The sequence below is a fragment of the Sorex fumeus genome, unplaced genomic scaffold (genome assembly GCF_029834395.1).
Source record: "Sorex fumeus unplaced genomic scaffold, SorFum_2.1 ptg000053l, whole genome shotgun sequence".
In the NCBI taxonomy this organism is placed as follows: Eukaryota; Metazoa; Chordata; class Mammalia; order Eulipotyphla; family Soricidae; genus Sorex; species Sorex fumeus.
The window spans coordinates 1,335,560-1,623,917 of NW_026606110.1; the positions used below are offsets into that span (position 1 = coordinate 1,335,560).

The following is a 288,358-nucleotide window of genomic DNA, read 5'->3' on the forward strand; positions in this document are numbered from 1 at the left end:
CCTTGTCCGTTCCCACCCCCCACCCGGCCCCAGACCCAGAGCTTGTCTCTGGCGCCGACGCCCCTCCAAGACAGGGCAGAGAAGGAGGCTGTGCCAACCCCTCACTGTCTCCCGGACAAATATTTCAGAGGGGCAACATCGGGGGGGGGGGCCACAGGAGCGGAGGACAAAGATTTTGAGCCTTTCTGGGGAGTCCGACCCACCGGAAGGTCACCTCCAGCCGTCACCACCTGTGGTGAGTTTAGCCGCTGGGGGCAATCACTGTCCTTGGTGCTGACCGCCAGGCTGCAGGAACTCTCCCTCCACATGCTCGTCAAAGGGGGCCTCCCTGCACTTCAGGCCAGCAGAGGCCCCGTTGGGGTAAGGCCCCCGCTGCCTGCAAAGGTGCCCAGGACATGGACCGGGCGTGATGGCTGCGTGGCCAGTCCACAACGCTGGAGACGGCCCTGGGTCCTGGGGGCTCAGGCGCTCATGCCATGCCCCCCCCCTCCCTGCACTGCCTCCCTGAGGCCCCGAGCAGGAAGGGGCCGGGCGAGGCCTGACTGGCACAGAGCAATGGAGGAGAGCATGGGAAACGCTCACCCTTGCGTCAGCCCTGCGTGTATCTGAGCACTGCAGAGCTGCGGGACAGTGGGCACCCAGGGAATTAGGGAACCAGTGTGGGTTGTCCATTTGCTCCCCTCTGAGAAGGTGACATCTGAATCCAGACCTGAGTGCCAGGAGCCTGGCGAGGAAGCTGTCATGAAGGCAGGGAGAAGAGAAGGTGCAAAGGGCCAGGGGCATGGAGTGCAGGGGATGGGGCTGGAGCACCCAAGGGGAGAGGGAGGAGCCTGAGGGGGCTGGAGCACCTGAGGGGGAAGGGGAGGAGTCTGAGGGGCCTGGAGCACCTGAGAAGGAGGGGGAGGAGCTTGAGGGAGCTGGAGCACCTAAGGGGGGAGAAGTCTGAGGGGGCTGGAGCACCTGAGGGGGGAGAAGTCTGAGGGGGCTGGAGCACCTGAGGGGGAGGGAGGAGCCTGAGGGAGCTGGAGCACCTGAGGGAGAGAGGGAGGAGCCTGAGGGGGCTGGAGCACCTAAGGGAGAGAGGGAGGAGCCTGAGGGAGCTGGAGCACCTGAGGGGTAGGGGGAGGAGCCTGAGGGGGCTGGAGCACCTGAGGGGGAGGGGGAAGGAGCCTGAGGGGCAGGGAGTGGTGTGGAGGCGGCTCCACTCTCCCTGCAGTGCCGGCCATTTCTCAGGAGGGAAACACACTCCAGCTGGCCTGTCCAGACACTGCTGGGCAACGACAGATGGGGGTGGGTGCTGCTGGGGGGCAGGAGGGTCACTGCGTGGTGGGGTGTGCAGCGCCCCCTGCAGGGCGGAGGTCAGCCTCCCTGCCAGCAGAGACCTGCGGGCTCAGCCGGGAGCCGTGGGCGGCAGAGATGCCATGACTGGCCGTCCCATCTCCGGCCTCCCATACAGGCCAGGCTGGCTCAGGGCAGGCTGTGCCACAAGCCGTGAACCAGACCTGTGTCCAAGCTGAGGCAAGTTGGGGGGGTCTGCAGTGGGGTGTGGCTGTGGCAGAAACAGAGGAGGAGGAGGAAGGAGAGGAAGAGGAGGAGGAGGAAGAGGAGGAGGAGGAAGAGGAGGAGGAGGAAGAGGAGAAGGAGGAAGATGAGGAAGAGGAGGAGTAGGAAGAGGAGGAGGAGGAGGAGGAGGAAGAAAAGGAGGACAAGGAGGAGGAAGAGGAGGACGAGGAGGAGGAAGTGGAGGAGGAGGAAGATGAGGAAGAGGAGGAGGAGGAAGAGGAGGAGGAGGAGGAGGAAGAAAAGGAGGACAAGGAGGAGGAGGAGGAGGAGGAGGCGGAGGAGGAGGAGGCGCCTAGGGCAGGTGGGCTCTCTAGGACACCCAGGAGGGAGGACGGGCAGGCACAGGCAGGGGCCAGGCAGGGCCAGAGGGAAGCCACCACCCTCGGACCAAGCATCTGGGGCAGGGCATGCACAGAGGAGAGGCGGAGTGAGGAGCGGGCTGCGGGCTGGAGTGGCCAGGCAGCCCCTGAAAGAACCGGGAGGACTAGAGAGAGGCACGTCCCCCAAGGCCCCGCAGGGACGTGCACATCCAGGAGACCCACCGGGCACCCCGAAAGTGGGGGAGGCTGGAGAAAGAGGCAGTGGCAGGGTCCCAGCTGTACACACATGTACACCCCCCACATACACACCCACTACACCCCACACCCCGTAGACACACCATGCACCCCTCACGCCCCACCCCATACACCCCCACTCCTCCTCAACCCCACCCCCACCCCCTCACACTCCACACACTCCACACCCCTTCTCACCCTACAAAACTCTATACCCCTCATACCCCACACATCCACACCCACCCACACACCCTCACACCCACCTCACGCAGTCCACACCCCTCCTCACACCTCCACCCCCTCACACGCCCTCACACCCCACACTCCACTCCCCCCTCAAGCCCACCTCCACACCCCTCACACACACCCTCACAGCGACTGCTCCACACCCACCCACACACCCTCACACCCAACACACACCCCATGCACTCCACACCACACACTCCCCTCACACCCCATACACCACACACACACACCCTCACCCCCCTCACCATACGCATATCCTCACCCTCCACACACTATACCGCCCTCACATCCCACACACCCCCATGTACCATACACCCATCACAGCCCCCACACCACATCTGCCCCCACACTCTCACACCACACACACACACGCACAACCACAATACACATACAAAACACCACGCACACCTCCACGAATCCCTCAAACCCGCCGCACACACCCCTCTTGAACCCACAGTGCCACTTGTACCACACACAGTACAATACAACCACCCTACACACACACCACATCCCCCCACATACCCATACGCCACGCCTCCTCACACCCCAGACACATATGCCACACGCTGTATAAGCACACCATAACACAGTTCCACCCTGTGCACCCAATCTGACACCTCTGCCCCACCCCAACACCGCACACAGGGCCCCACACCCCCCCTAGCTGCACTCCCACCAGCCGAGATACACAGGAGACACCAGCCCACAGCCCGCCAGTGTAGGCAGACTCCAGGTTCAGAGGAAAGGCCGGATGGAGAGGGGGTGCCGGGGGACGGGAGGAGGTAACAAAGCACAGACCCCCGGGGGGTGCAGACCCCATAGCAGAGACACACAGGGCAGGGCCAGCCGCTCCGGGCACACGACCCCTGGCCGGAAGAAGCTTGGGGTGGGGGTGGGGTGGTGCCTCCCCCAGGGAACCCCAGCACTTACCCATGTCTGGCTAGTGACCCCCACACTCAGGGCAGGTTGCTGGCTGGGGACGCCCCTCTCAGCCAGACCAGGTCCAGCTCTGGGCGCCCCCACAGGGAGTCAGAACACGGAGTATCTTGGCTCTCCACAGCCCGTCCTGGGGGCTGCAACCCTGGAGAGGCGCCCTGGCTCCAGCCAATGCCAAGGGCGCACCAGGCCTTCTGGGGGTCTGCAAACAGGGAGACGCGGGGGCTGAGACCAAGGGCGCCCCAGGAATGGGCGCCGCAGGCAGAGCCTGAGGAAGGTCCACCCGGGAGACCCTAGGGGACAGGCACACAGGCCGAGCGCCCGCACATGGCCCGTCCGCAGCCCCACCGGCGCGCCCTGAACACTTGCCCCCAGCTCCAGCTCAGAACCCCCCGGATCCCGCACCTCCTCCCGGGGGTCCCGCTTTCATGCACATCCCGCAAGGACACTGCCCCTCACCCCGACTCCAAGCCTGGCCTGTGACCGGCCACGCCCACGCAGAGCACCCGCGCCCGGCTCCCGGCGCCCACCCAGGTCTGCTGCCCGGCAAGCTAAGGCCGGCGGGACCTTCCTCCCTCGCGCCGCGCCCCCCTGCCCCACCCCTGCCAGCCCCTTCCGCCACCCCCCCACCCCCAGCCCGCCTTTCCGGGCTTCGGGAAAGTTTTTTACCAGGTCCCTGCGCGGGGGAACCCGGGGGTTGCTCCAGCTGCCCCCTTCCCCGGCCCGGCTCCCGCGGAGGCGCAAGGTCGCGGCCGGCGGTCCCCTGCCCGCTCGGAGCCGAGGGGGTGGCCGCGGCGGCTGTCATCCTGTCATCGGGCTGGGGCGGGGGCTGGAGACGAGCCGCCGCCGCCCAGGGGTCACCGTGACGCCGCCGGGGAGCGCCGGGAGCCTCGGGATGGGCTCCGGGGCGGCGGCCGCGGGGATCTGTCCGTTCAGCACCGGCGCGCCGGGCGCGGGGCCCGCGGCGGGGCGCCCCGGCGGGGTGGCGAGGGGCAGTCTGCGAGCGTGGGGGCCCCGCGGCCACCTGTGAGCCTCCCGCAACTGCCGCGGAGCCGCCTGGGGTCCGCCCGCCCGGCGGCACGCGCACACACACACACGCACACACACGCGCGCACACACACACGCGCACACACACGGGCGCGCACACTGGCACCCGCACCCGCAGCGGCGATGCCAGCCGGCAGGTTGGGGAAGTTTGCCGCCGGCCTCGGCCGCGGGCCCCCGTGCCACCAGGTAAGCGCTCCCGGGACGCAGCCGCCCCGGCCGGGCAGCGCCGCCGGCCAGGCAGGGAGCCACGCACGCGGCTCCGGGGCACCGCGCCAGGCGGGCGGGGAGGCGCGGGGCGCGCGCGCGGGTGAGGGGCTGCGGGCCGACGCGGGGGCCGGGGCCGGGAGGGGGCCGGCCCGCCCCCCTTTCCCTCGGGCTCCCCAGGACGGATTTCCCCGCCCCCTCCCCAGCCCCGCGCCCCGCGCCCCGCGCCCCGCGCCCGGCTGGCCCAGCCCTGCCCATCCGCGTCCGCAGCCGGGTCCGCCTGTCTGCGGCGAGCGGGCGGGGGCGTCTTCTCGGCCCGCCCACCCGCAGGGTCGGCTCGCGGCCCCCCACCCCCGGCTCCGAGCCAGGGACACCTCCCCACCCACCCGCCACCCCCGGAGCCAGCTCCGCAAGCAGCGGGGGTGGGGGCCGCGTGGGTGCAGCTGCGCTCTCGGAGGGCACCGTCCGTGCCACCCCATCCTTTCCTTGGGAGAGAGCACCCCCGCCCCCACCCGCCGCACCCCGGGCCGGCGTCCTGCAGCGCCCAGAGGTCTGGAACGCCTGGGGACGGGGCGGGGAGGAGGCGGCGGAGGGGCGCTCCTGGGGGACGGGCGGGGCCCCCTGCACCCGTGCGCCCTTGCACCCCGCGCTCCTCCTCAACGCGGTCCCTCCCGCCTCCAGGTGTAGCGCCCCGGCGCGGCGCGGGCGGCCCCAGCATGACCGGCCAGAGCCTGTGGGACGTGTCCGGGGCCAGCGTCGTCGAGGACGGCGAGATCCGCGTGAACGTGGGCGGCTTCAAGCGGCGGCTGCCGTCCCGCGCGCTGCTGCGCTTCCCCGAGACGCGCCTGGGCCGCCTGCTGCTGTGCCGCTCGCGCGAGGCCGTCCTGGAGCTGTGCGACGACTACGACGAGGCCCAGCGCGAGTTCTACTTCGACCGCAACCCCGAGCTCTTCCCCTACGTGCTGCACTTCTACCACACGGGCAAGCTGCACGTCATGGCCGAGCTGTGCGTGTTCTCCTTCAGCCAGGAGATCGAGTACTGGGGCATCAACGAGTTCTTCATCGACTCCTGCTGCAGCTACAGCTACCACGGGCGCAAGGTGGAGCCCGAGCAGGAGAAGTGGGACGAGCAGAGCGACCAGGAGAGCACCACGTCCTCGCTGGACGAGATCCTGGCCTTCTACCACGACGCCTCCAAGTTCGACGGGCAGCCGCTGGGCAACTTCCGCCGGCAGCTCTGGCTGGCGCTGGACAACCCGGGCTACTCGGTGCTCAGCCGCGTCTTCAGCGTCCTGTCCATCCTGGTGGTCCTGGGCTCCATCATCACCATGTGTCTCAACAGCCTGCCCGACTTCCAGATCCAGGACAGCCAGGGCCAGCCCGGCGAGGACCCCCGCTTCGAGATCGTGGAGCACTTTGGCATCGCCTGGTTCACCTTCGAGCTGGTGGCCCGGTTCGCCGTGGCGCCCGACTTCCTCCAGTTCTTCCGCAACGCCCTGAACCTCATCGACCTCATGTCCATCGTGCCCTTCTACATCACGCTGGTGGTGAACCTGGTGGTGGAGAGCACGCCGGCCCTGGCCAACCTGGGCCGCGTGGCGCAGGTGCTGCGTCTGATGCGCATCTTTCGCATCCTGAAGCTGGCCCGGCACTCCACGGGCCTCCGCTCGCTGGGCGCCACGCTCAAGTACAGCTACAAGGAGGTGGGGCTGCTCCTGCTCTACCTGTCCGTGGGCATCTCCATCTTCTCCGTGGTGGCCTACACCATCGAGAAGGAGGAGAACGAGGGCCTGGCCACCATCCCGGCCTGCTGGTGGTGGGCCACCGTCAGCATGACCACCGTGGGCTACGGGGACGTGGTCCCCGGGAGCACGGCGGGGAAGCTGACCGCCTCCGCCTGCATCCTGGCGGGCATCCTGGTGGTGGTGCTGCCCATCACCCTCATCTTCAACAAGTTCTCCCACTTCTACCGGCGCCAGAAGCAGCTGGAGAGCGCCATGCGCAGCTGTGACTTTGGGGACGGCATGAAGGAGGTCCCGTCCGTCAACCTGAGGGACTACTACGCCCATAAGGTGAAGTCACTCATGGCAAGCCTGACAAACATGAGCAGGAGCTCGCCGAGCGAGCTGAGTCTGGACGATTCCCTCCACTAGGCGCCAGGGCGCGCCGGCTTGTCATCGAGTTGTGGGGCGGCCTCAGCACCCGGCGGGCTGGTGGCCTCCAGAGTTAGGCCCGGCCCCGAAGTGGGGAGCTGCCGCGTGGGACCGGCACCCCAGGGTGCGTTTCAGCACTGCGGATCCCTTTGAGGGAGTGGGTGTGCCTGAGCCCGCGGTGCCACGACGCCCTCGTGCGTCCACTGCTCCCCTTGGCCACGGGGCGGGGAGCGCCCGGAATGCTGACCCCGCCGTCCGCTGTGCCCTTGGCTCTCGTGCTCGTGGTCCAGTCCTGTCTGTGAGATGTTCGTGCTCCCAGTTTCCAGGTTGTCTCGTGAGTTCTGTACAAAATAGTCTCCCCTACTAGTCTGTCCGGGGGCTGGCATGCCCCGCTGAGTCTGCGAGAATCTGAGGTGTTCACTTGCCGTCGCCGTGTGGACTCGCCATCTCCCTCCCGCCATCTCTGCTTCCTTTCTCTGTGATATCTCAGCAGAGGCCGGGCGGTGCAGTGAGCAGGGCGGCTCCGTCTGGGAGCGTCCGGACGAGTGAGCCGTGGCTTGGGCTGATGTTCCTCCTGTGAACGTCACTCTGTAGGGATGGTGACTCGCCTCAACAGGTGGCGAACACTGGCTCTTTTGTCATTTTTCCCTCCTGATGACAAATGCAGTGGCGGCAGGGCCGGAAGTCAGAGGCCGCCTGAAGGGTGTGTCTGTGTCGCTGAAATGTTCCGCAGGACATTTATTTCTGGCTGAGGTTCTTGGTCTGGGCCCTGTCACAAATGTGGCTGTCTTTGATATTTGCATGTTCTTGAAATATTTCTTTTTCTGAGATGTTTGGAAACAAGGTCATGTTGTCTCTCTCTCTCTCTCTTTCTCTCTCTCTCTCTGGAAAGGGGTTTGCTGTTGTGCACTGTCTTCCTGGGGCAGGGTGAGCCTGGGTCCCTGGTGAGGGCAGGGCCCTGCTCTGGGAGGTCCAAGCTTCCCAGCACAGTCCGCTGGATCATTCTGCTGCGAGGGCGTGGTACTCTGGCTGCCTGGAGTGGGGGTGCCCCAGTGAGTCGGGGGTGTGGAAGTGTGTACTCCAACACAGACATGCCTGCAGGGGGAGTGGAGAGGCTGGTTTCCCTAGCCCCTGCCTTGGCCTGGGGGTGAGGGTGTGGGAAGGGGTGAGGAGGAAGGCGTGAGGGTGACCGAGCCTCCGGTTGCCACTTTGCCTCAATCACCAGCTGCCCACTCTGAGGAGCTCAGCGTGAGTTAAAAACTCTTTCGACATCGAAACCTGGGCTGAAGGCGGAGTGCTCTTCTCCCAGACGTGCTCCCTCCTCTTGCTCTGCTCACTGGCGCCGAGGTGGGGCTGGGCACCTGGGTCCCTCTGTGCAGTGTCACCCCTACGGCTCCCAGGACTACTGAGAGAGTCTGCGAAGATTTTGGGGACTCAGGGGCACCATGTGGGGGTGGGCCCAGCTGCTGAGTCCCTCTGGGCAGGTCCACGCTGCTGTGTCCGAGTCAGTGGGGCTCACTGAGGGGTCTGGCCGGATGCTCCATGCAAGATGGCAGTCATGATGCCACCGTCGGCCCTGGGGGTGGCGGCTGAGATCCATCCATGCATGCAGGGAGGCAGCTGCCCTTCCCCGGTGACCAGCACTTTGCAGCCCACACAGCTCCCCGCAGCCTCAGGGAAGGCGGGAGAGCCTGGGGTCAGGGGCTCGGGGGATTTTTCCAGGATGTGCACGGGGAGTGAGTCCTGGATCTGGCTGGTGTGCCCAGTGCCAGAAGACGGAGGGTTTCCACAGCTGTGGGTCCGTGCAGGAGAGGGCGGGCACATGGACGGGGGCGCTGAAGGACGGTGCTGCCCCAATGTCCCCCCTTCCCCCCAGAGGGAGCAGGGCTGCAGGCCTCAGCGGCTCTCGCCAGTACTTCTCTGCAAGGAGCAGGAGTGAGTCGGCCAATCCTGGGGCTGGAGGCCTGCGCCGATGGGGGAAGACTCGCGTTTACCTGGTGCCTTTCCTGGGTGGCGGGCGAATCCCAAAGTGCTTCTGAGACTGTCTTTTACTCTCCTGTCCTTGCACACACTTGTCTCATGTGTCCCCACTTGGGTGGCCACTTCTGGGCAGGAGCCTGTCCCACCGTGGTCACTTCCGGGCAGGAACATGTCACCACAGCATCTGGTTCTCCAGGCACTGTTTCCGGTCCAGAGTGGCGTGTGCTGGAGGCGATTCCCACAGAAGGATGGAGACTGAAGGAGCCGGGGAGCAAGGCCCCCTCCCGCCTTCCGCCAGGGACCACGGCAGCGGCGGCACCAGCTTCCCCTGTGCTCAGTAGGACCCTAACAGCGCCGGTCACGTCCCACGAGGTGGCTGTGTGGCTCAGCCCAGAGGCCAAGTGGGCAGCGGTTGGTGACTTTCTGCTCTTTCTGGAGTCCAGAATCTGAGTGCAAGGTGACCCTTTGGCCTCCAGACTGTCAGACTGACCTCTGACGCTCCTGGTCATTGCTTGCTGCTGTTGGCTGGACACCAGCCTCACCGCCACTGGTTGATGACGGAGGTCACTTTCCACGTCCGTCCCTGGGTCAACGTGTCCAGGGGCCGGCTACTCTCACTGACCTGGCGCCCGGCTTTCCCGCATGATGTCATGTTTCCTGCCAACCCCCACCTTCGTCTTGGTTCTGCTCGTAGAAGAGGCACGTGGTAACTCGGGCCTGATCCGCCACCCCGACGGACGGCAGTAATTGATATTCAACATTGGGCTTTGTTACGGCTCCTTATCTTAGTGCTCGAATAATTGCACTACCTGCGAATTCCTCCCCGTTGCCAGGAAAAGTGATTTGTTCTGCACGTCGGGAGTGCGGTGATCTGCGCGGGCCGCGTGTTATCTGCCTGCAGGCTTCACGGGTGTTCCGTGTATGTTGGAGCAGCATGGCTTGTTACAGAGCTGTAATTTTGAAAATTGAGAGCGCTGTATTTGTGGTGTCGGCTCTACTGCTCATTACCACACTTCTCCGTGAATGGGGGAGCAGCCCGCACCCCTGTGCCTGTGGGCCCAGACCCTCCTCCTCCTCCTCCTTGAGAGGGGCTTCAGGATGAGGCGAGGGAAAACCCTGCTGCCCCATGAAGGTGCTTCGGGGAGGCAGCGAGTGGTCAGCATGGGGGGCGGTGAGGGTGGGCTGGTCTGTGTCGGCTGGGAGTCGGTGTCCCGCAGGGGCAGCTCTGCAGAAGGAAGAGGCGTCTGATGTCAGGGCCCCGGGGACAGCCCCCTGCAGGGCGCCAAACTCCCCATCCCAGGTGCCCGCTGGCTGGGACACTTTCCCGCTCCCTGGCGGTGACCTGGGGGGTGGGGGATGGGGGCCGAGCATGCTGGCTGTGACCGTGGGTACCCCTGTGGGGGGTCGGCCACCCTCTCAGATCCTGAGTAGGGCTGTGGGCGGCTGCTGGGCGGACGGGGCAGCAGCTGGGTGGACAGGACTCTGCTCCCAGTCCTGCAGTTGCTTCGGGGCTGAGCCATACAGCCCACAGAGCTGCAGCAGGCAGGCAAGATGAGCTCATGCAGAGTGGGCGCACCTCTCCTCCCGGTGCACCCCTCAATCCCAGCACACTCATTCATCTCAGTGCACCCCTCAATCCCGGCATGCCCCCTCAATCCCGGCACAGCCCTCAATCCTGATGCACCCCTCAATCCCGGCTCACCCTGGCAGGGCCCAGCGCCCTGAAGCAGGATCTCGTCCTGCTCCCCGGAAGCAGAGTGGACATGCCGTCCACAGTCCAGCTTGCAGCTGCATGCCCTTTGCTCTGACCACACTGGGGCAGGCCTGGGCCAGAGCGGCGACCCCCCCCCCCGACCTCCGCCCCAGCCTGAATCAGCACATGTCTGACCCCCACGAGATGAGGCCTGAGGTCGCAGCCACGAGCAGGCCAGGAGAGGGCCGCAGAGGGCTGCAGGGAGGCCAGCAGGGACTGGGTGGATGGCTTGTCACGGAGAGACACCCAGCCGAGGGAAGCGTGGCCGCAGAGTCTCAGAGAGGGGGGACAGGAAGGTTGAGAGGGAGTGAGGGGAGGGGGCAGGGGGCGAGTGCTGTGAGTACTCGGGGTTCCAGGCCCTGCTCTTCCCGCCCGGCTCTCCTCCAGGCACGTGCCCTTGCTTCGTCTGTGGGGGCGGGGCTGGCCAGAGTCCCTGTTCTCCAGGCGGCATCTGGGGGGCTCTGCTCTTCCAGCCCATCATCTGCATCACGCCCACGTTGGGTTCTTCAGAGCTGCCAGCTGGCTGGAGACTCCACCAGAATGCAGGTCGTCCCCGAAGTCCCGAAGTCTTGGCCTAGCCAGCAGAGTCCTCACCCTCACACCTGCCCTGCCGCCTCCTCCTCACGGGTGTTCAGGGGAGCACTGTGCTCTGGGTCTCAGGGACCCCGCTTCCTCCCGGTTCCTCACCGTCTCCTAACCGGGGGAGAATGAGCACCCCAGGTCCTGCTCATGGTTGAGGCGACCCAGCGGGCCCCATGCACCCCAGTGCAGGCTCAGACCCTGTGGGTTCCTGCTGCCCCCACGCGGGGCGGGGGGGTGGCGGCGAGGCATGGGCCCCAGGGCGGTGATGTCCAGGAGGTGACTCGGCCGTTCCAACGGTCTCCAGACAGCTGAGCAGCACAGCCTGGCTCTGGGGCGAGACCGGGGGACCCAAGAGAAGGGAACTGGGGTTCTTGGAGGTTTTTTTCCACTCGAAACTCTTTCTGGTTGCCGACATCTCCAGACATTTCAAGCCTCCCGAGCTATTTTCAGACCTACTATGAAAAGCACTGAGGTGTTAGCAGCCGCCAGCCCTCTCAGCCGCTTCCTAAGCGCGGGGCCTGCGTGACTCACTCCTGAGCCATCGGCTTCAGAGGCTTCTGGCGAGCTCGGCAGGGCTACGCGCCGGGACTCCCCTGGAAGCCCAGCCGCGAGAGTCCCAGCCCTTGTGTGCCGGTCACTGAGTGGGTCACGTGTGCCCACGGACACCGTCCTGGGCTGAGCCTGCTTTTCTCCAGAGCGTGTGTGCCTGTGTGTCGGAGCGAGCAAGTGTGAGCGTGTTTGAATGTGTGCGTGCATGGGCAATTCGAGCACATGGCAGAAGTGTGTTGTGTGTGCATGTGACTGTGTCATGTGTATGTATATACTGCATGCGTGAGTGTGTGTGCACGAGTGGAAGTGCCATCTGCATACGTCTATGACTGTGCACGAGGGTGTTTGCACGCACGAGTATAAACGCACACGCGTGTGTTTGTGACGATGTGCATGAGAGCGCATGTGTGCATGCATGGCCGTACACGTGTATGCATGTGTGTGAATGTGTGTATGTGCAGGGGTGCCTGTGTGTGTGTGTCCATGACTGTATCTGTGTGCATGCGCCTCTGTGCATGAGTAGGAGTGTATGGGTGTGTGTGGCTGAGGGTATCTGTGTGCCCGTGTGCATCCGTGCCCGAGTGTGTGTGTGTGGAAGTGTGCACAACACCGTGCTCGGCCTCCCCCGCTCAGAGAGCAGCTGCTGAAGGCCCCGGCTCTGCCCCCCTCTGGGAAATCCCAGTGCTGCTGCTCAGACGAGCCCTGGGGGAGCAGCTGGGATTCTGGGGAGTCACTGTGCCTCTGGCCGCTGGGCAGCATTTCCCGGATGACCCCACTCTCTCGGAGAGCCCGGGCATCGCGAGAGTCAGAAGCAGCAGCTTCAGGGCGCCCAGCACCCCGGTCCCTAGGAGGCCTCGACGCCACTCTTCCTAGGGACTGCAGGCCTGGGACAGCTGAAGGGCAGCGGGTGGGGGGCTGTGAGTAGCCAGGATTCACCAGTTTGGGGACCCCGCTGCCGGCATGCTTGTTTGCCTGCTGCTGCTGTGGTGTGTGAGCGTGTGTCTTTTGCGTGCATGTGTATGACTGTGTGTACACGTATGTGTGTTTGTGTGTGTAATTGTGAGTGTCTGATTGTGTATGTGTACGACTGTGTATGTGCGTCTGGGTATATGGTTGTGTGTATGTAAGGTTGTGGGTATGGGTGTATGTGTGTGAGTGTATGATTGTGTGTATGTGTGTGTAAGTATGTGTTTATTATTTTACGTGTGGATGTGTGTGAATATATGATTGTGTATGTGTGACTGTGCGTATGTATTTGTGTGTGTACGGTTGTCTGTATGTGTATGACTGTGTATGTGTGGTTGTATGGTTGTGAGTGTATATGTGTATATGATTGTGTGTATGGTTGTATTTGTATGTGTATGTGATTGTGTGTATGTGTGTTTGTGTGTGTGTTTATGTGTGTGGGGGGGTGTCCCTGTGAATTGGCACGGCCACTCAGGAGGACATGACGCTCACCCCAGCCCTGCCCTCCTCACTGCACACATGCCGCCTCGGAGCATTCGCCTGAGGTGAGGAAGCTGCTGTGGCCCCTGCCTTTGGTCACTGCTTCACTGCGGGTGAGGGGGTCACAGTGGCTACTGTGGGGAGCAGAAAGACTTGCCCAGGACCACCCAAGTAGCAGATGAATCTGTCCCGGCTAGGGCCCTGGGGCGGGGGGTGAGTGTGAGTGAAGGAACCCGCACAGAGATCTGCCTGCAGATTCCCGCCTGAGATCCAGCGCATCCAAACCCGAGCTCCGGTTCCTGCCCAGGGCCCATCTGTGGTGACTCCCAGGGGTCCTCAAGCGCTGACTTCGCTCCTTCTTTCTCCAACCCCACAGTCTCCAGTGGTCCTTGGGTATGCTCGCCTCTGTCTCTGCTCCCCAGGGCACAATCTGAGTGGTCAGCCCCACATCCTGAGCTAGCACTCCAGTTCTTGGGGTCACCAGGGCCCTGGCCTGCCCCAACGAGCCCTCTCCCTAGTGCTTGGAACAGGTGGGCGGGGCCACTGAGTTGAGGTATGAACCATGTTCCATAGGAACATGTGGATGGATGACTGAGCTGCGTGGATGATTCCAGAAACTCTAGCTCAAACCCCTGACTGTGCCCTACCCCCCCACCCATTTTCACACGACAGGTCTGGGATAAAAAGGAAGAGAAAGAGAAAGATCTGGAGAAAAAGCAAACGCAGGCTTTCAGGTGTTCTGGCCCGAATGTGTCTTCAGGAGAACTGGTTTTGGGGCCACACCTGGCAATGCTCAGGGCTTACTCCTGACTCAGCACTCAGGGATCACTCCTGGCAGGTTTGGGGACCATAGGAAATGCAGGGGATTGATTGAACCTGGGCTGCTGCATGCAAGGAAAGCCCTCTGCCTGCTGTACCATCACTCCGGCACCAGCTAAGAGGACTTCTTACTGGTAAACTCTATCAGGTTAGCCTTTGGACGCATCACATGGGTTATCCGTGTGTGGTGCTGACTGGAGGTGTTTGATACTCACAGCAAGGCACAAACTACAAGTGGGAGCGACACAACAGAATTCTCTACCTTTGTTTACTGTGAAGTCTTTTTTTTTTCTATTTTAAAATTTTCTCAGCACACCTGCAGAGTGTTTATTTGATGAAGCCCCTTTTGGTGCCATGGCTGACTGTTGTGATGCAGAGATAAAGTCTAAAATCACACCTGCTACTTTTCATGGCGGCTGGAGCGATAGCACAGCGGGTAGGGCGTTCGCCTTACAAGCGGCCAACATGGCCGACCCGAGTTCGATTCCTCCGCCCCTCTCAGAGAGCCCGGCAAGCTACCGAGAGTATTCGATATGCCAGACACAGTAACAACAAAGTCTCCAATGGAGACGTTACTGGGCCCGCTCGAGCAAATCGACGATCAACGGGAGGGCCTTTACCTTTACTTTTCATGGAGATTTCTGGACCATTGGTGACAGAACTTGGCCCTCCCCCCCCCCCTCCCCCCATGAAGTCTCACAGTCAAAGCAAAGGGAAAAACAGACCAGTTTTCCTTTTCCATATTTTCGTAAAAGCAAACAGGAGCCTCCTCTGTTTTGCATGAATGCAGGAATCAAGAGCTTGGAGATGAGACCAGCCAGCGCAGCTAATATGACTGGCTGCTCCCGACGCCCCCTTTACGGAATTTCCCCTCACTCAGGCCCCAGATGCCAGGGATGACGGGTGGGCCGTGCCTGTCACTTGGACTTCCGCATTCAATTGGCTGATTATTTGTCCCAAGGCAAAACACAAGCTTCATTGGGCTCCAAGGTACAGATGCCGAGTCACCAACCTCACATCTGGAGGTGGGGGACACAGGGGACACAGATGGAATCTTGTGAGTGCCACCCTTGCCTTATGGAGGCAACTGGTCTCTATTCCCTGAGTTGCCCCTACCTTTGCTCATTTCTCCTTCCCTCCCTGCCCCTAACAGTGCAAATTCTCAAGAGCGCTGGGATCCAGCCGGAAGCAAATCAGCCCCTTGGAGACCAGCCCCTACAGATTGTGTCTGAGGCCCCTGAGCCACAGGCCTAGTGTCGAAGCCAAAACCCTACCCCTGTGACCAGTGGCTCAGTGGCCAGTGGTTCCCGACTCCCCCATGCCCAAGCAGACAAGGAGACAGAAGAGATCTGTACTCATGGCCTCAGCTGGAGACCAAGGCAAGCTGAGGGGGTGGACCCTCTAGGGGACAATTCCAGAGAGGCCCAGGGACAGCTTACAAAGTGGCAGCCTCAGCGCAAGGACACAGATGACCAGCTCTAGCCACAGGGTCCAGACCAGGAACATACACACTGGCCAGAGAATAGTGCGGGGACAAGACCTGGACGTCGTCGTCTGCTGGACCCAACACTGGGGGACACATGATAGTGTGCACAGGTAGCAGGGAAGGCCTGGGCACTGCAGGAATACAGACCCGTCTTCTGAAACTGCAGGAGACGCTTGAACGTGCAGCATATCTGAGTTCCGCAAGCGGTTCTTTCACATAATACTCCAGGTGCTCTGGGATACGTCCACTTTGGCACAAACGATTTTAAGAGAGACTTAGCAAGCAATAGCTCTGAGTAGAGCGGGCCAGGCCTCTGGGGTCCAGAGGGCAGGAGAGGAGGCCAGATCCTACTACTTGGAATTCGATTTCCTGGCAAGGAAAACAATTGCCAATTGCCAGCGCTGAGCTCTTGGCCCACCAGACACCAACCGCCTCCCCCAAACTCTGTTTACCACCGCATTTGTGGTGCGGGAGGATGGAAGGCAGCAAGGCAGATCTCTGACACACACACACGGGGACCACAAGTCCACGAGGCCCAGCTTGGGTCCCCATGCCCTCTTCCCCAAGGTCTCCCGAATTCCTGCTCTCACAAGCTCCCCTCCTCCTGGCACTCACCTTCACCACATAGCTAGCACCTCTGAGTCCATAGGTCCAGCAAAATCATGGTGAACCAGGTTCTGGGTACCACTGGGCCTGCAGAAGCACCCGGGAGCACGTGCTGCACACGCACCTCCAGCAAGGAGCGGGAACAGACCCACCCACTGCATCCCGGCCAGGAAGGAAGCGCCACCAGTCACAGCTCAACTCCTTGATTTGCGTGCAGTTGGCCCAATGGGAACTCAGTGCACTGACTTGGCTTGTCGGATGAGCAGCCCCCATTTGGAATGTACTGAGGTTCTCATCTGCTTTCAGAGGTGGGCCAGAGTGAGAGGGGACTTGGGGACCTTTCCTGTGGGCAGAAAGACCGACCCCTGCATCAAGGCAGCTTGGAATCGACCCTGGGGCTTTTTGAATGTGTGTCTGGGAGACTGCAATCCTAGTAAAACCCTGAATAAATGTTTGCGGCTTTGCTTCTTCTGGCCGGACTCACTCATTCTGGGACACAGGGGAGCAGCTGGTGGCGCAGTGGGAGGGGTGGAGGGGAGGGTGGGGAATGGGAGGTGTCCCTCTGCGGCAGTCTCCGAGCTGCTTCCTCTCCTTGACAAAGAAGCAAAGAAGGTGAGAACTGGGGGGAGGTTTAGTGACTCCCCCAGACTCAGGAGACAAGCTAGTGGCCGTGCTAGGAAGACTCCCGCCGGTGGGGGGCTCCAGTCTCTATGAGAGAGAACTTGTTCTTTCGGAACAGGCTCGAATAAATGAAATTGCTTCAAAAGGGATAGGGCAACGGGAAGCCATTTCCAGTAGAAGCCGCTGCCAGAGTAGAAAAGGCTGAACAGACCCATATCGTATGTATTGCATATGTTGCACATGTGACTACTGTTGGCATGAGTGGCAGGAGAACGGGCAAGACACTCAGATTCACCGAACAGGAACGGAAAACTGGCAGCCTGTCGGGTCTCTGTGCAATGGGAATAATTTTGCATGAAGAACTTTAAAAACAGTGTTTGGACTCCCATGATCGATGTCACATTCAAATTCTGAGTCATTCCCCCAAATCACCATTTACTTATTAAAGCTATTGATTGATTCCCAGAACAGTGAAGCCTGGAGGAACTGCTCTGTAAAGCCCGTCCACTCGGTGATATCAGGGGTGATTTTTAAAGATCACGTTCTAAGTATGCGCCCTGACTGACTTATGGTCTGCATCGGGGGTGCTCTGAAATACCATTCTGCTTCCTCCCCGAAAGGTCAGAGAAGAATAAATTCGTGGCTTTGTTAATAATGAAACAGCCCTACATTTCATTTTCCCTGCACATCTTGTGTTTTCTTTCTTTCTCTTTTTTTTAACCATCCAAGGTTTTGATTTCCAGTGGTATTTTATGTATTATGTCTTCTCATTTGAATACTTTCGCGAAGAAATGGGGAGAGAGCTGTCATGAAAACACAGCTGCAAAGCAGCCCACCAGCTCCGCACAGGCCGGAGCTTTGAAAAGAGAATCTGCAAAGGCTAAGCGCCTGCACGCCGGGGCTTTATTTAGCTTCCACGCAACTAATCACAGTTCACCTTGGAAAATTCTGTAAACACTGAGAAGACAACTAGTTGCTTGGTTCAAGCACAGACAGGCACTGGCCCTACCCCGTGCTGGCTCTAGCGAGTGTTTAGTGCTGTGTCATCCAGAGCGGCTTGGGCTTCTGCGGAGGAAACGTGGGGAGATGCTAGGTCATAGTTTGGAGTTACAACTTTTTTTTCTTTTGGGTCACACCTGGTGATGCACAAGGGTTACTCCTGGCTCACGCACTCAGGAACTACTCCTGGCGGTGCTCGTGGGACCATATGGGATGCTGGGAATCGAACCCGGGTCAGCCACGTGCAAGGCAAATGTCCTCCCCGCTGTACTATCACTCCAGCCCTGTTACAACTCTCTGGTGCCGAAAAATACCCACTTTCCCTGTGTCCTTATCATCTCTTCTCCCTCCCCACCCTTCTCATCTCACTGGGAACGGGAGGGGGGTTTAGGTGGAAGAGTGAGAGCAGAAGCCACGGAGAGGCAGCTAAGTTCCTCTTGGGACCCTGGTCTGTCTGCACGGGAGGTTCCAGGCTTGCCTGATCAACCCCATGGTGGAACCGTGATGGGAGCAGGATGCTGAGTGCAGATGGGGCAAAGGACAAGGCACTCTGGGCTCTCTGTCTTAGCTCCTGCCTCAACCGGGAAGATGAGAATTATCTGTCTCAGGGAACCTCAAAGCCTAGATAGACTGACGTTTCTCAACTGGGGACCAAAATAGGCCCCCTGTGTGGCCCCAGGCTATCTCAGAGGGGCACAGTGAGACCCACCTCCCCTGGGGGAGGCATGGCATTGGCCTGGAGGAATGCGTCTGTCTATTCTAGCAAGGCTGGATCCTTGGCAACTCAGAGCCCACCCCCCACCCACCCCAGCCCAGGCCCATGCGAGTGCTGCCAGGAACTCCTGATTTATTATGCTGTTGATTTCTGATTTATTTTGGGTGGGCCATGCTCAGAAACCTTTCTTCTGCCGAAATGTTCACGACCCCGCATCCAGTGATGTGTGGCGTGTAGGGATGTTGCGCCCACAGCTTAAGAAGCTTTGGCAGGAGCCCCTCTCCGCTCTCCCGGAGGTAATGCTGCCAGCAGGAGATTCAGGGGGGACCCAGGTCCCAGAGCCAAACAGCCAATCTCCCGCCCTGAATTTAGCAGGCACAGAACCCTCTGAGAGGGCACCAGGTTATCGGAGCAAAAGGCCCTCTACCTTCAGCCATTGCTCTTTCAAAAAGTCTTTTCTGATTTTTTCTTGAATAAAACAGGACAAGGAAAAATTATTTTTTGTTTGTAGCTCATAGGGTTCTATAAGGTTATTTATTATAGAGTCAATTTTGAGTTTCCTGGAACTCAAATCAACTGGGAAGCCCAGTCCCCTACACGACTGATGTCAATATATTGATATGAGTCTATATCCTTTAGACATATGTCTACACACAGACCCCTGGCCCGTGAGCCTTGAACCCTGCACTGAGCCTGAGCCCTCTGTATGATTTACATTTAAAGAGTCATGAATGCTCAAAGATTTTTTTTTCCCTCCCGTTGATCGTCGATTTGCTCGAGCGGGCCCAGTAACGTCTCCATTGGAGACTTTGTTGTTACTGTGTCTGGCATATCGAATACTCTCGGTAGCTTGCCGGGCTCTCCGAGAGGGGCGGAGGAATCGAACTCGGGTCGGCCATGTTGGCCGCTTGTAAGGCGACTGCCCTACTGCTGTGCTATTGCTCCAGCTCAAAGATTGGTGAAGCAAAACATCAAGGCCTAAAATTGACATTTCCCTGTGGGTCTTCACGCCTGGGGTCCCAGACGTTCCTAAGGACACTCTGAGATCAGAAAGAACCAGTCCCTGAGCTAATGGGCAAAGCATGCTGGGCTTCCTGAGGAAAGGAAACCCTTCCAGGAACTAACCTGAGATCCCACCAAGGCCCCGCAGAGGGCAGGTTGGAGAGCAGACATCCGTGCACAAAAGAATGAAATAAACTTGCTTATCAATCTCGAACTGCAGATCCTGTTTCTTCATTTCTTGCTAAAACAATGCACTATCCTAAATTGGAGTTCATCTTGACTTTCGTTTTTAAGCTACCACTGATGTGCCACGTGCCGGAACTTTGTGAAATATTTCACGGATCCTAGAGCAGTTGATGCTCACCGTCATTGTACCGCACAGATGACGAACCTGAAACATAGACGGGTTGGTTGTTCCTGTCCCGAGCAACGGGTAGAAAGGAGAGCTGGAATTTGAACCCAGGACCTTTAACTTCTTTTTAGGTCTTGGACGTTAGCCGAACACTGTGTTTTACAAAACCGTTGGTGATATGGTTGTTTCAGGCATTCAGTGTTCCCAATCTCACCGCCAGTGTGACCTTCCCTCCAGCCTTGTTCCCAGTTTCCCACCCACCTACTTCCCCAGGCCTGCCCTGTTAGCAGGCATGAAATAATTCACCTTCAATTCCTGTCACAGCAGAATGGCAAATGGAATCATCAAAAAATAGTCCAGTGAAAGAGAATTTGGGCAAACGGCCCCATCGGAAGATTTCCTGGGGTGGTCGTGGCTAGCTGAGCCTGCTGCTGCGTTTCTACTTTTGCTCACTGAGCTCAGTGGCTTCTACTCAATTTTTTAAAAATCATCGTCTACTCAATTTGCTGTGCTCCCATTGGCTGTCAATACTGTGAAATTTAAAGATGTCCCATGGCCACATATGCAGCCGTGAGCCCCAGGAGCTGTGGAACTGGGATGATACCGTGGCTGGATGCCTCTCCTCTTCGACCTTAGTCATGGAGATGTGAAGCTGGACGGATTATAAGGCGGAGTATATCAAGTGTGGCTGGGGCACTGGACCCTTTGGATGCCAGAGGACTTGGCCGCCCCCATCCTAAGAAAGCCACAGAGCTGTCAGCGTAACAATCAGCTTCCTTGACACCTTCGTGGTTGGGCACCTCTTCAGATTTAGGACCTTTCGCTCCTTATACCAGGTATCTCTACCATGCTGGTTAACTCTTCTTTAAAGAGCTTGTTATTAGACCTAGATTTTGTTAAGGAAGAGAAAACATTTTCTCTTACCAAGGAACGTACCTTTAAAGGCACAAGAACTCCAAATTGTACGCCTTTTGTACAAATCATCGTGAGAACGGAAATAAATAAAACCTGGTTTTTTCTTCCCTACTTGCAGAAAAGGATGCTATTCCAGAAAATGAAAGTTCTAATGGATTAGATGAAAGCTATGAATGAGCCAACAGTAGTTTTCTCCTATGTTTTAATGGAAAAATCTCCTTTTGGGATGAGGGCATACCCGGCAGTGCTCAGAGCACTCCTGGCTCTGAGCTTAAGGGTCACTCCTGGCAGGGCTGGGGATCAAAATCCGGGTTGGTTTCCTGCAATGCAAGCACTCTACTCACTGTAATACCTTTCTGATCCCTGGAAACTCTTTTTTTTGGGGGGGGGGAATGCAGCAGAAAGTGGTGTCCATACTAGCAGTACTTGGGGGAACTGTGTCAGGGATACAGCTTGAGCCTTCCATCTGCAAAACATGCACTTCTGCTTCTCCTCTCTCTCTCTCTCTCTCTCTCTCTCTCTCTCCCTCTTCCCCCCATCTCTGCCAAAGGATGTCTGCTCAAGGATCAGGAGGTCAGCACTGCCAACTTATGCCACGTTCTCAAGCCAGAGCTCTGCCTAGCAGGCTGTGCTTTCTGGAGAGAGAAGGCAGACTCTGGGACAGGGCCTTAAAGGTGCTCTGGAGCTGGCCCCGAGAGCTGAGTTTCGTCTGTCTCGGTCTTCCTTTACTGAGAAAACAAAGAATATGCATCTTCTTGGGGAGATCTGAGATAATGGATCAAAATGCACGGCTTCCTATTAGGTGCTTCCCAGAACATTTGCCCAGGTCCTGTGATCACTTAGTCAGGAGAGAGAAGAGCTGAAGGGATTAAGCCAAGTCTTGACTTGTTTGCTTTTTGGGTCACTCTGCTGTGCTCAGGGATCTCTCCTGACAGGCTCTGGGGATACATCCAGTGCTGGGGGTTGAAACTAGGTCAGCTGCCTGGTGCTCCCTCCAGCCCCTAGGCTGGCATATTTATTGCTTGTTGAACTGAATTCAGCAAGACTATCCTGCCAGTGACATCCACCCACCCGAGAAGCTTTGTGAGGAAAGAAGACCGGGTGCAGCACCTGCTTCCAGGGACTTGCTGGTCCCGTAAAAGGCTCTGGTGAGTGACAGGGTCCAGGCGACAGGGGTATGGATTTGGGGCTGTTCTTCCTAAATGACACCATTCAGGGGCACCGGCCGACCCCACTGGGGGGCCCATCTCCTCAGACTGCTCAAACAGTGGGAGAAAAGCAGCGATCTCAGTAGACTCCCCATTTGCTAGGCTTTGGAGCCAAAAAGGGAATGTCTACTCCAAAATAGCATTTTTGATGAAATATCTAATTAAGTGCCTGCGCTTAATAACAGTTTAGTAATGTGACATAACTCCAATGATTACTTTTTAAATGATGCTCTATTTGGAATATATCATTAGTATTTTTCAGGACTCATTTTAGTCATTAATCTCGAACACACACGATAGGAGACGAAAATAGTATTGCTATTGAATGCTAACGTGTCAGTAATTTGAAAAGATTTCCTGTGACTAAGTTTATAACATCTTATTCATGCATTATATAATCTCCGCTAGAGAAGCTATAGGTTCTTTCTGTGAGGAGAAAGTGGTCTGGAACCCCGGGGACGTAACAATGTCAGAGCACGTAAGGGGCAGATGTGAGGTGGCTTTGCCTGGTGTCCGACGGTCTCAGTGGATAGATGCGATCACTCTTGAACCCATTTAAACAAATGCAATTTATTTTCCAGTTCTTATTGGCCAACTTAGCTTGTATCAAACATAAAACTATCCTGGCTAAAGAAGCTAAGTGTATTGTAAGAAGATTCAGTCATGGAGATTCATTAAATCATGGAAATCCCCTTTTCCCTTTCATAGGACCATATGCCTGCACGCGCAAACACACACACACGCACACGCACACACACACACACACGATGAATCCCTCACTTGTTAGCTTCACTTACGTGTACAGTAACTGTATTTATTGAAGGACGGGGGTGGGTAGAAAGTACACTTCCTATTTCTGGAATGTTCTCAGCAACCCAGGTTGAGCTAAGAGATTTTTTCCCTCCTCATTAGAATAACTAGAAATCTCTTAATCACAATGAACCAGACTGGAAGGTTTCTTCCACATCTAGTTGGTTCTTCAAACTTGGTCCCAAGTTCCCTTTGTTCATTTATGTAATCAGTGGGGGAAAAAGATAGGGCAGAACTTAAAAAGCAGATAATCCTGAAATGTTACGGTGCTTCCTCTGTCCCTTAAAACAAGGCCCATTATTCTCTGAAACACGTGTCAGGGCCCAGCTCTGAGAGAACTCACAGGGACTATTCCCACGCCTCAGGTCACTCAGGCTCTGAGAGGTGCTGTTGGCTGACCTACCCAGTCACTGCTTGCTATGGGATAGTGACACTGCCCTCCCAGTGGTCACCCCCAATGGTACCTGAGAGGAGGGGCCCCTTGGGTGGGGTCCTGGATGTGATTGGCAGGAGTGGGGTGAGACTAGTGAAGTCACATGAGGCAGAGATTGTTGTCAGGGTGGATATGATGTGGCCTTTTCCTTCCTTACCTGGAAAAGACAGGAGGGGGTGGGGGGTGGAGTGAGAGAAGTGGGGAGGGAGGGAGGGAGGGAGGAAGGATGAGAGAGAGAGGGAGGGAGAGAGAGATACAGATAGACAGAGACAGAAAAGAGACAGAGACAGGAGAGACAGAAGAAAGAAAGAAAGAAAGAAAGAAAGAAAGAAAGAAAGAAATAAAGGAGAAGAGGGGACAGAGAGAGACAGAGACAGGAGAGAAAGAGAGAGGAAGGGTGAGAGAGAGGGAGAAAGAAAGAGACAGAGAGACAGATAGACAGAGACAGGAGAGAGGCAGAGACATGAAAGAGATAGAGACAGACAGAAAGAGGAGACGGGGGGGGGGGGGGAGAGAGGAAGAGAGAGAGATATCCCGGGTGGCACCATGAGATTTAGTCGTCCTTCAGCCTCACACAGGTGACTCAACACGGACCCAGCACGATGCCCGTCAGTTGTGGGCGACCGGGTCCCAGTTCCACCCCAGAGACGCTCGCTCAGGGGAGCAGAGCTTCCTCCCCTCTGGCGCTCAGTTATTTCCAGTCCCCTAGAAATCGAAGGCCTGTAGAGTTGGGCCGATGTCTCTGTGACTTAACCAATTCCTAGAAAACAAGCGAAAGTGACCACAGGTGCCGGGAGGGTGGGGAGAGTATCTGGGGCCCCTGACCTCCCGTGGTGAGCTGGCAGCCAGAGCGCAGACACGGAATGAGAATGTGCAAGTTTACTTCTCTTAAGGTTTTATTTCTTTCAAAGTAATTTCCACACGTTTCTTTTTGGTGCAAGGATTTCAGTGATTTCTTTGGTTTTAGACATTATAGCTTTGTCTAAATATATAGCTCTATTTGTACCAAACATACACAATTTTTTAAAAAAATTAAAATTTCAGAAGGTAAAAATGGAATTATCACTTCAGTACAAAAAAAAAGGGACCCAGCTGGGTACTATGGCTATTATTGCTTTAATTCTATTGAAAAAATGACCCTAGAAATGAAGGCATGTGCCCCAACCGCCTGCCACGCGTAGGGCATCGGTTTGATTGTACGTGACTATCTATTTCTCTACCATCACCAAAGCCATCCCGATCTTGTCCTTAACCAAGCAGAAGGAAGTGAATTAGCACAAATAAATAAGTTGACCTAAGGGAATACAATAAATAGGATATGAGATAAAAACGCGGAATATTGTCCCACAAAGCCCCTCCGAGCTGTACAGGGATGCCAGGAGGTCTGCGCACAGTCGAAACTGACCGTTTTAGTGTGGGTGGGCAGCGTGGACCAGGGAGCAGGAGGACGCAGGTGGACCAGGGAGCAGGAGGACGCAGGTGGTACCTGGAGGTACCATCACTAGTCTGGAGCACAGCCAGCAGGGTCCAGCCCACGCCTCTCCGGCGGCTCCTCCCAGCCACACTGGTCCCCGTGGGCGGTGGGGGCCCCCGCCGCTCAGAAATTCTGCTGCCGCCTCTTCTTGGCATCCATGGCGTCGAGGATGGGCTGTCTCTTGGCCGTGTATCTCTGCCGCAGCTCCTCGATCTCGCGCTCCATCATGGGGTCCAGCGCCTTCAGTCGCATCTGCAGCTCTTCCAGACTGAGGTTTTTCAGCTGGTGGAGGGAAGGAAAGGAGCGTGAGCACAGCGCAAGGAGCCGGGGGAACGGAGGGCCAGCGGGTGAAGGGGAGCACGCAGGGAGCTCCTCCTGGCACTGACCACCGGATGTCCAGTGCCAGGGACCGGACCAACGTGGCCCCCAGCGGGCAGGGGGTGGGCAAACCGGCTGCTGAGAAGAACCAAAGGCTCCGTCAGATTTCCTCGCCCAGGTGTATGGTGCAGTAAAGCAGGGAATGACCCCAGGACGAAGGGTGGAGGAGGACAGAGAAGGAGAGAAATCAGAAGCAAGACGAGGAAGCGATGAGGTGGGGAATAGGGGTTGGGGTGGCAGTTGTTTGGGCCATGTGGCAGAGGGGGGTCCCAGAGATCCAAGGCGCACTCAATGACCCTCAAAGCAGAGCTCCCTGCTGACCCCCGGAACTCCGTGACTCGGGGAGGGCGGAGGTGGGGAGCACTGGCAGAGGTGGGACTGGCGTCCAACTATGTGGCTGGGAGAAGGAGCCATTGTATGGCCTTTGCCTTGCATGCAGCCGACCCGGGCTAGATCCCTGGCATCCCGTCTGGCCCCCTGAGCACCACCAGGAGTAATTCCTGAGCGCAGAGCCAGGACGAAACCCTGAGCATCCCTGGGTGTGACTTCCCAAACAAACAAACAAGGCGAATGCTTAAAACTCAACTACCAATAACTCTGTAAATCACGGTTCTTTAATGAAATGGAAATTATAAAGATCACATGCAAGCACACACACGCACATATATACACACACACACCACACACACACACACACACACACACACACACACACACACACAGCTGTAGACGGGAGACCCAGGTGCCAGAGTCCACAGAGACTGTCCCATTGTCCGTCCCTCTGGTACCTGTGCCCTGTGCTGTGCTTGCCGGGAGATACCTGTGAGGGCCCAGTGGGGCTGAGGTCGGGGTCCCGCTTGCCCTGATGCTGGTCCTCTCTTGGTCCCCCCGGGGGACACCGTCCCATGAGCTGTCTGAGCAGTCGGTGGCCTCTGGTGCGCCCCGTGGGTATTCGGGTACTTTGCGGTGGTTTCCCAAGCAAGCGCAGGGCACTCCAGGCAGGGCCTGCTTTATGGCCCAGGAGACCCCAAACTCTCCCCTTCAGAAACAAGCCTGCAAAGCTCGCGGTGGGTCTCAGACATCTGCTTGGGGCGGGGGAGGCGGGACAACGGGGAGGTGCGTACTTGGACAAGGTCGCCCCAGGTTGGAGATAGTCCCCCAAGAACCGCCAGGAGCGATCTCTGAGCACAGCTGGGTGTGGCCCCCAAACCAAACCAAACCAAAGAATCCACCAAATCATTTTTTAAACAAAATTTTAAATTTTGGCTAAATGTAAAGAGGTACAGATTCCGAGGGTACGCTCGCATCGGTGGGTACCGTGCGGCACGGGACTCTCCTCTGCCCTCAGAAGCCCGCGGCCTCACGCAGCAGGTGTGAAGGGTGAGGGAGGTGTGTGTGAGGGAGAACATGTGTGTGGGGATATGTGTGAGTATGTCTGAGAGAATGTGTGTCTCTGTGTGGTGTGTATGTGTATATGATGTATGTGTATGTGTGTGGTGTGTAGTGTGTGTGGTGTCTGTGTAGTGTGTGGTGTGTATATAGTGTGGGGTATGTATAGTGTGTGTCTGTGGTGCGTAGTGTGTGTCTAGTGTGTCTGTGGTATGTAGTGTGGTGTGTGCTATGTGTGTGTATGTGTGTGGTGTGTGTAGTGTGTGTATGTGGTGTGTGTGGTGTGTGTATGGTGTGTGTATAGTGTGTGGTGTGTGCTTAAGCCAAGGCTTCTTAACCTTCTTCCTGCGGTTCCGCTGTTCACCTGGTTGAACCCCTACTCTTACGCTGTGCCCCCAGGGTTACATGACCCCCACCTGTGCCCCCCTGGGGCTATCCTGAGTGGCCACGCGGGGACCACTTGTCCTCGGCTGTGAAATGCTCTTTCGAGCACGAGAGGTCCCGTTTTTCTTGCTGTGTTCTGGGGCCATGCTCAGCAGTGCTCAGGGCTTGCTCGTGGCTCTGCGCTCAGGGGTCACTCCTGCTGGGCTCAGGGCACCGACCCTGTGTGGTGCCTGGGACTGGAGAGGGTCAGTGGTGAGGGCCTTAACCGCGGTGCTATCCCCCTGGCCCGAGGCCTCAGTGGCAAGGGGAGGCCCCTGAAAGGTGTCCCGGGCACGGCTCAAGGTTCCCAGGAGGAAGGAGCAGGAAGGCCTGACAGGAGGGGGCTGTTGGCAGAGCAGCGTCGGGGCCGCGGGGGCGCCCACAGGAGAGGACGGAGGAGCCCGCGGTGGCTTTCATACGATGAGACCCGCACTGTGTTTGCCTGCGGGCAGAGAGGCGTCCTGGGGCAGCTTCTGCCCGGCCAGAGAGCTGCTCTCCCTGCCCGTGGGCATATGCCAGTGTGCGCCCGGAACGGCACATTCCGGCTCCTACCTGGGGGCCCCAAGTGAGTCTGGGTGGAGGGGAGGGAAGGGAATGAGTCACTCGCCAACGTGGGCTTTCTGGAGGCGCGAGAGGCTGGCTGCGGCGGGGCCAGGGCCGGCAGCTCTGAGGTGACCGCCCCTGCTCTGGTGCTGGAGGCGCGGTGTGGACAGAAAGCGCCCCCCAATCACAGCCCCAGAGGAGACCCTGCCCTCACTGTGACCCCCGTGTCGGCCTGCATCTGCCTCGCAGGGGTGACGTCATCCTGGAGGTGGCGGGCGGGGGGGGGGGTCCTCAGTCCTCCTGGGAGGGAGCGGGGCGGAGGCCGACACAGACCCTCAGGGCTTCCCCGAGAGACAGGCCTGTGCTGCCCCCCACCCTGTCTCCATGCAGCCACAACCCTCCCCCTCACTGGCTTCTCCTAGGACATTGGGGGTCCAAGTAGCAGCGGGGAGCTACGCCCTGAAAGACCCTAAGTGGTGCCCGGCTCGGTGGTGCCCGGGGCAGAACAGGGTCGGCTGCGTGCCAGGCCCGAACTGCGGTACCATCTCTCTGGCCGGAGACCTCATTTTCTTCTTTTTTTTTTTTTAGGCCACATCCAGCGATACTCTGGGGTTATTCATAGCTCTGCACTCAGGAGTTACTCCTGGCAGTGCTCGGGGGACCATCTGGGATGCCAGGGAATTGAACCCGGATCGGTCGCGTGCACGATAAACATCCTACATGCCCCGGTCCCCCTCCCCCTGCCCCCCGAAGTCTCATTTTGGATCAGAGAATTTACCCTTAGCCACGAGGGGGTGGGCATGCTGACAGGGAGGAGGGGGGAGGCGGAGGAGGAGGAGGAGGAGCGTGGGCTGGGGAGGGGTCGGGGAGGGTGAGAGGAGCAGGGGGCAGGGGACGGACACTGTCCCAAGGAAAACAAACTTTTGAACTTCGCAGGCACAGTGGCAGCATTAAGGGTGTCAAGAGCTACTCCCGCGGGCATGCGTGGGACTGTCCACGGGCTCCCCGGACGCTCTGTCCATCCGTCTGTCTGTCTGGGCAGGGCTTGTGCAACTTAGCCGTGTTTACCGGGAAACCAGACTCTTCCTAGCAACCGCGGAAATAAATCGCGCAGATGCGACAGACCTTGTTAGTGGCCTGTGATCCAAAAAATCTGGGTTGCGAACACTCTCCTGACTCATCCGTCCTCATCCCCATCTGCCCCGGCCCTGCGCGGGAACGGTGGGGGCAGGGCTGCCACGATTCGATTCGGGGCAGATGACCTCCCCCTGTCCCCCGGCATGGGCCCAGGCTGGGCCCACCTCGCAGGCCTGCTGCTTCCCTTCACTTCGGTGCCACCCCCAAGCAGGAGCCCCGAGGAGCCATTCGGGACTTCTGGAAGATTTCATGTCCCAGTTCGTGTCTGGGGCCGCATGTGGCAGCGCTCAGGGCGGACTCCTGTGCTCCGGGCTCAGAAAACCGTATGCGGGGCTGGGAACTGCACTCGGGCAGGAATGCGGCTGAGGCGAGCCGGCCCGGCAGTGCCATCTTTCTGGTCTGCGGGACACGTGATGATGAAACTCCCCGCCGTGCTGTTTGTGTCTCGGTCCCGGGGGAAGCAGAGCTTCTCAGAGTAGCTGTGCCAACATCTGGCATCCCGAGGGACCCGGGATGAGAGCTGGGGGCCCACGAGGGTAGTGCGGGGGCCACGCCTCCCTGCCCCCCACCCAGGCACAACGCGTGACAGAGAGGAATAAAGCGATACCATGTGGGGTTGGAAGGGGGGGGGTGGCGGCGGGGGGTGGGGAACCTGCCTTCCGTGCTCCAGGCCCCCGAGTCCAACCCTCAGCATTGCCTGGCACTGCCTCTGCACCACACGACCAGGAGGGGCCAAGGCACCCCCACCCAGCATCCTCTGCCGCCCCGGAAACATCCCGATGCTGGGCCAGTCCTGACCCCCGGACAGGAATGTTGATCCTCCCTGAGCGTCTTCCCAGCCTGCAGCCACGCCACGTGCTCCCATAACTGCACCCTGCCCTCCCACGGCGAGGGACTGGGACCGTCCGCCAGCCATGCGTGCAGGAACCGGGCTGACAAGGGGGAAGCAGAAGGCCTCCCGGCAGCGACCTCGGCAGCTTTCACGTGCCGTCTCCTAACGCTCTGGAAATCCCGGCTGGAAATCCCGGTCTCCACGGTCGACCCGACACCAGATTGAACCAAGGGCAGACGGAGTTTCTCCCGTTCCTCCAGTGACGACCTTCCCGGGGCTAGCTAGAGGGTGCTGTGGAGGTGCCTGGTGGGGCTGGCATGGGCCCTGCATGCAGGAGGTCCCTGAGCACCCCATGCACACGGAACGGGGAGCAGTGCTGCAGGCGACACCCAATACAACAGCAAGCAGCCACGCCCCCCACCGCCCCAACCCAGAGCAGCAGTGAGTCTGTACTCTGCGACTGCCCGGTCCCACAGCAGGGCACTGTCCCGTGATGCCTCTTAAGTCTCATTAAGAGAAGGACTCCCTTTAGCTGAGATAGAGAAGGGAGCACCAAATAAAGGGCGTTGGGAGGATCCTCCCAGGACGGGAGAAGCATGCTGAAAGTAGACTACAGACCAAACGTGATTGCCACTCAATGCCTCTTTTGCAAACCACAACACCCAAAAGGAGAGAGAGGACAGAGGGGGATGCCCTGCCACAGAGGCAGGGTGGGTTGGGGGGATGAGGGGTGGGAGGGATACTGGGATCCGTGGTGGTGGGAAATGGGCACTGGTGGAGGGATGGGTATTCGACCATTGTATAATTGAAACCCAAGCACAAAATTTGTAAGTCTACAACTGTACCTCATGGTGTCTCACTAATAAAAATTAAAGAAAAAAAGGAATATATCAATATGCAAGATAAAAAAAAGAAAAAGAAAAGAACTCCCTTTATTTGGTGCTCCTTTCTCTATCTGACATCCCTTTTAAATCCTCCCAGGATGGGAGATGCATGCTGAAAGTAGACTATAGACCAAACATGATTGTCACCCATTGCCTCTTTTGCAAACCACACCAACCAATAAGAGAGAGAGAACAAAAGGGAATGCCCTGCCACAGAGGCAGGGTGGGATGGGGGGATGGGGGATGGGAGGGATACTGGGATCCGTGGTGGTGGGGAATGGGCACCAGTGGAGGGATGGGTGTTTGATCATTGTATAATCGAAACCCAAGCACAAAAATCTGTAAGCCTACAACTGTACCTCATGGTGTCTCACTAATAAAAATTAAAAAAATAAAAAGATATAAGCACCAAAAAAAAAAATAGAAAGGAAAGGACTCCCGGGGACGCCATGGGAAGTGGCAAGGACAGAGAGAGCATCGCTCTCCTGCAGAAACCCCAACCAAATCCTTCTGCCGGGAAGGCCGTGGCCACGGAGATCCAGGCCGTGCAGGGAGCCCAGGGCAGGGGCAGGGGCGGGGATCAGCCTCGTGGCTGGTTCCTGGGGAGCAAGGCAGACCCGGGCCACTAGCAGGCAGGTGGACAGAGGGAGGGCGGGAGCCCGGGACCACTGGGCTGGGTGGGAGCCGGCTGCCTCGCGCCCTCTGGTGGCCGGATCTGGCGCCACAGACGCCAAGAGCAAGCGAGACCCACTGGGCAATTTTTCTTCTCCCCGAACCCAATTTTTGATTCGCTTCTTTTCTGTTTTTAAAATTTTCCCTTTCTCTCCTCTCTATTTTTTTTCAAAAGCATAGTATACTGGGGCTGGAGTGACAGCACAGTGGTTGCACATGGCTGACCCGGGTTTGATTCCCAGCATCCCATATGGTCCCCTGACCACCACCGGGAGTCAATCCTGAGTGCAGAGCCAGGAGGAACCCCTGAGCATTTCTGGGTGTGGCACAAACAGCAAAATGAAATAAAACCAAACCGTAGTCTACTTAAAATACTTCTCTTTACTACAAATACCTGCTGGAGCGATAGCACAGCGGTAGGGCGTTTGCCTTGCATGCAGCCCACATGGCCCACCCGAGTTCGACTCCTCCGCCCCTCTCGGAGAGCCCGGCAAGCTACCGAGAGGATCTCGCCCGCACGGCAGAGCCTGGCAAGCTCCCCGTGACGTATTCGATATGCCAGACACAGTAACAACAAAGTCTCCAATGGAGACGTTACTGGGCCCGCTCGAGCAAACTGACGAACAATGGGAGGACTGTGACCTGTGACCTGTGACTACAAATACCGCTGCTGGTTGAGGACAGGCAGGCGGGAAATGAGTAGGTGTGCCTGGGGCACCCTCACCAGCTACCAGGATGATTCCAGGAGGGCAGCCCACCCCACGGGAAGGGGCCGGAGAGGGGCAGCGGGGAGGGCGCTGGCCTTTCACGCGCTGGCCTGGGTTTGGGTCTCGGCATCCCATATGGTTACTGCCCCCCCCCCCCCCCCCGCCGAGCACTGCCAGGAGTGATTCCCGAGCACAGCCAAACCCCAAACCAACCGACAAATGGTCCCCTGGAAGATGCTACTTCAGTGGAAGGCTGTGGTTGGCTTATCTGCACCCCTGCGTGCTAAGAACCCTCCTCACCGCGGCGGGTACCCGGGTCGCGTGCTCGACACAGCCAGCACGTCCCCCCGAGACACTGCGCCAAGAGCTTCAGCTTCCTGTGCTGAGGAGCACTTAAAGACAGGCCGGGATGTGACTCGCAGGCAGCCTCACTCCAGAGCGGGAGCTCCTTCCTTTGCTCCTTCCTTCCTTCCTTCCTTCCTTCCTTCCTTCCTTCCTCTCCTTCCTTCCTTCCTCCCTCCCTCCCTCCCTCCTTCCTTCCTCCCTCCCTCCCTCCCTCCCTCCTTCCTTCCTTTGCTCCTTCCTTCCTCCCTCCCTCCTTCCTTCCTTTGCTCCTTCCTTCTTTCCTTCCTTCCTTCCTTCCTCCCTCCTTCCTTCCTCTGCTCCTTCCTTCCTCCCTCCCTCCCTCCCTCCCTCCCTCCCTCCCTCCCTCCTTCCTTCCTCCCTCCCTCCCTCCCTCCATCTCTCCTTCCTTCCTTCCTCTGCTCCTTCCTTCCTTCCTTCCTTCCTCCCTCCCTCCCTCCCTCCCTCCCTCCTTCCCTCCCTCCCTCCTTCCTTCCTTCCTTCCTTCCTTCCTTCCTCCCTCCTTCCTTCCTTTGCTCCTTCCTTCTTTCCTTCCTTCCTTCCTTCCTTCCTTCCTTCCTTCCTCCCTCCCTCCCTCCCTCCATCTCTCCTTCCTTCCTTCCTCTGCTCCTTCCTCCCTCCCTCCCTCCCTCCCTCCCTCCTTCCTTCCTTCCTTCCTTCCTTCCGGGAGGGGAGGCCCCCAACAGTGCTGGGGGAGGAGGGCCCCCCACTCCCGACAGCTCTGGGCTCACTGGGGCGGCGATTCCGAAGCGAGGGCTTGAGTGTCGAGTGCCATTTGGGCCCCGAGGTTCCGGGGACTATCCAGGCCGCCCTCATGTTGGGGTGATGGGGCGGGGGGGTTCGGGGGGCAGCCTCAGGGGCTGCCCTCAGCATGGTGCTGCCTCTGCGGGGGCAGGGGCATGCAGTGCTGGGGACAGTCCAGGGCTGTCCCTGCACCTTCTCTCTCCGGCCCGGGGGCAGTACTTTAACGTGTGTCACTCCTGGTGGTGCTCGGGGGACCCTATGGGATGCCAGGGATCGAACCCGGGTCAGCAGCATGCCCCCCCACTGTACTATCGCTCCAGCCCCTTACAGAAGATTTAGGGGTGGGGTAGGCAGCCACAGGGCAGGGGCAGGTGTTTCGCAGGGACGAGACCCTCATCCCATCCCTGGCACAGCCTGGCTGGGCCCTGCCGGCAAACAGGCCAGCCGCAGCTCCCTGCTAAGGGTGGAGCGTCGCAGGGGATGGCCCCTGCCTCATAAGCACGCGGATGAGAACCCACACGAGCCTCGCAGGCCAGACGCACGCCAAACAAGGACCGCGGGACTGGCTGAGCACCCAGGCCCAGGGTTTACTTATTCACAAGCACGAGCTGAAGAAGGGTTTACAACCGCTAATGGGAGACTGAGGTCTCAGATTTTCCAAAGTACAATTTATTTAAAATAAATCCGTTTGGCTTGGGGGCCACACTCAGAGGTGCTCAGGGCTTGCTTACTCTTGGCTCTGTGTCCCAAGGTCCCTCCCGGCGGGGGCTGGGGGGCCCTAGGGGGTGCTGGGAATCGAACCTGGGTCGGCCACGTGCAGGGCGTTCCCTGCTGTAATAGGGCTCCAGCCCTATTTCAAACATCTTTGCGATTTATAAAGCAAGCTCATGCATGCAGTCTCGGAGGGGCCCCGTCAGGATTCTGTGAAAGGGGAAAGACACGTTTGCAAATGGGCATTGTTCTAGCTGCTTTACAGACGAGATTAATGCTAAGCCTGATGAATGACTTCCTCCAGTAACACGATTTCCTCAAGTCCTCAGTTGTCACAAATGACTGAATGTAAGTTAATTCTCCTTAGTCTCTTGATCTTAGTGCTCTGTCCTGCGGGGGGGGGGGGGGGGGGGGCAGGGGGAGGACAGGGGAATCACAAGAACCCAAAGGAAAAAAAAATCTTATTTATTTTACCAGAAAATCTGGCTGTACTTCATTTCTGCTTTAACAGAACCCCGCATAATCCAACAGTAACCACGTGGCTTGACGAGAAAACTCTTGCCGGAGGAGGAAATACCAGTCAGGCAGGAAGAGGCCACTAGGGAACGGAGGGCCAGGCTGGGCCCCCAGTTTTGTGGGTGCAGGTCCCCAGGGGCCAAAGTGCCTAGAGGCCAACCGTACACGGGGCTGGCCAGCATGCGGGATTCTGGGAGCTGGGGAGCGTGACCCCACATGCACGCTGCTTCCTTTAGACGCTCTAAGAAAGAGACGCTAGCGAGGGGCTGCCCACCCTCCCCAGGCCAGTCCCGAAGGTGCTGGTCGGGAGCACTGAGTCAGGAGCAGCTGTGCTGAGCAGGGAGCCTGCCTGGGGCTGAGAGACGGGCCCATGGGGAGGGCGTGTGCCTGGCGCACAGCCGGCCTGGGTTTGGTTCCCGGCACCACCGAGGGACCCCCCTGCCAGGAGAGATCCCTGAACGCAGAGCCGGGAGAAAGTCCTGAGCACTGCGGGGTGGGGCCCCGAAGCAAAAGGAACCCAAAGGATCAATTCAGGCAGTTGGTGGCCTGGGATTTCAGGGGCCAGGCCCAGGCCCTGGGGTCCGGCGAGCGGCCAGTCCAGCTGTGCCCCTCTCGGTGCCCGGTGTCCCAGAGCGTGGAGCAAACTCTCCCCGGCAAGGAGCACAAAGCTCTGCTCTGGAAAATGGGGCCCCGCACTTCTGTGAGCTCTGGGCAGCTCCTGCCCCTGCCCTGGAGGGGGTGCTGGGGACTCCCCCGCTAAAGTCAACGGGTGATGCGCCTTCTTTAATTTGGGATGTAAATTATTTAGTTGAATCCCCGCAAGATACAGCTGCAAAGCTTTCATGCCCGAGTTTCGGTCACACAGTGATCGAACACCCATCCCCCCATCAGTGCACATTCTCCACCGCCAGTGTTCCCCACTATCCCTCCCCCCCCCCCCCCCCGTCCCTCGGCTTCCACGGCAGACAATTTCCCCCACACTCTCTCTACTTTGGGCATCGTGGTTTTCCATAAAGAGACCGAGAGGCCATCACGTTCCGTCCTTCCTCTGCTTTCCGCACACAGGGGGATGCGCTTTCTAACGTTGGCCCCGGAAGCTTCACACACACCGGTCCCTCTTCCTTCTGGCCGTCCAGAGCGGCTGGAGCGATAGCACAGCGGTAGGGCGTTTGCCTTGCACACAACCAACACGGCCTACCCGAGTTCGATTCCTCCGCCCCTCTCGGAGAGCCCGGCAAGCTACCGAGAGGATCTCGCCCGCACGGCAGAGCCTGGCAAGCTCCCATGATGTATTCGATATGCCAAACACAGTAACAACAAGTCTCATGATGGAGACATTACTGGGCCCCGCTCGAGCAAATCGATGACCAACGGGAGGACTGTGACCGTGACCGTCCAGAGTGGAGCACTCACGTGGACACAGATGCTCAGGGTGGAAAGAAGGGGCCCCCTGTCCCAGAAATCTCTACACGTGCTGTCCGGGAGTGGGGGAGGTCTATTTTTCGTTCGGATTCTCTTTTAATTCGATGATGGAATTGGGTCTGGGGCCAGACGCTGGGAAACTTTAAGGTTTGGCAGATCAAGTCTGACAATCATGATTCCCAGTCCCTTTTCTTAGAGGCCACACACAGTGGGGCTCTGTCCACTCCTGGCTCTGTGCTTAGGGGGTAACTCCTGGTGGTGCTCCGGAGACCCGACGGGGTGCCAGGGATCAAACCCGGTCAACCCCAAGCAAAGCCCCACCCGCCGGCTATGGCCCCAGGCCTTCTTCATTAGCCACGTGGCTGACGACCAATTTGTGGTGCTTGCTGATTTCCCAATACTGCTAATAGCGGGTACTAACAAGGGCTGATTCATCATCACTCAGCCTGTGAATCACTGATAAGCCACTAATAACGCCACGAATCAGCTTCCATTTGAGAGATCAGCTATGAGTCGCATCATGGGATCAAGGGCTTATCGCTGCTGGAGTGGATTCAGGACCACGCGGAGAAACAACTCAACCGTCCTCCTTGGAGAAGGACCGCGGCCAGGGGAGCTGGTCAGCGACACCTCCATCCTCCGCTTTCTGCCCCCCCCCCCCCACCCCCACTGAGGGCAGGCCGACCCCCTGTCTGGGCGGGAACTGGCTTTCTAGGGCTAGCAGCGCAGAGCTGGGCAGAGGCTGGCCCGCGCCCGGGTCAAAGGCCGGAGAACTGGTGGGGGAGGTGAGCCCCCTCTGCATGTAGAGGGGGCAGTGCCGGGTCAGAGACCATCGTAAGGACATGTCTTCGCAGGAACCACCCTCCCTCCTGCCCAGACCCCACGCCAGGCCTGCGCTCCCCCCACCCCCGGGCATTTCCGCGCTGCGCTTCTGAGCTGCATGCCACAGACCTGGTGGTCCCCACATTGGGGACAGCTGGCCTGGCCCAGCGGGAACTCCCTGGCGGTCCAAGGCACAGGCCGGAAAGACTAGCAGGTGGCCTCAACACGGGGTTGACGGTCACCTGAGAGAGACTCGGTGCGAGCGAGGGGTCCTGTCTCCGAGTCTTACGTGTTCTGACACTGGCTCAGGAGAGGGGGCTGGGGAAGCCCGGCCAGTTCCCCAGACCCCCCCGGCAGACTTGGGTGAGTGCCGGGGAGGTGAGGAGGAAGCACCTCTCCAACCGAATCCGGGAGAGGACGGTCCGCTACCTCTGGCTCTCCGGAAGTGGGCCACTGCCTGGGGAGGGAAGGGCACTGGGCGTGCGTGAAGCTCAGGGTCCCCTCGGCCCGGGACGCAGCGTTGAGAAAAGCGGTTGGAGCCCAGGACGCAGGCCCCTCGGATAGTTCACACGGGAGGGCCATGCGCTCCTCGGCTAAAACGGGGAAAATTGATTTTCTCCACCGGATTAGCCACACAATATTAATCATATAAAACGTTTCCCTGAATGCCTTGGCACCAGCTGGGCCGGAGCGCTCTGCCTCCCTCGGACGGCTTTTCTTTCCGCGCTCAAAAGAAGCCGGGGGGTGGGGGTGGGCGGGGGAAACTTTAGAAAGCAATCAAAAATTTCAGAATCAATACACTCAAGTCTTCTTCTCCTTCTTTTTTAAAGGCATGAACAGAGAGGGCCGGCCAAACGTGGCAGGAAGTCGACACACGATCTGGCAGCTGGACCACGCCAAGGAATTTGAGGAACGGCCCGAAAATAACCGAGGCTCCGAGGCCTCAGAAAACCTACTTGGAGTCAAAGCTCATTTCCTCGGTTGGTGAAAGGAGGTGGGCGGAGCGGGCAGGGAGACGCGGGGAGCGAGGGGCAAGGGGCGAGCCGGCTGCCCTTCGCACTGGTGCCTGCGTCGGGGCCCGCGCTCAGAGGAAGCTGTCGGCCAGGGGCTGGCTGGGCAGCCCGGCACGAGGAGGGAACGAGGGTGTTTGAAGTCGGTGGGACAGGCAGACCCACAAACACTCAGTCCGTCCCCCGCTCTCCCTGGGAGCCAGCAGGCTTCTCACTATCTTTCCTGGGGCGCCTGGGCTCGAGGGAGAGGCCGGCTCTCAGCAGAGAGGCCGCAGGCTCGGAGAGGTCACACTGGCCGGTTTGAGTCCTGGGAGTTTTCAGAAGGACCCGCGGGCGTTGGAACAAAGAAAACAATTTCGAAGAACGGCAGGGAGGGCTGAGCTTCCTTCCCTTCCCTCAGTTCCAGTTTGAGACTCGGCATCACCGACGCAGCCAGCGGAACCACTGACATTTTAATTGCTTACGCAGAAACGACAAAAGTTGTGCCCAAGATAATACAGTGCAAACTCACTTCTGACACTCCACGCCTGACCACCCAGTGTCCCGGGGAGGTGTGCCTATCACAGGAGTCCCCAATTTCCCCCCGCCATGGGTGTGACACACACACACACACATGCGGGGATACTGTTACTTAAAATGTGTTGTTTTTCTACCCGACAACTTGTTTTCATTTCACTTAAATGAATCACGGCTCCCTTCTGCATCTGTACGTACGCCGCTCTGTTTTCCTGGAGACGCATGTATGTGCGCGCACACACACGCATACATGCATACACACACAGGCACACACACACACACACACGCGCGCGTCCTCCCCTGCCCAAGTTCCTTCCTCGGACCACTCATTCCCACCTTTTACCAAGGGGTTGCCATCACACATACACACACATACATGAACACACACATGAACTCTGCACGCGTACACTCCCACTCATGCACACACACAGTAGACTTCCACACACGCACACCCACATACATGCACACACAGTGGACTCACACTCAGAACCGATTTACAGACTTGTATGCACACACAGAGTAGACTGACACACATGTGTACACAGTAGACTCACACACACGCACACACATTGTAGACTTAACACACATGCACACACACATAGTAGACTCACACACATGCAAGCTCCTTCCTCTGTCCACTCACTCCCACCCCTTCCTAAAGGGCTGGCCTGGAGCACTGAAGTAGCCCAGGGCCCCTGAGCACTGCCTGAGAAGTGCCCCCTGCCCCCGCCCTCCCCAACCCCCCCACGAAGAGCCACGCGGCCGAGATGGCTTCCCCAGGGAGCCTTAAGCAGGTGGGCCAGCTGGTGAAAGCACATCGGCCTCAGCAAAACACTAAACAAACGTCCCCCGACCTAAGACACAGATGAGCCTTCTTGGGGACTCCCGTGGTGGTGCTCAGGGGCTCAAACTGCTGGGCTGCGAGTGTGGCCGAGGCCAGGAGCTGGCACTTGGGCCTGACTTGTCTGTGGCCATCCCGCTGCCTCCAGCTCCCAAATGAGGGTCCGCCCTACTCCTGCCGGGCAAGCGAGAGAGGCCTTCAAAGAGTTCGGAGTTCGGGGGGCGGCCCGTGGGCCCGGGAACAAACCCCGCCTCCAAAAGGAGCCTTAAGACTCCGCCCTGCAAACACGGTCCCCGAGGCCACATCTCCGGCGAGGGTAGAAGAACATCAGCCATTTCCAGAGCCTCTGACGCGGCTTCCACCACGCCCCCTGCCCTGTCCAACAGAGTCGATCTGTGTTCCTTCTTCAAGTCGCTGATTCACGAGAGAGCATTTCACGGGCCTCCTACCAGAAACACATCTTCCAGACTTATGTGCCTTTTTGAATTGAGTTGATTGACTGCTGTCATACGGAAGCTTGGAATCGTATGCAATCAAATCAAATTCAAGTCAAGATCAAATTCAGAATCAAATTTTCAAAGAAAAGTAATTCTTGACTTGACTCGCATCTGTCAGAAGAGCCTTGCTACCTTCATCAGGATTACGTATCGATTCCTTGACACTCTTCAAGTTCCCCTTAACTTTCCGTTTGCCTTTCATTGATGTGGAAGGCACTTTCCTCACAAGTTTTCTTTCGATTGTACCAACGCCACATTCAATACACGGAGTGATAGTTACTGATGATATCTTTTCCTAAATGTTAGAAATTCTGTTTTTATTACATATATATATATTTAAAAAAATCTATAGGGTTGCTTTGATTATTGTGACTTTAGAAATCTTTTGGGGGGGCTGGAGCGATAGCACAGTGGGTAGGGCATTTGCTCTGCACGTGGCCGACACGGGTTTGATTCCTCCGCCCCTCTTGGAGAGCCTGAGAGAGCTCTCCAAGCTACCGAGAGTATCTCGCCTGCACGGCAGAGTCTGGCAAGCTCCCCGTGGCGTATTTGATATGCCAAAAACTGTAACAAGTCTCACAATGGAGATATTATTGGTGCCCGCTCGAGCAAATCGATGAACAATGAGAGGACAGTGCGATAGTGCTATAAGTAATTCACATTATACCTTCCCCCAAAATATAGGGAAAAAAATGTCTGATTTATTCCTCGAATCAAACTCTAGAAATATGTTGTCAGGTTTGGCAAATGAAACAAAACACAAAAAAATTCAACAAAACACAAAGCCAAAAATGCACTGACACTTGAACCAGAATTGCTGAATGATGGGGAGTCACTCAGAAAGGGGAGGACGTTTTACTGTACAACACTTGCTCTTCAGACTCCGAAACATTGCCAAGCTTCCTTTATCAGACTGTTCCACTGCCTCTTAGGCTGGCTCTATAGTCTACTTCATACACGTCGTCCTTTGCTTAATCACGCAAATTTCTTGTGTATGGTTGTAGATGATTTATACATCTATTTTATAAATAGAATCTTTAAATATCCTAAGTAGAAACATCGTCAGATTATAGAGAGCTCTCTTGTTGGCATGTTTCAAATAATATTCATAAATTCTAGTTTAATTTGGATTTCCTACTTAGTAATGTTTTTTTTTTGTTTTGTTTTGGGGGCTCACCTAGTGGTGCTCAGGGCTGACTCCCGGTTGGCACTTAGGGGTCACCCCTGATGGGGCGTGAGGACCTAGGTCAGCCATGTGCAAGGCAAGTGCCTTCCTGCTGTACTATCACTCTAGTCTCCAGTTAGTAATATTCTTTATCTTAGACAGAAAATGAGAGCATTTCTCACTTGCTCTGCGGTATTTGTATCTTATTCATTTTTGTGTCTGAGATGGAACTTTCGAGACATTACTAAACAATGGCTGGGGGAGACCATGGCTGACTCTGGCCCCTTCCCCCTCACCCGCCGGCTTAAGACACGTCCCTGGTTGCTCCAGGCTGCTGTGACTCGGTCTGTCCCCACTCAGCACTGCCCCAGCCACCAACTGCCCTGCACATTCCCGACGGCAACAGCTGCGTTGGCTTCACAGGGTCTTTGCAGAGAAATGGAAACCTGAAGCCAGGGACTCTGCAGGCCGGCAGGTCAGTGGGACCCCACAGAACACTGAAAGGCAACGGCTACAAGGACCCCAAACTAGTGCCAACTTGCCTCCTCTGCCCAGCGGGAGAGCCGTGGAAGCGTGGAAGGGCCTCGGAGGCGGCCGGGATGAGCTGGCACAGACATGAGGCGGAGGGCACGCTGACCGCTCCTGGACCTTCTGTGGCCGAGCCCACTGTGACCTTCCACCCAGAGGCAGGTTTGGAAACGATGGCTGGGAAGGGGTCAGAATGTGATTTCGTTGGTTTTATGTTTTTTTCGCTTTAAAATCACAAAAATTTTTTTAGGCACTGTGATGTTTCAATACTGACAAGGGGCAGGATTTCATGCGCAGAATATTCCAACACTGCATCCTCCACCAGTGGCAGTCCTCCCCCACTCCGCCCCTCCTGTCCTATCCCCCTCCCCTCACTCCTGCAGTGAGGAGCTTCCTCTGAAGACCAGTCCTCGGGTTCTCTGCCTTTTGTTAGAGACTCACTCCGCATGTCTGGCTCCCACTAACTGCATGCTGCACGGCCATCCCCAGACGCACCCCTGCAGCAGCCGACTGCTCGTACCTGCCCAGGGCTTACTCCCAGCTCTGCACTCAGGAATCACTCCTGGTGGTGCTCGGGGGACCATATGGGAAGCCGGGGACCGGAGCCAGGTCAGCCGCATGCAAGGCCAACGCCCTGCCCACTGTGCTATCCCTCTGGCCCCGAGAGACCACAGCTTCCTTCTACACTCGACTTTGGGACGCTCCCGGATCCAGGCTATTGTGACTAGCTGTGGTACAACCAGGAGTGCCAAAGGCTTTTCAGAAGAGGCCTTGTGGGCCCGCGGGGTAGATGCCTTGACGTGGAACTGCTGGGCTGCGTTTTCCACAGGCAAAAGCCAAGGGAATGGCGAGTGGGTCGAGCACCACCAGGCTGCCCCTTTGCAGTGGCTGGGGACAGCCCGAGGAGTGAGTGCCGACCTGTCAGCGACCCGTTCTCCACCCGTGCAAGCCAACAGAACCGGGGAGCCACAAGATGCCTTTGTGGTTCCTCGAGCCAGCTGCTGGTGAGGCCGGTATTTTGCCGGTTGTGATATCCACAGCTACTGCAGGAGAGCAGTGAGGATGCGCCCAGGCCACCAGCACACTCGGGGGCAAAACGAAAACCAAGAGACCTGCTCTGTGTCTCTTGCAGACTGACAGCTGACAGTGAATAAATATAAAGGCATTCTCTCTCTCTCCCCTCTCTCTTTCTCTCTCCCTCTCCCTCCCTCCCTCCCTCCATCTCTCCCCCCCTCTCTCTGTCTCTGTCTCTCCTCCTCACCCCCCCCCCCCCCCAAATGGAATCACCATCAATCACAGAGTTACGAAGACCTTTATGATTGAGTTTCAGGAGTACATGGTTCCAACACCACTCCCTTCAAAGCGCCCACCACCCTCCACCAGTGTCCCGGTTTCCCTCCGCCTGCCTCTGTGACAGGCACTTTACCCCACCCCTGCTGTTCTAGTGGTTCTAGTGTTCCCTTCCCTAACTTACTAGGAAAGACATTCATTCCCTCTTTATTTTTAACCCTTCACCACGTGTCAGGGCCATTTTGGGAGACTCGACCCAAGTCCACAAAGCAAGAAGGTATTCCTATCAAGGGATGGGTTCAAATAGTCAAAACAACACTTGTAAACCACGAGGATAGCCTTAATATAGGAACTCTAACACGTCACACAAAGCCTTCTTTTCTATCAAATACTAAAGCAATTTAGAAACACCAAAAGAAATCCTATTATAGAGGTTACCTATTCACGCAATGACTCATGGTTAACAAAAGGCTAATTTTAAATCCATAAGCACAATTAAAATTCAACTGACCTCCACGGAACAGAGAGGGCAGCGCTCCTAACGTTTGCCCGAAATAAAACTTTCCAAAATAGATCGGACAGCAAAGGAAAGAATGCAAATTATGGTCTACAACTAAAGGATCGTATTCTAAAAAACAGAGCCGTGACTGTGACAAAAATCGCTGCCCTGTTCACTTGCTATTTCTAAACTCCCATAAAGCTCCTTCTCCACCAGCCTCAAATAAAACCACCTCTGACTGCTAAAGAGAACAGGGAACGATTTCTAAGTCTTTTAGTACAACTTAGGGTGGGGTGGACAGAGATGGAGAGGGGTGAGAGCAAGAGTGGCAAGTGAAGGGAGATGCCTTCCCGCACCCAAAGGGACGAGGCTGCAGTTTCTGGCTCGCCCTGCAAGATCTTCCTGTACAAGCAGGATCCAAAGAGCGTTCTAGGGAAACGACGTCTTCCTGGCTGTGAGGAATGTGCTTCAAGGACACGCCTGGGCTCCTGCAGATACGCACCCTTCACGCCCCAGAGCATACATGATCGAGGCCCAGAGGGGTGGCACCAGGGCACAGAGCGCCGGCCTGGCAAGCACACGGTGAGAAGTTCAGATCCCCGTGTCCCACTTCTGCCCAAGGAAGCCCGGACTGCCAGCCCTGCAATGCACTACAGGTGTGTGAGCACCGTGTGCGAGAGGACTTGTGAGCACTGTGTGAGCAACAGAAGGGACGCAGATCTCAGCCCGCAGCAGGGCCCAGCGTGCAAGTGCTGCAACCTGTAGCGAGGCATGGGTGCCAGGCGAGGTGCCAGGCGGGGTGCCGTGGCCAGTCATTGCTGCCAAAACCCAAGGGGAGGTGAGGAGGGGGAAGGTGAAAATGACATCCCACGAGTCTATTTTTTTCTTTTTCTTTTTTTGGGTCACACCCGGCAATGCTCAGGGGACCACATGGGATGTGCTGAGAATCGAACCCGGGTCTGCCGCCTGGGAGGCAAACGCCCTACCCGCTAACTGTGCGTCCATTTTTAAGCAGGTAGGATTTCTGCGTTGCTGCCTGGATCTTCAGCACTGGCTTGAGGGCTCAGGGGCTGGGGCTGGCGAGGGTCTGGGAGGGCCCAGGAGCCAAACGCGCACAGCTGGGAGGAACAGCTGCGAAGGGAGCAGACGTGCAGGAGGCCCCCAAAACAGTGCTCTGATGCCTTCTGGCGAGGCTACAGGCATGTGGGCGGGGCGGCGGGAGCCTGCACTAGTGGCTCAGGCTGAAAGTTGAGGGACGCTGTTTGGCAGGAGCCCCGGGAAAGGGCAGGGGAGTCATACCAGGTGCCATCTCCAGCCGCCACGTGCCTCCTCCCAGTCCCCGGGCAGAATCCTCGGATGCTCAGCTCGGAGACAAGGGTGCACTGAGCCCCGTTCCTGGACCCACGGACTTCCGTGTGAAGTGCCACTTGCTGGCCAGGCTCTCCCCAGCCTTGGACCTGAAGCCCTGGGGAGGGCTGGGACCCCGGGGGGCTCCTAGTGGTCACTCTCTCCCTCTGGCCGTCTGCCCCGGCTCACGTGTTCACGCTGAGTCCTCCTGATCATCTGTCCTGGCTTACCTGTCCATGCCGAGTCCCCCTCACCCAGCTGATATGTCCACGCTGAGCCCCCCGACCGTGGGTCCAGGCTGACCTACCCGGTCAGGACTCACGGTGCTCCCTTCCCATTACCGAACAGTAAATGGGGGTCGCCCCACCCCCAGCTGATCAAGCAAAGCCTTGGGAGCCACCTGGGGTCCCCCCTTCCCTGCTGTGTGCTCGGACGGGCCAGAGACTCTCGGCTGCCTCCTGCCACCCCCCTCACCCTCCCTCACCTCAGGAAGGCAGAGACTCCCCAGCCGCCCCCCCACACCCGCCTGCACCTGCTGAGCTCTGCCGGGGACACCGAGCCTGCTTCCTGGGGCCCCCTCCTCTGGGCGCGCAGAACCCCCTGCCCTGCAGGCCTGCTACATTTCTGGGCGTCTGTCTCGTTACGTGCGAAGTCTGGGGGTCCCGTCCTTGGCCAGGCGGACTGAGCGAGGTGCCCTGCACACAGACACTGCAGGCTTGAAGATTTTCGCCCTGAAAGATTTTCGTACTAATGGGCAAACTGTCTGCTTCTCGACACTTATCCTGAGTCAGGAAAGTAAAATAAAACATTTATTTGAGGTCAGCTGTTATCAAACTATTCCCCTGATTTTAAAAACATAAAAAAGCCTGGAAACAACCAATGTCCAGAGAGAAAGGGAAGTCTTTGAGTGGATTTTATGCCATTTGAGACGAAGCATCATCTGAGCTAGACAGCTGAGGAGTTTTGTTTGCCCACTACCTGACACACAGTGCAGCACACAGTAGGTTCCTTTTTGATTTTTCATAAAGTCACATGAAAGATCTGTGGCATCTGCAAAACATGTATTTTACTGAGCAAATGCCTGAGACCCATTACTGGCCAGAAATCCAAATGAGGCTGGGGTACAAGATCCTTCCCCCAGGCTGGACGGGAAAGGGCTAAGGAGAGGCGGAGCTGGACAGTAGGTTTTCGGGCTGGGATGCCGCACCGAGGTCAGGGTACACGAGAAGTCCCTGGCCCATGGTCACTCCCTGGCACCACGGCCACTTACGCACTTGCTGCTTGGCCCTGCAGCCTCAACAGGGTGGGTGTGGGGGGCTCCAGTAGTTTGGAGGTCCTAGCTCCAAACACTACACCAAACCCTGGTACCACTGTGTGGCACCAAACCCTAAAACCAACCCCAACACTAAACCAAGGCACCAAACCCCAACACTGAACCCTAAAAGCAACCTCCAATATTGAACCCTACAACCAGACCCCAACACTGAATCCTAAACCAAACCCCAACACTGAACACTAGTAACAAACCCCAACATTAAGCCCTAATACCATACCCCAACATTGAACCCAAAAAGCAAATCCCAGCATTGAACCCGAAAACTAATCCCAACATTGAACGCTAGCACCAAACCGAAATACTAACCCTAATACCGAACTCCAACATTAAACCCTAAAACCAAACCCCAACACTGAACCCTAAAACCAAACCCCAACACTGAACCCTAAAACCAACCTCAACATTGAACCCTAGCACCAAACGCCAACACTGAATCCTAAATCCAACCCCCAACATTGAACCCTTGTACCGAACCCCAACACTAAACCTTAAGACCAAACCAACACTGAAATCCCCCCCAGCCCTGAGCCCTGGCATGGAGCCCTGCCTGAACTCCAGGCCCAGCTGGCAGGGCATCGTCCAGAGTAACTCTCGGGAGAGAAGCTCATCTCTAAAGTGGCTTTAGTGGTAAGACGATTCCTGGAGGAAAGCAAGCCACACCATGAGCCCTGAAGAGAGTGGCCAGTCAGGCAGATGAGGTAGAGGAACGTGGGGACTGGAGGCCATCTGGGCACTGCCAGGAGAGGGCAGAATCTTGCCCAATCTCCGTGGGCGCTCCAGCAGAAGAGGAGTTGGGGAGGGCGACTCCAGGAAGGGCTCCGGGGACACAGGGCCGCACCCAGCACTGGCGCAGGAATCCGGGAGGAAGGCGGGGTGGACACTGGACGCTGGACGCCGATGTTTCGCGAGGGCGCGTGCTCCGGGGCCATGCAGCCAGGCAAGGCTCGTGTGAAGCAGGAGGAGTGTCACGTTTTATCTTTTTGTTTGGGACGGACGATTGATTCTAATCTTTCTCGTTTCCCCCCTTCGCTCAGCCAAGCCCACGGAGGGGGATCCTGTGTGTTACAGGTACACTGCCCCGCTCGGCGCTCACTGAGCCGCCGTGGACAGCGACCGTGCAAAATCGCCCCTAACCAGTTCCATGTGGGCTGTCCATCTGGAGTCTCACTAGAGGTGGGTAATGACCTTGTATTTTGTACTCATTGACTTGGAATTAGCCAAACCTTCTGTTTTTAATTACATACTTAATTCACCTAGCATGGTCTAATTACAGAAAACAAAACATCATTTAAACAAAAGGTGGCCTTGAACTTAATCTATCAAAACACCAGTGAGTTTGAAAAGTTTGCAGTTCTGAACAAACTGCCAAGACATGCAACAGCAATTTTCCAAATGGGGCCCTACGCCTTGATGGCGGCAGATGCCCTCGCTCCGCAAACATCTGCCCGTGTTCCGAGTGGGCACTGCGGCAGCTACGAAGGCAAGTTGGCCTCGATTCCGAAAGGCCTGAAAATGAAAAAGAAAAATCTGAGAACTGAAGTCCGACGTAATCATTTTTAAATGATTACTCGAAGGTGACTTGGGCCTTCAAATGATAAGTGCTCACAATTAAGGTTCCCCCTTCACTGGACGGCACGTCAGGGGTCCCGAGGGCTCTGGACCAGTGGGCGGGGACAATGCCCCCTCAATGACCGTCAGCAGCTCTTCTTCCACATGTGTTACCCTGGCACCCAGGGAATGCCTCAGCCCTGGCATTGGTGATGTTGAATTGTGAGGACTGGTTTAGGCAGTGATGCCGGCGCTGCAAGCCACACACAGGCACGAGTCACTGTTGGCTGCGCTGACCTCAGCGCGTTGAAACTCCATCTCCAGAACCAGATGGCTAGCTCACATCGTTGGGCAAATGGGGCACCCAGGCCTCAGTGTGGAGCATAGTGCCCGCAGAGAGAGAAAGAGAGAGAGAGAGAGGGAGAGGGAGAGAGAGAGAGAGAGAGGGAGAGAGAGAGAGAGAGATGCTTGCCTTAGAAGCAGGCTGGGCAGGGAGGTGGCAAGAGGAATGGGGTGGTGGGAAACGTACACAGTGGACGGACTGGTGTTGGAACATTGTACATTGTAGCACTGTAGCACTGTCCTCCCGTTATTCATCGATTTGCTCAAGCGGGCCCAGTAAGATTGTGAGACTTGCCGTTACTGTGTTTGGCATATCAAATATGTCATGGGTAGCTTGCCAGGCTTTGTGTGCGGGCGAGATACTCTCGGTAGCTTGCCGGGCTCTCCGAGAGGGGCAGAGGAATTGAACTCGGGTCGGCCGGGTCGGCCGCATGCAAGGCAAATGCCCTACCGCTGTGCTATCTCGTATGACTGAACCCTCATCAGGAAAAGCTTTGTAACTGTATCTCATGGCGATTCCATTAAAAATAAATAAATAATAAATAAATAAATAAAACACCCAAACTGCTTAAACCAGTGACCAAGTTCTGCCAAGCTGCAAGGGGTGACATCCACAGGTGACATCAGGGCTGGCATGAGCAGGTGACAGTCAGGGCTGTCTCCATCCAGCAGTGACGAGCAAACCCAGGAAAGTAGGGAAAGGGACCTGGGAGCCCAGGGGGCAGTGCCAAGGACACCTGCCTTGTCCGCGCGCACCTCTGGCTTCCATACCCAGACCGGCAAAGAGAAAGGAAAGCATGCCCACCTATGACTGCCAGGCAGAAGCAAACACTGAACAAAAGTGGCATTACACGGACACCATGAAAATGAGCAAACCTTGCTGGGAGCAAAGGAAGAAAGACGCGGTCTCGTGGAAAGGTGCTCTCTGGGGTGGGCTCGGCCGCCGGCCTCTGCCTCATGGCTTCTTTCTGTTCTCTCGTCCAGGTTCCAGAGTCCTTTCCCCACTCCTCTGGTAGTCGCCACACGGTGCCACCATCTAAGTCCTGAGTCCCCACCTCCATCCACACCCTCCCCCGGCCCCGCCTCCGAGACGAGGCGAGGGTCCGCAATTGCCACGGGGTTGCAGCGGAGCCCTCTGTGGGAAATGACAGGCCTGAAGTTCACGCCGGATTTTAAGAGCCCAGACAGACACGCGGCACGTGGACTGTCGCCCAGATGCAGGAAGAAAGAAACCCTGCAAGACGCTCGACACGAAGGGCATGGTGCTCCAGGGGTCATGTCAGCGTCAAAGGGACAGACACAATAGGACTCCACTTCTAGCAAGTGGAGACACACACACACACACACACACACGCACACACACACACACGGATTCCGGTCAACCAGAACTGAGAGTCCACAAGGAAATCCTTACGTACTCTGTGTGTGTGTGTGTGTGTGTGTGTGTGTGTGTGTGTGTGTGTGTGTTTCTAGTGCTGGGGCAGCTGCAAATGGACAAGCCGCGAACAGAATGAAGCTGGACTCTGATTTCACATCATCTAAAAAAAAAAAAAGTCGACCCCAAGTGGATCAGAGGCTTGAATGTGAGTGTGCATACTCCCTGTCTCAGAGGAAGCTAAGCGTTAAGTCTCCGTGACCTTGGCTGAGGACGCGCTTCCTCAGACAGCACGGCAAGAGCACTGGCCGAAGGACATCAGAGCAGCAGGTAGACATGGCACCGCCAACAGGCCTGCGTTCGGACGGAACCCTGTCGTCCTCCAAGAACCGCTTCCAAGGCCGCGGGAAGACGACCCACACAGTGGGAGAAAAGGAGCAGAACAGCCCGTACCTGACAGGCAGCCCGGTGAAGCGGAGAGAAAGGACGCGAGAGCTCAGCCAGGGCCAAGTACCAATATCGCAGCCAGCAAACGGGCGAATGGGGGTGGGGTGCGATAGCACAGTGGTGCCCTGGCAACACGTGGCTTCCTGGGCACGGCCAGGTGCAGCCCTGGTGGTCCTCAGCATGGCGGAGCTGCCAGCCTGGTTGGCTGAGAATTGCCAGGAGCGGCCCCGGGGTCCCCAGAACACCACTTGGGAGGCCCCCAAATGAGCAAATGATCTGTATGGACATTTCCTCGGAGAAAACGTGATGTGGGGAACAGGAATGTGAGAAGTCTGTAATGTTATAAACCCTGAAGAAATCACAACTCAAAACCACAGCGAGATACCACTCCCCCCGCCCCAAAACAAAGCTTCTTATGGGCCCCCGCCCCAGCTATGGGGTAGTGGTGGGGTAACTTTAGACAACCATTTTACAATACATCTCTTCAGGATCTTCAGGATCAGTGTATATTATTATACTGCATACTCTCTGTCTTGTCTTTCTTTGTACCTGGGATTGCGTAAACATTTTTTTTCCTGGCAGGCTGTGGCAAATAAGAGTCAGGAATGGAAGAAGGCGAGTCTGTGATCCATCACGGCGGCCCAGAGGGCAAGCAACTCGTTCCCGGGGCAGGGGGCACAGCCGCTGCCGCCGCTCAGAAGGAACAGGAACTCTGGTTCCATCGGGAGCTGGGCACCAGGGTGCTGCTAGGCGCCCCAAGGAAGCTGCTCGAATGGTTTCCTGCAGCTACCGTGGGCTGCAACTTGCTTCCCGTGTGTGTGTGTGTGTGTGTGTGTGTGTGTGTGTGTGTGTGTGTGTGTGTTGGGGGGAATAGGGGCACTTGGCTACAGTGGGTTCCCACACTTGCTTGTGGCACTCGGGCGGGGTGGGGGGGTCACACTTGCCTGTAGTCCCCACTGGGGCCCCATGCGTGGGGGCAGAGTTCAGTGGCCGAGGTTTGCAGTGCTCACTCGGCTGCAGTCAGTGCTTGCGGCCTTGGCCGTTGGTCCTAGAGCTTCTCTGGGAATGAGGAAAGGCTGAGACCCTGAGCCTCCGGGAGAAGCAGTCGAGCTTTGGGGCTCTGGCCTACCGGACTTGTAGGGAAGATACAGTGTGGGTGGAGCCAAGCAAGCAGGCTGAAGGGATGGTGCGGAACCGGGCGTACTTCCCATCCTGAGCCGGGATGTCACCACACAGCCGAAAAAGACGAGGCTTTCCAGCACACTGCAGAAACTAGAACGACGACGGGCTGGGCTGGGCTGCTGGAGGCGCCCTGCCAATGCTTTGCTCTGGGAGCTCTGCTGGCGGGAGAGGGACCGGGTTGGGGGGGGGGGGGGCGCGGTTCACCCAACATTCTTCTCAGTCCGGCTACGACTCAGGTTCTCCACCACTTCCGTTGGCTGGAGGTACCAGGTGGCATGGAGCTGACCACTGCTCTTTTATTTCTGTTTGTGTTGAGGGCATACCCGGCAGTGCTCAGGGCTTACTCCTGACTCTGCGCTCAGGATCACTCCTGGAGGGTTTCAGGGAACCGTCTGCATTACCAGGGATCAAATCTGGGTCGGCTGCATGCCAGGCCACCGCCCTGCCTGCCGTACTACTGCTCTGGCCCTGGGCATCTAACTTTCTTACTTATCTAGTCCACCGAAAACTCTCTGGAAAAAAAAAAAGGCCTAGAAATGAAAACAAAACAGTGTAGGAAGGAAGCTTTATGATTTAGAGTCCTACAAATACAATGTACTTGCCTTCTCAGATAGGGGCCAGAGTATGCATCTTAACAGAGAAAAAAAAACCTAATAAACTTAACTACAGTAAAATTAGAAACAGCTGTCACTAAAGAGGCTGCAAAGAACAAGAAGATAAGCCACAAGATGGGAGCAGGTATTTATAACACGTAATATATAACAGGGAAAAACTCCATATCTGGGATGTATAAATAGCTCATCATCATCAGGAAGAGACAAATCATCCTAATAAAACTGGAAGACTTAAACAGGCGCTTCAGAGAATAGGAAATTAGAACAGCCCAAGCCCACGAGAAACGCACGAAGCCATCCGTGATGACAGAAATACGAACCAAAAGCTACAGCGCGGCACTGCGGCAAGGCGACACACCAGTGGGGAAGGAGGGTCCCGCGGAGGGGGGCTTCTGGTGCAAATGTGCACGCAGGCCTCACCTGACTTCCCAGACAGAAATAGATCTCGCCCACCAGCTCATGAAAGAGAAGTCTGCTGAAACTGGGTTCAGTTGAGACTTCCAGTGCTCTGTGACGACAGCTTCCAAGCACCCACATCATTCTGCTATTATAAGCCCCCTAATCTGGGGAAAGGTGAGAAAAAATTGGCGGGGAGGGTGTGATTCCACTGACGTGAGAGATCAAGAGAGGCAAGCCCTGGTCCGGGACCGCAGGGGCGGAGGTGCTTGCTCTGCACGTGGGCCAGCCGGGGTTCGATCCTCCCACCGTACCACATGGCCCCCCCGCTCAGAGGAGCAACCTCTGAGCACAGAGCCTAGGGGACCCCTGACAACCACAGTGTGTGGCCCCAAACAGCCCCCACACCCTCCACCCCCAGGAAAAAGAGAATGCACAGAAAGCTGATGAGGGACTTGGCCGGGATGGGGGTGACGGGGGCAGCTTGGGGGAATGAGGAGTCCATGCGAATGGGGGCGGGGTTTCTTTCTAAAGATCCTAAAATCTAGGGGCTCTCCTCCTGGCGGCAGTAGCATCCCGCATTTTTCAGACCCACTGAATTTGTACACTTCGTAGGTGATCTCTATCTCAAGAGAATCGTCATAAGATCTTCAGAAAGAGACATGCCCAGTTATACTTTTAATAATTCGGGAGGAAATTAGGGCTGGAGTGGACAGTAGGTAGGTCTTTCACATGGCCAACCCAGGTTCGATCCCCGGCACCCCAAAAGTTCTCCCTCACCCTGTCAGGGGTAATCTCTGAGCACAAAGCCAGGAGTAAGCCCTGAATACTGCTGGGTGTGGCCTACAACCAAAATCAATAAAAAAAATAGATGATAATTTGGGGAAAATAACAGGAAATAACTGGACGTGGAATAGAGACTGGCCCAATTCAGAACCGTTAGTTTAGAGGACTGTAGGTAGGTCAACACATCAAATAAAAACATCTTAATGAAATAATTTTATTGCAAGGAGTTACTTTGGCATGCTTTACATTTTATTTTATTATCTATTTATTGATTTTGGTTTTGGGGCCACGCCCAGTGCTCAGGGCTTGCTCCTGCCTCTGCACTCAGGGACCCTGGTGGGCCTGGGGGACCCTAGAAGGGTGCTGGGGATTGAACCTGGGTCGGCCACACGCAAGGCAAATGCTCTATCCACTGCACTGTTATACTGGCCCAACATACTTTACATTTTCACTGAAAGACTCTTACCCAGGAATGAAACTGCTCTTAGCAACAAGAGTATAAAGGGAAGCCTGGAGTCTGTCACAGATGAGAACTCTGAAACTTCAAAGTGACCACAAATCAAAAAATGCACTGGGTATGAAAACGAATATGGAAAATGAGAAGTACTACGACTGACAGCCCCCTCTAAGAGGACGGGACTAAACATGATTGGGAATAATAAATACTCAGATTAGTGAGTACCACACTGTCTACTGAAATTCTACATTCATAGACATTAATAAGCTATGTTTGGAAATGAACCATCTATTGGTTTTCAGCGGTATTTCTTTGTGTCTATTTTGTTTTTCTCAGGCGGCACACCTGGCAGAGGCGGTCAGGCACCGCGTGGAGCTGGGAGGACCCACCTGGGCCTCTGGTACTCTAAGCATGTGCGTTAGCCCTTTGCTGGTCCGCAGCCCTGCCCAGGTTGGACCCGAAGGCCACCTATTGCTTCACAGTTACTCAATCACTTCTTCAATTAAAAAAAAAAATTCTCTACGTTGACACTTTAGAGGGTTCCACATCAGGTACTAAATTGGTAACAAAAAAAAAAAAGGGAAAGAAATGTTTAGAAAGGAAAAACTCTAGGCTTCAAAATAAACCCGGTCATACTGGTATCCAGGTTACACACACACACACACACACACACACACACACACGGCAGAGCTGGAGAGACAGTACGGCAGGAAAAGCTCTTATCATGCACAGGGATAAAGATAATTCCAGGCACCCTATATTGTCCTCTGAGCCCACCAGGTGTGACCCGAGTGCAGGCCACGAGTAAGCCCTGAGTGCGGCCGGGTGTGATCCTGAACAATCTGGCAAAAATGGAAGCAAGAATTGAGTCTCTGGCTGTGCCACAGGCGAAGCTCCGGCATTAGTTACTGGTTACGGAGCTTCAGTTACTTCATCAAATACCTTGGCCAGAGACCCACCACAAATCTGCAAATCTTAGTTCTGACTCCAGGGAAGGCTGTTCTGTGCGCTCTTTTCTTTCTTCTTTCAACCTCTTAACCACTTTTGCAAGTAATTACCAAGTTTTTACCAGGCCAAATGGATGCAGGTACCCTAGCCCCAGTTTTCTTCTGGTCTCTGTAACATTAGAGGATTTTAAAAGCATGACTGTAAATAAATCCTGACCAGTCATGCTGCGTGCGTAGGTTCTGTCCCTCAGAGGTGGGCTATGAACCACTGTTGTTGGGCTTTCCATGAGACAGCGCAACTAAACTTGAGCTGCCAGAGTTCATATGTGACCTAGCAGAAAAATACCCGGTGGGCTGGGGCTGCAGGTAGACACAGCACACACACAACCCTCTCCCTGACTGTGACTCCACGAAGCTGGAACAGGTCCTGGCAGGGGCAGGGTGATGCTGTTTATGCCAATGATTCGAGCCCCTATTCAAGGGGTAAGCCCAAAGCCTACCTTGGACAAACCAGAGAAGCAGGTGCCCTTGAACTTGAGGGGGTCTGCTCATGGTTGTCTGATTTCTCTCGACTCAGTCTAACGGGTGGGGGTTCAGGATTCCAAAACCACATCCGCTTCCTGCTCGGTTCTCTAATGCCACGGCATAAAGATGTTCAGTGACCTTGCAGGATCTTTTGAATTTCTCTGGTAGACATCACAACTTCTCCCCGTTCATTTTCGATCTGATCTATCAGAGTTTTCTCTGTGAGTCTAACAGCTGATTGGTCTTGTTTAATCTTGCAGAAAACCAGTTCCTGGTTTCAGTGCTATCTGGGGTTTTGTTGTCTGTTTCTTTGTCACCAAGACCTCCTCTAAGTTTAATTAGCTTATTGGCTTTTGCTTTTGTTGGGCTCCCTTTGCTGGTTTTTTTCCCTAACAGTTTAAGAGAGTGGTGTCAGGTTATTTATTTGGGTCTTTTCATATTCCGTGATGAATGTTTGCATTCATTTCAACCTCCCTTTTAGGACGGCTTTCACTGTTGTTCCATCAGTTCCGGGACTCATCCGTACTTTCCTCCTATGGTTCCAGGAATCTTTCAGGGTATTTTTCCCCTTTGATTTCCTCCTTGACTCACTGGTGCTCAGTACTTAGTTGCTTCATTTCTGAGAGTCTGAGTTTTCCCAAGTGTTCTATCTGTAGTTCATTTCCACTTTCAAGGCATTGTGGTCTCTATTTTTTTTTTTTTGAAATTACACAGTTTTTATTTGGAGGTTTTGAAGGGAAGGAGGGAGATTAGGTGGGAGGAAGTGGAGAGTCACCTGCTCAAAAGAGAGCCCGGGCTTCTCCAGGGGCGGAGAGAGCCCCGACACACACCCCAGCATTAGACATAAAAACATGAAAGTCCACATCTCAAGGGGGCATACGCGGGCGACACATGTGCTGAGGCAGAATACGCGCGCCTGTGGTCTCTATTTTGATCTCATAAGACATGTTTTGTGCCCAGAACACACTCTGTCTTGCAGAACAGAATGTCCCACGCGCCCTAGAAAAGAAGGCACACTCTGAAGGGGTGTGGGTGGAGAGCCTGGGCACATCTATCACGCTCTTCCATTCCTTCCTGTAAGGCTGACGCTTCCTTACTGGATTTTTTGCCTAGCTTGATGTATCCTGTGGCCAAAGGTTGGTGTTAAAATTTCGTGCTGACATTGCGTTGTGTTGCTGTGGGTCACGTCCCTCAAGTCTGTAGAAGATGCTTTTCATATCTTGATGCTCCTACGTTTGGCACGCATATGTTAATGAACACAATGTCTCCTTGATGTATAGTCTTTGACGTTTATATAATGCCCACCTCTGTCCCTTATAACCTTCAAAAATTTGAAGTCTACGTTGTCAGATAAGTGATTGCTCTTTTAGAGATGCAAAAAGGAAATTTCATTCTAGTCTAAAACATAAAGGAAACATTAATAGTCACTCTTAGAGAGTTCAGAAAATTTCCCTTAAAAGTCAACCGATGTTACGCCCTAAGTGCAAGAACCTGGGTGCAACCTTATGCCCATCTATTTGAAACTGAGTTGAGTATAAATGTGCATTTCTCAAGCCCTCTAATTACAATGTCAGTTTCTTTCATTTATCATGAATTTATTCTAAATTTGAACGATGTTTTCTTAAGAAAGTGATTTACAGGTACACTTTTCTCTGCAAATATATTATTAAGCTGAATATAAAATATCTAGAATGGAAAAGTCAAAATCCAAAATGCTATTTACAAGGCATTTTCCCTGTTGTAGAATCTGATTTTTATTTTTGAAATATTTTATTTTAGACTCTGAGTCTTGATGAGATCAAAATCTTATTATGACATCTTATTATCTCATTCCTACTTTGGACAAACTGGCAAGCTACCGAATGTAACCTGCCCATATGGCAGAGTCTGGCAAACTCCCCGTGGTGTACCCAATATGCCAAATACCAGTAACAATGAAGGGTCTCATTCTCCTAACCCTGAAAGAGCCTTGAATATGGCATTTTTTTTTTAAAAAATCTCAGGGCTAGGACGAAGGAGACGTTATTGAGGCCTGCTAGAGGCAATCGACGAATAACAGGATGGTCGTGATCGTGATTTTAGACATTAATATAAAATAGATTTTCCCTAAATTATAAAGTAAAGATGACTTTAGGGGATCATTCAGTAAGCATTAAATTGCCACCAACGGCTAAGGTGAGATACACGATACTGTATTTAATTTTTTCCTTCAACAGACATTTGAATAAAAAATTCCATACTTAGAAATAACCTTTAGCTTTTAAAATGGATCTGAGTTTTTTAAAAAAATAATCTTCCAGAATAATAACCATAAATGGAGATGATGGTGTTTGGCCTGAACTTTTCTAAGTTCCTTTGCGTGAATGTTTATTTTCACATGAAATCTCCAGACTTAAAAATCTGATCAATGATAAACTATTGCTTTGGTGACACAAGATGCGTGTAATTATGAAGCCTTGCTTTAGAATTCGAGATGGCAGAACCGCCTAAGAACATCAACAGATGGCACACACACTTGGCCAAGATCCCCTTGATATTTTATCAGCACGAAGGGACACATTTCCCAGTGAAGGCCGGCCAAGGTGACTAACGCTGCGCTCTCTTATTCTGATGTCTCTCATCTCTGGAGAAAGTGAAGCTATCTGAGCAAAGGATCTCTGAGCATCGCCCATCCTTCCACACAGAAGGGCGGGTTCTGAGGTCCAGTCGAAAAATAACCTCAGGTTTCTCACCTCCAGGTCAGTCAGGAGCTTCAGAAGCACATCAGCCAGCCTGGTTAGGCCCCTGCAAGGCTCCACTAGGGCCTGGAAGGCCTGTCCCATAGCCCCGTGCACTCAAGGCTGGGAAGCTGCACAGAGAACAGTGCCCTTTCGCCCCCAGGTCAGTCAGGAGTTCCTAAAGCTTGCCCGCTTTCTTTACTTTGACATATCTCACAGGAGGACACACCGATACCACACAACAACATAGAAAAGTCGTTTCCAGGTGCAAAAGGCACACGGGAAAGCAACGCAGAACCCTTCCACGCTTAGTGACCAAAGGTGGAAGCCCTGAAGACTCAACCAGTTATCACCAGTTATATGACCTATCTGATAAGGGCTTTCGAGAGGAAGATCAGAGGATGTGTGAGGAGCTCAAAGATTCAAACAATGGAATGGACTGGCAATAAAATACCAGAGGACCTAAGGGCAGAAATGAAAAAGCTACAAGCAGAAATGACAGAAGTAAAAATAATTTGGCAGGTGATATGAAAAACTTACCAGAAGGTCTCAGCAGCAGAGTAATAGTAGCTGAGGAAAAATAAGTGAATTCCAAGATGAAATGCAGAAAACCTCCAGAGAATAGCGGAAGATGGAAAAAAGGCTAAAATGACTGAAGAACAGCAGACAAGATGAATTCAAGAGGAACAACCTAAGAATCATCGGGGTCCTGAAGGGGCAGGAAGGCAACAGTTGCTGAAGAAGCAACAGTCAAAGGCACCATTTGCTCAGTTCTCAGAACTGAAGAGTGACTGAAGGGTACTAGCGAAAAGAGAGCCAAACAAAGATACTCGAGACACAGTCTAACCGGAATGATGAATGGCGTAGATAAAAAACGGAAAGCAACATAGAAAGATTGCATCCATCTGGGGAACATAAAGTAACAAAATAGGAGACCAACACCCAAGAATGGCCGAGATTAGTACCAGGAATTTTGCTCTATGGCTTGGAGGCCAGCCACACATGCTAGGGGAAAAGGGAGCTCAGATAGAGAAGGGAGCACCAAATAAAGGGTGTTGGGAGGATCCCCCCAGGATGGGAGAAGCATGCTGAAAGTAGACTATAGACCGAACATGATTGCCACTCAATGTCTCTTTTGCAAACCACAACACCCAATAAGAGAGAGAGAGAACAAAAGGGAATGCCCTGCCACAGATGGGGGGATGGGAGGGTGGGAGGGATACTGGGATCTGTGGTGGTGGGAAATGGGCACCGGTGGAGGGCTGGGTGTTTGATCATTGTATAATTGAAACCCAAGCACAAAAATGTGTAAGTCTGCAACTGTAAAAAAAAAAATAAAAGCAAAGAAAACAATAAAGATGATGGGGTCAAAGAAAAAAAATGTGAAGCAGCAAGAAATTGCACACAAAGGAACACTGATAAGACTTACAGCCGATTTATGAGACCCGCCCCCCAGGATTGAAGACAATGGTGGAATACAGTTTTAAAAAACTCAATGAAATGAACACTTCATCAAGAATACTTGACCCAGTCAGACTCTCACCCAAATTTGAAAGAACAATACCTAATTTAAGGAATTTCAGGAATAGCTCAGGAATTTTGCAGATGCAAAATCATCTCTGCAAGAACTAAAAGGGCAAATAAGACAAGAAAGTTCTTAGAAACACACCAAACTTCTATAGAAAGACGGCACAAAACTCGACGACAATAATCTTAATGTCATGCCTAAATGCACAAATTAAGAGACACAGAGTGGCAAGATAGATTAGAAAATTAAATACAACTTTTGCTGCTTACAAGAAACACATTTGAACAATCAGAGCAAACACAGACTCAAAGTCCAATTTTGGAAGACAGAATTTCAAGGAAATGACCCTCAGAATAATGCTGGTGTGACCAATACTGGTATCAGACAACATCAACTTTCAGGTTTAAAAAGTTCTGAGACAGGGGCTGGAGAGATAGCACAGCGGGTTGGGCGTTTGCCTTGCACGCGGCCGACCCGGGTTCGATTCCCAGCAGCCCATATGGTCCCCTGAGCACCGCTAGGAGTAACTCCTGAGTGCAGAGCCAGGAGGAACCCCTGTGCATCGCCAGGTGTGACCCAAAAAGCAATAAATAAATAAATAAATAAATAAATAAAAAGGTTCTGAGACAGAGAGGGCCATTTCTTAATGATGAAGGGATATGTACATCAGGAAGAATTCACACTCTCAACCACCTAATGAGAGACCAGCAAAATACATAAAAGAACTCCTAAGAGACTTGAAAAAAAGACATCAGTAACAACACAATAAGAATTGGAGATGTCAACAATCAATCAATCTATCACCACTTGATAGACAAGCCAGACCAAAACTCAGCAAAGAAATACTGGACCTGAAAAAAGAAATGGAAGAAAGAGGGTTAGAAGAGATTTTACGTAGGGATTTTAATCCCCTCAAGCAGAACACACATTTTTCTCCCAGGCACACAGGACATTTTCCATGAGAGACCACAGGTCACACAAAAATACCTCCATAAAGTCCAGAGAATGGAAATCATGACACCTGTCTTCTGAGACCGTAATGCTCTGAAAGCAGAAGTTAACCACAAACAGAAACAGAGAAATGACTCAAACATCCAGAAACTTAACATCTCACTACTGAAATCAATGAGAATGGGACATGAGCTCCCAGAACTTAGGGGACACAACACAAGTGGAGGAAAGCTCCTAGCGATGTGTAAGCACGCGTCAGGAGGGAAGAAAGGGCCCAGGTGGATGACTTAACAGCAAGCCCGAGGAACTGGAAAGTCACCAAGCAAAGGGCACCGGAGCAGGCGGGAGGGAAAAAAATGATAAAACTTAGAGCAGAAAAGACTCCTGCGCGCCTATGTTCAATGCAGCACTCCAGGCAACAGCCAAACCATGGAAACAACCCAGACGCTCATGAACCGAGGACTGGATGAAGAAACTGCTACAAATGCACAATGGAATACTATGTACCTTAAGAAAGCTATTTGCTGAGTGCTCGGGGACCATGCAACATGCGTCTATCCATGTTGCAATTTGTTGCAACGTGGATGGATCTGGAGAGCACTGTGTTGAGAGGAACAGACTCAGAAGGATCTCTCTCATAGGTGGGGTATAAAGGAACCCCGTGGGGGAATAAAAAAACGCCCACTGGCAATGGAAAGGAAGAGCAGGAGAGCTGGGCTTCAGTAGGAAGCTTGGCACTGGGGCAGGGCTGGGGGGGATAAGTCGGGGCAGGACACACTAGGAGAGTCGGGGAGGGGACAGTTGCCTGCCACAGAGGCAGCACGGGGGCTGGAGGGATACAGGACACTGTTGGACGGCAGTGAGCACTGGTGAGGATTTTGGTGTTGGAACAACATCCACTGAAACTCAATCATAAATATCTTTGTAATCTTGTAATTCATACTGATTCAATAACATTAAAAAATTCTGATAAAAAATGACCTCAAGTTTCCCCAAATTTTTCACCTTTAGGCTGTTGTTTTTGAGGCCCCCTCCCTTTTGTTCTTGTTTGGGGGCCACACCTGGTGATGGCTCAGGGATTCCTGGCTCTGTGCTCAGGGATCACTGCTGGCAGACTTGGGGACCAAATGGGATTCTGGGGATCGAACCCAGGTAAGCCGCCTGCAAGGCAAGCACCCCTCTCCACTGTTCTGAAGCTCCAGCCCATTTCTGAGGCATTGACAGGCTGTGGTACTCAGTCAGTGCGTCTGTGGGTGAAACGGCAGAGAAGCTGTGAATCGGGGTGGCACTTTATTCAAACCGAGGTGGCAAAGTGCTCAGAGCATGGAAAGGACACAGAGAATGTCTGGGGGATCAGTGATGTGGGAAGGAACGGAGGAAGCTTCGCAGAGAGCAGGAGACACCAAGTGCCATGTGTGTTCTGGAAGAAGCTGAGTGCGGGTTTGTGCTGGAGACCCGCGTGAGATCTGCGTTGGGGAACAGACGCAGATCCAGGAGGGGGTAGTGAGGTTGTGCGGGCACCAGTGAGAGTGTGCGGGCACCAGCGGGGGGGGGGGGTCCGTGGGCACTAGCGGGGGTCTGTGGGCACCAGCCAGAGTGTGTGGGCACCAGCGAGGTTGTGTGGGTGCCAGTGAGGGTATTCAGACACCGGAGAGGGCATAAGCACCTGGGTGTGGCCAGCCTGCAGCCACCCCTGCTGGGCATCACATGAGGCCCTGGGCCTGCTGGATCAGAGGCCGCAGACGATGACCTAGGTCTCCACCTGGTCACCAGGAAGCAGATGCAAGTGGTGGGGGAGGGTGGGATGTCGAAGAACTCCCTCCTGCAGGCCAAGCTGGGGCGCATCCCTTCGGTCCACCGCAGGCGCCGTGGGCCTGCAAGAGGGGGAGCAGAGCACTGCGAGTACACATCAGGAGCCAGCATCCGCCGGGGGAGTGCAGACGGGGAGGGGAAGGGACCTCTGAGGCGGGGAGGCTGGACGGGCCAGTCGGGACGGCTGACCTGGTGGGGCCACACAGCAGTACTTGCGAAGGAGAAGCGCCGCTCACCTTCTCCTGCCTCGTCCCTGTGCCTGAGACAAGGCGCTGGCCTCCTGGCGTCCGTGAGGGCGACCAGAGCTCGGGCTGGGCTGCTGGGCGCCTCCCCGTGGGCCCTGGGCTGGCCCCCAAAAGGTGAGGGGCTGCCCGTGCGGAAGGAGGGGTCAGCCAGCACTGCATGACGAAGCGTGGTCCCCTTCCCATACGCAGACTCAGACATGCGTGCCAACCCCCTGTCACGCGTCCCCCATGTCGGCAAGCGAGAGACTTGCTCGGAAGCTCTGGGACCCCCAACCAAGACGTGCGGATTTAAAGCAAAGGAGAGTCAGAGATGTGAAACGAGACACACTTTCACCAACCAAGAGTGACGCAGAAAGTACTAGCATCTGTCCAGCTTACCCACTAGTCCCCAAGTGAAGGGACAGAGACATGAGAGCGGCAAGGGGGTGGCTGATGGTGACTGGACTTCTAGAAGGCCCTTTGGGGCTATGGTGAGTTCGGAACTGCTCTAAAAGTGCTTACATCTTAACAACACCAGGATGAGTCCTGCCAGCGGACGGTTCCACACAGAGCTGAGAAGATAAGACCCACACATTCCGCAGACTCATCTTCTCCCCAATTTCTTAAAAAAGGAAAATGCTAGGACTGCAGAGATGATACAGTGGGTGGAATGTTTGCTGGCACGCTGCCAGCCAGGATTCGATCCCTGGCACTGCATCTGGTTCCCCGAAGCCAGGTTCAAGCCCCGAGCACTGCCAGTGTGGTGCAGAAACCAAAAATCAAAACTTTTTTTTTTCTTTAATGAAAGAAGTTACCAAGTTTCAAGTAACAACTGTCACTTGCCTACTCAAGCTGTGTTCAACTCGTACCCAGAGCCAGAGAGAGCCAGTGCCTCCCACTCAGCAAAGCCACTTTTGGTAGTCACCTCGCTCTAACCTGACCAAGCAATCCCCGCCGACCATTAGCTTCATTCCATGCAGTCAATGACCCACGGAACTGAACACCCACTGGCTGTCACAAACCTCAGGCATTGGGGCAGAATGCATGAGCTCGTCCTCCACTGCCCCGGAAGCACGTCCTTCCTCCTCCTCCTCATCCTCAAACATCAGTGCCACTGTCTAATTCTCGAAATTTGAGGTGCCTTCCCTACAGAACTGATGCCAATGAGTGGAGACCAGGTTCCATCCCCAACACCCCATAGGGAACCTTGGGCCCCGCCAGGAGTAAGCCCTGAGCACCGCTGGTCATGGCCCCAAAGGCCCCAACAAAAACAAAGGAACAAAAATTAAGAGTTGTTTCCCCAGATTCTTCTCTCTGCTCCCATCCCCGACCCCCCCAATGCAGACACTGAACTGGAAACCTAATGGCTTCCCAATTCCCGTGCCGACACTCGGGCATCCTGGGTCTTCAGTCAAGAGGTGGCAGGTGACACTATTCACTCTCTGCCCCTACCCGCTGCTAGCGGCCTTCGGGTGTGATCCCCCGCGGTCACCACTGATTACTGACCAGACGCTCCAAAGCAAGGACCTGAGCAGAAAGTCTGCAGGGTCCCCAGCTCCAGCCCAGGTGGCACCAGTGGTGGCACAGACGCTCAGGCCATGGGACCCCGCAGTTCCCGGTGTTGAGCGGCCCACGAGGCAAGGCGGCCTCCTAGGTAAGGGACACTTTTCAAAGCACCAGTGGCTCAGCGGGAAGTTTTCACTCGAAAGAACTCTTTCTGGAGGGCATTATTCTTTTAGCCGTGTGATTTTTTCCACGAGCTGATAAATTCCACGCCGGTCACAAGACCAAGCACCCAGGGCCTAGTGCCCTCTGGCCTTGGCTGAGAGGACTTGCGTCCATTGTGAAGGAAATCATGACAGAGCGAGCTCACGGCAGCTGACTGGCCACAAACACTCCCGACCTCACGGGAGCCTCTCGTGGCACGCATCTCGCACAGAAAGAGAAACAAACGCTCTTTCTGCCCCAGGGGCCCTGTGGATGTGGTGTGCGTGAGTGTGCGTGAGTGTGCGTGAGTGTGCGTGAGGGGGAACCGCTATGGAGGCCAGAGACAGCCCCACTTTTCGTTGTCTTCCTTCCAGCCTCAGGTCAAGGGCAGGGGAGGGTCCTGGGAAGGCACTAAAACGCCTTGCTGGCTTTATGTCCAGACACATACCTTTGAAGACGGCCACTCGCAGAACAAAAGGCCTCCCAGTGCCTCGGCAGACAGACGGCCTAAATCTAACCCAAACGCCCCGCGGACCTAGACAGTCTCAGGATCTGGCCGCCCAGGCCACCCTATCTGCTGGGGCGGTGCCAGCCCAGACCTCGTGAGCTGGCAGCGGACGCGGCGCAGCAAGTGTTCTGAGTGTCCCGGCGCGCGGGCTCCTCATTCATTTTAATTTCCTGTTGGCTGTGTGACGGGGGGACGGGGAGCGGGAGGGACAAGGTGCCACACACACAGTTGGGGCGCAGGCCGCCTAGCCCGAGGAGCACGGACTCTACACGGGGCCCCGCCACCAACACTGCCCGCCAACTGTCTGTCTGTCTGGGTTTATTTCTCCTGTTCCCTAAGAGAAGCCCACCCAAGGGTCCCTGTGTCTGCCCTCATCTTTCCCAACTCTGCAGATACTCCGGCAAACATCTGGAAACACTTGCCCATGATCATCTAATTAATGCAAAGCTAATCGATGGCAATATGCTTAAGTACTCCACAGGACTGCCGTGGTTTCCTCTGTCCACGGAGCCAGAGCTGCCGAGAACAAGAGGTTCTTTGAGGCACACACGAGCCCGGGGACCAAGAGCCCGACTGGGACGTGCATTTCTGCAGCGCAGACTACTGCATCCTCCACGGCAGCGAGAAGGGGCAGAGTGGCTAGCACTGGTGTCCAGTTCCAGTCTCTCCGCAGGGAAGCCTGGGCGCCCAGGGGGCTGGCTCTGAGGCAACCTCTGGCTCAGGCTTCCTCCTCCTCACACCTGCTGGCTGCCCTTGGAGATGGCAGATGGGCCTGAGGAAGAAACTCTCTGCCCCAGCCAAGCCTGGCATCGAAAATACCAATGGAAGGGCATATTCCCTACAGCTGGGATGGTGTGGTCTCAGGGTTCATGGGTCTCTGTTTTGCATCAGAGACGGCCTTCCTTCCTTCCTTCCTTCCTTCCTTCCTTCCTTCCTTCTCCTGGCTCTGTGCTCTCCTTCCTTCCTTCCTTCCTTCCTTCCTTCCTTCCTTCCTTCCTTCCTTCCTTCCTTCCTTCTCCTGGCTCTGTGCTCTCCTTCCTTCCTTCCTTCCTTCCTTCCTTCCTTCCTTCCTTCCTTCCTTCCTTCCTTCCTTCCTTCCTTCTCCTGGCTCTGTGCTCTCCTTCCTTCCTTCCTTCCTTCCTTCCTTCCTTCCTTCCTTCCTCCCTCCCTCCCTCCCTTCCTTCCTTCCTCCCTCCCTTCCTCCCTCCCTTCCTTCCTTCTTTCCTTCTTCCTGGTCACATCAATCCAGAAATCAGTGGTAGGACTGTCCATACTGGGAAAGCCGGCAGTGAATTCACACTTGGAAGAACAGACACCTGTTCCCGATGCCCAATCTGCAGGGAGAGTTTCTCCCTGGCTGCCCTGGAGGGTGCCTCGGTCCCTGAGCTCAAAGCACTGTCTTGCATGAGCAAATATTTAAGGATTCCTGTCAAGGAATGTCCCTCCATGGCTGCGTGTGAGTCACAAACCAGCCCCCAACTGGCTGCTTTACCTACATCCTCTCATACTAGTAATGATTATCAATCCAATTTCTTCCTTTATTTAAAATTTGGAACCAATAGCGTGTGCTAACAGATGGCTCTTAAAGTTTCTGTTCTTGTTCCAAAATCTTTACGTTACCCAAAATACAGCTATTTAAAGATGATACTGTAATTTCGACAAAAACATGATCTACACGCTCTTTATTTAACACTAAACAATCTGGATGCGACGGCTGTTTGAAAATAATTTGTAAAAGCCCTGAAACATTAGCCTAGTGCTATAATAAACAGATTGGCCTCTTACGTTTGCTTCAGGAATCCTCACAGGCACGCCCTAAACAAAACTTTCAAGGAGAGTCAAAATAATGGCTTCATTGAGCTGAAATATAGCCCATCTTTATACCACCCCAGAATTGGCGAACATCATAAATGAATTCTCCAATCACTTCATTACACTATGAAATATACATGGAAATCCTGAAAATTGCTTGGAGGAAAGGTGGTGCGTCTCCGGGGCCCAGCTTGGCAGGCCCTGGCACATCTGCCCGGCAGGTGTCTCCCAGACTGAGCATCCCTCCGGATAACACCGAAGACAATAGAGGCTCTTCCTTTTGCTTCTTCTCTTCAGACCTTTTCTCTGCAAAGCTGGAGGGCCAAAGTTTGACGTCCTTGGGAATACGGTCGGCACAACTTGAAGGCTGGTGCGAGCCAGCCACTTTTCCTATTCAACAGATATGAGTGTCCCATAAAACTCGGTCCTCTCTTTTGGAAGGCGGCCTTGAGATACATTGTAAAGCGGGAAGATAAATTATACTTGGGTGGATCACTCTTTCTTTCTTTCTTTCTTTCTTTCTTTCTTTCTTTCTTTCTCTTTCTTTCCTTCCTTCTTTCTTTCTTTCTTTTCTTTCTTTCTTTTTCTTTTTTTTAAACAGTCGATATCTAACGGATGATGGAATGCAGGAGACCAGATTTTCCTTATCATTCCCAGCTGCCGGCTTAAGCGCAAATCCGTCCCGGCTTCCCGGCTTCGCCTGGGAAGCAGAGAGCTCGGCCAAGCCCTTCACACTTCTTTGTCCTGCTTTCCTCCCACACCCCAAGTCCTGGTGACCCCCGCAGCCTCGAGCAGGCGCCCTGCCCCTCCCAGGAGCCTCGTCTTCTCCCCATCTTCCCATCCATTCCCAGGGATCCTCCCCCCACCACACACACACACACACACACACACACACACACACACACACAGTCCCTAGCACAAGAGAACATAGACCATCGATCAGATTAGTTTAATGTTTTATAATAAACCTTGGAGTTTCCAAGCAAAAAGAGCCCAAAATCTAGGTTAGGCTGAGAGATTTATTTATAGTACCTCATCACTGGAAAATGTCATTCTCTGATTCACAGAACTAGAATGCTTCATGTCAAAGGTGTGCGTGTGTGTGTGTGTGTGTGTGTGTGTGTGTGTATACATATGTGTTAAATATTTGAGAAGTGAAATTTTTGAAACATTTGACTTAAAACACTTTTAATTACCTCTACATATCCTTAATTCAATAGTCTAATTTCTATTAAATTTCATCATGGCAATTTCTAGTAGATTGTTTGCTAGATTGCAAAATTGCCCTTGCCAAACAACTTGATTGTTCTCCTCTCAGTGAAGTGAAATCTATCCCCATATTCCCTGACTTTCTTGGGGGGAGGGGTGGAGGCGACACCTGGCGATGCCCAGGATTTACTCCTACCTCTATTCTTGCTCGGGGATCACTCCTGGCAGGGCTCGGGGGACACGTGCGGTACCTGAGATGGAACCCAGGTTTGTGTAAAGCAAACACCCTGCCTGCTCTACCATGCCTCCGGCCCCAATCCCCATTATCCCCGGATTCTGGACTGATCATGTGACGTGTATCGACAAGTGGCATTTGTGCCATTATGAGAATTCTTACCCTGCATCCTCGTTATTTCTTTTTACTACGGCAACACAGACGTCAAGATGAAGCTTCTCACTTTTACCATGTGTGGTCCCCTGGGCACCGCTGGGAGTGACCCCATCACAGGGCTAGGAATAAGCCCTGAGCACAGAGCCAGGAGTCAGCCCCAAACACTGCCCGGTGAGGCCTCAAAAGTCAAACAATCAAAAAAAAAAAGTCAAACAATCTAATAAAACTATTATTATAAAATAATACAATTATAAAGTTATTATTAAAAAATTGAGATGACCTTACCTCTTAAAGCATACGGCTTACTGGCGTGAGAGTAGATTCACTTCATTACACTGCCCCTACCCAGAACATTTTGTTTTGTTTTGGGACACTATCGGCAGTGCTCAGGAACCACACGTTGTGCTAAGAATCAATATGGGATTGGTCACATGAAGGCACACCCCTTGCCCCCGGCACTACCCCTCGGATCCCCATAGAGAGCTCCTTAACCCTGGTCCCATCCCTCGGGCCCCCCATAACATCCTTCATCATGCAGAACTGAAATTCTTTGCCCATCAAACAACTGGTCCGTGTCGCTCCCTCTCCCCTGGCCCCACTGGAGGAAGCCATGCTCTCCTCCCCGTCTCTGTGGATGACCGAGTGCCTCGTATGAGTGGGGTCACGCTTCTCTTGTGTGTTCTTCTGTGACAAGTTCACTTTGCATCCTGTGCTCCAGCATCACCCATGCCACGGCACGTGCCCGTCCGAGCCTCCCTCCTTCTGAGATCATGGTGTTCTGTGGGTCACACTCGCCACCTTCGGTGTGTCTGCTGATCCACGGTGAGTGCTTGGGCTGTGTCCATGGTTGGCGACTGTGGGTCACGCTGGTCATGCACTTGCTTGAGCTCCTGCACTTGCTTCTTCGGGGGACACACCAAGAAGCGGGTCCCATGGGAGTTCCAGGTTTTGTTTCTCTGAGGAACGCCACACACTTTCCATAGCTCCCTGCGTTTTATTCTGGCAAAATGGTAAGACACGTAAGCTGAAACCCATCATTTTCACCACATCTGGTCCCCTGAGCACTGTGCTGTGTGCTCGCGTGCAGCTCTCGGGCTCCGACTTCCTCCTGCCCCCCCGCCACCGTTCATACACGGCTCTGTCGTGGGCATGCCGTGAAATCTCACTGCAACAGAAATTTGCCTCTCCGTCTAGACTGGGACACCGAGCACCTTTCCATTCAGAGAGCAGCTCTCTGTATGTCATCTCTTGGAGAAATACCTACTGGAATCATTCACCCATTTGACTCGTTTTCCAAGCTTATTTTCACTGCGATTGTTTTTTCAATTGTAGATGTGGCAACGTCAACTCAACAGCGTTGACACTTACGCTTTGGGTGTGGGAAACTGCTCCCCCTCTCCACCATCAGGGTGGAAAAAGCCCTTTACCACGGTCCTGTAGTCCCTTCTCACCCTCCCCCACTTCCTCCACCACTTCGTGACCTCAGTCCTGAAGGCCAAGTCCAGTGGCTGTTCTCACCAGACCCCATCATTCCTCTGCTCTGGTTCTTTCAGGACATGCATGGAGTGAGAGCATTTGGGGACGGACCCTCATTGGTTTACCAGGACCCCTAGCCCATGCCAGTTCTATCTGGGCTGTAGCCAAGTGTCAGGTCCCCTTCGGTCTGGCAGTCGAGGGGTTTTCCAGTGAGGGTCTGGACTACAACTTTCTGACCCCCTTGCCTGTCCCTGGATGCCAGTTCTCAGATTGTGGCCACTGTCAGTAGCGCGGGCACAGAGCACATGTGTGCATGTGTCTGTCTGGAGTCACATCTTTCTCCTTGGGAGAGATGCTATGAAGGGTGACTGCTGGGTCATAGGGAAGCTCTCCTCTCCCTTCCTGGAGGAGTCTCTGTCCTGTTCTCACAGAGACTGAACTGGACAACAGTCCCACCACTGGTGGCCGTTTCTGGTCTATTTTGGAGACCCACCATCGTTTTGGTTTGCATTTCCCTGGTCATCAGGGGTGCGGATCATTTTTCCTCTGCTCGTGCATTGCCCATTTTTCAATGGTGCTGGTGTTCTGCCATTACTGAGTTACAGGGTTTCTCCAAGTAGCCTTAATGCTCTCACTCCATTTTGGACACACAGTTTGCCAATGTTTTCACCCCTTCTGTGGGCTGCCTCTTAAAATGTCCTTCGATGCAGAAAACTTTTAATTCTGAAACCGTCCCACGGGTGTATGTTTTTCCTTGGTTGCCAGTGCTACTGGTGTCATGGTCAGGAAACTGACCATCTGTAGTTCTTGTGTTTAGATTTTAAGACATTCACTTTCAGATAATTTTATATATGGTGAAACTGCACAGCCCAATTCCATCCTTTTGCGTGTGGCTCTCCAGTTTTCTCAGCATCGTTTGCTAACCAGATGCCTGCTAGTTCCCCACTGCCTGCTCTGGGCAGCTGCATCAAAGGCCATTGGACTGTATGTGTGACACTTTATTTCTGAACTCTCTATCCACTCCTTTGGCCTACACATCTGCCAGGCCTGTGGACGGCGGCCTTGTAAAAGTCTGAGATGGCCCACGTTGACGCCCCCTTTCAGGATGGTTTTCATCACGTGCACCGTGGAAGTCCAGAGGCACCTGAACCGTCATAGCCTCTGGAAGGTCCAGATAAACCAGTGATGTCCCCAAGGAAGGCCAGTGGGACTCGGACAGAGACAGCACTCAACAATGACCGTGTCAAGTGAGGAGGCCAGCGCTGAAACCTGAACGCTACGAAGTCACCCCACCCTGACCAAGGTGTTCTGTGGTTTTCAGCGTCAAAGCCGCCTTTTCTCTCCCGGGTTAAGATAACTCCCCGCTGTTGGCTATTTTTTAATGCCACTGTCCACGGGCACTGGGTGGATTCTAGGCACAATTTTTCGGAGGCCGAGCAAGGAGACACTGGTAAGGCCACATCAGCGTGAAGCTTGTCTATGGGCGAGCTGGAGACCCGAGTGAAGTTGTTTTAGAGATGAAGTCTGGCTCAGGCCCAGCTGCATGATGGTCAGCATCCCTGAAGAAGCCCCAGGTGAAGTCCTGGGAAGAGCCTCTTAACTGACGCTCATCAAACCGCTATGTACAAAGTCGCAAAAGCAAAGCCAAGAGCCTGACTTGAAGCCATTCCATCGGAACAGGAGCAGCAGAGGCTAACTGAAATAGAACTCCATTATTTCATTCCCCGCTTCTTAACTATGATCATTTATTCATTACTTTGTAACTCATTTCAACCTGACCCCCAGGGGCAATGGAGATTTATTCCAACTGAGACAAGGCAGAGTTCTTCAATGCAAAATAGTCTCCATTATTCATCACGTTCATGAATGATTAAAAGCTTAAATGTCGGTATTCTAAATAATTCACGACTTCCAAAAAGCAGATAGCTTAAAGTGAAATCCTACTAGAACCAAAGGAACAAAGATGCCGTGCCATTTTTCTAATTCATGACTCCGAACTTCAAAATCGAAATATATAAGAACGTATTGCGAATGTTTCCAGACTAATCCTTACCATTGCTAATATTTGGTAGCAAATTAGCACTAAATCTATTCAGGATACTGAAAAAAATTGTTAACTGATTATTAAAAAGGCCAAATAATTATATTTGAGGGGAAGTACTTAACAGTAGAAATATTTGTATTCCCAAAGCACATATATATATATAAATGGTAACTAAGCAAAGTGGCTTATATTATTTAAAAATTGTTAAAGATACATCTATATATTAAGCCTAAAATTCTATTTACTTATAAATAGGTATAATATATACAGCTATAGATGACTAGTTATTTTATGTGGAAAATATGTAAACATTGCTTAACACGCTAAAACAGTCACTCCACAAAAGATCTCATTTTGAGAGATTACTCTCTGAAGTTAAGAAGTTAGTTGCTTGAGAATGCTGATCTGATTGTAGACAGTCCTTAAAATAAGTGGGCTGGCGTGACGGTACAGCGGGTCAGGCTCTTGCCTGGCAAGAGGCAGAGCCGGGTTCGACCTCCCGCAGCCCATATGGACCGGCAGGAGTCATTCTGAGCAGAGCCAGGAGGAACCCCTGAAAACAGCTGAGTAGGGTGCACACTCAAAAATAGGTTTAAAAGGATTTTATGGAAAGGAAGAAATTACAAGGGGCAAAAACGGAAGAAATGAAGAGGAAGCAGAACAGAGAGGGGACAGAGCAGAGTTCACTTAAGTTCACGGGGTACAGAATCAAGGCTTCCTTCTGACACAGCTGGTGGAAGCAGCACTTCAGCAGAGACTGAATCAGCAACCTTTCAAAGTTGAGACAAATCTGGGGGCCAGAGGGACAGTACAGAGGGTAGGGCACTTGCCTTGTACACGGTCAACCTGGGTTTGATCCCTGGCATCCCATATAGTCCCCTGTGTACATTCAGGAGTAATTCCTGGGTGCAGAGGCAGGAGTAACCCCTGGCTATTACCAACTTTGGTCCCCCCTGGATTCCCCCCGCCACCACCGCAAACAACCCCCCCAACACAAAACAGTTGAGGCAAATCTCTCAAAGTCTACGTCATCAACGATACCGTCACACTCTGGGAAACTGATGGTCAGAAGTATCTCATATTTGCATCACTAAACACATCTCCCCCCCCCCCCCCCACGCCTTTTTAGGCCACAGCTGCTGATGCTCAGGGGTTACTCCTGGCTCTGCACTCAGGAATCAGTCCTGGGGGTCCATGGGAGACCACGGGGGAAGCCAGTGACAGAGTCCAGGTCAGCTGCGTGGCAGGCAAGTCCCTTCCCTGCTATCCCTCCAGCCCTCACTAAAAACATCTTTGGCAACAGCAGTCATTGTCCCGCCCGGTGTCCGCCTTGGCTGACCCCTTTCTTTGCAAGGGCCTCTGGACACGCAAACCGCACTGCTGCCAGCCACCTCCCCCCGCCCCCCCGCCCCCAGACGGCCACTCGCCGAGCACCAAGCCCTTTGCACATGCACCACACTGGGGGAAGAGAAGCTCCAAGGGGGGGCGGGGAGGAATACACTCACGAAGTCGAAGTCTCCATCCTGTGGAACCTTCCAGTTCTCGGGAAACACGTTCTTGGACATGGGGAAGGGGTCAAGCACACTCTGGCGGCAGCTGCTGTCGCTCTTGTTCTTGAAGTCCTGCTTGTCGAAGTAGTCCATGAAGGCCGGCCGCTGTGCTTGTGGGGACGTGGCATTTCCTCGGGGAAATAGCAGGAGCGGTGTGAGACCTCTGGCACAGCACAGCACAGCCTGGCCCTGCCCCTCTCCCCCGGGCCCCCAAAGACCCCCAGCCCACTGCGGCAGGAACCAGGAGCTGATCTGGCGATCCGCTGGGCAGGAGCAGGAGGACCTGAGATTGCGAGGGGATTTCAGAACCTGGGCAGAGTCTCCACCGCCAGTTATCATCTCCGATCTGTATTCGAACATCTGGTCCTCTCTGTACCACCTCTGAGGATGCTCACCCACCAGCTGTCCTCCTAACAGCCAGGGAAGAGACGATGTCCCCTGGAAATACACCTTTAAACTGACGACAGAACTGAGGTGTGGGGGGTGGGGGAGAGGGGGAAGTGGGAGGGAAAAGTGACCAAGGGAAGCTGGCACTTGGGGGTAAGTGTAAGTACACACAACCGTACCCCAAATCTATCAGTATGGACAGTTCTCTAGACCTATGTTCCCTCAATGAATTTAAAAAAGCACATGGAAAAGAAAACCCGGTTTTGGTTTGGATTTTTGGGCCCCACCCAGCTGTGCCCGAGGCTTCCTCCTGTCTGTGCTCAGGGTCTCACCTGGCGGGGTGCAAGTGGCGGGGAGCCACGTGCCAGGGAAACACCTTCCCCGCCACTTGTCCGGCTCCAGAAGCAGAAATATCGTTAAATGGCACTGTTATGCTGATTACACAAGTAACGCTCAGTAACTTCTGAGGTCATAGGAGAACAAAACAGTGCCGTGAAATTCCAGTAAGCCACCAAACCAGTTTTCCAAAAAGAAAGAAATCTGTCTGAGGCTGAAGGCTGACGCCTTGGTGTTTCAGGCCAGGAAGGGAATCAGAGTCTTGGGCACAGGCTGGGCATGGGGGACCCTGGGGTTCCTCCCTGGAGCCGCACAGCCTCCTGAGCACTGTGCTGGGAGTAGCTAGTACGTGCCTCCAGGGTGGCCTCCAAATGAGACCATTAAATCTCCCTGTTCTTGCCTGCAGGCCCAGTGCGGTACTTGGCACTAACCGTCAGCCGCGTCCCCTCACTGTCCCTTCTCCCAGATCCCCACGCTCTGCCCCGCACACTCATTTTCCCTGCCCTCAACTTCCTTCCTCCAGCCAGCCCCAGCTCAGGGGGGTCTTCATCCCACAGTCTCGCTGCAGCTTCGAGCCAGGTCTCTTTGTCCCTGTGCCCGATCTCTCTGCCAGTGGCACGTGCCCTCGCTGACCCCCGAGGCTGCAGGGCTGAGGGCTGCCTAGCCAGTCAGGGCAGCTGTGTTCCTCTCCATCCACCCCTGCTCCCATCTGAGTCGGGGACTCCACACGTTTCTGGCCAGGGCCACCGGAACAGCCTCGGAGCTGGTCTCCCTATTATCACCCCATCCATCTGGGCTCCCTGAGCGCACAGGGACCATCTGCCTGCAGGCCAGACCACGTTAGTCTGCTGCCTGGGATCTTTCATGCCACATGAGTCACGAGGAATCACTGGGGGTTTCAAGCCTGGCCAACGGGGCTAGACCAGTGGTCGGCACACTGGATTCCTTAAAGCCCCAAAGTTCCCCCGAGAAAAGTCCCAGAGGACCCCTCCCTTCCACGGAATATTCCCTCACAGCTCTGCAGACAGGAAGTGACCCAGCTTCTTCTTCAAGGGTCCCTGACAGGAAGGATACGGACCCCTAAAAGGGTTTTTTCCCCATGTGTAGGATGACATTGCTTTGTACTTTCTCTCTTGCCCCAAGGAGTTTTGGTATATTGGGTCACACCCATCAGAGTGCTCCTGAGTCACTCCCATTCTTTTGTTTATCTGTAATCACTTCCCTATGCTCTCTTCCCCAACCAGATAATCAGTTTACCCCCCTAATAAGTTTCTGTTAATTTGTAAGGTCAGATTTTTCTAAGACACTGAACTTGTATTGTAATACTGCCTTTCTCTTCCCCTCATGTCTTTTAAATAGTTTATTTTAAAGCAATGTCCTTTTGTATAGACACAAGAAGACAATTAATATTATGCTTTTGTAACCTGGGATTTAATTGGCTTTCAATATTATTCATTCCCAGACATCGGCTTTCTCAATTTAAGCCTCAGTTGCCCACAGTTCCTACCACCCCAAAAGCAGGGTCCCAATGAGGAACTAAAGGGACCCGGGGCAAGATCTGAGCTACCCTGGCATCAAAATGGGCCAGGTCAAAGCGCCATGATTAACTATAAGTTAAGAGCTTGATCATGGACAAATGCTGCCATGATCCAAAAGTGATGACAAGACTAGGACCCTGCTAGGGATAGGAAAGACTAATCTGGCCCGAGCACTGTAGTCTGAGATCGAGATGGTCCCAGGACAGTGATTCTATAAGCTTACCGAATCTCTTACTGTGTCCATACATGATGATTTATATTATGAATGCTTATATCTTTGCTGGACGAGGAGAGGAGAAACACACCCATGGGATGGTTCCGCCCTTGGGTGGGTTGTCCTACTGAAAGAGAATCTGTCCTAGAAGCAGCATCCCCTGGGAGAAAGAACTTCAACCCTATTGATTGTGACCACATCTATGTGCAAGCTCAACCCCTCATGGTTTTGGGATTTAACTAGACTGTAAGAGTGGGTGTGTGTGTGGGTGTGTGTGTGTGTGGGGGGGGTGGGTGTGTGGGATCAGGATCCAGAGTCAGAGCCAGAAGGAGAAAAGGTGTTCAAGGCCGGGGGCCGGGAGAGAAGGAAAGAAAGGGACAGGAGTGAACAGGGACGAGATTAGACTGAAAGGCGACTGAGACCAGCCTGGCTCTTGTTTCCTCCTTCCATCTGCCCCATGGCCCGGGCCGCCCCGGCTGGGCCAGCGGCCCCGGGCCCCCCAAACCTGAGCGGGGAGGGGAGGAGTCACTGGGCCTCTCCCTGACCGCTTCCTGGAGATTTTATACACCCATGGCTTATGCCTCTGCTGCAGGCAATGCCTCTGCCCTATATATGCCCCCCACTGTACACCCCCCCCGCAAAAAAAAAAATTCCTGCAGGCCCAGAATGACTCTGGGGGTCCATGGGAGAACACATGGGCCATCTGCCAGGTGAATGGTCCCAGGGCCTTTCCTCTGACTGGTTTTTCCAACTCGTCATCTCGTCCACTTGCCAGTGGACATTCCAGTCTCTCCACGGTCCTCTCGAAGCAGATCTAACACAGGGGGAGTGATGTTACCAGGCCTGGACGCAGCTGCCAGGAGGACCAGCAGCGCTGTGGGTGAGCTCCTGGGTGAGCTGTGAAGTCACTCTGGCCCCAGGAACACAAAGCGGAACCTTTAACTCAGGGCCTTGGGCCAGTGCTCACGCTTACAGGGTGAGTCTAGGCGGTGAGTCAGCGAGCCTGGGAGTCGTCAAAGGGACATGTTTGTCTGCACTGTGGGGCGACGCCCAGGGACACGCATGTGGTGCCAGGGATGGAGCTCAGGGCCTCACACATGGAAATCACGTGCTCAACAACACGGGCTTTAGTCCTGGCCCCGGGAACAATTGACGTAAAGATAAAGGTGGGGTGAGGGAGGTGCAGCTACCGGTCAGAACCCCCTCAGGCCTCACGATGACCATCTTCCTTTTTCATTTGTCTTTGGGCCCAACCTAGTGATACTCTGGGATAACTCCTGGATCTGTGCTCAGGGATCACTCCTGGCAGGGCTTGGGAGACCATACAGGATGCTGGGGATCAAACCTGGGTCAGCTGCACGCAAGGAGAGTGCTCTCCCCCCCCCCCCCCACTGGACTCTCTTTCCAGCTCTGGACCATCTTGGCCACTGAGCAATAAACCATCAAACAGCACGGGTGACCAAGCCCCATGACCAGCCTTTCATCTTGCAGAGTGGAACCAGCAGCTCCCCCAGTGCCGCCTCTCTCTGCTCCTCAGCCCACAGCCCCGGCAACCAGCGCTATCCATTCTGTGTCTAGGAAAAACCAACTTTCAACTGTCCTTTGAGTGACCAGTCGGATTCATGACAGTGTTTTAAGACCTGGCCTTGCTTCATTTAGTTTAACTTTTTTTTTTTAAACTGTTTTTAAAGCTGGTCCACATTGTAACATGTTAGAATTCCTTGGCTCTTAAAAGCCCATTTTCACTTCCTCTTCTGCATATATCATATTTTATTTATCCACTAGTTGGTCCGTGGCCCAAGTACTTGGGGTCCTTCCAGCTGTTGGTGATCATGAACAAATCTGGGTGTACAAACATCCGAGACAGCTAACTCCCCATTCAGTCCACCCATTATTTCCCTAATCACGTGCAGATTCTAATTTGCATGTAATCTTTTTTTTTTTTAATAACAACAGAGGTCTTTTTCATTTTCTACGGGTATTTTGATGGTTAGGCCTAATCTCTAATTATGTAAATTACTACAAGATGAGCAACAACAAATAATGCGGCGATTAGGAAAAGGAATCTTTTAAATTTCTAGCCTATGAAGACTTTTTTTTTTTTTTTTGGTTCTTTTTGGCTTTTGGGCCACACCGAGCAGTACTCAGGGCTTCATCCTGGCTCTGTGCTCAGTGGTCACGAAGGGTGGGGTCAGTGGACCATATCAGACACTGGGGATCAGACTTGGGTTGGACATGCAGCCTGACCCGCGGAACTATCTCTCAGGACCAGGGGCCTGTGAATTTCATCTCTTGTGTTTGCTTTTCCCTTTCAATTAAAAAACAGCACATGCTGGGGTTGGAGAGACAGCACAGCTTGTAGGGCGTTTGCCTTGCATGTGGCCAACCCGGCTTTGATTCCCAGCATCCCATATGGTTCCTTGAGCACCGCCAGGGGTAATTCCTGAGTGCATCGCCAGGTGTAACCCAAAAAGCCAAAAAAAAAAAAACCCCAAAAAACAAACAAACCAGCAAATGCCCTCATGCAGAGATGCAAACCCTTTACCTAAGTAATTTCACATGTAAGAAAAGTGACCTCCCCACTGGACACAGTCCCCAGGGATCAATCCTGGTGGCTGGGAGTAGGTATGTGGGTTTCCAGCTGCATTTCCTCTGAACTGGGATAGCTTGCCCGCATTTCAGTATTAGCAATGCTGTCTCTGGCTGCCACACATTTGAGAAATGAGTGCTCCAAAGGTAACACTACAACTTCTAGAATGCTCCTTCAGCAGAACCAAAAGGAAGCTGATAGAACACGCATGTACTACTCGGAAACATAAAACCAAGAGACTCTCCACACAAACGCTTGCGTGAAGACTCACCCTCCCGTCAGAACTGCTCAGGCTCTAGTTTGGTTTAGTTTCGTTTTGGGGTCACTCTTGGCAGTGCTCAGGGATCCTGCTGGTAGTATTCTGGGGATTATATGGAGTACCTCAGATCAAACTAGAGCCTGCTGTGTGCGAGGCAAGCGCCCGAACCTCTCTTCTATCTCTCTGGTCACATTCTCAGACTGTAGAAGGCTTACAAATAAGTTTTGTGTTACTGACAACACTCTCACAGCCTCCATACAAAACTCACAAGTGAGGGCAGGGGTTCGGCTTAGGGCAGAGCACAAGCCTCACATACACGGGGGCCTGGGTTAGATCCCAAACAAAGTGGGACTCAAAAAACTCCATTACAAAGTTCAAAAATCGTGAGGAAGACACTTGTTGGGTTGGTTAATGGAGGTCACAGCCAAGGCGGCCTCTAAAGATTCCATCAGCACAGATGTGACTGGTGTGTTAGCAATGAAGAAAATTAGGAAGCGTGCAGAGATGATCCATTATTTTGATAATCAACAAATGTTAGAAAAAGATTTTGCTTGTGGTACTTTATCTTCCCTTATTAACTTGAAACTTTGTTAAAAAAAAAAACAAAAAACAAGAAATTGGTCAATCTGACAAGAGTCCACCACTGATATTTGGACGGGACACATTGACATTTCCAACAGATAAGTACATGCGTTTGTCTCACCTCCTCATGAGGAGACAACTGTATCTGCAGATGAAATCTGGTTCCTTTGGCAACATTTATTCCAAGAAAGAGTCTAAGAATTTAATCTCAACAATTCTCTACCTCTGACCCTTTTAGGAAGATGATCACGATCACGATCATCCTGTTGTTTGTTGATTGTCTCAAGCAGGCACCAGTAATGTCTCCTTCTACCTAGCCCTGAGATTTTAAATGAGCCATTTCAATGCTCTTTCAGAATTAGGAGGATGAGACCCATCATTGTTACTGGTATTTGGCATACTGAGTACAACACAGGAAGTTTGCCAGACTCTGCTGTGCGGGCAGGATACTTTTGGTAGCCTGCCAGGTTCTCCAAAGGAAAGATAATAAGATGTCGCGTGGCCGCAAATGCGGCCGTGCGCTTCCGGGAGCTGGATTTTGTAGTCTCTGCGTCTTGGCTGTTGATGGGACCAATCTGGTGCTGGCAGCAGCTGGTGGGTGTGACGCCTACCTACTGGAAGATTGGGGGTCTGGGTGGAGAAGGCCCAGTCCCATTCTGAGTAGGCTTGGAGACCTCAGCCCCGGGACCCGCATGCCTGGGTCCCTCTGCCAGTTCTTTCATGCATGAGGCCCGTCCAGACGTGTGGAGAGTGGGCCCAGCATGGCCGTGGCTGGCTCCGGACAGAAAGACAAAATATCACAAGGATAGATCAACCTACACAAGTCTGTAAAATAACAGACTAAATGAAGTCCTCAGGGGAGGGGAGAGAAAAGCCCTGGAATGAATCCTTCGCTTGGTATTCTTTTCTTTTTATCTTGAAAAACATAATTGTGCAAGAAAATTGGATGTGTCTGCAGTCGTACATTCTCATTTAATTTTATCCGGACGATATCATGTTCAAGGGTCGCTCCTGACGGTGTGGTACCGGGGTTTGAAAACTGGCATTGCACGTGCAAAGCAGGAACTCCAACCTCCTGCTCCAGCTGTTCACTTCCCTTTTAACCAGCTATTCTGAAAATGGGCTACACGCAGAAAGCTGACAGGACATGTTGCCACTCTGGATCAAGGGGGTGGTAAGTGCCATCGTGCTACGTGTCCTTCCAGCCAGCCCCGACTTCCCTCTCATCTCCTGCCTTGGATGCCCACGTGATGGCTGACCACCTGGATGCCCTTCTGCAGGCAGGAGGGCAGGAGCATGACCTATAGATGGTGCCACCAAGAGAGGCCCCAAAGACGTCATTAAGTCACTGGCAGGCAACGTTGCTTCTGTTCCGTGACAAACCAGTGCTCTTCCACGCAGAGCGCTGTCCGATGGGCTGGTTTTCGGGCCCTATCTGGCAGTGCTCAGGGCTGACTCCTGGCTCTGTGCTCTGGGATCACTCTTGGTAGGCCTGGGGCGCCCTGCGTGCGACTGAACAAGGGTCAGGACCGAGTGAGGCAAGTGCCCCGCCTGGGGTACTACTGCTCACTTGGGTCCCCAGCATTTACATTTAAGCAAGATAAAGCACAGTTTCTCACCAGAAGCGAGAAACAGGAAATCTTCAGAAGGTGACACGGCCATGTGTGTTATGGTGGCCACAGCAAAGACTGTCCTTTAAATAAGAGAGAACTGTCACGTTCAGCTAACAGCAAGTTCTTCCAGTAACAACTAAATTCGATTTTAGCTTATGACATAAAAAAAAAACAACAACAACTGAGTGATGGGGGCCGGAAAGGTAGTAGAGTAAGGCCCCTGTCTTGCATGTGGCTGGCCCGGGTTCGATGGTCCCTGGGCCTGCCAGGAGTGATCCCTGAGTGTAGAGCTAGAAGTAAGCCCTGAGCACCACTGGTTGTAGCGCAAAACAAATAATTTTTAAAAAAGAATAATAAATTTAATGTTCAAAATGATCTTGTTCCTCAATTTTGGTTCCAAGTCCTTTAACTCTTTGCTCTAGAACTCAAGGCCCATAACCAATAATAAATAAAAGAATCAGCCTTCAATTGCTCTGTGCAACTACAATCTGTTTTTGTTTGTTTGTTTGATTTTGGGCCATATCTGGTGATATTCAAGGTTTATTCCTGGCTCTGTTCATAGGAGTCACTCCTGGCAGTGCTCAGGGGACCATATACAATATCAGGAATCAAACCCAAGTGGGCCGCAAGGCAAGTGCAAGACAAGTGCCCTACCCACTTACCATCTCTCTGGCCCCCGTGCAACTACAATTTTGAAGAAATTAAGTTCTCCTTCTCTTTCATGCATTTGCTAAAACACAGACGTACATATGCACACACAATGAGCCCCACAGTGGTGCTCCTGAAACACTGCGGCTTCCCCGTGACTACTCACAAAACCTCCTCTAAACAGCGAGAAGTCTTCCTGGAAACTCACAAACAGAAAAACATCGGAGTGCTCCAACAAAACGTAATTTGTTTAAATTTCCATTTCTTAGCATGATTGTGGCAGAGCTATCTGAAGCGTCGAGAGTGAAATAACAATTAATCACGATGTTAGCATAATACATTTTGACATCCAAGGAATTTATGAGTATTACCTAATTTGTTCTATAAATATTTTAAGATGTGGGTGTTCCACCTGATTAATGATCCTGGAAATCCGTCCTTTGAAATTGTTGCCAAGAGTGCAGTGGGTCGACATAAAAACCAGGATGTGAACCCAGGAGCTCCTGACATCAGCTTTTTCTGAACTGCATCAGACTCTGCTTTGAGTCCAGAGGGGGAGATGCTCCAGGGGTCAGGGATGAGGAAGATGAAAAGCTCAGAAAATACCACCTGCACAAAGGTTGCAGGGACTGAGTCGGTTTGGGAACTCGGGATAAGGGGGAGGATGCGATCTGGGAAGTGTCCAGGAGTCCGAAGGGTTCCTGCGTGGGGAATGGTACCCAGCTGTCTTCCGCCTCCCACGCAGGCAGAACAAAGGGAAACAGACAGAAACGCAGGATGTCAGCTGCATGGGAGCGATGGCTTACCGGGCACGGCACGGGGGATGTCGGGGCCCGGCGTGCCTGTCCTGGTCCACGCTCTGTCAGGGAGGGAAGAGTCCCAAGTCCCGAACCCCCCTCCGCCGATGGGCTGCAGCTGGGTGGCATCACAAACCAGTGCCAAGAGTGCTCCGAGGAGCCTGTCCCCAGCCGTCCCCACAGGACATGCCAGAGCACTGTGGCCGCAGCTCCGGACCCCTTGCTGGCCTCAAAGGAGCTGGGCCGGGAGGGGCTGGGGGCATCCTGGGGGCAGCAGGGATGATCTCGGTCTGATCAGGACCGCTGGCAGTGCCCACAACTGCAGCCCCAGCTGCAGTGGGAGGGTCCCAAGTAGGGGCCAGGAGTCATGAGTGAGGGCCTGGTCATCGGGGACCCCATCTCTGGCCACTCCGTCCCCTCTGTTAACACCCAAAGCACTGGCTGGAATCAGTTGGAAATACCCACGAGAGCTGTTTCTGCCACCCGTGACACACTGGCGTGTTACCCGTCCCCCGGAGCCTGGACCACACGCTCCGTCACAGCACACAGGGCTGTGTCAGAGTCGCCCCAGACACGCCAGAGAGCTAGTACAGCGGCAGGGCACTGGCCTTGCACATGGCCGACCTGGGTTTGATTTCTGCACCCTACCAGGAGTGACCCCTGAGCGCAGAGCCACGAGTCAGCCCCGAGCACCGCCGTGAGTGGCCCCGAAACAAGAATAATAAAGTAAGTGGTTCCCAAAGCACCAGGCTGCCAGGCCCAAACTCTGCTTTCACCCGGAAAGTCAAAGCAGAAAATGGCCCGAGCAAGCACTGGCCGCTGTTCCCCACCGTCCACCACTCCCCAGCCCAATGGGCTCATGCCTGATGCCCTGTGCACAGCTGTGGGGTTCAAGGGGCCCCTTTTCCAGAGGGGCCGGGTATCCCCGAGTCCAGCTCCAGGGGTGCAGCGGGGGCTATAGGCAGAGCAGTCCCAGAGCGGAGGTGTCTGATTATTTGAACGCAAGGTCCTGCCTTAGCTCTCCCGTTTCTGGGGGGGAGGGGTGGGAACCAGAGGATCCGAGGCCCTGGAGTCTGAGATAGGGGCTCAGCACTGACACCCAGGCGGCAGCAGTGTTCCCCTGGTGGGGAGGGCGGGGTGCTCGCGGGTCGGGCAGGAGCAGGAGGTCCAGGTGTGAGCCGTGGACACAGAGGTGGCCCCAAATCCTGACCTAACAGGAGGGGCGGGAAAGGAAGGAAAAAAGATTGGAAAGTGGAGTCTGGGGGCCTCGCACCTGCACCAAGATCCCGGGAAGCCGTTTCCCCAGGCCACCAGGGTCCCTTCTGGTCTGCGAGGCCACAAGGCTTTGTCCACCTTGGAGCTGGGTGAGAGCTTCTCGCTCCCAGAGCTGCCGAGCCTTGGGGCCTTGGTGGCAGCGGGTCCCTGAGTTGGTTCCCCGGGGAGAGAAATGCCACCCCATGCTCCCTGAGCCCCGAGCAAGCACTGGCCATTGTCGCCCAACACCCACTGGTCTCCAGCCCAACTGGCCACGGCCGAAGGTGTGAGGAAGTGAGTGCCTGGACACGTCTGGCCCAGCCCAGGCTGAAGGACCTGGGCCCGCAGCGGGGCTGGGTTGATGCGGAGGAGAAGCCGGTGTAGGGAACAGCACGAGGAAGAACGGGATGTGGCCACCAGAGCTGAATGGGCACAGGGGCCTCTTCGCGGCAGGCCTGGGGCCCACAGCCCCTTGTCAAAGCACATCCCCAATTCTTATTTGTTTCCTTCACTGGGGTGGGGGTTGTGGGGCCCCACCCAATGACGTGGAGGGCTTACTCCTGGCTCTGTGCTCAGGGATCACTCCTGCGGGTGCTCAGGAGACCGTGTACAGGGTCAGAGGCTTGATCAGGACCAGCTACGTGTGGTAACTTCACCCCTGCACCACATCTCCCAAGACCCCAATTAAAAACGTGGAAGCTTTTCTTCACTCCCCTTCAAGTTACCTTTCTGAAAACTGTGCTTTCTCTGGGTAAGGAAAGCGGGTCTGTAATCCTTAGTTTCCCGGATACAGGAAAATTATAAATTATAAAAGTGTACATCTTTTATAATTTAAACCCAATTTAAATGTTAAGTCTAATTCGAACCTCGACGAATATTAAGCCAGGCTACTTACTTAGAACTCTACTGGAAAAGTCAAAATTTTAGTAGGCAATATATTATCTACAATATACTGTCTACGTTCCAGAGAGCTCAGAGTAATTTAAGGTAGGAAGAATCTTGTTATCATCTTTTTCTGGGAACAAAAATGTTACAGGCACGTAAGTCAAGGAGGCGCTGACAGATAGATGCACCAGAGCCTGGGAGTTTCTCCCATGGCTCGGGGCAGTTCTAAGGCAACGGAGGAAAAAAAAACAAAAGTGAAAATAAACATGTGGGTTTTCTTTGTTTTTTGAGAAACAAGTTATTCTTTACTCTGGCGACAGTACCATGCAAGAGTTCTTAGGGGCTTCATGTCGTGTGGTGAGATTTGGGGGAGACTATGAAAGTCCTGCAGGATGACATCTAAAAGTTGGGGGCGGGATGAAAATCAAACAGAAGCCCTGGCCCGTGGGACTGGAAACTTGTCGAGGCCCACAGGACCACCCCACCCCAGAATCCTCTCTGCGCCCCTCGAAACTGGGCCACTTCCGTCCGATCTCTTCTGGGGCCAGCCACACAGTGCTGGGACCCCAAGGGGACCCCCGCCCTAACCATCACCCCAGTGACCAGAGTGGCGTTCCCTGCTCCCTGCCTGCGGACTCGAGATGTCCGAGGGAGCGTCAGAGCTCTCCTGCCACCCGCCGAATCCCAAAGATCCCACGCGGCAAAGGAGCCGTGAACAGCAGCAGGCAAGCCGAGACGGCACCGTTAGACGGAATGCTGGCCCACCTGGGGCAGGACTTTCTTGACTCCTCAGTGCTCGAGGTCTCGGTGCCATGGGGGTGGGGGAGGGCACGGGGGGGGGGGGGCACGGACAGCGGCCTCGGGCTCGGTTGTGGGAACGGAACACGCGTGGCTCCAGGGCCCACAGGACTCGGGCAGCTTGTGCCCTGCCTGCAGCCACACCAGGAGCTGAAGCAGCTACCAGCGAGAGGCAGGAAGGCAGGGGCCTCGCTCCCCCTCGTGGTCCTTGCGACCGTGAGCACCCCGGGTTGGAGTCTCTTCCATGGGGCAGGATGGGCCCCTCGCTGCTCTGCAGCTTCCTTCCAGCGTTTCTTCTAGTCCTTAGCCTGCAGCCCGCCCTGGCCGCAGCCTGACTGAGAATTCAGACAATGTGAAATAATATTAGGTTGTATATATTGGAACTGGATTTCGGGTTCGCTTTTTTTTTTTTAATTGGAAAAGCAAATGTTAGGAACACTATCTTTTTAATCTCTAAAAAAAAATACTTCACAAATCAAATTAAGTTAGGGGCGAGCATCCTTCCACAGAGAAAGGCCCCATACCCTGAAATGGAAGATAAATGCTTTCTGCGATAGTTATGGGGGGTTTTAGGGGAGGGGGGATAAAAGGAGGATTTTTAAGTCTCTTTGGGCTGTGTTTTTTTTTTTTTAACAAAACTATGATGTAAAGCCAAGAAGCAAAAAGGTTCCCAGTGGGCTATAGAAAGGAGCTAGGTGGGGCTGGAGTGATAGTACAATGGGGAGGGCATTTGCCTTGCACGGGGCCGACTCAGGTCCAACCCCCAGCATCCTACATGGTTCCCCGAGCACCGTCAGGAGTAATTCCTAAGTGCAGAGTCAGGAGCAACCCCTGGGCATCGCTGGGTGTGACCCCAAAAGAAGAAAAACAATAAGAAAGGAAAGAAAGGCGTGCAGATTCGCTCTGGTCTCTGCCCCTGTGACCATTTGACGAGACACGCTCCCGGGGTGGCCGGGAGAGCCGGAGAGCCACCTACTTTTCATGGTGCCGTCCTCCTCGTCCTCGTCCTCGCTGTTGATGACCATGGTGCCCAGGTCGGCCTCCAGCATGCTGCCGCTGTGCTCGATCATGGTCTGGGCGCCCTCACTCAGGGTGCTGGGGGCCCGCATGGTGCCCGCGCCCTCGGCCGTGCTCTTCACCATGGTGTGTGAGTCCAGCTCGTCTTCGTCCTGCACACAGGGGGGGCAGGGGATGAAGGCAGGGTGCCTGTGGACCGAAGGTTCCCTCGCGGGCCCTGGGGACAGGGATGTTGCCCCCCCAACTGGAACGCAGGGTGGCCCGGGGAAGGTTGTCATGAGGAGGCTCAGTCAGTCCCAGATCAGCAAAGGGCTGGGTGAGGCAACTCACAGACAAATGGTCCACAGAGAGAGAGAGAGAGAAAACAAATTTAGGAAGGTGACAGCATGGTGAGACACTGGTGCCATGACAGGTCATCGTCACAGTCACGGTCCTCCCGTTGTTCATCGATTTGCTTGAGCGGGCCCAATAACGTCTCCATCGTGAGACTTGTTGTTACTGTGTTTAGCATATCAAATACATCGCGGGTAGCTTGCCAGGCTCTGCCATGCGGCAAGATACTCTCGGTAGCTTGCCAGGTTCTCCGAGAGGGGCGGAGGAATCGAACTCGGGTCGGCCATGTCGGCTGCGTGCAAGGCAAACGCCCTACCTGCTGTGCTATCGCTCCAGCCCCCTAACAGGATGCAAGCTTTTCCAGAATTAGGATAGACAAACCTGGCACCGAGTCTGCCATCTGCACCTCACCGGCCTGCAGCCCTACGGCCCCGGGAGCAGTCACAGGGCTAGGCGATCGTTGGCAACATCTGTTTCCAGAGCTTGTCACCTCCTAGAGAGCCTCTGTGGCCTGTGAACGCTAGCTCCTCACGCTCTTTCCCTCGCGATGGATTCTCTTCTTGCAAGCACCCACCAGCGGGCCCTCACGGCACCTGGCCTTCTGTCTGCTGCCGCCTGCAACTTGACGGGCTTAACAACCCAACACGTTGTAGCCTGGAGCAGAATTCCTTTACTTTATAAAGATGACTATAATATTCCAAGGCATGAACGTGTGTATGCGCACACACAGACACACACACACACAAAGATACACACACATATGCACACGACACACACAGACACTGACAAAGATACACACACACGTATTTGCTGTTTTATTTCCTGTTTGTGTACTGATGGACACTGGGGTGGTTGATTATTATAACACCCCTAGGAACGCCATTACTGAGGGTTTGCCTCCGCCCCTCTTAAATCTTTTGCACACTTAGACGTCTAAGAGTGAGACTCTATCACAGGGAAATATGACTTTTTTAATGGGGGATGGGTGGGGTGTTCAGCCACAGGCAGAGGTGCTCAGGGATCACTCCGGGAGTGCGTGTGTGTATGTGTGTGTGTTTGTGCGTGTGTGTGTGTGTACTTGTGTGTGTGTGTGGGGGGGGAGGGACACAGTGGTGCTGGGGTTTGATTTGGGGCCAGCTATGCAGAGGCAAGCACCTTAGCCCTTGATTATCTCTCCAGTCCCCGATTTTCAGTTTTTGAGAAGCTCGCCTGCACTTCTGCCACAGAATAATCAAATCAGTAATACAAGAATGAACCAAAGAAACGTTCTTGGGACTGTTCACATAGGGGAGTCATGCCAGCAGGGTGAACTGACAATTCTGCTTCAGAGAGACCTGGGAATCGCGCACGGAACGCGTCTGCTCTGCTCCTCCTAGGTTCAAGCCAGCGAGGAAAGCCCGGGGCGAGAGCTCACACGGCGGCAGGGCAGGGCAGGGCAGGGCAGGGCAGGGCAGGGCAGGGCTCTCTCTCCTGGACTGAGCAGACCGGCCCAGCACGGGAGCGCCTTCCTCAGCCTCTTCTGGAAGATTCTTCAAGCCTTCTTCGATAAGTATGCTCCCCAATCCTGGCGTTTTCTTGCCTCTGCTCACTGCTTGAATGCTTCCTGGGCTCTAAAACATGCCGTGCCCAGAGCCAGTAGCCAGTATCTGACGGCTGTCCCCCACCACCCCATCTCTCTCCCCGCCCACGCTCCATCCATCACCACCACCCGCCCCTTGAGAACCAGAATCCATGTCTCCGCATGCCGCCCCCCCTTCCTTTCTCCCTCCCTCCTTCTCTGCCTGGTCTCTTCAAGTGGATCTTGTGTCTCAAAGGCCTTCTCTGCCCTCGGGCTGGTGTGGGTTCCGGACCTGCAGTGCGAAGGACTTTGGGTGCTTTGGGTAGGCCGTGCCCCTTTAATCCGCTTATCCCCCACCCGGGCATCCTAATCCCTATTGTGCAAAGGAGGACCTGAAGTTCAAACAGGCTCAGAAACTGTCCGAGGTCAGACAACTAAAAAAGCAAGAGGGGCAGGGACTCTAACCGAGTCATTTGGAGTCTAAAGCCTGGGATCCAGTTCCTGTTTGCACAAGGCTTTAGAAATTATCTATAGCATTTCCCAAGTCTAATTTAATTCTTATCAAAGATTTGTTAGAGCATGTTTCCTTTCGCTAAAGGGAGAGGTGAAGAGACAGGCACACGCATAAGCTATATTGATTTGAGAAGGGAAAAAATAAGAAACCCACAACGGGGCAGTGACCATTCAGCCAACAAGGAACCAAGGAACAAGGGTCTGGCTGGTGTGACCTGGTCCTTGCGGGCTCTTGGTTCCCTCTCAGAGTGGGTTCCATGGCGGGCCACTGAGATGGGCCTCAGGATTTAGGCAGCTGGCTGAGGTCATCACTGATGGATCAAATTTGGAAGGGGCCCCCTCCTTACGTCGATGCTGCAGTTGCCATGCTATAGCGCCATCAACTCATCTCCAGAACAAACAGCGAAGAAAAGAACTGTAAACGAGTGGACTTTCGGTTCCAAGGGGAGGATGACAAAAGGCACCGATGCCAGGGGCCCCGCCAAGTCTCGAGCGTGAATGGTTTGGTGGTGGCGTTGAAGAACTTTCCCAGCCTTTTCCTTTCAAACTCTTTCCCTTGGGCCACGCGTGGTATGTCGGACCACTGTGAAGACGGCACCGGCTACTCGACATGTTTCTACCAAGAGTGACTTCAGCAGCCTCCAAAAGTCACACCTCATTCGTATCCACGGTGCTGCCTGGCAGACACGCAGCAGGAGGGGGCTTGCTGCTCCATGTGAGGGAAGGGTCTGTGGGGCGGATGGTCCTCCTCAGCACCGAGCCTGGTCCGCCATCTCAGCCAGGGCTCATATGAGCCAGGAATGCAAAACAGAGTGCGGAGGATAATCCAGGTTATGAATCATCAAGTCCACATGGACTACAAATATTTGAAAACATTATTAGGAAATCCTACTCCATTGCTAAGAGATTTATGTTATAACAGTCTGAGAAATACCCAGAGACCGCGCTGGGGATCTTGACATTTGCAGTATCTGTTACCTGGAAGGATTATTTAAATACTCAGCTATTCCTTGACTGATGATAAGAACGTTTACACATTTTTCAAAGCATTTGTCACTGGAAACAGACGAGGGACTACTCCTTTATTTAGCGGGCGCCTTTCCTATTTAGAAATACCCTAGTTCTAAAATGTCTCTTCTTGAAACGATATTAAAATCTTCATTGCACAACAGTACATGAGCAGCTTATGATCGCAACGGCTCTAGGTCAACTGGAGAGATGATGCGCTGTGTTATGACCTGAAAAAAGGCCTCATTTCCTCAGGAATAGAAGGGGTGTAAGGCAAACAAGGGTTAATTAAACACAAAGTTGCAAGATCACAGGCTGGATAGTACTAAAACATCTCAGAAGCTTACCTACGTTCAATCACAATTGGACTTGGTGTGTGTGTGTGGGGTGTGTGTGTGTGTGTGTGTGTGTGTGTGTGTGTGTGCGTGCTTGGGGTGCCACACCTGGCAGTGTTTAAGGGCTGCTCCCATCATTGTTTCTGGGACCCTGCACTAGTTTAATCCCATGAAATAGGATTAAATCAGTTTCGCCACATGCAAGGCAAGCGCCCTAACCCCTGCACTCTCCAGCCCATTTGAGTTTTGACGATGGTGAGAAAAATGCCCACTGCAGAGTATTTGCACCCCTGGTCCCCAAAGATGCTTCAATCAGGGTGAGTAAGGGGCTCACTGGGCACTGGGGGGTTCCGAGGGTGCACCTGATGGTGGATGGGGTGGCGCGTGGGTGTCAAATGATCCCAGCTCCGATACAGTGGGGAAACATCCCAGGCGTTCAACCCAGAACCCACCCCGGCCCGCCTCAGACGTTCATATACCTCCGCTACTCCTCACAGCCCAGTGCTCGGGACGGTCAACGGGAAACTCCTTAGAATCAAGTCCCCCCCCCTCAGGAAGCTAGAGCTTTTCAACAACCTCTAGGATAAAATCAGGAAAACCAGCATTCTAGATCGGAAAGGGCGGGGGTGGGATGGGGGGAGTGCACGAAAGTCAGGCAAGCCCAGAGCCCGCGGTCTGCAGAGCCTCCCACAGGCTGGAGCTGGGTGGAGGGAGGAGAGAGACTGAGTCAGCCCCAAAGATAGTCGGCACTGCAGTCGGGAGGTCACGGTCACGGTCCTGCCGTTGTTCATCGATTTGCTCGAGCGGGCCCAGTAACGTCTCCATTGGAGACTTTGTTGTTACTGTGTCTGGCATATCGAATACGTCACGGGGAGCTTGCCAGGCTCTGCCGTGCGGGCGAGATACTCTCGGTAGCTTGCCGGGCTCTCCGAGAGGGGTGGAGGAATCGAACCCGGCTTGGCCAGGCTGGCTGCGTGCAAGGCAAACGCCCTACCCGCTGTGCTCCAGCCCAGTCGGGAGGCTTCTAGGGAAATCCAGATCGGAGGGATGCGGTGTGGGTTTATAAAAAAAAAGGGGGGGGGGGCTTCAGGGGCTAGCGATACTACAGGGGGAAGGGCTGATCCGGTTTGATCCCTGATAACACACAGGGTTCCCCAAGGTCCCCAGGAGTGATCCCTGAGCACAGAGCCAGGAGTAAGCCTTGAGCACTGCCGGGTGTGGCCACCCTCTGCCTCCCACCCCCCACAAAAAGGGGGAAAGATCAACCAATTCTGAAGGAAATCCCAGAATAAGAATCAACATGTTGTAGAAACTTTCTGGACGGTCAAATACAATCTATCAGCGATGATGCCAAAGATTCCGAATCGAGGGCGAAGACCAAACTGGCGCCAGAATGGCAGGAGATTCTAATTCGAACAGATGAAGACAGGAAACAAAACAGACGATGTCATTTATAAACAACCCCCCCCCCCCGCAACGACTCCCCCCCCGCAACGACTCCACAGAACTGCCCGGTGGGGCACACGATGAAGGTGCCGGGCTGCTGAAGAACAAGGGTGGGTGCGGGGTGGAGTCTGGAGCCGGGAATGTGCCAGGCACGCTAGGAACACTGAGAAAATGGACACAGAACTGGAGAAAATGAGGGGCTGGGGTGCTGGGGGGGTGGGGTCTCCTCTCTCTCTCGCTCTCTCTCGCTTTCTCTCTCTCTCTTTCTCTCTCTCTTTCTCTCTCTCTTTCTCTCTCTCTCTCGCTCTCTCTCTCTCTCTCTCTCTCTCTCTCTCTCTCTCTCTCTCTCTCTCTCTCTCCCCTGCATAACCGCCTTCGGGCTTGGGAGTTACAGTGACCTGCTAACTAACCCAAGCCAGTAAATCTTCATTTTCCGAGCTGGAAAAGATGAACGTCAGAGGGTGTCCCCAAGCGCCTCCGAGCAGGGAGCGTGGCAAGAGAGCGGGTCGCCCTGACCCTGGGCACCCAGCCCTTCCCATTTCGCCTGCACGGTGGGGTGAGACCTCTGTCGTCCCCTGGTTCCCAAGATGCCTCCTGCTTCTGGGCTCCCTTAAAATGGGCCCCCCACTGGCCCCAGCAACGAGGGGAGGGGTGAACTCTGATCTTTGTCCTAAGTTTCACCCAACTGAGCTCAGAACCCGGAAAAAAAAAAGAAAAACATCGCAAAGATGCCCCTTTCGGGGACGGCCCGATCAAGCTTGGCCCCAGAACACAGGGAGGGGAAGGAAAGAACGAGTGCAGGGGCGGGAAGAGACAGATGAGAAGCTACAGGGGCCAGGTCGGGGAGTCAGCAACACAGGTGGCGTTAGGGAAGGACGGGGCCGAAGATCCAAACCACAAAGTGGACACTAGGAAACCAAGAGGCCCAAACTCTAACAACCAAACGCAGAAGATGCCTGTCCAGAGGGCAGGGGCGCTGAACATGGGAGGGCACCTGGGGGCACGGGTGGGGGGGATTGACTCTGGTGGTGTGATCAGGATGGTGTGTCTAAAAGCCAGCCATGAATAACTTTGTAAAGCACAGTGCTTTCAGAAAACAAACAAACAAAAAAAGCGAAGAAAAAAAATGCTCTTTCTACTAGTGCTCCGAAGCTCTGCTCATTTCTTACGGCCGAGTCTAGGAATGCAGTGGCCACGGCTTGACATTGTATGAGGTGCAGTGAGAAAACCACACCAGGAATGGACCATCACCCAGGGCAGCGGGCGGGGTCCAGCTCACACAGCCACAGCCTCGGCCCTGCCTGTCATGAACCAACAGAAGCTTCTGGTCCCCGGTCCCTGCAGGTGTGTAGGAAACTCCCACCAGCACCTTCGGGTCCCCCAGGGGCCTTTCCTCAGTGTGGGGAGCCCAGGCATAGTGAAGGAGGGGTGGGCAGGGCCCCAGAGGTGCCAGGCTGCAAGACCGAACAAGCTCCCAGCCTCGGCCTCGGAGGAAATGTTTCCAAACAGAAGATCATCTTCCCAGCCCGTGTGTGCCGCGCGGACAGAAGAAAGAGTGAATTAGAAAGTGAGGCAACCAGGGCCACGGCTTTTTACATCTTCTCTTGAGGCCAAAAGCCTGCCAGAGGATTAGCAAAATAGAGAGATGACTGGAAAACCAAACATTTGAAAGGAAAGAACAGCTTGAAGAAACGGGCACTGCGACAAGCAGATTTTCAAATATCCACAAGAGGGCACCAGAGACAGAAACTAGAACAAATTCTAAGGCCCTTTGCAGCTAAGACAGGTTCATAGACTCAGTTGTTCCCAAACCTTCTAACTCTCAGACGGTCTACTGGTCACTTTATTTATTATTATTATTATTATTATTATTATTATTATTATGGTAACATGGGAAGATGCCGTCATTGACAACATTGATGAGGAATACGATCGACTGATTCAGCACCTCCATGATTGTGCGAGGAATGCCAAGAGAGAGATAACCACAAAAAACTGCCTTTCTTCGAACACTCTTGAACTTATTCGCCAACGTGGCCTGGTACATGCCTCAGGCAACGGCAAGCGAACGTCCGAGCTGGCAAAAAATGCAGAGAAGCCATCAAGGATGACCTCAAAGACAGGAGAGCAGCGGTGCTGGTAGATGCGGCAGAAGCCGGGAGAAGCATTCATAACGCCCGCCTGTCCTTCACCAACTACAAGACCAAGATGACTGCCCTCCGACATCCTGATGGATCTATCACATCTTCCAGAAGGGCAATGGAGAAGATTATTCATGACTTCTACTCAGATCTCTTTAATAACCACGTCCACTTGCCGACATATCAAATTCCACAGGATGGATATGTCGTTCCCAATGTTCTCCCTTCCAAAATCCAACACGCCATTTCGTCAGTAAAGAAACGAACAGCACCCTGACCAGACAAGGTCAGACCTGAACACCTGAAGAACCTGCCATCAGTACTCATAAATACACTGGCTCGGCTCTTCACACGCTACCTGTCTGAATGCAAGGTTCCATCCCAATGGAAAACCAGCGAGACCGTACTACTATACAAGAAGGGAGACATCCACGACATTGGCAACTATCGCCCAATCTGCCTATTGTCTGTCATCTACAAACTGTTCACTCGAGTCATCCTGAATAGGATTAGCAGAACGCTAGATGAAGGACAACCATGCGAGCAAGCAGGGTTCCGCAAAGGATTCAGCACCATCGACCATATCCACACAATAACCAAGCTCATTGAGGTTTCTCAGGAGTTCAAGATGCCTCTTTGTCTAACGTTCATTGATTTAAAGAAGGCCTTTGATTCTGTTGAGACGGAAGCGGTCATAGAAGCCCTAGCCAATCAGGGCGTTCAAACTCAATGCATCAGGATCCTTCGTGAGCTCTATTACGGATTCACTACCAGGATCTCACCATTCTAAAGAAGTAATCATCCATGTCAAGAGAGGGGTTCGGCAGGGTGATACCATTTCACCAAAACTCTTCAGTGCCACCCTCGAGAACATCATGAGACGACTGGAATGGGAAGGAATGGGAGTGAAGATAGATGGTCGGCAACTACACCACCTCCGCTTTGCTGATGACATTGTTTTAATAACACCAAACATCAGCCAAGCGGCACAAATGCTGGCCGACTTCGACCGTGAGTGTGGAAAGGTCGGACTACAGCTGAATCTTACGAAGACAATGTTTATGAGAAACAGCCTCGTTTCTGACGCCCCATTCGCTCTCAATGGAACGACCATCTCCGAATGCAACAGTTATATATACCTAGGTCGAGAAATCAACATGATGAATGACCTGGCACCTGAGTTGCGCAAGAGGAAGAGAGTGGCTTGGAATGCCTTCAAGAGCATTGAAGAAATAACTAAAAGGACAAAGAACCTCCAACTACGAGCACATCTCTTTGATTCCACTATTCTTCCTGCATTAACATATGCCTCAGAGACCTGGACCCTACGAAAACAGGATGAGAACACTATTCGGGTCTCTCAAAGAGGAATCGAAAGAACTATGCTTGGAATATCACGATTCACTCAAATGAGAGATAGAATCCGGAGTTCTGATCTCCGTCAGCGCTCAAGAATCAGGGGCGCTGTCTCATTTGCCAAGACATCAAAAATCAGATGGGCTGGACATGTAATGAAGTTTACAGACAACCGCTGAACTAGAGCCATTACTGACTGGATTCCACGGGACATCAAAAGATCGTGTGGACGCCCACCTACAAGATGGTCAGACTTCTTCGTCAAGACCCTGAATGATCGGTTTGAGGCTCTGCATGTTCCTAGAACAAACAGATGCCATTGGGCTATGCTAGCACGCAACAGGGATGAATGGAGACGTTACTGGCACCTGCTTGAGTAAATTGATGAATAACGGGGGATCAAGTGATCAAGTTGTTATTATTATTATTATTATTATTATTATTTTGCTTTTTGGGTCATACCCAGCGATGCACAGGGGTTCCTCCTGGCTCTGCACTTGGGAATTACTCCTGACGGTGCTGGGGGACGACCCTATGGGATGCTGGGTAATCGAACCCGGGTCAGGAACATACAAGGCAAATGCCCTACCCGCTGTGCTCTCGCTCCAGCCCCACTTTATTATTATTAGTCTTTAAGGATTCTTTTCTCTTTTTTTGGTTTGTTCTTGGTTTGGGGTCCCACGGGAAGCACACTGCTGGCAGTGACTGAGGAACCATACAGGTTGCTGGAGATCAAACCCATGTTGATGGCAAACACCCTACCCTCTGTACTATCTCTTCGGCCTCCAGGATTTTTTTTCTTTTGGTTTTGGGCCATACCCAGCTGTGCACAAGGCTCATTCCTGGCTCTGTGCTCAGAGACCACTCTTGGCCATGCTCAGGGAACCAGATAGGGTGCTTGGTATGAAACCCAAATTGACCTTCTACAAGGCAAGCATGATATCCCCCTGTAATATCTTGCCAGCAACTAACCACTCCCTGCGAAGGATATACTTTAAAATATGATAGCCGCAATTACGGTGTAAGGTACATTTCAAAATAAGCAATATTTATGTTTCTTATCAGACACATTGTTTCTATAAAATAATATCCCTGGAGGGGAGCGGGTTAAGCTTTCCTCCCGGCCCCGACCAGAGCTCCGGCAGTCGAAGACCTCCAGGACCAGCCACCACCATGCTGAGACCACTCTCCGCACACCTGACAGTACTGGCAGAGGAACAAAGGCAAGCAGGTCCCGGGGCTGAGATCTCCAAGCCTACTTGGATCGGGGCTGAGAATCCTCCACCCAGATCCTCCAAATTCCAGTAGGCGGGGGTCACACCCACCAACTGGCCCCCTGGCGCTGTGTAATCCCATCAACGGCCAAGACTCAGAGACTATAAAACCCAGCTCCCGGAAGCGTGCGACATCTTATCATCTCATTCCTACTTTGGACAAACTGGCAGGCTACCGAATGTAACCTGCCCACACGGCAGAGTCTGGCAAACTCCCCGTGGCGTCCCCAATATGCCAAATACCAGTAACAATGATAGGTCTCATTCTCCTAAAGAGCCTTGAATATAGCACTTTCTTAAAAATCTCAGGGCTAGGATGAAGGAGACGTTACTGGGGCCTGTTTGAGGCAATCGACGAAAAACAGGATGGTCGTGATTCGTGATTCGTGAATCTCCCTGTGATTTGAATAGAACAGCAAAAGCTCAACAAACATTTCTAGATTCTTGTATTCCTAGAACTAAGGTCTAACAAGTCTTAAAAAAACAATTTCTTTCCCTCAGTTTTTCATCCTCTCAGTCCTTTTCTGCTGCATTATGACAGGACTTAATAGCAAATGAAAACTTTAATATGTTGAATAAGCTTAGAAAGAATAATGTGGGGCCTGAGAAAGTACAGTGGAGAGGGAGTTTGCCCTGTATGCAGCTGACGGAGGTTTAATCCCCGGCATCGCATGTAGTCCTTCAAGCACTGTCAGGAATGATTTCTGAGTACAGAGCCGGGAGTAACCCCTGAGCATCGCTGGGTATGGCCTAAAAACAGGGGCAAAATAATAATAATAATAATAATAATAATAATAATATAATAATAATAATAATTTTAATAAAGAATCCAAAGAATTTTGGAACTTCACTTGAAGCCCACTAGAGGAAAAAAAAGTTCCTTCTGGCGTGCTGTCTCAGGCTGAAACTCTCCACCCATGTACTCCCCCGGGGCAGTACCGGGGCAGTAGGAAGTCCCCCCTTTCTGCTCCCATGCTCTTCCCTGTGGCTCAGCCCTGGGCCCTTTCAACTGCCCCCGGCAAGGCCCTTGTAGGTGACCACCTAGGAGGGGACGCGATGCCCAGCCTGGGGTCAGGCTCGGAGTGCCTATCTTGCTGAATGTTCATACCCTTGGATGCGAGATTCTCCATGAGACAATTTGACCAACTGTGCCCTGCCTGCAGGCCGTGAGCTAAGGTGGTGTCTCTCCCTGAGAGAAGCTGATGTCTCTCCCTGAGAGAAGCTGATGTCTCTCTTAAGAGATGTCTGATGTCTCTCCCTGAGAGATGCCTGTGTTTCTCCTCAGAGAAGCCTGATGTCTCCTAAGAGATAATTTATCTCTCCCGAGAGATGACTGTGTCTCTCCTCAGGGATGACCGATGTCTTTCTCTGGAGATGCTGCTATCTCTCTCTAGGGATGAGGGTGTGGAGGAGAGAGCAGACAGACCCCTGGGGGGGGAGCGTCAGCTCTAACTAACCAAGCTGGGAGGGGAAAGGGCCGGAAACAGCCGCCTGGCCCCCATGTGCACAGGAATCGAGAACCCCCCCAGGAGGAAGATACTTTGCTTCGGTCAGGAAGGCTGCCCCGAGCCCCTACAGAGAGCAGGAGGGACCTGTCCACTCGCAGGGCCCTGTCACATCCCCTAGGCACTGTCTGGCCTGCCCCGGGCCCAGACATGAAGCCTGCAGAAGAGCCGGGGAGGTGGTGAGGGCAGGAGCGGGGCTCCCCGGCTCCATCTCAGGATCTGGTACTTTCTGTTCCTGATACTTTCCCTTAGCTCTCGACGGTCAGGATAAAATCTTCAACTCGAGGGGGAGGTTGGAAGGAGGGGGTACAAAACCCGCACCCCACTCTCAGACTCGCCCTACCCCCCCCGCCCCATCCCGCTAGGATCAGCAGCTCACTTGGACCCTCAGCAAACACCCTTCCCTTATACCAGCGCTGACAATGTTGAAAACAGAGAGAAAGCCAGCCCTCAAGCAGGGCAAGTGGGCGCACTGCAGCAAACGGAGGAAGAAGGCCCAGGTCAAGTAGCACGGCAAGAAAAACACGAAAGCTGGAGGGAGAGATGGCAAGAAAGAAAACTGCCTTCATTTGCAGCTGACAAGACTGGCAGCACCGAAACACCGAAGAAACTACAAAGCAAACGAACAAAACCCAAAGCACCCAGCTCAGCACTAAGCACAGAAGGCACGAAAGAGCGGGAGCAGCATGAAACCGCCTCCCTGGCCGCTGCCACAAAACAAGTGGAGTCTGGGAAAAGAATCGGACATTTTCAATCACCCCTGGATGAGGGAAAAGAAAGGCGTCCATCTAACCAGATACGCACCAAGTCTCTGGGCACTGGCAGGAGAAACCAACGTTCGTGCCACAGACAGGGATTTCTCCCAAGGCTAACGTATCAATTCCACTGAATCCCCCGCCCCCCAAAGTTTCAGCAAACTAGGAAGTATTCCCCAAATGACCCTGAAGGCTCCATGTCAAGGCACAGGAAAGCCCAGAATATCGACGGAGGGAAATAAAGTGAGGAGATTCACAGCAGCCCGTTCTGGGGCTCCTATGAAACCAAAGGCATCAAGACAGTGTCGTGTTTGGCAAGAAGAACAGACATAAAAAGCAGGAATCTGGGGCTGGAGTGATAGCACAGCACCGGGTAGGGCATTTGCTTTGCACGCGGCCGACCCGGGTTCGATTTCCAGCATTCCATATAGTCCCCTGAGCACTGCCAGGAGTAATTCCTGAGTGCAGAGCCAGGAGTAACCCCTGTGCAACGCCAGGTGTGACCCAAAAAGCAAAAAAAAAAAAAAAATCAGGAATCTATCAATGGAACATCGCTGGAGCGATAGCACAGTGGTAGGGAGTTCACCTTACAAGCGGCCAACATGGCCGACCCAAGTTCGAGTCCTCTGCCCCTCTCGGAGAGCCCGGCAAGCTACCGAGAGGATCTCGCCCGCACGGCAGAGCCTGGCAAGCTACCCTTGACGTATTTGATATGCCAAACACAGTAACAACAAAGTCTCCAATGGAGACGTCATTGGGCCCGCTCGAGCAAATCGACGATCAACGGGAGGGCCTTTATCTTTATCTTATCTTATCAATGGAACAGGGAGAGCATCCAGAAACACTCACCCAATATACCTCGCTTTTAGAAAGACATGAGGAGAGGATCTTCTTAAACAAAGTGTGCTGGGGAAACTGGATGGCTTATTTATATTTCTGGGTATATGGAAACAAGGGGAGCCTATATATATGTATATATATATTATATATCTCGTATATGTACTACAAATAAAGGCTCACACATATGGTGACCTCACTTTTTTCCATAAAAATTCACTCAAAAATAGAGCACAAATCTTCATGCACCAAGCAAAACCAAGTCTTTCTGGAATAAAACATAGGAAACCTTCGTTTGGTGTTGATTAGCGATAAACCAAAATCAAGGACTATGGGGCGGGGTGGGGAGTGGGAGGGAACGGGAAAAAGGGGGCACTGAGACTAAGATCTCTGCTCCGTGAAAGCTGTTTCGGAGAATGAAAAGGCACGAACCTGGCCCAAATCTTCATAAAAAATTCCTCCTATTTTGAATTTATATTCAGAGTCCACAAAGGATTCTTAAAAAAAAAAAAAAACCCACAATAAACAAAGCAACACAAAGTAATTTAGAAACCAGAGAAAGTCCCGAACCTTGGCGGAAAGGATAGAGAAGGGGCAAATTAGCAAATTGAAAAAGGCCCACCATTTTAGCTCTGAGTAACTGCAAATTAAACCCACAATGAGCAACCACCGAACAATTAAACACCAAGCACCGACAATTCAAATTGCTGGCGAAGATGCGTTAGCAACAAAGACTCATTGTGAGGAATCCAGTGGAAGAGCACCAGAAGAGTTTGGCCACTTCCTGCACAGGTGAAGGTTCCATGAGATCCAGTGGCAAAGGGCACGGGACGTTTACCCACGTGACTGATGCCCACGCAAAAGCCCGCGCGGCAACGCCAAGAGCAGCTTTGTTCACACGTGCCCAGAGTCATCGGGACGACGTCAGTGGTGAAAGAATCGAGAAGGCAATGCACGGCCATGCGGTGGGACTATTCAGGGACAGCGAGTTCCCAAGCCATGAGCATGGAGGGAGCTCCGTAAGCAAGGGTGCGCTGCTGACTGTGCCATAGGGTCGCCATGACAGGGCATTCTGGAAAAGTCCGGGGGGGGGGGGGGCGAAGGAAGGAGAAGAGTGGCTGCAGGAGGTCGTAAAAGCAGGAGAGTGGGAACGGGAGGGGGGCCTTAGGGTGACGAGACCATTCTTTGCGTTCTGCAAGGGTGGTTACGGGACACCACCTCGTGGTCAGTACCACAGGACTTTACCCCTGAGAGACCGAGACAGAGGCTACGGAAACTGAGAAACGTTGAAGACATCGGGGCAGCCTAGGACGGGAGGCAGGGCAGGACCGCAGTGTTCTGAGTGCAGGAGACCTTCAGCAGTGGCAGTGGGCGGAGCGGGGGCCTGTCTGAGGGGGCACGGTCTGATGAAAACCAAACTGACGTGGGGGCCGGAGAGAGGAGAGCGGGTGGGCTGTTTGGCTTGCAGGAGGCTCGTCCAGGCTCAGTTCTTGGCAGCACACAAGGCCCCCGGAGCCCTTCCAGCAGCGACTCCTGAGCACAGAGCCGGGAGTAAGCCTGAGCATTGCTGGATGTGCCCCAACCCCTTGAAACAAATACACAAACAAAACCAACCAACCAACCAACCAACCAACCAACAGCAGCACGTGGGTCCCACAGAGACTTGGAGAATTCTGAGGCCACCACACATGTGCGCAGTGAGGCAAATAATACCCGGCAACTCGGTGGCCGCAGGGGCTGTGGGAGCACCCAGGCGTGGCTGCAGTATCCACGAGGAGTCAGGAGCAAGGATGGGGCGTGTCTGAGGGACCAACAGGCCTGCAGGAAGCCAAGAATGAGGAGCAGCGAAGCTGATGAAGCAGTGCTGGTCAGCGGAAGGAACCACGAGTCCGATTCAGAGACGGGGAGAGGTGTCGGGAGACACGCAGTGGCTCTGCCCCAAAGAGGGACAGAGCCACGTCCTGTGAGGAGCTCGGCAAGCCACCCCATCAACCGAGAGGGAGAGGCCAGCAGCAGCAGCAGCAGCTCTGCCAGGCGGGCAGTGCCTGGGTGATGATGGGCTGTGCCAAGACCTGGGCACTGGGCCATCATCCCCCACACATCGATTATTGATAGGGATGGGGGGGGGTCGTCTTTGGACACTCAGAAGCCCCTGTCACCTCCCTGAGTCTCACCAAAGGAGCCCAGTGCAGAACCGAGGGTCCCAGGGGAGGGGGTGAGGCTAAGGAGATACGATTCCCACTCACTGGTGGGCATGCAATGGGCCTCCCCCAAGAAAGGGGCATGGAGAGCGCCCCCAGATGTCATGGATGGACACACCACCCGCTCCTGCAACCCTTGGCGAGCCCCAGAAGGCGTGGGCGGTGCTCCCCAGAGGTGGGGGTGCTGTGCAAGGGCAGGGGGCCACAGGCAGTGCTGGTGCCCGGGGGTCCTGGCAGTTGGCACGTCCCCACCTGCGCACTCACTCACTCACTCACGTCCCCGTCCTCCGCGGGTCCACAGACCCAGCTTTCCAAAAAGCAGTTCCTGGAAAACCTTAAAAACGGAGGGTCCTCAGCAGAGGAGAAAAGGGGCAAACGGATATGCCCTGCTCATGGGGGCCACACCCCAAGAACACAAAACCACGGAACAGTGAAAGGCCACAGGCACACAGCTGCCAGCATGCGGGCCGCGGGTGGGGCGGCTTGAGCTACTGGACACCAGGACGGCGCGCAGATGCCGCCACCCACCACCACCAGCCGAGCCGGCGCCACAGAGGAACCCATGTGGCTACCCACCCACCAGCGTGGACATCAGGGGAAGGACGAGGAAAACCTCCGACGCGGACACCCCAGCACACACCAGGCAAATGAAAGACTTCTCAGTGCGTGCGCTAAGCCGTGCCCCCCCACCCCTTAAAAAGCATCAAGTGATTTCAAGCACACAAGAAGAGGGACCGGAAGGTCCAGCCGCACGGGGACTGTCCTCTGTGTGGGGTCATCAATGATCAAGCGCAGGGTCTGACGGCCTGTTATAACTAACAGAGGGGAGCGAAAGGCACGGACTGACGGGATTCCAGGGCGCAGATGACAAGACCACCCTGCATCCCTCCTTCCTGGCAGCCAGAAAACGGGCTGACATCTCTCTCTGAAGTATTTAGGAGGAAAAATGCCCTGAAGTCTATAGGGTTTGTAAACTGACATCCTCGATCAGAGAGCTCACAGGGCTGGGAAAGTGCCAGGCTCCACGCCTGGCATCTTGGGGGGGGGGAGGGGAACAAAACAATAAGTTGGCAGCCTTTATTATATGAGGTACTTTAGATTTTTGCGCACAGGTACAGACAGATTTGATTTGATTTGTCTCATTAATAACCCTCCTACGAAAGCTCCTTGGTAACAACAAAAATGCATTGAAGCCATGCTGAGTAGAAAGAGCAATTCTGTTTCTCTTTAAAAAGTCAACTGTTACAACTGGTTAAAGAAACTTTGATACATTAACACAATGGAGTACTATGTAGCTGTTAGAAAAGTTGAAGTCACAAAATTTACATACAAGTGGTACTACATGGAAAGTATCATGCTAAGCAAAATGAGTCAGAAAGAGAGGGACAGACATAGAAAGATTGCATTCATCTGGGGAAATAAAGTAACAAAGTAGGAGACTAACACCCAAGAATAGCCAAGATAAGTACCAGGATAAGTACTCCATGGCTTGGAGGCCAGCTGCATATGCTGGGGGGAAAGGGAGCTCAGATAGAGAAGGGAGCACCAAATAAAGGGTGTTGGGAGGATCCTCCCAGGATGGGAGAAGCGTGCTGAAAGTAGACTATAGACCAAACACGACTGCCACTCAATGCCTCTTTTGCAAACCACAACACCCAATAAGAGAGAGAGAACAAAAGGGAATGCCCTGCCACAGAGGCAGGGTGGGATGGGGGGATGGGGGGGATGGGGGGTGGGAGGGATACTGGGATCCGTGGTGCTGGGAAATGGGCACCGGTGGAGGGATGGGTATTTGATCATTGTATAATTGAAACCCAAGCACAAAAATGTGTAAGTCTGCAACTGTACCTCATGATGTCTCACTATTAAAAAAAATTTTTAATAAAAAATTGTCAACTTTTTGTTCACAGGCAAGCCACTTACAGTGCAGATGGACTAGTTACCTATTGGTTGATTTCTGTGAACATGAAAGAGACTTACTCAAGTCATACTTAGGATTGGGGATATCCTTTTTTGTGGGGGGGGGGGGGGCTTGGGTCACACCTGGTCATGCTGCAGACTGACTCCTGATTTTGTGCTCAGGGATCACCCCTGGCGGGTCTTGAACCCAGGCTGACTGCATGAAAGGCCCACGACTTACCCCCTGCACTATTGCTCTGGTCCCAGGTTTGAAACGATCGTGCACTAAAATCCAAAAAACCAAATTCCTTCTTGCTATGTAATATAGTTGACCCATCTCAGCACCAAATTTATATCACATGTTCAGAAATGTTCTACCAAAAAGACAACTCTGTCATATTGAGCAATGCTTAAGCTAACACAAAAACCTTGATATTGGGATTAACCTGCTGTAGAAATCTCTGTTTGCAATTTGTTTAATTTTTAAAATCTGTACAATTACCTCAGCACCTATCAAAACATGTCAATTTGTCAAGATGCATTCTCATCAGACAAGCTGTTTCTCTAATGGTTATAAAAATCAAGCTCGCGAGGCAATACTTCCAAGATATGTCCCATACCTTTCTTGAATAAAATATTTAAAGAGGTTTGTTTATAATAGTTACCCAGGGCACAGGTGTGTGGAGTCCTGAAACTTGAAAAACCTACCTTAAAGTGGTCATCTATATTGTTTCCTTTTCAAAAGTCAAATTCAGAATTGATGGAAACATCATTTAATCTGAGACCAGAAATGTTTCTCCAAGTGTAGTAAAATGAACTTTATGAAAGTAAATTAAATTTGGAAAATATTTAAGTTGATATTGGTATAGCTTATGTTTTCAGAACTACACACTCTGAAAAAGTGTACTCAGAGTGGAAAAATTTCAGATCTACGATGGGCTTGAGTACAATGCTGAATATTGAATATAAATACCTTCCTATCATGTGCAACTCAATAATGATGAATTCTGTGGCCCCAGAAACAGGGGAAGAATTTGGTCCACACATTTCAAAATCTAGCTTTATGGGACATTTTCTATGGTTGGTCCCATCTGGGCTCCGTCATCCAGTCAGATAAGGACCAACCCTGGGTCAAGTCCAAGGAGCACGCCAGAAAATACAGATCCTTGGACAAATAACCGCAGAAAGGAAGACCAGCATCATGGCCATGCTCAAGTGACCACTTGTGCTTGAAAGAATCAAAAGAGGGAAGCGGGGAATAAGAGAAAACCTTAACGAAGACAAGTAGGATACCCAACTAGCTCCCTCACATCTTGCACCAGGTCCTGAAAGCTATCTGGAGCCCAGGGCAGTAGCCTACAGGCGCAGACAGAGCCCTGGCACCGGCCAAAGGGTGCTCCCTGATGGGAGCCAACTCCAAAGGAATCAGCAAATTCCATGGAACAAAAGTAGCCAAAAGCAGTTGATGAATGAAAGTAAGAGGCTGCAAAGCAACCACCTTTAGACGTCGATGTCAATGCAAGCACAGTGCCAGCCAGATAAAAGCTCCTTTTCTGCCACTGCACTTCTCCGGGGGAAAGGGGCCAATGCATGGGCCTTTGTTCTGCCACTTAGAGAAAATCATTTCACAAAAGACACAGTGGTTAAGGGAAGGAGAAATTCTATTTACTTCTGTTCTTAACGAGGTCTAATTTGATATGACTTGCTGTAACCGGTCCTGATTTCTTATGTTATCTTTGAACGTTTCCCCCCTCCCTTCTTGGGATATTTTGATCAAAAATCGTCTAGAATAAATGAAAACTGAACAGGCTACAATTTTCATTTGACTTGTGCTAATTTAGGAGGACCCAAAGAGTTTGTAACCATTAGCATAGATGACATGCTTTATAGATTAATCTGTAAAGAGATTCTGCTAGAGTTAAGCTCGATATTTTAAAACGATACTTTCATGATACACAAGAAATGGCAAACGATAGGATCTTCTATCACAATGGCGTTCTCGGGGCCGGGACGTGGCTCGGTGGCAGTGTGTTGTGCTCTGCATGTGCCAGGCTCTGCGTTCAGTCCCCAGCACCACAAAGAAACACTCAGAATGGCATCCTGTGCCTTAACTTAAACATTCACTCTAGAAGCTGGAGCGATAGCACAGCGGGTAAGGCGTCTGCCTTGCACGCAGCCAGCATGGCCGACACAGGTTCGATTCCCAGCATCCCATATGGTCCCCCGAGCACCGCCAGGAGCAATTCCTGAGTGCATGAGCCAGGAGTGACCCCTGAGCATCATCGAATGTGACCCAAAAAGCAAAAAAAAAAAAAATTCACTCTATTATCCCATCCTTTCTGCTCCCCAGAAACATCTATGATGTCCCATGCCACTGGCTTTAAAAGCAGCATGAGCTGGGGGCCCCAGAGGGGCAGGGTCCATGAGTCATGGGCCATACGTGATCCTGGACACGCTGCATTCTGAATCTGACTGGGACGTCTACAATCTCCAGAGACTTAACAGATTCTGGCTGCTTCACATCTGAAAAGACGTCCCCATGCTATGGCCAGGAGCATCCCTTGCCCTCCTGAGTGCCACAGCCAAAGGGGCATGCTTCCTAGCAAGCACCACAGGCGCGTGTCTGAGCACCACAAGTGTGTCTGGGGCCTCTCATCACGGCACTGTCCACCGAGGAAGGGCAAGGAGAGAGAATACATGCAGCTAGAAAGCATCAACTCTCTCTACGGCATAGGCAGTTACACGCTCGCACTCATTCATGCAGAATTCATTCCAGCTAACTTCAAGCCAGAGAGCTAATACAGAGGCCAAGGCAATTCCCTTACAAGTGGCCAACCCCAGTTTGACAGGGTCCCCAGCAAACACTGAGCACAGAGCTGTGAGTCGCCCTGAGCACTACTAGGGAGAGCTCAAATTCCCCCTCCTCCCAAACAAGACTTGTCTTTTAAAAATCACTAAGTAGAACGTTTTACTGTGAATGTCTTACTGTCAGTTGTATAATCAATTACAAAATACATGTGTAACAGTTTGAATGTGACAGATACAGCACAATCTGTGATGAGAAAGTCCAAAATCCCTTCGGTTTATACACAAACACCCTACATCAAACTTTATGTCGCAACTTAGAAATGAACGCATATTTTGCAAAACACTTAATGAAATGTGTTTCCACTAAACATTAACATGGAAGAACTTTAATGAAAACTATCACCTTAATGACATAATTTGGCCTCGACTTCAGTGAGAAGCGTGGTCCTGTAAGAATTTAGCTGTTTTATTATCAAGCTGTATATGAAATCAAATTCTAAGCTTAGCTTAGATGCACGAGTTCCCTGAAGACCTGGGCCATGAAGAGGCCCAGTTCTGAGTACGTGAGCTTTCAGTGCAAGAGAGCATTCCTGAGAGAACACAACGCTGGATTTCCAAGTCTGTCAGGAAAAGCACAGCCACAGAGAAGTGGCTTTACAGTAGGAGCCCCGGAGAGCGGGGCTCAGATCTCAGTCATTACAAATGCATGTGTGTGTGTGTGTGTGTGTGTTTATTTCATATTCAGAAACGGCCCGATGACCTCAAGATCATCTGTCCAAAAGCGTCAAGCCAAGCAGATGAATATTGTTCAAGACAATTTTTCTTATCACTTCAATTTAAAAACATGTTTCAAAGGGATAGTTTGATTCCCACAGCACTAGCGCCGCAGTTTCAGAACACAAGGGAAATCACGATGACCCCGCCAGGTCCCTGACTGTGATTTGTAAATCTGCTCACATACTGTTGGCTTTCCTCCCCCATCCTGGGAGAAGCTGCACTACCCTGCCCTTGATGCAGCAGAGACCAAGAAGCACTATTCTCCAAGGACCAGAGGCAAGGGGAGTGGGCAGGAACTCGGAGCATTCTGAAAAGAGCATCAGCAATCACCCAGAGAGACCTCAGGGCCCTGGGACAAGTCTGAAGGCGAATTAGGAGAGTGTCATGCCAACTAGAAGAGAAGGTATTTTCACTCAGGGGTAGAGAAAAGTACAAACATGATTTCAATAACCAGGAAAGCAAGTAGGAAAAAACCTACCACCAGCAGCACCCCGACCCAGTGACCTGGTGGGGGGTGGGGGGGGCGTGTGGCTGAAGAGATTCTAGGTAGAATGTTTCTTCTGTTGCTTAGAGGGAAAAAAAGGCCAAGGGAGATACAAGGGCAGACAGAAAAGATGAGTTTGTAAAGCTCTAGATGTGGAACACCAGCATGAAAAACAATTCAGAGCAAGCATCGGATTAATTTCGAATTGAACATCAAGCCCAAGGAACATTTAGGAAAGCGCCGTGTACAAATGAAGCTGCCAAGAAGCAGACATCTTTTTTTTGGGGGGGGGGGGAATCACACCTGGCAACACAGAGGAGTTACTCCTGGCTCTTGCACTCAGAAATTACTCCTGGTGGTGCTCGGGGGACCATATGGGATGCTGGGAATCGAACCCGGGTCGGCCGCATGCAAGGCAAATGCCCTATCCACTGTGCTATTATGCCAGCCCCAAGCAGACATCTTTAAGGCCTCAGAAAGACAACCTCTCAGTGTCTGTACTGCAAACCACAATGCCCGATAGTAGAGAGAGAGAGTATGGGGAATATTGTCTGCCATGGAGGCAGGGGGAGAGTGGGAAAGGGGGGCTCTACTGGGGAGATTGGTGGTAGGGAATGTGCTCTGGTGGAGGGGTGGGTGTTTGATCATTGTGTGACTGTAACTCAAACATGAAAGCTTGTAACTGTATCTCACAGTGATTCAATTAAAAAAAAAAAACAGTTGAGGCAACAGGTGAAAGCTGTCTGTGGGGGCAGTCTGGGGGAAGCCAGGGCAGGAAGAAGATCCTGGCAGAGTTTATGGGAGAGGTCTGTTCCCTGAGAGTGGCCCATAGCATTTTTTTTATTTTTGGGTCACACCCGGCAATGCACAGGGGTTACTCCTGGCTCTGCACTCAGGAATTACTCTAATGGTGCTCGGGGGACCATATGGGATGCCGGGAATGGAAGCAAATGCCCTCCCAGCCGTGCTATTGCTCCAACCCCCCCCCCCCCCCGCCCCCCAGCAGGTTTGGCACAAACACCAGCATAGCCTGCAGCGGACACGGGCGGCACCGTGAAGGGCCCCTGGACTCTGCCGGCACCTCACCACAAACCCCAGCTGGTTCCCATGGAGAGGAAAGGGTGACTCAGATGGCAGCGCAGAGACCCGGATGGGAGGAGGACTCGGGCCCCTGGTGGGTCTCCTAACGCCTTTTCGGGAAGATCCTGAATCTGGTACCTCTCGCGGGGCTGGCTCTGGGGCCTCTGGTCGTCCCCACGTTCCCAACAGAGGAAGGTGTGGTGGCCGAGTTGCGCCTGCGCCCCCGCTGAGTGCTGGGCCCTGGGGGAGCCCAGGTCCAGGGGAGGTGGCTCTGACTGTGATTTAGACCAGGGGACCCTGGGCTGGCGCTGCTGGAAGGAGGCAGTGCGCAGGGTGGAGAAGAGCCTGTTCCCAGGGAGCACGGCTGGGAAGCATCTTACGGGGCTCCCTTTCTTCTTGGCGCCTCGGGGACTCACTGCTGCAGGCCATATCCTGAACCCCCTCCCCCCAACCCCTCCTCTTCCTCCTCTCCACTGCTTCTGCCCATATCCTAAAACCCCTCCACTCCCGTTCTCCTCTTCTGAGCGCTAACCACTGTGCCATGCCATCAGACCTGGACAGGACTGCTATGGCTCACGGGAGGCACAGGCCCACTCTCACTGTGGCCCTCTCTTATGGCAGAGTTGGCAAGTAGCTCACTGAGGGGGAAGGCAGGGGGCAGAGGGCGGGGAGATGGTGTGGGGCCCAGAGCACATGATTTGTATGCAGGAGGCTGGGCCTGATCCCCCCAGCACCACCAGGAGTGACCCCAGCACCTCACCAGGAGTGGCACCTGCACCACCAGGTGTGATCCAAATACGCCCCACCCATCAAAAAAAAAAGAGGGACGGGAGCAGCAGACACATGCATCAAAATGCCATGGAACTTTCCTAGAATAGCCGAGGGCCGCATTTCCCATGAACTGCCCTCCTGGTGGCTGTGGGTGAGTGAGGCTAGTGTTTGAGACCCTGGTAACTGCAGGTTAGTGATGCTCGGCGTCTGGCCGGTGTTTGCGACCCTGGTGGCTGCCTCTAAGGATACACACTGGTCCCTGGAGCTCCGGATTCCGCCTTGTCCTGGACCAGAGTGGCACATGTGGGAAGTGACAGTACCGAGGTGCCGTGCCCTGGACTCTGCCCCAGTGCCTGTGACCCCTTCCCGTCCCACTCTAGCACCTTCGCTCTCAGAGGCCCCGGCTCTGAAGGGGCCTCTCGGCAGTCCCCTAGGGGAGGGGACCAAGCTGGCTCCACACGTGCCCAGGTCTTCAGAAGGCCATCGCCGCCAAGGCCCGCACGGAGGCGGCTGGCACCATCCCACTGAGCTCCAGGCTTCGGGGGTCAGTCTGTACACATAGGGCAGGGGACTGGGTCAGCACCCCAGAGATGAGAAGGGCACCTGGTCATTCCACAAGTGTGTGGGAGAGGGTTTCCCGCAGAGGGAAGGTAAAGAAATGAAAGGGTTTGGAGCTGGGGTTCGGGGTGGGAAGAGACAGAGGGTCCTAAATGCGAGACGGGCTGGGAGCTGTGGTATGGGCGCACCCAGCCTGTCACCCACTCAGAGCAGCAGGCAGACAGGCCGGGCTTTCAGTGCTCATGGGTACAGGGCCAGCGGGCAGGACCCGGGGCAGACAGGAACACTCTGCAGGGAGCGATTCTGCTCCAAGTAACCGGAAAAATAATTTATTCTTCGAAACAAGGAGGAAACTCACTAGCAAAGGTATGTAAGCACCAAAAATTAAATTAAAACTGTGACTTAAAGATATCTGGTGATTAAAACACAGAGACTTGTCAACATAAAGAAAATGAATTAAGCTGGTTCATTATGGGAGTTCTGGGGTCCCCTGCTGTCTTTAGCACACCCATCGCAGGGGGTGTCTCTATAGCACACATATTTCCAGAGAAGAGGGCACAAAACTGAAGGAACTCAAGACAACATTTATTCAAAAGACACTGAGTTAGTATGACTAAAGCCCAGGCAAGCCCACCCAGAGCGGCCTTCCCTGACACCTATCACTCATTCTGAAGGCATTCCTAAAGGACAGAAAATATCCGACATGTTTTCATTGCATCAACACAGTCACCTCCCTGGTGTAATAAGACAGTACATGCTCTTCCTATGTGTCAAGCAAATTAAAAAAAAAACACTATAGAATAATGAAGAAAGAGACACACAAACGAATCTCGGACCTGAGTGACTTGCTGCAGAGATGGCTCTGGACTTTGCAATAGGCCATTTTCGCTGGGCCACTCAAGTTGGGGGCAGGTGCCATTCCTCCACCTGCCCTCTAGGCATCCCTGCGGCTGACCTCTTCTCGAACTCAGAGAAAAGCTCCAGGTATGGGTGGTGGTGGCGGGAAACGCCAGGCCTCACGGGACAGGGAAGGAGCAGGCCCTTCTTCTCTCCGCCCCAATGGGACTCTGAGATGACGCCCACACACGGCCACTGTCTACTTAAGCTCCCACATGGTCATGAGACCCCCACATGAATCTCAGACCCGAGCAACTCGCTGCAGCAATCTCTCCGGACCCTAATTATTAAAATTTTAGCATTCCCAGACATTACACTGTGTCCACAGCAAGCAATACAAAACACACCGCCCAGCACTGCATCTTCAGGAGGTATGAGTGGGGGTGGGACCGGGCTCAAATATCGACGGTAACCAAAGTAGAGAAAGAGAGTATGGTGCAAATTTTCTGCCAGAGGCAGGGGGAGGTGTGGAATGGGGGGTACGCATTGGGGACTTTGGTGGTGGAAAATGTGCTCTGGTGAAGGGACGGGTATTTGATGACTGTGTGATAGCACAGCGGCAGGGCGTTTGCCTTGCACGCAGCCCACATGGCCGACCCGAGTTCGATTCCTCCGCCCCTCTCGGAGAGCCCGGCAAGCTACCGAAAGGCTCTCGCCCGCACGGCAGAGGCTGGCAAGCTCCCCGTGACGTACTCGATATGCCAGACACAGTAACAACAAAGTCTCCAATGGATGGAGGCGTTACTGAGCCCGCTCGAGCAAATCGATGAACAACGGGAGGACAGTGGCAGTGACAGTGATCGAAGCTCAAACATGAAAGCTCTGTTACTGTACCTCACCGTGAATCAATAAAAAAAGGGGTGGGGGGAGAAAGAAAAAGAAAGGAAGAAAATAAGCATTTTGGGGGCAAATACGAACCGAATTTTCTTCCTCCTCCTCCAGCTCCCGCTGCTGCTCCTCGTGCCTCTTGGCCTTGATCTCCATGGCTTCCGTGATCAGGTCTCGCAAGATCGATACCGGCTTGGCATTCTTGATGAAAGGGTGCTAGGGAGAGAAAGTCAACGGCATGAATGCAAAATGTTTCCCTGCCGCCATTTTAAAACGTTAAACTAGGCTCACCGTGTACGGCGACTGTTCTTTCATCTGGAATTCGATGTCAAGGTTAAGAAAGGGGTATTTTAACGGCTTCAGAAATACATATTTTGCTTTTGGGGTTCTCTTTGATTGCAAAACCTCACTAAAGTACAGTAAAAACAGCCCTGTAACTAAAACCATGTTACACTTAACAATATAATTGTCCAAAGTAAGTATAGATTGGATAATGGAGCAGATGAAAATTTATTAAATATCGGTGATTATACTGCATATAAAAATAAAACTGTTCTGCTATTTGTTATAGAATTTAATTGATCTTAGCAAGCTGACAGCCAGAATCAGTGGTCAAAAGGAGAGAAACTATTTTGTTACTTCTTTTACTTATCTTCTCTTTTCATCTGTCTCAAAGAATTTAAATCTTTTTCAACGGATAAACTAAAATGGCAATAAAAGAAAAATACTTGTCTGAATACAAACATAAGCTCATTTCTATACTTTACATAACACAGAGTTTTACTTAAAACAAAGAAGAAGAAGAAGAAGAAGAAAAATCCAACAATCCTGATTTAGATAAAATCACAGCGTTAGCTGCATTCCTCCGCACGGCCAGGCGGCCGCCAGCACGAAGCGGCACTTCTGCTCTTTCCTTGAAGCAAGAGAACGTGACAAGGGAGCAGGAGGAGAGGCTGTAAATACGGCCCGAAGTTCTGTCGAGGAAGGAACGAGAAAACAAACACTCAGGAAAGAGTGCCTGGCACAGAGCACAGCTGTCTGGCAGGGATGGGGAGAGGAGCGAGGGGATTTCGGGGGTCTCGGATGGAACAAAATGACCATGCCAGGAAGGAGCGAAAGTCTGAATGTGGCGAGTTACTCCCACGCGCGCGTGCACGCACACACACGCACACGCACACTCACCACACTCACGCACAGGCAAACACAGACACTTATATACGAACATACCTGCATGTGCGCATCTGCACAAGCACACAGAGGCAGCATACACACAAACTCTCACTCGCACATGTACAACACACAATCGCACACACATACGTACGTATATGCACATGCCTGCATGCTCTCTCTCTCTCTCTCTCTCTCTCTCTCACACACACACACACACACACACACACGGGAATACAATCTAACGGCGTGGGAAGAGCTGCTTATCAGCAGAGCAGAAACGTCACTGGGAAACGGGGTGCAGAGCTAGATCCAGGCAGGGAAGTTACTTGACTTGATTATGGCTCATAGCCGTGAAAAACGCTAAGTTAAAAATAGCACAATTTCTTTCTTAAGCGCCATCTTTCTCGAGATGAGAAAAGGTTAAAGAAGATTAAAAAGAACACTAATTTATCCAAGCACTATCAAATGTACTTGGAAGTACAATCACAACAGTCACCACCATCCTGTTATTCGTCGACTGCCTCGAGCAGGCCCCAGTAACGTCTCCTTCGTCCTAGCCCTGAGATTTCTTTTAAAAGTGCCACATTTGGAAGTACAATCAGGATCATATATTGGGCTACTCACTCCACTTGTTTTATGGTTCACTTCTTTGGAGCTGGGCACTTGAAATTCGCCAAACAACAGTAATACCAAAAGGACCTTGACTTGTGTACCAAAACTTCGTTTGAAACGCTGACAACATTTTAAAATAAATGTTCCCACTAAATAACTTTGGGAAAGGTTAAGAGTTGTACAAACCACAAAAGGGTCAAAAGGAGCACCCAGGGGAAAAAATTAATTCTGGGTTGGATCCCTGACACTGCCCCCAAAACCCGACCAAGAGAATGAAGCCGCTCTCAGAGTCTGCTTCTCAGCTACAGATCAGTCTCCAAGGGCCTCATCTAGCTCACGGCCCCCAGCAGCGACCCTCAATCACTGCCCGGGCATCAACGCACAGACTTGCGTGCCCGTAAATGCACTTTGCCAAACACTCTCTTGACAGACTTAGACGGCCTCCCACTTCCGACAGATATTTATGTTGTTTCCGATCTTTTGCCAGTACAGTGCTCTAGGAAGAATTTTATGCATGTGCTAGATCACACGTGGTTACAGTCATCTCTAGAGCAATGTTTTTGGACATGTCACTGCTGGATTACAGAACAAATGGAACTGCATTTCAGACAGATATAACGCCAAATGCCTTACATGTTGGCTGGATATAAGAGCCTGCTCTCTCTCTCTCTCTCTCTCTCTCTCTCTCTCTCTCTCTCTCTCTCTCTCCCCACCCCTCTCTCTCGTTCTCCAACCCCCCCCCCCCCAAACTGTTTTCATAATAGTGCCTCGGAAAAATCACTTTGCCTAAGAACTGAGTTGTCAATCTTTTTGTCTCTTACATTTAAGTTTCCAAATAAAGGTTCTGTTAGTGGGAGGCACACGATTACTCAGGAGACCCGAGCCAGTGCTGCTGGGAAAATACTTACAAGAAAAATCACTTACTTAAAGTAGTAAATGATTTCTAGTTGTAGTAAATTTATTTTGTCTGGGGGTCACACTCACTGGGACCCGGGGGCTTACTCCTGCCTCTGTGCTCAGAGGGCTGCGGGGATCGATACTCTGTGCAGGGTAGGCCCCTTAGCCCACAGGGCAGATTTTAAAAACAAAGCAACTATACAGACACTGGCTACAAAGTGGACTTTGGCAGAGACGGGGAAGCCTTCATGTGGAGGACACGGCGCCAGCGTCGTCCAGCCCTCACCACGTGCGGCTTGAATCATGGAGGAGGAACCAGCAAACAGGCAGAGCAGAAACGCGGGGGTTAGGGGACTACACCAGGGGAAGACCCGCTCGAAACGGCCCCGGCCCAGGCAAGAACTTGCTGAAGAAAGGGAGGTGGGAGGTGGGGGGGGGGGGGGAGACTTGACAATCTTTTTTTTTTTTAATAGGAAAGGAAAAGAACAGAAGAACCGAAACTAGGAAACAAAATTTACCACGATACAAAGATCATATAAAAGAGTGTGTGTGTGTGTGTGTGTGTATGTGAGTGTATGTGAGTCTGTATGAGTTTGTGTGTCTGTGTGAGTGTGCGTCTGTGTGAGTGTGTATCTGTGTGAGTGTGTGTGAGTGTGCGTCTATGTGAGTGTGTCTGTGTGTGTGTGTCTGAGTATGTGTGTGTGTATCTGTGTGTGAGAGTGTATCTGTATTTCTGTGTGTGTCTGCGTGTATGAGTGCGTGTGTGAGTCTGTGTGTGCACACGACACGCGTGGTGGGGGTGTCCAGCGATGTCTTTCCCAAAGACGCTCACTCTTCAGAAATCAGTCAGCAGAAACCCGTAGTCTCTGGGGCCGGGCCGACGGCGGAGGGGTTTCCTCTGCCTCCCGCGGGCGAGTGGCACTGACCTGCAGCAGCTGCGTGGCTGTGGCCCTCTGCTCGGGATTCTTCACCAGGCACTTTTTGACAAAGTCGGTAAAATCGTCAGACCACAGCTCTGGCTTCCTGAATGTCGGCGGTGGATTTGTGGGAATCATAAAAATCGCCTAGTTGTTTTTTTTAAAAAAAAAAAAGAAAAGAAAGAATCATCCAAATGACACAGTAAGAGTCACAAAAGCACACCAAATAAACAAATCTCTTTATCTCTCTCTTTATCGGGCCCCAAATCTGGGAAAGAAGTGTAAGCGGGTCTAGGGTTTCCAGCATGACTGCAGTCCAGGAAGCCAGCCCAGCTGCTACTAATGGAATCGCTTCCCATTAAATTTCCTCTATTTGGACTGTAGCTCATTGAGCACATCATTCCGCAGTTTATCTGTTATTGTCAATGTTTTCAAAGAGAACTGCAGGTCTGACCTTCTTCTCTCCCAAACCGAGGACATTCCCAAGTTCAGCAGGTCCCTAAACTGGGCCACTGCGGAGCAAGCTCACTCCACACCGGTTTCTATCATCTCAGCATGACTAAAGGCAACTCCGTTTGCTTCTACAGTCCAGAATGTTCCCATACAAATGTGATTAGTGCTGTGACATGAAATAGTATTAGGTAGAACTAAGATCTGTTTTATTCAAAAGAGATGACTCAAAAGTCTGAACTTTTTAATGCTTGAGGAAATACATCAGTTTCAGTTATTATTGATGATGTGTCTTATAATTTGCTACTGGACTAATGACAATATATTCAGATAGCTCAAAATTCAGTCATCCAAGAGAGCCTAGCCTGCTACCCCTATGAGGCCTAAATCAACCCCTGACGTTCTTAGAAATTAAGAATTTCTATAATGAAATTCTCTCTGTTCTGAGCATTTCGAACAGTTCCATATGAAACGCCATGACTGAAACATCATTTTCTCTGAATGATAAACAGGACGGGCGGGAGCGATAGCACAGTGATAGGGCGTTTGCCTTGCACGCAGGCAACATGGCCGACCCGAGTTCGATTCCTCCGCCCCTTCGGAGAGCCCGGCAAGCTACCGAGAGTATCTCGCCCGCACGGCAGAGCCTGGCAAGCTCCCCATGACGTATTCGATATGCCAAACACAGTAACAACAAGTCTCACGAAGGAGACGTTATTGGGCCCGCTCGAGCAAATTGATGAACAACGGGAGGACCATGACCGTGATAAACAGGAAAGCTATTTATCAGGCAAAATATAGTCATCATTTTCACGATAGCACAGTGGGTAGGGCGTTCGCCTTACAAGCGGCCAACATGGCTGACCCGAGTTCGATTCCTCCGCCCCTCTCGGAGAGCTCGGCAAGCTACCGAGAGTATTCGATATGCCAGACACAGTAACAGCAAAGTCTCCAATGGAGACGTTACTGGGCCCGCTCGAGCATTTTCATGTCGTGGGATGTTGTGGAAGTTTAAAAAGGTAAAACAAATGAACTAAAAAGCGCCCAACCCTGTAGCTAACTCTACTCAATAGTTTGTTTCTATAACTGTACAAACCAACACCAGTGGGATGGGGAAACCATGACTTCTGGGTCATCTTCATTTATGTGCACTCTTCACACATAGGCGATGACTAGAGCTGAGACCTGACCCAGGCATGTAGGCCTGTTTCTAAGCTGCAGAAACCCCCAGTTTTCCCAGAGGGCCTCAGTCCTGCTCCTGTATCCTAGCCCGGGTGACCTTCTCCCTCCCTCCGTGGGAAAACAAGTTGAATATACATGAACTGATGCCCCAGCTTCATGCATCAAAACAAAGATGATCCGTAACCGTACTTAGCAACTAAGCTATTTTGTAATCACTGCAAGAGACTGGTCATTGCTTTATTTCGAACTTCTCTTCCTCTGTGGAAAACACACTGAAAGTTCAGACACAGTAATAAAGAGGAAAAAATTGGGGGGAGGGGGTGGAGCGCAATTTTGATTTCTTTCTTTAGTATGATGAATTGTCCAGATTAATGTTGCTCTTCTGCCCTTGGGTTACAAATGGGCTAACAACTCTACGATTTATGTCCTTGAAGCTAAAGCTTCCCTTTGAACTTTGAGCCAATGAGTTGCAGCCTTATCTTCAGATAATCGGAACATATAAGGCTCACCTCAGCAGTAGCTGTTAGAAACCCAAGGATAAAAAGCTTAACTCTGACTCTTATTTACCGAGTCCTACAATAAAATGAACCTAAAATGTTCACATCTTTTTCTCAAACAAGCACTGAACTATATAGCACACACGGTTCAAACAAACAGAACAAATAAATCTTCCTGCATGATCCCCCCCCCCCCCAAAAAGCAGACTACACAGCCTCCAGGAAGACCCCTCTGCTGGCATGACCACTGGGTTTAGTATGTTCTCACTCTTTATTTTGTTTGGCTAATCACAAAGGATCTTCAAGAATCTCTGGGGTTCGAGGCAGGTGATTAGGCAGTCAGCTCCCCCTGTGGAAAGTCCTGGACGGCCAATTCGTGGTCTCGCTCAACCTCCCCTGCCAACAACTCAACCTCGGGGCCACACACCGAGGCCATATAACTTATCTTATCTCTGACACCGTTTTGATTGAAGAACTGTCAGTACAATAAAGGCTAGGATTGTCCCTGTGTTTGTCCTACACAAAGTGTTGCTTAACTACATACTGAACCCTTGATTAAGTTCTGAAAGGAACTTCCCTGATGAGGAGCGGTCTTAGGGAGCCAAACGGTTGGGTCTCAAAATGACACCTTCCATGTGGATGGCCGGGGTGCCAGGAAGACGGGGAAAGCACCGAGAAGAAACGGCGGCGGTGCTGAGCCTGGCCAGCGCAGGGAGGGAGCCGGCAGTCTCGAGCGCAGCTAAGGTAGCTGGACTTGCGGGTGCACAGAAGCCAAGGAGAGGCTGGACCACAGAGAAAGAAGTGCCTCTGCAGGAATCCCAGCTATGTGGGCCAAAGGTTATCTGTAACAAACCCGGGAGATAAAGGATGAGGAAGCTCTTTATAGGACTGCACAGGACTGAATACGCCAACAGTGGACTTCATCCTAACAGCGTACTTAATTCCGAGCACTCAAGCTGCTGAGTCAAATTCCAGAAAAGACACACCGTCACGAGAGCCTTAGGAAGGCGAGGGCCCGGGACACGGGCTAGCTCCTCCGAGCGAGAGCGCGTGGCCTGAGTCCCCCCGAAGCCAGGCGGCCAGACTCGATGTGTCTCTGCTTCCTCACTGGGCCTAAGCAGCTCTGGCCATAGACAAAAAGGAAATGGTGGTAGGGCAGGAGTGGGGGGCATTTCCCCCACCACACACCAGCACGGCCAGGTATGGCCAAGAAACAAAAAAAACTGAACGCAATAAAAACCAAAAATCTCACACAGGATTTCAGGGCTGGAGAGTTAGTACAGCAGCTAAGGGCACTCGCTTTGCACGTGGCCCTCCGGGGTTTGATCCCTAGGGCCACCGGGAGTGACCCTCAAGTGCAGAGCTAGGAGAAAGCCCTGAGCAACAATGTTATGACCCTGTTCCCACCTCCACCCCAGCCAAACACCACACACACACACACACACACACACACACACACACACACACACATACACACAGAGTCTGCAAAGTCCGCTCCCAACTCCTGGGCGCCCTAGGTGCCTGTCTCCACAGTCCATCGGGGTTCCGCTTGCCACGGGTCGCGCTGCTGAAGTGGGCTAAAACACGGCAGCCACCGCCAGCCCTGCCACGCAGACGGACAGGAACACGCACCCCAGGGAGTGCCCAGGTCCAGGCCCAGAGGTCTCCCATGCTGCTCCCCCGTATCTGGCCTGCTGGAGGGGTGAACCTTGAGCTCTTCTCCAGAGTGCATGGGAGGGCCGGGAAGCTGTGCATTAAGACCAGAGTCTAGGGGTGCCAAGAGCGGAGAACCCCCAAGCAACGGCAGCCGGATGAATAACGGCTGGTGTCCTGACCGCATGGCTAGAGGCACGGCCAACGGCAGAATCCCCAAACAGCAAAATGTCAGGGCCAGCCAGGAAGTTATCTGTGAGTTAGGGCAGACACCTGTGGCTTCACTTCCAGGCATTCTGGAGTCCCCGAGCGTGGTGGGTACAGCCCTGGAGGCTCTCCCGATAGGGTCCTCCACTGCACTGCTGCAGTGGCCTTGGTGTCCCGGGCAGGGCACGGATGAGAGTCCCTGGGCTCAAGGGACCATATGCGGTGCGGTGAGCAGGGCTGACTGAGAGCGAGACAAGCTCTCTGCCCTCTCTGCCATGGCTCCAAGTCCAAGCCTCCGAAATAGCACATACAATGAAGCCCTGGAAACAACACGACGCCGGGCAGAGGGTGCCAGCTCACAGTTTACTAGCATGCATCAGTAACTGAAGTTCGCCCGCGGCGGGTCAATAGCACCCGTACTGACCAGATCAGCCCGACTGCCAGTGCTTAGCACGGAGAGCAAGAACTCAGAGGTGCTAGGTTCCAGGTGGCCTGTCTTTCATGCCACCCCCCCATCTTGACCTATGGATCACCCCAGCACAAACACCTGAGGGGCCGACAGCCAGAGTCCCCGGGGCACAGGCTGGGTGCTGGCCAGCTGCCTCCCGCCCAGCCCTGGCTCAGTACAGGCTTTCATAAAGACAACCCCGCAAACACCCAGAGCCACAGGGATGGGATCCAGGACGCTGGTGTCGGTGGAGACGCCAAGGCTCTGGCGCGGGTATGGAGTGTGGTCGGAGCAAAGCCCGAGTTGCTGTCTTCCTAGGAACCGGCTCTCACCAAAGGCGCCAGGAACCCAGCAACGTGGGACCCCGAGAAGGGACCACTCAGCATAGTGGCAGCCGGGCTCAAGCAAGGCCCCCTGCCAGAGCTCACCGGTTACCTCAGTGTTGGGTAACACTGGGTTGTCTTTGCTGCTCCCACAAGGAGCTTGTTAATTGAGCCACTCCTACAACAGTGAAACGGAAGCACAACTAATAATCCTATATTGCTTTTCTCTTTCCTTTATATCATTTGGATGGTTTATTTAGCAATGTCCTTTTTGTATAGACACAGGAAGACAGTGGATGCTATGCTATGTAACATGGGAGTTAATTGATTTAAAAATAATATTTACTCCCTGGGCATCCGTATTTACTTGACTTAAGCCTCAGTTGCCCTCAGTTCCAAGAACTCCAAGAGCAGGGTCCCAATGAGGGACTGATGGACCCAGGGCACCCCAGTACATCATCACCACAGAGCTTCATGGGGAAAGGCCAGCCGGGAGAAAGTCCATCTCCGTGTTCTCTCCAACAGGGATGGCCAAGCTCAGGCAAAGGCCACTCGAACCATGCAGAATGCGAACGAGCTTAAAGCTATTGAGGCTTCCCATGACCGAACTCTCCATGGGAGTGGGAACATCACTCGGGGACTGAGGCTCAGGCCCTGGAACTGTGCCCAGCACAGCTCACCGGACCGGCAACAAAACCAGTATCAAGAAGAACGAAAACGGACAACAAAACAGACGAGAAGAACGAAAAAGAAACCACTGAAAATGTGGCGAGTCTACCATCAGAAGGAATCCTGGCTGTCAGAGATATTCAGTCTGACAAGCTGAGAATTAAATATGTTTCAGGAAAAGCAGAATCTTTCAACAGGGTCCTGCTTTGCTCAAACATGAAAGACACAATGAGTCAAGACAAATAAATCAGAGTAACCGAATGTGAAAACATTAAAAATATCCACACATTAGTTTCTGCTTCCATGTTCCTGGAGAAAGCCTTAATATTCCCCAGCTATCTCCAAATCCAAACTCCTGGCCAATGGCTCTCAACAATGGCTATATACTGGAATCCCCTGGAGAAGTTTGATTTGTTGGTTCAGGTAGGTGGGCCACACTCAGTAGGACTCGGGGTTGACTCCTGGCTCTGTGCTCAAGGTTCACCCCTGGCTCTGCTTTGAGACTTTATGAGGTCCCAGGGATGGAACTTGAGTCAGCGGCAACAAAGGCAAGCGGCCTGCTCACTGCAGTATCTCTCCAGGCCCCAGAAAAGTTCCTAAACTGCTAATGCCTCACCCACATACTTAGGACTCTCCGAAAAAGAGAAAACTGAAAAATGACCCTGGAGTAGGGGCTGGAGCGATAGCACAGCGGTAGGGCGTTTGCCTTGCACGCAGCCCACATGGCCGACCCGAGTTCGATTCCTCCGCCCCTCTCGGAGAGCCCGGCAAGCTACAGAGAGGATCTCGCCCGCACGGCAGAGCCTGGCAAGCTCCCCGTGACGTATTTGATATGCCAGACACAGTAACAACAAAGTCTCCAATGGAGACGTTACTGGGCCTGCTCGAGCCAATCGATGATCAACGGGAGGGCCTTTACTTTCCTTTTAAGACAAATACACAGAAAGAAAAGGCATTTCAACGTACTAGCAATGAGTAATGATGCCAGCATTAAAAACGCACCATCTCATTTGTGGTTGCTAAAAACTGGCAGAGAAACCTAGCCTCCACTTCTAGTCCCTCTTTTTCCAGACATGTCAAAGTCTGTACGATGTTATCAAAAACAAATTACCGCCATCCTGTTCATCAACCTTTCTGGTTTCCTTTAACTTATTTTTTGGTCTTAAAAATTTTATTTCTTCTGCCCTTTCTTATTCCCTTTCTGATTCTTTTGATTCACTGTGTTCTTCTTTCTGTTGCTTCTGGAGAATAGATTGCCGACTTCGTTTCTTTCCTACTGGCGTATTTAATGCTATTGATTTTTCTTTCAACAGTGTTTTAACTATCCTACAAATTCTGATACTTGGCATTTTTGTTCAGACAGTATTTTTTAAGAATTCCTTAAGACTTCCTTTTTGACTCATTGACTATTTAGAAGTATGCTGTTTGGTATTTAAGCGTTTGGAGAATTTCATTCTCTTACCTCATTCTCATTTGATTTCACTGTGTTTGGAGAATGCACTCCATGATTTCACTTAAGTTTCTTTTTTTGGGGCAGATTTTGTATTTTTTGTTTCAGGAAGCCACATCTAGCAGTGCTCATCAGAGGCTACTCCAACTTCAGTACGTAACACATTTTCCCCAACATTTTACTTATAGCACGCCTATTGTGTCATATTTGGAGGACATATCTTGAAGATGGCATGCACTTTGATTATATAATACACACAGGGATATCTCTTGAGGGATGGGGCCGGGGCGGGGGGAAGGGGTTGCCATATTCATTGATTCTATTGTTTTTGCTACCCTTACAATCTCTGCCTTTTAGTAGGTATACTAGGCCATTTATGTATTTTTAAAATGCGACAACCTAAGGTCGAGAAGTCAACATGACAAATGACCTGGCACCTGAGTTGTGCAGAAGGAAGAGAGAGGCTTGGAACGCCTTCAAGAGCATCGAAGAAATAGCTAAGAGGACAAAGAACTCTGGGCTCTTTTTGATTCCACTGTTCTTCCTGCATTAACATACGCCTCAGAGACCTGGGCCTTACAAAAACAGGATGAGAATGCTATTCGGGTCTCCCAAAGAGGAATCGAATGAGCTATGCTTGGAGTATCACGATTCACTCAAGTGAGAGAAAGAATCCGGAATTCCGTCAATGATCGAGAATCAGGGATGCTGTCTCATTTGCCAAGGCGTTGAAAATAAGATGGGCTGGACACGTAATGAGAATTGGAGACAACCACTGGCTAAAGCCATTACTGACTGGATTCCATGGGACGTCAAAAGATCGCATGGCCGCCCACCTAAGAGATAGCCAGACTTCTTCATCAAGACCCTGCACGATCGGTTTGAGGCTCTTCGTGTTCCTGGAGCGAGCAGACACCACTGGGCTACACTAGCACGCGACAGGGAAGAATGGAGATGTTACTGGAGCCCACTCAAGCAAATAGATGAATAATGGGATGTCAAGTGATCAAGTGACAACACATGATTATTAATATGTGAAGGCTTAAGTTTTCATTTTATATTTTGCTTTCTGTTCGATTATTCCTGTTTATTTTATTTTTCTTGCCTTCCTATAAGTGCGTGAATGTTCTGGAGAATTCTGTTTTAATGCATCTATGGTGTTTATGGAGGCATCTCTTTGTGAAGCTTTCTTAGTGCTACTCTGGGGTACCCACAGGAGTCCCCCTAGCCTGATGTCCTTCTCCACAGTTTCATGTACCTGCTGCCAACTGAGGTCCAAGAAGATGATGAACAATAAGCAAGAACAAGACTAAGACCACATTCACGTAACTTTGATTCCAGGGTGTCACCCTAATAGCTTTAGTTTATCAGTAGTGATTATCACTCTTTTACTGAACTTCACCTATGAACTGAATTTCATGCTTTGTGAGCCAACTGCCTGCCAACAAGCCGGGGCAGGGTCCATCCCCATCAGGCACCCCTGGGGGCGTTGGGGCTTTACCCCCACAGATAAGGAAGGACTGCTGTCCATCTGGTTCTGCCTCCCTGGTTCTGCCACCTTGGAATGGGGCTATTCACAGCTCCTCACACTGCTGTCCCTCCTTGTCCACGAGCCTCCTGCGGCCACACTCTGATTCGCGCTTCCTGAGGAGGGTGGGCGATCACACCAGCTTCCCTGATCCCACGCCACCGGGGTGCGGCAGGTACCTCGGGTGCAGCTGAGCCACGCTGGGAAAGTTTGCTGTGGGGATTCAAGCACCCACGGCCACGTCTTCAGAGGGACGTGGGTCCGAGGAGCAGCATGTGGGCACACGGGTTTTGCAGGCAGGCAGAGGGTCCTGGTCAGCACCGAAGAAAATCTCACTGCACTGCCCTGGCTCTAAAGATGGAAAGAAGCGAGGCCACATGCCTTTCAAGTGTGTTTCTCTGTACCGAAGGGGTTTTAACCCAACGCCACCCTTCAGTTTTGGGAAAACAGGCAGAAATGGAGTCTTCAACTAAGAACTGGAAAAGCCGGAAGTTCACAGAGTCCAAGTGCCACACAAAACCCCCACCTCCGCATCCCCTGCTGTTCCCAGCACCCCTCCCTAGCGCCTCCCTGCCTACTCCAGGCCCCTGGAGGAGCGCATGCCTCCTAAATCCTCGGCCAGAACTCATCAGCCCAGTGCTCGGGCCCTCCCCAACTTCCGGCCTGACTCAGAGAGAGCGGGAAAGGGCTTACCCGGATTCCCTGATGCTCAGGGGAACTGGCTTTGGTGCCTGTGAGCAGACCACAAGCCTGGCCCCGGCCCTGGGCTCCATCTGGCCTGCAGCCATCTGCCAGGTGCCCTCACTGGCCCTGCGTTCTGTATCCCCAGCACCCTGCTCTCCCCTCCTCAGTGCCCAAGCAGAGGTTTGGGTGTGCAATCCTCGGTCTCTCCCGCTGAGATCGGAGCTCCTGGGGCCGAGGGGCACGCAACACCCCCCGAGAGCAGAGAAACACCAGGGGTCTCAGGTGGGACCCAGTCGGCCCCTCTCTGCTGCCCTTGGGTCCCCAATTCCCCAGAGAGGGCTTCAGAAGAAATGCCGGCTGCGACACCTGCCCAGCGCCGGAACCCGTGACGCTAGCAGAGACACAGCAATACACAACGTCTCTGGCTTCTGAGAATGGAAGGGAAATTTGACAGTAGATGATTAACTACCCAAAGAATAAAGCATCTATGAGTGGTGCCTCCAAATAAACACGTGAAGACTTTATAATAAAACTATATAATTGAGCACAGAGAACACGACTATCTTGCCAAGATTTGCTATCATTGGCAAACGTCCACATTAAACTCAGCTTCCCCAATTCCAGATACAAATGGAATTGTGAATTGGGCAACTCACTGGAGACAAAGACTGAAGTACAACCCGGGTTCACATGAAAGTGACCTCATTCTTCTCGACTTAGATCTGACCCAGAGGAAAATTTTTAACAGATTGCGTTGGATGCGTGCCATGCTACACGCGGAAAAGTTCAAAATTAGCATTTTAGACGCTAACCTAAAGGTTTCTAGTTTGTTTCCCTAGAACCAGAGTGGACTAAAAATAAAATATGATGAATTATGAGTACAAAAATGAATTCTTGAAAGAACTGCGTTGTCAGAGAGAAACGCTAATGATAACACCAGTCCTTCTTTCTTACTCTTCTGATTTCATTCATGCGAGGCATCACCCAGGGCCGAACACATGGGAGCACTCAAGTGGCTAACGGATAAGAGAGAAAAAGCTCTTCTCTTTCTAGGTTTATCCAAATTCAGCAATCCACACCACAGACTAGCCCGTCTCACCCTCCCCACTTATTTTTTTAAAGTGCAAATAATATATGCTTCCAATGTAGGCATTTATGTGAGGATGTTAGAGAGAGAGAGAGAGAGAGAGAGAGAGAGAGAGAGAGAGAGAGTATCCATTTCTTTTATTCCTACAGTATCACCAAGTAGAGGTCAGAAACTGAAGACGCAGGAAAGAAGCTACACATGTTCTCAATAAGCTTAGAACGCGGTGAAAAAGTCAGGCAGACGACAGCAGAGAGCGGTGAATTCTGGGATGCCGGGGTGTGCGGGTGCTCTGACAGAGCCCAGCGGGAAGAGCTCCTGGTCAGACTCCGCAGATGAGCAATGGAAGAAGATGCAGGAGCCCAAGGGAAGGGAGAGCAGAAGGACCAAAACACCTACCAATGAGGGAGAAGCTAGAGAAACAGGGTTCTCACTTGAATCAAGAAGCAGGCGGAGCCCAGAGTACTGTAGGGCACCCCAAAGCATCTGGCACTTAACCTGGGGACCAGGAAACGGGACTGCTTTTTAAAGGAAGGGTCTTAGGAGAGTAACGGGAATCTGTGTTTTACCTGAGAACGCTTGATCTGGCAGCACCACGGGACAAGGGGCAAGGGAGAGAGACTGAACACAATCGGAACAATTAGGAGACGATGTAAAACCCCAGGAGGAAAGCTCTGAGGCCGGACAGAGAACAGGAAGATGGAGCTGGAAAGAACGGAAGTACATGGGTAGGAGTAAAGATGCAAGACACCTGGGGACCGGGAATAGTCACAATCGCCAAGTGACAGAGAAACTGGGCGGGAAGGAACTGCAGGGACGCACCCCTAGAGTGAGGGGCTGGAGACTGGTGGGAACCCACACTGAGGGTGGGCTTGCCCCAGACTTCAGCTCAGTGACTGCTAGGTGCCCATCCTAACCAAGACAGAAAGCGCAGGGGTGAAACAAGACTGAGGAGAATCCGCGAAAGCATGCCTGGAGATTTATCCCAGTGGTTCAGTGGTGCAAAAAGGGCATTTAAGTAGAGGACTGAAATTTTTGCTTTGTCTTTTGTTCTGGGGCCACACCCCGTGACACTCAGGGCTTACTCCCAGTTCTCCGTTCAGGAATCACTCCTGCCAGGGCTCGGGGGCCGTAAGGGATGCTGGAATCAAACCACTGCCAGCCATGCACTATCGCCCATTGTACTATCTGTTCCAGCCCCCGGTAGAGAATTTAAAACAAGTCGAGAGCACAAGACAGGAACAAGGAAGTTTCACAGATAAAGGGAGGTGAGCAAAAGAAGAAAGAACTTTGAGAAGGCGAGAGCAGACCCGTGGCAGCTTTCTCTCGGTGCTGGGGACTCCCAGATGACAAAACCATGGGCTCCCCGGCTTCTCCTCCGAGGGAGACGGGCAGGAGAGTGCCTGGGCCCAGAGCACAGTGGGCTGTTCTCAAAACGAGAAGAACCGAGCTGAGATGTTTCCTAACCCAGAGAAGAGGCAAAAGTAAAAGATGGGGACAAGAGGGGCCAGACCCCTCTACCAAAGCCAGAATGCTGCAGAAGAAAAGGAGGAAAGAATTGATCCATCGGAAGCTTGCTGGACTATGCTTCGAATATCCAATAAGGAAATGGAGAGGACCAACGGGATACTTAAAACAGCTCACCCTTTACAAATCATTACTTTTTAATATACATTTAAAATTTTCATTACGACCATTTTATTTTGAAATTTTTAATTAAAAAAATGACACAACGGGGATGGGAGTGGGGGAACGTGGTGCTGAGGGTGAGGCCCCACACCAGTGCCCCTGCCCCAGGGGCAGTGCTCCTGGGGGACCGTGAGCCTCACTGGAGATCCAGCTCAGGCCAGGCAGGGGCCGGGCCCGGGAGGTCAGTTTCCCAAGAGCGCTCAGAAGCTGCCGGCCCGGAGTGAGCATTGGGAGAACTCCGTTACAGGAGCCCTGGAGGGGCTGAGGGGTCCTGTTATAGGCCCCCTGGAGGGGCTGAGGGGGTCCTGTTTCAGGCCCCCTGAGGGGGCGAGGGAGTTCATGAGGGGGCTGCAGCTGCTGCTGAGGGAAGGCGTGACCATGGTCTCTGCTGTCTCCTGCATCCTGGCCAGCGTGTCCGCTTTGCACTCTGGACCAGACGGGCACATCCCTCTGACGCCACCATAACCGGTCACCACATGCCTCTGTCTCTGGGTTCTGTCCTCCATCCAGCCTGCAGAACGGCCTCCTGGAAGTCTCAGTGGCCACCTCTACCACCCCTCCCAACCCAGAGTGCCGATGGGTGTGACCCAAACCCTTCACCCCCTCAAAACAGAAAAGACAAACTCCTGGGCCTGGGCTGCAGGCAGCTCCCCTGCGCCTGAGACAGACTCTGGCCCTGGCTGTGTGTGTGCCTGTAGCAGGCCTGTTCTCCGAGGGCTTCCCCACATCACGCCAGGAGAGGCTTTTCGGCCTTCCACACTACCTCACACTCCGAAGACAACAGCACTGCTTTCCATCAGTACTTGCAGGGTGCTTCCTGGGGGCTTCCTGCCGGTTATTTCACCGAATCCCCACAGCCATAGGGATGAAGACTACCATTGGTCCCGTTTTTTTTTAAATTTTTATTAGTGAGACATCTTGAGGTACAGTTGTAGACTTAGAAATTTTTGTGCTTGGGTTTCTTTTTATTTAATTTTTCTTTTCTTTTCTTTTAATTTTCTTTTTATTTAATTTTTGTGCTTGGATTTTTTATGTGGGGAAGAGACAGGTAACGAACCAGCGAGTGGAGGGGCAAGTACCTGACCTGGTCAATCACAGTAATGCTGAGACTGTCACTGGAGTGATGGTCACAAAGCAGATTTTTGGGGGTTGACAAGGGCGCACCCAGCAGTACTCAGGGGCTAGGCCTAGTGGGGCCTGGGGGACCAGATGTGGTGCTGGGCTTCAACCAGGCACAAGGCTACAGCCGCATGCAAGACACACATTCTAAACTCTACCAACCCCCCTGCCTAGGCAGCAGACGTTTATAAACATGACTCCAAAGGCTGTCCTCATTCCCTTTCATATTATTGAACTGGTGTACGCTGAGGAACACGAGATAAGAAGGGAAGACAGGGAGGTCTGCACCTTCAAGGACGAGCAGAAAGAAATCAGACATTTCAGTGGATGGACATTTAAAAAAGTAAAAAAGGAAAACAGAAGGTTCTGGAACCTGTCTGTACCTCATTTTCCTTTATCTTCACAATCTTAATACAAGGGCAGAATGTATGCTGGTCACACAACACTTCCAGAATGGCAGACCGCATTTTTAAATGGCATCTTCAAATTCAAATCAAATGGTTTAATCCAAGTCAGAGCCTTCAAATTTTAAAGAAATCAATCGAAATATTTAAATTCTTTAGCTCTTTACGCCCTCGGTAAATGTAGCTACTGATTCTCTGAAAAAAAAATACAATAAATATCTCAAACTAATAAAATAGCACTTGAAGAGGCTTTGCAACATTAACCGTGACAGAGGTTAAATGATACGCCAAGGCCCTGACAATCCTGGCAGTAGAGAAAAGAACTTCCGGTTCAGGCAATGCTAACTTTCTGAAGACTAAAAAGAAATTAGATTCATGGCCTAATATACTTATTTGTATGATTTAAAAAAAAATAAAAACCACTTTAATAGTAAGTTTTAGAGGGACAAAACCAGGACTTTTTTTTTTTTCTAGGAAAAAGTTCCCTGAAAGTCCACGTATTGACGTTACAAAAAGACACGCGAGGCAGAAGCGAGCATGAACCGGGCCTGGGCCCTCGTATCCTCAGTTTCTATTTATCAAACAGAAAGATCTCTCCAACTTTCTCCTTTCCTGTAGAAGACCAAAACTATGCGATATTCTGTTTGTATTACAATTACACTAATTCAATGCAGGTCACTTGCTTTTTACTGAGTCCAGATGACATTCAGTAAACTAAACATGGGCCAATTAGTTTTTAAAAAAAGAAAAAGGGAGGGAAAAGAAGAGGAGAGGGAAAAGGAGGCCGTGCAGGCCCATTGCCTTGGGCTCTCACACAGTGGCCCCCAGCGAGTGCGGCACCTGGCCGGACTTTCATTCCCATAAAGCCAACCAGGGCCACGCCTCTCACGCCTCTCACAAGTGCAAGATTCTCTTTCTCTCTCCCTCCCTACCTCCTTCCCTCCCTTTCTCTCCTCTTCTCCCTCCCTTCCTCTCTCTCCCTCCTTCTCTCTCTCTCTCTCTCTCTCTCTCTCTCTCTTTCTCCTCCTGCATTCTCAGGGGTAGGCTCACCCCTTAGACTCAAATGTCACCTCCTGGAGCTACTGAGAAGGAAGCTGTTTCCTCTCTAAAAAATGTTTCATGGTTGTCCTAAGAGCAATGGTTTCCTCCTTATCACAGCTATAAGGTAGTCGGTGAAACTGGTCAGCGAGTTGACACGCAAGGGAAAAAAATAAATGCTCTAAGGTTATGAACTTTCAGTGTCAATATTTTTTTTTTTATCTTAAATCAACCCAGACCCCTATGGAATCAGGCTCTGGACAAGGCAAGTGGCAGGAGAGACACACACCACTAAAAAGTGACCATTTTTAATACTGCATCAGGAGCGAACTCTTAACATTCTCTTAAGAGTCCACTAGGTATCAAAATTCTGATTAGATTCCCCTTAACAAATATGCTGGCTTAAAGAAAGACTCTAGACATATAATTGCAAGTTACACGGTGCATATGACGCCATTTCAAACCAGACTTCCCCCCTACCCACCGTCCCCACCCCCCCAAAAAAAACCTGCACAATTTAATTCCTTACTACATCTATACCTTATCAGCTGCTGGCAATATGAATTAAAAACTAATCATTGGCAGTTATTACCAAAAAAAAAAAAAAACCCAACAGGTCTTCAAATGTTTAAATTAGACTGATTTCAAATTTTGTGTTATTTACTTTTGGTCTGATTCTTTTAACTTGCATCAATCTGGTGGGAGAATATTATGTTCCTGCAAGTGTTCATGAATACAAAGATAGAGTAATGGAGATGGAAATTATTTACTCTGCAAATCCTGGCCGCATGACTGCTAAATCACTTACATACGGCCAACCCGTCTGCGTGAGATCAGGGAGGTCCTGAAACCGAACTCGGCTCCACACTCAACGACTGCGCAGGTGACACAGTTGATCAAGTCCAACGGATGCAGAGTGAGCCAGAAGGCACTCGGGCACTGAAGGGGACTTCCTCGGGCGGGAAGAGAAAGGCAGACTCAAGGCAGACTCAGCGACCGCATCCCCCGAAGCAGCTGACCGCCTCCAGAGAGCCCTGTCTATGTGCTCCTTTGCCTCCGAGGTGGGCCTGGCCTTGGACACTATGTCCACTGCCCTCCACATGCGGAATGACACACTTAAATGGCAGCCGTGCCTCCTCCCCCCTGCTCCCCGGTTTTCCAGGAGCTTGGCAGTCACACCCACCAACTGCCCCCAGCACCATGTAATCTCATCAACGGCCAAGATCCAGAGACAATCAACTAAAGCTCCCGGAAGAGAACAATGCGGCAGTTTCCGGAGCATGCGGCTGCATTTGTGGCCCTGTGACCTCTTATAATCTAGCCCACTTACTTATCAAAAGTAGCACACATTGGTTTGGTTTTAACATACTCGCTTGTATTCGCTTATACTCAGGCTTAAATGGCTCCAGAATGAAATACAATCACCTTCACACTCTTCCCTCTTATGGTGGGAAGGTGCTCAGCAGTGGGATTGGTGGTCGAATATTATCTGTAAGGAACTATTGTGAACTGCCCGACAAGCTACCGAGAGTATCTCGCCCGCACGGCAGAGCCTGGCAAGCTCCCCGGGACGTATTCGATATGCCAAACACAGTAACAACAAAGTCTCCAATGGAGACGTTACTGGGCCCGCTCGAGCAAATCGGCGACCAACGGGAGGGCCTTTACTTTTATGAAGATAAAATATATAAACATGGTAATAAAAAAAAAAGTAAATGGCAGCCAAGTAAACGGTCCTTCCCCACTGACAGATGGCCTGCAAGCACAGCTTCTGTGCCAGAGCTGACCCCTGCAGAGGTGGGCTGCTAATGACCACCAGCAACCAGCTCTGAAACGGGGACGAGGAAAGGGGCCTGTGAGGGGTTGCGGGGCCCCCGGGGGGGCTGAGTGGTGTGGTGTCCATCCAGGGCTCAGGAAGCCAACCTGCTCTTCTGAGGAAAGCATGAGGAGGGGCTCCCCACCCCCGCTTCACGTGGGCCTGACCACAAAGGAAGGAATTCTCCTTCTGGGAAACTGGTTCTTGTGTGCTGATCTCTTGTGCTTCTCGGAGGAACCGATTATGCACCCAGAAGATTCCTGCACACCATCTTCCTGGTCGAAAGAAACACAGTGTGAGGTATTGGGGAACAGAAGCACTAACCCAAAACAGGCACTCACTGTATCCACTCGCTTTCTGCCTGTAAGTCAAGTTACGTCGCAGCCACAGTCAAACCCCCCAATCCGGGAGTGGTGCTCGGCCACTGACCTTCTACCCAAACTCCCAAGTGTGGCTTCCTCAGCGACGACAGGCCCAGCCCGTCCCCGGAAGGGAGCATGGGAGCGCGCTCAAACCTAACACACGTTCAAGTCTTCGCTTCGGAATCCAGTCTGCTGCTCCGCTCCACACAAGATTCCGATGTTCTCCTTCTACCATTTCGCCAGGCCGTCCCTCCCCTTCTTTCCATCCACGAGTCGGAGAGGATCTGTCACTGACACAGGGCGCAGACTATCTGGGAAGAACAGACTCTTGACAGCCCCCACGGCACCTCCACTGGCCAGAGCTGAGGCACAGCAGGCAGAGGAGGCCAAGCCAGCCAGAACTCAGCATCTCTCAGCGTACTTCACAGCTGGGTCGCAAGCTTATTTCACCTTCTGATAGCACACTTAGAGTTGAAGCCTGTATTTTCTGTGAATCAGTGTGGTGAGTGTGATTCATGGTAGGAACCATGGCCCAAGACTACATTTAAAAATATAAAATCTGGGGGGCTGGGGCGATAGCACAGCGGGTAGGGTGTTTGCCTTGCACGTGGCCAACCAGGGTTCAAATCCCAGCATCCCATATGGTCACCTGAGCACTGCCAGGAGTAATTCCTGAGTGCAGAGCCAGGAGTAACCCCTGAGCATTGCCGGGTGTGACCCAAAAAGCAAAAATAAATAAATAAATAAAATAAAATAAAATCTGGGACGGAGTGATAGTAAAGCAGGTAGGATGCGTGCCTTGCACGTACATGGCCAACCGAATTCCATCCCTGGTACCACAGGAGCAGTGGTCTCTGGGCATGGAGCCAGGAGTTAAGCCCCGAGCACAGTTGGGTGTGACTGCCCAATAAAAACAAACAAAAAGGATAAAAATCAAAATGTATCAAAAAAAAAAAAGGAAAGCAGCAGCTGGGGTGGGGGGTCGGAGCTCAGAGCAAAGGAGGAGGGGGCGGGGCACAGGTGACCGGGTGCACGTTCTAGTGCCCAGGGCCCCTTTCAGCTCCCAGCACCACCTGCAGCCCCAAAGCCGCCAGCTGTGGCCCTGGTGGGCCCCAGCAGCGCGGCACCTCCGGGTACTAGCACGGAACCATCCTGGGGAGTGCCTCCCCTCAAAGACACTCTGAGCTTTATCAAGTGGCGGGTGTCACTCATTCACAGGGGCCCAGGGGCTAGAACACAGCCGCACACATCACCGGCAGGGCAGGAAGCAGAAGGAGGGGCTGATGACCCAGAGGCTGGAGGGCTGGTGGGGGGGGAGGGTGAGCAGGGGAGACCCACCATCCAAGAGAGGGGCAGGAGCGAGTTTTCAGTCAGCCAGGGGCGTGGACTTGGCTCGGCAGGGGGGAGCACCTTCCAGATCTCAGCAGATGCAGACGCCCACCCCTTCCTCCCCACAACCCCCACACCTGCTCCCCACACCTCAAAGAGATAACTCTAACAATACACAGGCACAAATGAAACGTGGGAACAGCCCGTTTAAGCTGAGTCGAAAACCGGGAGGGGTCAAACAGGCAACGCGTCTGCACTGAGCACTTCAGAGGTCATCAGTCAGTCGAGAGCCGAGCACAGAGCACAGAAGTGGTGAAGAAAGACGCCATGTTCCCACGGGTATTGCGGGGAGAGCCCTGCTCCTCAGTCAATCCGTATGCACCGGGGCCAGGCACTGGGGACCCTGCACCGTGAAATGGCAGTTACATAAAACCCGTCATTTTAATAATTCTTATTTTTAGGAAAGGGTAAATATGGAAAATGTAACATAAAAAGTTCTGTTATCTTATATTACTTGGATTCCAAAATGGTGGGGCTTTTCAGATCTAAAAGCAGAGTGAAAACAGGCTGCAGTGGCCACAGAGGTAGAACAGTAGGTGAGATCATGGTCACGGTCACGGTCCTCCCGCTGTTCAGCAATTTGCTCGAACGGGCCCAGTAACGTCTCCATCGTGAGGCTTGTTGTTACTGTGTTTGGCATATTGAGATACTCTCGGCAGCTTGCCGGGCTCTCCGAGAGGGGCGGAGGAATCGATCCTGGCTCTGCCGAGCCGGCTGCGTGCAAGGCAAATGCCCTACCGCTCTTGCTATTGCTCCAGCCCTAGTAGGTGAGGTGCATTCCTTGTATGCAGCTGTCCCAGATTCAACCCCTGGCACCCCAGATATTCCCCTGAGTTTTGCCAGGTGTAAGCCCTGTGTACTGCCGGGGGGGGGGGGGGGCCCAAACCATCTATTGAAAAAAATGATATACTAGCCACTTGTACAAACTTTTATTTATCATCAATCTGTTTCATAGTGCCATTTCTATATGAGGCTGTTAACCCTCAATCTTTTTGTCACTGCCAACAAACAACCGCTTAACGATCAACTGATTGGTTCCACCGCATTTATTGTTTTCTGGGTGGCAGAGCAGAAAGGTGCCAGGAATAGAACCCGGGCTGTGAGTGAGCCAGGCAAGTTGCAGCCCTCCGAGGTCTCCTTCCAAGCTCATCGTCACATGAAACCCTCCCAAAAGGCCTCTGGGAAGGCATATTCCGACAGGATTTACCTCAGTCAATTTGTCTTAGATGTTCACGTTTCCTTTTCTCATAGTATACCTAAAGAGATTCCACAATATCCACATAGCATTATTGTCAATCCAGATTTTTTTTTAAATTATTTTTAGAAAGAAAGCATACTCAAACCACAGAGCTTAGTGACGAGATCTGTTTTCCAGCTTACTGAAGGCGAAAAGGCGAAAAGGACTAGTAGCCCATTTACCCAACTCACCAAGAGCCATTTTGCAAGTTTTGGGCCGTGCCTTCCCACTCCCCTCACTATCCTCACGACAAAGTCCGGGACACAGGCCTGGCTGGTGACTGAGACACAGAACGCTCTGTCCTGCTGCAGGTTACCAAGCGCGCAAGGCAGCCTGCCTTTCGTTCCCTGTCCCCAACTGCCGCTAGCTGCATCTTGACGACTTCACCCACCTATGAGCTGGAGATCACACAGTCTGGGGCCCAATTCTCTGAACCAGGAGCTACACCGGAGCCCAGAGGCCAGCCGGTGGCCAAAGGGCCATCTGTCCCTCCACTCACTGCAGCACTGGTTCTAGACTTAGCCAGATGCGTCCCCATCTCTGACAGAAGCCCAGTAGCAAGGATGAAGGCAAGGCCTCGGCACACAGCCTTTATACGCATCTGTGTGCTAATGCTAGCATTGACAAAAGGAAGAAAGTGCCCACCCTCCCGGAGCTTCCAGGCCTGGTCACACAGAGGCAAAGACATACGCTGCTCCCTGCAGGGATAATTAGCTTGATTAATCATTAAGACCCCAGTAAAGACACCTCACTCCACCACCCGGAAGCTGATGGGGCCAGGTGAGCATGGGCTGGGCGGGAAGCTAGTGCTCAGGGCTCACTCCTGGCCCTGCGCTCGGGGATCATTCTTAGCAACTGCATGCAAGGAAAGCACCATAAGTCTTGCTCTAGACCTCCAGCCAAGAAAGAAAACACAAATTACAAATACATTTATGTACATGTACATGTAAGTGTATGTTTACATATGTGTGTATAAATATACACACATATGCTGCAAAACGGTTTCTACTGAAAGAAATCTAGAGAAGAGTGAGGGAACAGAGAAAAATACAAGTTGAAGAGAAAACACGGACTTCTCCAGAGGGAAAAGGCTGGAAGCTGGTTTGGTTTGACTTTTTTTGAGCCATACCGAGTGGTATGGAGCGATACCGAGAGGGCTGGAGCGATAGCACAGCGGGTAGGGCGTTCGCCTTACAAGCGGCCAACATGGCCGACCCGAGTTCGATTCCTCCGCCCCTCTCGGAGAGCCCGGCAAGCTACCGAGAGTATTCGATATGCCAGACACAGTAACAACAAAGTCTCCAATGGAGACGTTACTGGGCCCGCTCGAGCAAATCGACGATCAACGGGAGGGCCTTTTTACCTTTTACCGAGTGGTGAGTGCTCCAGGCTTACTCCTGGCTCAGTACTCAGGATTACTCCTGGCAAGTTTGGGGGACTATATGGGGTGCCAGGGATCAAACCCAGGTTGGTCACATACAAGGCAAACATCCTCCCCACTGTATGTACTATCTCTCTGGCACCATGGAAGGAGCAGCAGTAGGGCGATTGCCTTGCACACGGCCAACATGGCTGATCCAAGTTCGATTCCTCCACCCCTCTCTGAGAGCCCGGCAAGCTACCGAGAGTATCTCGCCCGCACGGCAAAGCCCGGCAAGCTCCCCGTGACGTATTCGATATGCCAAACACAGTAACAATTGTCACAATGGAGACGTTACTGGGCCCGCTCGAGCAAATCGATGAATAACGGGAGGACAGTGACAGTGACAGTGACAGCTATTTTGCAGATAAGGAAACTGAGGACCAAAAAGATCATGTAACATCCCCGAGGTGCTAGAGAACTAGGTGGGACTATGAAACGGACCTGAGCCTGACCAGGAACTGGAAAGGCGATCAGGAATCTCTTCCCCCGGGTCTCTGCTGCTGACTCCCATGGCGTCTATCATCGAGGGCTGCTCCCTGCTCCGCCATGATTACTTGCCACCATGCAAGGGAGCGACGCCTACGGGAACAGATCCAAGACAGCTGGCGCCCTTGCTGAAAACAGACCACAAGAGATTGGCTAAGGCCACCAATGAAAGAGGCTGGACAGGACCACGAGAGGGAAGGGAGACCAAAATCTCAGTGGTGTGTCACCACAGCTCGACACCCCAACCCCCACTCCTCAGCAGGCTCACAGAGCTCCAAGGCACGTCTCGAAGCGACCAGATGGCCATGATGGCAAAAGGCAGTGACTGAAGAAACAAGCCCATCCTGAGAGCTGAGCACCATGATGACCCGGGGGCCCAGCAACACCTCCGGGCTCCCTCCAGCCACACTGGCCTCTGAGTGTCCCGTCCCTCTGCCCAACAGTCACGTGGCTTTGCTCCCTTGTGGCCGCCATGTGTTCCCAGAACCATCAACTGCCCAGGGCCTTCCTGATCCTGCTGGAAGGGCCAGCAGTCCCTCCGTTCCCACGAGCGTCCACCTGTCTGACCGCGGAGGCCACGCCTGCTGGTTCGTTCACCATCTGCAAGCCAGCTGAAGGTCGACCTGCAGGACCTGCAATTGACTGAGGTGGGAGTCAATTTCTGCAGGATTTGGGCCTGGGTTCTGGCCCACAGAACCGTGCCTGGCTCACAATAACTTATGGAGAGAATAAATGAACGGCTAACGTTGAGCGGAAAGAGCCTAAGAATTCGAACCTAAGGCCTGGGTTCATCTGATGGTTATCACCACGATGGATTTCACCTTCAGGTGCCCCGGAGACAGCCCCAAGGGCCGGAGCACATGTCCGGCATGTGCAAGGCCCAAGTCTGAGTCCCAGCACCCTGTTACCTCCAGGTACTGCCCGGGATGCACAGTGAAGCCCCGTGTCTCGGCCCAGAGGGCCCCCCACCCCCGCCCACACTGCTGCAGGGGTAAAAACAGGGATTTCAATCAAGGTGTCTTCAAAACACTGTTCTATTTGACTCAGTACACACTGAACCCACTGGGAGTCACACCCTTACTTTGTGCCTTTTCACTTTGGTTTTTACCGTTTGTGTTTTTTGGTTTGTTTTTGTTTCAGGGCCCCACCTGGAAGTGCTCAGGGACTGCTCCTGGCTCTGTGCTCAGGAACTACTCCTGGCGGTGCTCAGGGCTCCCTCTGGGATACTGGGGACTGAATCGGAGTCGGCCACATGCCAGGCAAACCTGCTGTCCTACCTGTTGCGCTGTCCCTCCGGCCCCTCTTGCGCCTTGCTCTTCATTGCTGTTTTAGAAGGTCAGCCGGCTGAGAGAGAACCAGACTCCGAAAGTTCACACTCTCACAAAACGAGCTATGTCTGGGTACAACTAAATCTTGTCTGCCGCGACTCTGACCTCCTGTGGGGAAGGCATCGGGCGTGGCGACCGGGGTGCAGCTCCGTGGAACGACATTTGGTAAAGGCCCCAGGTTCAAACCTCGGCACCACAGAAATGACTCTGAATCATCGGAAAAGCCTCCGGGGAAACGGAACACCTCGTGCCGTACAGAAGTTCTGGAGCAGAACCTCAGCGCTGGGATGTTCCCGGAATCAGGCTTCCCCAGGGCAGCAAAAGCCGTGCCATCTGCACACGACCTCCCACCGCCTGAACCACTGAGGACTTAAAAATCCTGTCCCTGCGCGACAGCCTTTCTCTCCCAAGGCACCCGAAGGCACAGCACCCTCTACCCGGAACCCACCCCCTCCCACCCCCATTATATGACTTTTATTATTCCAATTAAATAATTAACAGAGACCCGCGTTTTTTTTTTTTTTACGACCATCCCTACACATTTAGAAAAAGTAAATAACCCAGAGATCAAAATTCACAGTAAGACCGTAGGCACAGCAGTTTTTCATTGCCGGCTTCCTCTGTGTAAACACGGAGCGCAATTCTCTGGAAGCGAGGCTCCGGGGACCCCAACGGGGGCGCGCTCTGTTTACACGCGTCTCTTTCCTGCCTGGTCCCCGCCTGGAACTGGGGAGCGCCTCTGTGGTTCAGACTGACTGCATGTTCACATTAAAGTCCCATTTTCGACATTTAAACACACGGCCACGAGGGCCAATTACAACAGTTATTAGAACAGCCCAGGGTGTACCCGGGATCGGGGAGTTCGTTAAAAACTGGAATTGATTGTTTATGGGCAATTACAGGTACTGAGACTATTTCAAACGTTTCCATTTTTGTTTTGCTCAGTTGAGCCAGACCATCTCCTTTAAACAACAGAACCCGATGCGGAGAGTTAAACGTCAACTTCTGATCAAAAAGCGCCACTGATGTCTGAGCAGGGTGGTCGAGCTCCTGCCCGTGACTCCTTCGGAGGGAGCAGCAGGGCAGCAGGGCGAGAGGTTCGAAACATGTCAAGAAGAAACCAACCGGAAAAAAAAAAAACAGGCTGATAGACAAAAGATACACAGTCCCCCAAAAATATTTTTTGCTAAGCTTTCTGAAACTAAACTTTTAGCGAGAAACAACACTCGGGTTCAAAGAAAGAAAGGTGCGTTTCACTGGGCCAAGGAGGCATGCCGGTGTGCAAAAGGCTGCTTGTGGCTACGTGGCGTCTTTACTGTGCATCTGAGGTGCTCTCTGGGGGCTGGAGAGAGAGTGGTACAGTGTGAGGGGGTTCGCCTTAGGGGACTGACCCTCGTTCGACCCCCGGAACCACACAGCGTCCTGTGAGTCCTATCAGGCGTGATCCCTGCGCACTGAGGCCAAGAGTAAGCCATGAAAACAGCTGGACGTGGCCCCCAACCAAAACCCATCAAAGCAGCCGCATTTCCTCATTCAGACTTCACAAAGGTGATCACTCTATCGGAAACACTCAAGAGAGCAATCGCAAACACCCTGGCCTGGCCACGGGTGGTGATCTCCGAACAACCAGGGCCTGTGTAAAGAAAGGGCGGACATTCAGCACAGGCGGTGGGGCACGTGAATGAGGCAGAAGACAAAGGTGATTTCTGCTGTGCCGTTTCTGGGGGAAGAAATCGGTGGTGCTGCTTTTCGACGTCGACTGGAAGGGCAGGAAAACTGCAGCTTCGTCAGAGTCTATGTGCAGGGGCCGGGCTAGGACCCTGTCCACAGAGAAACAAGGCAGAGTGCCCGGCACACGCTCACTATCCCCAGGGCAGTCCCTGTGGCCCTGCGCTCTGGGCTCTACCTCTGTCCTTCAGGGACAGTAGGTGATCGCTGGGGAGCGAGGCTCTGGAGAAAGCCACCAGGCTGAATGCCATGGCCTGGGCGGGTGGTCTCGTGCCACGGAAGGCTTTGCCCACGCGGGCTGTGAAGACAGGAAGTGCCGACCCTCCTCACGGCTGGGTCGAGTCCCCAGCTCCAGGACCAGTTTCCAATTCCCGCAGGACACAGTGCGGAAGTGCCAGCTGAAGGAACCACGAGCCACCCAGAGTGGGCAGCCCCCGTGGTCCCCTGGCATGGAGTGGGGCAACCCGGAGAGGGGCAAGGCCCGAGGCGGGCCCCACAGCCCAACACCCAAATCTCCAACACCCACAGTCGCCCTCCACTCCCTGCTGCGTGAGACTCACCCTGCAAAGACGCAGCAAGGGCAGTCTAAGAAGGTCACCGAGAACTGCCCTGCTCCTGGCCTCCTTCCTGAGCGTCCCCCCATGCCGACCCCAGTCCTTCCAGAGCCTTCTCCCGCTTTCAATCTGAGATGTCAACAATGGGCGTTGCAAGGATACGTATCTGCACCATTATCTTCAGAAAACGGGCCGGGCTGGAGCGACATTACAGCGAGGAAGGTGCTTGTCTTGTGCGTGGCTGATCCATGGTCAATGCCGGCACCAGACAGGCGCGCCAGGAGTGATAACTAAGCACGAAGCCGGGAGTAAGCCCCGACCACGGCCAGGTGTGGCCCGCAAACAAAACAAAAGTAATAAAAAGTGACCCAGGCGGGAGACTTAACATTGTCAAAATGGCAATACTACCGAAAGCATTGTATAAATTCAATGCAATCCCTATAAGGATACCCATGACATTCTTCAAAGAAATGGAGCAAACACTCTTGAAATTTATATGGAACAATAAGCCCCCACGAATAGCTAAAGCAATTCTTGGGAAAAAGAAAATGGGAGGAATCAACCTCCCGAACTTCAAACTGTACTACAAAGCAGTAATAATTAAAACAGCATGGTACTGGAACAAAGGCAGAACTGCAGACCAATGGAACAGGGTTGAATACACTGACATCTCTCCTCAATCATATGCTCATCTAATCTTTGATAAAGGTGCAAGTAATGTGAAGTGGAGTAAGGAAAGCCTCTTTAATAAATTGTGTTGGCATCACTGGACGGCTACATGCAAAAAAATAGGCTCAGAACTCTGCCTAACACCATGTACAAAAGTAAGATCAAAATGGATTAAAGACCTCAACATCAGACCAGAAACCATAAGGTACATTGAAGATAAAGTTGGCAAAACCCTCCATGACATTGAAGCTAATGGTATCTTCAAAGATGCCACGCCACTGGCCGAGCAAGTGAAAACAGAGATAGATAAATGGGACTATCTTAAACTAAGAAGCTTCTGCACCTCCAAAGAAACAGTGACCAAAATACAAAGACAGTCTACAGAATGGGAAAGGATATTCACCGAATACACATCTGACAAGGGGTTGATATCCAGGATATACAAAATACTGGTTAAACTGCACAAGAAGAAAACATCCAACCCCATCCAAAAATGGGGCAATGAAATGAACAGAAACTTTCTCAAAGAAGAAATCCGAATGGCAAAAAAGCACATGAGAAAATGCTCTACATCATTAATCATCAGGGAGATGCAGATCAAAACCACAATGAGATACCATCTCACACCTCAGAGACTGGCCCACATTCAAAAGAACAAAAGCAACCGATGCTGGCGTGGATGTGGCGAGAAAGGGACACTCCTTCACTGTTGGTGGGAATGTCCACTGGTTCAGCCCTTCTGGAAAACAGTATGGACGATTCTCAAAAAATTAGAAATTGAGCTCCCATTTGACCCAGCAATACCACTCCTGGGAATATATCCCAGAGAGGCAAAAATGTGTAGTCGAAGTGACATCTGCACTTGTTTGTTCATTGCAGCACTCTTTACAATAGCCAGAAACTGGAAGAAACCTGAATGCCCAAGAACAGATGACTGGTTAAAGAAACTTTGGTACATCTACACAATGGAGTACTATGTAGCTGTTAGAAAAGATGAAGTCATGAAATTTACATACAAGTGGTACAATATGGAAAGTATCATGCTAAGCGAAATGAGTCAGAAAGAGAGGGATAGACATAGAAAGATTGCATTCATCTGGGGGATATAAAGTAACAAAGTATGAGATTAATACCCAAGAATAGCTGAGATCAGCACCAGGAGGATTCCTCCATGGCTTAGAGGCCAGCCGGGCACTCTAGGGGAAAGGGCAGTTCAGATAGAGAAGGGAGCACCAAATAAAGGATGTTTGGAGGATCCTCCCAGGAGGGGAGATGCATGTCGAAAGTAGACTATGGACTGAACATGTTTGCCACTCAATGCCTCTTTTGCAGACCACAACACCCAAAAGGAGAGAGAGAACACAGGGGATTGCCCTGCCACAGAGACAGGGGGGATGGGGGGATGGGGGTGGGAGGGATATTATCCATGGTGGTGGAAGATGGGCACTGGTGGAGGGATGGGTATCTGATCATTGTATGATTGAAACCAAAGCACAAAAAATTGTAAATCTACAACTTTAAAAAAAATAAAATAAAATAAAGGGAAAAAAATGTCATCGTAGGATAACATCTGAAAAAAAAAAAAAGTGACCCAGGGTACAATCCCTTGACCCCTCAATCCTTCCTCCTTTTGTTCTTCCTCCCTCCCTCCCGCCCTCTTTTCTTTCCTTCCTTTCTTTCCTACACCTGGTGGTGCTCAGGGTGTACTCCGGGCAATGCTGCAGGTACCGTATGAAATATTGCAGGTCAAACCGGTTGGCTGCGTGCGTGGTACAGTAGTATCCTGTCCACTGTACTATCTCTCCAGCTGCAAGTACAACCTTTAATGCATGCAGTCCTAACAGATGTAAAGTAAGAAATGCAAATTTTATTGTCCAGCTCCAATTTCTTCTCTGGGCCCTGCAAGTGTCCTGGCCAACCACCGTTTCCAGCAAAAAAACGGCACCTCAACATGGAGCTGAGGAACCAGATTTCAACCAAGTCCCCAACTCTCCCCCAAAATGCTGGGCGTCAGCGATGACAATTCATTGACAGGTCATTCCCAAGTACTAACTCTTGGAAGCTTTCCCAGAAGGTATGCTGGAAAAATTTCTTTCTTCCCTTAAGTTCTCGTGGGCTGCCAGGAAGCACCTGGAATCTGTTAGGAATTCCTTAGAATTTCAACAACATTTGAACCAGGTACGTCCCCCTGATACAACCCCTCTATCTGTGTCCAAAAAAGAGAAAGGGTGAGTGGGGAGGGGGCTCTGGGGGAGGAACATTCTTGTGCCCCGAGATTTAGATTCTTATTTCCAAGTCCCTTGGCAAGTGGAAGAGTCTCCGTGTCCTCGTTCACCCTGTGCCAATGCGTCTCATCCATTTCTCCATCCGAGACGCAAATCCTTGCTTTTACCTCACGCCTCCCTGACTCTGCCTTCTATACTGCTTCCAATTTGACAAAGTGCCAAAGACGTCCCTTTCCCTTCTCTAAGTGAACATCTATCACTTGCTCTAATGACCCGGTTCAGTTGTGTACAGTGGGGACTAAGCTTACATGAGAGAAAAGTCGGGGGGGGGGAGCTTGGAAGGGACTGAATGGTGCCAAACACCCTCAGACACGCACATCTCTGCATCACACGCTGCTGTCCGAGAGGCACAGCCCCACCCACTGCTTGCATGTCCTCTCTCTCCATGCCCTCCACCCTTCTCTTCCGGTGTACGAGAACTCCCCAACCAAGCTCTCACCTTGCTCCTACACCACTGTCAATGATGCCAGGGTGCTGTTGGTCAGACCCTCACCCATGTGGCTGCGGTGGCCCCCCAGCCACTCTCTGGTCAGACCCTCACCCACGTGGCTGCATCCCTCCCCCCTCCCCCCACAGCCACTCTCTGGTCAGACTTTGGTCCATGTGCTACAATGCCTCCCCAGTCACTCTCTGATCTGACCCTCATCCACGTGGCCACAGCCGCTCTCTGGTTGGACCCTCGCCCAGGTGGTTCCCAGCGGCCTTCCTAGCTGCTCTCTTGGCTCTGACTGGGCCCAGCCCTTCCCATCGGCCATTCACAACCAAGCCTGCACCATCCTTTAAAAACACAGACCACATGTGGTTACTCAATTGCTCAACGTCTGCCAGCGGCCTGGGCCTGCTCCTGCTCTCACCTGTGCCCCCTCCTCCGTCACTCCCTGTTCCCACCCTGCCTCCAGTTCCCCTCCCTCATCCCTCTGCCTCCAGACCCCACGACACAGAAGGATTTTCTGTTGAGCTGCCAGGACCGTCTGGCCCAGGGCACAGGTGGCTCACACAGGACCTTCAAAATGAAGCACAGACACTCTGATGTCCCTTCCCAATGCCTCCTCCTCAGTGGATGGCCCAAAGTCCTCCACAAGCAAAGGTGAACACGCCCCAGAAGACATGTCACGGTTCTGGACCTGTGTCCCCTCACCCTAGGGTCTGTCAGCAATTCTCCTCAGACTCCAATTCTGAGTGTTTTCATTGAATCATGACCAAAGATGAGCCTGTCCTGTGACTCCCCGGCCCACCCTCCATCCACTCAGATCAGCCCAGCACACTGACCACGCCTTGCCCCTGCCTCATACAACAGCACCCACCAAGATTCCTGGGGGCTGAAGACTTTCCCCCGGGGGACGCTCTGCTCCCCTACTCCCCACCTCTCTGTACCTTATATTATCATTTACTCACAAGCACGGACCCTAGCCACATCTGCTGGTGTAGACAGGATTCTGTTCTTAATGGCTGCATGCCCCAGGTCTGTTGAGCTTATTTATGGAGCCTCAGAGAAAAATGTTCAGTAACTATGTGACTGGGTTTTCTTTCATACCTCCTGATTTTTCCTGTGTTGGCTAGAAATTTTTCTCGAACGTCTAAACCAGACATATCTAAATTAAAATGTTAATTTTTGCCTAGAATTTGTTTTTCCTTTGGGGACCACACCTGGCAGGGCTCGGGGCTTACTCCTGGCTTGGCACTCAGGGATCACTCCTGGCAAGGATGGGGCAGGGGGAACCATATGAGATGCCGGATCAAACCCAGGTTGGCTGTGTGTAAGGCAAGTTCCTTGCCCACGAGACTGTTGCTCCAGCTTTACAATGACATTTTTAATAGCACAGTGAGTGCATAGGGCATTTGCCTTGCACGCGGCTGACCCAGGTGATCCGGGTTCGATTCCTCCGCCCCTCTCGGAGAGCCCGACAAGCTACCGAGAGTATCTTGCCCACACGGTAAAGCCTGGCAAGCTACCGGTGACGTATTCGATATGTCAAACACCGTAACAAGTCTCACAATGGAGACGTTACTGGGCCCGCTCGAGCAAATCGATGAACAACGGGAGGACAGTGCTGAGACAGTGCTACAGTGTCTTTAATACATACAAAATGTACTTGCAGATTCTAAGACCCTGAAGATCAGCTCCGTCATGGATACTAATGACACTGCGGCCCCAGGACTGTCATTTCCCAGTGACATCATGCTCCCTCCCATCTGGGGAAATGCTGTAACCAGGGCTCCAAAGAAGTGGCTCGCGGTGGCTGCAGCCCCTGTCTGTCTGAAGTGCTGCTGGGTGTGACTCCCTTTCAAAAAGGCAAAAGGGGATTCTTTGGCCGTCCTTTCAGCCAACACAGAACCAAAATGCTAGAGAAGAAAACAGGCACTGAGTACGTGACTGTGACTTAAGCAGCTTCTTTCTAGAAGGACTGCAGAAAATAAAGACACAGACACTTTCTCCATCACAACGGAACTAAGAACAGGAACACAGATCCCAGCACTTCATAACCGGGTCCTTGATGCACTTTCACCCTCTTCCAGGGACCCCACCCCCGGTGATTCCCGTCCATCGACACCTTTCCACTCCGGTGATTCCCGTCCATCGACACCTTTCCACTCTTTGGAAGGTGAAGCCCCTCCGCTCCCATCCCTGGAGGGAAACGAAGCTTCTGTAGAGGCGGTGCCCACATGGACCGCAGTGACCAAGAGTACTCACTCACGACAGGTGACCAATGCGCAGAGCTGGAGGCTGGACTGTGCAGTGGAAAGATATGGGGCACTGGACCAGCCGGGACGGATTCAAGCTGGGCAGCTGAGGTGAGCGGGTCAGCGGAGAGCGAGCACTGCAGAGACGGGTCTCAGGGCTATTTCACTGATGGCCCAGATGCAGTGCCACTCACAAGGCTGCCCAGCAACGAGGGACCCTCCACCCAGCAGGTCCCACAATCCCACCCAAATGGCCATGCCCTCGAGCCAGGAGGCAGAGGAGCCCAGAGCAGCTCGCTGGGAAGCTAACACGCTCCCCCTGAGGCTCCCTCCCCTACACTGCACCAGCACCACCCACATGTACCCTCACTCCACCAGCACCCAGCACCACCCTCAGGAACCCTGCCTCGTGGAGGCGCTTCTCTCTGCCACCCTCGCTCCTTCAGGCTCCTTTCCAAGCCCCCGCTGCCGCCTGGGCCCTCCTCGCCCCCAGTCTCCTCCCGAGAGCACTCACATCTACGCTCGTTCACTCCCTGCCCCGAATTCCTTCTTCCCACACTGACGACTGAAGGGAAGTCTCCACGGCTACTCTGCAGGTGCTGGGGAGTGTGGAGCGGAGTGGCCGCACTGGCCACTGTGTGCTCAGAGCTGTGGCTCTAGAAAAAAAAATGACGCCGCCAATAAATAACGTGTCAAACATCAGCCTAACATCTAACTATTTGGCAAAATTCAAGGAGTAAAGTGGAGCTGGCCACAGGGGCAGGCAGGCAGTGGTGCGCGGCCTGGCGCTGGCTCTGGTGCTCTGGCCCCACATGTCTTTCCCATTTGGCCCGGATAACACCCCGCAAGCACGGCCAGTGAGTCACAAAGCAAAGACGAGTCATCGACAGTTTCCCATCGCGGGAATCAGAAACCAGGAATCGCCACAGTGCTCTTAATTCTTATCAGATTACTGACCTGGTATCAGAAACAGATGTCAGCAGCACCATTTTGATGGAATTAGTGAACTTTCCCTTCACTTTCATAACAAATTAAGCACTGCTGAGCTGAAAAGTTCTAATGTCATACACGAGCCTGGAGGCAGTGCGAGGCACAAGAATCCAAACGGGCAGGCTCTGAGGGCAGGCGCCCGCAGGAGGAGGACCTGTCGGCCTCCTTATGGCGGCTATTTGACTGGCCGCAGCCCAGGCGCTCTCTGAGAACTTGCAACCAACTATACGTCCAAGGAAACTCATCAAATAACTAAAAGATCTTTTTAATGCACGTCACCGATATCGCAGTGGATCAGTGACGATATGGCAGCAGAGAAGGCGGGTGACTATCACCCTGCGAGAGGCTGCCAAAGAACCAGTCAGACAAATGGTTCCTGCCCCCAAGTAAGCGGAGACCTCAGGAGACACCCGCAGGAGCGGGAGGGGACATCTGGAAGAGAATGAAAGAGACTAGGGTGGTGGGTATGCAAGGAGAACAATGTTCAGCCCTAACAAAGAGGAAAGCCCTGTTCTGTTGTCTGTTGTCGGCTGACCCCTGACACATCTCCAAGGTCTGAGGAGAAGGGACAGAAACCAGACCCCCAAAACCCCAGACCCGGGAAAATTCCACCTAGACGAAGCACCCACAAGTTAAATCCACAGAAACGGGGAGGAGAATGCTGGTTTCCAGGGACGGGGTGAGAGGAAGCTGGGGATCTGTCGGTCGGGAGCAAGCTGGTGCCCTGTGAGAGAGAAAGTTCTGGAGGTGTCACGAAATGTCCCCGAGACGGCACATAATCCCCACCCCACCCCTAACCTCATGCGTCCAAGTAGCTGTGATGGCAAGTTCTGTGATTTTTGAAAGAACAGAGTGAACAATAAAAGGGGTGTAAAAAAATTGTGTCTTCGCCAAGCAATCTCACAAAGCTTGCTGCTGGAGGTGGTTGGTCGTCACCTCAGGAAAGTCAAAGGTCACGATCGTGGCTCAGTGCAGGGAACAGGTCAGCGGTCTCCTCGGCCTGCCTGCCCAGTGTCCCCACTGATGAGGACTTGGCCAATCTCCTCCCCTGCTGCTCCACCAGAGTCCCTGGGCACACATGCGGGTCCTCTCAGACAGGCCAGTCTAGACACCAGGGCCTACGCGCCCATGATTACCGACACACCTCCTAGCACTCTCCTTCCTCCTCCAATCAAGATACAAATCAAGGCATTCTCAGTGACACAGGAAGGAAGGGAAGTCGTGCCAGCAGCCCAGGGGCCCCGCGGGGAGCCACTCCAAAGAGGGCGGCGTGCGGCACTTCAACCACAAATTCCAGTTTCATCAAGGACTCGGGCAGGTAGAGAGCGAGCCTGTGCCCACCAATGGGATTTCTACTTCTGTCCTGGAATGAAGAGGGGAGAGAGAGGCAAAGCCGGGATCAAAAAGGCGTCTCTCAAAGGGGTACCCCAAAGCCAAACGCGGGCAGAGGGACCAAACCCAGGCAGGTCGTTGCTGCCCATTCCATCCCCCACTTCCAGAGCCCCGAGGCCGTTTGCAACACTAACCCCCACTGCTCATCCGACTCCCCATCTCCGTCTCTGGAATCACCCCTCTTCTTTCCATCATCGCCGTGAGCTACGCATGGCACTCAGAACTCCCCGCAATTCTCCTGGCAGTTCTGGGCATTTCCACCCCTCTTGTGTCCCACTGCACCCTCCATTTCCCGCAGTGCTGCAGACCCTTACTCCACACACCACTCCACTTCTACCCCAGACAAAACTCCTTTTCCTCCAGGAATCAAAGCCTACAGTCACACCCACATCTCCACATTGTTACTGAACTACTTAGTAAAACAGACTGTTCAAAATGTGCTTCACGGCACAGTGCTCCCGTAGACTATAACATAATCATGCGTGAAGATTTCTCTTGCGTTCCTTTTGTTTTGTTTTGTTTTGTTTTAGCTGCTACAGAAACAGATTGGGCTGGAGCTATAGCACAGCGGTAGGGAGTCTGCCTTGCACGCAGCCAGCCCAGCTGAGCTGCGTTCGATTCCTCCGCCCCGCTCAGAGAGCCCGGCAAGCTACCGAGAGTATCTCGCCCACGAGGCAAAGCCTAGCAAGCTACCCGTGACGTATTCAAGATGCCAAACACAGTCACAACAAGTCTCAAAATGGAGACGTTACTGGGCCCACTTGAGCAAATCGATGAACGACGGGAGGACATGAACAAATTGTGTCGGAGATGAAGTAGTTGGTTAAGAAATGTTTGGAAAAAATGCATCTGGTCCAAAGCAGGTGACGCACTACCAGACTAACCAAGAAAGCGTTCCACAAAAAAATCTGAATTATCTAATCAAACTGAAGTGCTATAATCTTTACTAGTTATATAATCGGTAAAAATAAGTCAATAATGTAATTGTCCTTAATTTTAGTAGCTGGATTCTTCAAAACATTGTCTTCAATTACACGAAAGTAGAACTCGGAAAACACGATGACCCTCTTCAAAAGCCAGACAATCAAAACCGGAGGACTTTCAAGTTCGATCCAGAATCCCTAGTAGCCTCCAGAAAACAAAATGGGCACCCAAGAGAGGTCCCCGATAAGGGGATTTTTTTTTTTGGATGGGACTGGCCCCAGCTCAATCTCCAGCATCACACATGTTCCCCTGAGGTCTGCCGGTGGTGATCCCTTAGCAGAGTCAGGAGTAAGTTACCCCTGAGCACCCCCGGGTGGAGCCCCAAACCTCCCATCCCCAATTTGCTTCTGTCACAGGAAAGAACTAACAACCTCAGCAAAAGCATGAAAAGGCGGGAGAATCATCTCTGGACTGGGGGGGAGGGGTTCTCTCAGAAGAGTGACCAGTTGTACTCAGAGATGATGGGAACGAACAATAGCTGCCCGGCCCCACTTGAAATCCCACCAGACTCAACTTTCTTACTGGGACACATCCGTGGTGCGGAGAGGGAGGAAGGCTGGGTGGGAGTGCTCCCTCCTTTGCTCCCCCCACCCGGAGGGGCTGCTCTCCTCGCTCTTGCCTTGGTCATATGACTGAGCTGGCAGTGCCCACCACTGGCCTATGCACATCCCGCAGGGAGAAGGAGGGCTGCCCCTGACAGCCCCCACCCCTTTGCCCGAGCCCACAGGTCATTCCAGGCTCTGAGCAGCCACTGCAGCCACTGGCGATAAAAGCCAACAAGAGTTCCAGGGAAAGTGGACCACATCCTCCTGGGCTTTCTAGACGAGTGAATCCAGTTGTGGGTTTTCTTTTTTGTTTGTCTGGGTTTTGGTTTTGGTGGAGTTTAGGGGTTTACTCCTGGTCCTGCGTGCAGGAAATACTCGTGGTGGGCTCGGGGGACCATATGGGATGCCGGGGACGGAAACTTGGGGCACCACAGGCAAGGCAAGCGCCCCATGCCCTGTACTACTGCTCCACCTCCGATGTTCTGTTTTGTTTTTTAAGAAAGTTTTTAATCCTGATAACCGGCTAAAACATGAATTAACTCCTTTCCTTGACAGTGCTTTTGGCAGATGTCAAAAAATGAGACCAATGGGGGTTGGAGCAGGAATACAGTCGGTAGGGCTCTGGCCAACAAGGATTCGATCCCCAGCATCCCACAGAGTTCACCAAGAACCACCAGGAGTAATTCTTGGGTGCAGAGCCTGGAGTAACCCCTGAGCATCTCTGGGTGTAACCCCCAACCCCCCCCAAAAAAAGATGTCAAGAAACTAAATCTCAAGAGGTCACCTTGTCCATTAACCTGGAGCCCCACATCTTCAGTTTCTCTATCTGAGTGTTGAAAAGCTCAGCAGGGGGCTGGAGTGATAGCACAGCGGGTAGGGCATCTGCCTTGAGCGCGGCCCATGCAGGTTTGATTCCCAGCACCCCACTGGTCCCCAAAGCACCGCCAGGAGTAATTCCTGAGTGCAGAGCCAGGAGTAAGCCCTGAGTATTGCCAGGTGTGTCTCAAAAAGCCAAAAAAAAAAGGAGAAAAGAAAAGAAAGGCTTGGCACACTGCCACGTTAGCACAGTACAAGTATTTAGTGCCTTTGTTTGTCCTGTATTGTTCATCCTGCCTAATCAAGTCAGGTCTGGGGACTCACACCTCCTGCAAATATCTACACGACAGGACAGAATCTATGTATTTTCTGAAAATCACAAGGAAACTTTAAGCAAAGATTCGCTAGTCCATACACACAATTCCCTCGAAGTACATCAAAAATGGTCCGCTGTGAGTTTTCCTATGGAAAATAGAGGAATAAATTCCTCTCAGTGGAGAAAACTGCCAAGCAAACAGAGACGCTCTAACATGGCTGGTTGAATTTGCCTTTTCTAAGGTACTCAATTCCGCTCTCTGGACATGGAGGATTAACTCTTTTCAGCCACTTGTTTTACTGCATGTATGTCTCAATTACCCCAAACTACAACAGAGAGAATAATGACATTTCAGGAGGTCCCAAACACATGAATCAGTGAAAAGGGAGAGGGGGGGAGACACAGGTTCTATTTGAAAAGGTAATAGTGCCACAGGAGGCTTCAAACTCACAAACCCTGATTCCCCAGAACCTTCAGGGAAAAGAGAAAAAGACGATGATACCTTTTAAAAAAATTTCAGCTGTTAGTAAACGAATGAACGGAAGCTTAGCTTTCTAAGACAACTTTCCAAATCCAGATACTTTTTTTTTTCCTAATTGCTGTCAGTTAGCTTTTCTAATTTCTAATTTCAGTTCCAAAGAAAAATTTAACATAACTAAGAAAGACAAACTAAAATTACTCAGGGATTTTTATGCAAAACTTCCAATTGTGTGTCCTAAGCTGTTTTACTCCGAAGTGAGTTCACAAACTCTGACAGATGTTTTATGACTCTGTTTAAATATTTAGTCAGTAAAAGGATGAAATTTTTAAAAACCCAGAATGATTTCATTCTTCTCAAAAACCAGGGTGGTCCACAGGCAATTTTGGTCCCAGCGGTGTTGCCGGGGGAACAAAATGAAAACAGGTGCCATCAAATTCAAATTAAAGATTTAGTTCTATTTTAAACCACCTTAAACAATGTTTCCATAAACTTTCTAACTGATACTACTATAAATTTGACAATGTTTTATAACAAGAAAGGGATTATAAATTTCTGTAGACCATCAAATTTTAACTGTAACAAATTTAGGTTGATTGGCAACACTTCCTTTTAAAAAACCTTCTTACATTAAATATTCAGCATCATTTTTTAAATGAACATATAATAAAAGGCAAGTCAAAATAAGGAAACAAAAAACATAAACTTTGACTCTAAAAAATATTTTTACTTTCGTTTGCATCTGTAGTTAAAAAAAACTAAGACTCAAAAGCAAATTCTGAAATCATCACAAATAAGAGAAGATTATGGAATTAATGACATAACGAAAAGCTTCACATTTCCTCATCAACCTGAGGCGGAATCTTTAATATTAGAACTGAATGAAGCTTTCTCTACAGAAAATTCAGTTACTTTTGTTTTGCGTTTGATACAAGCACACGGCAGCTTTATTGTTGAACAACACCTTTTGTTTGGTTTTGGTTTGGAGGCCACACCTGGCTGTGCTCAGGGATCCGTATGCCTGGGATGGAACTGAGACTGGCTACATGTAGGTCAAGTGCTTTCCCCCTGTACTATCTCTCTGGCCTCGCGACTTCCTATCAACGCAAAGTCGAAGAGAAAAACTGTTTCGTATTCGGTGTTGATCAAAGTTTTTGAAAAAACACAGACTGCATTAGATCTTTTCTTACTTCCTGTGGGCTCAGGGATAAGACATAACTTCACTGGGTGAAAAGCTTTATTCAAAGAAATCAGCTGGCAGGACACTCTGTAGACAGATTATATGGATCTGTAAGTCGCTGTCCTGGGTAAGAGGACTTGGGGAAAAGTGAGGTGCCAAGACCCCAGTGAAGATTCCAGATCTAAAGTTAATCAGCGGATCAGTTTTGACCCTGGAACAATTTCGCCACTTGCAGAGGCATTTCTCCTTGCATAGATGAGAGTTCTTTCATCCCGATCAGAAATAATCAGATTCTGTTGTCACTTCAAGTCTTTCAGACAGTCCAAGGTCTTATTTTTAGCAGTGCTCTGGGGAGCACAGTTGGTTTATCAGAGCAAAGTCAGCCCGTTGGCTGGATTCCTTCCAGTTTTTAACCACACTGAGGCTTTCATCAGCTAGCTTCCCAAAAAGGCTCAAGTTTTCGATATTAATAGGCAAGCATCTTTGAAACTAAGTTTAAAAACTTCTCCCCAATAATTTAGATGAATAAAAATAATGGAAGTAGACTATTTTTTTTTCAGATTAGCACATATAAGTGAATCAGAAAAGAAAAACACACAGTATTAAATAAAGTTGACCAATGTAAAACTTCCTTTACAGTTACGTTAAAATTTCAAATCATCTCACTTGAGTATAATTATAAAATTACTGTGCTGGTCTACTGCTGACTTTGAAAGTGATTAATCAAAGTCCGGGAAAGCCAACCATCAACTGACGTGTGTTTCAAATTTCCTTCTCCGAGAAATGTCAAAAAAAGATGAGCCCATTTTACTTTAATTAAAACCTCATTGAGAAATATGAAGTAAATGTTTTCTATTTAATTCCAATTATATTTCAATTGCGTCCAGCTTTCAAACTGCTTCTGCTACTTGATTACACATGCCAAATAAATCTCTTTTTTTAAATAATTCATATAAATGAACTTAAGATCAAGGATGTGAGTGTCTGTTCTAGTAGGCATGCTGTCTTTTACATCATATGATACCTTAAACAAAGAACTCAAAAATAAAAAATAATGACCATAAACAGATAAACCTCTAATTCATAATTTATGTCTATACATTACCCTAAGAGTTAAAGCTTACATCTTTTTCTCCACATTTTAGAAATCTTAATTTTTTTTCTTACATTCTGCACTCACTCATAAAAGCACAACAACCCATTAGCCTAAATTCCTGATTTGCCCAAAAGAGTCAGAGATCGCCCTTCCTGCCAGCACCAGGATACGTTACAGCAGCCCAGTTAGGAAACTCCCTGAAGTTCTGTAGCCCAGGAAAGACTCTGCTTACCGGAACTGACAATGATGTCCGGCCCACGACACACATTTAGGCCACGATGTATGCATATTTGGTTCCAATGCAAGAAGACGTGTCCTCTGTACATCCTTTCAAACAGGAAGACGGCAGAAATACATTCGTCTAAAATATGGTTTCATAAATAAAAGCAGCGGTTTTTCAAACATGGAAAGCAACCATTTCAGGGGAAAAGAAACTTTCTATCATATTTTCCTACAATACAGTCACAAAGACCAGCAAGAAACGAGCTTCCCAATCAGTGCAAGAGCGCCCCGGTGCACGGCAGACGGCCAGGTGAAGGTCTGAATGCCACACACGGTCTGACGACACCAAGCCCGACAAATCTCCCTCCCTTCACTCAATCCTCTCTCCGACAGGACCTCCGGGCCACAGCAAAGATCCAGGATGTGTTTTAACCGGAGAAGAAACAACCGATGAAATGGAGACATGTCAAGACCACGCCAGCCCCCAGCATCCTTCAACCATGACCATCTCTGTCACCAGCAGGTAGCTGAACTGAGTTCGCTTTCTACCCACTTCAAGAGTTCCAAGTGGGCAAATATGTGAAAAGTACCTCAATGCATTAAAAACAAAAAAGCCCTCGTGATAAATGCAAATCATCAACACACGGATCTAGTTCATTAGACTGTGGCGGGTTGTGGGGGAGACTCCACGGATTCTCAAACAACCCGACCACCGTCTGCATGCAAGGGCCCAAGGACTCGGTGCTGCTCTGGGCCTGCGGTGCCAGGGGTTACCCAGGCTGCCCCATTGGTGCAGGGGTGGGGGGTTTTAGGGCCGCACCCTGCCACATTCAGGTATCACGTATGCTGGGGATTCGATCCAGACACTAGGCGTGGCCCCGGACGCCTGTCTGTGCTCATTCTCCCTCTCTCCCTCCCTCTCCCTCCTTTCCAACCCCGCACCTCCCTTCTCTCTCCTCTCTCCTCTCCAACCTCTCCCTCACTTTCTCTCTCTCCTCTTTCCCTCTCCCTCTCTTCCTCTCCTCTCCCTCTCTTCCTCTCTCCTCTCTCCTCTCACCCTCTCTTCTCTCTCTGTCTCTCTCCTCTCCTTCTTTCTTCTCTCCCTCTCTCTCTCCTCTCTCCTCCCTCTCCTCTTTCCCTCTTTCACTCTCTTCATCTTACTCCTCTCTCCATCTCTCTCTCCCCTCTCTCCTAAGTGATGACCCAATGCCAACTCCTTAGCCTCAGTTTGTATTCTGTAAGGCCCACACCAGACAGAGCAGTTCAGGGGATCAGATTCAGGGCCACACATCAGATTCAGAGCCCTTGCCCCAGCCCACCCACCCCACCCCCCGCCCCGGCCACAATTTGAATCTCACGAAAGCCATGGCAATGAACACCAAGAAAGAAGTCATTCTGAACAGCTGCAGATTCGACAACACCAGGCATATGCCACTGACAAGGGAGATGAAGCTCGGGAAGGTATAAGAAAGCTCTGGATGAAGGCCGTCGGTTCTAACATTGCGAAACGTTCCCTCTGGAATGAGAAAAAGACTTACAAGATGATCGGGGCCAACTCCAACCCTGCGCTGTCGCTGTTGTCCAAACCCCCCTGGGACAAGGGGGAACCCACCTCCCGCTGGAGGAGCAGCGTAAAGCTACCGAGAGAAATCCCACAAATGCAGCAGAGCTGGGACGAAGAGAAACTCGGCAAGGGATGGCCTGTGCACATGTGAAGATGACAGCAAATGAAAGCTTTCTTACTGTGTGAAACAGCATCCTCAAGGACCCACTGAAAACCGGCCCTAAGGTAGGTGTTCGAATTCAGGGTGAGACTCTTGATCACCATTCTGGGGACTCATTTTCTGACTCACATAACTGACATAATAAAAGGCTTCTACAAACGACATAATAAAATTTGCCCAAAGTTCTGCTTTATGTCAATTCTCTCATCTGTACATCTTCAAGCTCATTCCATGAACGTCACCATCTTTTTCAACAGTAACTGTACATTCAGAAGACAACCTGGATGTTTTGTGTGTTTCTGTTGTGTTTCGTTTCCTGTACTGAGCACTCAGTTAAGAATAAAAGCCTATAAAGGAACCCTTCCTTTCCCAGAGGTTTCAAAGTAATTGCTTTGGTAAATAAAAAAGAATGCTTTCTCGATTAGCCAAAGCATATAATTTAAGAGTAAAGGGTTATTTAAGATGACTTAACTTTTCTCAAAAAAAGAAGTAAAAAGTTAGGTGGTAATAAGGTAGTGATCAGAATTCTGGGAAACTGCCAATTTCTGGCACTTTCTGATCAAGCAACTACTAATGCAGGGAGAGGGGAACAGTCCTCAAGAACTTTCCAGGCAGGCTTAACTTTTATATGAAGAGAAATCACCGTGAAATGCTTCAGAGCTCTGAGCAGAAGCACCACCCTTTGCCGTTTTTCTTTTTCCTTTTGGCCACACCTGGTGATGCTCAGGGTTTACTCTTGGCTCTGTGCTCAGGGATCACTACTGAGGGCTCAGGTGACTATACGGGGTGTTGGGGTTTGAACCCGGTCACCCCCTGCTCTATTTATTTTTTTAAAAAATGATTGCGGGGGCTAGAGAGAGAATACAAGGGGTCTGCACTTGCCCTGTATTCAGCCCATCCTGGTTGGATTCTCAGCAACACAAATGGTCTCCTGAGCACTGCCAGGAATTAACCCTGAGCACTGATGAACAGGGCCCCAAAACAAAACAAAATGTTGGTTTTAGGGGATACTGAACTTCACTTCCGGAATAGAACAGTGCAGAGTCTCCTGCCCCCGCGCCTGGCTGTCCTCACTGGGGCCCCTTGGAGAGGAGCGGGTTGAGTTTACCTCCCCACCCCGACCAGGGCTCCGGCAGCCGAAGACCTCCAGAACCAGCCACCACCATGCTAAGACCACTCTCCACACGCATGAAGGTACCGGCAGAGGAACAAAGACATGTGGGTCCCAGGGCTGAGATCTCCAAGCCTACTCGGATCAGGGCTGAGCATCCTCCACCCAGATCCTCCAAATTCCAGTAGACGGGGGTCACACCCACCAACTGGCCCCCTGGCACCATGTAATCCCATCAACGGCCAAGACTCAGAGACTATAAAACCCAGCTCCCGGAAGCGCAAGGCCGCATTTGCGGACAGACGACATCTTATTATCTCATTCCTACTTTGGACAAACTGGCAGGCTACCGAAAGTAACCTGCCCACACGGCAGAGCCTGGCAAACTCCCCGTGGCGTCCCCAATATGCCAAATACCAGTAACAATGAAGGGTCTCATTCTCCTAACTCTGAAAGAGCCTTGAATATGGCACTTTTTTAAAAATCTCAGGGCTAGGACGAAGGAGACGTTACTGGGGCCTGCTTGAGGAAATCGACAAATAACAGGAAGGTCGTGATCGTGAACTTCACTGTCACTGTCCTCCCGTTGTTCATCGATTTCCTCAAGTGGGCCCAGTAACATCTCCATTGTGAGACTTCTTGTTACTATGTCTGGCATATCAAATACATCATGGGTAGCTTGCCAGGTTTTGCCATGCAGGTGAGATACTCTTGGTAGCTTGCTGAGCTCTCCAAGAAGGGTGGAGGAATCAAAGGCAGAGGAATCGAATTCGGGCCAAACCGGCTGGCTGGGTGCAAGGCAAATGCCCTACCTGCTGTGCTATCACTCCAGCCCAATATTAAATTTCAAATTATCAAAACATTCTGTCTATTATTGCAGGTTGAAAACTTTTCTCATCCACCGAAACCTCATTTTCTCCATAAAAGAAAAAGAGAAATTCACAGTACTCTAGAAAAACAGAAACTAAAATACTACTTTGCCAATTACTGAAGCTATAAATATATTTTTTGAGATAAAGTACTTCCAGCTGGAGCGATAGCACAGCAGGTAGGGCGTTCGCCTTACAAGCGGCCAACATGGCCGACCCGAGTTCGATTCCTCTGCCCTTCTCAGAGAGCCCGGCAAGCTACCGAGAGTATCTCGCCTGCACGGCAGAGCCTGGCAAGCTCCCCGTGACGTATTCGACATGCCAGACACAGTAACAACAAAGTCTCCAATGGAGACGTTACTGGGCCCGCTCGAGCAAATCGACGATCAACGGGAGGGCCTTTACCTTTACCTTAAAGTACTTCAGTGTTAAACCGCTCAGGGTAAAAGTGAACTGTAGCCTGGCAAGATACCCATGACGTATTTAAAATGCCAAACACTGTACCAATGAGTCTCACAATGGAGACATTACTGGGCCCGCTTGAGCAAATTGATGAACAACAGGAGGACAGTGTTATTATCAAGAAAATACACATAAAATAACAAAGAACTCTTTTGAGAACTTAAACTAAAGACCTGGTACTACTATATGCATATATAAAGAAAGTAATACATGAAACACCATTAAAAGGCTCATACAGACTCAGTGGAAGGTCTGAAGAGAATCAGAAAAATTCTTTATAATGAAAGACAAAGTGGACTTTTTTGGTTCAGTCCAGAGAAAACAAATTTTAGAAAGAGAAAAGCCTGAAATTAAAGTATCAGCAGATTAATGGCTACTCCATTTCCTTATCTTATCTTGTTTTATTTTGTTTTGGGGGTACACTCAGTTGTGCCTGGGGAACCGGGAAGTATGGAACCAAACACTTGCATACAAAGCATCATCCACCCAGCTGAGTTCTCTCCAGACACTTTCCCTTTTGAAGTGAAGCAGGTTGGGAAGGGTGCCTGGGTGGGAGGGAAACTGGGGACACTGTGGCGGGAAGTGTGCACTGGTGAAGAGAAGGGTGCTGGGATATTGTATGACTTGAGATGCAATCAAGAACAACTTTCTAACTATATCTCACGGTGAGTTCATCAAAAAAAATTTTAAGAAAATTAAGAAACAATACATGGAATAGAAAAATATATTCCATATCTCAAACTTCGGGATGGGGAGGGAAACTCAACCCGCCCCCTCCAAGGGGCCCCGGTGAGGAGGCCCAGTCCCGATCCGAGCAGGCTTGGAGATCTCAGCCCCGGGTCCCACATGCCTGGGTTCCTCTGTTGGTTCCTTCATGTGTGAGGCTCATCCGAAGTCATGGAGGGTGGTCTCAGCATGGCTGTGGCTGAGCCCTGGCAGTCAAAGACCTCCAGAACTAGAGACTATAAAACCCAGCTCCCAGAAGAGAACAACAGAGTCTCCTGCCCCTGCGCCTGGCTGTCCTCACTGGGGCCCCTTGGAGGGGGGTGGGTTGAGTTTCCGTCCCCTCCCTGAGCAGAGCTCTGGCAGTCAAAGACTTCTGGAACCAGCCACAGCCATGCTGAGACCACTCTCCACACGTTCGGACGAGCCTCATGCATGAAGGAACCGACAGAGGAACCCAGGCATGCAGGACCCGGGGCTGAGATCTCCAAGCCTGCTCGGATTGGGACTGGGTCTCCTCCCCCCAGATACCCCATCTTCCAGTAGGTAGGTGTTACACCCACCAACTGCCCCCAGCACCTTGTAATCCCATCAATGGCCAAGACCCAGAGACTATAAAACTCAGCTCCTGGAAGCGTGTGGCCGCATTTGCGGCCACGCGACATCTTATTATCTTTCCTTTGGAGAACCTGGCAGGCTACCAAAAGTATCCTGCCCACACGGCAGAGTCTGGCAAACTCCCCGTGGAGTACTCAATATGCCAAAAAACAGTAACAATGATGAGTCTTATTCCCCTGACCCTGAAAGAGCCTCGAATGTGGCACTTTCTAAAATCTCAGGGCTAGGACGAAGGAGACATTCCTGGTGCCTGTTCGAGGAGATCGATGAACAACAGGATGACAGTGATACAGATCTCAAACTTAAAACCATTTATTCTATCACCAAAGGTGAATAACAAAGGATCACATCAGCTTTCAAATTATCCATAAGTCAAGAAAGAGATTCCATCTAAAACGTACCACCAAAAAAAAGTTACTGCGAAAGAAAAATGGAGGCACTTTTCACTGATACCTCAAAAGAAAAGTCATTAACAGTCCACAGACAAGGGACAACTTCATATTTTCCATTTCTTTGCTCACGTTTGTTTTACTGAGAGGATGTCTTTTTGTTTTCTTTGTCATGCCTAATACTTAGCTTATAAATTTTCCCTATATGTGCTACAAAAGGTCCTGCTGGGAATTTTATATATACATATATGTGTGTATGTGTGCGTGTGTGCATATATATGCATATATATTTCGAATACACATTTATAAATAAAAATAAAACTCATTAAAATTTTAACATAAAATTTAATTTGGGGACTAAACTTTCAAAAATTATATGCAGACATCAGCCAAAGAAGCAGGGCATGACCCATATAGCCTTTGTTGGTCCCAAAGCACCGTTGCTGGTCCCAAAGGCCTTTCAAAACAACTAGCTATTGAACAATGAAAGTATAATGCACACTAACCATAATGCCCAAAAGTAGGAAGAGAGTATGTCTGCCATGGAGGCAAGGGGAGGGGAGGGAGATTGGTGGTGGGAAATGTGCACTGGCAGAGGGATTGACGTTTGACATTATATGACTGTAACTCAAACATGAAAGCTTATAACTGTATCTCATGGTGTTTCAATAAGACAAAAAAATTTTTTTAAAGAACAGTGCACACTGAGTACTTTAGAGATGGATAAAAATAGCTCCAGTGAATGCTGTTGACATGCTATGCTACAAGGCATTCCACATCACATGCCAGCACTGGTAAGAGTGTTAGCCTCCATGTGCTTTGAAGAAGATTTACGTTTCCAGCGTTACCTTTCTCTTCAAAGATCTTTAAGAAAATCATTCAGCTCACTTCCTGGGATTATTTAAATATGACTCACCCTAAACAGAGACAACAATTTCTTGTATCCCGTGAGATAAATATTTTAATGAAAGTACTGTGCATTCTTGAAACCACCTGACCCACGCATCTGGTACCAAAGGAGTGCCGGATGGAAAACCGTACGGTGGCTCCTGAGATGCTTAAACACAGAACGGACCACCATGTGATGCACTGCGTGTAAGTGTAAACCCCAAAGAACCAAACACCGGTGAGAGGACAGGGGATGTGGAAAGGGCCTTGCATGCAATCGATTCTGGCTCAATCCCCTGCATTGCATGGACCCCTGTGCACCGAGGAGTTGGGGGTCGGGAGGAGAAGAGGCAAAGAATCCTTGACATGGCAGGACCTCATCAGTACAGCATCCTGTGGCCCTCACACGGAGAGAGGCGGCTGATCGGGGATCACCAGAACATCCCAAACCCCATAAGCAGCGAGGCGGAGGCCTCCCACGACTAAACCGAAGAACTGAAGGCAGGACTTCAATCCAGTACTTATACTCCTAGGTATACGACAACACTATATTGAAGAGAGGAAGTGGGGAAACTACCAAATACTCCTCAATGCATGGGTGGACAGAGGACAGCAGACATATGACTGGCCTTCATGGGAATCAATTTCACACGGGCCACAGATTAAACTGAAAAATCAGACCAAAAAATTGGCTTCCACGGACACGAGGTATTGAGAACACCAACAGTTCCTAGAGAGAAAGGAAACCGGAGATGAGCTGGAGCCCCTGAAGGCACGGGCAGTTCTGGTTTGCCGGCGCAGGCACCTGTGGGGGCGTGAAGTTCTGGGGAGGGAAGCAGCGGACAGCTGCCAGCACCCTGGGTGTGCCTCGTGTCCTGGAGGGGACAAGGGCAGACGTCATGGTACCACAACATCCAAAATCGGGGAAAACGGTGAGTCTCTGCCAATGATTGGGGACGGTGGCTATGTCCCCCCCCCTCCCCAGCTGGGGAACTATCCTTTGCAAGATGTCGATTTTCAAAGTGTGTCAATTTTCCAGCTAGCTTTTCATTTCTGAAGTTGGGCAACGTCTTGCAGTGTGATTGGTCTCACTCTGGCCTCTGCTGGTAGCTCCAAGCCTTGTGACTGCTCCGTTAGCCACAGTGCCACGCACCCGGCCACCAAGTGTGCCTGTGCCCAGACTGGCCGGGTCCCTGATCCGGGACTTTCCTTCAAACACTAAAAATGAAGGGAGACCCTGTCCAGGGCCGCCAAGTGTCCACCAGGCTTCGGAAATGGCAGTGGGTGCCCAGGGAGTCCCCGGCAGCTTGGGTGGCCACTCACACCCCAAGATGCGCCCAGCAGGGTTGCAGGCAGAGATGAGCTGTCCCGGCCGGAGTAAGCAGGGTACAGATGGTGTGTGGGTTTTTGGTGTTTTTGGTTTTTTTTTTGTTTTGGGGCCACACCTGGTGGTGCTCAGGGGGACCATGTGGGGTGCTGGGGACTGAATCTGAGTTGGCGGCATACGAGGCAAGCACTTTATCTGCTGTACAATCTCTCTGGCTTAGGGATGTCTTTAAGACCGGAGAAATGCCACTGCCCATGTACAGCAACTGACTAAGGGTCAGACCAGCTCCATCAAACGTTACCTTGCACCAAGTCAGCTTCCAGGGACCTGCTGCACTGTCAGCCTCACACCGGTCCAAGCCCAGTGGCTGCCTGAGGGCTGTATGTGCCACACGAAGCCCCGGGCTCCAAGACACGGATGCTGAGCAGATCTCCACAGACGTGCAGGCCTGCCTTCCCGCAGCCAACGACTCCCTGGGCCTCCATCGTGGCCGCCCAACCTGCCTGGTGCCGTGGTACTGTCGCTCGCGGCCTGATGGCGAGATTCCAAAGCCTCTCCGTGGGTTTTCATCCCCCTCGAGTCAGGTGAAACCCCCCTAAGACCTTCCTCCTCCTCATCAGACCACTAAGGCCTTCCTCCTCCTCATCAGACCACTAAGGCCTTCCTCCTCCCTCATCAGACCACTAAGGCCTTCCTCCTCCCTCAGATGCTTAAAGTCCACCCACAACCTCTCTCCTCATCTGGGTGGCCAAGCATCCCACACAGTGATGGAGCAGCATCCCCTGTCCTGCAAATGAGGCAACTCTGGTCCCCCCGGGAACCGCGGGGGCTGCCGGAGGAGGGGGGGACATCTCATAGCCAACCCTGACCTCCAATCCGCCCCTTCATACCGATCAACCAAGAGACAGAGCAGATCCTTGCAAAGGGCCATCCATCGCCTCCCAAACAGTGACTCCCTCCCCCAGTCTCCAACACCCCCTGGTTCTTCTCTTTATCACCGCTCCTCCTGGGCCCTCCCTTCGCCACCACTTGGCTCCTACCTCCTTCCCCAGAGCCCCCCAGTAAAGGCATGGATTCCATCCTTTGTAACGCCGACTCTCCTAGGAACCTTTCAGAATTTTTCTTCTTGAAACTGCAAAACATTCATCCCAAAGTCCGTCGGCAGAGAGACAGAGCAGGAGCCAGGCAGCGGGAGAAGGGACCCCCACACCCCAATAACTAATTAGCTGGCAGTGGGAGGAATGCTTCCCGACCCCACATGCATACGGCAGCGTTCAAGGTTAAGAAAACCACATTTGTATTTTTTGGCAGGTGAAATACGTTTTAAATGAAAAAAACATTTAGAATGTTTTGTTTTTGAAATGATTGTACTGCTTGAAGGAAGTATCTAACAATCTGTTCGTTATTAATTGCATGTTTTCTGATATGGTTAATTATTTAGCCTTGATGTAATCATTCAGTTGGTTAAGACTGCTCACCGATACAGAGTTAAAGATAGGATGTATGAATTGCAATGTAAATATCAGTGTCTGATGGCTCAAAAATAATTTCCCTTAATAGAGAGTTTTTTAAATTCCACATAGAAATAATATTTGTGTAAAGGAAATAGAAAAACAAAATCCATAGAGAATTGATATACTATATACCTTAATTTAAAAGTCATCAGAAAATTTATATTCTTAAAATGTGTGACTTACGAGAAACAACAGAAAATGATTTATCGGTATGAAAAATTAAAACCAAGGACACTGTACACTCTCTGAGATCGTTGAGGCAGTGGCTTGCTTACGCTGTTCCCTTTCACAGCAAATAAAAGACTACTCATTTCAAAGCTTTGTCACAAAAGCACAAAAGCAGAACTTAAATAAAATTATTTTAGTTAAACTATTTTAAAAACATTTTAAGGTTCAAAAAATGGAAGGATGTGGAGAGGTTATCAAAATATATCAGTGAATAATTCCTATGACATTTTAAAAATGAAACAACACAAACGAAGCTGAGAGAGACTGGAAAGGGTCACTGTGACTCTCCAGGCAGTACTGCTGCAAGGGAATTCTAGTTTCTTCTTCAGAGAGTGTGTCTTCTTCACACCTGCCTTTCCTGAACAAGTGTGCGTCCGTGGACAGCGTGGTCTCCTGGACGAACACACCGTACGGGCTCTTGATTCTGGACAGACTGAAAAAGACCATCTCCCCAAACTGCAGAGGGCGGCATGTGGGCACTGCCCCTGCACCACACACGAGAGCCCCCAGCAGATCCTGCCACTTCTCCTTCCAAACGTGACACAAATCCACTTCTGCACAGTCTCCTCCAGCTCCTCCTTGCCCCTGCAGGCTGTGCCAGCCCCTGGGTGCTCTGTCCAACTCTTTGCAACCAGCTCAGGTGATTTCCTCTTAGAACGCTTCCCTTTCTTGTCTTTTTGACACTGCTCTGGGAGTGACATCAAGTGTGTTGTGTGTGTGTGTGTGTGTGCGCGTGTGTGTGTGTGTGGGCGTGTGTGTGTGTGTGCGCGCGTGTGTGTATGGGTTTGTATGTGGTTGTGTGTATATGGGTGTGTATATATGTGTGCAAGTGTGTCTGGGTGTGTATGTGTGTATGGGTGTATATATTTCTTGTGTGTGTGTGTGTGTGTGTGTGTGTAGGTGGAGGTGGTGGGAGTTAATGGTGCTGAAGATCAAACCTCAGTCCTTTAAGACATGTGCTCTTAAAATACATCCCATTCCTTTCACATGCTATTTTTGAGTTGAGGCAACTGATTTACATGAATGCCCATGTTTACAGTCTGACATCACGCTGCCCATGGACACAGTCAAAGCGCCACAGCTATTCCTGCCACCCCACACCCCTGTAGACTCCAGGCTGCCGTGTGCGGCCATTCGCGGGTCACAACTGTACTGGCCGATCCTCGGGGAGGCCTGGACCCTCGGGGACACCCCAAGGGCTGACCATAGCCAGGTGCGTGTGGGAAACTGCCACTGTCTTGACTCTGAACCACGCGGGGCCCCAAGTGCGTGGCCTTCCCCCGTCCACTCTGCTCCGGGTAGCTCAGGTCCTGGCTTCTGCCCCCACAAGACCTTTCTGGGTGACTGGGCGCAGCAGCTGCCCTAGCCCCCTCTGCTCAGCCCCCTGGGACTCCCTCCTCGCTGGGCTCCCGGCACCTCTTTCTTACGGGTCTCCGGGGCAAGGGAGTCGTCTTAGTCAGGAGACCCCGTGGTGCCCTGGCACTGTCCTTCCTGGGCTGGTCACAGCTTCCCTGGCACTGTCAGTGCCCGTTCACCGGGTTGGGCCCGAGAGGTCGCATGGCGGGGAGGGCGCTTGCCTTGCACGCAAGTGAGTCGGGCTCATTCCCGGCATCCCAGAGGGTCCCCTAAGCACCACCAGGAGTGACTGCTGAGCGCAGAGCCAGGAGCAGCAGGCCCTGAGCACCCTGGGTAGTGGTCCAGAACCAAAAAGAAAAAATGAAAACGAAAGAGGGTGATGGAGGGGAGTCAAGCCTGCAGAGCAATGCCGTGGGGCTTCTCGGGGAGGAGCGCCAGGTGCGAGTCGGGGGTCACCGACCACTCCAGCCCGTGAGGCAGCCCCCCGGAGCCACCCTCCCCTTCCGAGGGGCGGGAAAAGACTCAGCTGACTTGCTGTGCTCCTGACCAGTAACGCACTCACCGTCTCCAACACTCAGACCGGCACCCACCTAAGCTTCCCGCCGGAGACTCTGTTGCCGTCCGGGGGCCGGAGATAAAGCTTTCCTCCTGTGTAAACAAGCGCAGGCTGGAGGTGGTGCCACCGGGCACCTGAGCCTCTGCCATCGGAAGGATCCCGGGCCCTCTGTAAACATCAATCAACGGGGGGCGTGCAGAGCCGCGAGCGCGCAGCGGCAATCAGGCCCCCCCGGGCTGGTGGCGGTGACATCGCGAAGCAGGAGGGATGGATAATCTGGGTAAGTGCCATGGAAAAATAAATACCATGATTGGACTTGAGGCAAATGGAAACAGTTCAAATTGGCTCCGTACAGAACGCGACAGCACATGTGATGTCCATATGTCCAACTCCCAACACGCTGCAACACGGAACCGAACAAAAGCCAAGGCCGGGAGGGCTGGAAGCACAGCCCAGTGCCAGGCCCCGCCACGCCAAGAGCAGCACCTGCTCCTGCGGCCAGGTGAGCGGCGACAGCGGTGTTGGAGGCCGGCGGGAGAGACAGCGGAGGGCGGGACCGGCCTCAGACCGGGCACTCTCCCGACCGGGCACGCTGGGCCCAGGCTGCGCCGTGGAATGTGGCCACAGCGGAAGGCTAGGGAGCACAGCACAGCCCACTCCCCTGACAACAGTCTCCTAACGAACACAAGGCTTTAGAAGGCTTTGTCCAGTTTCTGGGTATTTGTTGGTTTTGACTTCGGGGCCACACCTGGCAGTGCTTAGGATTTGACTCCTGGCTCTGGGCTCAGGGATTACTCCGGGCCGGGCTCAGGGGGCCTTAATGTGGTGCCAGGGAATCAAACTGGGACTTGCTGTGTGCAAAACAAGCACCTTAACCCGTGCGCTCTCTCTCTCTCTCTCTCTCTCTCTCTCTCTCTCTCTCTCTCTCTCTCTCTGTGTCTCTCTCTATCTCTGTCTCTCTCTCCCTCCCTCTCCCTCTCCACCCCCTGCCCCCAGTTTAGCATCTTTATAAAACTGCATGTACACCAAAGAAAGTAAGAGTGAAATACAACAGAATAGCATTCAGCTTCTTTTTTTTTTAATTATAAACGGGACCTTTCGAGTTTAAAAAAACACAATATAGAAGAAAAGCTGAACAACCACAAATGTTCTGAAGTCCAACATATTGTTTTATCAGTGGTAATAGAACTCCCAAAGTTTCTTCCCACATTGCCTGTTCTTTTCTTTTGAACTTTAACACTGTGGTCTACAAAGTTGTTCGTGACAGAGCTGTTCTAGGCATTCAGTGCTCCAATACAGGGGAACTTCCCTCCATATTTTCTGACCCTCAAACTGACTCATCTTCAAGCTACAATCAGAGTGGATCTAAAGAAAGTGCTTTGGAGACTATTCTGGAGAACCGATTGACATAGAAAAGTCAAAACTTCATTTAAAAAAAAAAAATTTTTTTTTTACAGGGGCCAGAGATGGCTCCAAGGGCCAGAACACATGTGCTGCATGTAGGGTGAGTCTTGGGTTTGAGTCTTGCCTGGCGCTGACGTCTCCCGAGCCCCACCCGGGAGCAGCACCTGAGTACCACCGGGTGTGGAGCTCAAACCAAAAAAACAAAATAAAATTGTTGCTGCTGTTTTTCGATCTCTGTCTCTGCTTTTGACAGAGCGGGGTTTTCCTGGAGGTCCCGAGTCATTCAGACCATCAAAACCTGATATTCACAGCCAGGTGAAGTGCAGGCAAAACGCCTCCACGCAGCACAGAAACGGAGTGGGTGTCACTCACTGATCCTCTGAGTAATGAAACCCAGCAGCCGAAAGCACACGACTGTGTTACAGCAACTAGCAATGTCACTCCCGTTTCAGCTGAGCCCCCCTTCCACCCTGAAACCCCCACGTTCGAAACCAAGCACAATTTCTTGGGTAGCTGGAGTGTGGTTAAGGAGAGGAAGCTATGCTTGTTTGTATGGAATCTGCCATTTCCTCCCTGCCAAAACACTTGTTTAAAAAGTCATGTAATATTTCTATTAAATTGTAAATGCAGCCGACAAGGAAACGGCCTACTGGCAGTGCATTACCTTTGTGGCGGTGCCAATGGGCCTACAGCAAAACAGCGCGTATGATAATTTCAACATGCATTCCCGAGTAACAAAATTGTGCTTTACATAAATACCACAGAACCGAAGCAAGATCCAGAAAAAGCAATGAAAATTTGCCCGAGCTTTCATGCTTGCCTATATCAATTGTATGTCATGACTAAAGCAAAATAGAAAAGCATCCACATGTGTCCAAGAAGCCTGTGAAGTTAGATCATATAACCCTGGGAAAACTCTTGCAACTTAAATCTGTGTATTTCTTGTTAACCACTGTAACAACGCACTAATAAAAATTAAGAAAAACTGTGGGTATCAAGTGAACCAAAATGTACTAACGACGTACAAGTCCTTAAAGACCATAATGCAACTTATTAACAGGAACATATGTGCAGTGTAAGCCACAATTGTTATGTTAAATTACTTCTTCCTTTGATATCTTTCATTTGATTACAGAATTTAAGAGATTCACAAACCTTCCAATTAAAACGGTGACCCTCAGTTTATAAGTCACTTACTGTGATGCATGTACAGTCACCGCTGATCATTTATCCCCCACCTTTCATTATACAGCACGACTACGTATCATTATGGATATAAACGGTCCCAGATGTAATGAAGATGATTCTATTTATATGAAAGTTCTACTGAACACTAAGCTAACATAATCAAATAATTAACCTCAATTAATACAGTCCTTTAGGACAGCTGAAGAACTTTATCCTCTCCTACAGGACCTCGAGGAGACGTTTTTAAAGTCAGGTATGTCTTATCCACCTGCGTATTTTAAAATATGTCGTCCAACCGTCATTTCCAAAGCCGAGCACTCCCTACAAAAATATTGTGAACTGATCTTCTGTGTTATGCCCTTGAAATGATAGTCAACGCCCACCCTCAGATAACCCCCTACACATCCACCCTCAGGAAGCTGAGTCTTCTCAAACACATGGGTGGGACGGGCCCCTGCCGAGGCAGCTTCCATGACAGCTTTCAAACAAAACTCACAGGGGCCACAGCAAGCCGGTCTAGGCAGCAGCTTCAAGCCCTGCCTGGGACTTCCACAGGCCGACGATGCCGCGGCTCGGAGGCCAAGGCCAAGAGCGCACTAGTCTGCGGATTGCCTTCTTAGGGCCAGGGGAGCTAGAGGACCCTGTTCAATATGAATAAGCCCACTTGAAACTGAATTCTAGACAAACTTGTACCGAGTAACGGTTTGGCAAGTCGAGCAGTAACCGAAGATGGGCCTTCAGTGGTTTTGGGTCTCGGCTCCTGACTCCCCTCGCCCAGCTTCTTTCGAGGACCCCAACTTCAAGCCGTGAGCTCATTGACTGCATCAGGAGAGAAGCTTGCCGGCACGTCAGGCTACAGTCTCAGAAGCATGTTCTCCCCCATCCCTCACCCCAAGGATGCAGGGAGGTCGGCACGGACACCGGGGGCCCCGGCAGGTGCTCAAGGTGGGTGGGTGGCCCTGCGGGGCTCCATGTTTCTCTCACAGAGCATGACACAAACCCTGCTTCGGAAATGCCACTATGAAAGTTGTGGTAGCAACGGTAAGACCACTGGGAGAAAGAAACTACCACTGTGTTCTTTGGTGGGCCTCCCCCAAGGGGTATGGCGAGACGCAGGGCAGGGACCCGAACCCAGGGCCTTGCATGGGCGATGTCTATGCTCTGCCACTGACGCCACACTCGTGGCCCTGGGGAAATACTCTGCCAACCAGGCGAATGAGTCACTTCAGTCATATCCAGGCACACGTGAGGCCAGTCTGTCAGGGGCTGGGGGCACAACTGGTAGATGTTCGGTCTCATGCCTCTGCATGTTTGGCACTAGACGGAAACACGCAACAGCAATGGAAATAAACCCTCCGTGCCCAGTGGATGACAAGAACCTCTGCGAGGGCCCCTGTCCCGGGCTGAGGGCCACCCTTCTCTGGGAGATGCCGCCTCTTGCTATGTGCTACTCCCACGGCTGAGCACATGCCCAGTAGCAGCAGTCTGGAAGGCAACGCCAGGGGTCCACCGACGGGAGTCTCTGCCTACTCTGGAACCCCACGGGTCACGCAGTCTGTCACCGGAAGCTTTAGTTCATCACAGTCTGGCCTGAGGCTGGAGAAGAGCCCCCCATATGTACCGCTGTCCTGGCTGCCATGCAGATACCACCCTGGGCCATCTCTCCACAGCCTCCCTGGCCAGCACGAATGCCTCTGGGGCCCAGGCAAGGTCCCAATCTCCAGCGCAGTCAGGAGGTCACAAAGCAAACAGCCCGCCCTTTCCACTCCCAAAACTGATCCCGTGACGAGGCAAAGACCATGGAGTCTCCTTCCCGCCAACGATGAGCACAGAACCAGGAGGAGCGCTCAGCATTGCCGGGTGAAGCCCCTCAAACCAAACCGAAACAAAGACGAGACAAGGAGGCTTTCACTCTAAGCTCCAGGTCATCTGAGAGGAGGGCACGCAGGGAGCACGGGGTCACTGATGCCTAGACCCCGGGAATCCCAGAATGTGAGCTCCGGCGGGGAACGGGTCTCTGCAGGTGGCATCCTTCCAGAAAGGACCTGGGCTATCAGGGAGGGAGTTAAACCGAGGCAGGTCCCTTTACAGGCAAGCTGTGACCTGTAGAGAAGCGAAGGACACGCACAGGGGCTGGCAGGGGGCGTGGAGGTGGAGGGGTGCCAAGGAATGCCGGGGAGCCAGCATGTGTCTGTCTGGGAGCCTCTGGGAATAGCACGGTCCTGTCAACACCATGGCACGGACAGACCCCACCACGCTGTGTGAAAACTCCATTTGTGGTCATTTGTGGTCACTGGTTACAGCCGTTCAAGCAACCAAAGGGCGTAAAAAGGAAAACTAAAATGGAAGCAACCCTCCCAGCTGAGAACAAGTCATTCAAGCCCAAGCTTCAAGCACGAAGGGTAAAGAGGGAAGGGGGAGACCTGGGTGTGCCCACCACATCACAGTCCTGACCATACCACCACCACGAGCCTGCCTGCCTGCCTGTGTGTTTGCAAGTCTGCGTGTCTGTGTGTCTGCATGTCTGCCAGTGTGTCTGTATACCTGCAGACCTGCATGTCTGCCTGCCCCTGCCTACGTATCTGCATGCCTGCCTGTGTGTCAACATGTCCATCAGCATGTCCACCCACATGCTGTTAGGGCCCACGTGCTGGGGCCCACATGCTGATTACTCGCATACTAAGGTCCACGTGCTGGAGCCCACGTGTTGGGACCCTCGTGCTAGGGCCCACATGTTGAGGTTCACATGCTGAGGGCCATGTGCTGTGGCCCATGTGCTGGGGTCCACGTGCTGGAAACCACATGCTACGGCCCACTTGTTACGGCCCATGTGCTGGAGCCCTTGTGCTGGGGCCCACGTGCTGGGGTCCACGTGCTGAGGTCCACGTGCTAAGGCCTACATGCTGCGACCCACGTGCTAGGGTCCATGTGCTGAGGTCCATGTGCTGGGGCCCACTTGCTGGGCCCATGTGCTGTGGCCCACATCTGAGGCTTGCATGTTGAGGCCCACCTACTGCGGCCATGTGCTGAGGCACACCCCAAGCTGCACAGGTCAGCTCCTGGCCCAGGGTCACAGAATCTGTGGTGGTGCAGCCCCCCAAGGGCAATGGAGACACCCACCCATAGCGAGGGGTGATCTCCGTCATCTCGGCCTGTGCCAAGGACGCCAGAAGGTGCCAGGCACCCAGCCCTGGCTGTAAGCCAACAGCCCCACATGGCTCCAGTCAGCCCCACGCCACGTGGTGGTCCTGCTCGCTCGCTGCCCAGGGAAAGGCTCCTCCAGAGAAAGAAAAGGAGATGACATCATTTTCCCAAAGACAGCTTTCGGTGCAGATAACCCCTCCACACTCAGCATCACCACGCGGTGTCTTCCCAGTAAGCGTGTGGAGACAGACAAGACAGAGGTACAAAGCAGACGCCGATATCCCCCCAGGGAGATCTTTTGTGGCCTGAAAACCCCCACTCCACTCTGAAGCAGACTGTTCAGCTGTATCAAAGGCGGAGTTCCAGGGAATGGCCACCCAAAGCCCCCTATGGACTCACCACATTTGCTGTCCATCTCTCCAAAACATACTAAACGTTTATCCGCCTCAGGGTCTGAAGGTGCTACGCCTGCGGTGCAGTGCTGCGCCAAGGTCCAGCTCTCGCTGCCGCAGCCTTCCCTGCAGCAGGGCCGGGCCTCCGGCCTTGCTAGCGGTCCCCAGGCTGCTCCAGGCAGCCACACATCTCTACACACAGAAACAAGCTAAGGGAACCAGGATCGATACCGTCTCAGTGAAGTGAAAAGCACTGAGTTTGCTACAGTGATGGGGATTTAAGAAAATGGTACTATTCACTCATTTCCTAGTTCTTTAAATACCTAGTTTCTAAGACTGAGAAAGAAAAAGACTGGTCTCCACAGAAGGAGGAGGCTAATGGAATTCAAAATTAATCCTTGATTTATTTAACTAACCAAGAAAAAAAAAATCCAGTGGTTACATATTCAACATTTTACAAAACCTTAGTTTTCATAAGATTTGTTTCACCTAATAGTTGAGAGACTTACCTCCCTTTATCATCACTCATTACTTTCAACCGAATACCTGCATGTAAATCATAAGCACATTTACACTCCTCTCCTGTTTTAATGTATATTCATTGTTATTCTTTATTAGGTATTCAACGCTATTTACTATGACGAAGGGGGTGGAGAAATAGTACAGCAGGTAGGGTGTTTGCTTTGCACTCGGCGGACCTGGGTTCGATTCCTCCGCCCCTCTCGGAGAGCCCGGCAAGCTACCGAGAATACCTCGCCCGCATGGCAAAGCCTGGCAAGCTCCCCATGGCATATTCGATATGCCAAAAACAGTCACAACAAGTCTCACAATGGAGATGTTACTGGTGCCCGCTCGAGCAAATCGATGAACAACGGGAGGACAGTGCTACAGTGCTACTATGATGAAAATTTGGTTTTCATGCAGTGTCTCTTTCAAATATAACAAATAATATAAATATCAAAACTGATGAATCTTGCATATCCCATGGCATCAAACAAAACCATCAAAGCCATCTCTTTATTAGAAAATTCCTCCTTGAATACCGATATTCCAAATACTTCTTATTCTCTCTCAAAAAAGCAAATAAAGGGGGACGGGCAATAGTATAGAGGGGAGGGCACTTGCCTTGTATGTGGAAGACCCGGGTTCAATCTTTGGCACCCCAAATGGTCCCCCAAGCCCTGCCACAAGTGATTCCTGAGCACAGAGTCAAGAGTAAGTCCTGAGCACCGCCAGGTATGGTCCAACACAAACGAACGAACGAACAAAAGTTAAAGGCAGCATCAATCCGCGGCATATCGAACAAGTGGTCCAGGCCTTGGTACCTCCCAAGGACCCATTCCCAGTGAGCTGCCAAATTCCTACTGGCTCATTTCCACGTTTCAAATCCAGCGCCCTTGTGAAGGTCTTCATGGCCCGTGAGCCATGACACTAAAAATACATGTACTACAAAGAGCTGCACTCACACAAACACAAGGTGACCCTGCGATGGCTCAGGGGCAAGTCCATTCTCGTCACCTCAGCTCTGGCTACTTTTCTCGCTCTTAGCAAGGGTGGGCGTCCTGCAGGTCTGGGGCCTGGACACCCTTGGTCTAGGAGCCAGCCTGTCTCTGTCCACGTGTAGAGAGCCCACGGCAAGGAAAGGTCTGGAACCTTGTGAGAATGGCCAAAGGAATTTTCCGAAAGACTGGATCAAGTCCTCACTTCCCCTCAGGCCAGGGCAGTTAGGAGTGAGCTGGCCGTCACCCCCTGCTCAGTTTCCAGGTGTAGACGAGTGACTCTGTGCAGACACCATAGGCAGCAGAAGCACCTGAACACAGAATCGATGTGCCCACCACAGGAATCAGAAGCACCTTCACATGGAACAGACACGCCCACAATAGTTATCAGACAGGAGCACCCATTATGGAGCATGGACAAGCCACTGTAGGGATCAGAAGCACCTGCCACAGAGCAGAGAAGAGCCATTCACAGGTACAAGGATCACCTGTCACCTAGAACAGACGCCCTTTCTGGGTATCCTTCGTTATGTGTGACGGATGTCTCCATCCCAGGTCTCAGAAGCGCCTGTCACATACACTAGGCACACCATTCGACACAGGTACCCATCACAGCAATCAGAAGCACCCACCGTGGGTATCAGAACCACAGTCTTTGCCTCCATCTGAGCTTTCCACCAATCACATCACCACTCATGGGACAGCTATGTAGATTGATATCTAATGAGCATTTGGGGGGGGGCTACCAAAAATGGTGGGGAGCATGGCTGGAGAGATAAGTTGCTCATCTTACCTGCAAACCAGCCCCAGTCCGATCCTGGCACCGCATATGATTTCTAAGCAGCACCCAGGAGTGACCCCTGAACTAAGAATAACCCCTGAGCACTGCCTGGTGTGGCCGAAAATTTAAAACCCCTTCCCTCTAAAAAATATGGTGAGAAAAAAACTCATTTTTTTTTCAATGTCTGCATTTCCTATCCTACTACCCTAGAAAATTTCGAAGGTCCGTATTTATTCCTAGTCATTCCTGTCACTCACTGATCACAGTGTTCCATCCCCTCGGCTTTCTCGCTTCACGATCAGCGGAACCCCACCCCCACTGGAAACAGCTCTCAGCGCTTCCTCAAGTCCCTGTAGCCCCTTCCCTCCACGAAGCCCCTCAGTACATCCCAGATCTGGATGGTCGCAGCCCACTGAGGCCGGGTGCCCGGCCCGGCTCCTGCAGGCCCTCAGCTGGGAGTGGCCTTTCCCCTTCTCCCACCTCCCCAGCACCGCTGAGTCTGAGGTGCGTGAAGGGCTGCGCGCTCTCAGCCCTGTGCCCCCAGGACAGTGCCCAGAAAGTCTTGGGGCCACACCACGTCCACGCAGGCCTGGCACCTAGCGGTTGGGGCCTCTCACCGGCACTCCCAGTTTCCCACACAAGTGCAAAATTTGAGCCTTCCAGCGATGGTCCAAACTGGGGGAGATGGGTTCTGACACCAGGATCGGGGCGTTGTCCCGAGACTTGAAGTTCATCGTGCACAAACGCCCCAGTAACGATCACAGAGACCGAAAGGCCAAGACGGAGAGAGTGACAGCACCCGAGAGGAAGGCACGAGGGAAGTCTGAGCTGGGCCTTGGAGAAGGGGAAGAACTTAGATCAGTTGGTCGGACGGGTGGGGGGAAGGGAAGTGTCCAATTAACACGGTCATGGTCACGGTCCTCCCATTGTTCATCGATTTGCTTGAGTGGGCCCAGTAACATTGTGAGACTTGTTGTTACTGAGATTGGCATATCGAATGTATCACGGGGAGCTTGCCAGGCTCTGCCATGTGGGCGAGGTACTCTCGGTAGCTTGCCGGGCTCTTCGAGAGGGGTGGAGGAATCGAACTCGGGTCGGCCATGTTGGCCGCTTGCAAGGCAAATGCCCTACCACTGTGCAATCGCTCCAGCCCATCCAATTAACATTTGTTTAAATCGAGAAAGTGTCCCATTTAGATAGGCTTTTTTAAGATCTGCTAGCTGGAAGGAGGAGTAGAGAGATGGAAGAAGAAGAGAGGAAGGGGGCTGGCCGTGGGAGGCAGGGAGGGGGAGGTTGGGGGGAGGGGAGAAAGCATTTTCCAGAGAAATGCTTGGCAAGTATTGCCCAGGGTCATGAGAGCAACGCGAGCACCAGCTCTGAAGATGTGATGGGATTCCGCTGGGTGCTCCAGGTCCCCCTTGGCTCCTCCCCACTTACCCCCCCCCGCCCCCCACCTCCCCAGGGGCCTGCCCCCACTTCTCCGCACACAAACTCCACACACTCTTTTCCTGAGTTTCCTGGCCGACAGCCACTAGAGGGCAATACATTTACAGAGATAGACGTTCCGATCCCGGGGAAGTCTCTGAGAACCGCCCTGAGATGGGGGCGACCACCCCTCAGCACCAAGACACTCGGGAGAGCGGATTCTGGAAGAACGGCAGATGCACAGCCGAGACCCTCCACTTGACAACAGGCGACTCCTGGATCCCCCCCACACCCCCACACAAGCACTCGTCTCAGCCCAGCACCGAAGAAGGGAGAGTGTGAGGCGGCCGAGCTCTCCTCCGGCTTCTCCCGAGTCGCACCCAGGAAACACTAAGCCAAGGAACAGGGAGGATTTACACCCGTCTCTTCTATCCAGAAGCCCAGGCCCCACGTCCAGGCTGTTCCAAAAGGCGGGATACGGGGCTGTGTGGAGGAACAGCCCTGCTTCACACGGTTTCGTTTCATTTTTACATTCCGGGGGGGCGGGGGGGGGGGGGAGAAAAGCTAACGAACAGAAGCTTACTCTTTGATAGGTGCTTTATGATTCTTACACAGAACCTAAAAGTAAAACGAAGGAAAGTTACGTTTCCCCGTACACTGACGGCGAAAACGGGGGCATCCTTGGCAAACTGCACTTCAAATGGAAGCAACCGTGGTGTTGGCCAGAACTTGACCATTTTGGGGGTCTAGCGTTACACCTCTTCCAGGTTACCACCCAAACCTTGAATCCCCACATCGCCCCACCCCACTACCAAACGCTCTTCCCACTCCAGGGGTCCCCTCAGTTCTGGGGGAGAGCCCATCCCCAGCTTGACGCGCCCCCCGCTCCCACCCCGTTCCCTTACCCTCATGGGATGTATATCGGCATACGGAGGTTTTCCTTCAGCCATCTCTATGGACGTGATGCCCAGAGACCAGATATCTGCCACACAGTTGTAGCCTATTTCCTGGATGACCTCCGGCGCCATCCAGAACGGAGTTCCGATAACGGTGTTGCGCTTGGCCATCGTATCCTGCAAAGTTCGTTAGCGAACATCAGTCCTGCCACAACAACTCCAAAGAGATCTGCCTGCCCACATACCCTCCAGCTGAAACCCTCAGACACTACAGATTGCACTTGACTGGCTTCCTGAGAAATGGCAACTAAGTTAAAATACAGTTAGGAATTTTGACCTGGCAACTATGGAGCTCACAAATAAATTTGTTCCACAAAGTTATTGAATACAGTCATTAAAGGCAGTGGACTCATCAAAAAAAAAAAAAAACCCTATAGAAGTGAAGAGATGCGGCCTTGCAGCATTTGAAACAGCTTCATATTCAAAGACTCCAATTTTTCCCTTAATACTAAAATCATGGCCCTTTCTCCGCAAGAACAACGAAATTATGCACGTCTCTCCTTCCTCTCCCCCAAGGACCAAATCTAATCAACACGCAAGCCCAGACACAGAAAACCCAAGTGTCTGCAAAACTTTTCTACTTACCGTGAGCTGACCGGCCACTCCAAAATCCGCCAATTTTGCGTGTCCTTCTGTATTAAGGAGAATGTTTCCTGCTTTGATATCTCTGTGGATTTTTCTCATAAAGTGTAAATATTCGAGTCCTTTCAAAGTAGATTTCAGGATCGTTGCAATTTCATCTTCTGTTAACTGGAAAGAAATATTTTAAGAACAAACTTGAAACCCAGCCCTGGCCAGTTCTGAGGAGCAGCATCTGGTGGGCGTGAGGCTCCATGTCAAAGACACCAGAAGGTCCATTTCCCCACCACAGAGATCCTCTGCTCGCCCCCCTGCTGAAAGGACGGCTCATCCTGACCCTCTTCTCCCTGTCTTCCATGTCACTCATAAGCTATGATGCAGGTAACTCCCTCAGACGTGCGTGATGACTAAGGATATAGCTTATATTCAAGTCAGCTATTTGTAAAAAAATAAAAGCACAAGTTTTTTTTTTTAAAAAAAAAAAACAACTTTTTCCAAAAAAGAAGATTAAATAACAAGTGCTATAGCCAGCAGGGAATCCTTGTACACTGGTGCTGAAAATGTAAATAAGTGCAAGTCACTGGGAAAAGCGGCATGGAGAGTGCTTGAAAAATTCAAGCCAGAGGCAGAATCTCCTGCCCCCGCGCCAGGCTGTCTTCACCGGGCCCCTCGGAGGGGAGTGGGTTCAGTTTCCCTCCCCGCCCCAAACAGAATCCTGGCAGCCGAAAACCTCCAGGACCCAGCTGAGGCCACGCTCAAGGCCACTCCCCCACACCTCTCAGACGAGCCTCACGCATGAAGGAACCGGCAGAGGAACCCAGGCGTGCGGGTCCCGGGGCTGAGATCGATCTCCAAGCCTGCTTGGATCAGGGCGGGGCCTCCTCCACCCAGATCCCCAGCTTTCCAGCAGCTTGGCAGTCACACCCACAAACTGCCGCTGGAGCCACGTAATCTCATCAACGGCCAAGACCCAGAGACTGTAACACAAAGCTCCCGGAGGAGAGTGAGGCAGTATTTCCTGGAGTGCGGGGCCGCAAATGACCTCTTATACTCTAGCCCACTGATGTACCTAGAGCAGGTGTTTGGTTTTAACATACTTGCTTGTGTTCTTGTGTATACAGGCTTAAATGGCCCCAGAATGAAATACAATAACCTTCACACACATCCCTCTTATTGTGGTGGGAAGATGCTCGCTGGTTGGGTGGGTGTTTGAATATTATCTGTAATGAACTACCGTGAACTACTTTATGAAAATAAAATGTATAAAAATCGCAAAAGAAAATTTAAAAATAAATATTTTCAACTTGAAATTAAAAAAAAAAAAAGAAAAAATTAAAGCCAGAAATTCCCTATGGCCCAGGTCTGGGTGATGACACTAACAAGGCAAACAAATGACTGGGAAGAGGAACACGTGCTCCTGTGTCCGTCACAAGGCTATGAACAAGAGCCCAGGCTTGGAACTCCCAAAGCGTCCACTGACCAACTCCGCGACCAAGAGAACGCCACACGCCGGCACAGCAGAAACTGCTCGGCTCTTTCAAGTCTGCGGCACGAGCGTGTCCTGGGTAAAGAGAAGCTGCGTGGGACTTCACTTCCCGTAAGAAAGAAAGAACGAGACCAAAGTAAAGCAAATGGGAAAAAAAAAACCTATGAAAAGATGCTAAGAGCAAACTAGTGGGTTGACTAGTGGGAGCACAGAAGTGAGCTTGACTTCCAGCAGGAGACAGACCAGGAGCAGGAGCGGGAGGGAGAGCGGGGAGGGCCAACCAACCGGGCCATCGCTCTAAGGTGAAAGATGCAAACTGGGCCTTTAGAAACGTCCCTTTTCACAGGCGACAAAACGCTCAGCGTCACTTATCATCAGAGAGATCCAAACCCAGGAGACAAGGAGATACATCTCACACCAGTGAGAAAGGCACACAGCGAAAATAGTGGAGACGACCTGTGTAGACAGGGATGTGGTGAGAAAGGAATTCTCCTTCACTGCTGGTGGGAATGTTGTCTGGTGAAGCCCCTGTGGAAAACTGTACGGAGAATTTCCAGTAAACGTGGAACTGAACCGCCATATGACCCTGCAATTCCACTTTTGGGCATCTACCGCTAGGACATAAAAACACTCACGCAAAAGGACATCTGTACACCAGTATTCGTCATTGTACTCAGTAAAATAGCTAAGATATTGAGTTAGCCTAGGTATTCAACGAAAGATAAAAGGATTATGAAAGATAAACTGGAATGCTACCAGCTGCAAGGACGAATGAAATCATGAGATTTGCTGCAACATAGCCGAAACTGCAAGATACCACGTTGAATCAAGTAAGCCAGAAGAAAGACAAACACAGGATGGTCTCACTTACCTGTGGAAAATAGAATACTGGACGAGGAAATGTCCTCTAGTCAAAGGGAGGGTGCCTCGATCACCCTTGACCCCAGTGTTTAGAGAGGCGACAGACAGGGAAGGAAAGAAATCAAGGGTGGGCATGGCTGGGGGTGGAGGAAGAAAACAAGAAGTAATGGGTGAACGGGCTTCAGGGCTTTGGTGATAGCTGTGATATGAGTGAGGGGAGGAGCCATGTATTCAGACAGACTCCACAGAACTGAAAACAGGAGATCCAAGCGGTAACTATGGCACTTGGTAATGTGCCTGTCAAGGTGACAGGTGGGAGTGGAGGTTGGGGTCAAGAGGGGAATCTGGGAACCCTGATGGAGGGAAGCGGACACTGGTGGAGGGATTGATGGTGAATTATTATATGCCTAAAACTCAACTATCAGGAGCTTTATAAATAATGGCTCTTTAATTAAAACATTTTGAAAAGATATTGCTGTACCATCCTCAAAAAAAAAGAAATGTCCCCTTTCTCTTCCTTCTGTTGCTGCTATGTTGTTGGTGGTGGGCAGAGAGGTCACTAACGCTGGCTGTGGAGATACTGGATGAGGGAAGGCGCCCAGCTCCAGACCCTGCACATTGGCTGTGGCACCCCAGAGACCACACTCTAAGTGCTGTGGTACAAAGTACCTGTAGCTGCAAAAGGGCTGAAAACTGCTGCCCTCAAGCCCACCTATGAATCCTACAGAGAAAGGAGTATCCCAACCGACACAATAGGAAAGGGAGGAACAGCTCACAAAACTAAAGGGAAAACTGGCCATCAGCGTGGAAAATATTCATCCCCACTAAAGAAAAGCAAATTGAAGCAATGAGGTATCGATTATAACGTTATCACATATGGCTCCCAGCATAATGAGATTCCTGAGGGTAACAGCCCGAGTAAGCCAGAGACAGAGAGTGAAAAGCATATATAAAAATGAATCAAAGAAGGTATGAGTCTGCCTCCAATGCCCCAGACAGCACTGCTCACGGGAAAAAGTCACTGAGCACGGCATTACGTTACAATCACTCACGTAACAGCACGGGGTTCCAATCTCAGCATGAAAGACAGACTATAAATCCATAAACTATGATCAAAAGCATATTCAAGGTAAAAGAAAATGACAGTGAAAGCAATTAATTAAGGAAGAAAAGAGGAAGTGGTATTACAACCAGGCTCTGAGAAAGAAAAGTGGTTTACCGCCAGGAGAAAGGAAAGGTGACCCAGAGCAACTGAAATTGAATCGCCATGAACTCAGAGATCAAGCCAAGCCCATTTTCTGGCCTTCCATTCAGATAAGAAAAGCTGTGAAGAGTGATGTGGACCGAATTTCAGCCTTACCGGCACTGAAATGCAGGTCAATCTAGCGCATTTGGAATAAATGTCCCATTGGTGCCTTAAATGTCAAGGTCCTCGAGTGAGCATTAGAAAGAACCTGGGCTCTCTCTAGGGAATCCAGCCTGAGTCACCCAGAAGACTGAGGCAAGGCACGGGGAAGTGGTGATGACTTGGCGGACACCTGGGCAGACAGTTGTCCCCTGGCCTGGGGAGGCCTACGGGCCATTTTGTGAGAAGGAAAGGAAAAATGCAGGGAAGAACAGAGGGCGTTCACCGTCGTCTTTCTAGTTTTGTTTTCGATCTTTTAACATTTTCACAAATCCCACTTGCACATCGGCACAGCCGGTTATCAAACATGGGAACACCACGGGCAGTACACAGAAACTCTACACACGACAGAAATTTAAAGTGAGATGAACGCTTATCAAGAGAGGACTTCCTGTGTGGATTTAATGAGCTCTTCAACACATCCCACGTTTCATTTTTATCTGTCAGGCTGATGGAGCAAGGCTCCTACAAGTCAAGTGAATCGCTTAAATTCAGTTGCATTTTAGAGTCTTTTTCAAAAATTTTACTTGGAGGGGGTTTTCCAATTCCACGCTCTTCCTTCTAGCGGGGGGTTGTTTTGCATTTGGTTTGAAGGCCTTACCCGGCAGTGCTCGGGGCTGACTCCTGGCTCTAAGCTCAGGGATCCCTGCAGTGCTCCAGGGAGCACACGTGGTGGCGGCAGGGATTGAGCCAGAATCCTAAGCCTGCAATGCCAGCGCCTTAGCCCCGGACTCTCTCTCTGGTCCATAGTCCGCTGCTGTTGAACCAAGGGTCAAAGGAGACTAATAAATGATCAACGAGACATCCGCAGTCAGAGCTAGAAATAAGACTTTGACGGCTGAGCTAACGCAGCCAAAGACGCAAGGCTACATCTGCTTCCCATACTTGCATGAATTCACTGGCAAATTTTAAAAGACTCTCATTGCACAAAAACAAAAAAGATGGCTTTGATAGGCTTTAGTCCTCTGGTTACTTTTGTTTTGAGAGTCATGTGACTCATCATAATATGATACATGTAATATGTCACTGTCTAGATGGTTTTCATAAAAGTGCACCCACAGCTTGTCTTGAGGGCATACAGCAGCCTGTCGGAAAATGCACAAACTGCCTTAAATGGCTTTTTGTCAGTGAAAGCAAACTCAGCGGAGGTTCTGCAAGTTCCTCTAAACTTTAAGAATCCAAATTGTAAAAAAAAAAAAATCATCCTTGATCATCTTACCTAAACCTTAGCTTCTTGAAAAATTTATGCACATAAAATGCATTGATTCTGTATTTAATTCCGAATTAGATGTTAAGGATAGCAAAAATGAGACATAACCCACCCCCTCTCAAACACCTTCACAGGTTTTATTACAAAATTTTATGCCTCACAAAGTCTTAGCAAGCAGCTGACGGACTCACTAGGACAGCGCCACGTCGTGTGGCTTGGATCAAATCCCACCTCATCCAAACTCTCATCCATTCCAAATCTGTGTTGACCGGCCCAGGGACGGTGGCAACCCTAGCAGCTTAGGGAGCTTGTCCTGGGCCCGCCACCAGCACCACTATCCTGCACTCCATTCACAGAGCCACGGTGCCATGGAGACCAACACTGAGCCCAGCCCTCCTGCCATGGTCCTGGTCAAACTGTGTGGAACAGGCCATCTAGGTGATGACTCCATGACAGGTGTGTCTGTAGGAACACCTGCCGGTGTGGATGAAGCCTCAGAACCAGCCCTAATAAGTAAAATCTAAACCCTGGGACTGAACCCTGGAGGCGGTTCACACCGGCCTCGACAATCTCGTCACCTCACTTCCACTCCAGGAAGACTTTGTGGAAGAGGCAACTTTGGAGCCGACTCTTAAAGCATGAACAAGGGAGGGTGCGTGGGACCAACAGGGAAGGAAAGGCCAGTCCAGGCAAAGGCAAGGGGAATGCAAACACACGGGGGTCACTGAGGGGCTCCCGGTGCCAGAGGTTCTTTGCGGGAATGGTAAGGACGCAGAGGCAGTCGAGGGCCCAATTCTGCTGCAGACACTCATTACATTTCAGTGTGGGTTTATTTGGGGGAGGGGGTTCCCACCCGGGCAGTGCTGGCCTGGTGGTGAGGCGCCTCGGGGAGCTGTGACAAGACAGGTGGGCTGGGACCACCAGGCCTGTATGTGGCGATGCCGGGGAGGGGGAAGGAGCCTGAATTTGTTCCCACGGACCGGAGCTATACGTGGGAAGATGATGCTTCTGGGGGACAAAAAAAAAACGGTCACAACAGATTCAGAGTAGCCCCGATGGTGGGGGCAGGAAGCACTCGGGCAGCTGGCAGGTACGGACCCAGCAAGAAAACCCCAGCGGGATTCGGAATGAGCATTTACGGTGGGATCAGACAAAACTGGCCCGGCGCGACACTGGAGTGTAGGCACGGATGCGAGCGGACTCAGAGGGCAAAGCCCACACCTGGAATTCAAGTGAACAGGCTCAGCACCACCAACATCATCTAGGGTTTAGGGGACCCTCTCAAACCCCCAAATATGGCTATTAAAAATGCACGTGGGGCTGAAGTGACAGCACAGTGGGTAGGTTTGCCTTGCACACGGCCAACTCCAGTTCAATTCCCAGCATCCCATATGGTCTCCTGAGCACCGCCAGAGGTAATTACTGAGTGCAGAGCCAGGAGTAACCTCTGTGCATTGCCAGATGTGACCCCAAAAAGCAAAAATGCACATGGAGAGCTGGGGAGATGGCTCAAAGGATGAAGCATGAACTCTGCACATGTAAGCTCTGACTTGCCTCCCCAGAACCACACCGACCCCAAGCATCACAAGAAGCAGCCCCAAGGGGCCGGAGGGATCAGACAGTGGGCAGGGCACTTGCCTTGCTTGGAGACCCAGCACCCCGCATGGTCCCCTGAGCCCTGCCAGAAGAGATCCTTGGAGACGGTGAAAAAAAGGAGGAGGAGGAGGAGGAAGAAGAAGAAAAAGAAAAGGAGGAGGAGGAGGAAGAGAAGGAAGAGGATAATGAAGAGGAGAAGAAGAAAAGAAGAAAAGAAGAAGAAGGAGAAGGAGAAGAAGGAGGAGAAGGAGGAGAAGGAGGAGAAGAAGAAGGAGGAGGAGGAGAAGGAGAGAAGGAGGAGAAGGAGAAGAAGGAGGAGAAGGAGGAGAAGAAGAAGAAGAAGAAGGAGGAGGAGGAGGAGGAGGAGGAGGAGGAGGAGAAGGAGGAGAAGGAGAAGGAGAAGGAGAAGGAGGAGGAGAAGGAGAAGGAGGAGGAGAAGGAGGAGAAGAAGAAGGAGGAGGAGGAGGAGGAGGAGAAGGAGGAGGAGAAGGAGGAGGAGAAGAAGAAGAAGAAGAAGAAGAAGAAGAAGAAGAAGAAGAAGAAGAAGAAGAAGAAGAAGAAGAAGGAGGAGGAGGAGGAGGAGGAGGAGGAGGAGGAGGAGGAGGAGGAGGAGGAGGAAGAGGAAAAGAGGAGGAGGAGGAAGAAGAGGAAGTGAAGGGAGAGGAGGAGGAGGAGGAGGAAGAGGAAAAGAGGAGGAGGAGGAAAAGGAGGAGGAGAAGAAGAAGAAGAAGAAGAAGAAGAAGAAGAAGAAGAAGAAGAAGAAGAAGAAGAAGAAGAGGAGGAGGAAGAGGAGGAGGAGGAGGAGGAAAGAGGAGGAGGAGGAGGAGTAGGAGGAGGAGGAGGAGGAAGTAAAGGGGGAGGAGGAGGAGGAGGAGGAGGAGGAGGAGGAGGAGGAGGAGGAGGAGGACACCCAGCCCAGACCACCAGTGGATATGGCTCAACAACGCCAACAAAAGCTTGCCTAAGTCTCGTCACATCATTGTTCCAAATAAATCCAACCCCATACACACTATGCTAATACAGATGTATGAAAACTTCCTGCAGCTTTGACCACAACAACAAGAACCAAAACCGAGAAGTCGAAATTATTATATGCCAAATACTGAAATCTCCCCCGTGCAGGGCAAAGGCCAAGATCCTGGCAGGGCACCGTGTCTCGGACCAAGGGGAGTTTCTAAGACAGGCAGAGCGGGGCCGGGAAGAACTCTGAGGGGTGGGCGCAGGCCTGGAATGCACAGGCTCGGGCCTACCCAGGCACTACACAGGGCCAGCCCAAACCCAGAGCCACGAGTTCTCTGACAGCCAGGGCCCTGCAGCCCGGGAGCATGGCGCGTGAGACAAAACCCACATCTCCACTGAAAAAATCCCACAGGAAACATTTCCTAATGCCACACCAGGAAGGAAGGCTGAGGCGGGGCTGCGCAGTGGGGGTTTACAATGTGCCTCTTCTCCTCAGAGTCTCGGTTCTGTCAGTAAGAGGAGGAAGAACCAGCCCATCCATTCTGGTTACAAGTACAAGAGGAACTGCTGGCAAACAGAATCTTAAAGCTCTCCTTCCAAGTGTTTAAGATTCAAGACAATCCCCCTAAGGAACTGTTACAAACTCAGCACCACTCAGGGCTTCGGGACTTTAGTCAGGAAAGAGCCATGAGGGTCTGAACAGAACTTCACAGGTGACTAACGTGACGTTCCTCACCTTGGCTCCTCACCAGGAAACACAGGTAGGCAGGAGTAGAAACCTGATATGGGGCCATTTTAGGATTAGGCATCTGGGTTTAGCCTGTAGTCTGGCATCACCGCGGGAGTCAGCCTCAACCCTCAACTGCACCACCCGGCCCACCTCCCCCCCAACACACACACACACACACACACACACACACACACACACACACACACACACGGGTGCTCTGGGCCAGGCCCATGACAGGGAGGGGTGCTGGCCAGAGGCCCAGTAGGAACTTGCAGAAGAAGAATATATGAAGATGAAGGTGGGCCCAGCTGATGAAAATGAAACAAGGCCAGGAAAACCGCCAAGAACAGCAGCAAAAGTGAAGATGGGGCAGCTCCCCCGCCAGGGAGGCCACTGAGTATCTCTGTGAGCTTGGCACAGGAGGGACTATCTTGTCAGGCAGAGGAAAGTGTTGCCGGTGGAATCCACAGGGTCAGAAGAGAGGTAACGAAGCGTGAGGAGCGAGCTGCAGCCAACCCCAGATCCGCCTTCCAGGGCTCAGCCCTGCGTTCCAGTGGTGGCTCGGAACGCTGTGAGGCAAGAGACAGACTGACCCGGGCCTCAGCCTCCATCCACAAGAGGCGAGAAGGCGTCCTCCTGTGCCGATGGAGACGTGTTCTCCTCAGGCCTGGAAGGATCCCCTCGGGTCAAGCAGACTGGGGGTACCACTGCTGCCACCAGCATCTGACCACACTGATCGCCCAGGGGCCCGGGGTCTTGGGCGCTGCTGCTCCACCTCCTGACTCCCACCAAGCGTGCACGGCGGGAGACCCCCAAGAAGGGAGGCCCGTGAGCCTTGCCCCTATCCCCCATCCGTTTTTGCTTTGATGTGATTTTAGGTTTGGCGAACCAAGAACTGGAACAGGCGCGGCATGCTAGAAGCTGCTAGCAGACCTCATGGGGCTTCCTGAGAGGATGGTCTGCAATCGGCCCACGCCCTGAGCAACCCTGGAAACCCAAACGCCATCCCCCAGACTCAACTGCAGGAGGCCTCTGAGGCTGCTCCGACTGCTGAGCCTGTGGCCCCTGCCGGGAGCCAGGACGGGCACTCTGGAGAGCACCAGAGAAGCTACCGTGGGCCGGAAAGGGCGCTCTGGAGGGCACCCGAGAGGCTCACGGGGCCAGGAAGGGCGCTCTGGAGGGCACGCAGAGAGGCTCACAGCGGCCGCACCTTCGCCCATGCTAGCTGATGCATGGTTGTGGTAAATACACAATTAGAGCTCTCTGGAAGACAAGGCAAATGCTGGTTTCCATTCGCCTTTTAATGGCCTGTATGCTGAAATCACACAACTGTGATCAATAAAGCCTTGTTAAAAAAAAAAAAAAAAGCCCAGGAAAACTTAGGGAGTCAAGTAGCAGTCTCTGAGATACGACATCTCCCCAGCACTACTTCGGTTTACGCGTGGGACTTGATTGAACATCCAACAGGCTCAGATTCCAACTTTCTTATGATCCAAACTTCTCCCCCGCCTTACTCCTTCTCTGTGCTCGGTGGGGCTCTTAGGGGGAGCAGGAGGCAGAGCAGCCTGGTAACCTTCCCAGCCCTCCCCACTGAGACATCCTACCCAAAAAAGACTTTGGAGTGTAAAATCACCAAGGTTTACAACTGTAAAAAAAAAAAAAAAATCTGACGGCATTCTTCCAGAAAAAACACAAATCTGCTCGACACAAAGTACATACATTAGGAAACATAACTAGAATATTTTCGCCATTATTATACACAAAAGGGCAGAGAGAGGTTGGCTTTCATGAAATCTGGATTGCAGATGTCTGGCAGAAAATAAATAAAAAAAAGATTAATAATCTATCACAAAGGCCCATAGCCCGTGATTTGAAATGAAAGCTTTCACTACTTACGCCATATGTAAATATACATATATACGTGCTGCTTATAATCCCTTGATCTGAATGGGGAGAGAACTGATACTCTGCTGTGAAAATGGTCAGTGGGCAGACACTTTAATGTCCCTGCCCACATGAAAAGATTCCTGAAAAAGAGATCAGAAGACAACAGCAAAGCACTCACTATATATACGGAGCTGTAAATCCTGTCGGAACCAGTATCCATTACACAAAGGGGGGTAGGCACCCAGGCGAGGGTGAAGAAAGCTGAACACGAATCCGTCGGCTCGCACCCGCGGCGGCGGGCAGACTCCCTGGGCACAGAAGCGTTTGGGGGAGGGAGGTGTTCAGAAATCCACCCAGATCGCCAGATGTCCACAATTAACAATGAAATATTATCGAACTTTGAAGCTCCAAATAAACCTTAAACCAATAGTAAGTGCTCGAGGCAGTACATCATTAACATCAAGGCAAAACACATTTTTTTTAAAGTATGACACATTTCAAAACACTGACTAAAAGGCTATCATGTGCATGGCAGGAACTCTCGGAGCACAAAGATGAAAGAGCCCAGTGCATTCTGAAGTGCCTCTGCTCTGCGCATCCCTATAGCTGTGAGCGCTGTCTCAGGGGAGGTTCACCGACATCAACCCAGAAGATTCAAGAACTGACTGTGGGGGGCACAGGGCTCCAAATCACATCACCAGTTTTGTACCAGAAGCCACCCCACAGCCCCCTCCCCCAAGAGCAACCCCAAGCATCGAACCTGGAGTAATCCTTGAGTACTGCCAGGTGGTTCCCCCAACACCCCCCCCTCAAAAATACCAGTGGTAAATGTTGGGATTCTGTTCATAGTTCCAGAGTCCTCTGTAGTTCTCCCCCAGACACACCTGCTAGGGTATATTCATTGGCAAAACACCTTCACAAGAGTAGGCCAGGTGACAGGATCTGGCTGCCACGAGCAACTGTAATACACACAGGGCTTGGCCTTGCTCCACAGACTCATCAATCAATCTCAAAAAGATCAACAAGACACAGAAAAGATTTTCAGACATCCATGCATGGCTGAGCCATCCAGGACACCCCAGGGCAGGGTGGGTCAGCCCAGTGCCTGCCCAGACAGAACCCCAGCAGCCACTCCCTCTCACACTCCAAAACTGTCACCATACCCCCAGCCGGACTGTGAGTTCAGGAGTGGGTGCTCGATGTGTGCGTTTGGTGGCCAAGAACTGCTTCCCCAGGCCTCCCAGCAGAGGAACAAAGAAACAGAAAACTCACAGATAGATGTAAAAATCGCCCATTTATTACAGAGCTATTAGCATACTTATGGAACATCCGAAGGGGTTCAAGGTACAGGGCTTTACGTAGGTGAAATTGATCATTTAAGAGGTAAAGCATTTCAGTGAGACCGTTCTCTTGGGATTAACTCAGGAGATGCTCTGTCTCCCAGGGACACCTATATTACTTTTCTCTTCCCCTTTAGTTGTATATATTAAACAATTAAATTTACTTCTCATTATTACTTGCAGTAAGAGATATAGATCCCAAAACAGTTCTCTGGCTCTGAGGGCAAGCCAGGCTTTTACCATAAATCCCAGACTAGGTCCTCAGGCCGATTTAGTTTTTCCTGCCCCATGGGCATCCTGTCTCTTAAGTCATAAGAGCTTGCACCAAGACCACGCATTTATGCTTCCTAGACTGTCCCATTTCAATGCTGGGATAACTTTGCCACTTACCCCAGGTCCATCCAAGTCCCACGGTGAGGATTCCCCTTTTTGGGGGGTGGTAAGAACTAGGGCAACCAAAACCTGAGCCAAGTAATTATGACAGATGCCCAAGACTAGATCTATTTCAGAGTCAATCGACTCCCAAATCCTAGGAGCACAATATTAACGATCTTTCTGTATTTAAGCAAAGAACACTGCTCTAGAATAAAATATGAAAAGGCTATAGGGGAAAGAGGAAAGCAAATAATTCACTACAAAGTCCAGAGTTACCAGAAGGTTTGACTTAAAAGTAACCAAGACTGACTTGGGCAATTGTGACAGTGAGAGGTAAAACACAAAGGAAAGGTTAAAGATAAACTTGGGGGGGGGATTAAAAGGTGCTCACAGGAGTACTGTAAATTTCTCTTGGGGGAGGGAAAGGGGTAATTTACTGATGAAGCCTAATGAAGCCTAAGTAAGTAAGTAAGTAAGTAAGTAAAGGCCCTCCCGTTGTTCGTCGATTGGCTCGAGCGGGCCCAGTAACGTCTCCATTGGAGACTTTGTTGTCACTGTGTCTGGCATATCGAATACTCTCGGTAGCTTGCCGGGCTCTCCGAGAGGGGCGGAGGAATCGAACTCGGGTCGGCCATGTTGGCTGCGTGCAAGGCGAACGCCCTACCGCTGTGCTATCGCTTAGGGTTAATATCCAACACTAGACGCCATCATCTCAGGCTGAGCCTCTCTAAAAATTAAGTGAAAATTCAGCAAAAAATTCAGGTATGTGGGTTTTGTGACTGAAATCTCCAGGCTTTCTTGGAGTCATGATGGGCTACCTCCCCCTACCTACTTAAAGGTAAGGTAAAGGTAAAGGCCCTCCCATTGATCGTCGATTTGCTCGAGCGGGCCCAGTAACGTCTCCATTGGAGACTTTGTTGTTACTGTGTCTGGCATATCGAATACTCTCGGTAGCTTGCCGGGCTCTCCGAGAGGGGCAGAGGAATCGAACTCGGATCGGCCATGTTGGCCGCTTGTAAGGCGAACCCCTACCCGCTGTGCTATCGCTCCAGCCCCCTACCTACTTATTGGTAACAAACAAAATAAGATAAATTATTGAGGGCCTGCTGCAGGGTCAGGATTAAAAAAGGTGGTCGGGTAAAGTGGAGACAGTGGTGGTGGGATTGGTGTTGGAGTATTGAATACCTGTAACGAACCATCATGAACAACCTTGCAAACCCGGTGTTTTATATAAAGTACAGGGGGAATATTTACACAGGTAGACCTTGCCTATTTCACATAACCTCCACACTATATTAACACAGAATTGCTTTAAAAGTTTTATTAATGACAGGTGAAACATGATCATGACCATAATAAGATCCAACTATAAATAAAATTTAATACAATTTACTTTAGATTCCAGAGTTGAAATCTTATATATGTGAATGAGAGTAGGCATTTTATTATACTGTATTAAATGGTTTTAATTTTCTTTTTCAAATGGACTTTTATTAAAAACACCGTGATTTACAAAGCTGTTAATTACAGAGTTGCTTCAAGCATTCAGTGTTCCGACACTACCAGTGGGACCTTCCCTCCAATAACCCGGTTTCCCTCTCGTTCCCATGTGCCACCTTAGGCACGTAAAAATAATTTTCTTTTATACATAGGTCAAAATCATACAGTAATCACAAATCGGCTCTTACTGATCTGTATTATGACCATGCTACTTACCATTTCTTAAAGGTTTTGGGAATAAGCAGTATAAAGTAAATGTGTTCTGTGCCCTAGGGGGCAGGTTGGGACTGGGAGGGAAACTGGGTGGAGGGAAGGTCACACCAGAGGTGTTGGAACGCTCAATGCTTGAAACAACTGCATCATGAACAGCTTTGTAAGTCGTGGTGTTTTTAATAAAAATCAATTTTAAAGTATACACGCAAGGTTTCCACCGGGTGCCACTGGGGTCCCTGTGCACCCCTGGAATTGACGCCTCAAGGACCGAGCAAGTAGTTACCTACAAGCAGCCACTGACACCAAAAACAAATTAATAGATGAACAGAAACATAAACTACCTGTGTGGGCCTTTCCCTCCTAAAATCCAGCCCCTGGCCTCTCGCTCTCCCACACGAATGTCCCCCCACTGCTCAAGCAGCAGCCTTGCCGTGGGCAAAGCGGGCTGATTCGAAGCGAAACTGTAATCCAGAGGAAATAGGAGGCGACTGAGAAAACAGAAACAACCTTTAGAAACATGTATGATTCCTCAGGCAACCAGAAAAGCTTTTGCATTCACCTCTCAGCCTCAAGATATTAGGGAAAAGGAACATTCACAAGAGAAAAACTAAAATACAACTTTTGAAAAAGTTAAAACGTTGAGGGCAAGAGCGACACAAAGGGGAGGGTACTTGCCCTTGCAAGAGGCCAACCAGGGTTCAATCTCTGTATTCCATAGGGTCCCCCAGGACTGCCAGGAGTGATCCCTGAGTGCAGAGCCAGGAGTAACCCCTGGGAACTGCCTGGTGTGCCCCCAACACCCCACCCACCCCCAAGAAAAAGGAAAAAATGTTGCTTTGGAAGACTCTGAAGGTAACTTCCTCTGCCCCCCCCCCTTCCACTGCAGGCCATAAAACAGAAAATGCGGGAATAAAACAAAATACAATACAATTTGGAAGAGCCACCACACAATGGTGATGCCGGAAGACTGTTTCATCGCGACATGGCAGTGCGAGCAGTGAATAAAGTCTCACACCACTTCAGGAGACATGTGGGATATCCTGCCCTGTGTGTGCAAGATCAGACATGACATGGTAGGGGCTGGAGCAACAGCACAGCGGGCAGGGCGTTTGCCTTGCACGCGGTCGACCTGAGTTCGGTTCCCAGCATCCCATATGGTCCCCCGAGCGCCGCCAGGAGTAATTCCTGAGTGCAGAGCCAGGAGTAACCCCTATGCATTGCCGAGTGTGACCCAAAAAAAGCAAAAAAAAAAAAAAGTCATGGCAAAGGAGGAAGTCTAAAGAGGGGCAGAGAGTGGGGGGAAACCCTACCGGTAAGAGTCCAGTAGGCCTAAGCTGAGATGACGGCACACAAGGTAAGAGGGGACAGTGCGCAGAAGCCAGTGGGACGCTGGTCACGGACAACTTCGACACTGACCATCAACCAAGCAGGAGAGCAAAGTAAAGGCACTTTCAGAAAAAGACTCAAACACTTGAGTCCTTATGTGAGGAAGATGGTCAGAAAAGATCACAAAAGCGAGGGAAAGCAAGGGAACAGACAAGAAAAACGGTGGCACTGACCAGGGATCCTAGCGACAAGAAACTCCGAGGACGCAGTTGTACTACGGACCTGAAAAGCTCTGAGACCCCATGAGAAACAGGAACCAGGAAGCACCCAGGAATGTCCTTCACAAAGGAATGACACACATCCACATCGCAGAGACAGATGAAATGAGTAAGAGGCAAAGAGACATTTAGCCAAATGCTAAAAGACCAGGTATGCTCTTTCTCTGGATGTGAATCAATAAGAAAAAGCTCCAGGAAAAGAAAAGAATTCAAATTAGACACCATCATGATCCCAACACGAAGCCACCTGGCGAAAATCTGGCAGGAAGCCTGGGCGACAGAACACACACGTGAATTCCGGTGACTCTGAGGCCATGACCCCCCAGCTCTCCCTCAGGTGACACTGACTTTCGGGGACCCAAGTGTCACTTAGAGACGTCATAGTCCGCACCCCCCCCATGGCCCTGGCCCTCTCTTCTCTGCCTCATTCGTTCTCTCCAAAATTTGTACTGAGCGTGCAAGGCCGCTGTGGTAGGCATGGACAGAGACAGAACAGAAACTTGGGGAGATCAGCTGGCTCTGGCTCTGTGGGGCCCCCGAGGGACGCCAGGAGTGGACTCTGCCCCTAAGAGTCCTGTGAGGCATCTGACCTTCCACATAGCCTACGTGCTTCCTGGCTGCTGCATGAGAATCCTGAACTGCGGTGGGGCTGAGCCCATTCTGGGCCTTCCGCCCACCTCAAGTCCTGTGCAAACAGCCCCCACAGCACCGCTGGGGCCCAGAACAACAAATGGGGCGAGAGGAGAGAGCTTTCCGGGCCAGGGGGAAGGTAAGAAGTGCCCTGCGGGGTGCAGGGGGACACAGCGGGCAAATGCTACTTCCGCTCTCACAGAGGAGGGAGGCCCAGCCGGGCCGTCAGTCCAGGCATTTGCTCAGATCGTAAAAGCAGTCTGTGGAAGAGCCGAAATTAAAATCCTGTAGTGCGAGGCTGAACTAATGCAAGTGGTCAAATCAGAATATGGGCCACGATGGGAGAGAATAGCCTCAGGCATTTTCTCAGAACATTCCCCGGTATACAATAAATCTCTGAGACATAGACTCTATTTCTTCCATATGTCAGGACATAGCTTTTATGTCAGCAATTATGTAAAGATCATTCTGAATGTCTCTAATCAAAAAATATAATCTATCTTTTAAAAGCTTAAATTTCACAGAATTGTGTATTTCGACTTTATAGTGTAGAATACCTGAAATGCAAAAATGATTGGATATGTGAAAGAAGTTTAATAAAAATGCATTATTTTTTTAAACAGATTCTCGCAAAGCTTCCAAACAGTCCTATTAGTATTTTATTTATTTTCATAAACACTGGACTTTTTCTTTTAAGCTTAAACTTAAAAGCACTCCAAAATAAGTTTAAACTCAAAACCATTCCAAAAATAAGGCTTATGCTAACTTCCACGAACAACAACAAGGCAGATGTCATCATCCAAAGGAAGCCACCTATGTACTGGAACCAAAACAGACACAAAGACAAAGAGAAGAGAACTGAGAACCCAGAAATAAACCTACTGACATAGAGACAAATAATTTACGACAAAGGAGCTAAGGCCATACGATAGAGGAAGGAAAATCTTAATAAATGGTGCTGGGAAAATTGAACAGTCACATGCAAAAAAATAAAAAAAGAAACTAAATCACTAATGCAATACACAATAATTCACTCAAAGTGGGTCGAGGTCATGGATAAAAACCTTCAAGTCTTGGGGAGGGCCGGAGAGCTAGTAAAGCTGGTAGGAACTTGCCTTGCACACAGCCAAATCGGGTTTAATCTCTGATACCACATATGGTCCCCAAGCACTGCCAGGAGTGATCCCTGAGCACAGTCAGGAGTAAGCCCTAAGCACCGCCAAAACAAATAAAAAGACCACAGTGCTCTATAATACACAGAAGAAAAGATACCACATACTTCCCTGGACTTAGACCTCAAAGACATTTAAAAGCAAAAGTAAAAAGACGGGAAAACATCCAGTTCAAAAGCAGTTGCACAGAAAAGGAAGCAGCATTAACAAAAACAGCAACCTCGTGATTGAGAGAAGATATTTAATGCACGTCATATGACTGACAAAGGATTGATATGTGAAATATATAAAGAACTCACACAAGGAGAAAGTAAAAAAGAAAGAAAGTAACAAAGGAAGAAAGACAGCCGGAAAGAAAGAAAGAGAAAGAAAGAAAAGAAGGAAAGAAAGAAAGAAAGAAAGAAAGAAATCGCCCAATATAAAGGCAAAAAAGTGGGCCAAGGACCTAAACAGACACTTCTCCAAAGAGCACTTACAGATGGTCCACGGGTGCTTGAAAAAAAATACTCCACTTCTTCTCAGGAAAGTGAAAATCAAAACCACAATGAGCTACCCCCAAAAAAGAACACGGAAACACTGTCTGTGGGAGGGCAAACTGAGGAATGTATGAAAAACGGTGTAGAGATTCCCCGGAAAATCTGAAGATGGGAGCACCAGAGGCTGCAGCAACTTCACTCCTTCAAAATTCAGAGAAGAATCTGCACCCCTCTGTTCACTGCAGTACGAGTCAGCACCACTTGGGGGACTGCTCCGCCCTGGCCAAAGATGAACGGTGCCTTTTGCGAAAGAGTGGACAGATCCAGAGGTGATAACACTGAGCAAAATAAAGTTATGAGGCAAAACCTAATTACTACAAGGTTTTACTCCTCCATGGAATATGAAAGACTACAGCAAACTGACCAAGCACAAAAAATACAAGTATGAATACACACTGTGAGACTGCACTGCCCAAATTTTATGATAGTGTGTACCAGTGGTAAGTCACAGAAGATGACTTTTTAAAAAACAATTTGATTTTTTTTAAAGGGAAGCCTAGATTTTATCAAGATACGCATTTATAAAATTAAACCAAAAATAAACATCAGAAGATATAAATTTTATAAGCATCAGGGAACTAATGCAACAGGTCCTGCTTGTTCAATAACCGACATTATTAATAATAAGAGTAGTCACTGTACAAATTACCTAGAAAAACGGGATTCTTTTTTTAATTTTTATTAGTGGAACACCATGAGGTACACTTGTAGATTTACAAATTTTTGTGCTTGGGTTTCAATTATATAATGATCAAGTACCCATCCCTCCACCAGTGCCCATTTTCCACCGCCATGGATCCCAGTATCCCTCCCACCCCCACCCCCCCACCCCCCCTTGCCTCTGTGGCAAGGCATTCCCTTTTGTTCTCTCTCTCCTTTTGGGTGTTGTGGTCTGCAAAAGAGGCCTTGAGTGGCAATCACGTTTGGTCTATAGTCATCTTTCAGCATGTATCTCCCCTCCTGGGAGGATCCTCCAAACACCCTTTATTTGGTGCTCCCTTCTCTTCTGAGCTGCCCTTTCCCCTAGAGTGCCCAGCTGACCTCTAAGCCATGGAGTAATCCTCCTGGTACTGATCGTGGCTATTCTTGGGTATTAATCTCCTGTTTTGTTACTTGATGTCCCCAGATGAATGCAATCTTTTTATGTCTATCCCTCTCTTTCTGACTCATTTCGCTTAGCATGATACTTTCCATGTAGTACCACTTGTATGTAAAATTCATGACTTCATCTTTTCTAACAGCTACATAGTACTCCATTGTGTAGATGTACCAAAGTTTCTTTAACCAGTCCTCTGTTCTCGGGCACTCAGGTTTTTTCCAGATTCTGGCGATTGTAAAGAGTGCTGCAATGAACAAACAAGTGCAGATGCCACCTCGACCATATATCTTTGCCTCTCTGGGATATATTCCCGAAAAACAGAATTCTAAATGCACAGGCAGATTTGTTTTCTATTCACAAGCACACCACAGCAGGAAAAGGCAAAGTGGTTCCCCTACCTGCAGGTCAAACTGTATAAAATAATAGCACAAATGATGATGCAAAGCGCTCGCTCCTTTCATTTTTTCTCCTTGTAAGAGGAAAGGGGCAGCATGCTTGCCTGATTCCTTAAGCAATAACGAGACAGATTCCAAGAGCTGCCTCAGAAATTGGGAAAGTTTCCACAAACCTGGTCCTTCCTGGACAAACAGGCAAAGACTAGAGAGAGGACAAAGCAACAGCACGTATAAAAATCACCAAATTTTGAGTCTATCTATGTACTAGAAGTCAGGTTTTTTATGCGACGCTGGAGTCAAGATGCACAATCAAGTGATAAGTCAGAAAACTGCAGAGACAGGAGGGCGATGACGTGCCATATGCCAGACCACAAAGAACTTGAACAGATTTTAAAGGGCACAAAACTTAATCCTTGGGCATAAGAATTTGGGTTTTTTTTTTTTATAAAAGTTGTTTTATCCTGTGCCTTTGATTTTCAAGAAAACATGTGATTGGAAACAGATGGCAATCAATAATTAAGCATCAAGAACACTTTATCCCTAATGAGATTTCTTTCACAGACGAGCGTAACTCCACACAGAGCGTTTTATGTAGGTGGTTTTCCAAGTCGTTCATCTAAAACCAAATCGAGTATCTGAAAGAAGGTGCCAATATAGAATTCTCTACCCAGCAAATACGAGGTTCAAGTGAAGCAAAATGACATCTTTTCACACCAAAAGAATCAAGGTGTGGAGCGGGGAGGCAGCTCCAAGGGTGGGGTGCATGCCCCCTGCACGCTGAATGGGTCTGACTCTTGCCTGCTTGTACCACACAGTCCCGTGCACACCACAAGGAATGAACCCTGAGCACTGCGCCAGAAGGAGCCTCTGGGCAACTCCAGGTGATGCCCAAAAGTCAAAAGGAAAAACAAACAAAAAAACCCAAAAAAACTGAGGCTGTATCAGCCCCACGCCCGCACAGGAGGAAATATGAAAGGGCACTGGCCTTCAGAAAACCAAGAAACGTGGAAAAGAATAATAAATACAGAACTAAGATTCCAGGTCTCACTGCGGCGGCAGAGGAATCGGGCCATCCCTCCACGTCCCTGCCTGCTTGGGGTCCTGGCTGTCCTGCCCACAATCTGCCTCCAGGCACCATCTCAGCACACCTACGGCCTTGATCCAGAGACTCCCAGATGAATCCCCAAATGGATTAGCACCCTACAGAGATGCCTCTTGATCCCAACCATTTACGATTTTATAATTCTAGAAGTGCACGGCCATGAAAGTGAGCACCAGAAAATAAATGATCTAGCCTCTGCTCCGGGCAGGCAGGGGTGAAAGAATGGTGGTAGGAAAGTTCGAGCAAATCAGAATGCCCAAAGTAGAGAGAGGAGAGGGTAAACTGTCTGCCACAGAGGCAGGGGGAGAGATGGAACTGGGGTGGAGATGGGGGACACTGGGCACATTGGTGGTGGAAAATGTGCACGGGTGGAGGGATGGAGGTTCCATCATTGTATGGCTGAAGCTCAAACATGAAAGCTTTGTAACTGTGTCTCACAGTGACTCAATTAAAAAAGAAAAGAATAATCTATAGTAAAAAGCAGAAACAAATAAATATAAATACTTGGCAAGAGAAAACAATAAAACGTCCTGGGATGTTTGAAATGTACATAGAATTAAACAAGGTACACAAACACACACAGAGACACACACACACAATATAAACACTAAAAAAGTTCCCACACACTCGGGGACAGACTGATTGTCCTGGTACCCTGAGACTGGTGATTAGGAGAGTAAGGTTTATGAGTACAGACACGGTGTTTCAGTGGTTACATTTTTGAAAGTCAGGCCATCGGTAATGGCAGGCCTCTGGAATTCAGACAGCCAAGAGGACTGCTCCAGTGAGCTTCCTGGAAAATGATGGACTATTTACAGGCCGAGAGAACCTGTATGCCAGAGGCCATCCTCCATACATACCCGGGACCACCACATCCTCGCAAGTATCGAGTCCAGAAACCTCTAAGCAGCCCAGGGCCTGGCCCAGGAAATGACCTGCCCAACTGGTAGGGCTCTGTGTGGCTGGTGCATAAAGCAGAAAAAGTAGGATACAGTCATCCTTCAGGTTTCAGGGAGTCAGGACCGAGGGACCCCCAACTGGCGCTCCTGACTCGGGCTCCCTCTCCTCTCTGATCAGGCTCTCCCTGTCACCTCAACCCAGCAGTAACTGTCCTGGGAGAACTGTGAGGAGACGCCCGATTCTGACTTGCCAACAAGTTTCATGGACTGTCCTCTAAGAATGTGAATGGAAGAAGAAAGAAGATCTTTCTCTGACAACTAGTGAAAGATATCCTGAGGAGAACTCTGTTTCTATCCATCTTGCAGAACCGCAGAAAGAATACCTACCTTCAGCCTCTGGAACAGAACTTCGTATCTAATCAGAATGAGTGCCTTCATGCTTAAAATCAAGGAAAACAAATCTTCCATTTCGTACACTTTTATGTCACTTTTCTACTTGTGATGTTTAAATGCCAAACGCACAGTTTAGTCCTAAAATGGTCTTAAAATGCTTCTCTAAGTGGAACGCAATTATTGCAATTAAAGCATTGTTCTGCTACTCAAAAATCATCTGATTTACTTAAATGCTAGTTAAACACCATAAAAATTCTAAAATACATAACTAGAAAGTCAGAGTTCATTTAATCCATTATGTCAAAACAGGGATTGTTTTAACTTTTCTTTTACTTCCTTTAAAAGAAATCCTATTTATTTTTTTCTAAAAGAAAAAAAAATCAGTAGGATAAACTCAGGACGAACTTCCCCAATCAAACTTTAAAATGATTCTGGTTAGCCACAAATTGGCTCAAGTAGTTAAATATTTTTCTGAATGTATTTTACTAAAACATGTCTGACAACATATAATAATGTCATATAGTAATTGGGGTACTGTTCCACACAATCACAAATTATTTTCACCAATTATTATCCTTAGTCAATTCGCAGACTAAAAAGGTAACTTTTGTTCTTATAAATTATCCAAGTAAGCTGGATACACAACTTGCCTCACATGCAATTCTGTAAAAGACTCCTTTGCTCAGAATGAAAAAGTAAACATGAAAAGCTGTTTTAAGTAATGTATTTCACTGAACTAAAATCACACACCAAAATAACTTAAGATCTTGCTCCATTTTTTTCTGCTCTATTATTTCCCCAGTTACTTTAAATTTGTTTTCCCAGTTATTTAAAAAAAATTCAGAAACAAAAGCATTTTAAGTTTCAACTGTTTACCAAAGATTATAATACAGAAAAGTTAAGATTGAGACATACTCGATTATAAAAATTCAATAAAACTCTAGTCATAATTTATTAAAACCAGATTTAGAGGGAATACATATGTTGATTACAATAAATAAAAAGAGTATTAAGACAGTTTCTCAGTGATTCACCCAAAATTATCCTAAATCAAACAATCATAAGACTCCGATGTATGCCATAAAAAGATATTTGGTTATTCTCACACCTCACCCTAGATCCCTTTACAGTGTCAAATCTTTTTCTTTTTTTCTACACTCATTATTTTTCTTAGTAATAAAATACCACCTAGCCGAGTTATAGAAGATGAATCTTTAGAAATACGACTCGTAAAACAATTTGAAAATACTTACAGTCTTGTTTCGTAATCGAATTATGTCTGAGACAGAGCCAGCACCGCAGTACTCCATAACAATCCAGAGGTCTGTGTTCTTGAAGTAACTGCCATAATACTTCACAACATACGGGCTGAGGACAGACACAGAAACAATTAGACCGTGCATTCCCAAAGAAAACTGTCCCTATAATCCCGACACGGACTGTTTTCAACAGTTCACAATGTTCCAATAAGAAAACTTAATGAGCAAACTGCTATTGTGCAGTAAATTGTCTATACGTAAGGTTCACCAACTGGGTGTAATTAGCCTTCAGTTCATGGATGAAATTTAACAGGATTACAAACCAGAGGAGGCCCAAATGTTTTGAGTGATTCCCAAGAAAACAAGGCTCTGTTCTGGCAAACCACTTACCATTTAACATAAGGAACAAATGAAAATACTTTCCTTTAACTAAAATATTTTAAATATAAATCTTCTCAAGGATTTTGCGTTCAGTCAAATATTAACACTGGCTTTAAAATAGTCTTTATATCAATGAGGCCAGAAATGTTTTTAATTCCCTTTCATTTTGGCTTTTGAAAGTTCTAAAAAAGATATCTAAAAATGTTTCCACTTTAAATGCAGACAGTTAAAAGTATTAACAATTTAAAGTCTTCTGAACTAAGGTGTTGTATCTTTCTGAACCGAATAAACTATATTTACAGTCACTTTGTTTACTCTGTTCACTCTGGAAGACTTAAAAGAAAGGGGACTCAGTGGTATATGCCAGGGTATACGCCTGGCGTGCCCCAGGGAACCCAAGTTCCAACCCCAGTGCCACATGGCCCCAAGAACCACCAGGTGCGGTCACAGTGGTCCCCAAGCATCCTTTGGTGTCCCCAGCCCTGTATTGCCAGTCTCACTGCCCTGGAGCCATGTGCAGCACTGCTTGGGAAGCTGCCCCCCACCTCCCACAAGAAAAAAAAAAGGAAAGGGAGAGAGTAATGAGTAATGATTATCACCTCTTAACATTCTTCTGGAGTACGCAACGTACACCGATATGTGAAACCTCTTGCCCATCTCCAAGGAGCAGAGTGTTCAGTCACAGACTCACAGAGAGACAGCAAATACAGACACAAAGTGAAATGCTACGAGTGCTCCAGGGAGGGAGCACTTGTAGCACGGGGGGAGCTGTTGGGGCGGGGGGATGGACATCAAAGAGAACCCTTGTAGAAAGGGTGGAATTTGAGTTATGGAAAAAAGGCAAAAACTTCCAAATGTGGGTGGAGAAGCAAGATAAGAGCTTTCTGGGAAAAAAAAGACACAAAAACAGAAGGGAGGAAAAACAACCAAGAATGGTACATTTCAGAGACAACGTGGGCACAGGGAAGAAAGGAGGGAGACTGTAAGATTAAGAGATCACAGGACTCCCACTAGCAAAATGAAAATCAGCAGTGAAAGGTCCATCAGAAGCACACCCCCATCCCTGCATGGTCCCCAGGGTCCCGCCAGGAGTGAGCTCTGAACACAAAGCCAGTAGTAAGCCCTGAGCAACGCTGGGTGTGCTCCCCTCCCCCCAAAAAAGGGAAAAAGAAACCCCAAATTTTAAAGTGTTAAGTAGCAATATGGTCAAAATTATGTTCATTTAAATAATGTTTTTTTTAAATATGTGTTCTCTAAAAAGCACACAGAAATGAATGGATATTTTCCTTCCATACTATAGCACAGAGGTAGGGCGTCTGCCTTGCACGCAGCCAACATGGCCGACCCGAGTTCGATTCCTCCGCCCCTCTCGGAGAGCCCGGCAAGCTACCGAGAGTATTCGATATGCCAGACACAGTAACAACAAAGTCTCCAGTGGAGACGTTACTGGGCCCGCTCGAGTAAATCGATGATCGACGGGAAGGCCTTTACCTTTACCTTTTACTATATGTTATAGTCAGCAATTGTCAGGGTCGGATTGACAGCACTTATGAAAGAAGGGGGTCTCTAGCTGGGGCAGCTTCCCCAAAAAGGTGGTGCTACATCCTGTGTAGGGGTGAGGCAAAAGGAAAAAAGGGAATGGTGAAATTCTTATCAAAAAACAAATTGTGTCCCACTCTAATCTAAGACACAAATCAACTCGAGTAATCCGGGTCCAACAGTTCTGTCTAGGACAAGATGGTCCAATGATTTGAACCTGGAGAAGCCCTTAAGCCAGTGAACCAAAGTGTCACGCTTGGAAAATGCACCCACATACACTTTCTGCTAGTAAATGTTTGTTGAATGAATAAAACAAGACTTTTAACTAGTAAAAAGTGTCTTACAATAGTAATTAAGTGACTATATCACGAAGCAAAGGGTTTTTTTATACCCAGAAACCTGCACAGAAAATGAAAAATTAGTCGAGCGTTGTCCACCACCACATGACACTTTATTTTATTTGGGGATGTAGAGTCACAGCCGGCAGTGAGGAAGGCTACAGCTCTGGGCTTGAGAGTCACTCCCAGGGGTGCTCAGGGGACCGTGCAGTGCTGGGGATCAAGCCCAGGCCCCCCACGTGCAAAGCACCTGCTCCAGCCCAAGTTCCCTCCAGCCTCACAGGCCCTCACATGACACTTCGTAACCATCTCTGGGTCACCTCTGGGTCCTTTTAAAGGCATCCACAAAGTTGTCCTCATCTTCCTTGAATCCATCTCAGTTTCCACGAAAAGTCAGAAAACAAATCTGAACAGTAAATGCATTTTATTATACCTTATCAACAAGCCTAATGAAAAGGAAGGCAAAATTTCTCCGTACCTGTCACACTGCTGCATTATAGAAATTTCTTTGATTATTTCCTGAAGATCCGACTCGACAGGCACTTGTTTAATTGCCACAACTTGTCCAGACTCCTTGTGAATTGCTTTGAATACACTTCCATAAGACCTACAAGGAACCAATACCTTTATTTCTGCCTTTTAAAATCATGATTATTAGAGAAAAACAGTTTGCATTTTTCTTAGTGTTGACTTTTCTAGTCTAAAACACTAACGGTGACAAATCAACGTAAACAAATAATAAAAAGGTGAATTATCCCTTTGCACTATTGCTCCAATTACAGACTTACAAAATCTATCAAAATCAAAGTAACTATTTTTAAAGTGCTATTTTTCTTATGAAAGAAAGAAACGGACTTACAGTTTTGCCAACTCAAATGCATGCTGCTTTAAGAAGATATAAGTGAAAATTAGAAGAATGAAATGCAGATTGAAAACAGTTAGACTGAAAACAGTTTATAAAGTCTCAAGTTAGTAGAAAAGGGTTACCTTGCCATTGGCAAGATTATCCCCACAATATAAAGCTCCGATCCCTGTTCTGGCTACGAAAGAGCAACTGGAACTCTCAAGCTGGCCCCCCAGCTGGGCCTTCTGGGCACCCACGTCGGGCAGGCACCGGGCACCCAGGCTCACAGCACCCAGGCTCACCTGCACCCAGGCTCCTCAGACTGCTCCCTCCACTCTGTCTCAAGGGCAAGAGGACACACTGGCAGGTAAGGGAGCTGCAGGAGCTAAGAGCCACTTGCCCAATCAGTCTTTGTCACAACTCTTGAAAGTCTGCCGCTTAACCATGCACGTACTTTAAAACAAAGGCAGTGGACATCGCTGATCCTATGGGATGAGCAAGAAGCCCAGGCAAGAACTCCCACACAACTCGGTCTGACTCTCAGTCAGGACAAGGCTTTGGCTTGTAACATGCACCATCAAAGGCAGCGCTATTAGGAGGCAGGAACACGATTCATCACTTTTTCTTTTTTAATTGAATCTCCGAGAGATTCAGTTACAAAGCTTTCATGTTTGAGTTTCAGTCATACGATGAGCGAACACCCACCCCTCCACCGGTGCACATTTTCCACCACCCACCCAAATCCCCAGTATCCCTCCCCCACCTTTCCAACCCTCCCTCTGTCTCGACGGCAGATGAGCGAGTGACCCCCCATTCCACAGCTGCTGCCCTGGAAATGGCCCAGCCTCGCGGCCTCATGACTAATCTTGCCAGAGACTCAAGCCGAGCTGATGAAACTCACAGGTAAATGGGTCTTCAGGCTGAAAACTCTGGGGCGCCCTCGGGAGGGGCGGGGGGGAGGCATCCTGAGTCCCCGCCCTGCCAAAGCACCATTTTTTTTTTATTTTTTTTTTTTTAATTTTTATTTATTTATTTATTTATTGAATCATTGTGGGAAAGGTTACAAAGCTTTCAGGCTTATGTCTCAGTAATGCAAATATCAAACACATTTCCCTTTACCAATACTTATTTTTTACCATGAAGAACCCCAATAAAACCCCACCCCCCACCCCTCCCCGTCCCCGTGAGGCAGATGAATTCTAGTTAACACTCTATCTGCTTTGATTAGATTCATTGTTTCAATAAAAGATTCACCACTATTATTTAGAGTTTACCCCCCCCCCCCCCAGATCAGACATGCTGAAAAAGCATTGTGAAGTGATTTGCTTTCTACAGCTGGGTTAAAGAATTAAATGTTGGTTTTGGATTTCTGCTATTTTACCTATTGACCCTGGAAGTATTTCTACTGAAAGTCAGATAGTCAAGAAACTGGTTTCTGTGTTCTGGAGTCGTGGCCGTGCTGGAGAGCCGCTCGCAGGGGGCAACCGGTGGCCTCGGTAGGGCGTGAAGGGCGGAGCGAAACGCCCCCCTTCCCATGAGGTTTTAGTCGCCCCCACACTCCCGGCTCATACCTGCTGTCCACAAGGCACCCATGTGGCCACCATCTTTCTTTCCAGAGAGGAGAGGGCGAATGGGGCAACACCCTTTCCCCTCCGGCAGACTTGATGGGCTAGATCAACGCATAGTCCGTTCACTTTTCTGCTCCAAGCTGCTGGGTTCTGCATTAAGTCCTTGTGCTTCTGGGGCCATGGCCGTGCTGGAGAGCCGCTCGCGGGGGGCGACTGGTGACCTCGGTAGGGCGTGAAGGACGGACCGGAACGCCCCCCAACCCATGAGGTTTTAGTCGCCCCCACTCCCCCGGCTCATACCTGCTGTCCACAAGGCTCCCATGTGGCCGCCATCTTTCTTTCCAGAGAGGAGAGGGCGAATGGGGCAACACCCTTTCCCCTCCGGCAGACTTGATGGCCTGGGTCAACGCATAGTCCGTTCACTTTTCTGCTCCAAGCTGCTGGGTTCTGCATTAAGTCCTTGTGCTTCTGGGGCCGTGGCTGTGCTGGAGAGCCGCTTGTGGGGGGTGACTGGTGACCTCGGTAGGGCGTGAAGGACGGACCGGAACGCCCCCCTTCCCATGAGGTTTTAGTCGCCCCCACATCCCCGGCTCATACCTGCTGTCCGCAAGGCTCCCATGTGGCCGCCATCTTTCTTTCCAGAGGGAGGAGGGCGGAAGGGAGCAACACCCTTTCCCCTCTGGGCAGACTTGATGGCCTGGATTAACGCATAGTCCTTTCACTTTTCTGCTCCAAGCTGCTGGGTTCTGCATTAAGCCCTTGTGCTTCTGGGGCTGTGGCCGTGCTGGAGAGCCGCTCGTGGGGGGCAGCTGGTGACCTCGGTAGGGCGTGAAGGACGGACCGGAACGCCCCCCTTCCCATGAGGTTTTAGTCGCCCCCACACCCCCGGCTCATACCTGCTGTCCACAAGGCTCCCATGTGGCCGCCATCCTTCTTTCCAGAGAAGAGAGGGCGAATGGGGCAACACCCTTTCCCCTCCGGCAGACTTGATGGCCTGGATTAACGCATAGTCCTTTCACTTTTCTGCTCTAAGCTGCTGAGTTCTGCATTAAGTCCTTGTGTTTCTGCGGCTGTGGCCGTGCTCCAAACTTAACTCTGACTTTCAGGCAGAAAGATTGGGTGGTTTACTTCTTATTGATCACTTTGTATATAGATGTCGCGCTTGAGAAAAAGTCCTCGTTCCCGCATACTCGAGCTGTGTTTGTAGAGGCTTCTGGTCACCGGGGTTCCATCTGGGGGAGGTGGGATGCGGCACCTACTCCATCTGGAACTTGCGGGTGATCTTTTTGGAACCTGTTTTTTCTTTTTTCTTTTTCCTCCGGGATCCCGCACCCTCCATGTGTTTTTTCTCTTATGCTGAACGCTTCCAGCACCATTTTTTCTTATTAATAATTCCATTTCCCATTTTGTTGCAACAGGCAAAATAAATTATGTTGTGCCTGCTAAGGCGGTGGTCTTGGGGGGATGGGTAGGAAACTGAGGGTGATCGTGGCGGGAAGGTCGCAAAGGGGGTAGGACTGCTGCTCCATCACTGAATGCCCGAAACAACTGTGCTCTGAACAACTTTGTAAATCACAATGTTAAATAAAGATTTTTTAAAAAAAAAAAAAAAGAGGAAGCAGAGATTCTGCTACTGGGGAGCAACAATGCCAGAATGTAAACACATTTTGACGCTGAAGAGCATGTCTTCTTCACGACACGCTTTGCCCAGAGGAGACAGAAAGCATGTGATTGGAAGACACGGAATCTTCTCTGATAGCAAAGATGAACTAGCATGCAGAGGGAGGGATCGGGAAGCTAGCACGAAGGACTGGAGAGTCACTTGGCCTGTGGGAGCCGGGGTTCCATCGCCGCACTGTGCGGTCTGCTCAGTCCTGTCTGGAGTGTCCCCGCCCCCAAATGAGGGTATGTGGAATTGCTTTCAAGTTCAGTCCTTCCAAATAAGGGACAGGTGAGAAAGCAGCCTCCTTATCAAAATGAATTCTGTCTTCTTCCCTCTCTCTCTGGGTTTCATGAATTTAATTTATTTTGGTACCCAGTTACCCTCAGGCCCACACACTGCCTCCACTGTACTGCGTGTGGGACAAGGTATATAGCTTAGGGACCGGGACATGCTTGGCATGTCTGAGCCCCTGGGTTCATGCCAGGGCAACAAAGAGTCGGCACTGAAAAGAATATGCATGAGAGCGCCCGGCTGGAGGAGAGAGGGCTCTGATACAGGAGAGAAGGCCCGGATGGATGGGAGAGGGCCCCAATGCAGGAGAGAGGGTCCGGATGCAGGAGAAAAGGCCTGGATGCAGGAGAGAGGCCTGGCTGGAGAGGAGAAGAGGTCCAGCTTACAGGCCAAGCAGTAGCCTCCTGCAGCCGGCCTCTGGGCCACACGGGCTCTGAGGGGTTAGTGTTGGCCAACACTGCTGCCCACTGACTCTGTTCCCCAAATTCTAACGACTATGTTTTGATCCTGCAATTATTTATTACAGAATTTCATAGACCATGATCAAAAACAAGACCTGAAAAATATTTTTGGTCTATATTCGTTGTTTTTGGCTTTTTCCTTGTATTTGAATTTTTTTTTCTTTTCCTTTATGCTGAACATTGTAATTTTATTTTATTGTGCTACCATCGATTTATGGCAGGGGGTAGAGTTTATGAGTACAGACTTCTGCCTCTTCAAATGATTGTTCCTTCTTTTAAAAACCAATGGGCCATAAAATTACCCTTTAAAGAAAAGAGGAAGACTATAAGGAAACAGAAAGTATAGACATGTTTTATAATATACTTTTGTATTTAATCAAATTTATTGAGCAAAGAAGTCCCTAAGCTTACTTGGTCGATAACTGTCTTTTGAAAAATAAAAAGAATCACTCAGCACCCTCCTGGAAGCCAACCTCTTAAAAATGAACAAAGAGAACAAAGAGAAAGTGTCCCCAACTCACTTACGGCTACTATGGCCCCCTCACTGTTCCAACCCCCCACCCCCGGGGACAGTATTGCCCACTTTGGACTACAAAGTATTACAAACTATGTTCTCATTTCTCCCTAACATTTTTCAATTCTTAAAGAGGCTCAGTCTGTTAGACTCCCAAAGTTCCTTCACAACCCAAACTCTCACGTCATCTGGCACATCCATGCTTGGTTCCATGCTCACTTATACACCATTAATAGGGTTCTTCTTTATTCAATAGTGTTTAACTCTTAAAAATTTACCAGTCTTTGGAAGCAGCAGAGAGTTTCAGGAGACAAAACCCCCGTCCCAGATACCTCCTGCAGGTACCAGCAACAGAATTCTGTCTTGCCCATTTGCCCTGACCCAGATTTTTCATGTAGCCAGTTACCCACAACACTCCAAAACACATGAGTCCAGCCGCGACAGACTCACAGTCACAGTCTACACACTCACAGTCCTGTTGGAAATCCTCAGACTTTAGACGTGTGCACACGTGCACACGGGTGCGCACGTACACACGCACACATATAAACACACACACATACACTTTACAAGAATAAATGTTGCCACCTTGCTTTCTTTCAGATTTTATTTAAACAACTTCGCCTTACCTATCCAGTGTGACTGAGGCTGCACATTTGGGGGGACAAACACGTGTCTCTCTGGCCAAAGTCCAGACCTTCTGTCCATTTTTTAAATCATTCACCTGATGTCTTGATGTCAAGTTTCGAGGTTTAAAAAAAAAAAAACTACATTGCAAAAAATCTATATTGCAAAGGTAAGTTCTTAGTTGAAAATGTGGACTGATTTACAAGTATTTTATCCTTGTTTCCAGTTTGTCTCTTCATTTTCTTAAGAGTCTCTGGCTGAGGGACCGGAGCGATAGTACAGCGGGGAGGGCGTTTGCCTTGCACACAGCTGACGCAAGTTCAATCCCTGGCATTCCATATGGTCCCCCAAGCACCGCCCGGAGTAATTCCTGAGTGCAGAACCAAGGGTAACCCCTGAGCATCGCTGGGTATGACCCAAAAAGAAAAAACAAAATGATCTGGCTGAGCAAAAACTCAATGTTCTTCATTTCAACTTACCCATATTTTAAATATTTTGTAAGTAAAGTAAAGTAAAGGCCCTCCCGTTGATCATCGATTTGCTCGAGCGGGCCCAGTAACGTCTCCATTGGAGGCTTTGTTGTTACTGTAAAGAAATTTTTTCATGCTCACTACTACCTGTGAGGACTGGGGGCAGTGCCCACCATGACTCCTCTACCTGCCACCTCCTTCCTTCCCTCCTGGGAGAGTCCTGGCCTTGGCCAATAGTACTGGAGTCCTAAGACTCCGATCCTGGGCCGGAAGCTCACGCACAACACAGGGGTTTGCTCTGCTCCCTTTCCCTTCAATGCTATTGTTGCTGGAATTGGGGAGCAGAAGTTAGGATGGGGTGGGGGGGTCAAAGTGCTGCAGTGGGCGGTCCCACACTCAGCCGCAGGGCTTGTCAGAGGCCACAGAATCTGGCTATGGCTGACACGCGGCATTCTGGACACACACTCATTTAAGCGTGGCCTGCCCGCCCCACTACATGCAGGAGGTGACACTGATGAGGTCTCGGGGTCCCAAGTGACAGAGCAACCAGGACTGTGCTCAGTGGGGGTCTGATCCACGGCCCCACGCTTGCAAGGCAGGTGTAAAGTTTAGCCTCTGCACCACACCTGGCCCCTTCCTCAGTCAGCTGTTCTGCTTTCAGTGTTAAAACCAAGGAACTCCACTTCTCCACCTGCCCACAACTATTTCCGTCCATGTTTCCCTTTAAAAGATTTTGTAAAATTTACATTTAGATCTATAACCCATTTTGAGTCCACGTTGATTAAGATACACGGTAAAAGCTCACTGGCTTACGTATCCAATTGTTCAAGTAACATCTGTGAGAAGATGATTTACCCCCCAGCAAATGTCTTGGTGCCACTGCACACTCAGTGGGCTGTGGGGACCTTTGCCTGGGCTGTGACGGGCAGCTGCAGAGTCGGCCCTGCCCGTACCACACTGGCCCATCACTGCCAAGTCTCCAGGGTCTTTTCTGTCGGCTCGTTTCCTCCTGAGCCGTAACTGACATAAACAACACAGCACCGGTGTCAGGGACACAACACGATGACTGGACACACGGCGGACATTCTTATATCCTGAGACAAGATTACCACAGTAAGTCCAGGTAATGGCCATCACAACGTAAGAAACTGCAGGCTGCCTACAGATCATTAGTGTAGTGTTGCCATGAAAGCTGCTAAGATGTTCTCACATAAGAAAAATATGTGACTACATATGGTGATGCATGTCAGTATGTTAATGAACACTGGTATAGAGGTCTTTGTAAGTTCATGAATATGGGGTGCAGGTATCTTTGTAGGTTCATCAACAGAGAGGCAGATAACTTTGTTAGTATGTTAATAAACGTGCATGCAGGAGTCTTTGTTAGCATGTTTATACACACAGGTACCTGTGTCTTTGTTAGTATGTTTATGAATATGGCTGTGGGTGTCAGTATGTTCATGAACATGAGTGCAGGTGTCGTAGTATGTTTGTGAATATGGGTGCAAGTGTCTTTGTTAGTATGTTTATGAACGTGAGTGCAGGTGTCTTTGTTAATATGTTTATGAATGTGGGTGCAGGTGTTGTTAATATGTTCACGTACTGCAAGAGCAAGCAGATATAAACAAATGGGACTACATCAAACTAAGAAGCTTCTGCACTTCAAAAAAACAGTGACCAAAATACAAAAAGAGCTTACAGAACGGGAAAGAATATTTACCCAATAGCCATCTGATAAGGGATTAATATACAGGATATACAAGACACTAGTAGAATTGTACAAGAAAAAAATCTCCGACCCCATCAAAAAAATGGGGAGAAGAAATGAACAGAAGTTTCCTCAAAAAAGAAATACAAATGGCCAAGAGGCACATGAAAAAATGCTCCACATCGCTAGCCATCAGGGAGATGCAAATCAAAACAACAATGGGATATCATCTCAAACCACAGAGACTGGCACACATTCAAAAGAACAAAAGCAACCAGTGCTGGCATGGATGTGGGGGAAAAGGGACACTCTTTCACTGTTGGTGGGAATGCCCACTAGTCCAGCCTTTCTGGAAAACAATGTGAACAGTCCTTCAAAAAACTAGAAATTGAGCTTCCGTATGACCCCACAATACCACTTCTGGGAATATATCCCAAGGATGCAAAAAAGCACAGTAGAAATGACATCTGTACCTATATGTTCACTGCAGCACTGTTCACAATAGCCAAAATCTGAAAACAACCCAAGTGCCCTAGAACAGATACTGGTTAAAGAAACTTTGGTACATCTACACAATGGAATACTATGCAGATGTCAGGAGAGATGAAGTCGTGAACTTTGCTTATAAATGGACAGACATGGAGAGTATCATGTTAAAGTGAAATGAGTCAGAAAGAGAGGGACAGACATAGAAGGACTGCACTCATTTGTGGAGTATGAAACAACATAACATGAGGCTGACACCTAAGGACCGTAGATACATGGGACAGAGAGACTGCTCCATAGCTGGAAGCCTGCCTCATGAGCAAAGGGGTGAAGGCAGCTGGAATAGAAAAGAGATCACTAAGAAAAAGATGGCTGGAGGAATCGGTGGGGATGGGAGATGTGTGCAGAAAGTAGATAAAGGGCCAAACATGATGACCTCTCAGGGTTTGGATTGCAAACCATAATAATGCCCAAAAGTAGAAAGAGACTATGTGGAATAATGTCTGCCATGGAGGCAGAGGGAGGGTGGGAAAGGGGGGTTATACCGGGGATATTGGTGGTGGGGAACGTGCACTGGTGGAGGGATGGGTGTTTGATCACTGTGTGATTGTAACCCAAACATGAAAGTTTATAACTATCTCACGATGATTCAATAAAATTAAAATATATATATATATGTTCAAGTACACAGGTGCAGGAGTCTTTGTTAGTACATTTATGAACACAGTACAGGTGTCTTTGTTAGTATGTTCCTGAACATGGGTACAGGTGTCTGTTCGCATGTTTATGAACACGGGTACAGGTGTCTGTTAGCATGGTCCTGAACATTTCCCTCCAGGTATCTGTTAGTATGTTCAAGAAGATGAGTTCAGGAGTCTTTCTTAGCATGTTTATGAACACAGGTGCAGGTGTCCGTTAGCATGTTCATGAACATGGATATACAGGTGTATGTTCCAAACATGGGTGCAGCTGTCGCTGTATTCATGAACTTGCATGCAGGACTCTGTGGGTATGTCACAAACCCGGGGGGGCGGGGGGCGGGTGTTTCTAGTCAGTGTTTCCATTTCCTCAGATAATACACAAGGAGTGGAAGTGCTGGGACTCGGGGTTCGGGCGGGCCCCTCCACACTGGCTCCAGAGGGAGCACTGAGGCCATCCGGCAGTGCACATGCAGCTCCTGTCTTCCGCATCATCCCCAACTCTGGCTGTTTGTCTTTTGCGAACGGCTATCCTAAACGGCACAATGTGATCTCTCCCTCTGGGTGTATCTACACCTCCCTGGTTTAATTAGACTAACAATATTTCCGTGTACTTGTTGCTCCTTGATATGTTTTCTTTACAAAAATGTCCATCCAGGTCCTCTACCCATTTTTTAAAAACCGACTGGACTGTCTCAAATTTTATTGGCTCTTAACCCCCTGTGGGAGGTAAGATGAACGTGCAGGCCTCCCACTCTTTCGGTAGGTGACCCTCAAGCGGTGCTGACGGGCCCAGCGGGCTGATGCTTTCTGGTTTGATGGAGACTTGTTAACTTTTTTGTTGACTTAAAAAAGATTACCACAAGATTGATATGAAGGAGATCACAGCCTATTTTGCCTACATCTTCTTCCTGAGATTTTATGGTTTCAGATTGTATGTTTAGGTCTTTACACAGAGAATGTTTGTTTATATATCGGGGGAAAGATTGGTCCAGTTTCATCCTTCTGTGTGTGGTTGTTCAGTTTCCCCAGCCCCATTTATTGATTTACTGAAGACACGGCCTCTTGTGCCACTCCTGTCATAAATCCACTGACTCTGTGTGTGTGTGTGTGTGTGTGTGTGTGTGTGTGTTGCATATACGGAGGTGACTGCTTCTGGGCCCTCTGTCCTGCTCCATAGACGCGCATATCTGTTTCCATAAACATATCATACTGTTTTGATTAGGATCAAGTTGTGCATATTTGAGAGTTTGATATGACAGGATAGTTTGAAATCAGGAAACGCAATGCCTCTGGCTTGTTCTTTCTCAAGATCGGATTGGTTATTCAGGGTCTTCGGTGGTTCCATACAAATTTCAGAATTCTTTATTCTATTTCCGTGAAAAATGCTATTGGTGTTTTGATAAATATTGTACTGTATCTGCAGAGTATTTTGGGTAATAGAGCAAGGAATCTCCCCAGCTGATATCTCTAGTAAGAAAGAGTGCAGTATTTCTACCCTTCGAATAAAACTGGCATCTTGTAAATAGCATGTGGCTCTGTCTGTATTTTAATTCATCCTAATCATTTTGAGATTACTGAGATTCAGTGGAAAATATTCTTGATAGTATTCCTTCCATTTTAGGATACATATTATGTTACATTTTTAGTCTCTCTCTCTCTCTCTCTCTCTCTCTCTCTCTGTCTCTCTCTCCCTCCTACTTTCTTTCTCTACCTCTCTCTCCCTCTCCCCCGCCCCTCAATGTTTCTGCTCCATAAACCATTATGGATTCTGTTTTATATTTTCTATAATTTTTTACATTTCCTGTACTTTGCCATTTCATTCAATGCTCCTATCCATCCAAAATGAAATCTGTCACGTCAGCTCTATGCGCTTTTCCTCACCGAGGCACTACTGACAGATACCGCTCACTCTTCTCCGCAGAAGGTGACCACAGTGTCCTGGAAGATGTCATGCTCACTTGTTAAGGAAATCAACTCTTCCAAGCTTATTAGTAGAAATGCTCTATGACTAACAAACATTTTGGAAATAAATTTACAGCACAAGTCTTGCTCTCTCTTACATCTAAGTCTCAGTTCTCTAAAAGAAACCAATACTAAATCTAGCAAAAATAAATCATTTATGAGCCCACATTGACTGCTGCAGGGTATACTAATTCTAATTACTGTTATTGCTCAAGAAAATATCTCTGGTTAAGACTAATGCTACAGTGTCTTTTAAATGACCGTCCTTTCAATATACCTTTCAAGATGTTCGTACTTACCCTTCCCCAAGCTTCTCTAATACATCAAACACTTCCTCAGGCTGCTTCGTCAGACTGTCTTCACTCAGCTTTTTAAGCTTACTGTTTAAAAAAGCAAAAAGAAACATTTTCCTTAAAATCTTTCACAAAATTTATTTTGTTCTTAATATAAAATCCATTCAGACGGTTCTGGAACAGGAACAAGAGGACTGAAGCAACACAACAGCCGGCCGGGACCTTTGCCTTGTATGGAGAGGACCCCAGTCCCATACCTGACACCCCACAGGAACCCCTGAGCAGGAGTGAGCCCTGAGCACAGCCGGGTGGGGTCCAAACACAAGGAAATAAGCAATACAGAGTAAAGATGAAATAGCCTTCTATCTCCAATGCCCTATCTCTGTTCTTAAACATCCAGGAACACTTCCAAGAATAACCCGGACTGATGAAAAAGATCAGTGTTCCCACTTTGCATGCAGGAGCCGCAGGTTAAGTCCCTCTCCCCACATGGTCCCTGAGCACTGCCAGGTGTGCTCCCCCCACAAAGAAGCAATAAGAACCACCTTGATTAGTTTCCTAAGAATCAGAGCTTAGAGAGATGACAGTACAACAGGTGAGGCACTTGCCTGGCGTGCAGCAGACCTGGATCTGGTCCCTGGTACCCCATGAAGTTCTCCTAATGTGCCAAGAGCAATTCATGAGCAGAGTGCCAGGAGTGAGCCCTGCACATGGCCAGGTGTCACCCAAACATCAAAAGAAAAAAATCTTCAAACAAATATGTATATTCTTATTTCTCCCCCATTTTAAATACCAGGATAGCAAGTTATACACATTTTGTTAAATTCCATAATCAGCTGTCTTCACCTAATAGTGAAGAGGGCTGGAGCGATAGCACAGCGGGTAGGGTGTTCGCCTTACAAGCGGCCAACATGGCCGACCCGAGTTCGATTCCTCCGCCCCTCTCGGAGAGCCCGGCAAGCTACCGAGAGTATTCGATATGCCAGACACAGTAACAACAAAGTCTCCAATGGAGACGTTATTGGGCCCGCTCGAGCAAATCGACGATCAACGGGAGGGCCTTTACCTTTACCTTTACCATAATCAGCTGTCTTCACTTAATAGTGTTTAAGCTACTCTGGAGATCTTGATAGCATCAGTACAATATAAAACATCCTCCTTTATTTTTATATGTACATTACATATAACTGCCCTTCACAGTTCCATGAAGTTTTCCTCCCACAAATGATAGAGCACATCCACCAAACACCCGCCCTGGGCAAGCTCTAGGTGAAGACTTCAATTCAGTGTAGATTTACTGTGCATTTGTGTCATATAAGGCTGAGATATTAAGATATATTTAAATGTTGATAATAATATATGAAATTATACATATTTTAGTGTGACCATGAGACTATAGGAAGTATTTCTGTTCCTATTTTTCTACTGTTTTATTAGTATGCATAAGAAATTCGCCTTTTTCAAGGTTGCAAATATTTTCACTTGCATTTTGACTTCACTAATATGTTTTCAGTTTTATGATCTATTTAATTACTTGCCATACACAAATGTTTGAAGCCCGTTGCTTTGGTGTTTTCTTTTGTAAAAAAAATCATCGACATGGAGTGATATCTGGTTCAACTTCAATGGAAAGCAGTATGAGGAACAGAACTTATAAGACCCAGTAATACCACTTATTAATGTATATTTTAAAATCATAAAAACACTAATCCAAGAGGATGTATGCACACCTATGTTCATCACCATGTTTAGTATGCAGAAAAGACAACTAAGGTACCCAACTCAGGACGAATGGATCACGAAGTCGTGGTATATATACACAATGGAATACGACATGGCTGTGAGAAAGGGTGAATCATGCCATTTCCCATGACGTAGATGAAACTAGAGGATATCATGTTGCATGAAGTCGGTGAGAAGGAGAGTGACAGGCCCAGAAAGATCTCTCTCAGATGTGGGGCCCAAAGACACCCAATAAGAGAGGAACACATGGCTAAAGGCAACAGAACTTGAGAACTGGGGCCACAGAACTTAGCTTCTGAGATGGAAGGGAGGTGTTTAGTGGAACGAGCATCTGGGACCCTGGTGGAGGGAGGGGTACCCTGATGGGGGGGGGGGGGTCATTATATGTTTACGTATGCATAAAACTGCCATTGAAAGTATTATGAATCACAGTACCTAAGAGATTTGTTTGCTGTCTTTGGCGGAGTAAAAATAATTTAGTGTGAAATTTTTTAAATGAAGAAGCAAACGGAACTTTACATGAAGAACCAAAACCAACTTAGTATGATGAAAGTAAAAGGAACCATCATAATGGTTAAGAATAATAATCCAGGCTGGTTAAGAATACTGTAGACCATGCACCTGTTGAGGTGCTCTCTCCCAAGGATGACCGCCCTGCAGGGCAGAAAAAGGATTTCCATCATGCAAACTAGGCGACGTGAAAAACAGCAAGAAGGTGATTCAAAGTAGGCAAGCACAGAATACAGCATGCTTTAGGGTTTTTAAGAGTCCAAAGCACGACTGTTACTTCCGCCTAAAACTTCCGACAGGATCCAGAATGACCTGTCCTCTAAAGAACCAGAGAGATGAAGCACGTGTAAGGTACGACCATTGTCAGACAGTAGCTAGTGGCACTCAGGAAAGAGATGCATGAGGAAAAGGAAGGAAAACAAGGACCCTCCTATCCCCAGCCAGGCATCCTCTCTCCGGCTTATCAGGGGTCCAGGCTCCAGGCCAGGGAAAGAGGAACACCAACAATTCAGCAGCATCACGGCTGCAGAAACAAACTGATTGGGGTAGGCAAACAGACCAGGCATCGCAGACTACCTGAATGTCACATTCGGGGCCAGAACCCCCAGCTAGAGAAGAGAGCTCTACAGAGAAAGAAGTCCTACCGTCTACCTACGAGTTGAAGGTCACCTGTGCATGCTTATAAACACATTCCACAAACAGAAAAACAATCTCCTGGGGGTGCGGGGGGGGGGGGGGGGAATGCATACATATGTATATATGTATATATGTGTGTATATATATATATGTATGTGTGTTGTATGTATATTCCTGGCCAAGAATATTTGGTGAAAAGAACATGCCCAGCACACAGCAGAAATGCCATCTGCACTTCTATGTTTACTACAGCACTGTTCACAGTACCCAGAATCTGGAAACAACCTGAAAGCCCAAGAACAGACGACTGGATAAAGAAATTGTAGTACAACTACACAATGGAATCAGAGGCAGCTGTTAGGAAAAATGGAGTCATGAAATTTGCTTATAAATAAATGGAGGGACATGGAGAGTCCCATGCTGAGTGATTTCACTAGAAGGAGAACGACAGGACATACAATGACTGCATTCATCTGTGGGATAAAAAATAAAAACAAAATACATAGCATGAGACTAATACCCAAGGACAGTAGACACAAGGGCCAGGAGGACTGGTCCATGGTTGGCGCATGCCAGGAGTAATTCCTGAGCACAGAACCAGGAGCAACTCCTGAGTCCTACTGGGTGTGGCCCCAAAACAAAACCAAAAACCAAGGATGACTTCAGCGTCCACTCGTCTGCTACTAAGCAAATGAAGGCACAGCGGGATCTTCAACAAGCTGAGAGAACGCAAAATCCACCTCCGGTCCATACCCAGGCGCAACAGGCTCCCCGCAGTCTCCCTGGCACGGACAGAGAACAGAGACGTCGCCCAGGTAACGCGGGGGCCTGCAGTGAAGTCCTGCCTGCAAGGCCAACAGGCTTCCAACAAGGGTCCCCAGGAGAGACATCCACAAAAGCATGTCCCAGACAACAGCCGGAAGGAAAGAGCACTGGAAACTCACTACTCGGGTGGGTCTCGCCAAGCACAGGAGGCTGTGGCAGAAGGGCACAGAGGGACGCGAGAGCCATCTCCGAACTCGTGGGAGCTCTTCTACCTTGACTCCTACGTGTTTTATGAGGCAGAGCAGAGGCTGTGCGGTGGAGGCACAGAAAGGAGTCCAAACCGAGGCTTGCCAGAATGACCACACAGCAGCCCCCTGAACCTGTGAGCAGGAACCAGCGTGTTCCACTTCAATGGACGTTATTAGGAACAAATGAATCGGAAAAGTGGGAGAGATCACAATAAAAAAAACTCACAAACCACATACCTTAAAATGCCAAAAATAGTAATACCAAAAGGGATGTCGGGAATATGCAAGTTATACATTGATAAGGGCCAAAAGAGTCATTCCAGGGGCCGAGTACATACATTGGTCTGAGGCCCTGAACCCTCTGGCTGCCTGAGCACTGCAGGGGCAACCCCCAAGCACAAGACTGGGAATAGACCCCCAGCACTGCCCAGGAGTGGCCCCCAAACCAAAAATAATTATTATTAATATATACATATATATGTAGATGAATCTTTCATAATTCACTGTCATTAAACATACACAAGTCTCTTACTTAAAAATTATCCAAACTGCATACAAACACACAGACCACACAAGGTCACTAGAGAGAAATGTAACCAAATGTTCCGGGGGGGGATCCTTATTCAGAATTAAGTTTTAGGGGAGCCCAAAGTTATACTCAGGGTCTACCTACACTCTGCCAGGGGTCAGCTCCTCCACGCCCCCCACAACCTCCTCATTGTTCAATGGCCAACGGCAGGTACAGGATGGACAAGGCAGAGGGGGCTAGAACTGCTTCTCGGGATGCCTGAGGTTCAGTACCCAGCGCTGTAGGGCTGTGGGGCACGTTTTCTCCAGCACCGTCAGAAGCTTCATGGTAGGTAGGCCAGGCAGTGGAAGTGGCTATCTGGCCAGGTCAAAGACTACAGGACAGAGGTCTCAGCCACCAAACTGCGATGACAAACACTTAAAGGGTCTGGCACAAGCATGGACAAGGAGGAGAGTAGGAGGGAAGGAGAGGCTGGTGGGCCCCGAAAGGCACCCTTAACTCCTACTATGTCCTGGGCACAGCCCAGAGTCGGGCTCCTTTAAGCAAGCCAGCCCAAGGCCGGCCAAAACACTTAATGCCAATCCACTATGAGTCCACACCGCACCTTCTCTCCACATGTGGGACAACTGCAATGCGATTAATTTAACGCAGGCAAAAAGATGGTCTCCGGGGTGTCCGTCAAGTGAAAACATATGATTTATCTTGGTAAACGTTCACGTTTTCTGTCATTCTGTCTTTATTTCCTCTTTCCTTTCTGCTGCTTATAAATGAAATCTGATCATTTCCGTTATGGTTTAATTTTAAGTAACTTTTATACTGTCTGCTCTTAAAGCCCTTACAGTTTAAAGGAGAAATAAAAAAAAAAAAATTCGACAATTAAAACCCCAAGCTAAAATGCACAACACATTTCCCCATTTGGTTGCCCTGGCAGACGGGGAGTAATGATCATAATTTCATCTGTGTTTGGCTCTAAACACCTCAGATGCATTTCATCGTGGCACGACAGTCCTGAATTCCAAAGCCATCAGACGGCGGGCCGTCGGCACATGCTCGGCCCAGAGACGTTTCCCAGGCCCCACAGACACATCCTACAACCGTCCTTGTAAGAGCAAAGAAGTGACTAATAAATCTCATTTTCCTGCCTTCTGACTTTCCATCACATCAGGCCTGGAAGGACACACAATTAGCCTACCACTGCTAAACCAAGGCTGTGTAGTGTGAGTGTGTGTGTGCGTGTGTGGTGTGTGTGTCAAAGTAAACGCATGAGTGTGTGTGCACAAGCGCCAGTGTGTGCAGAAGTGTGAGTGTGTATGTGTGAGTGTGTGCAAATGGGTAAGTGTGTGTTTGAAGAAGGGTGTGTTTGAGTAAGAGTGAGTGTGCTGAAGTGTGTGTTTGTGCAAGTGCGTGTGTGTGTGTGTGCACGAGTGAGTCCGTCTTCTCCCACACATTGTTTTCAAACACTGCTATCCCTTCTTCCTCGCCAACATGAAACTTTCCAACATTTCCACTCCTTGGTGCCTTCTTCAACTTTTCCCCGTTCCATAAGGTTGTTTATCTCACTTCTGCATTTCCTGATCAATGTCTAGTATTGCCTTCCCAGGAACTCAATATAAAAGTCTTCTGTTTTCTATCAGAGTCAGCCTAGTTGTTTATTGCTTCAAGAATAAGTTATGTTTCATAATCTACCATGGGGCCAGAGACTCGGCACAGCAGGTAGGGCACTTGCCTTGGGCACTTAAAAATTATCCAAACTGCATACAAACACACAGTATTAAGCAAATTCCGTGATGGAAAGGGCCAGAAAAACTGCAGGATGAAGGAGGGGTGGGAAGCAGTGGGATTCTGCTCCTCACGACCCAGAGAGAGGTCTGGCCAGCCAGATTCACGTGCACAGTAAAAAAACTGCAATGACAGGGGAAATCTCTCCAAGAGCTACTCCACACGAAGGCTCCTGTGTCACCGTGTACTGCGTAAAAGTCCTCACAAGGGGCTACACAGCCCCCCAGTCACCTCAGCCCTGGGGCCCACACTCTCCTCGTGAGCTCTTGAGTTTTCACATAACACATGAAGGAAGAGCAATAATTTAGACAGAAAGCATAGGGGAGACTCACATCCAGGGCAAACTGGAACAGACGACAGCACCAGTGAGCGGAGTGAGCTGGAAGGGAAGGATGGCGTTCAGGTCACAGCTTGAGAAGAGAACAAAGAAGCCAAATGTCTTTGGGGAGATTGGAAATAGCAGAGACAGAGATTCCTGACCTCAGAGGTGTGTCATTCCAGACCTCAGAGGTGTGTCATGTGACCAAAGGTGAACCCATAAGATAAACTCACAAAGGAAAAAACTACGTTAAAAAAAAAATTTGTTTTAAGTGGAGAAATACAGAAAACAGAAAACATAAGGTGTTTATGAGCGGGAGAAGAACAAGTAAACTAGTCAGAGGAAAGTCAGGAAGCCACGGAGAAGAATCATCACAAATCAGATTTGCAACTATGAGAAGAAACACATTTTCTCTGCCAGGTGAGGACAAACAACCTGCCCTGTGAGAGAATCTCGTGAGACAGAGAAGGCCTGAGACAGAACAAAGGCTGAGAAAGCCACGAGGGTCAAGGACGGGGGGCCAAATGTGGATTTACAGGAGCCATAAAAAGCATGAAATGGGCCATGCTCAGAAGTCAGACAGAAATTAACAGGGGAGAGAAGAAAATTCCCCTCTGAGCTAGAAGCAAAAAGAATGTAAAAATAATCATCAAATGAGATGATGGTGAGTATCTGTATGCAGTCCTTCCAACACTCACAGAATTTCAGCCTACTCTGAAAGCAGATGGGGGCTGGAGCGATAGCACAGTGGCAGGGCGTTTGCCTTGCACGCAGCCAACATGGCCAACCCGAGTTCGATTCCTCCGCCCCTCTCAGAGAGCCCGGCAAGCTACCGAGAGTATCTCGCCCGCACGGCAGAGCCTGGCAAGCTCCCCGTGACGTACTCGATATGCCAAACACAGTAACAACAAAGTCTCCAATGGAGATGTTACTGGGCCCGCTCGAGCAAATTGATGATCAACGGGAGGACAGTGACAGTGACTAAAAGCAGATGTGATCATCTATAAAATCATCTGTAAACATAGCTGCACAAGGGCTGGTCTGCAGCTCAGTAACACAGCACTGACTTGCCAAGCACGAGTGAGGTCCTGGGCTCAACTCCCAACACAACAAAGAAAAAGGGGAAAAAGGGGGGGGGGGGGGGAAGATGACTAACATAAACCAGAGAGGACACATCCCAGAGTCACTGCCATGGGAGCAAGGCCCCACTATGAGGCTTCACCACGGTCACGGTCACGGTCACAGTCCTCCCGTTATTCATCGATTTGCTCGAGCGGGCCCAGTAACGTCTCCATCATGAGACTTGTTGTTACTGTGTTTGGCATCTCGAATACGTCACGGGGAGCTTGCCAGGCTCTGCCATGCGGGTGAGATACTCTCAGTAGCTTGCCAGGCTCTCCGAGAAGGGCAGAGGAATCAAACTCGGGTCGGCCATGTTGGCTGCGTGCAAGGCAAACGCCTTACCCGCTGTGCTATCGCTCCAGCCCACCACTATCCTCAGAAGAGCTAAAAGCACAGCCCCTGAAACTCATCAGCCCAGTTGTAAAGATACTAGACTTCCTGCAGTGCACAGCCACATATGCAGCCACCTATCCAAATTCCGTAATACTGACGGTCCAGCAGGGGCACAGCAAATTAGATGGGAAAATAACATAGAAGCCAACTAAGTTCAATGAAAACAATAACAATAACACAGAAGGCTCAACTAGTAACACACGGCTTAGGAAATTCTCAGATAACAACTTAAATGACCCCATGGTGAGATTTAAGGATTTCCACAAATTTTCTTTTGCTGAAATGTTTTTTGATAATCCCATTAGCCATTTCATTGCAACATCCGATACAAAATAAATTATTTTGTGGCTGCTAAGAGGGCAGGCTTGGGGGGTAGCTGGGAAAACTGGGGAAAACAGTGGAGGGAAGGTCACACGGGTGGTGGGATTGGTACTGGAACACTGAATGCCTGTAACCACTGTATAATGAACAACTTTGCACACTACGGCATTCAAATAAAATAATTTTAGAAAAGACCAAAGAGGACAAGGAAAATTTAGAAAGGAACCCTAAGTTCAGGTCAGGAACTCTGGCTTTCTCAAAAGTCTCACACCAGAATGCAAATCACGTCCAGAGAAATAGTGCATGGGGTAAAGCACTTGCCTTGCACGCTGCTGACTGGGGTTCAAAGCCCAGTACCCCACATGGTCCCCCAAACCCCACCAGGACTGATTCCCTAAGTCCTGAGTCGGGAGTAAATCCCTCCCACCCACCCACCCTCTACCATGAAAACCAAAATGATGCAACCGCATTTACCCACTTATGAAGGTGCAAGAGCCCGCTTATAAAGATCAGAGTCCGAAACTCTCCTTCTGACTTCCAGCTCCGGGAGTTTGCAAGCTTGCAGGCGACTTCTCTTCTGCTCAAAGAGACTGAGCTATACTCTGCAGTAGCAATAGCAGCAGGAGATAAACTTGACTATTCTCGAGGATACAACGAAGGGGCATTGAGCCTGGTGACAATCTTGTGTGACCATGATCACTGGCCCTCTCAAGACTTCCCCATCCCAAACTCGAACCCTCACTCAGGAAGCAGCATCCACCCACCACACCCTCACACACGTCGTGGAAGCACTTGTCTACTTCCTTTTCCATGAAACTGCCCAATCTAGGCAGCTCGTGTCCGTGGGGCACCAATCCATATGTGTCCTTTGGTGTCTGACTTCTTGCCCTCACCATAATTTCAAGATTCGCCCGGGGTTCAGCAGATATCTCGATTCCACTCCCCCTCGAGGCTGAGTAACGGGCCACTCTGGCCCATCCCGTCATCTTTCAGGGAGTAGGGCGGCTCCCTCCTCCGAGCTCTGGCAGAGGAGAGGATGACTAACTCAGTCCCTGGTGGACCTGGGTGCTGAGTCTTTTAATCTCACTCAACTCAACCTGCGATATATAAGAAGTGAGAAACAGAAGGGTGGGCTGTGGCGAAGGCAGGCCCGCATGCAGGCCAGGTGCGGGCAGGACACACGGAGGCAGCGTTCAGTGGACCAGGAGCCACCTCCCCAGGCTCTTCTGGGATGACGGGCAGAGGATGGGGGATGGGTAGCTCCCTGTTGTTGAGCAATCTCTCCCTTTACGGCTTAGTTGTAGTCGTTCTTACGGCTGCAGACTCGGTCATCAGAGTTCCATCATCCTAGTCTCCTCACGGACTTCAAAGTCTCCAGAGTCTGTTTTCCTCCTTGTCTTCTTGTTGTCTTCTCTTTGTTGCTGTGCTCTCTTTTTATCTTCTTCCTTTGTGCTCTGCTCCTATGTGTGCCATTGTGCTCTTCTCTTAAGTCCTCTGTCTACTGTCCACGCTGTTGTTCTCTGTCTCGTAAGTCCTCTGTCTTCCATCCATGTCGTTGTATTCTCCTTCCGTTTCTGTCTCTCTCTGTGTGTCTCGTGGTCTCTAGTCTGCTGCCACCGTCGTCTTCTTCAGTCTCTGGTCTCTTCTTCTTCCGACCCCTGCTAACCCTGGGACCATGTAACCTCGTAACTTCCTAACGACCTTCTGACCATCTGACTTCCTGACCCCCTGATGACTGACTTCGGTGACTGACCACACCCCAGCCCCTTACAGCACAGTTTATATAGAAATCATGTAGGGTGGGGATACAAAGGTTGAACATTAACAAATCAAAGAGAGGTAAGGCCATTCCTCCAGGAGATCAACTCAAACAAACTATACAAACACTATCCTCCTGTTGTTCATTGATTTTCTCGAGCGAGCCCAGTAACGTCTCCATTGTGAGACTTTGTTGTTACTGTGTTTGGCATATCGAATACGTCATGAGTAGCTTGCCAGGCTCTGCTTGCCAGGCTCTCCGAGAGGGGTGGAGGAATCGAACTTGAGTTGGCCATGTTGGCTGCATGCCGCTGTAAGAGTAGCATGGAGATCAACTCAAGGACAAAAATCTCATCTAAGGAGATTACTCCAGATAACCAGGAGATCCGCTCAAGGGCGGGATTCCATTCAGGGTGTGTTGCTTTCTTCTTTCCTCAGCTAGTAACCCACCTAAATAGTTGTGGTAAATTTACTTCTTATAATATTTCTAGCAATGTCACTTTGTATGAACACAGTAAGAGGTATACCAAGCTTAAAGTTTGGTTCTCCTTGAGGACATCTCACCATATATTCCAGACCACAGTCCTCAGGCCGGGTGAGTTTTCCTAACCCCAGCAGGGTCCTTATTCGGTTGCCTCTTTTGGGTGATGACAGAGTCTGTCCATGATCGTGCTCTTAACTTAGTGTTAAGTATGACGGCACTTGGCCTGACCCATTTCGATGCGAGGGTCGCTCGCATCTTGCCCTGGATCCGTCAGTCCCTCGGTGGGACCCCACTCTTGGAGTGCTGGGAACTAAGGGCAACTAAGCCAAATAAAAACAAATGCCCAGGAGTAAATATTATCCTGGAATCACTTAACTCCCGTGTTGCATAGCATAGCATCAATTGTCTTCCTGTGTCTATACAAAAAGGATATGGTAAATAAACCATACAAATGACATAAAAGAAAGAGAAAAGCAATAGAGGATTATTCGTTGTGCCTCAGTTGCTCTGCTGTAGGAATGGCTCAATAAACCTTAAGTTCCCTATGGGCACAGCAAAGTGTTATCCAACACCTGGGTATCTACCTACGAGTGGACTTGGCCCCGGCAGGACACTCTGGTCCCCACGGCAACTGATAGCCCCGTTTCACGCTCCCTGGAGCGATGCTCACAGTTTCCAGCTGTCACCCTCACCAACACTCGGCACTGCCTGGGGGTCTGCGCGCGTGCCCTCTGTGTAGCAGCTCTCCTGCGGGGGAGTCGAGCGGCGTCTCGTTGCTGTTTTGGTTTGCATTTCCCTGACGACTTGTTTCTGTAGAACATCTACCTTTCTGTGGGCTTTTAGTATTACTCTTCTAGCCATTTTTCACGTGGGTGTGTTTTGGCTAAAGACTTAAGAGAGACCAAGGCAGGCTTCCTACGTTGGGAAGTGCAGTGTAGTCGGGAGTAAGGAGAATTGGAGGCAGGGGATGGGTTCCTCTTGGTTTCCTGGGGAAACACTAACTCACGGGACGCACCCGGAGCAGAGATTTGGCAGAAGAGGAAAAGTTTCCAACTCTGCAAGAAAAATAAAGGTTTCTTCTCCAATAAGCACCTGACTTCAGTGCTGGCGTCCTTTTCTCTTCCAGCAGATCTCCTGATCACTAAAGCACTGTTTGTTGCTTGGTTACTAATAGCAACCGCTGGGCCTTAGCTGTTATTGCTGCTATGAGCTGGGCTCTTGGCTTCATCTTACATACAACGTCTCACTTGGAAGTAAGTTCTAGTCCTTGGTCCTGCCAGTTTCATCTGAAATATTATTAGAAAGACACTGGTGTTTAAAAACACTTGAAAGGTTGGTCCTGCAAAATGCCACTATTAAACAGCGTCCAAAAGTCTCAAAGTCAGTCTTAAGCAATGAACCTTTTCTAAGATACAAAGTAATGAAGCTGATCTTTCATCTACAATAGCCAATCATCTTTCCTACTTCCACCCAAGAAGTCCATCTGACCTCAGATTAATAAAATTTGAGGATTACTTGTTCTGCTCCCCTTTGCTTCTAAAAGGGCAAGCTTTTGTTTTTGTTTTTGTTTTTATTTTTTTCTTCAGTATTTGATAAGTGTTTAGCTCTAAAATAAAACTGGTCCAACTCTTGTTTGCTTCTGGTTTGGAGTCACACTCCGAGGTACTTGGGGTCTATCTGGCTCTGTGCTCTGGGGTCACTCCTGGAGGGTCTGAAAGTCAACATGTGGGGTGGGGGATGGAACCCCAATGTCCCCCATTCTACCATTGCTCTCCCATATACCTCCTTCAATTTTTTTTAACCAGCATCTGAGTGAAAGCAACATTTTATCACCCCAGAAAGTTAGAAGTTTAGTCCAAAAAAGTCACATTTTGAAACACTTCAGAAACTATTTTAAGAACAAAGTTTGCCAATCACCAAAGCACTTGATCTTCAGAGCCCAAAGTGAAGACAGTACATTGTTTCTTTCTGGTTCCTAGTCTGCACCCAGCCTCCCTCCGGGCTTACCCTTGCTTCCACAGGCAGGGATCCCGCCTGGCAGTGTTCAGGGGACCCACCACGCGGTGCCAGGATCAAAGCAGGGTCATCCACCAGCAAGAGAAGCGCCTCAACCCCAAGGGAAGATAGTAATTTTTTACCGCTGCCGGGGAAGTGAGCTCGCATGGGGGAAAAAGTTTGTAACCTGGCCAGAGAGATAGACAGAGACAGACAGACAGACAGACAGACGCAGACACAGTGACAGAAAGGGAGGCAGAGAGACAGCGCACTCACAGAGCTGAGTGCATGCAAGGGTGAAGCCGAATTCACAAAGTTTCTCTAATCTTTGAGCTCTTTAACTCTTTCACGAGTATCAAGATTTTGTAGTACAATAGCTGAAGACTGAGGGCCCCATAATATATTTACTTTGAAAAGAAACTAAACTTTAGGGGAGACAAGTTCATTGTTGACTGGAAAAATAATTTAAAAAATTAAATGAGCCGAAATCCACCTAAGAAGGGAGACGTTGTGCAACAGGTCGACGACTTGAGAATTCCATGAAAGTCTTGTTTTTCCACTTTATCATACTGTTTCCTCTGGGGGCGGGCTCTCTGCCCGAAAGCCTGCTAAACTTATCACTTCCTGGCATAAAGAGCTCTAGAGGAAAAGAAGCAAAATTTCTTCATCCTGCACCCGTAGAATATTTCGTTTTTATTTCTGAATAATGTTTTCACTATTTCACAGGAGAAACAGCACAGCAAGTAGGACGCTTGTCAATTCGGGTTCAAGCCCAGGCACCATATGGCTCCCAGAGCCCTACCAGGAGTGACGGCTGAGCACAAAGCAGGAGTAAGCCCTGAGCATAGCTAGGTATGTATGACACACTCCCCCAAACCACGCAAAAAAAAAAAAAAAGAAGTTCTCACTAACTCTCAACTGGAAAGTGATGATTCCTCTTAATTTCTTATATCAAGACTATATAGAGTCAACAAACACTGCATTGTTTTCCTCAATCCCAAAGACAAGTCACTGCATTCCCTTCCATTATCACTAATTTCTCAAAAGACAAAAATCTGGAAAATGCAGACAACATAAACAGCGTGTTTGAAATGTCCCAACATTTTCATGGGCCAGTGAAAAAACAGATTTTAAAACTTTTAAAAGAAATACAGGGAGCTGTCTCATCATTTTCAATACAATTCATTATATTTTAAAACACCCAATAGCTATAATTATGCAATATTTCATAAATATTTTATATCAAAAAGGGAACAGAATCTTTAATTGATTAAAAATGAAAGCAGTTACTTCTTTATGAACATGCTCCCTGCCATTTAGAAAAACCCACTATGTTAAGGATTAGAGGTAATATTAGCTGCACTTAAAAACTCGTCAGTTCATCTAGTTTCCTTTGCTACTTCAAACTTCGAAGAAAAATTACAAGTCCATAAGCAAGGCGGCCTCCTGCCTTGCATCCCAAGCAGAACCCTGGTGTTAGCCGCTGATTCACTTGGATGCGAGATGCGTGCTGAAAGTAGACTATAGACCGAACGTGATGGCCACTCAATACCTCTACTGAAAACCACAACACCCTAAAGGAAAGAGAGAGCAAAAGGAATGCCCTGCCACAGAGGCGGTATGGGGCGGGGGGGGGGGGGGGGGGGGGAACGGGGCGGAGGGTTGGGCGTTGGGAGGACTACTGGGATCATTGGTGGTGGAGAATGGGCACTGGTGGAGGGTTGGGTACTCGATCATTGTATAACTGTAACCCAAGCACGAAAGTTTGTAAGTCTACAACTGTACCTCTTGGTGTTTCACTAATAAAAAATATATAAATAAATAAATAATATAAAAATCTCAAGCAGGAGCATGTCGGTGGGAGCCGCACCAGCTGCAGGGATGAGAGGGGCGCTCTGGCTATGGGGACACGCAAAACGCTCTGCCTTCGGCTCATCCGTACTGGCTTTCCCGAGCAGAGGGGACCACGGCGGGGGGAGGCCTTGGTCTGGCCGGCACGGGAGGGCCCCCTGGGCCTGACTGCTCAGCCAGGTTCACCGTGCAAGAACAGCAACTCTGGACGCTACTTCTCAGGGTTTCTCTGTCTGTGGCTCCTGTAACCTAGACTAAGGGGGAAGACTGAGAAATAGTGCCCAGTATTGGTGTCCCTTGAAAATATAATTTCTGTGGGGGCCAGAGCGACAGTACAGTGGGTAGTGCCTTTCACACGGCAGACACGGGTTCAAGCCCCGGCATCCCATATGATCCCCCAAGCACCACCGAGAGTAATTCCTGAGTGCAAAGCCAGGAGTAACTCCTGAGCATTGCTGGGTGTGACCCAAAAAGAAAAAAGGAAAAAAAAAGAAAAGAAAAGAATTTTTGCTTTGAGAAATTGAAATTCTTTCTACCTCCTTGGATTCTTTCTTTAAGAGATAAAAATAAAATCTGAAAATCAAACTGTGTTTAATGGGGTGAGGGTATGGGGAAGGTCACTGCCAGAAAGACAAAGAGCCCAAATGCCCTGCCCTTGGAGATGAGTCCAACACGCCTGCACGGGGTCAGGCGCCCTCTGAACTCCTGCTCACTTAGGTGATGCCGTGAGTCTGTGGTGATGCTCCGAAATGAAAGTCAACCCCCCGCACACCCCCTACCCCACCCCGGCACTGGGTGCTCGGGATTCAAGCCAAGGCCTCATAAGCAAACAGCTTTCCATTGAGCTATATTCCTGGCTCCTAGATTTCTAACCCTGGAATTCGGTCCGAGTGAGGGTGGGGAGGGGCAGGGGGAGGTGCACACCAGCTCAAGGCTAACTGCTCCTAGCTCTGTGCTCAGAGATCACTCCTGGTTGGAGTGGGGGACCATATGTGCTGCTAGGATAAAATCCAGGTTGACCACACGCAAATCGATTATGGTAACCCTTATACTCTGCAGCCTGAAGAACAGTTTCATACCATAGTGGCACACGGATGCTCAAAAACGGCCTCCTGTGACCTGGCCGTAACCAGGGTAGTCAACTGGCAGGTGCTGACTTTGGTTTTGGTTTGGGGGTCACACCCAGTTGTGCTAAGGGCTTCTCCTGGCTCTGTGCTCAGAGCCTGGTGGTGTTTGGGGTGTTTGGGGGACCATGCCCACGCCAGTCAGCTGCATGCGGGAAGACACTAGCCCGAAACCACCTGGGGCAGCTGTCACTGAGCAACCTGCCGAAACATCCCGCTTGGGCCACAGGCCTAGACAAACCAGAGAGAAGGAGGCATTGTCTTGAAACATTCCTTTTTTTTTGCTTTTTGGGGTCATACCCGGTGATGCACAGGGGATACTCCTGGCTCTGTACTCATGAATTACTCCTGGCGGTGCTCAGGGGACCATATGGGATGCTGGGAATCGAACCAGGGTCCGCCGCGTGGAAGGCAAACCCCCTACCCGCTGTACTATCTTTCCAGTCCCTGTCTCGCACACTCTTAAGAGATTCTGCAGGCCTCTGGAGGGAGGAGACACCCTCCCATCCATGAGATAAACTCCGTTTGGCGAGAGCCAGGGCTGTGGGCGGAGAGCAGGCACAGACCCCCAGCACCTGCCCTGCACACAGTCCACTCCGGCTTGGTCCCAGCCCCACCCAGTCCTCAAGCAGCCTGGAGAGCCCCCAGTACCCCTGGCGTGGCACAGGTAATCCCTAGAATTGCAGGGCCCAAAGCTCTGCACCCTGAGGCCCCCCTCCCTACTGTGCATTGCTGGGTGTGACCCAAAAAGCAAAAAAAGAAAAAAAGAAAAAATCTCATTGGGGGGGTGAGATTAGGGGTCCAACTGGTGAGATAAGGGGGCGACAGGAAGGAAGCAAGGTCAGAAGGGGCCAGGGTGGGGTGAAGGCCAAGAAGATGAGTGAGGAATGAGGTCAACCCCTGGCACCACCGGAGAAAAATACACACATGAAAACGAAAACAAAATGAGGTAGAACGTCTGCGTTGGAAACCTCCAGTGGATAAGCAAAACGCAGCCCTGATCACGAAGCGCTGCCGACACCGCGGGTCAGAGACGGGGAGCCACACCCCCAGACTGCCAACCCGACCCAGCCCACCTGCAGGAAATACAGAGGACACACAGGCACATCCGTCAGTGGGTAGCCACGGCAGGCCATGGGGAAACTACATTTCCCAGAGCCCAGTTCTTCAACCAGCTGGGGGAAAAAGGAACCGGCAACACACTAACCTGTTAATTACAAGTGATGAATATCAAAATCAAGTTCAAACTGCAAGGTTCCCCCAGGGCGCCCAGTCGTGCACAGTCACTGCTACGAGGGGGCAATGGAGACTGGGGGAGATCAGAGAACGGACCCAGGAAAAAGAGGCAACGTTCTGGTTCTTAACCTGCCAGGTGATGCAAGGATGCCTGCTTACACCGACTCACCAGGCCAAGCATTTTCACCAATGTTCTGTCTTGCTACAAAGATTTATTTGGGGCCCAGAGAGACAGTACATTGGGGGCATGTGGGAGGCCCAGGTCCCGTCCCCACACATCATGGTCCCCTGAGCACTCCCAGGAACGGCTCCTGGAAGCCACTAAGTATGACCCCAAATCCAAGCCAAACCAAAAATAAGATTTCTTCTTCTTCGAGTTCCCAGGACCCTGGCCGTGCCCACAGCCAAACCTCGGCGTGTTCCCATCTGCACTCACGGGCTGGGGCCTCATCAAGGCTCACTCTTTCCCCCCTCTTCCAAGGGAGCCAACTCACACCACATTTCCCGTGGACCCAATTCACTTTCTGGGGAGACAAATTCTTTTTGCTGTTGAATTTTGTCTTTTGTTTTGCTTCGTTTTGGGGAGTCACACCCAGCAATGCTCAGTCAGGGACTACTCCGAGCTCTGCACTCAGGAATTACTCCTGGCCATGCTCAGGGGGTCCTATGGGATGCGGCTAACCCAGGTGGGTCATGTGCAAGGCAAGTGCCTGCCCCGCTGGACTGTCCCTCCGGCCCCGAGACCGAAATTTTTTCCCTGGGGCTCGCACATGCAAAGCTCACGCTCCAGCCCCCTGAGCTATGGAGAGCTAGAACTCCGAGCCCCCAAACACCCACACCTGTCCCCCTCTGCAGCCTTCCCTGCTCCACCCCCCAGAGAGCCACCCCCTACCCAAAGCCGCAGGGCCAGGACTGACCCGTGCCTCTACTTCCCCACCTCGAGTCTATGGGCAAGTTCGTGGCTCACTCCAAAATAAGCCCTAGGCCGGCCTGCCACGAATTCCAGCCCAGGAGCCGCAAAATCTGCCCCGGAGTTCGGTTCCAGGCCTCTTCACAGACAGCCCCCATGCTCCAAAGCGGCGGTCAGAATCTGAACTCACTGGCTACTCTGCACCAGGGTTTGGCATTGGTCCCTTCCCAACGACTGAGCCCACGAGTAAATGAGAAAACGCTCGAGACCGGCCGCCTGTTTCTGCCATGAGCACTAGGCAGGGAGGGAAGAAAAGAAAAAAAAAAAACATTTCAGACGGACACAGGAGAAGGGGGCAGCCCAGCGGAGATGGGAGGGACCACGTGACTACAGAGAGAGCAGCGAGCACTGACCACTCCTCCTGGCTTCCTCCTTCCTCCCATACAAAACCTTCCCCTGTGGGGCCAGAGCTCCCCACTGGGCTGAGCATCCACTCCACGCAGGAGGTCAGGGTTCAAGACCCCAAGCAACCCGGGAGCCGCCCCTGAGCACCACCAGACATGGCACAAATTCAAATGGAAAATAAAAACTAGACTCAATCGCCTACCTGCATTCATGGCTGGAATTGTATGAACTCTATAGAATACTCCCAAACCCACATGCACACACTAGACATTAGAAGCATCCTAACATGAGGAATTCAATCAAAATCGAATCATCACTAATGTTAATAACTTTCCATAATTCTCACTTTCTCCAGTCATGTTTCAAGAAAAACCCTTTCATGTCTCTCTTAACAAGTTAAAGGTGATTTGTACCTAATGTTCCTGGCATCACAGGAATTGTTTTACACTCAAACATGTTTGCTTATACATACATACATACATATATATATATATGTTACTTTCCTTCACTGAATATAAGACTAGAAAAAAAACAGTTGTGATAAGACATTTCAAGCATAAAATCTCGGTTATAAGAGTGTCTAGAAATCAGAAGCATCCTAACGTGAGAAATTCAACCAAAATCACGCGCACGAGAAGAAGACAGCATTCCCATCAGACAGTGCACAGCGAAAGCGCACTCTGCTAACAGAGCTGGGCCCTTCCGGAGCACATTCTACACTAGACAGCCAAGGAGCCTCTGCCTGGCTGCCCCCTCCCAGGGCACATTTCCCTTCATGAGCTCTGCCGCCCGGAGCACGGAAGCTCCATTTTCACGTACTCCCACCAGGACACACAGAAAGTGTTCTGGACCAGATAGTATAGGGGTAGGGGCATTGCCTTGCACACAGCTGACCCAGCTCAACGCTCAGCGCCCCACAGGGTGACCCCAGCACCAGCAGGAGTGATCCCTGAGCACGGAGAGCCAGAAGGAAGCCCTGAGCACAGTTGGATGTGGCCCAAAAACAAACAAGCAAAAGGAAAGTGTTGACAATGCCGCCGCTTTTAACTAATAGCTTCCTCTCCCCTTCACTGCTTCTCTTCCGAGCATCTTTTGTTTGTTTTGCTTTTGAGCATCCTAAGTGTCTGTCCAGGCACTGCAATGCCCTACTCAAGGTCTCTGGCAATGCCACTGGGGCAAGTAGGACGTAAGAGCCATTCATGACTGTCGATAGCTACAGGCCACGGTGTTTTTACACACTGCGGGTCATAACCCACACAGGGGTTCACAGTCAGCAGTTTCAACAAAAGGCGACAGGACAAAAACAGAAATAAGACCATGGAAGAGAGTACACAGGGGCCAGGCCAGCCCTTGTCCAGGTCAGTTCCTTGTCTACCCCTCAACACTCACCTACTCTGTGGTCACTTTCTGCTCCCACTAGCAGTTTTCCTACAAAGAAACCCAATCCACACTTAACCTCCCAAAATGTAAGTGATGAATCACCATTCTCGGGGGGGCTCCCTTTCCAGAGGGCTTCCTTTTGATAGAACTTTCAAGAGCCCTGATAAGGGCTAGTGGGGGGGGGGTGTCTACCAATTCCCCTGGGACCCCACGGCAGTGGTGTGAGGGGCCATGCCCAGGGACCCTTTTTGATAACTGCCTTTGCGGGGCCACTGAGTCGATGCAAAGAGGGCAGGCAGACCTTGGGGGTGATTCCTAGAGCTGGGGGCACAGCTGACCCTCTCCCCAGGAGAGAAGCAGCACCCTGAGAAGCGGCACTCAGGGTCAGTCACAGCCTCACCCTAGCACATGGAAGAACATGACTCGAAAACCACGAGGCAGTGACACGTGTACGGGAAACAGGAGGGAGAATCTGAGACACTTCACCTGGACTGGCACTATTTGATGCCGGAGGCTAAGTGGTAACACATCAAGACTTACTGAATTCGGGCTGGAGCAATAGCACAGCAGGAAGGGCATTTGCCTTGCATGTGGCCAGCCTGGGTCTGATTCCCAGCATCCCATAGGGTCCTCCAAGCACTGCCAGGAGTAATTCCTGAGTGCAGAGCCAGGAGCAATCCCAAAGCATCTCAGAGTATGACCCCAAAAAATAAATAAATAAAAGGGAAAAAAAATATTTACTGAATAGTCCCCATCACTGGGCTCCTGTTTTGCGTTACGGTTAACCCAGGATCAATCCCTGCACCACATGTGTTCCCCTGAGCCCCGGCAGAAGGGGTCTGAGCAGAGAGCCAGAAACAAGCCCTTAGCACCACCAGGTATAGTCCAAAGACCTAAAAGAACATAAAATTTTGTACTTAAAAAAAAAAAGATGTAACAATGGCATGTACTCAAACAGCACCTACTAGTAGTACAGAGACATCTCTTAGACGAAGAACTCCAACAAGATGCTTTTGAAGCAGTATCACTGTATCACGGTCCTCCCGTTATTCATCGACTTGCTCGAGCGGGCCCAGTAACGTCTCCATTGTGAGACTGTTTTTACTGTGCTCGGCATATTGAATATGTCACAGGTAGCTCGCCGGGCTCTCCGAGAGGGGCGGAGGAATCGAACTCAGGTCGGCCATGTTGGCTGCGTGCAAGGCAAACGCCCTACCGCTGTGCTATCGCTCCAGCCCTTTGAAGCAGAGAAGAATAAAAAATATATTCCTGCAAATGAAACAGCACACACTCCTTAAGGGAATATGGAGCTGGGAGCACCGGGGCCTAGGGAGGTGCTCGGTGGCAAAGGACAAGCTTCCTCGGATCGGACCCCCGGCAATCTCGGCCAGCAACACCCACAGCCTAGACCCGTACAAAGAACAGGGAAGGGGCAGGAAAGGACAGCAGGTGAGGAACTTGCCTTGCACACACCTGGCCGGGGTTTGATCCCTGGCACCCCATACGGTCCCTTGAGCCCCCCAGAAGTGATCCCTGAGCACCACCAGATGTGCCTCCTACCCCAACCAGAAAAGGGTATCTTTGCGGGGACACTTTCTTCTGGGACAGTAACAGAATCTGGAGCTAAAGGCTGAGACAAGTGAGAGGGACCCCAACTCTAAGTAGATGAATATCCCCATTAAAAAATGAATAAGTGCACAAACATTCTTGTAAGGCTTTCTGACGGAAGGGGCAGACGGCTCAGCAAGACCCATCAGAGCTTCCCTGGCAGAACGCCACCTCCCGTGAGAGTTCTGGAGGGCAGCAAGCAGAATCAGTGAGGGAGCCAGGACCCTGCTCCTGGGCCCTGGCCCTGGGACTGACTCTGTACCCAGCACAGCCTTTCTGCTGTGAAGAGGTTTCAACAGCCCAAAAAACATCTGGGGGGAGACTGGCAATGGGTCTACCAAACAGCGCTCAGGAGTTCTGGGGCCTCCCGGTGATTCTCGGCACGCCAGGCCAGAATGCCAGGGCCTGAGGACATGAGACTGTGGAAGTGCCACCCTGACAGTGCTCTGGGGTCTCCAGGGCTGCCCCAGAGATGCCCCAGGACCATGTGGCACCGGATGTCTGGCATGTGCCTTCATCACTGTACCATCTCCTGCCCCTGAAGTCAGAACCACCGAAGCAGCCGGATCAGAGCAGAAACGTAAACCAAGCAGAACGGGGGAAACACGCACAAGGTTTCTGGCGGAACATGTGATCTGACCCGGCACAGACAGGAAACAAACAGGAGTACAAGAATGCAAGAATGAGCGCCGAGAAAGTCACCGCCACCGCGGGCGCGGGCAGGTGGCTCCGCGGCAGAGCCGGCACGACACGCAAGAACGACGGGTTCCGTCCCCACGCTCGCCCCCCTCAGGGCGAGCCATGTGGGCTCTCTGATCCCCGAGCCAGCACCCAAGTGCGTGACACAAACGCACCACAACCAGGTGTGACACCAAGGGCCAGGCAACTCATCAGCCAAAGTGTGGCTCCCGGCAAGGTGACCACGTCGCGGGGACACGGCAGTCACACCACCATGACAGCAACAGCAGAGAGAAGTGGGGTGAGCGCCAGCTGAGCAGCAGCCCCACATCACAGACTGTGCATCAGCAACCGAAGTGGGGACGTGTGAACCCCAGAGCAGTGCCTCTCCGGCAGATGATCCCAGCGGCGGGGACCCGGGGCCAGGAATGGCAGGAGGGATTTGCCAAGGACCACGGCAGAGGAACGGAACCCTGCACAGCGAGCCACCGGCAGCCCGTCCTCTTGACCAAGGGAGTGAGTGATCCTCGCCGGGCTCCGTTCCAGAAGCACAGACAACACTGAGTATATCGGGGAGCACGGCCAGTCCAACCCTCCCATTTTACAGATGAAGAAACTGAATTTAGTCCCAACAGAGGAAGCTGGTCTCAGGGCAACAAAACAGAGAGATGGAAAGTGCTAAGTCCCGGAAAACAGGATGACCTGGTATTTTAGTATCACACGGCCATGATCAGTAAGGGTAACACAAAAATCCCAGGAGAGTTACCCCTGTCCCAGCCTTCCCTGAGACCAGCTGGGCCTCAGGTCTGGCCCACTCAACAGAGATGCTCAGAGGAGTCAATGATACTCTGAAAAATGAAAACACAAGCCAGAGAGAACATACAACAGGCCGGGCTATGCCTGTGGGACACCCAGGTTCAGTGGCCAACACCACACGGCAACCCCCAGGAGCAACCCCTAATTCCCGGGCCAGGAGTAGCCCCTGAGCACCGCCGGGAATGGTCCAAGAGAAATAATAACCAGAAAGAAAACAGTTTAAGAGAGATGTCAGCATGAGGAATTATTAGCACACATTTTCTGCTCTTCAAAAATGCTGCCACTGGGGGCCGGAGAGATAGTATAGAAGGGAGGGCACTTGGCTGATTCCAGATTCAATATCTGACTCCCCACGTGGTCCCCTGAGCACTGCCAGAAGAAGATCCCTGAGTGCAGAGCCAGGAGTAAACCGTAGCACACGCGCGCACACGCGCACACACACACACACACACACACACACACACACTCTGACCTTGAATCAATGGAAGAGCCTTTGGCAAAAACAAGTCTGTGAAAGGTGCAGGCACCACAATGAAAAATCAAAGTGCTCATGGAATTGTGACAGCGAGAGAAAAGCGAATTCCCCTGACACATGGGGTTCCCTGCCCACAACAACCAGGGGGCAGGAGGGAGAGAGATGGATGGAGCTCCGGGGTCAACCAGTGGAAATCGCTTCTTGGCTTCAGAGCTGATCCCCTTACAGCCTGTTGCCCCCCAAACAGTAAAGGTGGGGGGTCGCGCTTCCTATCTTCCTCTATGGTGCTGAAACCTGGTAGGCCCGTCAACAGCAGCAGAGAGGCATCTTGGTGGCTCTGTGTGACAACAGGCCTCCTTGGGGAACCCCTCCACACGCCTCTTCCATTCCACCTGAACAGGTGGTGTCCAGGCCTCCGGGTCACGATTCACAGTCGCTCCCCCGGTGCCCACCTGACTCCAGCACACCTGGTGCCTCCATGGTGCCTCTTCTGGGGGTAGGGGGTGTGGGGAGGTGGGGGTCAGACCCGGTGAACAATCCGACTGGCACGTGGGAGCGAGCCTGTGGGATGCCCATGCCCGTGAGGGGGCCCGAAATGCACCGTGCACCGAGCTCGCGAGGGTGATCGATCCCAGGGCGCAGAGCCGAAGCACCTGGCCTCCAGGGCCAACACGCGCCAGTAGGAAAATGCCAAAATAGGGTTTTGGACATCTTATTATCCCATTCCTACTTTGGACAACCTGGCAGGCTACCAAATGTGACCTGCCCACACGGCAGAGTCTGGCAAACTCCCCGTGTTGTACCCAAGATGCCAAATACCAGTAACAAGGATGGGTCTCATTCTCCTAGCCCTGAAAGAGCCTTGAATGTGGCACTTTTTAAAAAAATCTCAGGGCTAGGACGAAGGAGACGTCACTGGGGCCCGGTCGAGGCAATCCACGAACAACAGGATGGTCATGGTCGTGATGGTCATTTGTCCCCTAGATCAACAGAGAAAGCTGAAGAAGAACAGTGCCTGGGGGTGGGGTTCTCATTTAACGCAAATTTTCTTAGAATTCGGGGGCCGGGGGTGGGGGCAGGAGCACCTGTCAGCGGGCAGCGTCCAGGGCGACTTTTGCAAGCGGCTGGGCCTGCCACGGGCCAGCACGCGCCCGCCCGCTGCCCACTCGGGATCGGGGCAGCAAAGGCCCCGCGAGCTGGAAGGACCCGCAGCCCGCCGGTCCCGCCGCCCGCCCGGCCCCCGCGCCTGGCCCGGCCCTGCCCGCCGGCCCCGGCCGCCGCGTGGACACCGCGGCCGCCTCCCGCCCCGGCGCGCCCGCAGGCCCCGCAGCTCCCGCCCGGCCTCGCCGGCCCGCGCCGACCCGGGACCCCGTACCTCTTGGGCGCGGGCGGCTGCTCCATGGCGAGGGCCGGGAGGGGGTCCGGCGGGCGGGCGGCGAGGGCCTGGCGACCACCGGCGGCCGAGCCCGAACTCCAGGAACTGGCCCGACTTTCGCGTAACTCGGCCGAGGATCCCCGCCCGGCGCGCGCCGCAGCTCCCGGCCCGCCCCGCCCCCGGCCCCGCGCGCGGAGGGGGCGTGGCCGGGGGCGGGGGCGGGGCCGGCGGCGGGAGTGGGCGTGGTTCACGTCTGCGGAGGGCGTGGTTGGCGCCGGGAGGGGCGGGGCTGGCTGCGGGAGCGGGCGTGGGGGACGGCCGGAGAGGGCGTGGTCGGCGCCGGGAGGGCGGGGCTGGCTCCCGGAGGGGCGGGGCTGGCGGGAGGGGGCGGGCTCCGAACGGGAGGGGCGGGGCTGGCTGCCGGAGTGGGCGTGGGGGACGGCCGGAGAGGGCGTGGTCGGCGCCGGGAGGGCGGGGCTGGCTCCCGAGGGGCGGGGCTATCGGGAGGGGCGGGGCCGGCCGCAGCCCAGCCACGGCGGGCGGAGCGCGGACCGGCGCAGGCCGGGTGGGCGGAGCCAGGCGCTGGGGCCGGTGGGCGGGGCGGGAGCCGAGGGCCGGGCTGGCCGGAGCCCCGGGCGTGCAAGGGCTGGCGGGGAGGGACGGGGCCGTGAGCGGGTGGGGTCCAGTCCGAACCCTGATCGCCAAGCTGGCCTCGGGAGCGTTTCCTTGAGCGGGCGGGAAGCTGTGGCTCCTTCCTCGCCGTGGTCTTCGCTCCTGCCCCAATCCCGATGTGACTCGCTTTTCAAGGACTTCCCAAGGACACGTCCCCAACCTCCCGTGCAGCCCTTTGAAGTGCGTCTGACTGCCCACGCTTCCCGCTCCGGCTCTGTCTGTAATTACTGGTTATGTTTTGACCCAGCCTCTTGACATTTGCTGCTACAGGACCCAGGGAGGGTTCTGGAAATTCTTGTTTGATTTCACTCTGGACAAGCCCCTAGCTACATTTCACAATAATTACGCTTAATTACAAAGAAAATAATTACTGCAGCGAGGTCTCCCAGTGCACTGGAATCAACACACTGCGGCCCCGCGGGCTGTTCTCTGGGTACCATGGTAAGCACATGACAGATTGTGTTGCACAGGAAAGCACTCAAGAAAAGCTCGTTTTCTTCCTCCGTGCCACCCTCTCCCCCAATCTGTTCCCAAGGCCCTGACCCCGTTGCAATGCGACCCCTTCTACCGTGTCTGGACTTACCCTTAAAGTCCATATACGGTCGTCTTTCTTGTGACCATATACAGCTGCTACGCAATGAGGTTGCTTGTTTTTGTTGGAAATTGTCAAGATGTAGAAGCATATAGTTTTCTTGGCGACTAAAACAAAGAAAATTAAGATGATGTCGAAGAAAAGAATTTTTATGAACATCAGCCCACAATAAACTTGTCTATAAAGTCATCCCTCCGCTGACACTAAGTTTCACTGTATGGTAAATTACGTGATTTATTTCCCAACCATTATAATTTCCCTAAATTTGATTAGTTTAAATTTAAGACATTCACTTTTGAAACCTAAAGTCAAGTCCTTGTTAACATGAAAAATTATTATTGTGAGATTCCATACTCATTTGCATATAAGAGGACAAGAAGAAAGTAAACAGCCAATTGTTGAAGCTGAGAGAACCTTTGAAATTATTTCATTCTATTCACCCCTTTCTCATCCTCTCTTTCATGCCAAAGTCCATCTTAATATTTCACCAGAAAAAAAAATTTTTTTCAGAGACATCTGTTTGATCTTTCTAAAATATTGTCAATATTTTTGTTGTTTTGTTTTGGGCCCACACCTAGCTGTTCTCAGGGTTTACACTTGTGCTCAGAGATCACTCCGGTGGTGTTTTAGGGGACCACATGGAACCCTGGAGATTAAGCTCCGGTCAGGCACAGGCAAGGCCAGCACCTGCCTTCTGTACGATTTCCCAGTCCCCAGAATATTGCCAGTATTTTTAAATAGGCTCAAATCCTCATGATGTGAAATGAGCTCTCAGCCACCAGCTTTAATTTCCAGGAAGACATTCCCAGCATCATCACTTCCTATGGAAGTTCTGAAGCAGAGAGCACCCTTATATGGAACCACAGGACACAGTTCTGCTTCTGTGTGCTGTCCCCTCCGTGTTTTGGGGGGCAGTGGCCTCCCTGGTGCTGTAGAGAATCTATGGGGCTCCACTGGGCCCTGCTGGTTGGGGGGATAGGGAAGCACACAGTAAGCAGATGAAGAGGAACCCGGTAGTGTCAAGGATCGAACTCGAAACCTCACACAGGCCTTGCATCCCTTGGAGCTATCTCCCCAGTTCTCTCACACTGTCTTGGAGACAATTGTATGTTTTGCTTTGGTTTTTATGGGGGGTGGGAGGATTGTGGGAAGAGGACCCCGTCCAGTGGTGTTCAGAACAACTCTGGGGACAGTGCTTGGAGACCATACCCTGTGATGCTTGGGGAATCATGCGGTCCCAGGAATCGAACCTGGTGTTGGTGCATGCAAAACATATGCTCAGCCCTTCAAGCCACCTCCCTGGTCCTTTTGCATAACAGAACAGGCTGGAGTACATGCCTTGCACGTGGGAAGCCTTGCTGTGATCCCTGGCATTGCATGGTCCACCACGGGGACAGCCCCCCAAGCACTGAGTCAGGAATAGCCCCCAAGCACTGAACCAGTAGTCCCAAGCACTTCTGGGTGTGCCCCCTACAGAGGTAGCCTTTCGAGGGGCCCAGCATTGTGACTCAATGATAAAACACATGTGCCCTGAATGCACTGATGCCCTGATTCAATCCCCCATACCGCCCACATCTCCCGGGTGTGAGGCAGGCCACTGTCCGCTCAGTCCTCGGCACTGCTGTCAAGCACGGGGACCCCAGCACACCATCAACAGCTCAAAAGGAAGGAAAGTCATTGGAGTGAGAGGAAAGCCGCTTGCTGCAGGGAAGGAGAGGCTTAGAGGGCTCGAGCAAGAGGGTGCCGATACTCCGGGGTGATGCAGAGAGGGTGTATCGCTGCGACGTTAATGTTAACAGGACTGTAACGTTAACAGTGCCCATGAAAAAGGGGGGAAATGAAGACAATGTTATAAGCAAGGGAGTCACCCAAGGGAAAAAGAAAATCTTCATTCTAACCTAGGTCATAATAACTCCCAACCCTCAGTCTAATTCCTCTGTGAGTCAATCAACAAATGCCAGGCCCTTGCTGATGGATGAAACGTCTATCCTGTGGTCAGACAATGATACATAATGAGATAAATAAGTGACTGACTGATGATCGGTACTGAAAACTGGTAAGAAAGAAAAGGGTAAGAAAGAGAACAGCAGACATGGCGCTTGCCTTGCTTGCATGGTGCTGACCTGAGTTGGGTCCCAGGCATGTCCATCTGATCCCGGAGCCCAGGAAGGGGTGATCTTCCTGATACTGGTGATGGGATTGATGTTGGAAAATTGCGTACATGGAATTTGATCATTAATGATTGTAAACTTGGGTGCTATGAATAAATCTGTAAGTTACGGTACCTCAATAAAAACTTTTTTTTTTTTAGAAAAGAAAGAGAATATAAAGGGGGCAGGGGGCGAGATTAGATCCAGCAGTCAGGAAGGTCTTGGAGATGAATCCTTATTGGCTGGGGCCAAGATAGGACCAGTTAGTGCTAAGGAATAGAAACAATGGTTTTCCTTTAAACATCTCCAATGCAAAATCAAAAACCCCAAGTCTCTGTTTTAACTTGGCCTAGGAGAGTCAGCCTGAAGAGTATGAGGAGGGGAATGCTGAGATCTTCACCCAACCTGCAAATAAGCAGCAGCGAGATTCTGGAAGAAATGAGCGAGCATGGGTACCTGAGATGCAGAGAAGGGTGACCCGGCCTCACTCAGCTGTGGAAGTGAGCCCATCTGTTTCCGCTTCCAACCACCCTCTGGGGTGCCGTGAGACCAGGTACACATTTTGATCACACTAGCAAAAGTCCACCAGGATCCTCTCCTGAACACCTGAGTTGTTCAAGAGAAGTGTGAGGAACTCTGCAAGCTCGTGGAAGCTCACGTCTCTGAAGAGCAAACCTGCATTTGTGTCACAACTGGGACTGGAGAGATACCACAGCGTGTAGGCCAGGTTCTTGCACGCGGCCGACCCAGGTTCGATTCCCAGCATCCCATATGGTCCCCTGAGCACCACCAGGAGTAATTTCTTAGTACAGAAGAAACCCCTGTGCATCACCGGGTGTGACCCAAAAAGCCAAAGGGCTGGGGTGGGGGGGGGCAACCACATTCAATGAATAGAAACATATTAAGAAAAGTGTTTCCTTGTTGAACTAGTTGTTACTTACTGAAACTACAAGTGACCACTGGTCTTTATTTTCTTCTCTTTCTATTTCTTAGAAAGAGCAATGGTCATGCACAGCAGCTCATCTGTTTTACTATTCCCAGGAGTTTGAAGCAGAGAAGAAGCTCTGATCAAATATATCACATGATGTAACTTCTGGTTTGCAGGAAAATCCAGAAGTGTTCCCTTCCTAGAGGTGACTTCATACAGCATTTTTTTTTTCATGAAAGCTTCTATTTTCTAAATACAGACTGGACATGCATATTTCCTTTTAATTCAACCACTCTTCTCTTTTATCAGAACCATCATTTTTGGAGTTGTGGTGTTACGGTCAAACCTGACTGTGCTCAGGGCTCACTCCTGGCGGGGCTCAAATGACCAGCCCATATCATTATGATCTTTTATCCCTTGCATATCACTTGCTTTTCACACTGTGGAAATAAGAACTGTATCTCCTTCCTGGGGCTGGAGCGATAGCACAGCGGTAGGGCGTTTACCTTGCACGCAGCCAACATGGCCGACCTGAGTTCGATTCCTCCGCCCCTCTCGGAGAGCCCAGCAAGCTACCGAGAGTATCTCGCCCGCACAGCAGAGCCTGGCAAGATACCCATGATGTATTCGATATGCCAAACACAGTAACAACAAAGTCTCCAATGGAGACGTTACTGGGCCCACTCGAGCAAATCAATGAACAACGGGAGGACAGTGACAGTGACAGTGATCTCCTTCCTATTTAACATGTTGAAAGTCAAGCTCATCAATTACCTACAAGTACAACTCAAAATGAGGTTTCCCTTTCTCCTCATCATTGCTGCAAGGACCAGGAGAGGCGCACTTGGTTACAGAGTGCCAGCACCTGCACAGGCGCAGACAGGGCCACCACCAGGATCTCAGATACCATGGGGTGGAGCATCCCGGTTCAAACCAGTAAACTCATGTCTGCAAGGCAAGCATCTTACTGCTGAGCGCCATTCACAGGCTCCCCCAAATCATTTTTCGGATAAGAAGGCCTGAGGTAGGTGTTGCTAGCTCTGACCAATTACTGGTTTCACGGCTGGCCTCTGGAGTTGTGCAGAGCAGGGCATCTCCATTCCCTTAAAGTCCCAAAGTTTCAGGCATGATATGGAGATGAGACAGTGTCCAGCAACAGAAAGGTCCTCTGGATACTTCTTTCCTGTCCTGTTGACCAGAGGTGTGTCACAGACCACTGTTGGCAAAAAAAAATGCAGTGGCAGAAGCCTGCTTAAACCGACTGTGATTCGCCTAGTAGAGCTGGGCTGGAAGTAGACTGAGGCCAACTTTCCAGGTAATTTGCAACCAGAAGAAACAGGAAATGGCCGGACTCCACTCATGACTGAACTCCACAGAGATGCCAAACTGCAGGAAATCTCAGGTATACCGGGGTTTGGAGGCTGAAAACTCCAGGCCTTCTCAGAGTCAGGGTGGGCCACCCCCCACAACATCCCTGTACTTTTGGAAGCCCTGGCAGCCACAAACATGCCCCACACACCCAGCCATGTAAGCTCACCTACCAGCCCTGTTCCAGACTCATAATTTAAATCTCAAAAGAGATCAAATAACCACAGAGATTTTTCCGATACATTGGTCTCTGACTGAGACCTCCAGGCAATCTCGGGAGTGGGCACACCAAGCTCCCCACCAACCAAAGCCCCAGCAGCTGCACTTCCACCCGAACAACTGCCGCCAGGCCTACGACCAGACTTCATTGCCAAACTGTTGAGCTCCAGAGAGATGCCAAATTGCCCAAAATTTCAGCTATACCAGTGTATCTTTTTCTTTTTTAAATTTATTAGTGAATCACCGTGAGGTACAGTTACAAACTTACAAACTTTCGTATTTCAGTCATACAATAATCATTGACTCATCCCTCCACCAGTGCCCATTCTCCTCCACCAATGTTTCCAATATACTTCCCACTCCCGCACCCCAAACCCCCCACCCCAACCGCCTCTCTGGCAGGGCATTCCCTTTTGTTCTCTCTCCTTTTGGGTGTTGTAGTTTGCAATAGAGGTATTGAGTGGCCATTGTGTTCGGTCTATAGTCTACTTTCGGCACGCGCCTTTCAACCCGAATGGGTTCTCCCAACATCCTTTACTTGGTGTTACCTTCTCTATCTGAGCTGCCTTTTCCTCCAGCATATGAGGCTGCTTTCCAAGCCTTGAAGCAGACCTCCTGGTCCTTATCTCTACTACCCCTTAGAGTTAGTCTCCCATTCTGTTACTTTATATTCCACAGATGAGTGGAATCTTTCTATGCTGTCCCTCTCTTTCTGACTCATTTCACTTACACCAGCGTATTTTTGGCTGAAACTCTGGGCCTTCTCACAGTTGGGTTGGGTGATCTCCCCATACTTCTGGAAGCCCTGGCAGTCACACCCACATTATACCACCAGAACCAGATAAGCTCACTGGCCAGTTGAAAATTCTGGATTTTCTGGAGTGCAGCATTCTTTGATACTAACATCCCAGGACACCAGATTGAATTGAAATGTAATAGAAAGCAACTAAGCTCGACTAATAAAAACATTAACACAGGTGCCTCAACTAGTAAAAATAACTTAGTAAACCCTCAGACAAGGACTTAATGTCCCCATGTTAAGATACAACAGAAGAAGAAAGAAGAAAGAAGGAAAATAGAGGAGGAGGAGGAGGAGGAGGAGGAGGAGGAGACGGAGGAGGAGGAGGAAGAGGAGGAGGAGGAGGAGAAGACGGAGGAGGAGGAGGAGGAAGAGGAGGAGAGGTCAAACTTGGCTCTCTAAGTTGCAAGAAATAATGGTCAGAGGCAATTCCTGTCATGTCTGCTAAGTACCTAATTATGTGTGCCAGAGGGATAGTTCAGCAGGTAGGGCAATTGCCTGGAATGCATTTGACCTTGGTTCTATCCCCAGATCCACATATGGTCCCCTGAGCCCCACGAGGAGTGATCCCTGAGCACAGAATCGGGAATAAAGACTTACCAACACTGGGTATGGCCACAAAACAAAGCAAACAAAAAGTGCCTAGCTATGACAGTCACTGAGTAGGTGCTTATTAGATAGCTGGATGGATTGCTAAGCCAAGAAAACATCAAGATGTTTAAGGGATGCAGATCATGCATAAACTATACATTAAGAGAAAGTGATTTGGCTTTTGCCATTGTCTTTTCTTTCTGATTCAAAGTCATTCTTCGCTGCCTGCTGTGTTGAAATGGAGCTAGGCCCCTTAAAGATTTCTTCCTCGTCAGGTGATATGATGTAAAATCAGGTGGACATAAGGGTGTGGGGAAAGGTCACAAAAGAGAATTGCCTTCCTGATAGGTTGAAGTCCCCTCACTGGGCCCACAGGGGCGGTCTCTTTGGCTCCATGACCCTGTGCTCTTTCTCCATGGGCAGCGTGCTCTGAATCTACCTTGGAGAGTTTTACTGCAGAGTTCCTCCAAGGTAAGTACTCTCACAGTAAACAATTTCCCCAGCAATCTCAGAGGATTCCTAGGGAAGTCCACAGAGCAGATACTCAGCAAGTCCCATCAACAAGACAGCAGAGCAATATCTGCCACTCTGTGAGACATCAGCACCCTAACATAGCAGCAAGTTCAGATTTTGTCTGGGAGGGGCCTTCTCAGTCCCAGGCTTTGATCTGAATAGGTCAATTACAAGCAATAAAAGCCGTAATCAAAAGTTTCCCCAAACACAAAAGTCCAGGTGCAGATGGAGTAAAAAGGAGTGCCCCCAAGCCTTCACAAAAGATCAGTGATGTACCCTTTCAAGCTCAGAAAATGAAAGAAATAGGAATTCTTCCAAATAGTTTCTATGAGGTCAACATTAGCCTTATGTGAAACGCTGTGAAAGATACCCCTAAAAAAGAAAACTACAGAAGAATACTTCTGATGAACACAGAAAAAAAAAAAGTTCCTCAACAAAGGGGGTTGTCATGCATGCAGCTGACTCAGGTTCGATTCCTGGCACCTCATATGGTTCCCTGTGCACCACCAGGAGTGATCCCTATCCCTGCATGCAGAGCCAGAGGAAAACCCTGGGTACCCTGAGGCATGGCCCCAAAACCAAAAAGGAATCAGCAAAACCATAGTAAACCATATTTAATAGCATTAAAAGTATCATATACCATGAACAAGTAGGGCTTATTCCAAGGATGCAAGGATGGTTCAATATATGCGAACCAATTCATATAATAGAGGGCATTTTTTAAAAAGAAAGGGAAAATTATATGATCATACCCATAGATGCAAGAAAACTTCTGTGATTGAAAAAAATAAAATAAAACCTCCCAACAAAATAGGATTATAAGGAACTTGCCTTACTATGCAAAGAACATGTACAACAAGCCCATTGTGAACCTCGTGCTCAGAACAACAGCAATAACAACACCCCTCCGCCCCACATACACATGTGCAACTAAAAGCGTTTTCTGTAAGATCAGAAACAAGGCAAGGATGTCCATTCTCACCAGTATTATTCCACATCGTATTGAAAGTCTTGGCCTAGAGGAATTAGGGAAGAAAAAGTAAAGATGTTCAGATCGGAGAAAAAAAAGTAAAACTATCCATTTTTGCCAGTTACATAATATAAATAGAAAACCTTAAATATTCCACCAGAAAAACTTTTAGAAATTACAAATTTGTATGGTCAAGTGACAGGTAACAAAATCAACACAAAAACTGGTGTCTTTCTATATACAAAAAATGATTTAGAAGAGAAAGGAAAATTCCACTCACAATTGTGCTCCCACACACACACACACACACAAAAATCAAGTAACTAGGAATCAATTTAACCAAGGAAATGAAGGATTTCTTTTTTTCCTTTTTTTATAATTTTATCTGTTCAATCACCTTGTTACTGGTGAGTAACAAGGTGATTGAACAAGGTGATTGGACAAGGTGATTGGACATCCTTGCCTTGTTACTGTGTCTGGCATATCGAATACTAGGGGCGGAGGACTCGAACTCGGGTCGGCCATGTTGGCTGCGTGCAAGGCAGACGCCCTACCCACTGTGCTATCGCTCACCTTGAGAGCTGGAGGTGGTTTGTGGGTGTGTTTCCCACATACCTAACTTTTGGCCGTTTACTTTCGAATGTAGCCTGCCCACAGGGCAGAGTCTGGCAAACTCCCCGTGGCGTACCCAATATGCCAAATACCAGTAACAATGATGGGTCTCATTCTCCTAAAGAGCCTTGAATATAATCTCAGGGCTAGGATGAAAGAGACGTTACTGGGGCCTGCTCGAGGCAATCGACGAATAACAGGATGATGAATGAATGAATGAATGAATGAAAGAATATAGATCAAAAACTTCTAAAATTTGTATGGAATCCTAAAACCTTAAACATCTAACACAATCCTGAGAAAGAAGGATATGGGTGGCTTCACATTCCCTGATTACAGACTATGTTATAAGATGTAATTAAGCGGTAGAGCAGTTGCCTTGTAGATATGAGGCTCTGGGTTAGATTCCTGGCCCCACAAAGATAAATAAAGAAACAAACGGTACTATTCTATAATGCTTATAGCAGTAAAAATGGTGAGGTACTTAAATAAAATTTAACAGACACTCAAACCAATGGAATAGAATTGAGAGTCCAGAAGTAAACCCTCAGATATATGGACAATTAATTTATAAATAAGGAACCAAGAGCATGGAGTAAAGTATGAAAGCTCTTGAAAATGGTATTAGGAAGAAAGAAAGAAAGAAAGAAAGAAAGAAAGAAAGAAAGAAAGAAAGAGAGAAAGGGAGAGAAGGAAGGAAGGAAGGAAGGAAGGAAGGAAGGAAGGAAGGAAGGAAGGAAGAGAAGGGGAAGGAAGGGGAAGTGAGTAAGGAAAGAAAGAGAAAGAAAAAAGAAGGAAAGAGAAAGACAGGAAGGGGAGAGAAAGAGAGCATGCAAGAGAGAGAGAGAGAGATAGAGAGAGAGAGAGACTGGGCCTCTCTCTCACATCATGTACAAATTTAACTAAAAAAAAATTAAAAATCTTGATGTTAGATCCAAATCCATAAAATACCTCGAGGAAAATGGAGACAACACTTCAAATACTAATTTCAGAGACATCTTCAACAATTTAATTTATTAGGGAAGAAAATCACTTAATCACTTAACTTCCCGTTAGTCGTCGATTTGCTCGAGCGGGCGCCAGTAACGTCTCCATTTGTCCCTGTCGCGTGCTAGGGTAGTCCAATGGCATCTGTTCACTCTGGGAACATGAAGAGCCTCAAACCGATCGTTCATGATTTTCACGAAGAAGTCTGACCATCTGGTAGGTGGGCGGCCACGCGGTCTTTTGACATCCCGTGGAATCCAGTCGGTAACAGCTCTAGTCCAGCGGTCGTCTTTAAATCTCATTATGTGACCAGCCCATCTGATTTTTGACACCTTGGCAAACGAGACAGTGTCCCTGATTCTTGATCGTCGACGGATGTCGGAACTCCGGATTCTTTCTCCATTTGAGTGAAACGTGATATTCCAAGCATAGCTCTTTCAATTCCTCTTTGGGAGACCCGAATCATGTTCTCATCTTGTTTGCGTAGGGCCCAGGTCTCTGAGGCATATGTTAATGCAGGGAGAACAGTGGAATCAAAGAGATGTGCCCGGAGCCGGAGGTTCTTCGTCCTCTTAGCTATTTCTTCGACGTTCTTGAAGGCGTTCCAAGCCGCTCTCTTCCTCCTGCGCAGCTCGGGTGCCAGGTCATTTGTCATGTTGACCTCTCGACCTAGGTACACATAGCTGTTGCATTCGGAGATGGTCGTTCCGTTGAGAGCGAATGGGGCGTCAGGAACGAGGCTATTTCTCATAAACATTGTCTTCGTAAGATTCAGCTGTAGTCCTACCTTTCCACACTCACGGTCAAAGTCGGCCAGCATTTGTGCCGCTTGGCTGATGTTTGGTGTTATTAAAACAATGTCATCAGCAAAGCGGAGGTGGTATAGTTGCCGACCATCTATCTTCACTCCCATTCCTTCCCATTCTAGTTGTCGCATGATGTTCTCGAGGGTGGCACTGAAGAGTTTCGGTGAAATGGTATCACCCTACCGCACCCCTCTCTTGACATCAACGATCACTTCTTTGTAGAATGGTGAGATCCTGGTAGTGAATCCGCAATACAGCTCACGGAGGATCCTGATGTATTGGGCTTGAATGCCCTGATTGGCTAGGGCTTCAATGACCGCTTCTGTCTCAACAGAATCAAAGGCCTTCTTTAAATCAATGAACGTTAAACAGAGCGGCATCTTGAACTCCCGAAGAGAAGAAAATAAAAACAACAATAAACAAATGGGAGTACATCAAACTAAAAAATTTCTTTCTGCACTACAAAAGAAACTAAAACCAAAAAACCTACTACTGAACAAAAGAAAACACTGACACACCATACATCTGATGAAGGGATGATATCCCAGATATGTAAAGTAAGCGCATGCTCACGTGTGCGTAAACACACACACACACACACACACACACACACACACACCACTCGTCAAGGAACAAAACCGAACACTTCCCCAAAGAAGACATATAGATGGCCGATAAGCATATGTGAAACTGGTTATCATCACTGATATGAGTGAAATGCAAATGCAAATCAATATGATCGTCTTTGATATAGATTGACCTGTAATAAGAAACCCAGAAACAGCCCCGGCACTCAGTGGTGTGAAAAAGGGTGTGAAAAGCAACAACAACAACAACATTCATTGCTGGCATCTTAAGCTGATTCAATATCTATGGGAAACAGTATGGAAATGTCACAAACACTTAAAACAGAATCTCTATGATCCAACAATTTCAATCCTTGGTGTCTGTCCCAAGAACATAACAAACTCCCATTCAAAAAGATATTCACCCACACATCATAGCTGTGCTCTTTGCTATAGCTGAGATCTATAAACAACCCAAGTACCCAGCAAGGGAAAAGTAGATAAACTGTGGTGTATTTACTCAATGGAATGCTATTCTGCAGTAAGAAAAAATTAAATCGGGGCTGGAGCAATAGTACAGAGCGTAGGGCACTTACCTTTCATGCAGCCAACCCGGGTTTGATTCCAGAACCCCAAATGTTTCCCCCGAGCATCACCAGGAGTAATTTCTAGGTGCAGAGACATAAGTAACCCCTCAGCATTGCCAGGTGTGGCCCACAAACCAAAACAAATAATATAAAAGTGAGGGTAAAGATTTTTAAGTCAAAATCTAAGAATTGAATATTTGTGAAAACACGACAATGTAGACACTGAACATAAGAAAGAGCTCAAGAAAATAACCAACACAAAATCTGATTAATTCCATTTGTAATTCTGTCTGTGTAATATTAACATATAGAATTAAACTCTATAAACAAAACTGCTCTATGCTGTTATAACTTTTCTCTCTCCATATATAAAGAGTATATGTAATTTTATAATTATATATGCATTTTATATATTCAAATTTTCTTTTTTTTATAACTTATTTATTTATTTTGAATACCCATCCCTTCACCAGCGACCCTTTCCCACCACCGCGGATCCCAGTATCCCTCCCACCCCCCACCCTCCCCAACCCACCCTGTCTCTGTGGCAGGGCATTCACTTTTGTTCTCTCTTATTGGGTGTTGCGGTTTGTATAAGAGTTAAGCCTGATTTTCAGGGAGAAATGTTGGGTGATTTACTTTCCATTGATCATTTTGTATAAACGGAGATGTCGTGCGGCCGCTTTGGAGGAAAAGTCCTGGTTCCGACATACTCGAGCTATGCTTGTAGAGGCTCATGGTCACCGGGGTTCCATCTGGAGGAGGCGGGATGCGGCACCTACCCCATCTGGGACTTCCCGGTGGTCTCGGCTCTTTTTGGGACCTGGTGTCTTCTCCGGGAGCTGTGGACCGCCCCCCCCCACGCGTATTCAAATTTTCAATCTACCTATATTCTGAGCAATTTCTAATTTAATATTGCTGTGATTTATATGGTGTCCGGGATTGATGAAACCCAGGGTCTTATATGGTTGAGGCATGTACTCCACCACTGAGCTTTTTAACCTGACCCATGCATGCCTGGCATTTAGGAGGCCCCAAGTTTGACCCCTGGTGTGCATCTCTCCTCCCAACCACGGTCAAGTCTATGACCCCAGTGGCCCCTGAGCACTAAATCATCAGGCCCACACAGCCAACCAAGAATTGCTCAAAGTGGTCCTGAGGCTCTAAAATTCAACTGATTAAGTAATCTTCCTTAATTAGTTGGAGCCAGGTAATCAAGGGATTGCTAGTCAAGCTTCGGTGTCAAACATTCTTCCAATCAGCCTATGTTTATTCAATCAGCTTAAGTTATAGGAAACGATCAGGTAAAACACCTCTACCCTGCAATGCTGGGAGCTATCCCATAATATTTCCACCCCATTCTTCTTTTGTATCCCTTTCCAAAGAGTGGTTCCATTATACAAGGTAATTTTTTGCTTAATGAAGTGATTAATTTTTCAAAATTCTCCATGGAATACCTTTACATGGTTAATTTCCATCAAGTATTTAAACTATAATTTTAGTCTTTGTTGATAAAGAAACTATGAAAACTGGCTTCTATCATTTACTTTTGAAATAAGTAGTCAAAATAAAAAGTTGTTTTAAGGGCACTTTGCGAATAAACCACCACTGAGGATAGACTGCTGGACCATCTCTTCAGATTTAACCACATAAACAGATTTCTTCTTGATAAGCTGAAACTTTCTCTTCCTTTTTCTTTTGCCTCTCTTTTTCTTTTTAAAAGTTGGTTGATAAGCTACACTTAGTGGTGCTTGGGGCTTGCTCTCAGCTATGCTCAGAGGACAGTGTGGTGCCAGAAATCGGATGAGGTCCTTGCATGCAAAGTATTTGCTCCGGCCTTTGCAATCTCTAGCCATCCCTGAAATCATGTTTTAATGCAAACCAAGACTAAGGACATTAAAAACATAGATAAGCATGGCTTAACTCAATTTTCATGTTCATATCTGTTTCTCTTTATTTTAAATTCACTATTGAACGAAATTATCATGTCGTTTCCTTTTTTATTCATTTGTTTATTTTTAATGGAATCACAGTGATATATACATATTTACAAAGTCCTTCATGATTGGATTTTAGTCATATAATGTTCCAACACCCGTCCCTTCACCAATGTACTTTTCCCATCACCAATGGTCCCAGTTTCTCTCTCACCCCCCCCATCCCATTTCACCACCAGTCACTCTGGCACTTTTCTTCTCTCTCTCTCTCTCTCTCTCTCTCTCTCTCTCTCTCTCTCTCTCTCTCTCCTCTTGGACCTTATGGTTTATAATAAAGATAATGAAAGGTTCTCCTATATATCCTTTTCACCTGTACCCTTCACCCCACACACACTCTGGTGGCACACTTCCAACCATTAACCTGTCCTCTTGGGTGTTTCTCTCTCTCTCTCTCTCTATATATATATATCTATCTATCTATATATATATATATATATGTTTAACCCCAAATTTATCTATTTAAAGCTGCATATGGTAAACAGTTCATGAGTTATGTAAGTCAGAAATTCAGACACGTCTTAGCTCAGGAGGTCTCAAAAGGCCATCATGAAGATACTATCCTTAGTCACTTAGGCCATAGTCACCTCCAGATTTAATCTGGAAATTTGGGGTCATCTAAGCTTTTAAAAAATCTCAGTAATATCTTTTATATAATTTTATAAGCTTACTATGAAGATCATGGAGAGAATTCAGATTTGGGGGAAACAACAATGAAGAGAATTTTGCCAAACCAAGTGACAAAGTAGAAGATAAAACTATAGTAATTAAAACAGTGCGTGGCATTAATTCAGAAATAAACTCAATAATACATGAACTGCATAATGAACCCAGAACAGAACCATTTTTATTAGGAAATGTTAGTTATGATCAGGTGACATTTTATATCTCAAAGGAAAGGATGACCTACTCCATAAATTGTATTGAGACAACTGGCCAACTATTGGGAGAAGGAAGTAACCTCGGGTCTCTGCTTGCCCAGAAATGATCTCCAGGTTCTCACTGCAAGCAACTGAAGACATAGTCCAAATCTGCTCATACAACAAAGGGCACATCTTAACAAAGACCCGGAGAAATAGAGTAGACTTTGGGTTTGATACAGACAAGAAAGACAGTTTTATTTTGTTTCTTATTTTTTATTTTCTTTTTTGGTCTTCTGTGTTCTGACTTCTGCAAAGCTGGCGTCTCTCTAGGGTTAAACAAATAGTGGCCTCAGTTTCAATTTGCACATCGTCACACCAAACTTCCGCAAAGGAGATTAAAAACAATCTACATTTGGGGAGCTCTCTTAAACAAAGACAGATCCTCTCCCCAAATGCTTCTGCAACCTCCCTTCTAACTCCCGCTTTCACTTTCGCCATTCCCAGATATGGTGCTTGAGCTTACACTAGGATGAAAGACTGGTTTAATAGAAGAAATGCAAATGGGAAAGGAATGAGAACTCCCTATATGACCTCACCAAGGGCAAAGGTAAGATCAACTCTGTGGGTATGTACCTTGTAACGATGTTATAAGAAGTCTGTCTCCCTCCCAAAGCACAGAACCCAATATCTTTATGGGAAAAGTGTCAGCCAATCCCAATAAAGCTGAGAGATAGTCTTCTAAATGCCTGACTGGTGATTCTCTAAATGGTCAAGATCATGGTTAGTATGGGGCTGGAGCAATAGCACAGTCGGTAGGGCATTTGCCTTGCACGCGGCCGACCTGAATTTGATTCCCAGCATCTCATATGGTCCCCTGAGCACCACCAGGAGTAATTCCTGAGTGCATGAGCTAAGAGTAACCCCTGTGCATCGCCAGGTGTGATGCAAAAAAAAAAAAAAAAAGATCATGGTTAGCAGCAAGGGAAGTCTAGGAAACCACCACAGGATAAAAGAGGATTGAATTACTTAAGGCTTCTGGAACTCAGAAAGAATTCTAGATAAAAATTTAAGAACACCAGAATAAGGCAAAAACTATATTTAATGACAGTGTCAACACTGGCTTATGCTTATGTAGACATTAAACTGGGAAACTGGGTTTGGGCTCTATGGATACAATGATCACAACTTTTTCTCTGAAACTGTAACTATTCTAAAAGGAAAAAGCTCATTTTCTTTAAATGAAGGCAAAGACCTCCAATATACAGAAGATTTTCTTTTGAATCAGGGTAAAAAAATGCCTCTTGTTTTGTTGGTTTGGTTGGTGGACTTACTCCTGACTCTTTGCTCAAGGATCTCTCCTGGTGATGCTCAAGTCTTGGAAATTGAATCAAAGTTGGTCACCTGCAAAACAAGTGCTCAACCTCTCTACTATATCTCAGGCTCTAAAAGAATGCCATTATGATCATGAGATAGATGATTAGTAAGCACACTTAGATGATTAGATAGATGATTAGTAAGCACAGATGTCTAATAAGCACATTTAGGATCCAGAAAGCAGAGAGTAAAAGTTGGATGAATTTGACTGTGCAAGAACCAAAAACTTGGCCATATAAGCATGATATCTGGGCTTGATTCCTGATACCATAAAATAAAAATCAGTAAAGAAAAAGCTGAAGACAAAGACATGATGTGAGTGTCTATATATGTGAAGCCCTGAGTTTGATTCTCAGCACTGAATCCTCCACTGAATAAAAAATTCTAAAAACTTTCACATGAAAAGCAATAATCAATGTTAACACATACCCAACAAAATTAAATAAATGTATCTGCAACTTATATATTATATAAAGGATTCAGGTCTAGAAGATTAAAAGAAACACATGAAATGAACCTCTAGGCAATGAACAAAATATTTAACTTGAAAGAAATCATGAGAGAATTACAAATGACTAGTAAATCTGAAAAGTTGCTCACCTCATCAATATCCAGGTTATACAAAATGAAGCAAGTGCAATTTTATTTGGGAGTCTGTTTAAGCCTTTGATAAAGGAAAAGGGTAGGGAATAGAAAGGAGAGGAAGGTGAGAAGGGGCAGGACAGGGAAGGGAGGAGGAGAGAGAGGAAACAGCTGGAAAGCTAGTAAATTTTTGACATTGAGAGCAACTTTGATTTATCAATGCTAACAATGTTAAAAAAAAAAAACATGCATAGCTGCATCAAGTCTTGAGGAAATCCAAGACAGGAAAGTTGTACACTGAGTTGCAAAGCTTCACAAAGAACTTTGCAAGATAGAACGAAAACTAATGCTACTTTTACTTAGGAAATGAACTTGATAAATTTGGGGGTGAGAAGGTACTTCCTTTAGAAAGCCAATCTATAAACAAAGAGAGCTGAATCAGGATATGTCTATGAGTTCCAAATGTCTTTCAACTCCAGGCAGAGCTTCAGTGAAGTGTTACAAGAGAAACAGAATCCCATTTGATTGCCCTACCATTGAAGAGTACTCAGGAAGACACAAATGCCTCAAGGCAGCCATATTTTTAGACTTACACTGAGTTTTATTTTCTCTGAAAATTAAGGGCTTGTAATTAGTATCTAGTTTGAATTTAATCTAGGTTTGGGAAATGGTTATCCTTACAGGGGGAAAAAGAGAGCTGTGGAAAAGTTAAGGCTCTAAGTCCCAGTTGTCCACAGCTGGAGGAGGCTTAACTTTTGGCATGCTGCCAAGTCCAAGCCCAACCACTTACCTGAGGGCACCAAATTCTAGGCATGGTGCCTAAGAGGAAGTAAATCGGCTCATATGTTTTAACTTACAAAGTCATGGCAAGCATCAAATATGGACAGGGTTAATTTAAATTTACTCCATAAATAGAAGAATATTAACAGGAGAGGATGCCCCTTCAAGCTTCAAGAAGTAATGTTAATAGTACTTACGAAAAGAAAACACTAATGTCTTCTAACAGGAATTCACAGAGGTTCACACTGAACCAGGCAGCCACATAGGCTGAAACTACAAACAGATTTCAGAAGGGTTTGAGTGTTGCTCCCATCATAGTTATCTGCAGCATTATCACAGACTATGGATCCATCATAAGCTTCTTTTCCTTAAGAAGGAAATTCCAGGCATACTCCAGATATTCTGAAAGTGCCATAATGGAGGATAATCCCTTTCCCCCACAAAGCCCCGTTTCAGTCCTGTAGCCTTCTTCCCTGGACCAGTACCATCATCTTTATCAGCACTGCCATCACCATCACCTAGCAACCCTTCATCTGTGCTAAGACTTTTGGAGGAATTTTCTTATTTTTAAGTGCCAGAGCTCTGGATGTTATTATCAGTTTGCCATAGTCGTGATTTTCTTTTGAGAAAAGAACATTGGAATATAAACGCTGAGAGCTAAAGGAAAAGTGGCACGTTTGCCAGAAAGAAAACGGATTTTCCTTCCTCTGTGCTGTTGATGAGAACTACATGAATGCAGGACGCTGGCTGAGCCCAAGATGGCTGCAGCAGCATATGCTTAATCGGATTATTTTTATTAACTGTCTTGGGACAGTCATTAGAAAAGCTGCTGAGTATCTGACAAGGGCAGAGCACTAGCCTAAATGGTATGATTAAATGTTTCCTTTTTCAAAAATGAGAAGAGTAGGCTCTTCTATTTAAGAAACCCAATAAATGGGTCGTGGAGATCACTCAGAAACATGCCTTGCATGCTCAAGGTCCTGAGGTCCATCTCCTGTGCCTGCCTGGTGCGGTTGAGTCACATCCATACCCCCACCACAGGCACCACCCCAGCACAGCCAAACAAAAGCCAAAAACCCTGAGAAATACAGACATAGAGTAATATAAACACAAGAAAGTGGTAGCAATAGCTATACATCCAAAATACAATTGTTTCTAACATTTTAGCTAAACCTTTCATTAAATCTTACCATTTTTAAGTAATACTATACCATAAGCATTTTCCATGTTATTAAAATCTTCGCAATTACCATTGTAGTTGGGGCTCTATACTCATATACTCCATTAAAAAGTTATGTTCTATCCAGTTTTCATGATTAAATATGATAGTATAATGCATATTTTTGTAAAGAGCTTATTTTGTGTTTTGGAATAATTTTCTGGGATAGATGTCCATAAACAAAATTAATGGGACAAGAAGCATGAGCAGCTTAAAGGTTTTGATATATTGCTGTCAAAATTGCTTTCCAGAAGATATTTTTATATACTCACTTGGCAATATAAATTACTAAAGACTTTTGGAAGGTAATTTTATAGTATCTTTTGAAATGAAAAAATATATGTTCTTTGAAGCAACAATCCCATTTCTAGGAATCTTGCCAACAAAAATAGTTACACATATACTCAACTATGGCTGTTCAGGGGTTTTGTTTCAGCACTGCTTGAACTGGGAAGAAAACTGGAAATAACCTAGAGGGAAACTGTCAAATAGATTGTGTTATGGCTATATTATCGGGAAATAAGAGTTTGTTGGCTCCGCACTTTTTTTTCTCTTGGAGAATTTTCTAGAGCATAAAAGACGACAGTTAAACTAGCAATAGAAATGATAACATTTATATAAAAATAAGAAAGTATCTATGTTTGAAGACGCATTACAAAATCAGTAGAGATTTGAGGCTCCCAAGATGTGGCCCGTTGGTAGTCTTGCACGTAAGAGGTCCCAAATTCAACCCTAGTAGTGCAGCGACAAAATCAGTAGGGACTGATGACTGCGCAATGGCCGTGGTCTGCATCTTCTTCCACCTGATCTGCTCTCTTCTGCTTCCCTAGTAATTGGAACTTTTTCAATCACTGCAGCAGCTGGAACTTTACCCCGCCTCCCTTGCAGTTTTATCCGGTAATGTGACTGAAGTTTGTCCAATCAGAGTTCCTCAGGTGTGTTAGTGGCTATTCCTGAGGTTTTGCCTTTGGAAGCAGTATGACTAATTCCCTGTGGCTTAAAAAGGCAAGGATTGATTGTCTTGGACCTGTGGAGCAGTTTAACTGGGCCTTGATCCTCCCTGCAGCCCTGATGAGCAGCTCACCAGGGAAGTTGTATGGGGTGCTGGTAGGGAGAGTGGCAGGCAGAGTGGGGGGTGGGGGGGAGAACAAGAAACTAGGGCCATTGGTGATGGAAAATGTACACTAGTGAAGGGATGAGTGTTGGAACGTTATATGACTGGAATCCAATCATGAAGAACTTTGTAAATGTGTGTAGCACTGTATTCAATTAAAAATAAATAAATGGATAAAAAAGGAAAGGACAGATGATAATTTCGTTCAATAGTGAATTTAAAATAAAAAGAAGCAAATAATGAGTATAAAAATTGAGTAAGCAATGCTTATCTATCCTTAATATCCTTAGTCTTGGTTTGCGTTAAAACATGATTTCAGGGATGGCTAGAGATTGCAAAGGGCTGGAGCGAATACTTTGCATGCAGGAACCTCATCCAGTTTCTGGCACCACACTGTCCTCTGAGCATAGTTGGGTGCAAGCCCCAAGCACCACTAAGTGTAGCTTATAAACCAAATTAAAAAGAAGGAAAGGAGGAGAGAAAGAAAGAAAGAAAGAAAGAAAGAAAGAAAGAAAGAAAGAAAGAGAGAGAGAGAAAGCAAGCTTCAGCTTACCAAACAGAAACCTGTGTATATGGCTAACTATGAAGAGATGGTCCACCAGTCTATTCTCAATGGTGGTTTAGTACAGGTGCTAAAGGAGGGAGGCTGATGGAAAGGGAGCCTTATTTCTTCCATCTCCTACTGCTGATCAAAGCCTGTCACACAGCCCCTCCAAAGCTAGAGACTGAAGGAGCTTTCTGTTCATGATGAGAGGCTGCCCCAGGCTGAGTGTGACTTGGTAGGTTTGTGGGACCATGGGGACAGAAAAACACACTTTGCTTACAGATATTTCATAGGCTGCACAGGATTACCAAGATGGTCTGTGTGTTAGAGTAAGTTACCGGCCCTAATGCCCAGGTTCTTTTTCATCTCAGAACTCTGCATTTTTTTGTATTTTTATTCTGCTCTTGTTCTGCTTGGAGGTGGGGGTGGAGTTGTTGTATGCAGTGCTGGGGATCAAGCCCGGGGCCTCACCCATGGAAAGGCAAGTGCTCTGCCTGCTGAACCACATTCAGGTTCCTCTGATTTCATTCTGAAAGGACATATGATCTCTCACAAGTTGGCTTATTCATATTTTTCTTTGCTATTGTGGTGTGTCTATTATTCCAAAGGAAATTTAGACTTATTTTGACAAAGCCCAGAAATAAAATAGGTCAGAAAACAAACTAAGAAAATAAACTGAAAACACCTATAAATTCATTTGGGAAAGACCGACATCTTTAAATAGTTTCTTTTTCCTAATAGGTGTCTCCTCTGCTATCACTTTAAATTACGTGTATCTCGTTGACATTATCCACAATCGTTTTGGATATTCAAAAGGTATTCATTTTATCTATGAATATTAATGATATTTCACAGACAGTGGGGATGGAGAGATAGTACACAGATCAAGCAATTTTATTCCGTATAGTGAATCTGTGCTCAATTGCCAGTACCACATGGTCCTCAGAGCACCACCAGGGATGACCCCTGAGCACATAGCCAAGAGTAGTAGCTCTTGAGCATTTGGGGTTATGGACCAAATCCTCCTCATACCAAAATGTCATCAACATTGTTTCCCAGACATCGCTGCTTCTCAATCTTTCCCAAATGAATAGTTCCTCAATATAAAATAAGACCTAGTCATGTAGGCACTTTCCAACATTCACCATTTTCATTTCTCCTTCTAGCCTTTGTATGTTGGATAAAATTCCCAAAGATTAGCTTAGAAATAGCTTAGCAATGGCCAAGATCCAGAGACTATGAAATAAAGCTCCCAGGAGAGAGCGACGCAGAACGTCCTGGCCCCGCACCAGGTTTTCTTCACGGGGCAACGCAGAGGGGGGCGGGTTGAATTTCCCTCCCTACCCCAGCAGAACCCCAGCAGCCAAAAACCTCCAGAACCCAACAACACAGCCATGCTCAAGGCCGCTCTCCACGGGGTCCGAAGAGCCTCAGCTATGAGGGAACCAGCAGAAAAACCCAGGTCTGTGGGACCCATGAGTGAGATCTGCAGGCTCACTTGGAGTGGGACTGGCTTCCTCCCCCAAGCTCCCCAGTTTTCCACTAGCTTGGCAGTGACACCCACAAATTGCCCCTGCCGTCATATAATCTCATCAACAGCCGTGATCCAGAGACTATGACATAAAGCACCCAGAAGAGAGCAACACAAAATGTCTTGAACCTCATACTTTAGCCCACTGATGTACCAAAAGTAGCACACATTTGTTTGGGTTTAACATACATGCTTGTAATCTCTTAGAAAAGGCCTTAAATGGCTCCAGGATGAAATACAACAATCTTCACACACTTTCCTCTTATGGGGGTGGGGAGGTGCACCGCGGTGGGATTGGTGTTTGACTATTATCTATAATGAACTATTGTGAACAACTTTATAAAAATAAAATAAATAAATAAAATAAAAATAAATAAAGGCCCTCCCGTTGATCGTCGATTTGCTCGAGCGGGCCCAGTAACGTCTCCATTGGAGACTTGTTGTTACTGTGTTTGGCATATCGAATACGTCACGGGGAGCTTGCCGGGCTCTGCCGTGCGGGCGAGATACTCTCGGTAGCTTGCCGGGCTCTCCGAGAGGAGCGGAGGAATCGAACTCGGGTCGGCCATGTTGGCCGCTTGTAAGGCGAACGCCCTACCACTGTGCTATCACTCCAGTCCATTATTTTAGTATAAAAATAAAATAAAATTTAAAAAAGAGAAATAGCTTAGTGGCAATATGCTTGCAAGTGCAAGGCTGAAAGCTTGATTCACGACACAACCTCCACACCACAGCTAACAAGAATGAGTCCCTTAGCCAGGTGTGCAACCTCTAGTGAGCACCGTGACCAAGATATACCAGGGCACCACGCCTGGTGAGTGCAGCCCCAGGGCACGTGTGCAAGCACCACACCAAGAGTGTGTGTCCTCCTTCAACAACAAAACAGAAAAGGGATGTGTAGGGTAGTGGGATGGGAAATTTAACATTTTCCCAGAAGAAAGTTATTGGTGATATCATCATCAAAAAATATAAGGATTTAAATATATAAAATAAAATATAAATATGTATACATATACATTTATATATATGAATAACTTGGTTGTTAGGGCCAAAATTAGAAAATAAAGAGTAGGACAAATAGGCAAATTATTCCACAATACTTCAGTTACATCTCTGAGGATTTGACACCAATCCCAAGAGAAGCAAAAGCATCAATAACAGCACTCCCTGTGCACAAATAGGAGTGATCCCTGAGCAGAGAGTCAGGACTAAGCCCAGAGCACAGCAAGATGAGCCTCAGCCCCCACCCCAAAGTGAAAGCTATAGAGACTCTGCCCTTCCCCCTCAAAAAGTATTCAGATGACAGTCACAAAAAAATATTTCTTTACTCTTATTAGTCATTAGCGATAGCACAGCGGTAGGGCGTTTGCCTTGCTCGCAGCCAACATGGCCGACCCGAGTTCGATTCCTCCGCCCCTCTCGGAGAGCCCGGCAAGCTACCGAGAGTATCTCGCCCGCACGGCAGAGCCTGGCAAGCTCCCCGTGACGTGTTCGATATGCCAAACACAGTAACAACAAGTCTCATGATGGAGACGTTACTGGGCCCGCTCGAGCAAATCGATGATCAACGGGAGGGCCTTTACTTGACTTACTTTGCTTATTAGTCATAGGAGTGCAAGTCAAAACTACAATGAACTCGGAGGGCGGGGCGGGTTGAGTTTCCCTCCCTGCCCCAAGCAGAATCCCAGCAGCCAAAAGCCTCCAGAAACCAACCACAGCCATGCTCCAGGCCACTCTCCTCAAGCTCGGATGAGCCTCATCCCTGAAGGAACCGGCAGAGGAAGCCAGGTATGGGGGACCTGTGGCTGAGTTCTCCAAGCCTGCTCAGATCGGTACTGGGCCTCCTCCACCCAGCTCCCCAGTTTTCCAGGAGCTTGGCAGTCACATCCACAAACTGCCCCCGACACCATGTAATCTCATCAATGACCAAGATCCAGAGACTGTAAAATAAAGCTCCCGAAAGAGAACGATGCAGATTTCCTGGAGCGTGGGGCCGCAAATGACCTCTTATGCTCTAGCCCACTGATGTACCTAAAGTAGGACACATTTGTTTGATTTTAACATACTTGTTTGTATTCTCTTATGTATGGGCTTAAATGGCTCCAGAAAGAAATACATCAACCTTCACACACTTCCCTCTTACTGCAGAGAGAAGATGCTCGCTGGCGGGGTGGGTCTTTGAATATTATCTGTAATGAACTCTTGTGAACTACTTTGTGAAAATAAAATGTATAACAATTGCAAAAAAAATAAATAAAATAATATAAAATAAAGTAGTTTAAGCAGTTTTGTAAAAATGTTTGTAAAATGTCTTACACTGTTTTGGGGAGGGAAGGAAGGGAAGCATACCCAGTAGTGCTCAGGGACCACTTCTGACACTGAGCTGAGGGGGTCATTCCTAGCAGTGCTTCATACACCACCTACAGAGTTGAAAATTGAACTGGGGGACTGACTGCATGCAAGGCAAGTGCTTTAAACTCTGTACTAAGTCGCCAGCCTGTCCTATACTTTTATTTATTTATTTAGCTCTGGGGCCACACCCAGCAGTGTTCCGCAGGGTACTTCTGGCTCTGTACTCATGAGGGTGCTCAGGGAACCCGATGGGGTTCTGGAAATCAAGCCCATACTTTTAAAGAAGGACTTTTCATCAAAGCACTAATTTTACTTATCAGATGTCTTTCAACAATCTTTCAGTGATCATTAAGGGATTTCCATTATCCCCCTTATTATTCTGAGAATTTTCCAGTAAGTTTTCTAAGGTGGAAACGTTCGTCGATTTCAGGGGCAACTACAACTTGAGTAGTTGTAGCTTCACAAATGGGCTGTATGTTAGAACGAATATAACTTTAAAACATTAATTTAAATAGATTTATTTACACAAATTTAAATAAATGCAAGGGTGTGTGTGTCTGTGTGTGTGTGTGAAAAAGAGAGAGGGGGGTGAGGGGGAGGGAGATCAGAAAAGAACATGGACTTCTCCAGAGATGAAAAGTCTCTTTTTTTAAGATATTTAAATCTATTCTCAAAAATCTAGGAAAATTCTATTTCCACTGACTCCCACAAGATTTTCAGGGGTGAAATTCTGGTCGCTTCACAGTACCCAAGGCTCCTTCAAGCTCCCTGATCATCCACGGCCCCTTCAAGCGCCCTTGGATTTGGTGACAGAGCAACTTGACATCCTGTTTCTTTTGCTTCTGTCCTGAGCAGTGAATCTAAATGCCAAACTAACTTTTGCTTTCCAGCAAACTCAAATTTAGTCTGAGAAGATACAATGGCCCCCAACCCAGTTGGGTGTAGATCTGGTGGCCGCCATGTACCTCTTAGCCTGGAGCAGCCAATCTACTGGGTAAGGAGGAGGAGTACAAGAAAAGGAGGAGGTTGAGGAGGAGTAGGAGAAGAAGGAGGAGGAGGGCAGAGGAGAGGAGGAGGAGGAGGAGGAGAAGTGTATCAACTCTTTTTTTTCAGACCATGATGCACTGAAGATAGAAGTTAATCACACACAGACACAGAGAACCAAATCAAACACCTGGAAATTAAACAACTCAGTGTTGAGCAACGAGTGAGTCAGAGAGGAAATCATGAAAGAAATCAAAAGATAGCTGGAAACAAATGAGAATGAAGACACAAGCTACCAGAACTTGTGAGACCCAGCTAAAGCAGTGTTGAGGAGAAATTTTATAGCCCTAACAAGCATTTATCAGGAAGGAAGAAAGGGCCCACATAAATAACCTGACTTCACAGCTCAAGATCTTAGAAAAGGTCCAACAAAAGGAGCCCCAACCAGACAAGAGGAAGGAAATAATAAAACTTAAAGCAGAAACCAAACGAGTTGGAAACCAAAAAAAAAAAAATACCTAAAAAACTATCTAAAAGATCAATGAAACCAAACTAGTTCTTTGAGAAAATAAACAAGATTGATAAACCACTAGCAAGACTCACAAAGAAAGAGAGAGAGAGAGAACCCTAATAAACTGAATCAGAAATGAAAAGGAGGACGTCACAATAGAAACCAAAGAAATTCAAAAGATCATCCAGATTACTTTTTCAAAGATTACTTTGAAAGCCTATACAGCACAAAACAAGAGAATCTAGAAAAAAAATGGATAAATTCCTGGATTCCTATAGCCTTCCAAGGCTGAGCCAAGATCTGGAATGCCATCAAGGAAATTGAAACAATAATTAAAAATTTTCCCCAAAACAAAAGCCCAGATCCAGATGGATTCACTAGGGTATTCTTTCAAACATTTGAAGAGAACCTACTGTCAGTCCTTTTCAAGCTTTTCCAGGAAATTGAAGAAACAGAAACTCTCCCAAACAGTTTTTATGAGGCATATATCACCCTAATACCAAAAACAAACAGAGATACCACCCAAAAAGAAAATTACAGGCCAATATCCCTGATGAATATGGAAGCAAAGATCCTCAACAAAATATTAGCTAATAGAATTCAGCAATTCATCAAAAAGATTATACACCATGACCAAGTGGGATTCATTCCGGGAATGCAATGATGGTTTGACATTTGTAAGTCAATAAACATAATCCATCATATCAATAAAAGAAAAGGTAAAAACCATATGATCATATCAATAGATAGAGAGAACACATTTGACAAGATCCAGCACCCATTTATGATGAAAACTCTCACAAAAATGGGAATTAAAGGAACTTTTCTCAATATAGTCAGAGTCGTCTACCACAAGCCTTCAGAAAGCATTATTTTCAATGGGGAAAAACTAAGAGTCTTCCCTTTAAGATCAGGGACAAGACAAGAATGCCCACTCATCGCTACTATTCAATATAGTACCGGAAGTACTTGCCATAGCAGTTAGGCAAGAAAAATACATTAACGGCATTAAAATAGGAAAGGAAGAAATCAAACTCTTACTGTTTGCAGATGACATGATACTATATTTAGAGAACCCATAAGCCCTACCAAGAAACTCCTAGAAACAGTAAACTTGTACAGTAAAGTTGCAGACTATAAAATCAATACCCAAAAGTTCATGGCTTTCCTATATGCAAAAAGTGAGAGAGAAGAAAGTGATATGAAAAAGGCAATATCATTCACAATCATGCCTCAAAAAATCAAGTACCTAGGAATCAGCTTAACTAAGGAGGTAAAGAACCTGTACAAAGAAAACTACAAAACACTACTTCAAGAAGTAAAAGAGGACACAAGGAAATAGAAACACATCCCCTGCTCACGGATTGGGAAAATTAACATTGTCAAAATGGCAATACTCCCCAAAGCATTATACAGATTCAATGTGATCACTATAAGGGTACCCATGACATTCTTCAAATAAATTGGTCAAACACTCCTGAAATTCATATGGAACAAGCCCCCATGAATAGCTAAAGCAATTCTCAGGAAAAAAAGATGGGGGACATCACCTTCCCCAACTTCGAACTGTACTGGACAGCTACATGCAAAAAAATAGGCTCAGACCTCTACCTAACACCATGCACAAAATTCAGATAAAAATTGATCATATATCTCAGCATCAGACCAGAATCCATTATTACCAAGTGGTAATAATTAAAATGGCATGATATTGGAACAAAAACAGACCCGCAGACCAGTGGAATAGGGTTGAACATCTTTACACATACCCTCAAATATATAAACATGCAATCTTTGATAAGGGAGCAAGAGATGCGAAGTGCAGCGAGGAAAGTCTCTTTAACAAATGGTGCTGGTTGGGGGCTGGAGCGATAGCACAGCTGGTAGGGCGTTTGCCTTGCACGCGGCTGACCCGGGTTTGATTCCCAGCATCCCATATGGTCCCCTGAGCACCACCAGGAATAAGTCCTGAGTGAATGAGCCAGGAGGAACCCCTGTGCATCGCCGGGTGTGACCCAAAAAGAAAAAAAACCGCAAATGGTGCTGGCAAAATCGGACAGCTACATGCAAAAAAATAGGCTCAAACCTCTACCTAACACCATGCACAAAAGTCAGATAAAAATTGATTAAATATCTCAGCATCATACCAGAATCCATAAGGTACATTGAAGAAAAGATCGGCAAAACCCTCTATGACATTGAAGCTAAAGGTCTCTTCAAGGACGAAACACCATTGACCAAACAAGTGGAAACAGAGATAAATAAACGGGATTATCTTAAACTAAGAAGTTTCTGTACCTCAAAAGAAAACAGTGACCAGAATACAAAGACAATCTAAAGAATGGGAAAGGATATTTACCCAATATACCTCTGATAAGGGGTTAATATCAAGGATATAGAAGGCACTGGTTGAACTCTGCAAGAAGAAAATGTCCAATCCCATCAGAAAATGGGGTGATGAAATCAACAAAAACTTTTTCAAAGAAGAAATCCGAATGGCCAAAAGATACATGAAAAAATGCTCTTCATCACTAATCATCAGGGAGATGTAGATCAAAACAACTATGAGATATCATCTCATACCACAGAGACTGGCACACATTCAAAAGAACAAAAACAACCGGTGTTGGCATCGATGTGGGGAGAAAGAGATTCTTCTTCACTGCTGGTGGGAATGCCAACTAGTCCAGCCTTTTTGGAAAACAATACGGATGTTTCTCAAAAAATTAGAAATCGAGCTCCCATTTGACCCAGCAATACCACTTCTGGGAATATATCCTGGACAAGTAAAAAAGTACAGTAGAAATGACATATGAACTTGAAAGTTTATTGCAGCACTATTTACAATAGCTGGAATCTGGAAAATACCCAAGTGCCCAAGAACAGACAACTGTTAAAAGAAACTTTGGTATATCTACACAATGGAATACTGTGCAGCTCTTAGAAAAAAATGAAGTCATGAAATTTGCATATAAGTGGATCAACATGGAGAGTATCATGCTAAGTGAAATGAGTCAGAAAGAGGAGAGACATAAAAGGATTGCACTCATTTGTGGAATATAAAGTAACTTAATAGGAGACTAACACCTAAGGACAGTCGAAATAACACCTAAGGACAGGAGAACTGTCCCACGGCTTGAGAGCCAACCTCATGCACTGGAGGAAAAGGTAGCTGGGATGGAGAGAGGCACACTAAATAAATGATGGTTGGAGGGATCGCTTGGGATAGTAGATGCATATTGAAAGTAGCCTGGACCAAACATGATGGCTGCTTATTACCTGTATTGCAAATCATAACACCCAAAAGGGCAGAGAGAGTAAGAGAGATTGTGCCTGCCACAGAGGCAGGAGATGGGAAGGGGTGAGGGTGGGGGGAGGGATACTGGGAATGTTGGTGGTGGAGAATGGGCACTGGTGGAGGGATGGGGACTTGAACATTGTTTCGCTGAAATGCAATTATGAAAGTCTGCGAGTTTGTAAATGTATCTCACGATGATTCATTAAAATTAAATAAAATGAAAAAATAAAATAAAAATGCATTATCTTACCACTAAAAAAAGAAGTAGAAGAAGGAGGAGGAGGAGAAAGAGGAGAGGGGGAAGAAGAGAAGAAGTAGGAGGTGGAGGAGGAGGAGGGGGAGGAGGAGGAAGCAGAGGTGCAGGAGGGGGAAGAAGAAGAAGAAGAAGAAGAAGAAGAAGAAGAAGAAGAAGAAGAAGAAGAAGAAGAAGAAGAAGAAGAAGAAGAAGAAGAAGAAGAAGAAGAAGAGGAGGAGGAAGAGGAGGAGGAGGAGGAGGAGGAGGAGGAAGAGGAGGAGGAGGAGAGAAGGATAACATACACATTCCCTTCAAAAAGCAAGAGAAGTACCCTCCTACATGGCGTATGGATGTTGGACACCTAGCTGCAATGAAAATAACCTAAAACCACACATTAGAGCTTCCTAAAAGCCCTTTAACAGGCTTTTGACTCTGCTCACTGTTGCCTTCTTTGGTTCCATGGTTAGGTCTGGGCTTCCTCCATTTTCATTCCACTTGGCCAGCCCTTCCTTTACCAGATTAAAACACATTCTTACACAAAGACATTTAATTCCCTTTAGTCCCTATCCCTACACTCAAGCTTCAGTGTCCCATTCAGGAAGACCTAACCAAACTGCTCACCCCCAAAATAAAAAAATATTAAAAAGCAGGTGGACAGGTCTGCTGCCATAGCAAATGTGAAATGTGTGTACCTTCACAAAACAGACATTTGTGTGTGAGTCATGCTCCAGCCCATGCTCCAGCCCATAGGACAGTGCTATTGTGGAGGGCAGCTGAGTGCCCACCATTCTCAGTGAGGGCAAGACTGACCAGTGGGAGGCTGGAACACTCGTCACCTCAAAGCCTCGGTCAAGAACCAACATCGTGCCACTTCTGTGCATCTGTTGATGACCCCAGTTCTTTGGCTAACTCAGAGAGTGGTGGGAAAATGGACTCTATCCATCCTCTTAAAGAAAAGAGAGTAGCTGGAAGCGGAATGTAACTTACTGTCCTTCATATGACTCATGGTGAACAGCCATGGTCACAGCTGAGGTGGCATGTGGCCACAGCGAGGTGTCCACACAGGACCACAGTGCTGTGGAATCTAAAGCTTTTCAGATATGCCTCAGTTCCATCCACTTCCTTTTTTGATGAGTAGTTGGAATTCTATTTGCTAGTATTTTGTTGAGAATCTTCGCATCCATGTTCATCAGGGATATCGGCCTGTAGTTTTCTTTTCTCGTGGTGTCTTTGTTTCCTTTTGGTATTAGAGAGATATGGGCTTCATAGAAACTGCTTGGGAGAGTTTCCGTTTTTTCAATTTCCTAGAAAATCTTGAGAAGGACTGGCAGTAGGTCATCTTTAAATGTTTGGAAAAATTCGCTAGTGAATCCATCTAGACCTGGGCTTTTGTTTTTGGGAAGACTTTTGATTACAGTTTCGATTTTGTTGATGTTAATAGTTCTATTCAGATACTCCAGATCTTCTTGATTCAGCTTTGGGAGATTATAGGAGTCCAGGAATTTGTCCATTTCTTATAGGTTCTCTTGTTTCGTGGCATACAGACTTTCAAAGTAGTCTCTGATGATCTTTTGGATTTCTTTGGTTTCTGTTGTGATATCCCCCTTCTCATTTCTAATTCAGTTTATTAGGGTTTTCTCTCTCTGTTTCTTTATGAGTGTTGCTAGTGGTTTATCTATCTTGTTTATTCTCTTGAAGAACCAGCTCTTGGATTCATTGATCTTTCGGATTGTTTCTTTGGTTTCCATGTCATTGATTTCTGCTCTAAGTTTTATGATCTCTTTCCTTCTGCCTGATTTAGGCTCTTTCTGTTGATCCTTTTCTAAGGTCTTGAGTTGTGAGGTCAAGTTGTTTATGTGCATCCTTTCTACAGACCTAAGATATGCTTGCAGAGCTATAAATTTTCCCCTTAATACGGCTTTCGCTGCATCCCATAGGTTCTGGTAGCTCGTGTCTTCATTCTCATTTGTTTCCAGGTATCTTTTGATTTCGTCCTTGACTTCGTTCCTGACCCACTTGTTGTTCAGCATTGAGTTGTTTAATTTCCAGGTGTTTGATTTGGTTCTCCGTGTCTGTGTGTGATTCACTTCTATCCTCAGTGCATCATGGTCTGAAAAGATGGCTGATACTATTTCTATCTTCCTGATTCTGTTGAGGTATGTTTTGTGTCCTAGCACATGGTCTATTTTGGAAAATGTTCCGTGTGCACTGGAGAAGAATGTGTATTCTTTCTTTTGGGGTGTAAAACCCTGTATAGGTCTATAAGCCCTTTGTCTTCTATTTCTTCTTTCAAAGCCAATGATTCCTTGCTGAGTTTTGTTCTTGTTGATCTATCCAGGGGTGATAAGGCGATGTTGAAGTCTCCAAGTACTATTGTGTTGCTATCAATGTCCTCCTTAAAATCTGTTAGCAGTTGTTTTAAATATTTAGCTGTTCCCTCATTAGGTGCGTATACATTTAAGAGTGTGATTTCTTCCTGTTGTACGTATCCCTTGATGAAGAGAAAATAGCCTTCATTGTCTCTTCTAATCTTTTTCAAGGTGAAATTAATGTTGTCGGATACTAGTATGGCCACCCCAGCGCTTTTGTAGGAGCTGTTTGCTTGCAGGATTGTTTTCCATCCTTTGACTTTGAGTCTGTGTTTGCTCTGAGTGTTGAGATGAGTTTCTTGTAGGCAGCAGAATGTTGGGTTCTGTCTCTGTATCCATTTTGCCACTCTGTGTCTCTTAAATGGTGAATTTAGACTGTTGACACTGAGAGAGAGTATGGTTATGGGGTTTTATATCATATTTCTGTAAAGGTGTGTTGTGGTTGTTGGGTTTGTCTTGTCTTATAGTAGCCCCTTTAGCCCTTGTTTTAGGTTTGGTTTTGAGTCTATGAAGTTCCTGAGCTGCTGTTTATCTAGAAAATAGTGTACTGTTCCTTCAATTTTGAGTGAGAGTTTAGCCAGATAGAGTATTCTTGGTGAAGCATTCATTTCAGTGAGTTTTTTCACTATATCTCGCCACTGCCTTCGGGCTTGGAGGGTTTCCTCTGATAGGTCTGCTATGAATCTAAGGGGTGCTCCTTTGTATGTGATTTCCTTTTTTGCTCTTGCTGCTTGCAGTATTGTGTCTCTATCGGCAGCATCGATCATTTCAACTATAATATGTCTTGGAGTGTTTCTGTTAGGGTCTCTTTTAGCTGGCACCCTTCGGGCTTCTGAATCTGAATGGCTGTATTGTGGAGCTCTGGGAATTTCTCGGCGATGATTTGTTTAACCATGGTTTTTTGCATTGGAATTGTTTCCCTGAGCTTCCGGTAGTCCAGTGATTCTAATGTTGTTTCTTTTGGAATCGTCTCCTAGGACTCTGATTCTCTTAGAGCTATTCTGAGGTCGTTTGCCACTGTTTGTTGTTGCGTGTTGGCTTGGTGCAGCTGATCTTCCAGCTCACTGATTCTTTCCTCAGCTGTGGTCATTCTATTTTTGAGGACACAGACTGAGTTTTTGATTTCACCTATGGAATCTCTGATCCGTGCCATTTCTGTGCGAAGCTTTCCAATTTTCGCTCTCATTTCTTCCTGTATTTTGTCGATTGTGCGATCGATTGCTTCTTTCATGTCCTCTTTCAATTTAACGGATATCTGTCTGACTGTTTCATTGAGTTGATTGAACATCCTTATGACTTCATATCTGAATTCTTTGTCAGAGAGGTCCCTAAGGTGGCTAGCACCTACTGAGGCTTCTGGAGTTGTTTCCTCATCGTCTCCCTCTGGCGGAGATTTGCGTTGTTTCTTCATTTTGGTGTGTAGGTGTAGGGTTTAGATTTCTTGGTTTGAGTAAACTACTTGTGGCCAGGTAAGCGTTGGCCAGGTGAAAATTAGGCCACGCCCACTTTTAAAACCCATGCCCACTTTTAAAGTGGCCACACCCCCACGGATACCTAGTGTGTGTCCGGGGAGTAAAGACTGGGTGGGGAGAAGAGACCAGCTCGGCTTAAGCGGCCGAAGGGGAGGCTCAGATCCACTTTGTCTCCCGGCATCTGGGGGATGCCTGGGGGCTTGCACGGTGAAATCCAAGTCCCGGGTTCGAGAAACGGCAGGAAAACTGACCTGGGTGGGTGGGGAGAAGAGACCGGCTCGGCTTGGGCGGTGGAAAGGGCAGTTCCCTCCACTTCTTCCCACCCCATTCTGATTGATACTGATATTGGCCAATATCCTCCAGTGACCTGGGAACTTCCCGCTCTCAACTCCTTTGAGGACTACACTGATAAATTAATTTGGAAATAGAGAAGGATGATCTTATTGAATTTTGTTCACACACCTTTTCTCACATATTTTTTAAGTACTGATGCTGTTTTAGGGTGGAAGTGGAGCAGGACGGGTACCAGGTAAACTAGTTGAATATGATATTAATTTAAAATCTCAGTTTTAAATCTCACCTACTTGAGGACTAGCCAGTCAGATGGTGGGAATGGCTAAGGAGTGGAGATAGAAAACTTTTTTTTTTGGCTAAGGGGAAGGGGACACACCTAGTGGTGCTCAGGGCTTACTTCTGGCCCTATGATCCGGGATCACTCCCGGCAGGGCTCAGGGGACCATGTGGAGTACCAGAGATCAAATCCAAGTTGGCTGTGGGCAAGTCAAACACCCTACCTGCTGTACATCCTCTCCAGTCACATATATTGCAAATGTCTAAAAGGGCAGGGGGAGGCATAAGTAACTTCCTCTTCGATTCCAGTCTCACCCTTGGGAAAAGTCTCTTTTTGAACTCTCACATGTGCCTTGGCAGATCGAGCAAAAGTAGCAAGTGGATGTCACTAGAGATGGACGTAAGTCAAAGGGTCTAAGAGCAGCTTGAAGGCCAAGTAATAGGGTAAGTACATCTGAGCATGAGAAAAATAATGAAGGCTTGCTGGAAACTTTTATGAGTCTTGCTCTAAGCAAATCGTAATTCCTGGCACACACATATCCATTGAAACCTACGTCAGAATAAAGACATACCTGGAGCAAGTGAAGTAAAAAAAAATTTTTTTTTTTACCTAAGTCTAAGACCTGTGGATTTTTGTCTAGTTTCTGTGACGGATAAAATATTCTTACCAACCAACTGACAAAAACTCCTCAAACTTTTATTTCAATTATTTTTTTCTTCAACTGTAAGGAGAATCAAATGGAAGACACCAACACTCTCTCTCCATAAGAAAAGAGTAAATCAAAGGCAACGCTCCATCCCCAGGGGGATCGCAGATATTAATGCCACTGTTTGTGGCCTAACCAACAGCTGTTTCTGCTTGCTAAACACTAGGCCTTTTTCATTTTAAAGTTATAAGACAGCCATGTGCCCCAAGGAGACTAAACTCCTCCCCAGGGCCAGAGGGGGCATCTGAATTAGACTCAGCCCAAATCTAAATCATTCCGTTCTCCTTGAATTAATTGCTTTAGGAATGGGAATATGATGCCTTCTGCTCCAGGATGAGTGAGGGAAAGCCTCCTGGGGAGGGGGGCTACTAAAATGTTTCCCATACCCTCTTGAAGACAGACAGTGGGCTGCTGCTAGCATGATCACAGGACTACTCCAGCTGCAAGAACAGATGAGTATACATCTGAGGCGGGATATTTTAGCCTCTAGCCCTACAATACAGTCATGGAACTGAGACATGCTTCTTTCTGCCTGCCAATAAGCAAGTAAGACAGAAGCAATGCCAAAGCCAATAACAGTTGCAGCAGAGCCAGCCAGAGATAAGGACCTGAGATGGTCATTTACCTCCTGGGTCCTTGTTTCCACCATTGTTTCTTTCCGTTTTATTTAGATTCTGGGGCTGTTCCCAGAGTCATCACCTAAAAGCTATAGCATATTTCTATTGCTTGTTGGGCTGGAGCGATAGCACAGTGGTAGGGCATTTGCCTCGCACACATCCGACATGCCCGACCCGAGTTCGATTCCTCTGCCCCTCTCCGAGAGCCCGGTAAGCTACCGAGAGTATCTCGCCCACACAGCAGAGCCTGGCAAGCTACCCGTGACGTATTCGATATGCCAAACACAGTAACAACAAGTCTCACGATGGAGACGTAAATGGGCCCGCTCGAGCAAATCAATGAACAATGGGAGGACCGTGATTGTGACCAGGACTCCAAGAACTGAATTCCATACCCAGCTCGTTTGGGGCCTTACAGCATTAGGGATCAAATCCAGGACCTCACACAGGCTAAGTGTTTTGCCACTTGATCCCTATTCCTGACCCTTAATGATAATTTTGAAAATTCTGGGGTTTTTTTGTGGGGGGAGGGGGAAAACCTGATGGTATTCAGGGCTTACTCCTGACTGCACTCAGGGATCACATTTCTTTGTGTTTAAAATTTTTTCAAAGGACTACACCCAATTTGATTCTCTACCCTTGCAGAGGCAGATTGCAGCTCTATTAGTGCTGGGAGAGAGGCAGCAAACAGTGCTGGAAGTTGAACTCTGGGCCTTAAACACACCAGGCATGTTCTCTACTACTTAAGCCGACTCCCGGCCTCCACATCATCTTTTCTCCATTAGTCCTGTTTTGCATTCGGTTTTTATAATCTACTTATGAATAATTTTATTTGTTCATTTAATCATGTGGTATGTCTACAGTTTTGTTTTCCCTACTACACAATTTCCTAATTTTTCAGTCCTTTTATTTTGACCTCATTCTCAATCTGATGGCTCTTACCTTTGAGATGTGTTTCTCACAGAACTTATAGACAGCCTTATTCTGATGTCTTTTGTCTAAGGCTGCCATTCTGTTTTTCGGGGGGGGGGGGGTGGAATTTGGGGTCATACACCTAGCAGTGCCCAGTCTTACTCCTGGCTCATTAATCAGGGATCACTCCTGGAGTGTTGTGGAGACTGTATAGAGTGCTGAGGTTGAACCAGGATCAACCCCACACAAGGTGAGCGCTTCCCCACTGTACAGTCTCTCCAGCTCCATGGTTGCCATATTTTCACAATTAGGCACAATATTCCTCTCATTGCTGAACTTCTGTAAATGTTGTTTTATTGTGTTTTGATATATGGTGTTCACAGAGGTCTGACACCACTCTGGTATTGAAAATAACCATTTTCGTGTGTTCACATATTGGGAGGTATTCTCATAACTTTCATTATTTCTGTTCCACTTGGCTTTCTTTTCTTACCTTCTCAAAGCTTGTGCTTTCTAGTGGTAAAAAAAAATCAAGTGAAAGGAGTGACACAGGCAAGAGTTATTGGAGACCCTAGAACACGCTCCAGTCAGTTCTAGAAAAGAAAGATTTAACTAATTACAGAGTGTTTCCTGAAAGGAAGGCCACAGTAGCAGCTGGACAGATCCTGAAACCCCACTGTCAGTGACCTCTGACTCAGAAGACTGGAAAGAAAACTGGTTTGATGGCGGACCCGAATTCAGTCCTAGCTGTGCACATGAGCACACACACACACACACACACACACACACACACACACACACACACCAGTACCACTGGTTGTGGCCCTGGTGATTCATTCACCCACTGATGAAACACCCATCTCAGTACCTACTAAAAATGTGCAATTCTTTCAGAAGAATCACTCCACACTGCTCATCAGCCCCTTCCCGAAAGTTCTCTGCAAAAGTCCCTGGGAACCTTATTTTTTCCATTTTTTGTCTATACAGAGTCGTCTTGGTGTGGGTTTGGAGTCATACTGGGCAACCCAACTTATGACAACACTAATTAAAGATGAAATGCAGCGTATTGGCTAATATGCCTGGGAAATCCAGAAGTTCAAAACGTGTCACTCACACTCTCCTTATTCTCCAGTACTGGTTTAATTCTTCCAATAAGCATTCATTGAACACTTCTCGCCAAACATTGTTATAAATATTAGAAATACCGTGGTGAGCAAAACACTCATAAATCTTTGCCTTCTTGGCACTACTTTTCTGTTCTGTCCTCTGGCAAGTTCCTTGAAAATGGCAGCAAAAATAATTCCCAGACACAGCAATTTTATAAGGTACTTGAGATAACTCTCAGAGAAAAGGCTTTTCTCACTCAGAATTCATATAAATTCCACCCCCAAAATAGAAGAACAAAAAGTACAGGAATGAGGGCACTTGCTTTGCATGAAGGTAATTTATTCAGATCTTATTTGATTATTTCCTAGAACCTCATTTTGTTCCCCAACACCACCAGGAGTGACCCCTGAGCACAGAGCTAGGGTAAGTCATGAGCATCACTGGATGTACCCCAAAAGAACAAACACAAAAGTAACATCCCACCAAAAAGGGGTTATGTATGTGGGGCCAGGAGAGATAGTATAGTGGGTAGGGAGTTTGCCTTACAGGGGCTAACCAGTGTTAAATCCCCAGCACTCCATATGGCCCCCTGAACCTCACCAGGAGTGATTCCTGAGCACAGAGCCAGGAGTAAGCTCTTAGCATTGCCCAGTGTGCCCCACCTCAAAAAAAGAGAAGATTTTAATTTGATTTAATATATCATGCAGAGATAACCCGAATGGGAGGGGTTGGGGTGGGGGTAGTGTATGCTCACCGGATTGTGGTCAGGCTGGTCCCAAAGATATGTGGGACCATATGTGGGACCACTCTTAACCTACCTAAATCTCCCTGCTTTGCTCTCTTTCTCCCCCCTATTTTTATACATTCGCTTTTCAAAGTGTCCTTCCTGATGACAGAACAAATTCTTCTTTCACAAAGGAATATATACTCTCTTCCTTCCTAACACATCCTGTTGTCATTAAGTTCTCTAAAGGAAAGGATTTCAGGTGAGATAGGACTCATCATTCAGCAACCAACGTATCCATTGTAAAACCAGTAAAAAAAAAAGTTCTAGTAAAACTAGAACTTTCCCCCGCCCCCTCCCTCTACCCTACAATCCCTCAATGCTTCAGGTAATGCAGGAAATTCAGATAAGGCAGGCACTCACTGGAACCGGAAGCTTACCTCCCAGTGGCTGCCATTGTCTAACAAACATGTCCAAGACTGGAAGTTAGAAACATGCACCATATGCAGACTGAGTTCTTCTCCTGGTCAGCTCTGTGGTTGAAACCAATGGCAGAGAGCTCATGAGGTCGTTTTACACCTGAACCTCCAGCCCCCTGGATCCTCCTCCTCCCCCTCTTCCATCATCACCTCTTCCTTCTCATCCATCTTCTCCTCCTCTGCCTCCTCCTCATCCTCTTTCTGAAGACTTTGATGTTCTAACCAATTCCCCTAGTCCCCAGTTTAATTATATCATAGCCACTACAATGGCCCCCCAACCCTGCCCCAGTCCCGCAGCTTCTTTGCCTGAATGTGATGATACCCTCCCCCCCAGACCCCAATCCCTGGCCAGTATTCTTTCTCTGTCTATAGCCCAAAGAGTGAAATTATCTCTATTTCACAGTGAAGGAACTTCTGGAGGTGTCTGGAGAGGCCAGAGGGTAAACCCCTCCTCTTGATTTCTCATTTCCCACTGAGTCTGCACCTCCCTCTCTTCTTTCTCAAGATCTGTGGCTTCAGGGTCAAATAGCCACCTCTCAGTGTGTGTGATTAGCAGAATCCTGGGGACTGCAGATTGCCTGCTACCGGCAGCAAGGACCTCTTTGCGAAGTTGCATCCTCTGTCCTCTCTGCTCACTGTTGTGAACTCTGTATCCCAGAGTCCATAAGTAGTAAACACTGAAGAACATTTGTGGAGTGGGATGACTGTGGAATGGATCAAAGTCATTCTCATGCTCAGACTATGTACAGAAGACCAGTGTTGGGGAGAGAAGGGTCTTGTGGCAAGGTCCTGGTTGAAAGGACTGAGAGGGCAGAAGTTGCCATCAGAGGGGTCTTTAGGGAAGTCCTTCTCTGAGCTCTTAGCTGTCCATCCACATTCTCTAGTACTGTTGCCCTGGAGTGTGTTCATTTGTTCTTTGACTTAATCAACAATAAAATCTCAAGAGTATGAGACACTATCTCCCTGCCCAATCCCTCCCACCGCTGCCCCCCGCCCCTGCCCCAACACACACACAAACACCTCAGGATCTCTTCCCTAGACATATGGTAAAATCTATCTGTGGAATGAATCAATGTGGTGGAAGAGAAGGAGGAAGAGAAAGTATAGGATGAAGAAGAGTCTAGAAATGGAGAGAGCACAAAATGGATGAGTTGAATCTTATTCAACTAATTCATCCCTCAGACTCCATAGTTACAAGAATGAACAAACTGCCTTTGGAATTTAGAATATAACTTCATTTATATTCTTTTTTGGACTTTCAATGGTAAAGTTCCTGACTCTGTTAATAATAAATCTCTCTTTAGGCATATCTACCAATATGTTGGTTACTTTAAGGAAGTGGCTTACAAATTCACTTGTCTGAATGCTTTCTTTCTCTTTTTCTACTCTCCTTGGTGTTCTCTTCCTTCCCTTTAGGTGAGAGATGAGCTACGGCAGGGGGTGGGGGGGAGGGACTGTAAGGGTGATTTTCAAGTTTATTTTTGTTGTGTTTCTCTTAAATCGCCTTACATGTTTATGTTAGATAGTACTGTGGGTCTCATGTTATCCACAGAATCTTAAAAGGGATTATTAGCATAGCTGTGGCTTTCTCCCTTTAAAATAAACCCCATCTACTTGGAATTTGTATTCCTCAAGGGAGCGTCTTTTTCCAGATACACAATACTAAATATTTTAATCAAATATGTGATCAAAAATATTTTCCATTTTACTTCTTTTATTTATTTAATGGACTCATGTTACTCAGGCTTTCTGGAAAAGAATTAATTTAAAGTCTTGGCTTTTATATTCCAAAATATGAGAAAATAATTTATTTGAGGGACATATAAAATGCCAGGCTAAGTGTGCATCGTGTGGAAGACTCATGTCTATTTCCATAATGAATTTTAAATTATGTAGCCTAATATTAAATTTAATTTATTGTTCTCTGGGTTAGCTCTGTCATAGTTAAGGTTTAAGTTTTAGGGTATGTCTTGAGTGGTTTAGAGAGTGCCTTTTAGGATTTTCCAATGATGACAGGCTCTTCTTCTTTGCTCATTCTTCAGTATGGTCAGACAGTCCCACAAGCCTGAAGCTGAATCTCAGGGCACTGCACTTGGAGATTACTTCCAGCAAGCTCTGCAAGTTCATCAGGGCTCCTGGACTCAATGAAGATGGACTCAGTCCTAGTTATTAGGCCTTGCTCCTTATCACCGAACTTCCTGCCCCTGAATGGCTCGACTTTTCCTGTCATGGATAACTTCCCTTTCCAGATTTTGTGCACCTGCTAGTTTCTATGCTTCCTCTGGTGTGTGGTCTCCCGTGGATGCTTTTTGTGGTGGGTCCTCACTTCTCTGATTTTGCAGGGAAGCAAGCACATGCTGGGCTCAGAGTTTCACATGTGGACCCCCAACTGCTCACTTGTCCCTCCCAGTCTCTCAGTCAGGCATACATGTATGGTTCTTGGCCCTGGTGTAAACGCATTGCCTCTGCCACAATCAAGGGAAAAGCCCAACCAAAGAATCAGGAACCAAGAAAAAGATACTAACTACTGAAACTAACTCAAAAAGAAATATACTGTTGGACGATGACAAGCGAGGAAGTCAAACCAGGCGTCTTTGAAATGCCTTTATGAAGAATGCCCTGCCAAGGCCAGGCAGCTTCCCACTGAGGTCCATCAAAACATCCAACAACCCATAGAAGAAAACACATATATACCTTCGTGATCTCTTATTTGACCACAGTTTCTTAAAAAGGACACTAAAACTGAGAGTAACAGAAGAAAAATTAATCGGATAGCACACAGGACTCATCTCCATAATATACAATGACACAATGCAATAATGAAAATATCTCTGTTAAAATTGGGCAAAGGAACTGAATAGACATTTGCATAAAGATACACTTGTGGCCAACAGGTATGTGAAAAGATACCAGAGTCAGAGAGATTGTATGGGGAGCAAGGCACTTGGCTTGCATGCAGCTGACTCTGGTTCAGTTCCCAGAACTGCATGTGGTTGCTTGAGCACCATAGGAATGACTCCTGAACACTACCAGGTACTGCCCAACACCCCCCCAACCAAATATACTAGATAGTTGTTTTTCACTGAAACTGGGAAATGCAAATAAAAAGCATCGTGATTGCCACTGCACACCAGCAGGATGACTAGAATGAAATAACGTGATAATAGTAAGAATCGAACAAACATAGAAGAGTTAGATCCTTCAAATACCGCTAGTTTGAATGGTGTGGTCACTTTAGAAAATAGCCTGCTAGTCCCCAAAAGGATAAAAACATAGGGTTATACTATACCCCGGTAATTCTATTCTTCATTGTATACCCAGGAGAAATGAAAACATGAGTGCACAGAGGAGTGTGACCAAATGTTAATAGCCCAAAGGTGGAAGCAACACAAATGTTCATCACGGATGAATGGGAAAATGAAATGCAATAGACCACTGAAGAGAATATTACATAGCCATAAAAGGATCAAAGTACAGAAGCATTGCATCAACATAGCTGAGCCTTGAAAACATTATGCTAAGTGAGAGGAACTCTATCACAACAGATCACATGCAGTATGATTCCGTTTATAGAAAGGTCCAGAATAGGATAAACCTATAGAAATAAGTAGATCAGTGGTTGCTTAAGATGGGAGGCTAGAAATGAAGCTGGAGCCCGATATGATGGTAAGGAACAATGGATATCTATTTCTCCTTCATTACCTCCTCCTCCTCCTCCTCCTTCTCATCTTCCTCCTCCTCCTCCTGAATCTTCCTTCTCCTCTTTCTCACCCCAGTTCCTCCTACATCTGTTTCTTTGGGCCACACCGAGCATGCTCAGGTGCTATTCATGGCATGTTGCTCTGGGATCACTCCCAGGAGTGCTCAGGAAGCACATAGTGCTGAGAATTGAACCCGGCCCTCTTACATGCAAAGCATGCACTTGGCCTATGCAGCTATGTTTCAAAGCCCATCTGGGATTTCTTCTTGAGGTGATGAAAACATTCTATCATTGACTGTGGTGATAGTTGCACGGATCTGTGAAAGTATTTTTTAAAAGCCACTAAAAGCCTCTCTCTAAAAGATGGATTGTATGGTGTGTGAATTACTCTCTGTACATCTGTTAAAGGAAAACAAGAGCCAAATCAATTCCAGAGTTGCATCTTAGGATTTTTCAAAATATTTGAAAAGCTTTAAACACGAGCAAGATTCCTGAAGCATTAACTTCATGCATCTGTTTATTTTGCAATTAATGGCAGGTAAAGGGGCATTTTTCAAACAGCGTTACTTGGGAGCTTAGAATTTCTGCTTGTGACTCTAGCACCAGTCATGTCTTTCAAAGGAATTATTTGCCTTATTAACAAATCAAGAGCACAGGGTTTCTATCAAGGAGAGCAGAATAAAGAGCAAAGAGTAAATGTTTTATTTGCACAAATTGTTTAGAGAAGTATGCCACAGAATAATAGGGGAGTTTAAACTTCTTTAAGAGCTACTAGCGTTTCAAGTCCTTAAAGAAGGAATAATGCATTAAAGCCCATTTAAAACTTCTAAGAGTGACATTAAGGACCGAAAGTAGAAACCAAATAAATTATTTCAAATTAAAACTCATTACTAGACCAACTACTGACCATAAGCCATGGATCAAAATATAGAGTTATTGAGTTTAGGGATAAAAGAAAAAATCATAAAGTCAAAGGAAGGGACTGTAATGATATATGGATGGGAGAATGATAAAAGAATTAGTGAAGAGACAAAACTAGAGAAAGAGCAAACGAATATAGAGGCTTGGATGAAATACTTCAGTAGAAGACAGGAAAATCTAACGTTTTTGATGAGAAAACTTCTTAATACTTTTACCATCTGCTAATCAGTGACTGGGTGTGAACATCTTTTTTTTTATCATGGAATAAATAATATTTTTATGTAATAAGGTAGAGCTGGAGTGTGTGTGTGTGTGTGTGTGTGTGTGTGTGTGTGTGTGTGTGTTCCCGCACCCACTTGCCCACGCACTTAGCACCAAGTATTAAACATCAAACCCGTGGCCTAACACTGGAGGATGCACTCAGCCACATTATGGACCCTTTTCTTTCCTTGTGTTTTTATTGTTAGGCATCAGAGGTGCTAGGAGCAGGTGGTGCTCTTGTGGGACCCTGATGTGATGAGGCTCATATTCAGTGAAGCTGGGGATCAAACCCAAGGCCTTGCTTTACCACTGAGTCATATCCCTGGGTCTCCACCAACCCAGTGGTATTTTAAAATTGTTCCTGTCCCTAATTCCTATCTCAGCAAATAAAGGCTGAAAATTGAGGTCTAGACTTAACCATTATTTGTTCAGTCTGAAGGAATGGCAGAGGGAATGATATCTGTCAAGGAGAGATATTTGCACATTTGTGGAAACATGAATGAGAAATTGCATTATGGCATATTGATCAATTAGAGAAAAGCCAAGTCAGTTTCCATCAAAAAATATGCCTGACTAATCTATAAAATTCTTTTAAAAGGAAATAAAATTTTTGGAGAAAAGGGAAATTATGAAGATGTTCTCTTCTTGGAAAAAAAAACTCCTGGAAAGTTTTTCACACCAATAGCTGTTTCTTAATTGAATTATTATCCCAACATTACACTGAGGGTTTTATTGTAAATAAAGAATTAGTGTCAAGATAATGGGACAGGAACATTATTCAGTGGAGACGTGAATTGTATAGCTTCCCAAGAATCCATCTTAGGGCAATCTGATTTAATGGTTTATTATGTTTTGGAAAAGAGAGTGCAGAGTAAAATCTCTAAGTCTAAAAATAATACTACATTTTTATAGGTGGTGATATGCCAGAATGACAGAGCTAAAACTACATAAAGTAACAGTGACAGATGCGTTTTGGCCTAAGTACAAGTTCACACACACACACACTAATAGGGAAATAAGGCACAGTCAAGTTCCAGAGGGATCTGATGGGTGAGTCACAGGGAGCCGTAGGGATGTGGACAGCATCAAGGAGCCTTTCCTCAGAGATGTCCTGATGAGGTTCAGAAGGTCAGTACCACATTGCTGGGGACTAGACAACTGCCCTGTGAATAAGCATCTCCAGGAGCCTGTCGTCAACTACCACTTGTGGTCCTAAGGGTCAGGAGCATGACTGGAAGGCATGAAGGATGAGCTTCCCCACCTGGACAAGGATGGCCACCCCCCCCCAAACACATGAAGACTGAGTGCCAGGTTGGTTGTGACTGGCAAGAGCCCAATGGCATTTATTGGGTTCTGTTAGACATCGGAAAATGAAAGGGACTGAGCAAGAGACTGTGAAATTAGAACGTGGAGAGGCATTCTGCCAGGCTGATGGAAGATCCAGTGGTCCAGGGAACAGGCCCTGCCTGGAGGAGCTCCACACCTGCCCAGAGAAACAAGACAACTCACAATCACTAGGACAACATTCCGGTTATCGTGGAGTTGAGATTGACTTATAGACAATTTCTTTTTTGCTATTCCTAATAAAAGATCAATATTAACTCATCACATTCACTGGATAAAAGATAGGAGGAATATCAAAGAAAGGAATGGAATGTGTCTCTGGGCTGCCTTGGCAGAAAATTTCAGCTTCCTGTAGATCAGCCAATTGGGGGGAAAAGGTGAATAGGAGATGCTGGCCAGTTCCAGGAAGGGAGAGAGAAGAGTTGGATTTGAGATGTTCTGAACCAACAAAGGGAAGGGAGTGAGGTGTATATAGAATATTTTGTGCCCATCCCAAAGGAAGAAAGCCTGGACCCATTCTCAGAGTTGATCTCCTCTGGGTTACCTCAGGCCAGGGAGTGACTAGGTCAGTGCCAGGGACCCAGCGGCAGTGAGGCAGACAGTTTTCTGGGCCCAGCTGATTGCTTTCACGGGAACTCAACTCACCAGGCATTTTAGACAGGAATGAAGTCAGTCATGTCCTCCTGGGGCTTATGCTAGACCAATTCAAGTAGGAAAGGTGGATGTCCCATCAGCAATGGGAGAACTTCCTAAGCACAAAGGGCAGAGGAGGGAAATGCTGGGGAAGGGGTGGGAAGAAGCTCAAAGAATCTGGAGAAATTAGACCAGCCAGGCTGGAGGAAGATCTGCTTTTTTTGATGTTGAGGACCCCTCACAGTCCAACAGAAGGAGATCTGATAAGCAGTGGGGTTGTGAGTACACACGAGAGGGGACATCATGGCACTTTTCGGGGGAAATGGGAATTAGAGGCTGTGTCTTCTATTCTCAGGAAGAGCAAAGAACTACAAGCTGAAAAGAGTTTTTATGAGCAATGAGAGACAAAACACACACACACACACACACACACACACACACACACACAGGTCTGGAGCTCTACTGGAGCTGTGGGGCAGAGAGGCAGAAACCAGGATGGGCAAAGGAGAACAAGTGCCTTTCAAGGCAGCAGTCAAACTGTCCTTGAAAGTCAATCAACCTTGGAGCCATCAGTTGACTCAAACAAGACACAAAGAACCCAGGAGAAGAAGCATAATTTCTTTGGGGATTAAAGCTTCCAAAGATCTCTCGGCATGAGAGAAGGACAGCCCTGTGCATGATGATCACAAATCTAGGACCTGCTTCCAGGCACTTGAGGTGAAACAGAAAGACTTGATCAAGAGAACAGTTGAGAAGACCCAAGTTCCAAACTGGGTTCCAAGTCATGATCTGGTTTGTCTGGGGCGAGGTGGACAGTGATGGATATGTTAACAGTTCTGGCTGTCTTTATTTAGACAAACAAACAAACAGAACATCAGCCTGATCAATTTGGGGTAGAAATGGACTTGTCTAATTAAAGTGTAAGTGCCTGATGGGCTCCGAGATGCTGAATATTCTTTCCCCATGTAACCCGTGCTCTGTGTCCAAAGGACATGACTGGGCAGTGAAGGCAATCAGTTTGGGTAGGACATGGAAAGTCTTTAGGTCCCGAAGATAGAGAAAGGGAAGTCACTTGGAGAGTCTAGATTCCTACCAGGCACAGAGTTGATATGTAAAAGAGGAAATTTAGCTTTGTACTGAAAAAAAGGTGTTGATGAGATATCCCCAGAGCAGTGAATGTTTGCCCTTTCTTTCTGCAAGAAGTTAATGCTGACACTGGTTTTAAGTGTGTTGATCTGCAAGAGAGCTAAAGTAATCCATGAGCAGAATTTTGATAATGAAATCCTAACATTAGAACCACCAAGTTGCCAGAATTTAAACCAAGTTAACTGCCACTCCTTGGTCCGTACTCGAGGCAATCGACGAATAACAGGATGATGAATGAATGAATGAATGAACTGCCACTCCATCCATGCTCCATCAAAAGACGGAGTACACTTAGACAGCTCGTGAAGGTCGCAGCCCACCGACTTGAACTCTGTGCTCCTCACCCTCATCACCAGCACACGAGTCTGCTTTCCCATCAACCAGTTCTTGCCAGAAAAGAGGGACTTTAACTGGATTTATTAGGAGTCAGGTTGGTGCCGGACTGAACATAGCTTTGTGGAGGCATCACACCAGTCAGATGTCTCCAGTTAGAGTCAATGTAATTTTAGTGCATGTAATTCCATTCAGCAGAATTATTTAAGGAAACTAGAAGGAAGAACTAAGTATACTGGTTAAAAAAAAATTGAAATGGCCCCTACGGAAGGAGCTGAGTGACCTTGGTTAGACTCTTAGTTTTCCTAATAAACTAAATGTAAATCTTAATTGGATGCAGTGACAGATGTCTAAGACTTTTCATACTTATGTACACGGAACAGGTTCAAACCAGCCTAGCCTAGACTCAAGCACTCACCCTCTGGCTTGGCCAATTTAGTTTGAGGCAAGGAGGCACTCCCAAGCATACCAGACTCCCTGGAAATATGTTAAGTGATATTGATGATGGCCAGAACTGCCAAGGGTGTGAAATGCATTTAAAAGTTAGCAAAGCTCAGGCCTGCTGCCCCTAGATGGGATGATGCTAATTTCAGGAATACCAGCTTCTCTTTCGGTGGGGTTCAGCCGACTCCAAGTACTAAGATACCAAGAAGATCGCTCAATTTACAGCTGAGTTAGTGAACTAGCTCATGAAGACGATGTCCTCATGATCGCTGGGGCATTGGCCTCTTTTTCTTCTCATCATTTACTTTCCCTTTCAGGAGGGATGGTAAGTTGAAGGAACAGATAATAATGCTGATTTGATCCCCAATACCCCACACAGTCCCCCTGAGCACCACCAGGATTGATCCCTGAGCACAGAGCCAGGAGTAAGCCTTGAACACTTCTGGGTGTGGCACCCAAACAAACGAAAAATCATTATTTTTGGTTTGGGGGCCACAGCTGAATGTGCTTAGGACTCACTCTTGGCTCTGCACCCAGGAATTACTCCTGACAGTGCTCAGAGGACCACATGGAGGGCCAGGGAAGGAACCTGGGTAAGCCAGGCAAGTGCCTTCCCTGATAGAATAATTCTTATATATGTGAAATATTTATGGAATATATATATGTATATGTCTATTTTAATAATGTCTCAGAGCTGGCAGCTGGATCTGGTTTGAATCTGTGTTTGGATGCTTTTCCTGCTTCTGAGTCTCCCAGCAGTACGGTCCTTCTCTAGGACTTGAAGGCACAGGCCATTAGGACAGCCCCAAGTGAAGCATTCCAGGGTCTTGAAATGGTACCACAACAATTGACTCTAGACCAAGTTTTCCCCAACCTTTTCCTCACGTGGCCTCTTCCAACTTCCTTCCTGGGCTGCCCCCCTAATTCTCCTCCACTGTACCAGCCGAAGACCTCCAGAACCAGCCACCACCATGCTGAGACCACTCTCCGCACACATGAAGGTACCAGCAGAGGAACAAAGGCATGCGGGTCCTGGGGCTGAGATCTCCAAGCCTACTCGGATCGGGGCTGAGCATCCTCCACCCAGATCCTCCAAATTCCAGTGGGTGGGGGTCACACCCAACAACTGGCCCCCTGGTGCCGTGTAATCCCATCAACGGCCAAGACTCAGAGACTAGAAAACCCAGCTCCCGGAAGCGTGCGACATCTTATCATCTCATTCCTACTTTGGACAAACTGGCAGGCTACCGAATGTAACTTGCCCACACGGCAGAGTCTGGCAAACTCCCCGTGGCGTACCCAAGATGCCAAATACCAGCAACAATGATGGGTCTCATTCTCCTAACTCTGAAAGAGCCTTGAATATGGCACTTTTTTAAAAATCTCAGGGCTAGGACGAAGGAGACGTTACTGGGGCCTGCTCGAGGCAATCGACGAATAACAGGATGGTCGTGATTTTGTGATTTGTACCAGCCGGATACCTAATCTCATGCCAGGGCTCCACTGATGCAATTTTCCATCTGTGGCTCCCTTAGAATATTTTGGGGCCCGCAGGGGCTGTACAGCCCTTCTAAGCTCACAGCATCCTTCTGCATCTGCATGTTCCCTTGAAGGCCAGAGAGGACCGCAGCCCCTGGTGGCCATCTCTGCCCTGCAGGAACCCCTTATAACCCACACCTCGGCTGTGCTGCCCACAGGACAATGCACGGGGCTTCCTCACTTGCATCTTCCTCCTCGGCCCCATTCTCCAGGGTTGTGGGGAGAAGTGGTGTCCCAGCACTCCTCCCAGGTGGTCCCCAGATATGCATCCCTCACCTGGGTTCTGCCACTCCTTGCTCCAGCTTCACCCCCATCTGTCTTTAGACCCTGGTGCTCAGATTATTGAGCTGGTTGCTGATGCCAATGAAATGGCAAGTGTTGGGAGGTTGAGAGGAGCTCTGTGGCCCGTTCTGAGTTCTACTCCCTTGGAATTCTGAGAAGCTACAAGGACACGCCTGGGGTCAGTCCAACGCAGACAGCACATGGGGCTGGGTCTCGCCTGGGACCACCTCACCCGTCAGTGCAGTCAATACCTGCAAAGACGGACAGATCCCCAAGCTGGAGGTGACCGTGCTGAGCAAAGTCACTCAGAAGGGAGAGACAACAGACCCTCTCACTCTTGTGTGGAATCCAAACCATGAAACTGGCAAAACTCAAGCCTCACCCCTGCGCTGGAAGCCAAGAGAACAGGAGAGAGGAGGTATAGGCAGCACCCCAGCTCTTTGTGGGGTAGGACGTCATAGAACTTGGGTGCGGTGGCTCTGACATATACACAGCACGATGACATGGAAGCCCTGAGATGCCACCACAGGGTCAAACCACGAGACGTCACAGAGAGATCAACACACTGCTCCGGGACAAGCGCACACCAGGCCCTGCTCCATGTCTGTCCACAGGGCTCGGGAGCAGAGCGAGCAGGCAGGGGGAGGCAGGCTCAGAGAGGAGGCCGGGGAAGGCCAGAATGAATTCATTGAGGGCCAGGATGTGGCTCCAGGGGTAGCACCCGCCCGTGCTCTGCATGGGTGAGGCCCTGCTTCTGTTCCTGGCAACCCCCCACCCCACCCCACCCCACCTCACCCCACCCCACCCCATCATGTATTAAAAGTGACGGTGTGCGTCAGAGGTTGTACAAACACCAGCCCTCAGGATCAGGTTCCCCTGAAAGTTGACTCAGGGGAAAATGAGCTCAGCACCCACATCTGAGAGGGATGGAGGAGGGAGAAGTGGGTTGAGGGCACCGGGGTTACTCCAGCCCTCGCCCAGTCATCCTCCCGAAGCCTCAGGAGCTGGGTGGGCCCTTCAGAGGGGGCCCTGCATGGGGGAACTCTGTGCGTTCCACATGCACAATGGGTAACTCACTGAATGTTGGGGACAGGGTCTCTGGTGGGGGCGGGGCCGGTTCCCTTCAGCCAAGGATGATTTCTGGAGAGACTTGGCCGTGCCCAGTCAGTGGGCAGCTCCTGGCAGCTGGGGAGGGGCAGCTCAGCCTGTAGCCCATTCTATAACTTCCTCCACAGCCCTGAGGAGAGGTTATGACAAACATCTCACCCTGGGAGGAAACTGAGGCTCTAAGAAGTAAGCTCATGGGCTGACGAAGTGAAACAGGCCCTCAGAGGGAGGACAGTGAGGAGGGCCGGGCCCCCCTCAGCCACCTCCCCATGTGTGGGAGCCAGCTGCCTCACCCGCTCCCATTGCATTTCTCTGGGCCTCGGCCTCTCATCATTAGGACGGGGGTGCTTGCAGGATGTACCCCAGGCTCCTTATCACGAAGCTCCCATAAAGGGGGGGTGTCAGGGGGGGAGGCAGCATCATTCACAAGAGGACACACTGCACTTAAGCAGTGTCCTGGGGCCACTCCCGTACCTCTGCCAACTAGGCAGAGTCCTGTGTGTGGGCCTGGTAGTGCAGGGCTGCAAGAACTCTGCAATCCTGGGGACACTCAGGGTCACCGGGGTCTCAGGGATCGAACTGGGGTCCTGGTACAGGTAGCTGAGTCCTGTGCTGTCTCCCGGGCCCAGAAAATGTCTCTGGGCACTGCGGTGTCTTCCCCTTGAGACACGAAGAGGAGGTCCTCTGCCTTAGCACGCTGGCACACGTGTCACCTGGAGGAGACGCCCTGGAGTGTTGCAGCCAGCGGGTCTCAGGAGGTCGCTGTCGCTCGGCCACCCGGAGTTGGAAGGGAACCAAGGGCCCCCTTTGAGGGGTGACACTGAGCGCAGAATGGAGTCAGGACACTGGCCCCAGGGCTCTGCTTGGTCCCGCCAGTACCATCCCTGAGACTAACAGTCGCTTTACTGAAGGCTCGGAACGTGCAGAAGAGCCGACTGCTCTGCTCTCAGAGAGGCCTCGTGGGCTGGAGCCATAGCACAGCAAGGAGGGCACTGGCCTTGCACACGGCCAAACCAAGTTCAATCCCTGACATCCCATAGGGTCCTCTGAGCACCACCAGGAGTAATTTCTGAGTGCATAGCCAGGAGTAAGCCCTTGGCATCTCCAAGTGTGTCCCCATCCCAAAAATAAAAAGCCTCAGCTCACTTTTCTAATCCAAACCCACAACCTGGGAGGGAGATCAGGAACCTCGGGGTACAACTCCACTCCAAACACCTAGAGAGAAAAGCACAGGACTAGACCCTTGGTACATGAGACTTCGGTGTGTGGTTGGTTATGTCTTTTAAAAAATTTTGTATATATATTTGCTTATATCTAATTTCCCAGAATAGACTATCCACACACATGTTCCTTGTCCTTGGAGGAAGGCATATCTGGGACGTTTTCAGAATCCCTCTACAACCTACAGTGAACCACTTCTTTCCCTCCCAATAAGTCAAACATGCAAATGCCCACCCAAGCCAGTCAGCCCATTTCTCCCAATAAGTGAGCACCTTACAAGCTATTGGGTTGTTAGAGAGAGGGGTGCTGGCCATGGAGGGGCCTCCTGGCACAATTCCCAACTGGGAAATTTCCTGCTTGGTGCTGTGGAAGCATCAAACTGAATATTATCAATCTGCTTTTGTAAGAGATTCTAAAAATTCAGATGTTTTGCATGCAAAATCTATTTCTGTGTTTCAGTCTCTAATTCAAATGCTCTTAAAATGGGCCAGATAGGGAGCAGAGTACAAAAGGGAGGGCATTTTCCTTGCATGTGGCCAACCCAGGTTCAATCCCTGGCACCACATATGATCCCCTGAACCTCACCAGGAGTGATCCCTGAGCCCAGAGCCAGGAGGAAGCCCTGAGCACTGCCAGGTGTGGTTCAAAAACCAATTAAACAAATACAAATCAAATAGAACAGAGAAGCTTGGACCTCGAGTAAACCACCTGTGATTTAGTCTTTATAAATTAGGGCTTTATTTATTTATAATAAATTCTTATTTATTTATACAAATAAATTTTA

The 288,358-nt window shown here is 49.9% G+C and overlaps 2 protein-coding genes across 2 annotated transcripts; one reads left to right on the forward strand and one right to left on the reverse strand.

Annotated features, from left to right (window-relative positions):
• Positions 1-3,963: 3,963 nt before the first annotated feature.
• KCNS2 (potassium voltage-gated channel modifier subfamily S member 2) lies at positions 3,964-7,150 on the forward strand. The gene is made up of 2 exons (XM_056124921.1): positions 3,964-4,532; positions 5,232-7,150. The coding sequence occupies exon 2, from the start codon at positions 5,267-5,269 to the stop codon at positions 6,701-6,703; it is 1,437 nt and encodes a 478-aa protein (XP_055980896.1). The 5' UTR covers positions 3,964-4,532; positions 5,232-5,266; the 3' UTR covers positions 6,704-7,150.
• A 16,707-nt stretch (positions 7,151-23,857) lies between these two features.
• Positions 23,858-236,068, reverse strand: STK3 (serine/threonine kinase 3). The gene is made up of 11 exons (XM_056124934.1): positions 235,946-236,068; positions 211,492-211,572; positions 200,376-200,504; positions 197,634-197,748; positions 174,994-175,158; positions 174,358-174,525; positions 113,461-113,598; positions 109,946-110,071; positions 84,451-84,643; positions 71,529-71,704; positions 23,858-24,735 (listed from the first exon to the last, which is right to left on the reverse strand). The coding sequence occupies exons 1-11, from the start codon at positions 235,969-235,971 to the stop codon at positions 24,577-24,579; spliced, it is 1,476 nt and encodes a 491-aa protein (XP_055980909.1). The 5' UTR covers positions 235,972-236,068; the 3' UTR covers positions 23,858-24,576.
• Between the last annotated feature and the right edge of the window lie 52,290 nt (positions 236,069-288,358).

What these genes read in the sequence shown, in the direction of transcription:
- KCNS2 (XM_056124921.1), top strand. Translation starts at nt 5,267, where the DNA reads ATGACCGGCCAGAGCCTGTGGGACGTGTCCGGGGCCAGCGTCGTCGAG.
- STK3 (XM_056124934.1), bottom strand. Translation starts at nt 235,971, where the DNA reads ATGGAGCAGCCGCCCGCGCCCAAGAG. An exon ending in AGGAGGAGGAAGAAAATTCG is followed by an intron (nt 84,644 to 109,945) that starts GTTCGTATTTGC and finishes CCCTGTGTGCAG; the next exon opens with GACGAAGACGAGCTGGACTC. An exon ending in AGGATGGAGACTTCGACTTC is followed by an intron (nt 24,736 to 71,528) that starts GTGAGTGTATTC and finishes TCCCTCCACCAG; the next exon opens with CTGAAAAACCTCAGTCTGGA.